The 217,370-nt window shown below is 50.9% G+C and overlaps 7 protein-coding genes and 3 long non-coding RNA genes across 17 annotated transcripts; 6 read left to right on the top strand and 4 right to left on the bottom strand.

Annotated features, from left to right (window-relative positions):
• Positions 1-8,414: 8,414 nt before the first annotated feature.
• Positions 8,415-46,790, bottom strand: BAG4 (BAG cochaperone 4). Its single transcript, XM_002720783.5, has 5 exons — positions 46,197-46,790; positions 32,931-33,038; positions 14,247-14,501; positions 12,400-12,654; positions 8,415-11,611 (listed from the first exon to the last, which is right to left on the bottom strand). Exons 1-5 carry the CDS (start codon positions 46,467-46,469, stop codon positions 11,123-11,125), a joined length of 1,380 nt encoding a protein of 459 aa, XP_002720829.1. The 5' UTR covers positions 46,470-46,790; the 3' UTR covers positions 8,415-11,122.
• On the top strand, positions 46,588-59,627 carry LSM1 (LSM1 homolog, mRNA degradation associated). The gene is made up of 4 exons (XM_002720784.5): positions 46,588-47,048; positions 52,048-52,116; positions 53,434-53,549; positions 59,146-59,627. Exons 1-4 carry the CDS (start codon positions 47,003-47,005, stop codon positions 59,314-59,316), a joined length of 402 nt encoding a protein of 133 aa, XP_002720830.1. The 5' UTR covers positions 46,588-47,002; the 3' UTR covers positions 59,317-59,627.
• On the top strand, positions 48,026-49,528 carry LOC138848512 (uncharacterized). Its single transcript, XR_011386370.1, has 2 exons — positions 48,026-48,153; positions 49,155-49,528. It is a non-coding gene; the product is annotated as an uncharacterized lncRNA (long non-coding RNA).
• Positions 59,628-73,923: 14,296 nt separating the features above from the next.
• On the top strand, positions 73,924-79,940 carry STAR (steroidogenic acute regulatory protein). Of its 2 annotated transcripts, XM_017350352.3 has the most exons (7): positions 73,924-74,131; positions 75,460-75,573; positions 75,841-75,968; positions 77,103-77,261; positions 77,366-77,550; positions 78,433-78,526; positions 79,259-79,940. In XM_017350352.3, the coding sequence occupies exons 1-7, from the start codon at positions 74,068-74,070 to the stop codon at positions 79,370-79,372; spliced, it is 858 nt and encodes a 285-aa protein (XP_017205841.2). In that variant the 5' UTR covers positions 73,924-74,067; the 3' UTR covers positions 79,373-79,940. The 2 variants fall into 2 exon arrangements, with proteins under 2 accessions (XP_017205841.2, XP_017205842.3); XM_017350353.3 differs by lacking the exon at positions 78,433-78,526 and having other exon boundaries at positions 79,259-79,483.
• A 2,652-nt stretch (positions 79,941-82,592) lies between these two features.
• Positions 82,593-114,498, bottom strand: ASH2L (ASH2 like, histone lysine methyltransferase complex subunit). Of its 6 annotated transcripts, XM_051832371.2 has the most exons (17): positions 114,113-114,498; positions 113,547-113,613; positions 113,281-113,423; positions 110,240-110,328; positions 109,202-109,296; positions 103,372-103,467; positions 102,034-102,129; positions 100,718-100,793; positions 99,991-100,008; positions 98,458-98,551; positions 97,111-97,328; positions 92,651-92,818; positions 91,515-91,708; positions 86,435-86,527; positions 84,839-84,937; positions 83,415-83,474; positions 82,593-83,318 (listed from the first exon to the last, which is right to left on the bottom strand). In XM_051832371.2, the coding sequence occupies exons 1-17, from the start codon at positions 114,298-114,300 to the stop codon at positions 83,211-83,213; spliced, it is 1,902 nt and encodes a 633-aa protein (XP_051688331.2). In that variant the 5' UTR covers positions 114,301-114,498; the 3' UTR covers positions 82,593-83,210. The 6 variants fall into 6 exon arrangements, 5 of the variants coding, with proteins under 5 accessions (XP_051688331.2, XP_069924649.1, XP_051688333.2 ...); XR_011386366.1 differs by lacking the exon at positions 99,991-100,008 and having other exon boundaries at positions 83,415-83,832; positions 114,113-114,387; XM_070068548.1 differs by lacking the exon at positions 84,839-84,937 and having other exon boundaries at positions 114,113-114,390.
• Positions 114,485-119,422, top strand: LOC127487276 (uncharacterized). The gene is made up of 2 exons (XR_011386367.1): positions 114,485-114,723; positions 117,747-119,422. It is a non-coding gene; the product is annotated as an uncharacterized lncRNA (long non-coding RNA).
• Positions 119,423-119,513: 91 nt separating this feature from the next.
• Positions 119,514-122,852, bottom strand: LOC138848511 (uncharacterized). The gene is made up of 2 exons (XR_011386368.1): positions 120,228-122,852; positions 119,514-120,183 (listed from the first exon to the last, which is right to left on the bottom strand). It is a non-coding gene; the product is annotated as an uncharacterized lncRNA (long non-coding RNA).
• A 4,553-nt stretch (positions 122,853-127,405) lies between these two features.
• Positions 127,406-147,446, bottom strand: EIF4EBP1 (eukaryotic translation initiation factor 4E binding protein 1). Its single transcript, XM_008274005.4, has 3 exons — positions 147,219-147,446; positions 129,490-129,669; positions 127,406-127,868 (listed from the first exon to the last, which is right to left on the bottom strand). Exons 1-3 carry the CDS (start codon positions 147,361-147,363, stop codon positions 127,837-127,839), a joined length of 357 nt encoding a protein of 118 aa, XP_008272227.2. The 5' UTR covers positions 147,364-147,446; the 3' UTR covers positions 127,406-127,836.
• Positions 147,447-179,286: 31,840 nt separating this feature from the next.
• On the top strand, positions 179,287-183,096 carry ADRB3 (adrenoceptor beta 3). Its single transcript, XM_051832367.2, is given in 4 exon segments — positions 179,287-180,594; positions 180,596-180,684; positions 181,040-181,110; positions 181,287-183,096. Coding segments are annotated over 4 exon segments (1,266 nt in total). The 5' UTR covers positions 179,287-179,509; the 3' UTR covers positions 181,308-183,096.
• Positions 183,097-197,836: 14,740 nt separating this feature from the next.
• Positions 197,837-202,963, top strand: GOT1L1 (glutamic-oxaloacetic transaminase 1 like 1). Of its 2 annotated transcripts, none has more exons than XM_017350348.3 (9): positions 197,837-198,054; positions 199,615-199,796; positions 200,149-200,260; positions 200,405-200,514; positions 200,685-200,774; positions 200,850-201,000; positions 201,406-201,571; positions 202,378-202,520; positions 202,754-202,963. In XM_017350348.3, exons 1-9 carry the CDS (start codon positions 197,940-197,942, stop codon positions 202,933-202,935), a joined length of 1,251 nt encoding a protein of 416 aa, XP_017205837.3. In that variant the 5' UTR covers positions 197,837-197,939; the 3' UTR covers positions 202,936-202,963. The 2 variants fall into 2 exon arrangements, with proteins under 2 accessions (XP_017205837.3, XP_002720854.3); XM_002720808.4 differs by having other exon boundaries at positions 200,682-200,774.
• The last annotated feature ends 14,407 nt before the right edge of the window (positions 202,964-217,370 follow it).

The raw sequence follows: 217,370 nt of genomic DNA, 5'->3' as shown, positions 1-217,370 counted from the left end.
CTCTCTGTAACTCTGTCTTTCAAATAAATAAAATAAATCTTTAAAAAAAAAAAAAGTTCAAAGATAAAGCTTATTATGAAGACACTATGCATGGTGCATGGAGCTAAAAATGTTTTCAGGGTCTTTTGGGGGGGGGCATTAATTTTATTTTTTTTTTATTTTTATTTTAGTTTTATTAGTTTGAAAGAAAGAGGGCAAGAGAAACACCTTTTTTCCATCAGTAGTTCATTCCCCAAATACATGCAAACAGCCAGGAGCCTGCAAAAGCCCCATCCTTTAAAAAAAAAAAAAAAGATAAAATGGACTTCATCAAAATTAAGAGCTTTCTGTGAAAGACTGGTAAGGCCAGCGCCGAGGCTCACTATGCTAATCCTCCGCCTGGCGGCGCCGGCACACCAGGTTTTAGTCCCGGTCGGTCGGGGCGCCGGATTCTGTCCCGGTTGCCCCTCTTCCAGGCCAGCTCTCTGCTGTGGCCAGGGAGTGCAGTGGAGGATGGCCCAAGTCCTTGGGCCCTGCACCCCATGGGAGACCAGGATAAGTACCTGGCTCCTGTCATCGGATCAGCGTGGTGCGCCGGCCGCAGCGGCCATTGGAGGGTGAACCAATGGCAAAGGAAGACCTTTCTTTCTGTCCCTCTCTCTCACTGTCCACTCTGCCTGTCAAAAAAAAAAAAGAGAGAGACTGGTAAGAGGATAAAGACAAATTGCATACTAGGATAAAATATTTGCAAAATACCTATCTGAAAAAGGACTATTATCTAGAAATTGTGAAGAACTCTTAAAACCCAGTGGTGAGAAGATTAAAAAAAATAGAGGCCAGATCTTGGCAGTGTTTTATTTTTAAGATTTATTTGGAAGAGTTAGAGATCTTCCATCTGTTGATTCACTCCCCAAATGGCCACAATGGCCAGGGCCGGGCCAGGTTGAATCCAGGAGACAGGAGCTTCCTTCCAGGTCTCCCACATGGATAGCAGGGGCCTCAGCACTTGGGCCATCCTCTGATGCTTTTCTCAGGCCGTTAGCAGGGAGCTTGATTGCAAGCGGGGTAGCCGGGACATGAACCAGCACCTGTGTGGGATGCCAGCGTTGCAGAGGGCGGCATCACCCACCATGCCACATGATGGCCCCAGATCTTGGCTTCTAATATTGTTCTTCAGCAAGAAGAACCAGGGCTCCATAAAGAAACAGCTGATTTGAGAACTGGAATAAGAAATATGCAAGAGCTTGGAGCATCTTGCAGTGCCAGAAAGTAAGGAAGGGTTTTAGAGGGAGGTTTTCTTTTTTAAAAAATAAAATAAAAAGGCCACACAATAATGGCAGTATACTCCACACCCAAGGACACAACCAACCACAGATCAAAAATATTTCAGGGATGCCATGAAGGCTAATATTCAAGATGTCACTTAAGACACCTGCATCCCACATCAGAATACAGTGGGTTCAGTTCCTGCTCTGACTCCTGATTCCACCTTCCTGCTAATGCAGACCCTGGGAGGCAGCAGGGATGGCTGAAGAAACTGGGTTCCTGCCACCCATATGGGAGACCTGGATGGAATTCCTGATACCTGGCTTCAGTCCCAGCCAGGGGCTGTTGCGGGCATTTGGGGAAGGAACTGGTGGCTAGGAGTTGTGTATCTCTGCCTCTCAAATAATTACAATAAATTTTTAAATTATCTCCACCTCCACTGAACATGTAACATGGATAACTTAGTGGGCTTATGGTGCAAACACTGGGGCTCAGCGGGTTAGGCCACAGCCTGCAACACTGACATCTTATACTGGAGGGTCGGTTGGTGTCCCAGCGGCTCTACTTCTGATCCAGCTCCTGGGAAAACAGTGGAAGATGGCCCAAGTACTTGGGTCCCTGCCACCACATGGGAGACGCAGATGAAACTCCTGGCTACAGCTTGGCACAGCCTCTGCCAATGTGGCCATTTCGGGGAGTGAACCAGTGAATGGAAGATAATTCTCACAGTGTGTGTATGTATGTGCTTCCTCTCTCTGAAACTCTGCCTTTCAAGTAAATAAATAACATTAAGAAGAAAAACAAGACCGGCACTGTGGTATAGCAAGTTAAGCCGCTGCCTAGAATGCCAGTTTATGTCCCGGCTACTCCACCTCTGATCCAGCTCACTAGTAATGCACCTGGGAAAACAGCAGAATATGGCCCAGGTACTTGGTCCCTGCCACCTACCTGGGAGACCTGGATGAAGCTCCTGGCTCCTGGCTTCTACCTGGTCTAGCCCTGGTGGTTGCAGCCATTTGGGGAGTTAACCAGCAGGTAGAAGATCTTTCTCCTTCTCCTCCTCTCTGTAACTCTGCCTTTCAAATAAACAAATAAATTAAAAAAAAAAAAAAAAACCTTAGTTGGTACATGTACCCACCCCTTTTTGAATATCCATAATCCCTCCCAAAATTTCCCTAAAACTTACTGAACATGTGTAGCTTCCCTAGTAGCAAGCCCGTCAAGTTTTATAGAACTTCTGAATCCTGGCTGTTCAGGGAAACTTGGTTTTGGACCACTAGACTACCTTGCTCCAGGCTTGGCACAATCCAGTGAATTCCTTTCTGCTTATAGCTCAAACCACTGTTTTTCATGTTTTCTTTGTCATACACACTGGACAAGAACCCTTGGGTATTTGATCCTGTACAAAGACACGATGACTGAATGTAATGTGGTGTCCTGAAAATAAATAAATAAAGGACTATTAAAAACTAAGGAAATCTGAATAAAATATGTACTTAGTAAGAATGAATCAGTTTTGGCTCATTAATTATGACAAATGTTTGGCATTGATTTAAGGTGTCAATAATAGAGGAAACTGGGTGAGAGATAAATAGGAACTCCGTAACATCACAAGTGTCAATCTATTCCAAGAATGAAAGTTTATTAAAATAAATCCAGTTAGAAAACAGATGCTTCACCAAACAGAAAATACAGATGGCAAATATGGACATGAAAAGATAAATCTGACGTCATGGACTGTTAGAACCACCATGAGGAGTCACTAACACTCCTAGCAGAGTGGCTGAAATACAAAATCGTGCTGGCATTCATGACTGGAAAGCACACAGAGAAAACTCGTACGGAGCTAGGAGAAAGGTAAAGTAGCACAGGCAGACTGGGCAGACAGACACGCAACTACCCTATGACCCATTACTGTACTCCTAGGCAGTGCCTAACAAGAAATGAAGACACCAAAACCCTACACATGAATCTTCATAGCAGCTGTATTCGTCACAGTCCCAAACTGAAAGCAACTGGACACACCTCAAGGAGAGTGATCAGGATGTGATACATCCACACCAAAAGTGACTTCGATTTAGCAATCAGGACTAATTACTGATAGAAGAAACAACTTGGGTAAATCTCAAGAGGATGTACTGAGGAGGAAAGAAGCCAGTCTCTTGAGGCTACAGGCACTACTAATTTAACATCCCTGAAATGACAGATTGCTAGTTGCCAGGGTAAGTTTACTAAGTTTACTATGGGGGCAAGCGCCGTGGCTCACTTGGCTAATCCTCCACCTGCGGCGCCAGCACCCGGGTTCTAGTCCCAGTTGCTCCTCTTCCAGTCCAGTTCTCTGCTGTGGCCCGGGAGGGCAGTGGAGGATGGTCCAGGTACTTGGGCCCCTGTACCCACATGGGATACCGGAGGAAGCACCTGGCTCCTGGCTTTGGATCAGTGCAGCGCCAGCCATTAGAGGAGTAAACCTACGGAAGGAAGACCTTTCTCTCTGTCTCTCTCTCTCTGTCTATAACTCTAACTCTGCCTGTCCAAAAAAAAAAAAAAAAAAAGAAAAAAAAATTTACTATGGGGAAACAGACGAAGCATGCAGCTGTAAAGGATCCAGGAGAGGGACACTGCAGGTTAAGCCGCCGCCTGCTATGCTCGCATCCTATAGGAGCCCCGGCTCTAGTCTCAGCTGCTCCATTTCCAATCCAGCTCTCAGCTGTGGCATGAGAAAGCAGCAGATGGCCCAAGTCCTTGGGCCCCTGCACCCACGTGGGAGACCCGGAAGAAGCTCCTGGCTTTGGCCTGGCCCAGTTGCGGCCATTTGGGGAGTAAACCAGCAGATGGAAGACCTGTCTCTCCCTTTAAACCTTTAAAAAAAGAAAAAAAGATGCAGGAAAGACAACTGTGATTTGGGAATTGTTCCTGTCTTGACTGCATCAATGTCAGTACCCAGGTTATGACTTCAGTGAAGTTTGCAGCATGTGAGCACTGGGGAAAACTGGGACAGGATACACGAATCCTGTGTCTCTTTCCCTCTTTTTGTTTTATTTAAAAGGCAGAGTTAGAGAGAGGGAGACACAGACAGTGGAGAGAGAGATCTTCCATTCACTGGTTCATTTCCCAAATGACTGAAACAGTCAGGGTTGGGCCAGGCCAAAGCCAAGAGCCAGGAACTCGGCCCAGGTCTCCCATGCAGGTGGCTGGGACTTAAAATACTTGGGTCTTAACCCACTGCACCACAACACTGGCCCCTGTGTCTGTTTCTAATGAAACTTCAATTAAAGAATACAGTACAGTTAAATATGAATTTCACATAAGCAGCAAATTATCTTTTAGTACAGACTATTTTATTTTTTTTAAAGATTTATTTATTTATTTGAAAGTCAGAGTTACACGGAGAGAGGAGAGGCAGAGAGAGAGAGAGGTCTTCCATCCGATGGTTCACTCCCCAGATGGCTGCAACGGCCTGAGCTGCGCTGATCCGAAGCCAGGAGCCAGGAGCTTCTTCCAGGTCTCCCACATGGGTGCAGGGACCCAAGGACTTGGGCCATCTTCTACTGCTTTCCCAGGCCACAGCAGAGAGCTGGAGTGGAAGAGGAGCAGCCGGGACTAGAACCGGCGCCCTTATAGGATGCTGGCGCTTCAGGTCAGGGCATTAACCCGCTGCACCACAGTGCCGGCCCCTAGTACAGACTATTTTAAACATTGCCATGAGTCATATCAATATTAAAAATTATTTGCTTACCTGTAATTCAAGAACTGAGAATTTTATTCAGCAATATTACCCTTGGCTTTAGCCTGTAAGATGCAGCATATATTGCAAAATAAAAGGACATTTAAGGGTGGCCGAGAGAAAAATGTGCCGATACTAAATACTGTTAGCAATTGGCACATACTTTGCCTCACTACAAATGTGCCCACTATTCTAACGACAAAAGCCACCATGGACTCTAAAACCAACCTGTTTTCATATAGAATGAAAAGTACCCAGAGTCTCCCCTCCTTGACTTCAGAGTTCAAATATCCATCCCCATCCAAGAAAGCGTATGAGAAAAATAATGAAAAAGAATAGAGAGGGAACATTTTTAAAAAAGAGTTATTTATTTGAAAGGCAGAATTACAGAAGGAAATTTCAGAAAGATCTTCCATCTTCTGGCTCACTCCCTAAATGGCCACAACAGCCAGAGCTGGGCCAGGCCAAAATCAAGAGCCAGGAAATTCATCTGGTCTCCCATGCGGGTGGCTGGGCCTTGAGTCACCATCCGCTGCCTTCCCGGCACATTAGCAGGAAGATGAATGGGACTCAAACCAGCCTTCCCATATGAGGTGCAGGCATCCCAAGTAGCAGCTTCATCCTCTGCACCACAATGCCCACGTGGAAAGCATTCTCTAGGAATGATTTTGGGCCTCCAGTGTAATAACATCATACTGTAAAAAGCACAACCAAGAACTAGCAGGTATCTAAGAACATCTAACAGAGTAAACATGGAGGCTAAAAAAGGGAGAAGGAATTTTGAAGGAAATCTAACATCGTTAAGAAATTATCATCAATATCTTCAGAGATATAAGATGCTATACTAAAAATGAGAATACAAAAAAGGAGACAAAAAATATCCTTAGAAATTAAAAATATGAAAAAATACGATAAAAAAAAACTGTAAAATCCAACAAAGAGTTGAAAGTTAAAGTTGTATGAATGTCCTGAAAAGTACAGAAGAAAGACAAAATATGAGGTAGGGGAGAAACATAAGAAAATTAAAAACAGTCTATGAGGGCTGGCATGTGGTACAGCAGGTTAAAGCCCTGGCCTGCAGCACCGGCATCCCATATAGACACCTGTTCAAGTCCTGGCTGCTCCACTTCCATTCCAGCTCCCTGCTAATGTGCCTGGGAAAGCAGCAGAAGATGGCCCTGCACCCATGTGGGAGACCCAGAAGCAGCTCCTGGCTCCTGGCTTCGGATTGGCCCAACTTTGGCCACTGCAGCCCTTTGGGGAGTAAACCAGAAGAAGGAAGGCCTCTCTCTCTCTCTCTCTCTCCACCTCTCTCTGTAACTCTTTCAAATAAATAAAATAAATCTTAAAAAAAAAAAAAAAGAACCAATCTATGACATCTACAGTCAAAACAGCAGTAACTCTAGAAAGTAAAAGAGAATACTGGAGAGGGGAGGGGAAACCAACAAACAAGTGAGACAATTTCAGAGTTTCTGAGTTTCCAGAATAAAATGTGCCTAGCACAATGGGTGAAAATGACCCACAAAACAGAGAAAGAAAAAATGAATAATCCTAGTAGGTCCCAGAAACAAAAATCGGGTTTTATGCAAAGGGTCATGAATCAGAAGCCTATGTGTCTCAAAAGCAATTCTGGAAACTACGAGACAGTAGAACAATACCTTCAAAAGCCCAGCTATTCCCATACCTCTTTACGCATAAAGTGTATAAATCCAACAAGCATTTCCTAGAATTCTAGACCCAACCAAGATGGTCAACTCAGTGGCAGGGTAAAACATGGGATCAACCTAAATGTCCATCAACTGAAGAGTGGATAAAGAAATTATGGGATGTATACTCTGGAATACTAAACAGTGGTTTAAAAAAATGAAACCCAGTCATTTGCAACAAAATGGAAATCTGGAAAACATACTTAGTGCAATAAGCCAGTCCTGAAGAGACAAATGCCATATGTTCTCCCTTATCTGTGATAACTAACAGAGCACCTAAAAGGAAATCTGTAGAAGTGAAATTGACACTTTGAGAAGCAATGACTTGAACAGCCCTTGTCTTGACTGTCGAGGAACAGTTTTTTCTTTTTTTCTTTTTTCTTAATGAAAAATGAGACTGGGAATGGGAGAGAGAGGAGGAGATGAGGTGGGAGTAAGGGTGGGAGGGCGGGTATGATGGGAAGAATCACTATTTTCCTAAAGTTGTACTTATGAAATTTGTAGTCATTAAATAAATGATTTCTTTGGGGAAAAAGAAAACAAAAAGTTCTTTTCTATGTACCCTTGTATAGAGAATATGTTCTATTAAAATGAGAAAAGCTAACTAAGAGAAAGGCTAGGACACAGAAAACAGGAAACCAACAGAAGGGGGAAAGGAACTCCATCCCCAAGATGACAGTCATACCAGCCCTCCCGTCAGGGGGCTCCAGTGTAGTCAGTCGTCAGAGGTGAAACGTGATAAAGTGTATAAAGTCTGAGCATCTGAAGGGAGGATTGAGACAACTGATGGAAGCTTTGAGGTGAAATCAGTCACAAATACAAAGGCAAACAAAGTAAATAAGACTGATTAATTCCAGGGAAAATAAGGAGTCATTAGGAAAGAGAAAGTAATCCCTTTACTACAGGGCTGAGGTCTGGTTAACATTTACACAGTCATAATAATGTACAATGAAATCACCCACGTAACTATATTGAGAAGCTGACAGGGTAAGGCTGTGATGTGTGAATGATAGGCACAGAGGGATAAATCTGAATTCTTGTCTATAATAGGAAATCTCTCTGCCATGGCCTGGGAAAGCAATGGAGGATGGCCCAAGTCACTGGGCCCCTGCACCCCCATGGGAATGCCAGAAGAATCACCTGGCCCCTGGCTTCAGATCGGCTCAGCTCTGGTCTGTGTGACCATCTGGGGACTCAACCAGTGGATGGAAAACCACCCCCCCCCCCTCTACTTCTCCCTGTAACTCTGTCTTTCAAATAAATAAAATAAATAAGGGAGGGAGGGAGAGGCAGAGAGACAAAGAGAAAGCTCCCAGCCAGATTTACTACCCAAAAGCTCAGACTACAGCTGGGCCAGGCCACAGTCAAGGAGACAGGGACACAATCCAGGTCTCCTGTATGAACGGCAGGATCCAAATTTCCCATGGTCTGCATTGGCAGGAAACGAGTCAGGAGCTGGAGCCAGGAACTGAACCCTGAAACTCCATTGTGGGACAAGGTTTAACTGATCTAAACATCTGTTCACTTTGCCTACCTTTAACAGTATTATTTACATTAACCAACTAGGGATATGTTTCCAAAGCCCTACAATTTTAAGTGTATAAAATAATTCTGCACCAACAGGCAGATAAGCACAACCCATGCTCTAAATACTTGATTAGGGCCTACTTGTTTAAATATTTATATTGGCATTTATATTTGGAACAATAATGGTTTATTATAAAGAAAACACAGTTGTATTTATCATGCCAGTTCTGGGTAACTTTATTCAAGATATTGACAAAAATGATCCCCAAAGTAATATAAATTTCGACACAGTTAAAAAGTCCAGATGTGAAACTTCAAGAAAATTTGAATTCAGTCCAAGGTCAATATTCCATCAAAAGTTGAACCAATTCTACAAATCATAAATACCACTTTTCTTAAGTTCATTATATTTTCTGATAAAGTTACCAACTTAATTTTCTCTTCTTTATAACGGCATTTGGAATCATTTTAACATGGTTTATATATATATATATATTTAAGTTCTAAATTTTCAGTTAACCTGAATTATCTTATGACTAAAAATATAAATCCAAAAGCAACAATTCTTCCCTTACAGAAGAATGTGGGAGGAACGAGAGAGATAGAAAACATCACCATTAGAACACCACGGTAGTAACTGCCACAAGCAGAGGATCTGCCAATGGACAGGAAAAGAATGGGCGGAAGTGTAAGCAGAAACAGACATTTGCATAGTCTCAAAGTATCTCCAGCAACTACTCAGTAAGTACAAAGGAAAATATGTAAGTTTACAGTAGAGACTCCCAGCAGACACCATCATAGCACAGTGATTCAGACTAGCAACACCAGAAGTACACTAGGACATTGAGTTTCCCCTGTAATAACACTGTCAGAATGCTGGGCGCTGCAGAGACAAGACAAGTAAATCCAAGGATGGGTCCTGGAACGGAAGAAGACGTTAGTGAAAAGACTAATAAAATTGCTACTTTTATACTCTCTACTTTAGTTAATGCTATTGTATCAAGGCTAATTTCTTAATTCTGACAAATGCTTCATGGTTATATAGGATGTCAACGTAAGGGAAAGGTGGGGGACGGATATACAGGAACTCAATTATTTTTACAACTCTTCTTTCAGTCTAAAATTACCTCAAAGATTTTAAAAACAACTGTTAAAAATATACACACATATATGTGTATATGTACATAACATGTACATATATAAAAAAAATCAAGACTTAGGGAAACTGGCATCTTGGGCACTCAGTAAGTTAAACAATAGTGTTGGCTTCTGAATTAATCATTGTATTAACTTAGCTTTAAGGTCCTATCCATTCAAAATGTATAGTCTCATGTATAATTTTCTCATTTCCATAAAAAAGACTTCTTAAAAACATTTCAAAATAAAAATCCTAGAATAAAATTTTCAACATATTATCTTGCAAGATCACTCATCTCAATCATAAGACTCAGCCAATATTTTTACTACATTGCTTCTCAATGTTGTTATTAGTTTGGTTTGATTCATGAGTAGAGGAGATGAATGACAGTATAATTTAACAGGCCTGGCAGTCTGGGGGAAAAAAATTTATCAGTTGGCTATCTTAAGAAACAGCTGTTTTTTGCAAACACATAAGGGCATAGCATCCACCTCAGAAGTAAAAATGTACTTACCTAAGCCTCTGCTACACAACCGCACACTGCTACACAAGCAAAGCCAGCTAAGACACTGCCAATGTTCCTTTCCTAAATTTGGCTCTGAAATGACTGTTAAAAAGGAGGTAATAACATCCTTTTTTGAAGCAGGCAATTCTATGCAATTTACTCTAGACAGCACATCTATCTCTAAAAGAAAAAAATAAATTTCCACTCTACCTATGGCTCATTCCCTGAGTATGAATCCCCCTTAACTCTCATTATTTTTAAGTATAAACTGAGCTGAAATCTACTTATAGGGATCTTGATGTTGAAACTAATATTTCAGATGGAGAATAGTTACTGCTAAATAATTATATTTATTACTCTTTGCAGTCAGTATTTCTACTCATTGTGGCATTTAATTTTCCATCTGTATCTATCATAATATTTTCTATGGAAGCAGCAACAGTGAAAAGATAATTAACACTTTGTAAAAAGAAAAAACAAAGTAATTTTAAAGTGAATCTTTATCCAAATACAATAAAAAAGCAAAAGAGAAAAATTTCCACATTTTCATTTTTATATCAATGCCATTTCCAAATTTACTTTGCACTCCCCTTCTATGTAACATAGAAGTAGTAAAACTCTAATCTAACGATCTATACAAAAAGGGAGACAAACAATTTACCTCAGGAACTTACTACACATTGCAATATATTCACGTGGTGAAAAGAGATAAATTCATTCAGAACTGCCATACTCTCTGGCTGTTATATAGTCTCTTGAATAATTATATTAAACATATTACTACAAAATGTACCAAGAAGTAGAGAATAATACTATATTTGTGAACTGCAAACAACAAAGGTCCACGAAGGCTACAGTCTAAGCGGTAATTTACACATAAGTGTATGTTGAAAGCAGTCACAATGTACAAAAATGTGACAAGTAATCCAGATGTTTAAAAAAGCAGCCTGTGTGTCTCAGTATTATCCCCAGTTTCCCGGAGCAGGTTTGTGGGAAGCCTGGTGCACAGAGTGAATTCTCCCTCCTGGTGGTAAGCAGCAGCTTGCCGACATCCGCTAAGTTTCCCATTACATTCATTCCTCGGAAAGTGGAAAACAACACATAACTAAATATTCTTCCACTCCTTTGCCAATTTTTCAAGTTTTAAATCCAAGGAAAAGTTGGAGCGTATTGCTTCTTATCATCAACAGGCATTTCAAAAAGAGGGGACTGAATAACCAAAACCAAGAGTTCTTTGGTCAAGTTAGCAACAGGCTTCCGTTTGTTCTAAATTCTTTTCATAATCCTTTTTTTTCCAGTTTTTCCAGTATGGCCTGGATCTTACAAACAGCCTCTTTCCTGGCCTGCCGGATAGAGTCCTGGCCCCCAGTTTCAACTGAATCCAGTTCCAAAAGTTCCTTGGTTAGCATTTCCTCTAGAAGCCAGTACGCTTTGTCTGTCTTTTTTCCTACGAACTCTTCTACTTCTTGCTCAAGATACTGGACTTTCTCCAGCACATGTATGATTTTTTTAATACTTGGAGGAGTACTTTCATCTGAAGATAAAGACTCTTCAGGAAGATTATGACTTTGATCTTGATTGCTGAGATGTTCATGGGTGGCACTGCCATAGAGCTGAGGCTCAGCACTATACTGGACTTGAGAATCCAAAAGTTCTGAATTATCATTGTTCACTGTTCCCGAGGATTCGTACTGATGACGAACACTGCAAGGAAAGCTGTGCCGGTTCATGCCTTGATCGGATTGGCTATAGGGGTAGGAGGACTCCTTGGAGTGAGAGAGCAAAAAGGGGAAAAGAGCTGTTTTAATTGGAAACCATCAACATTAGATTTGTTAGCCCGTATCTTTCACCTGTCCAGGAAGGTACAAGACAAGATTCCCCGCCAATAAAACTGGACCTCCCTCCTTAATCATTTGAAAAGAACACAGTTCTAAGAGGATAAAAGGGAGTGGACAGTCAAGGAGAAGGTAGAGAAGTCCCAAGTTTCATGGCTGGAACCCCCCTCTGGCAGGTCATCATCACAAACTCCTCACAGTCTCTCCAGGGACTCGAGAAACCAGAATCACAAAACTTTTCCCCTAAGAAGTTAAAACCTAAGACAGACCTTGAAAAGGAATGCAGGCATAAGCAGACAAAGTTCAAGTCTATGATTTAATATAAAATTATAGAAGCTAATACTATAGATATCTCATGTTGTTTTTTGTCTTCTTTCTATAGCTTATTTAAGGAAGTAAAAATATAATCATCTTTGTATTTAACATTCAAACAGTATTATAACAAACAAAATGAATATTTTTCTTTTTTAATTAAAGGATGTGAACCTAAACCTTCTTTCAAAAATATACTCTTGTAGAAAGAAAGGAAGAGAACGAAGAGAGGAGAGGAGAGGAGAGGAAAGGAGAGGTGAGGAGAGGAGAGGAGAGAGGAAAAGCTATAGGTAGTAGACACCAGATTTTTGCAGTTACTCCCCATTTAACAGACCGATGCAGAAAGGTCCCATGTTGTACTCTATTAAGTACCCAGACTTCACAGGAACAGCCTTTAGATGTCCTACCTTGGGCTGCTGGGGCGGAGGCGAAGGAGGTGGCTGAGGAGAGCCACTGCTAGGCCATGGTGAAGCATTTTCGGTCACATAGAGATTCCCAGGTGGTGCTGTGGGCACAGCCGAAGGCCAGGGGTAACGGGCACCCATTCCATAAGCCCCAGAAGAGGCCCAGGCATCCTCTTGCGGTCGTACACTTGGTACAGACTGTGGAACACTACGATTACCATCCCCATATGGATAATGGGGCAGAGTCATTCCAGGGTTCTAGATTGAGAGGAAGAAATATGCTGGTCATTGCTAAAAAAAAAAAAATTGAAGAAGTAATGAAAATATTCTAGTACAGGCAGATTCTGAGATGCTAGTAACTAATTAATCAGTTGCAATAATTTCTCCAAGCCTACAAAATCTTGTTTCCAGGGGGCAGCCACTGTGGTGCAGCTGGGATGCCCACACCCACATCCCATACTTCAGAGCACCTGGGTGGAGTCCTGGCTACTCTGCACTTCCAATCCAACTTCCTGCTAATGCATTTGGGAAGCAGCTGATGACACTGAAATGCCTGAGTTTCTGCCACCCTCGTGGATGACCCGGATGGAGTTCCTGGCTCGTGGCGTTGGCCTGGGTTAGCCCTGACTGCTGCAGGCAATTAGGGAGTAAACCAGTAGGTGGAAAATCTCTCTGTGTCAATCTTTCAATAAAAAATTAAATCTTAAAAAAAAAAAAACAAAAAACACTTTGGTTCCATGGGCAAGTGTTTGGATGTCTGGTCTGGCGATTAGGATGCTCACATCCCCTGTCAGATGCCTGGGTTTGAGTTCTAGCTCCACTCTGTGATTCCAGCTTCCTACTATCCGCAACCTGGGAGGCAGCAGGTGATAGCTCACGTAATTGGGTGCATGCCACCCCCTGGAAGGTCTGGACTGGGATTCTCAGCTCCCAGCTTCTAGCTGTTACAGGCACGGGAGGTAAACCAGCACATGCGAGCTCTCTTAAATTTAAAACAAACAAAAAATGTTTAAAAAAAAATTTGGTTCCAAAGCTTTTAGGGGCAGGTTTGCTAACAATCAAAGTCACAAAAATTAAAGCCTAAAATTCAATTGATGAAGCACAGACACTGTAAACAAATGGCCACATATACTATAAGAAAGTATCAATAAGGATGTATCAGAAGTAAACAGAAGAGGTAGGTGCTGTGGCATAGTGGCTTAAGCCTCTGCCTATGGTGCCAGCATCCCATATGGATGCCGGTTCAAGTCCCAGCTGCTCCACTTCTGATCCAGCTCCCTGCTAATGGCCTGGGAGAGCAGCATCAGATGGCCCAAGTGCCTGGGCCCCTGCACCCACATGGGAGACCTAGAAGAAGCTCCTGGCTCCTGGCTTTGGATCAGCCCAGCTCCAGCTATCGCAGCCAACTGGGAAGTGAACCAGCAGATGGAAGACCTTTCTCCCCCTCTCACTGTAACTCTGCCTCCCAAATAAATAAATAAATCTAAAATAAATAAATAAATACACGTGACATTTAGAATAATGTTTTATATAGGCCTAACAGAGCTAAGACACAGAAATTTTCAAGTAGTAACTCTCTAAATATTGCGTTCAGTATTAAAAAGTGTGTGATTATGGCATCTTTAAGGTGCCTTCAGCCAAAGTCCATGGACCACAACAGTTACAAGTACAAAAGGCATCAACAAAAAAGTAGCACCTGTCTTCCTGGTCCCAGTCACTGCTGGCAAATCTCTGAACATCCCAAGTGTGTTCTGAAATCTTCAATCTAGCATAAGCAGTCACCCTTCCACAGTTTGCAATCCAAGAGGCACAGACAGAGCAGAGCTTTTCCCCAACCGACAACTGCTTACCTGAGAAGCAGGATACCCTGGAACCTGCCCTCGCAGAGGGGGCACTTCAGTCTGAGAGTCCTGTTGGGGATACACCCAACGAGAGACCGGGGTTGGGCTATTGCCGGGTGAACGGTAAGTGCCGGGAACCTCTGTGGAATAATTGGCCTGGGTATATCCAGGGGTGTAATACGCCCCAGAGTATGAGGCAGTACTTGCCCCAGCGCCAGGTGGGTACGGTGGACCGTATGCTCCATTTGTGTAAGAATTCAAACTCTGAAAAAAGCAAAGTTGAGAGAAAAAAGATGAATGGGTAGATGAACTGAAACGCCCTGTCTTAAGGCCCAACCTTAAAAACTTTGGGAAGAAACGAGATCAGTGATGAATGAAAAATATGAAATACCTGAGCAACTTTTGAAGCGTTCTCTATCATTTATTATGATTAATGCCATAAATGAAACTTGGGCTCTAAGTGCAGAGTCTGTGTAGTGACCAGGGGAGAGCACATGATGATGAGAGGAAATGATGAAGCTATGGCCTTAGAGCAGTGTTCTTCAAACGTCTCCTTAAGTGCCCCTAACAATGACACCTAATAGCAGGGATGAACTTAAACCCACACACTAGGGGGAGGATTCCTGAAAACCTAGGAAAATGACTTTTAGAGAAAGGGAGTACCACAATTTAATAGAAAAAGGGGGCCGGGCAGTATTTTGGTATAGCAGGTAAAGCTACCACCTGTGATGCTGGCACTCCAACTTTGAACACTAGTTCAAGTTCTAGCTGCTCCACTTCCAATCCAGCTCCCTGGTAGTGTGCCTGGGAAAGCAGATGGCCAAAATCCTTGGGCCTCGGCACCCACATGGGAGACCCAGAAGAAGCTCCTGGCTCCTGGCTTCGGCCTGGCCCAGTCCCAGCCATTGTGGCCATTTATGGAGAGAACCAGCAGATGGAAGATAGATAGATAGATATCTCTCCCTTTCAAATAAACAAATAATAATAATAAAAAAAAGAGCCAGACATAGCTCTGCCATAGGTTTTATATTTTACCACTCTTAGGAGCCAGCATCATGGCATAATGGGTAAAACCACAGCTTGTGACACTAGCATCCCACATAAGCACCAGTTCATGTCCTGGCAGCTCCACTTCCAATCCAGTTATCTGATAATAGCCTGGGGAAAGCAGTGAAAGATGGCCCAAGTGTTTGGGCCCCTGCTACCCAAATGGGAGACCCAGATGAAGCTCCTGACTCCTGGCTTCAGCCTGGCCCAGCCCCAGTCATTGCAGTCATCTGGGAAATGTACCAGCAGGTGCAAGATCTCTGTCTTTCGCTGTCTCTCCTGCCCTCACTGTAACTCCGACTTTCAAATAAATAAATAAATTTTTTAAAAACGTATGTATCCACTCTTAGCTTCAGTTTCTCCATCAGAATAACAAATATTACAAACATTTCAGAGGATTAATATAAGAAATAAACAATATGACGTAGAAGGCTACCATCCTGGGGTGGGCATTATGGTACAGCAGGTTAAGCCTCCACTTACAACACCAGGATCCCACATTAGAGTGTTGGATTGAGTCCTGGCTGCTCCACTTCCAAACCAGCTTCCTACTAATGCAGCCTAGAAAGCAGCTGATGGTGGCTCACGTGTTTGAGCCTCAGCCATAAGGAAGGAGGCCCCTATGGAGTTCAGGGCTTCTGGCTTTGGTCTGGTCCCATCCCTCACTATTGCAGGCTTTGGGGAGTCAACCAGCACATGGAAGATTTCTCTCTTTCTATCACTCTGTCTTTCCAGTAGATGAAAGTAAATGAGAAATAAAGAGTAAAAAATGTCTAGTGTCTGGCAAATAGTATGCTTAATAAATATAATTATTCACATTATCACTGTTGTATTTTATGGCAGAATCAAGAAATAAACCTGAATCTGACTCCAAAGTCCACATTCTTTGTACCACACCACCATGCTGCTTCCCAGAGGGGAGAGACAAATTCCCCTAATATTGCTTATTATAGTTTTAAATCACCTATCCTTTTAAGCTTTTTTAATGGCATAATGGTAATATGGTTTAAATTTCCTTATATTTTACAGATATATATTTGTTTATTTACAAATGATATATGTCTGGAATCAGCTTCAAAATACCCCAAGGATAAATAAAGATGGCCATGAGCTGATTGGATACTCACTGAAGCTGAGATGAACACCCAGTAGTTTAGCATATATTTTTTTTTTTAGTTATTTGTTTATTTATTTGAAACAGAGAGGGACAGAGAGGACGAAAGATTGACAGGTCTTCCATCTGCTGGTTCACTCCCCAAGTGGCCATAAAGCTGGGGCTGGGCCATGTCAAAACCAGGATCCTGGAACTCTAACCAGGTCTCCCACGTGGGCAGCAGGGGCCAGGTACTTGAGCCATCTCGTGCTGCCTTCCCAGACACATCAGCAGTGAGCTAGACTGGAAGCAGAGCAGCCAAGTTTCAAACCAGTGCCAGCCTTGCAAGCAGTGGCTTACCCGCTGTACTCAATGCCCACCCTTCTCCTACTTCTATGTTTGAATATTTTCTTAGTAATAATAATAATAATAATAAAGCTTCCACTACTGTGTGTATAGCATGGAAAGAGTATATTGTAAGGGCTGGTGCTGTGGCTTATCAGGTAAAGCCTCCACCTGCAGTGCCAGCATCTCATATGGGTACCAGTTCGAGTCCCAGGTGCTCCACTTCTGATCCAGCTCTTTGCTATGACCTGGGAAAGCAGTGGAAGATGGCCCAAGTCCTTGGGCTCCTGCACCCACTTGAGAGACCAAGAAGAAGCCCCTAGGTCCTGGCTTCGGATCGGCGCAGCTCGGCCATCTGGAAGTGAACCAGTGGATGGAAGACCCCTCTCTCTCTTTCTCTCTCTCTCTCTGCAACTCTACCTTTCAAATAAATAAATAAATCTTAAAAAAAAAAAAAGAGTTCACCAATCCAAGACTTAAAAAAAAAAAAGTGAATGTTGAGTTTATAAAGTTGCGTTAACATGATAGGGAAGAAGCTAAGAAGAAATTTGCCAAAATATCAAATAGGATGACGAATCCCAGTGTTTCCCTCCACCCATTCTTCACTTTTCAAATTTTTAATAATAAAGTTATATTTTTATGGTACAACAGTTTATGGTATTAAAAATGTCATATGAAATCCAGGGGTGGCTACAATCCAGTGGGCTGCTGGCCCTGGCTACTTCATTCGTATCCAAGCAGATTATTTCAGTGAAAGGAATCTTGAGTCTAAGGACAACAAGCTATGATGCGAAACTTTTCACTTGATGTGGCAAAAGATGAATCTGAGGAAATCCAAATGGCCAACAGACACGTGAAAAAATGCTCAGGATCACTAGCAATCAGGGAAATGAAAATCAAAACCACAGTGAAGTTTTACCTCACTCCTCAACCCCCACCCCCATTAGAATGGCTCTCATACAGGAAATCAACAAGCAACAAATGCTGGCAAGGATGGGGGGGGGGGAGGTACCCTAATCCATTGTTGGTGGGAATGCAAACTGGTAGAGCCACTGTGGAAGACAGTATGGAGATACCTCAGAAATCTGAATACAGACCTACCATATGACCCAGCCATCGCATTCCTGGGAATTTGCCCAAGGGAAATGAAATCAGCACATGAAAGTTATCTGTACCCCCATGTTTATTGCAGCTCAATTCACCATAGCTAAGACATGGAATCAGTAACTGAAGACTGGATAAAGAAATTATGGGATACGTATACCACGGAATACTACACAGTGGTAGAAATAAAATTTGAAATCCTGTCATTTGTAACAAAATGAAACTAGGCAACATCATACTTAGTGAAATAGGTCAGTCCCAAAAGGACAAATACTATATGTACTCCCTGATCTGTGGTAACTAATAGAACATCTAAAAGGTAATGTATGGAAGTGAAATTAACACTTCGAGATGCAATGACTTTGTTCTTCCTTTTTTTTTTTTTTTTAACTTTTATTTAATGAATATACGTTTCCAAAGTACGAATAATGGATTACTATGGCTTCCCCCCCATACCGTCCCTCCCACCCACAACCCTCCCCTTTCCCACTCCCTCTCCCCTTCCATTCACATCAAGATTCATTTTCGATTATCTTAATATACAGAAGATCAGCTTAGTATACATTAAGTAAGGATTTCAACAGTTTGCTCCCACACAGAAACATAAAGTGAAAAATAATAGATTATTTTTTTTAATGATGATGAAATCAGATCAGACCTATTGTCATGTTTAATCCCAGTGAGAGTCAAGTTGGGAGTTGATAGTTTCTATTCTTTTCTTTTTTTTTTTTTTTTTTTACAGAGGATCAGTTTAGTATGCATTAAGTAAAGATTTCAACAGTTTGCACCCCCATAGAAACACAAAGTGAAATATATTATTTGAGTACTCGTTATAGCATTAAATCTCAATGCACAGCACATTAATGACAGAGATCCTACATGAGGAGTAAGTGCACAGTGACTCCTGTTGTTGACTTTACCAATTGACACTCCTGTCTATGGCATCAGTAATCTCCCTATGCTCCAGTCATGAGTTTCCAAGGCTATGGAAGCCCCTTGAGTTCTCCGACTCTTATCTTGTTTAGACAAGGTCATAGTCAAAGTGGAGGTTCTCTCCTCCCTTCAGAGAAAGGTACCTCCTTCTTTGAAGACCTGTTCTTTTCACTGAGATCTCACTCACAGAGATCTTTTGCCAGAGTGTCTTGGCTTTCCATGCCTGAAATACTCTCATGGGCTTTTCAGCCAGATCTGAATGCCTTTAGGGCTGATTCTGAGGCCAGAGTGCTATTTAGGGCATCTGCCATTCTATGAGTCTGCTGAGTATCTCACTTCCCATGTTGGATCACTCTCCCCTTTATTTATTCTATCGGTTAGTGTTAGCAGGTACTAGACTTGCTTATGTGCTCCCTTTGACTCTTAGTCCTTTCATTATGATCAATTGCGAACTGAAATTGATCACTTGGACTAGTGAGATGGCATTGGTACATGCCACCTTGATGGGATTAAATTGGAGTCCCCTGGTATGTTTCTAACTCTACCATTTGGGGCAAGTCAGCTTGAGCATGTCCCAAATTATATATCTCTTCCCTCTCTTATTCCTACTCTTATGTTTAACAGGGATCACATTTCAGTTAAATTTCAACACTTAAGAATAACTGTGTATTAATTACAGAATTAAATCAGTCATATTAAGTAGAACAGACAAAAAAACTACTAAGAGGGATAATGTATTAAGTTGTTCATTAACAGTCAGGGCTATGCTGATCAAGTCACCGTTTCCCATAGTGTCCCTTTCACTTCAACAAGTTTCCTTTTTGGTGTTCAGTCAGTTGTCACCGATCAGGGAGAACATATGGTATTTGTCCCTTTGGGACTGGCTTATTTCACTCAGCATGATGTGTTCCAGATTCCTCCATTTTGTTGCAAATGACTGGATTTCGTTGTTTCTTACTGCAGTATAGTATTCTAAAGAGTACATATCCCATAATTTCTTTATCCAGTCTACCGTTGATGGGCATTTAGGTTGGTTCCAGGTCTTAGCTATTGTGAATTGAGCTGCAATAAACATTAGGCTGCAGACCGCTTTTTTGTTTGCCAATTTAAATTCCTTTGGGTAAATTCCAAGGAGTGGGATGGCTGGGTCGAACGGTAGGGTTATCTTCAGGTTTCTGAGGAATCTCCAGACTGATTTCCATAGTGGCTTGACTGTTCTTCCTTTTTTTAAAGATTTATTTATTTTAAAGACAGAGTTAGAGGTCTTCCATCTGCTGGTTCACTCCCCAGATGGATGCAATGACTGGAGCTGTGCTGATCTGAAGCCAGGAGCTCTTCCAGGTTTCCCACGTGGGTGCAGGGGCCCAAGAACTTGGGCCATTTTCCACTGCTTTCCCAGGCCATAGCAGAGAGCTGCCTCTGCCTCTCTGTAAATGTGCCTTTCGAATAAATAAATAAATGAATCTTAAAAAAAAAAAAAAGCAATATGCAAGTTGCCAATACCCTTCATCCATTAGAAGGTCTAAGGAAAAGAAACCTCAAATAAAAAAGCTGTGTTGGGGCCAGTGCTATGGCGCAATAGGTTAATCCTCCACCTGCAGTGCTGGCACCCCATATGGGCACCGGTTCGAGACCCGGCTGCTCCACTTCCAATCCAGCTCTCTGCTTTGGCCTGTGAAAGCAGAACATGGCCCAAGTCCTTGGGCCCCTGCACCTGTATGGGAGACCCAGAGGAAGCTCCTGGATCCTGCCATCAGATTCGTAACGCTCCAGCCGTTGCAGCCATCTGGGTAGTGAACCATCGGATGGAAGACCTTTCTCTCTGTCTCTCTGCCTCTCCTCTCTTATGTGTAACTCTGACTTTCAAATAAATAAATAGGGGCCGGCGCCGTGGCTCACTTGGTTAATCCTCCGCCTGCGGCACCGGCATCTCATATGGGTGCAGGGTTCTAGTCCCGGTTGCTCCTCTTCCAGTCCAGCTCTCTGCTGTGGCCCAGGAAGGCAGAGGAGGATGGCCCAAGTGCTTGGGCCCCTGTACCCACATGGAGACCAGGAGGAAGCACCTGGCTCCTGGCTTCAGATCAGTGCAGTGCACCGGCCACAGTGGCCATTTTGGGGGTGAACCAAGGGAAGGAAGAAAGACCTTTCTCTCTCTCTCTCTCTCACTGTCTAACTCTGCCTGTCAAATAAAAAAATTAAATTAAATTAAATTAAAAAATAAATGTTTAAAAAAAAAAAAAGCTGTGTAATGACCAATCAGAAAACCTGTATGTCTCCTATACAAACTACTTCCTGGTTCTCAGATGTCTTTATGAATTCGTGCCTACTTTTCCCAAAGAGCTACCGTGTGCACAATCATAAAGCTTGAGCACCCAGTCACTGGAGACAGCATGGAGTTGGCAGACTGTCAGCCTGGCAGTCGCTAGACTTTTGCTAAGAATGTGCTACTGACCATATTTCAGAAATGTCTCAAATGCTTTTAAGTCTTGGTTTGAAAAGTAAACTGGCAGGCTGGCGCCACGGCTCAATAGGCTAAACCTCCGCCTGCGGCGCAGGCAAAATGGAGGAGTTCCTGGCTCAGTTTCTGAGCCTCTTGATACAGAGCCCAAAGGAGAATAAAATGCTTCCAGGGCCTCATTAGACTGATTTCTGTCACTTCCAGAAGGTCAGCACGGAAATGTAGAAGTTAAGAGTAAATCATGGCCGGTACCACGGCTCACTAGGCTAATCCTCCGCCTGCAGCGCTGGCACCCCAAGTTCTAGTCCCAGTTGGGGCGCCGGATTCTGTCCCGGTTGCCCCTCTTCCAAGCCAGCTCTCTGCTGTGGCCCGGGAAGGCAGTGGAGGATGGCCCAAGTGCTTGGGCCCTGCACCCCATGGGAGACCAGGAAAAGCACCTGGCTCCTGATCGGCGCAGCGCACCGGCCGTAGCAGCCATTTGTGGGGTGAACCAATGGAAGGAAGACCTTTCTCTCTGTCTCTCTCTCTCACTGTCTAACTCTGCCTCTCAAAAAAAAAAAAAAAAAGAGCAAATCACAAGCAACTCAAGTGAAGTTGAAGAATTCCCAGGAAACTTCACAAACTCCATCAGCGCTCTGTGAGATGTGATACAGTTCTGTCTCCAGAGGTCCTGCCTCTGAGATTGTGAACTTCCGTGTTATTCATACCCTACTCCAGGAATCGCCCTCCATGCCCCTCCTAACAGTCCTTATTATTAGCCAAAGAATGAAGCTCTGACAAACAAGGAAAGCTTTATTTCACATATTGCTCTGATACCTGCATGGCACATACATGGCACCTGGGGCACAGCAGGCTAATCAACTCTGGGGATTGATGAGATACCTTAGCAACATGAAGGGCTTCTAAAGAAATGTAAATTCCATGCTCCAAAGAAAAAGATATGAGATTATGCATTCTTAGTTTATTAGAGCCATTTCTTAAATAGAATTTTTAAGATTCATAAAACCTATCAAACAAAAGAATAACCATGTGGCAAGGCTAACAGAAGGAGGCAGCTAAATGGCAAATGTGTGGTATCATTTAATTTTTTAAAAAAGGAAAACCAGTCACATCTACCTACCACTATAGGAATCTGTCTTGGTTAGAAGCTAAGTGACAGACCAGCATCATGGCACAACAGTTAAGCTGCCACTTGGGACACTCACATCCCATACCGGAGTGTTGTTTTGTTTTGTTTTTTAAAGATTTATTTATTTATTTGAAAGTCAGAGTTACTCAGAAAGAGAAGGAGAGGCAGAGACAGAGAGACGTCTTCCATCGGATGGTTCATTCCCCAGGTGGCTGCAACAGCCAGAGCCGTGCCAATCTGAAGCCAAGAGCCAGGAGCTTCTTCTGGGTCTCCCACGTGGGTGCAGGGGCCCAAGCACTTGGACATCTTCTACTGCTTTCCCAGGCCAAAGCAGAGAGCTGGATCAGCCGGGTCTTGAACCGGCACCCATATGGGATGCTGGTGCTTCAGGACAGGGCGTTAACCCAGTGTGCCACAGCGCCGACCCCTGGTGTGTTGTTTTGAGTACCAGCTATTCTGCTTCCCATCCAGCTTCCTGCTAATGCACCTAAAGGCAGCAGAAGATAACCCAAGTACTTGGGTCCTTACCACTCACATGGGAGACCTGGGTGGGACTTCTGGCACCAGGCTTCAGCCTGGCCCAGCCCCTGCTGTTGCAGGCATTTGGGGAGTGAATCAGTGGATGGAGGATCTCTCTCTTCTGTCTGTGCACTTCTCTCCCTCTCTACTTGAAAGGCAGAGTTAAGAGACAAAGGGAGAGACAGAGAGAGATCTTCCATCTACTGGTTCACTCCCCAGTGGGCCCCAGCAGCTAGGGCTGGACTAGGCCAAAGCCAGGAGCCTCATCAGAGCCATCTTCCACTTTTCCCAGCCATTAGCAGGGAGCTAGATAGGAAATGGAGCAGCCAGGACATGAACTGGAGCCCCTGTGGGATGCTGGCGTCCCAGGAGGCAGCTTTACCCACTATATCACAACATCAGCCCCACCTCCCTCCTTCTCTGTTACTCTGCCTTTCAAATAAATAAATACAAAAATCTTAAAAAAAAAAAAGAGCTAAATATGTAACTCCATGTGATATTTCACCGGAAAGAACACATGGTGTAATCCCAAAAAGGTATATATCTAGATACTTTTGGGTTATATATTTTTTTAAAAGATTTATTTTATTCATTTGAAAGACAGAGTTACAGTAAGAGAAAGAGACAGAGAGAGAGATCTTCCATCCACTGGTACACTCCCCAGATGGCCGCAATAGCTGGAGCTGCACCAATCTGAAGCCAGGAGCCAGAAGCTTCTTCCAGGTCTCCCACGTGGGTGCAGGGGCCCAAGGACTTGGGCCATCTTCTACTGCTTTCCCAGGCCATAGCTGAGAGCTGGATCAGAAGAGGAACGGCTGGGACTAGAACCAGTACCCATATGGGATGTCAGCTCTTCAGGCCAGGGCTATTTTTTTTTTTAAAGATGTATTTATTTGGGCCGGCGCCGCTGCTCAATAGGCTAATCCTCCGCCTGTGGCGCCGGCATACCGGGTTCTAGTCCCGGTTGGGGCACTGGATTCTGTCCCGGTCGCTCCTCTTCCTGTCTAGGAAAAAAAGGAAGACCTTTCTCTCTGTCTCTACCTCTCTCACTGTCTACTCTGCCTGTCCAAAGAAAAAAAAGAAAGAAAGAAAAAAGAGATTTATTTATTTATTTATTTAAAAGTCAGAATTATTACAGAGAGAGCGAGAGAGGTCTTCCATCTAATGGTTCACTCCCCAATTGGCCACAATGGCCAGAGCTATGCAGATCCAAAGCCAGGAGCCAGAAGCTTCTTCCTGGTCTCCCATGCCCAGGAGTTGGGCCATCTTCTACTGCTTTCCCAGGCCACAGCAGAGAGCTGGATGGGAAGTGGAGCAGCTGGGTCTTGAACCAGCGCCCATATGGGATGCCGGCGCTTCAAGCCAGAGCATTAACCCGCTGTGCCACAGCACCGGCCCCAGGCCAGGGCTTTAACCCACTGCACCACAGCGCCGGCCCCCTTTTGGGTTATTTTAAAATCCAACAACTGGTATGCTTTGTCTAAAGCTCTCACATTATTGCTGTTGCTTTCAAAAAGTCATTATCAAATTTTGAGTGATTCTTTCTTGAACATATGTATTTAATATATGAATATAATAAATTATTTTATCTAAGGGAGAAATGTCATGAGAAAAAAAATCTTTTTTTAAAAATTTCATTTTTTTCTTTTTCTTTTTAAAGATTTACTTATTTATTTGACAGTCAGAGTTACAGAGGAGAAGAAGAGACAGAGAGAGATATCTCCCATCTGCTGGTTCACTCCCCAAATGGCCACAACAGCCAGGGCTGGGCCAGGCTGAAGCCAGAAGTTAGGAGCTTTTTCTGGGTCTTCTGAGTGGGTGGCAGGGGCCGAAGTACTTGGGCCATCCTCCACTGCTTTCCCAGGCCATCAGCGGGGCCTGGGTGGGAAAGAGCAGCCTGTTTGGGATGATGATATCAAAGATGGCTGCTTAACGCATGTAACAACAGCAGTCCCGAAGAAACAATCTTTATCAATAAGATCAACCAATGAAATCAGGGAAATTAACATTACTAAGGGAGCTTATAACTCATGACTTAAAGGGATTGTGTCTCCTTTATATATTAACAGCAGAAGCAATTCTTGCTACTCCCTAGTCAATGAAAATTCCAGTTGCTTTTTTTTGGTAGACATTTACAAGTTGACCCTAATATTCCTATCAAAATACAAGGGACCCAGGATAGTCAAAATCATTTTGAAAAAGAAAGCTGGAGACATATGATTCCCGACTTCAACATTTACCACAAAACTGCAAAAATCTAGGGCCAGCATTGTAATGCAGCAGGTTACGCTGCCACCTGTGATGCCAGCATCCCATATGAGTGCCAGTTCCAGCCCTAGCTGCTCTGCTTCCAGTCCAGCTCCCTGCTACTGCTCCTTGGGAAGTAGTGGAAGACGGCACAAGTGCTTGGGCCCTGCCACCTACGTGGGAAACCTGGATGGAGTTCCAGGCTCCTGGCTTCGACCTGACCCAGCCCTGGTTGTTGCAGCCATTTGGGGAGTGATAGAAGACGGATCTCTGTCTCTCTCTGTCTCCCACTGTCTCTTCCTATCTCTCTGTAACTGCCTTTCAAATAATAAATCAAGACTTAAAAAAGAAAAACAAAAGAACTATAATAATCAAAAGTTTGTTACTGGTGTGAGAACATACACATCAATGAGAGTCCAGAAAAAAACCCTTATATTTATGCTCAACTGATTTTCAACAAGGGCACTAAGACAATTCAATAGGGAAAGAACAGTCTTTTTCAACAGATGGTGCTGAGACATGCGACCATCAACATACACAAAAAATGAAGTTGGACCATACTTCATACTATATACAAAAGCTAACTCAAAATAAAACATGAACCTAAATGCAAGAGCTAAAACTACTTTTTAAAATTCTTAGGAAAAAAACTCAAGAATAAATCTGTATGACTTTGTGTTACTCAAAGCCTTTCACACCAAAGCCAAGTGTAACAAAAGAAAAAGAAGATAAATCAGACTTCATAAGAACTTGTGTGTTTCAGAGGACACCATCAAGGTGAAGAGGGGTAGGCGTTTGGCAGAGCAGTTAAGCTGCCACTAGGACACCTGCACCCCCAGTCAGAGTACTTGATTTCAGGCCCTGGTTCTGCTCCCAGTTCCAGCTTCCTGCTAACGCACACCCTGTGAGGCAGCAGGTGACAGCTCAAATACATGGGTTCCTGTCCCACGTAGGAGACCTGACTAGTGTTCCTGGCTGCCGGCATTGGCCCAGTCCAGCCCTGGCTGTGGTGGTCATTTGAAGAGTGAACCAGCAGATACGAGCTCTCAGTCTGTCTCTCTGGCTCTCAAATAAAATAATTTGCTTTTCTAATTTTAAAAAGTGAAATGATAACTCATAGAACAGGAGGAACTATTTGAAAATTATGTATTTGGGGTAGGCGTTTGGCATCGCAGTTAAGACTCGTCTTGTATCAGAGTACCTGGATTCTACTCCCAATTCCAGCTTTCTGCTAACGTGCACCCTGGGAGGCAGCAGGAGCTGGCTCAAAGAGCTGGGTTCCTGCTACCCATGCAGGAAACCCAGATTGAGCTCTTGACTCCTGGCTTCAGCCTGGGCCAGCCTCAGCTGTTGTGGACATTTGGGGAACAAGCTAGGAAACAGGAAACATCTCTATTTCTTTCTCCTCTCTCCCTCCCTTTCCAATATACAGGTAAATTTTTTTAAAATGATACAGCACACAAGGGGTTAAGCTGCCACCTGCAATGCCAGCCTCCCACGTAAGTGCTGGTTAGAGCCTAGCTGCTCCACTACCAATCTAGCTCCCTGCTATGTGCCTGGGTAAGCAACAGAAGATGGCCCAAGTATTGGGGCCCTTGCCACACATGTGGGAGACCCAGATGGAGTTTCAGGCTCCTGGCTTCTGCCTGGCCCACCCCCAGCTTTTGCGACCATTTGGGGAATATATAGAAGATCTCTTTCTCTCCCTCTAACTCTGGCTTTCAAATAAATAAATCTTTCCAAAAAATCATATATTTAGAGAGGTTCCAAGATGGCGGAGTTGAAAGTCCAGTCCAGGAGAAGACAGATTTTAAAAAGTGGAGAGAATATGGTCTCAGCAAACAGTTAGGGAGAAAACAGCAGAGGAAACTCTACTGAAATTAGAGGGAGATGGTGGACCTAGGTGGAAGGTGTGGACACCCACAACTTGGGACTTCAGCAGCCAAGAGCCTACCTCGTAGCCAAGAGCCTATGTACCAGCTTTGGAAACTAAGGTGAGACCAGACCACAGCAGTCCAAGTCACTGGCAATAAAACTGCAGGAAGAGCCTAAAGGGAACCTGGCAGGGAGCCCTGTGGGCGATAGTGTACCTGCCAAACTAGAGGAGAAAAAAAAAAGGACGGACACATTTCTCTCTCCCCAGTCATTTACAACAGCGTCCTATAACAAGCCGATAGAGCAGGCGCCATTTTGGACACATGTCACAGCTGCACCAGCTCATTCTGTGCCCGGCAACCAGCAGAGTAGAAACTCCTGATTCTGGTGGGGAGAAATAACAGGGGGCTAGGAGCTTGTGACTGTGTGAGGCTTCTGTACCAGACTTTCAAAAATGTTGAGGCTGTGTGGGAGGACTCACAGTGTGGCTAGGACTTCGGGCAGTCACAGTGGGGGACTCCACATGCTCAGGGCTTCCTGGTTACCTGGTGAGAGACATTGCTGGGGAATCTGAACTTACGCTGAGAACTGCACAGATCCTTTGTGTGGTCCTTGGGACACAGCAGGGAATATTATACCCACTGGGGCTATCGCTCAGGCACTGGGCTCCTTTGAGGAGATGAACTCAGCTAACAGAATAATTTCCCTTCTGATTAAAAAAAGGGAGAGAGATGGTGGGCGCCGTGGCTCACTAGGCTAATCCTCCGCCTGCGGCGCCCGCACCCCGGGTTCTAGTCCAACCAGGGTGCCAGATTCTGTCCCAGTTGCTCCTCTTCCAGTCCAGCTCTCTACTGTGGCCCGGGAGTGCAGTGGAGGATGGTCCAGGGCCTTGGGCACTGCACCCACATGGGAGACCAGAAGGAAGCACCTGGCTCCTGGCTTCAGATCGGCACAGCGCGCCGGCCATAGCAGCCATTTGGGGGGGGGTGAATCAACAGAAGGAAGACCTTTCTCTCTCTCTCTCTCTCTCTCTCTCTCTCTAACTCTGCCTGTCAAAAAAAAAAAAAAAAAGGGAGAGAGAGAGAGAGACATGATTTACCACGCCAAGCCTGAGTGTGTCACCTTAGGCACCCTCTTAACCCTGGAAACTGAACAGAGTTCCCTGGCCACACCCACTACAAGCCTCTAGATATTCACTGAAAGTAGACATCCCACTTACCTACAGAGCCACAGTACAAAGATAAAAGCTACCACAGCAAAAAAAAAAAAAAAAGGAAACCAACTAGTACCTCTACAAATGCCAAACAACGTTCCAATTCAAGAAACAAGAATAAAAAAGACAAAATGACACCCCCAAAAGAACACAACACTTCCATAACTAAGGGATCAATTCAACGGGAAGATGTAACTATTATAAACATATAGGCACCTAAATACAGGGCACCCAGTGATTTAGAAGAAATGTTAAGGGACCTAAAGGGAAACATAGACACCAATACAATAGGAATGGGGGACTTCAATACTCCACTTTCAGCAATGGACAGAACAACCGGACAGAAAATAAGCAAAGAAACAGAGGAAACAGCAGATTTAATTGACACTATAGACCAAATCGACCTAACAGATACCTACAGAACTTTTTACCCTTCAGTTGCAGAATACACATTCTCCTCAGCAGTACATAGAACTTCCTCTAGGATTGACCACATAGTAGGTCATAAAGCAAGTCTCAGCAAATTCAAAAAAAAAAAAAAAAATCATACATCTTCTTGGACCACGTTGCAATGAAGCTGGAAATCAGCAACTCAGGAATCTCTAGAACATATGCAGACACATGGAGACTGAACAACACGCTCCTGAATGAACAGCTGGCCATAAAAGAAATTAAAAGAGAAATCAAAAAATTTCTAGAAATAAATGAAGACAGCATATCAAATCTTATGGGATACAGCAAAAACAGTTTTAAGAGGAAAGTTTATAGCAATAGGTGCCTACATCAACAAATTGGAAGAGCACCAAATAAATGAACTATCAGTGTATCTCAAGAATCTAGAAAAACAACAGCAAACCAAACCCAAAACTAGTAGAAGAAAAGAAATAATTAAAATTAGAGAAGAAAGAAACAAAATTGAATCCAAAAAACAATACAAAAGATTAGCAAAATGAAGAACCGTTGTTTTTTTTTTTTTTGAAAAAATAAACGAAATTGACATACCATTGGCCCAACTAATCAAAAAACGAAATAGAAGACCCAGATCAATAAAATTAGAGATGAAAAAGGAAATGTAACAACAGACACCACAGAAATAAGGAGAATCATCAGAAATTACTACAAAGAGCTGTATGCCAACAAACTGGGAAGCCAGTTTTGATAGATTCCTGGACACATAGAGCCTACCTAAAGTGACCCATGAAGACAAAGAAAACCTAAACAGGGGCTAGTGCTGTGCTATGGCAGGTAAAGCCGCCGTCTGCAGTGCCGGCATCCCGTATGGGTGCTGGTTTGAGATCCAGCTGCTCCACTTCTGATTAAGCTCTCCGTTACGGCCTGGGAAAGCAGTAGAGGACAGCCCAAGTCTTTGGGCCCCTGCACCCACCTGGGAGACCTGGGGGAGGTTCCTGGCTCCTGGCTTCAGACTGGCACTGTTCTGGCCACTGTGACCATCTAGGGATTGAACCATTGGATGGAAGACCTCTCTCTCTCTCTCTCTCTCTGTGCCTCTGCCTCTCCGTAAATCTGTCTTTCTAATAAATTAATTAAAAAAAAGTCACAGGAATAAAAATGACACAACCAAAATGGAATTTTGTGTTCAGGAGTAACATCATCTTTTTTAAAAAAAACTTTTATTTTATGTATTTGAAAGACAAGAGTTACAGAGACAGAGGTCTTCCATCCAATGGTTCACTCCCCAGATGGCCACAACAGCCGGAGCTGTGACCAATCCGAAGCCAGGAGCTTCTTCCAGGTCTCCCACGTGGGTGCAGGGGCCCAAGGACTTCGGCTATCCTCTACTGCTATCCCAGGCCATAGCAGAGAGCTGGATGGGAAGAGGAGCAGCCAGGACTAGAACCGGCACCCATATGGGATGCCAGCACTTCAGGCCAGGGCTTTAACCCACTGCACCACCGCACCGGCCTCTTTTAAAAATATTGTTCATAAGGTCATGATTTTTTAAAAATATGTTGTTTATTTATTTTCATTTTATTTGGAAGGCAGACATGTAGAAAGACAGAGTTTAGTCCCAAAATGCATACACAGCAAGGACTGGGCTAGGCTGAACCCAAGTTTCCCATAATGGGTGGCAGAGATGGAATTAACTGCTGCCTCTCAGGGTGCACATGAGCAGAAAGCTGGAGAGCTGGGACTCTGACCAGGCACTCTGATATGGGCACAGGCATCTGAAGTGGAAACTCAGCTGCTGTACCAAATGCCCACCCCATAACATCATCTTTTATTTCACATTTCATTATCTCTGATCAACTTCATCCCCTGAAGTTCGTGTATCATTTTTTTAAAATCAACTGCTTTTATATTTTCCCTATGTAACCAAGCAAATGTTCCGCTAATTTTAATAAAAATGCTTTTGGCTCAAAATCAATCTTACAACAGCATATCACCAAATTAATGAGAAAAAAAGGAATATAACATTTTCTGAATTGAATCAATTATTTAGCCCCTAAAGAAATGTTTCCATTATTTCAGACTCTGTATCACTAATGAATTAGAATAGACTTGAACAAAGATTTGACTATTTGAAATCCCTCAGGATAATCATACTAGTAATCTTTATGATGATCTTAAAATTTAATTATACAGAGACCATAAGTTTATAGAGAATTCTAACCTAGATTTAAAATTCTTGAACAGAATTATTTAAATATAACCTAGATTTTAAAACCTTGAACAGAGGGCAACGTTGTAGTGTAGTGGGTAAAGACACCACCTGCAATACTGGCATCCCATATGGGCAGCAGTTCATGTCCCAGCTGCTCCACTTCCAATCCAGCTCCCTGCTAATGTGCCTGGGAAAGTAGCAGAAGATGGCCAAGTGCTGGGTCCCTGCACCCCCATGGGAGACCCAGATGAATCTCCAGGCACCTCGCTTTGGCCTGGCCCAGCATGAGCCATTACAGCCATATGGGGAATGAAACAGCAGATGGAAGATTGATCTCTTTATCTCTCTCTGTTTCAAGTAAATAAACAAATATTTTAAAATAAATAAATTTCTGTGGATTCATTAGAAAGCTGCTTAAATGCAGCTGCTGGGGCCGGCCCTATGGCGTGGCAGGTAAAGCCACCACCCACAACATCTGCATCCCATATGGGTGCAGGTTCAAGTCCCAGCTACTCCACTTCTGATCTAGCTCCCTGCTAATGGGCCTGGGAAAGCAGCAGAAGATGACCCAAGTCCTCAGGCCCCTGCACCTATGTGGGAGACCTGGAAGAAGCTCCTGGCTCTTCTCTTCGATCGACCCAGCTCCAGCCTTTGTGGCCATTTGAGAAGTAAACCAGCGGGTAGAAGATCTCTCTCTATAACTCTTCCTATCAAATCAATAAATAAATCTTTATAAAAAATAGCTGCTTTAAAATTATATATTGTGGCCGGTGCCGCGACTCACTTGGCTAATCTTCCACTGCAGTGCCAGCACCCTGGGTTCTAGACCCAGTCGGGACACTGGATTCTATCCTGGTTGCTCCTCTTTCAGTCCAGCTCTCTGCTGTGACCCAGGAAGGCAGTAGAGGATAGGCCAAGTGCTTGGGCCCTGCACCCGCATGGGAGACCAGGGGGGAAGCACCTGGCTCCTGGCTTTGGATCAGCGCAGCGCGCCAGCCGCAGCACACTGGCCGTAGCACACCAGCCGTAGCAGCCATTTGGGGGGTGAACCAACGGAAAGGAAGACCTTTCTCTCTGTCTCTCTCTCACTAACTCTGCCTGTCAAAAAAATTATATATTACAATCATATTCTAAGAAATGATCTGTATACAGAAATATGGTATATAGAAAGAAATGGAAGGAAATAAGCACACTGACAGTCACTGCTTTATTAGGGTGGCAAAACTATAGGTGACTGACATTAAAACATTTCTTCATGGCACAACAATTTTGGAAAGTAACTTAGGTATATCTAATAAAGATGTATATACTCAAACCCAGTGATACCAAACGTAGTGAAATTTTTATCTATGTGTATGACAGAAAAGTGAAAAGGTTGAACACAAGATGCAAGAGGATGAAATTACACATACCAAGTTTAAAAACATGTTAAGTAACACCATATAAAGTTTAGGAGATATATACACACAGTAGTTAATTAAATTAAAATACACATATGATATGTGTTTTACATATGCTATGTATATATACATATATCTGCTTCAGGAAATGAAAAGATATGTTATATGGGCCTTCATGCCTTACTTCTTTGAAAAAATCTGAAACAAATGTGGCAAACTGAAAAAGCTAGGTGCTAAACAAAAAGCTATACTTATTTTTTGTATTCTCTTTATATGCATGAAATATTTAAAATTTCGTATTTGTCATAAGAAGTCAAGTTTTAAGTAACATATGGCTAAGGCAATAGTTGAGTCAATCGCCCTGATCTGATCATCAGACTGCATATATGTACTGAAATGTCACACTGTATCCCCAAAAATATATAATTGCAATGTGCCAATGTTTTAGAATTTTAATAAATAAATATATTTTATGTTTTTTGTCTTCCGGGTCCCCTGTGGAATAATCTATTAAGCCTCAAGCTACTAAAAGTAGCCCAGATATTTCTTTATCTTTGAGCTAAAAACATTAAGATGAAATCGATGGAGCCCATTAAATCAAAAAAAAAAAAAAAAAGCTACACATAACTAGCATGAAATCTCAATAGGTTCTGAAAATAAGTCACTTCATTAAGAAATTTAGAAATTCTGTCCACTTGAAGCCATACCTGGCCTTGCAATTCTGGTCTTGTGGGATATGTACTTGGGTAAGGAGCCCGATGTCGTGCAGTAGAATTCCAATAGTTTGAGTTGTAGTTAGGATACGGTGGCTGCTCCTAAGAGAAAAAGGAAAATAAAGCCAATTTTAACAAATTATTTTAACAGTCTGAGATCAATCAACAAGAGGCAGGTTACAAGTACATATGAAAAAAAGGAATCGAATGCCACTATAAATCATTCATTATTAAATTTATACAGGCCTACTACAGAATGAACCATACGACCTAGGGGTGGACATTACAGGAGTAGTGGCACAGCACTGTGGTTAAGCTGCAGCCTGGGAGACGACATCCTGTAGAGGGCTGGTCCCTCCACTGCCAATCCAGCTTCCTGCTAACGAGCCTGGGAAGGCCCTGGATGATGGCCCAAGTACTTGGGTACTTGCTACCCATGAGTCCGAGATGGAGTTCCCAGCTCCTGGAGGCTGCCTGGTCCAGTGCTGGCTGTTGTAGGCATCTGAGAGTGAACAAGCAAATAGGAGGTCTTTCCTCTAACTCTTCTCTGTCATTCTTTCAAATAAATAAATAAAAACTTTAAAACAATTATATGACCTAGAACAAAACAATTATTGACTATCTAGTCAAAGTTTGCTCTTATGCATTGTGCCAATCCCACAGGCCAAAATGATACATAAAGGAATTTTACTAAATCAAGATGATCAGCAAAACCAGACATTAAATTGCCTTTATCCCTCTTCAATCAGCATCCTTCATCATTATAACACTAATTTACTTAGTGAAACAAAACCACCTTTGCCACTTTCGAGAAGAGCACTTGCCTAACAACTGAAACACGAAGACATTACTACTGAAGCCTACTTCGAGCACATGCATCGCCAGTACTCAGCTCCCGCCCTGGCCAGACGCTATTTGTCCACATGCCTCTGCTCTGCGCTATGGGTAAGCTTTCTGCTGGAAGCCTGTAAGCTCAGTGTCAGGAACTGATGTAGAACAATCACTACTCCAGGGAGAAAATCTAAGACGATGTTCTCTTTAGCCTTTCTCTCCATCTCAAAAATAAGTGCAATGACAGCTGTTAGCGTCTTCCCTGAAAACACACATGAAGTGCCTCCGGTTCTGTCAAAGGCCACTCTGGACCACGTTAACTTCTCAAGAATTTTACTCTTGCAGTTACCTCTACTCTCTCATTTGTCATCTGCTTCTCCTAGTAGCACATCTGCACTAAAATACAAACTTGCCCTCAAAACTTCTACAAATATTAGGGGCCGGCGCTGTGGCTCACTTGGTTAATTCTCCACCTGCGGCGCCAGCATCCCATATGGGCGCTGGGTTCTAGTCCCGGCTGCTCCTCTTCCAGTCCAGCTCTCAGCTGTGGCCCAGGAGTGCCGTGGAAGATGGCCCTGCACCCACATGGGAGACCAGGAGGAGGCACCTGGCTCCTGGCTTCGGGTCGGCACAGTGCGCCAAGCCGCAGCGGCCATTTGTGGGGGGTGAACCAGCCCAAGGAAGACCTTTCTCTCTGTCATTCTCTCTCACTGTCTAACTCTGTTAAATAAAAAAAAAAAAAAAAAAACAACGGTGCCGCGGCTCACTAGGCTAATCCTCCGCCTAGCGGCGCCGGCACACCTGGTTCTAGTCCCAGTTGGGGTGCCGGATTCTGTCCCGGTTGCCCCTCTTCCAGGCCAGCTCTCTGCTGTGGCCAGGGAGTGCAGTGGAGGATGGCCCAGGTGCTTGGGCCCTGCACCCCATGGGAGACCAGGAAAAGCACCTGGCTCCTGGCTCTTGCCATCGGATCAGCGCGCTGCGCCGGCTGCAGCGCACCAGCCGCGGCAGCCATTGGAGGGTGAACCAACGGCAAAGGAAGACCTTTCTCTCTGTCTCTCTCTCTCACTGTCCACTCTGCCTGTAAAAAAAAAAAAAAAAAAAAAAAAAACTTCTACAAATATTAAAGATATTTAATTCTGAAAGTACAGTAACGAAATGTGACTAAATAAGTGAGTATATAAATAAATACATAGGGGGCCGGGGCTGTGGCGCCGCGGGTTAACACCCTGGCCTGAAGCACCAGCATCCCATATGGGCGCCGGTTCTAGCCCCGGCTGCTCCACTTCCGATCCAGCTCTCTGCTATGGTCTGGGATTGCAGAAGAGTATGGCCCAAGTCCTTGGACCCCTGCGCCCGCATGGGAGACCCAGAGGAAACTCCTGGCTCCTGGCTTCGGATCGGCGCAGCTCTGGCCATTGCGGCCATCTGGGGTGTGAACCATCGGATGGAAGACCTCTCTCTCTCTCTCTGCATAACTCTGAATTTCAAATAAATAAAATAAAAAATATTTAAAAAAATAAATACATAGGAATAACAATAACCAGGTAATTGTCAAAACTGAGTGATGGATATATATATATATATATATATATATATTTGTAACTCTAGTCTCCAACATATGTTTGAAAATTTCTGATAAAAAAAGAAACAAAACTGTGGGACAGATATTTAAAGTAGATTGCCTTTATGGGGCTGGTGCCATGGCGCAGTAGGTTAATCCTCCACCTGCGGCACTGGCATCCCATATGAGCACTGGTTCTAGTCCTGGCTGCTCTTCTTCCCATCCAGCTCTCTGCTATGGCCTGGGAAAGCAGTGGAAGATGGCCCAAGTCCTTGGGCCCCTGCACCCACGTGGGAGACCCAGAAGAAGCTCCTAGCTTCGGATTGGCGCAGCTCCAGCCACTGCAGCCATTGTAGAATGAACCAACAGAAAGAAGACCTTTCTGTCTCTCCCTCTCTGTCTGTAACTCTACCTCTCAAATAAATATTTAAAAAATAAAGTAGACTGCCTTTAAATATATCCTGTTTTGTACATTTAACTTTCAACAACTGTAAATACTTTACATAATGAACAAAGATAATGAAATCTTTTACATTCCTAAAAGAAAGCAAAACAAAAACAAAATCACTGAGTACAGCATTGGTTGAACAACCTTACAAAGAAACCCTACAAAATTAACTTAAAGCACAATAATTCAACTGACATTCCTAGCAGGATATACCCTAAAGACCAAAAGCAAATCAAAACAAACTAACAAAATTAAGAAAACTGAAAAAAGCTTGAATTTTTTTTAGCAATCATATTAATAATTACCAACATCGTTATTATTTTGATACTTTTGTGTGGGTATTGTACTTGCAAATAAATAATTATGTTGGGCCGGCGCCGCAGCTCACTAGGCTAATCCTCTGCCTTGCAGCGCCGGCACACCGGGTTCTAGTCCCGGTCGGGGCACCGGATTCTGTCCTGGTTTCCCCTCTTCCAGGCCAGCTCTCTGCTATGGCCAGGGAGTGCAGTGGAGGATGGCCCAAGTGCTTGGGCCCTGCACCCCATGGGAGACCAGGATAAGTACCTGGCTCCTGCCATCGGATCAGCGTGGTGCGCTGGCTGCAGCGCACTGGCCACAGTGGCCATTGGAGGGTGAACCAACGGCAAAGGAAGACCTTTCTCTCTGTCTCTCTCTCTCACTGTCCACTCTGCCTGCCAAAAAATAATAAATAAATAAATAAATAAATAAATAAATAAATAAATAATTATGTTGGCATGGTTGGGAATCAGTATTTTCATGATAGGAGAGATACAGAAAGAAAAATAATGAAATTTGGGGCCGGCACTGTGGCATAGCTGGTAAAGCTACTGCCTGTTAAGCTGGCATCCCAGATAGGCAGGGGTTCCACTTCTGATCCAACTCCCTGCTAATGGCCTGGGAAAAGCAGTGGAAGATGATCCAAGTAGTTGGGCCCCTGGCGCCCACATCAGAGAACGGATGAAACTCCTGGCTCTTGATTTCAGCCTGGCCCTGCCCTGGCCATTGCAGCCATCTGGAAAGTGAACTGACAGAAGAAACCCCCCCCCCCCCTAATTCTGCATTTCAAGTAAAAAAAAAATTATTAATTAATTTTAAAATTTAAATAACGAAATTAAAAACCCATATATTCATTAATCTGAATTGGAAATAGCGTGAATTCAAATGGTATCATAGTTTCTTAAAAAACGGGCATATGGCGCCATGGTTAAGACGCTACTTGGAATATCCACATTTGAGATTGGACAGCGTGGGTTCTAGTCCCAGGTCTGGTTCCTGCTAACGAGCATACTGGGAAGCAAGAGGTGAGGGCTCAAGTTTCAGTCTGGACCAGTCCCCACTGTTGAGGGCATGTGAGGAGTGAACCAGCAGATGGGAGTTCTCTATCTCTGGGTCACTCAATATCTGTCTGTGGCGTAGTGGGAAAAGCCACAGCATCCCATATGGGTGCTGGTTCGAGTCCCGGCTGCTCCACTTCCAATTCAGCTCTCTGCTATGGCCTGTGGCATAGTAGGTAAAGCCACAGCATCCCATATGGGTGCTGGTTCGAGTCCTGGCTGCTCCACTTCCAATCCAGCTCTCTGCTATGGCCTGTGGTATAGTAGGTAAAGCCACAGCATCCCATATGGGTGCTGGTTCGAGTCCCGGCTGCTCCACTTCCAATCCAGCTCTCTGCTATGGCCTGTGGTATAGTAGGTAAAGCCACAGCATTCCATATGGGTGCTGGTTCAAGTCCCGGTTGCTCCACTTCCAATCCAGCTCTCTGCTATGGCCTGGAAAAGCAACAGAAGATGGTCCAAGTCCTTGGGCCCCTACATCCACATGGGAGACCCAGAGGAGGCTCCTGGCTCCTAGCACAGCTCCGGCTGTTGCGACCAACTGGGGAGTGAACCAACAGACGGAAGATGTCTCTCTCTCTGTTTGCCTCTCCTCTCTCTGTGTAGCTCCTTCAAATAAATAAGTAAATCTTTAAAAAAAAAAAAAAAAAAAGATACCTCTCTGTCTCTCAAATAAATAAAAGTACCAAATTGGGGCAGGTGTTTTGGCCTAACAGACACTTGCATCCTATGTCAGAGTGCCTAAATTTTTTTTTTTTAATTTATTTAACAGATAGTGTTAGACAGTGAGAGAGAGAGAGAGAGAGATCTTCCTTCCGTTGGTTCACTCCCCAAATGGCCACCACGGTTGGAGCTACGCCAACCCGAAGCCAGGAACCAGGTGCTTCTTCCCAGTCTCCCACACGGGTGCAGGGCCCAAGCACTTGGGCCATCCTCCTCTGCCTTCCCGGGCCACAGCAGAGAGCTGGACTGGAAGAGGAGCAACCGGGACTAGAACCGGTGCCCATATGGGATGCCGGCACCGCAGACAGAGGATTAACCAAATGAGCCACGGCACCGGCCTCACAGTGCCTGAATTTGATATCTGGCTCTGGTTCCTGACTTCAGTTTTCTGCTAATGTAGACTCTAGGAGGCAGCAGTGACGGCTCAAGTAACTGGATTCTTGCTGCCCACATAAGAAACCTGGATTGAGCTCCCCACTCCTGTCTTCAGCCCAGCCTAGTCCCAGCCACTGCAGGCACCTGAGAAATCAGCCAGCTGATGCAAGCTCTGTATCTCAAATTAACTAGTCCTTTCAAAACCTACCACACTGATAACCACAAACAGGACATAATTCAAATAACTCTTGAACAGCTTTCAGAATGAGTATCCTTAGTGGTATATACTCTAAAGGCAAAAGAAATGCAAAAGAGAAAAAAAAAAAAACTACACAAAACGTTGTCACAAGTAATATTAGTAATGGAATTTTTAAATTATTCTGTGTATTAGAGAGGCGAAAAATAAATAAATATGATGATATTATTGAGAACCAGTATTTTCACAGGGATAGAAAAGAATAAAATATGGAATAGGCAAGCTGAGCAAGAACTGGGTGATAGTGGACTTGAATTGGTGGTATCAGTATAAATTCACATATTTTTAAAAATGTAATATAAGGGACCTGTGCTGTAGCATAGTGCACTAAGCCTCCGCCTGGTTCCTGGTTTCAGATCGGCTCAGCTCCAGCCACTGCAACCATTTGGGGAGTGATTCAGCAGATGGGAGACCTTGCTCACTGTCTCTCCTTTTCTTGGTCTGTAACTCTAGCTCTTAAATAAAGAAAGCTTTAAAAAATTTAATATAACTTTTAATGCCAAACAAACAACTATGGGTAAAAGTAACCTGTCAAAGAAGTAAAGGGTCACTGTCAAGTTTAGCAACACTCTGCATGTACCCTCCATCATCAGGCAGGCTTCAGTCTCAGGATGAGAAGATACACGGCTAAATCCAAACTTAACCTGGAGGCTGGAGAAGAACAGCAACAGCAGATGTACAGAAACAAACACGTACTGCCTTAGTCACTGAAATCCGGAGCTGTCTTTTACTACAAGAAAAATCAATTAATAACTAACTGTCTAACGTGTAACATAGCACAGAGAAAAAAGAATGATTTAAAATGACTTTTGGATGACACTATTTTAGCTGTTTATCTTCAGTAGAACACAGTCTACCCTCTGCATCTGTAGACCAAAAATATTCAGAAAGAAAGAGACAGGCATCTGGCCTACCAATTAACATGCCCAAGTCTCATGCCTCAGTCCCCAAGTTCATTCCAGCTTCCTGCCAATGCAGATCATGGGAGGCAGCCGTGATGGCTCAAATGGTTGGGTCCCTGTTACCCACTCAGATCTGGTATGAGTGTTCAGTTCCTGGATCCAGCCCCAAAGATGGGATATCTATCTATCTCTCAAATAAATTCTTCTAAAATTTTTTATGATTAGAGGAAAAAAATATGTCTGTACTAAACATATACACTTTTTTTCTTCATTATTCCCATACAATAAAACCTAACCACTGTTTACATTGTATTAGTTATTGCAAGTATTCTGAGATGATTACAAATATTCTGAGATGACTTAACATATCCAGCAGCATATACACAGGTTACACACAAATACAGCACCATATACAAGGAAGCTGAGCATCATGGATTTTATTATCTTGGAAGCAATCCCTTGTAGATACTGAGGGACAACTGTATTATCTCAGGACAGCTGAAGTGCAAAGAAACCAGAATTGCACCCACTAGGTAGCTGTTCGTCATAATTATGGCACTCTTATCTTTATTAAAAGCTTGACTGAAATATTCACTACCACACAATCCATCCGTTTAAAGTATACAATTCAATGGCTTTCAGTAAATTCAGATATGTGCAATACCTCCAAAACTTTAGAAACATCCCCATCCCCCAATCTCCCACTATAACATCCTACTTCCTACCTCTACATCACTGCCTATTCCGGATGTTTCATAGAAGTGCAATCTGTGGCTGCTTTCTTTCATTCAGCCTATTTCCAGGCTTCAGCTATGTTGGGTCATGTGTCAGTATTTCACTGCCTTTGGTGGCCAATTAATATTCCATTGTATGCAAATACCATACTGTTTTTCCATTCATCAATTACTGGATATCTAAACTGTTATCACCTTCTGATTATAATGCTATAAACATTTTTTAAGATTTTTTTTTTAAGATTTATTTATTTATTTGAAAGTCAAAGTTACACAGTGAGAGGAGAGGCAGAGAGACAGAGAGGTCTCCTATCCACTGGTTCACTCCCCGATTGGCCACAACAGACGGAGCTGCGCCACTCCGAAGCCAGGAGCCAGGAGCTTCTTCCGGGTCTCCCACGCGGGTGCAGGGGCCCAAGGAGTTGGGCCATCCTCTACTGCTATCCCAGGCCATAGCAGAGAGCTGATTGAAAGTGGAGCAGCCAAGTCTCAAACAGGCGCCAATATGGGATGCCAGTGCTTCAGGCGAGGGCGTTAACCCGCTGTGCCACAGCGCCGGCCCCTAAAATTTATTTTATTTATTTGAAAGGCAGAGTTACAGAGAGGAAGAAACAGCAAGAGGTCTTCCTTCCATCCACTGATTCACTCCCTAAATGGTCACAATGGCTGAGGCTGGGCCAGGCCAAAGCCAGGAGCCAGGAGCTTCTTCTCAGTCTCCCACGTGGGTGCAGGGACGCGAGCATTTGAGCCATCTTCCATTGCTTTCCCAGACCCATTAACAAGGAGCTGGGTTGGAAGTGGAGAGCCAGGACTCAAACAGGCACCCATATGGGATGCCAGTGTTGTTGGCTTTACCCAGTATACCACAATGCCAGCCCCTGCTATAAACATTTGTGAACAACTTTTTTATCTTTTTTTGCAGAGGAGGGGTGTTCTGCTTTGGTTTTTTATGCCATGCTAATGGATACACAGTGGTTCTGATTTGTAGTTCTCTGATAACTAATGATGTTGAGCATCTTTTCATGTGTTTGTTAGCCATCTGTGTATCTTCTTTGGGAAATGTTTATTCAGATTTTTAGCCCATTTTTTAATCAGGTTGTCTTTTCACTGCAGGGTTTTAACAGCCTTTTATATATTAGAGATACAAAAGAGTCCCTTTTCAAATGTACCATTTACAAATATCTTCCTTTTCACTTTCTTCATAGCATCCTTTGAAGTATAAAAGCTTTTCAATTTTGATGAAGCTGACTTTATTTTTTTCATTTTTGCTTTTGGTGTCATCTGTATAGTTTTAGCTTTAAAAAGACATTTTTCCTTTGAAAGGCAGAGAAACAGAAAGAGAGAGAGAGAGAGAGATCAATCTTCTATTAGCTGGTTCATTCTCCAAATGCCTACAACAGCTAAGACTATTACAGGCCAAAGCCAGGAACCAGGAACCAAAGTGGGTAGCAGGAAACCAAGTACTTGGGCCATCATCTGCTGGCTCCTAGGGGGTATTAGCAGAAAGCTGAATTGGAAGTGCAGAGTAGCCAGGCCTCCGACAAGGCAATCCAATATGGGATGCAGGCATCCCAAGCGGCAGCTTAACAACTGCATCCCCTACAACACCTGCCTCCAGTTGTAGCTCTTACAGCTACTCCCATAATCCCTTTTGACTTAGCTTTTGTAAATGGTGTGAAATAAGGGGTCAAAGTCATTCTTTGGCATGTGATTATCCAGTTGTCATGGCACCAACTACTGCAAAGACTCTTCTTTTTCCCCACTGAATGATCTTGGCACCCTTGTTGAGAATCAACTAACCAGGACAGGTAAGTTTATACCTAGACTCTCAATTCCACTCCAGCTTCTAGACCTCTGCAACCATCAGGTTTCTGAGGACTTAAATACTAGCAATGAGGGAATTCAGCCGAATCTTCTCATTGGTGCCAACTGAAAGTCTGCACTCAATCGCTATCATTTTGGTCAATGAGTGTATTTGAGAGGTGGGCATTTGGCATAGCAGTTAAGGCACTGCTTGGGATGCCCACATCCCATACTTAAGTATCTGGGTTCAAGTCCCAGCTCTGCTTCCAATTCCAGCTTCCTGCTAGTGTGTACTCTGAGAGGAATAGGGTCCCTGCACCTGGATGGGAGACCTCAACTGAGTTCCAAGGCCCTGGCTATTAACAGGCATTTGTCGAGTGAATTAACAGATAGAAGAGATGTATCTCTCCTTTCCTCTCTCTCTTTCAAATAAATAAAAATTTTTAAAAACATACCTGAACTGAAAATGGAAAGTCAACTTTATACACAAAAAAGCACATCTCTGTCTGGAACATGTAATGCCAATCTCTACAGTTTCCAACTCCATAATATTTCCATAGGCTGTGGGAAGATGATTCAGCCTCCAGCCTCGAATTTTGGCAATGTGTGAGTTGAGTGAGTACCCTGCACAGATGTAGAGTCTCCTCTGTCGCCTTTGCTAAGGCCCTATTCGTGTGCTAACAAATGTTCAGAACTCTTGGCATCCCTCTACAAGAAAAAGCTGTAAGCGCTTTTCCCTTGCCAGTGTCCTAAGGCAGAAGATTTGAGATACTATTTCTTAGTACAGGCATTTACCACTATAAATTTTCCTCTAAGCACTACTTTAGCTGCATCTCCTAAGTTTTGGTAGGCTGTGCCTTCATTTTTAACATCTCAAAGTTCCCTATTTCACTTTTTTAAAAATATTTATTTATTTATTTGAAAGGCAGAGTAATAGAGAAAGAAGGGGGAAGGGCAGAATGAAGCCAGGAGCCAGGAACTTCATATAGCTCTCCCACATTGGTAGCAGTATCCCAAGCACTTGGGTCATCTTCCACTGCTTTTCCCAGGCAGGACACCAACCGGGACAGCAACCAGGACACCAACCAGTGCCCACAGGGGATGCCAATACTGGAAAGCAGCCGCAACAGTACCCATTTCTGTCTCATGGTCTGGTCCATGGACCATTCTTCACAAGCAGCAAGATTTTAAAGGGTTTCTATACTTAATTTTTTTCTTTTTGCTTAACAAATGTGATAATATAAAAACATAAAACTTACATGTAAAAAAACAAAAGGTAAGAGAACAAATCAGAGAAAAATTTTGCAACATCTATAATAACGTGTTGTTTTGTTTTAGTCTTCCAATGCTACCTAAGAAATGATCAGCCTAGACTTCTACAGTTTCCCAATCATCAACCTGAAATATTAAGTACAAACTCTAAAAATGGTTTACAAATGCCCATTACACATTTTCAGCTGTGTCTTCAACCACTCCGCATCATCACCCACCCAATGGGCACACGACTACTTGAGTCAAATCTGACAACTTCCTACACAACACGAAAATCTTCACTTCTCTAGCTTATGCAACACGTTCCCAACTCCACCTCAAAAAACACTTTAGCGGTAAGCATTTGCTACAGCAGTATTCCTAAGTTTGAGTTCCTGTTTGAGTCCCAGCTCTGCTATGGATTCCAGCTTCCTGCTAATGCAGAACCTGAGTGGCAGCAGGTGATGGCTAAAGTAGTTGGGTCCCTGCCGCCCACCCGGGAGGCCTGCATTGAATTCTAGATTTCTGGCTTCAGCTTGCATCAGCCCTGGCAACTGTGGGCATTGGAGCGGGGAGTGGGGGGAGGGACTGGGAACCAGCAAACGGAGGGCCTCTCTGTGTCTGTCCATCTGTCTTTCTCTCTTTCAAGTTTAAAAAAATTGCAAAAACCTATACTTTTGCTTTGATAACACAGCAAGCCCAAGAGAAGCAAGCCATCAGTTTGAAGTCCTTTCTTTTTCCCTTCAACTGATCTTTGATCTAATTTGGCTGCTTCTCTAGGGCAGGCATTTCATCACTGAACCACGGAAGTCCCATGGCTCACTCAGTCCAGCTCCAGGCAAAGACAATAAGGATCTTTCTTTACAATTAACTTCTACCTGTGACACATTTCTCATAAAAAATTTTACTGAGACATAATTAACATATCATAAAACTCATCCTTTTAAAACGTACAATTCTATGACTTTCAGTCTACTCAAAGTTGTGCAATCATCACTACTAATTTTAAAACATTTCATCAACCCAAAAAAGAAACCCTAGAGGCAGGCAGGCCCTTAGTGCAACAGTTAGGACACTGCTTGGGACGCCCACATGCCATATCAGAGTATCTGGGTTCAAGTTCCAGGTCCTCACCCAATTCCAGCTTCCTGCTAATGTGTACCGTGGAAGGCTGAGCAGGTAATGGAGACCCAGACTGAGCAACCGGCTTTGGCCTGGCCCAGCCCCAGCTGTTGCAGGCATCTGTGGAGTAAATCAGCCAATGGGAGACCTCTGCCTGCCTGCCTGCCTGCCTTTCAAAGAAAATAGTAATAATAATTACAGCATAGTGGGTTAAAACTCTGTTTAGGATACCCACATCCCATACCAGGGTGCCTGTGATGAAGCCCCACCTCCACACCCAATCCAGCACCCTGTGCAGCATACTCTGGATGGCAACAGATGATGGTTTAGTACCTGGGTCCCTGCTAACCATTCAAAAGACTCCCACTGAGTTCTGGGCTTTAGCTTCAGACTGGCCCAGTCCTAGCGACTGCGGGCATTTGGGGAGTAACCAACGAACAAAGATATCTCTCTCTCTCTCTCTCTCTGTCACTGCTTTTCTAATAAATAAAAATAAATGAACTTTAAAAAATATCCCACATGCTCTCCAACGCCTCTAGTCCCCCAACACCTCTACAGATATGCCTACTCTGGACATCTCATGTAAATGGAATTATACAACATGCATTCTGGGACTGGTTTCGCTCACATGGTGTGATGTTTTCATACTTCATTTACGTTGCAGCATGTCTCAGTATTTCATTTCTTCATATGGCCAAGTAACATTGCATTCTATGAATATGCCACATGTTGTGTATCCACTCATCAGCTGATGGACAACTGAGTGATCTCCCGTTTGGCTGTTTTGAACAACGGTGCTTCAAATATGCTCATACAAGTCTCTACAGGGATATGTTTTCAGTTCTCAAGTGGATATACAGCTAACTGGACTTGCTGGGTTACATACTAACTCTATACTTCATGTTTTGTGGAATTGTCAAACCATCTTCCAAAACACTGTGCCATTTTATTTATCTATTTTTAAAGATTTTTAAAATGTATTTCAAAGCCAGAGTAACAGAGGAGCGATCTGCCATCTGACATTCACTCCCCAAATGGCCACAACACCCAGGTCCGGCCCAGGCCAAAGCCAGGAGCCAGGAACTCCATCTGTGTCTCCCACAGGAGTGGCGGCGGCTCAACCCCTTGGGCCATCTTCTGATGCCTTCCAAGGCAGATCAGCAAGAAGCTGGATCCCAAGCTGAGCACCGCCGGGACTTGACCAGCAACAACCCAGGATACTGCCGCATTTTACATTCCCACCGGCGATGTATTACATTTTCAACAAAAGAGGATGTTACTATTCCTGAACCAACACAGCGGCGAGACTCCGCAGCCCCCTCCTCAGAATACTGCACTAACAAAAACAGAGGTGTAGTTCGGGCCGGACTAGAAAGAACACAGTGCTACGGGACCAAGTGCGTTTAAGCGAGTTCATCTCTCAGAGACTTATCTGCAAATAGGGATGCAGTAAATGGCATTGGCCTTGCAGTCCTTGGGAAGATCAAATACAGCAGTCTACGCAAAGGTGTTTTTACAACGCGGGCTAGCAGGGAGTCAGCCCTGGGCAAGGCAGTAAGGGCAAAGGCTAAACGCCCAGACTGCCCCCTCACTCGGTTCCTTCTCCGCTCCGTGCCGGAGGGGCTGCGGCCGCTTCCCTCGCCGGGGAGCCCGGTCGCGGAGCCACGCAGGAGGGGCAGGGCCGTGCCACTCCAGCCCCCAACACCCCGCGCCAAGTCGGCCTTCGCCCTTTTTTTTTTTTAACTGTACCAGTCTTCGTCTCTCCAATACCCCACGCCATAAGGAAAACAAACACGAAACCAGATCCAGGACGAACCCCAGATGCAGACCAATCCCAATGGCTGTCATCACCCAAAGACCACCCCCCCAACCCCACCGCATCCCCTCCGGGACACAGACCTGGTGGCTTCCTCCGGCCCGACCCGAATCCGACCAGGCGCCTCCCGTGGGATAGTAGCCATCGCCTCCTCCGCCTTCTCCAGGCCAGGTGGTCTCGGCCGGGCCGCCCCCGCGCACCCGCCAGGAAATGGGAGGCTGAGGAGGCTCCGGGCGAAGGTGAGGATACAAGGGTGGAGGCGGGTGCACTGGCACATCTCCACCTCCCGGCCCATAGTAGCGGCCGTAGGACGGACCGTCACTGGGGCCGTAGCCCGAGCGCCTCAGGGCCGACATGGGCTCCGCTGCCCCCAAGAGCTTCCCGCCCCCCACGGCCGGCCTACTGCGCAGGCGCCTGGGGCGAGGGGGCGTGGACGACAACAGCCAATCCCAGGCAGGTCCCGCCCCCTCTGCCGCCGAACCCCGGAAGTTGAGGGGAGGAAGCCGATGACTCCGGGGCTCCGGGAGGAGGAAACCCAAGGGGAGGCACCGTGTTCCTTAAGAGAGTAGGCACATTTTTCTCCCACAGTCTAGCTAATGCAGATTCCTCCTTCTCCCTACTCCTCAGGGACTGGGAAATGGTGTCTCCGGGACCGCTCGACTGCCCCGCCTCTTCCTGGAGATGGGCACGTGATACCGGAAGTGGGTGGGAGTGAAATGAAGGGGTTTCCGGCGGGCCCCCGGCGGCTGAAAGCCGGGGCTCAGGTGCTGGCCCGGGTCGGGGTTTGTGTCCCGATCCCGCCGAGGCGGCGACTTCAGCGGGGGGAAGGAGTTGTTGGAGGCGCTGGTTCGCCGCTGCTCGCTGCCTGGCAGCCTTATCTTAGCTCAAGATGAACTATATGCCCGGCACCGCCAGCCTCATCGAGGACATCGACAGTGAGTAGCCCAGCGGAGCCTGGGGCGAGACCCTCCCTCCTCCCGGGCCGGGGGTGCTGTGTTCTGAGCTCCGTGCGCGCTCCCAGGGGCCCGGGGCCCACCGCGTGGCCGCCCCTCCGCCTCTCTCCAGCCTCTCCCAGGCTCTCCGCCTGGGGAGCCACGAGCTGCGTGTGTCGCGCCGCGGAGGTCCCGGTGCACCGGCTCCCGCCTGCTGTGTTTGGAGGTGCCAGGTTGTTAACCCCTGCTCGGACGCGAACGCTTGCGTGGAAAGAATTCCTCAGAGCAGGAAACAGCGGGCGGGAGGGATAATCGGGAAAGGCTAATTAACGGGCTCTAAGTTAGGGTCAGCAGTCAGAAGTGCTGGTGTTCCTTTCCTGCTATAAAGGTGATGGTGCTCGTGCATGACGACAGTGTGGTGAAGATTTTTCTTGTATTAAAAAAAAAAAAAGGATTTTGAAGGTTTCCACCACAAGGAGAGATTATAGGTATTTGAGGACCTAGATTTGTTTACCCTGATTCGAGCTTTACACAATGTATGTGTTTATCCATGCATCATACATTATCCATGGATGCGTATAATGTGTATGGATCAGTTATATATGGATCAGAGAGGGGCCTGCGCTGTGGCGTAGCGGGGAAAGCCGACATCTTCAGTGCCAGCATCCCATATGGGCGCCGGTTCGAGTCCCTGCTGCTCCTCTCCCTATCCAGCTCTCTGCTGTGGCCTGGGAAAGCAGTAGGAGATGGTCCAGGTTCTTGGGCCCCTGCACCCACGTGGGAGACCCGGAGGAAGCTCCTGGCTCCTGGCATCGGATCAGTGCAGCTCTGGCCGTTGCGGCCAATTGGGGAGTGAACCAGCAAATGGAAGACCTGTCTGTCTCTCTCGCTCGCTCGCTCTCGCTCTGCCTCTCCTTCTCTCTGTGTGTAACTCTTTCGAACAAATAAATAAATCTTTTTTTTTTTTTTTTTTTTGACAGGCAGAGTGGACAGTGAGAGAGAGAGACAGAGAGAAAGGTCTTCCTTTGCCGTTGGTTCACCCTCCAGTGGCTGCCAGGGCCGGCATGCTGCGACTGGCTCACCTCGCTGATCCGAAGCCAGGAACCAGGTGCTTTTCCTGGTCTCCCATGGGGTGCAGGGCCCAAGCACCTGGGCCATCCTCCACTGCACTCCCGGGCCACAGCAGAGAGCTGGACTGGAAGAGGGGCAACCAGGACAGAATCCGGCGCCCCGACCGGGACTAGAACCCGGTGTGCCGGCACCGCTAGGTGGAGGATTAGCCTATTGAGCCGCGGCGCCAGCCATAAATAAATCTTTAAAAATAAAATCAAAGAGAAGGAACGTCAGGTCCAAGACAGCCGCACTTGGATTCAGTTGGCAGTCACTCTCGACTTCCTGTTGTGTAGCTGTTCACAGCTTTCGTGGTGACCATGGCGATTTCCTGGTAGAAACCACTGCCAGCCTTGCTGCCGACTCTTCTGGGAAGGCTGTCACCGGAAACCCGCTTTGTTTCTCTCTCGGTCTCCAAGACTTCCCTTATTCCTAGTTCCTTGCCCGAAAGAGGAGCTCAAGCCAGTACAAAAGCTTCTTTTTCTAAATCCTCGTCTACTCCTCAAGCAGCGGTTTTTGTCATTTCAGTCGTATGTGTCTCATTAACCGGTAATTGCTGCGAAATGGCTCACACACAAACGAGCTACAGTCACCTGCAGATGAAAGCGGGAAGTTGTGATTAAATTGCCGTTTTGTGGTTGCGATCCCTTTAAACCCAAATTACCTCTTTTGCTCTTGAAGGGAAATGTAGCATACACTGGACCAAATCCGTGTATTAGCAACCACTGTCCAAGCTTCTCTCTAAGGATGCAATGTTCCACTTTAGTTGTTTGAGGGTGTCCTCTGGCCCTCACCTCTCTGTATTTACCTGAGTTATCCCAAGTGCTTAACACATTCTGCCATTTTACTAAAAATCATCTTTGTTCTTGGGCCTTCTAATTCCTAGCTCTTTGTAGATTTCTGGCTTCCCCCTTTATTGAAAAGTTTGAAACCAATTTACATAGACCCCTCACTGTGCCATCCCAATACTCACACATACTCTTTCTTCTCTGTCCTTAGGTTTTTTTGTTTTTTGTTTTCCTTCCTCTTGTCTTTCGAGTAGAAAGTATTGCTCTGGATCCAGCACTGCGGTGTGATGGGTTAAGCTTCCACTTGGGGTGCTGGCATCACATATGGGTGCTAGTCTGAGTCCCGGCTGCTCCACTTCCAGTTCAGCTCCTTGTTAATGCACCTGGGAAAGCAACAGAAGATGATCTAAGTGCTTGGGTCCCTGCACCCCGTGGGAGATCCAGATGAAGCTCCTGGCTTCGGCCTGGCTGGGCCCTGGCCATTGCAGCCATTCCAGGAGTGAACCAGCGGATGGAAGATCTCTTTTGTCTCATGTTTGTTTTCCCTCTGTGACTTTCAAATAAATAAGTAAATCTTAAAAAAAAGTACTGCTCCCTTTCTGTTTATATCTGTTATTACTTTTTACTCCCATTGCTTCTGGAGCCTTCTTCCATTGTCCTCTTCTACTTATTCTCTCCCGCCCCGCTCCCCACCTCTCGAGTTTCCCGTCATATGTCACTGTCTCTTCCCCTCAGATTTTTTTCTGTGCTGTCTCCCCATCAGACTGCCATCCATTTTCCAGGTCTTCATCTCCGATCTCCTAAGTCAGCTCCACGCAGACGCTACTTCCCGAGTGCCGTCGGTGGACCACGTCTGTTACCCTGCACCCTCATTCCCACCTTCTGGACTTGAGCGGTTGTAGCACCTCTCTGCAGATTACTGTCTCTGATTCTGACTTCCTTGTTGTCTTCCAGACTGACTTCCAGCATTTCTCTGTAGATACTCCGAAGGCACCTTAGGGTCACAAACCAGCTAACAATCCTCTCCGCCCTGAACGTGCTTCTTTTGATACCAAGTGTTAGGCCAGCCTGGGGTGATGACTGAAAACTCCGTGGCCAGCGCCGTGGCTCACTAGGCTAATCCTCCACCTAGCGGCGCCAGCACACCGGGTTCTAGTCCCGGTCGGGGCACCGGATTCTGTCCCAGTTGCCCCCCTTCCAGGCCAGCTCTCTGCTGTGGCCCAGGAAGGCAGTGGAGGATGGCCCAAGTGCTTGGGCCCTGCACCCCATGGGAGACCAGGAGAAGCACCTGGCTCCTGCCTTCGGATCAGCACGGTATGCTGGCCGCAGCACGCCAGCTGTGGCAGCCATTGGAGGGTGAACCAACGGCAAAGGAAGACCTTTCTCTCTGTCTCTCTCACTGTCCACTCTGCCTGTTAAAAAAAAAAAAACAACAACAACAACAACAAAAAAAACACCTCCGTGTCCTCTCCAGCACCCCTCCCTCCCGGGCATACCCACGTGTCCAGATTCAGCGAGCAGACAAGCCACGTGACTATGCTGCACGTAGCCCTCTCATTGTCTCCCCATCTCTGCCTTTGCTCAGGTCTCCCCTCTGCCTCAGGCTCTGGAAACTCTCTCAGAACTGCTTTTCTGTTGAATAGGCCCTCCATGGTCTCTTGTTCCTTGTGAAGTCAAATGCAAATTCAGTCCCTTTCTCACTTTCTCACTTCCTCTTTCCCTTCATGCCCTCAACCTTTCCAGCCAAACAAAAGGCTGTGTGGTTCTTTTCCCCCTCCTGATTTGCAGCTTGCTGTCCCCTTCCATGTCACTCTTCCCATGACCAAAAATTAACTACCTTTCAAGGTCTGATTTGGATACCTCCTACAGGCAGATGCAATCTCTCTTTCTCTCTCTCCAGATTTGCTTTCTGTGGCACTTGTCCTTAGCCCGGCGAGACTATAAATTCCTTCAGGACCACGTCTTCTCTGTTCTGTGTCTGATATTAAAGAAATGAGTGAACGAAATCTTGCAGGCTTTCTTAGTAATTGGTTATTCTGATTCTCCAGTGTCAGCTTGAAGTTACCTCTTCAGAGAGGTTGTCTTTTGCCACCTACTCTTACATAACCACCACCCCCAATCACACCATCTACTAATTTATTATGTGATTGTACCAAGCACAGTAAGTAGTTTCCCTTTTTTGTCTTCCCTCATCATGAGGCTGGTGACTCTGCAAGTCTTGTTCCCTGCTGTCTAAATCCCAGAACGACAAATAGCTCTGCATAAATGTTAATTGAATTTCTGCTTTACCTTATTGTCAGAGTCCTTATTCCAAATATATGAGGCACACATGTGAGATAGAAGTTCTTTGAGTTGAAGGGAAGATAATCCTAGGGTTGCAATCACAGAGATGATCTATACCTGCTTTCTTACGTTACGGAAGCTGACGTGACACTGAGAGGGTTTAAGTCTCAAACATCAGAATCTAGAGCCAGCAATCAGGCGTCCTGGCTCCATGCCCTGTCTTCCTCCTGCTGCCACACCACTCTGATTTCTTTTTTTTAAAGATTGACTTAGTATTTGAAAGGCAGACTTACAGAGAGAGAGAAAGAAAGAGAGCAAGAGAGGGCTTCCACCCACTGGTTTACTCCCCAGATGGCTGCAATGGCCAGGGCTGGGCCAGATCGAAGCCAGGAGCTCCATCAGGGTCTCCCACACGGGGACAGAGGTGCAAGGACTTAGGCCACCTTCCTCTGCTTTCCCAGGCATGTTATCAGGGTTGGAAGCAGAGTAGATGGGACTGGAACAGGTGCTCATAGAGGGGCCAACCCTGCAGGCCATGGCTTGACCTGCAACACCACCGCCGGCCCCTCCGCTGTCATTCTTTTCACCTCAGTTCATCTGAAGGTGACACTGCCCTGGCCCTCCCTCCATTTTCCTGTGAACTCCACCTTAAATACATGGATGCTTCAAAAAGTTTGTGAAGTGGAGTTAAAGTGTGTGTTTTCTGTGAACTGCATGAAGACCCCCTCATGCACAGCTTAAACTGCTGTGAATACCATTGCTACCCTGTGAGCTCACTAAAGCTGACGGTTCGCTTTAAAGATCCTTTCCTCTCTCCTCAGAAAAGCACTTGGTCCTGCTTCGAGATGGAAGGACACTTATAGGCTTTTTAAGAAGCATCGATCAGTTTGGTATGTATTAATTTTGGTCTTCTCTTATATTCTGGGTAGCAAGAGCTGCTTGTATTTTTGGGTTCATGTTGAAATTTATCCATGACTTTCACATGTGTCTCACTTAATGGAATTGTTGCCTCCTACGTTATGATGAGGTGATTCAAAAGCCTGTATGTGTACAAGCCCGTGGCCCGAAAACTGGCTTTCCCTAGGACCTGTGCTTACACGGAGGACAGTTTTCTGTATTTCCCCAATAGAGGGAGCCAAATGGTAGCAATAAACTCAGTCCACTGAAAAGGCTGCTCCTTTGTACATTGGCTTGGGTGCAACTTCTCTTCAAAGCCATTCCTGAGCTGAAGATAAATCCCTCCCTGTCCAATGATATTGGGTAGAAGACATTTCCAGAAGCTTTTTTAGAGACCCCCAACACTGAGCTTAGTGTGTTACGTGTAGGGTACATCACACTCAGGGGTCTTGGTCTTTGTCTTACATTCTGTACTTTGCTGAAGTAAGAAATCTGTGTTCCTTGTGTTTCAAAGAACTTCTCAGTTCACTTCAACGTATGTGGGACACCTGCTAGGTCACTGGGTTTGGGTATGAGGATGAAGAAAAGCAACATAAGTGAAACCTAAGAATTATAGAAAATATGAACATAGATTTCTTCTTCAAATAAGACAATAGTACTAATAGAAATAAGAAAAATAATTATTCCTAACAGATTGGAGTTTTATATCTTCAAATTCATCAGCGTACTTTGAGGGTAAAGTGGTAACTATTGGGTTTACTCCCAGATTATGAGGTATAATTATCTAACAAGGTGAAAGAACAGATTTTTGCTGTATCCAAATCTGGACACCTTCACTGTATTAAATGAGTCCTAAATACTTTAAAAAAAAAAAAGTGAAATCTTCAGTAAATAATCACCCGCATATATACATGACAAAGAAAAACTTCCAAAAACAAAAGTTTTAGTCTTTGTAGTTATTTAGGCTCATGTTTTCCAAATTTCCTATTGATTTATATTTTCTTGTAACAGTGTTTATTAGCAATAGCTGGTAAAGGAGTTTATTTTTCATATGCCTACCATCATTCATATATTAGCCAAGCATTATCCCAAATACTCTTCCAGTTTGCCGTTGCTTAAAGTCTCTTAAGCAGTATATGCTACTCAGTAGTCAATTATTTGAAATTTCAGCTTTTCCCAAAGTTAGAAAGTTTGGAAAGCATATTTAGCTGAATCTTTTCTACTCAAAAATAATTTTGATTGATTGAGTTATAGACCTTTATCCAATAATTCGAACTAAATATCTCTGTTTCTTCCCTGTGTACTTATAGCTAACTTAGTGCTACATCAGACTGTGGAGCGTATTCATGTGGGCAAAAAATACGGTGATATTCCTCGAGGGATTTTTGTGGTCAGAGGAGAGAATGTGGTCCTTCTAGGAGAAATAGTAAGTGAAAACTCTGAAGCTGCAATGGATCCTGGGACTCATGCTAGTCAGGGTTCTTTCTGTCTTTTCAAGAGGGAGAAATATATTTCCCACCTCTCACCCAGCTTCTGTGATGCAACCACCAAATTAGCTTAGGAAAGCCGTCATTGCGAATACAGAGGAGAATTAGCTTTGTTTCAGTTCCTGTGGGCATTTTAAATATTTTGATCATATTGGCAGCAAAATATCATTGGCTTTGTCTGATACCATAAAAGATGCTGCCCTACGCAAATGTAGTTCATTCATTATTTATGTTATCTCTAATAGCGTAAAATTTAAACGGCTTAATTTATATGCATTGACTTACAAAAAGTGTGGTTTCTACACGTGGGGATATTTTTCAGTCTTTTAAGCAATTAGTTACAAGTAGCTTTTCGCGACATAACATTACTTAGCAGTGTTTGAGGGAAAGCCAAGTTTCTTATACAAAGTGGTCTCCGTACTTCAGAGGAAAAAAGGGCAAAGGGAGGCTGTGGAAGTCTTTGAGAACGGAGCTCAGCTTCTCTTGGATCCTTAGCTCACAGCCAGGGAGGAGGTGCCTGGGTGTCTGTGCCAGAGAGGCTAACTGGCGGGTCAGAGGTTAAAGAGAATCTTCTCAAGTGTTACTCTAGGTTTTGTGTGTGGGCATGTACATATCTTTTTCATAATCCACGTTTTCCATGGCCTTCTTCAAGTTCCCTCATGTGTATGGGTTTCCAAATGTTTTTCACAAAAATATAGCTTTTTTTTCTTTTTAAAGATTTATTTATTTGAAAGGCAGAGTTAGAGAGAGGCAGAGAAAGAGAAAGGTTTTCCATTCACTGGTTTGCTCTCCAGTTGGCCACAACGGCCAGAGCTGGGCCCATCAGAAGCCGGGAGCCAGGAGCTTCTTCCTGGGCTCCCATGCCGGTGCAAAGGCCCAAGCACGTGGGCCGTCTTCTGCTGCTTTCCCAGGCCATAGCAGGGAGCTGGATTAGAAGTGGAGCAGCCGAGACTGGAACTGGTGCCAATATGGGATGCTGGCACTGCAGGCAGCGACTTTACCCACTACGGCACAGCGCTGGCCCCAAAATATATCTTTTTAATTCCATTTTTCCACAGGCTTTTAAAAAAATGTGTCTTTATTATCTGCTTGAAAGGCAAAAGAGGGGAGAGAGAGAGAGCAAAAGTGAAACAGAGAGACAGATCTTCCATCCACTGGTTCATTCCCTAGATGCTCACAACAGCCGAGGCTGTGCCAGTCTGGGGCCAGGAATTCCACAGAGGCTCCTACATGGGTGGCAGAGGACCAAGCACTTGAGCCATCTTGTGCTGCTTCCTGGGAAGGTGGAAAGCTGGAGCTAGAACGGGTACTCCAACGTGGGATGCTGACGGGTGTCATAACCTCCTGTGCCACGACACCAGACATTTGCTTTGAAGGTTGTTTTAAAGACAGAGCCCTGCATTTTTTGGTTTTTGTTTTCTCATTTTGTTTGAAAAGCAGAGAGAGAGTGCTTCCATCTGCTGGTTCTCTCTCCAAATGTCTGACACAGGTGAGGCTGGGACAGCCTGAAGCCAGGAGCCCAGAACTCCCATCTGGGTCTCCAATTTGTGTAGCAAGGACCCAGGTACTTGAGCCGTCTTCAGCTCAAGTACTTCTCCCAGAATGCATGTTAACAGGAAGCTGAATCAAGCAGAGGAGCCAGGCTCCAGCCAGCTACTCTGATACTGGATGTGGGTGTCCCAACAGCAACTTAACTGTTGTGCAAAGGTTCGTCCCTCAGACATTTTTATCAAGTACCTTATCAAAACCTTTGACTTCATCCTGCTGCTTGTGATTATTTATTTTGCCGGCAAAGTCAAAATCAAAATCTCTTCAATAGCAGGTGGAATTAAGAGAACCATCACTGTTTTCTTGTTTGCTTACCAAAAACTAAGTTCCCCCAAACCTAACCACATCTTAAGTCAGTTGACAGAAATCTTGTGAGTAGACTGGTTTAGTTTGCAGCTGCTTTTAAACACTAAGCCATTTGAGAAAGTAAGAAGATATCTGTGCCAGAAACCTCCTGCCAGGGCTGTGTTTGTGGGCAGCAGGCTGAGCGCTGCTAGGGTTCCCGCATCCCGTATTGAAGTCCTGGTTTGGGTTCCGGCTCCTCTGCTTCCCGACCAGCTTCTTGCTGTTACATCCTGGAAGGCAGTGGAAGATGACCCAAGTGTCACCCACGTCATAGCCCTGGGTGGAGTTCTGGGCTCCTGGCTTCAGCCTGGCCCAGCCCCAGCTGTGGCAGGCATTTGAGGAGTGAGCCAGAGGATGGAAGATCTGTCTTTTTTTTTCTCTCTCTCTGCCTTGCAAGTAGATAAAATAAATAACCATTTAAAGAAAAAAGAAAAACCCTCATTGGAAGCAGGTAGAAATAACTGATCAGAACTGTCAAACTGCCTGCTGCTACTGAGAAATATATGAAATACCATTTTCTTATGTATAAAGTGTTTTCGTAGTTGGCATTTGGGGCAGTATATGACTTGCATGTTTAAGCAGCAGAAATTGTCTTTCTCCTGTATTAGATAAAGGCTGAAATAAAGCATCTAGTACAGGGGAAGGCGAGCAGTAAAGGACTATGATGCAGTCAGCCTGTATTAAGGGGGCTAATCTCTGAGTAGTGGGATTATTATGCATGACTTTGTAATATTTTCCTGATTTTTTTTTTTTTTTTTTTTTACTTTGAGAGATAGTGACAGAGATCTTCCATCTGCTGGTTCACTCCCCCAAATGCCCACCACAGCTGGGGCTGGGCTAAGCTGGAGCCAGGAACTCCATCTGGAGCTCACATGGGGGTGGCTGGGAATCAAGTACTTGAGCCACCATCTGCTGCCTCCCAGGCATATAAGCAGGGAGCTGTATCCAAAGTGGAGACACCAGGTCTCTGACATGGGATATAGACTTCCCTAATGGTAGCTTAACGTGCTGCACCACAAAGCTTCCTCACTGGCCCAATTTAAATTTTTTTTTTTTTTTTTTTTTTTTTTTTTTTTTTTTTTTGACAGAGTGGACAGTGAGAGAGATAGAAAGGTCTTCCTTTGCCGTTGGTTCACCCTCCAATGGCCACCGCGGCCGGCGCGCTGCGGCCGGCGCACCGCGCTGATCCGATGGCAGGAGCCAGGAGCCAGGTGCTTTTCCTGGTCTCCCATGGGGTGCAGGGCCCAAGCACCTGGGCCATCCTCCACTGCACTCCCTGGCCACAGCAGAGAGCTGGCCTGGAAGAGGGGCAACCGGAACAGAATCCGGCACCCCAACCGGGACTAGAACCCGGTGTGCCGGTGCCGCAAGGCGGAGGATTAGCCTAGTGAGCCGCGGCGCCGGCCCCAATTTAATTTTTTAAGAGGAATCATCACTCTGATTTCAGGAAAAGACTTAAATCAGAATATTACACATTTTGCTTCAGTTTTATGGTAGTAAGCAAAATAGACATGCCTTTTGTACTAGTTAGATTGACAGGAAGACACACCCGTTCAGTGAGGAGAAGAAAGTAAATGTGTTTATTCTTGAAGACTCATTGTTTTCCTGGGGTCTCATTTTTGGGGACAAAAGTGTGTTTGTGTGTGTGTGGATGTGGGTACTGCGAAAGTTTCACAGAGGTGCCACTAGAGAGGAATGGTTCAGGAATGTTTGCATGCTTATGTAAAGCAGTAGTTTGAGGCAGTTATGTATCAGCCCCAGGGCACCGCATACCCAGAGACCATTTGGATTCTATCTGCGGGACATTGCCTCCAGGGTGGTGATGCACACAGCCTTTGGTACTAAGACTGGCTGTTGGGAAGCAGTATCATCCTAAGCATGTTGAAAAACCCCAGCAGGCGGTATGCAGGGTAGGAACTTCCCTGCAGCTGTTCCCCACGGCTTAGGAGGGCAGGTGTTCCTTGATAAGGGACATTTTGCCTGAGTGCTGATAGCTCCTGACCCCCAGGGAGGGCTTGTGTAACAGTGGGTTTCAGTCTGAGCCCTCTGGTGAGCCCTCTCTGATAACGCCCCACCTGTGGCTTGGAGACCTCGGAGACCTGGAGGCTAGCAGATGCAGGCTGGTGCAGCTGGGGAGTTGGTGTGTGAGTGCCTTCCCAGCCATTATCACTGAAAGTCAGGGAAGAGGATAAGAAACAGGAACACTTAGTCTGCATAGGCTTTCCTTGTCACAGAAACACAGACTGGAGAAAAGGTAGAGCAGGCTGCTTCTCATTCTCAGCTGGCTGTCAACTGTTCATAAGGTGTTCAAAAAGAAAAATATCCAATATACATTGCACCAAAGTAAATGAAAAAAAAAAAGAAACTAATTACAGTCAACATTTGAATTGTAGGGTTTTATTTAAAGTCAGTATATACCCAGGAAAATGGTAATGGCAGCTGTTACGGTGCTGCTGCTTGGGATGCCTTCTCCCATAATGGGGGTGCCTGGAATGGAATCCTGGCTCGCTTCTGACCCACTTCTGGGAGGCAGCAGATGACCCAAGTAGTTGGGTCCCTGCCACCCGCCTGGGAGACCTGGATTGAGTTGCTGCTTCCTGACTTTGGCCTGGCCCAGCCTGGCTGTTGTGGTCATTAAGAGAGTGAACCAGGGAGTAGATCTTTTTCTCTTTCTGTCACTCTGCCTTTCACGTAAATGGGTATAATTTGTTTTTCAATTTCAAGTGAATCCTTCACTGATGTAACATTTATGCTTAGGCCGGGGTTGTGGCACAGCAGGTTAAGCTGCTGCTTGCAGTGCCTGCCTGTGACCACTGGTTCATGTCCTGGCTGCCCTTCTTCCAAACCAGCTTCCTGCTAATGTGCTTGGCAAGGCAGCAGAACATGGTCCACGTGCTTGGGCCACCACCACCATTCATGTGGGAGACCTGAATGGGGTTCCTGACTCCTGGCTTCAGCCTGGCCCAGCCCAAGCTATCTGTCTCTCCCTTTCCCCCTCTCCCTCTCTCTGGAACTTTGCCTTTTAAATAAGTAAATCTTTTAAGAAATAAAATAAAAATCATCCTTACTTACGTAGGATTTCAGGTAACCTAAAACTTTGTTACACACACTAATACTTACATCTGTTACCACTATCATACAAATACTAATTCTGTAATAGTACTGCCAGCCATTTTTAATAGTATTTTAATTGCATTTGAAAGAGAAAGAGAATGATTTTCCATCAACTGGTTTACTCCCAAATGCCTTTAACATCTGGGACTGAGGCAGGCCAAAGCCAGGAACTTGAACTCCATCTGAATCTCTCACATGGGTGGCAGGGACCCAAGTACTTGAGCCATTACCTTCTGCTTCGCAGGATACATAGTAGCAGGAAGCTGGATTGTCATTAGAGGAGCCAGGTCACGTGCCAGGCACTCTGCTGTGGGATGCAGGCATCATCCCAAGCAGGACATTCACCACTATTCCAAACGCCTGCCCCTACTTCTTTGAACAACTTACCTGCCCCAAGGAGAGTGTTTCAGTGCTGTCATGGTTATGAAAAAGAATCGGAACCTGATACAGGAATCCATATGCCCTTAGATCTGTAATGTCTCCTGTTCTTGGTCTTCGTAAAGGTTTTCCAACCTACTTGTTTTGTAGGACTTGGAAAAGGAAAGTGACACACCCCTGCAGCAAGTGTCCATCGAAGAAATCCTGGAAGAACAGAGGGTGGAACAGCAGACCAAGCTGGAAGCGGAGAAGCTCAAAGTGCAGGCTCTCAAGGACCGCGGCCTCTCCATTCCCCGCGCAGACACTCTGGATGAGTACTGAGTCTGCTGCTCAGAGGCTGTCCCTGAAGGAACGTGGCGCCTGGGTCACCCCGACATTTGACCCGAGACTGTGGAGTTTTGAGAAGTCATCTTGATTTTTAATTTTCACCTAGGCAACCATGAAGAAGAAATCATTGGGTTTTTGTTTTGTTTTTTTAAATAACAAAATCATTGTTTGAAGAGACAGTGGCATGAACTTCTTTCACACGTCACTGTGGAGCCAGCGACGACTTCTTTATATTGCCCTTACCCCAAGTTAGACTTTCCAGGGGGCATTCTTCATGTACTTGTAAATAAAGTACAGATATCAAAGCTGTCATGTTATTTCTCAAGTTTGAGTTGCCTCCAGTAGATAGAATTGAGCCTGAACTCTCAGGGTATCAGCAGCCCACACCGGGGGTGACCTCTTCCATCAGAATTCCAAGTAGCCAGCTACTTCTGAAGCTAATTGTGTTCCGGTTGTCTTGGGGTTCTCTCCCCTCTCCTCTGGGTTAGGGTCTCCTGGCTAGAGCAGAAGCCTTGTGTGTGAAACAGCCTGCCTGCTGCTCTGGCTGCTCCTGCCTCCCCACAGCTCCGCCAGACCAGGCTCCTGTAGGATCCAGCACCTCCCTCAGGTGGGTCCTTCAGAGGCTGTGCTCATCAGAAAGGGGCACCCAGAAGATGTGTTGTAGTGCACTGACCACCCATAGTGTGGTGGAGGAACAGCTGTGTGCTGGGAGTGTAGCAACTATCACAGGTAGGGGTAGGGGTTTGGCCCGGGGCTTAAATCACCACTTGGGGCACAGATCCCATGTTGGAGTTCCTGCTTCAAGTCCTGGCTTCTCCACTTCTTTTTTTTTTTTTTTCCCATTTATTTTATTTATTTTTTTGACAGGCAGAGTGGACAGTGAGAGAGAGAGAGAGACAGACAGAGAGAAAGGTCTTCCTTTTGCCGTTGGTTCACCCTCCAATGGCCGCTGCGGCCAGCGCACCGCGCTGATCCGATGGCAGGAGCCAGGTACTTATCCTGGTCTCCCATGGGGTGCAGGGCCCAAGCACTTGGGCCATCCTCCACTGCCTTCCCGGGCCACAGCAGAGAGCTGGCCTGGAAGAGGGGCAACCGGGCAAAATCCGGCGCCCCGACCGTGACTAGAACCTGGTGTGCCGGCGCCACAAGCGGAGGATTAGCCTAGTGAGCCGCGGCGCCGGCTGGCTCCTCCACTTCTGATGCAGCTCCCTGGGAGGCAGCAGTAACGGCTGAAAGTGCTTGTGATCCTGCCTCTCACAGGAGAGACCTGGACTTGTTCTAGGTTCCTGGCTTCAGCCTGGTCCATCCCCAGCTGTTAACGGGCATTTGAGGAGTTAACCAGCAGAAGCAAGATCTCTCTCTTCTCTCTTTCTCTTTCAAATATAATGAAAAAACATTTTTAATAAGTAATGTGAGGCAAGCATTTGCCATGTTAGTTAAGATGCTGCTTGAGGGGCATAGAGGGCAAGCGCCATATCCCATATTGGCATGGGTTCAAGTCCCTGCTGCTCTACTTCTGATGCAGCTCCCTGCTAATGTGCCTGGGAAAGCAGTGGAGGTTGGTCCAAGTCCTTGGGCCCCTACACCCACATGGGAGATCTGGAAGAAGCTCCTGGCTCCTGGCTTCAGCCTCACCCAGCCCCAGCTCTTGTGGCCTTTTGAGGAGTTAATCAGCAGATGGGAAACCTCTCTCTCTAACTCTGCCTTTCAAATAAATCAATAAATCTTAAAAAAAAAAAAAAAAAAAAAAAAAAAAACTGCTTGAGAAACTGCTTTAGATGCCACATCACTTATGGGAGTGCCTGGTTCAAGCCCTGGCTCCTCCACTTCTCATCCAACTTTCTGTTTATTAATGAACACCCTGGGAGTCAGCAGATAATGGCTTAAGAACTTGGGTCCTTGCCACCCATGTGGGATGTCGCTCCCCCTCTTCATGGAGGAACGACACCAAACCCTGCCCAGGCTTCATATCCGAGTCACGGCACCATCACGTCACTCCCCTTCTTCGTGGAGGAACGACACAGGACCCTGCGCTGGTCCTTCGTCTGCTCGGCCCTCCCCGGGTTTGCTGCTGGTTCTTCCCGGGTTGGCTACTGTCCCTTCCACCTCCGTGGAAGGGCGGCCCCCCCTGCCACACTCCCCACCTCCGCGGGGGAGCGGCACACCGCCGGCCGGCTCTCTCGGGGGCTGCACAGGTGTTCCCCTCAGATGTTCCTCTTAGATGTTCCTTCAGATGTTCCTGGTGCATGCCGCCTCTCCCCTCCCTCACAGTCCTCCTCCGCCAATCCCAACTCGGCCGCCCACACGCCGAGCACGCTGCTCTCCTCCAATCAGGAGCAAGTCCCACAGTTCATTGGCTGAACTGGAGGCAGCTGTGTAGAAGCCGTTTTCTTCTCTCCCAGCGCCATATTGTGGGAGAGCAGATGCACAGAACAAGTCTCAATTCCAGCAACTTAGTCTAGTCCGGGTTGCTCCCCACATGGGAGACCAAGATGGAGTTAGAGCTCCTGGCTTAGCCAAGCCTAGTCTCTGCTGTGAGCATTTGGAGAGTGAGTGAAGACCAGATAAAAATATTTATTTCAATAGTCTCTGCCTTTCAGAGTGAAAAATAAAAAATTTCAAATGTGATGTAGACAGTGGACTGAACTAGGAGTGAAGTGACAGCATTAAATCAGCTTTTTAATGTGTAAGGCGCTAGTAAGTCATTTCTCAGTCTCAGTAACTTTTTTTTTCCACAGGAGATTAGTGAGAGAGACAAAGAGAAAGGTCTTCCTTCCATTGGTTCACCCCCTAAATGGCCGCTACGGCCAGCGCACTGCGCCAATCCGAAGCCAGGAGCCAGGTGCTTCCTCCTGGTCTCCCACGTGGGTGCAGGGCCCAAGCACTTGGGCCATCCTCCACTGCACTCCTGGGCCACAGCAGAGAGCTGGCCTGGAAGAGGGGCAACCGGGACAGAATCCGGCACCCCGACCAGGACTACAACTCGGGGTGCCGGCGCCACAGGTGGAGAATTAGCCAAGTGAGCCGCGGCGCCGGCCAGTCTCAGTAATTTTAACTACTCCAAACATAATAAACTTTTTATTATCTCTTAAGCAGAAATGTTCTTTCATGAGAGACATTTAAATCTATAGTTTGTGTGAATTTTTCTGTAGTAAATATATTTGGAAGTTTCTGAGCTCAGGTGTTATACCAAATGGCTTCTGAAATACTCATCAGTTTGTTTTACCATAGAGAATTTATGCAAAAAGAAATGCACTTGGGGCCAGTGTTGTTGTGGCACAGGGGGTGAAGACATTGCTTATGACGCTGGCAATCCCATATCGGAGCCCCTGTTCAAGTCTGGCTACTCTGAGACCTGAGCCTGGATCCAGGTGCAACTATTTTAAATTAGGCCTCCATCTTGTAACTTGGGCCTGACCAGGCCCTAAACCCTGAGCCAGAAGCTCCTAAAAGTAAATAAATGAACTTCCCTTGAAATAAACTCTCCTAGCAATAGCCAATTAGTAGATAACAGAGAAATACCTAGAGTTTCTGGTGTCTTCTCAAGGCAGATAAGGAGATTGATAGCTACCTGAGACCCTGCAGTTCGGCACATACACCCCAGCAGCTCAGACCCTATGCTTCGGCCAATCAATTTAAAAGGCATCGACCCCAAAGCCATCCAACCACCTTTACTAGGTCCGTTCCCGCCACTGGATGCACTGATCAGTTCCAAGAGATGTCCTTTGAATTTCCCATGGAATGAGATGATTTGTTGAATGGTACCAGGATATATAGAATGTCTCTGAAAACCCTATAAAAACCCTGTTAACTAAAGGGTCGGAGCTCTCAATTCAGACCAGCTGTGTCGGTGTTGATTGAGAGTCCAGGCCCCGGGGCCGGCACCGCGGCTCACTAGGCTAATCCTCCGCCTTGCGGCGCCGGCACCCTGGGTTCTAGTCCCGGTCAGGGCTCTGGATTCTGTCCCGGTTGCCCCTCTTCCAGGCCAGCTCTCTGCTGTGGCCCGGGAGTACAGTGGAGGATGGCCCAAGTACTTGGGCCCGGCACCCCATGGGAGACCAGGAGAAGCACCTGGCTCCTGCCTTCGGATCAGCGCGGTGTGGTAGCCATTGGAGGGTGAACCAATGGCAAAGGAAGACCTTTCTCTCTCTCTCTCTCTCTCTCTCTCTCTCACTGTCCACTCTGCCTGTCAAAAAAAATAAATAAATAAAAATAAAAAAGAAAAAGAGAGAGTCCAGGCCCGGACCTGCAATAAAACTCTCGTGCGCTTTACAGCTGGCCTGGAAGAGGGGCAACCGGGACAGAATCTGGTGCCCCGACTGTGACTAGAACCTGGTGTGCCGGCGCCGCTAGGCGGAGGATTAGCCTAGTGAGCCGCGGCGCCGGCCCACAACTCCACTTCTGATCCAGCTTCCTGCTAATGTGCCTGGGCCCAAGTGCTTGAACCCATACTGCTTACATGAGAGACCTGGCCATTATGGCCATCTGGGGAGTGAACCAGCAGATGACCTTTCCCTCTTCCTCTCCCCCTCCCTCTGGCTTTCAAATAAATACAATCTTTAAAAAGTTGGACTTGCTGCTGCTGTAGCGTAACTGGGTAAAGCCACTGCCTGCAGTGCCTGCATCCAATATGGGCACTGGTTTGAGACCTGGGTCCTCTGCTTTGATTCAGCTCTCTGTTATGGACTGGGAAAGCAGTAGCAAATGGCTCAAGTGCCTGGGCCCCTGCATCCAAGTGGGAGACCCAGAAGAAGCTCCTGGCTTCATTCAGGTTGGCCCAGCTCTGGCCATTGCAGCCATTTTGGGAGTGAACCAGCAGATAGAAGGCTCTCTCTCTCTCTGCCTCTCTGTAACTCTGCCTTTCAAATAAATAAACCTTTAAAAAAAATTGGACTTAATGATTTCTCTAGTGTTTTGCTTATAATCTTACTATTCAGTAGCCAAAATGCTATTAACTACCCACATAAAGGGAGAAACCTATCACCAACTTTTGAAAACCATTTGTCTGAGACGCTTGTGATGGGTGACAGAATGAGAGCTTTTGAGTTTCTGAGTCTCTCTAAGAATACCTGACACTATCGAGAGATGCTGATTCCTTGTCTTTGCAACATCCATCAAACAGTCCCAAAAGTGATAGCAAAAGTTAGAATTTATTCTTATACTTAAAGTCAAGAACACTTAAATCTGTTTGCTTCCAAGCCATAGCAAGATATATATATGTATGTATGTATGTGTATATATATATATAGTCTTTTATAAAAGATTTATTTATTTATTTGAAAGAATTAGGGAGGGGCTGGCACTGTGGCACAGTGGGTATAGCCACCGCCTGCACTGCCGGCAACCCATATGGGCACCGGTTCCAGTGCTGGCTGCTCCTCTTCCGACCAGCTCTCTGCTATGGCCTGGGAAGGCAGTGGAGGATGGCCCAAGTCCTTGGGCCCCTGTGCCCCTGTGTCTCCGCATGGGAGACCCAGAAGAAGCTCCTGGCTCCTGGCTCCGGATCGGCACAGATGCGGCCACTGCAGCCAAATGGAGAGAGAACCAGTGCATGGAAGACTGACCTCTCTGCCTCTCCTTCTCTGTCTGTGTAACTCTGACAAGAAAGAAAGGAAGGAAGAAGAAAGGGAGAGAGAAAGAGAGAAGGAGGGAGGGAAGGAGGGAAGAATGAATGAATTAGGGAGAGAGAGAGATCTTTCATTTGCTGGGCTGCTCCCCAAATGGCTGCAACGGCCAGGGCTGCGCCAGGCCAAAGCCAGGAGCCAGGAGCCTCTTCCAGGTCTCCCACATGGGTGCAGGGACCCAGCACTTGGGCCATATTCTGCTGCTCTCCCAGGCACATTAGCAGGGAGTTGGATTAGAAATGGAGCAGCCATGGGCTGGTGCCATGGCTCACTTGGTTAATCCTCCACCTGCAGCATCGGCATCCCATATGGGCGCCGGGTTCTAGTCCCGGTTGCTCCTCTTCCAGTCCAGCTCTCTGCTGTGGCCCGGGAAGGCAGTGGAGGATGGCCCAAGTGCTTGGGTCCCTTCACCCGCATGGGAGACCAAGAAGAAGCACCTGGCTCCTGGCTTTGGATCAGCGCAGCGCTGGCCGTAGCGGCCATTTAGGGAGTGAACCAATGGAAAAGAGACCTTTCTCTCTGTCTCTCTCTCTCACCGTCTATAACTCTACCTGTTAAATAAGAAAGAAAGAAAGAAAGAAAGAAAGAAAGAAAGAAAGAAAGAAAGAAAGAAAGAAAGAAAGAAAGAAAGAAAGAAAGAGAGAGAGAAATGGAGCAGCCAGAACCTGAACCAGCGCTCTATAGGAGGCCAGCACTGCAGACTGCAGCTTATCCCACTGCACCACAGTGCCAGCCCCCATAGCAAGATTTTTGTCATTAGGCATATAATCTATTCTTTAAACTTTTTTTTTAAATGTATTTATTTTACCTGAGAGGAAGTTACAGAGAAAGAGAGATCTTCCATCCATTGGGCACTCCCCAAATGACCACAACACCTGGGGCTAGGCCAGTCTGAAGCCAGGAGCCTGGAACTCCATCCAGGTCTCCCATGTGGGTGCAGGGGCCCAAGCAGTTGGGCCATCTTCTGCTGTTTTCCCAGGCACGTTAGCAGGGAGCTGGATCAGAAGAGGAGCAGCCCAGACTCAAACAAGCCCATATGGGTTGCTGGCATTGTAGGTAGCAGCTTAACCCACTATGCCACAACACTGGCCCCTAAGGTTTTACCATACATACAGCAACCAAGAATTAGACCTGAAGGAGGAATCTGTTCACACTGTCCATTCCACTTCTTTGCAGATAATGATCTGGGGCTGATGTCCCCTGGGCCATCTCTTCTATTCTTAGACTTCAGGATCGAACCCAGTTCAAACTTTTATTTCATCTTTAAGAGTTTCTTCCAGCTGGGATTCCCAGGAGACAGCTTTCATGGGAGACAAATGAGGAAGATCTCCCAAAGCCACCGTCACTCTGAAATAAGTGAGCACGGCAGCATATCTCGCTCTTCCTGCAGTTCTCTGCTCCCCTCCTTGGCCCTTGACCTTAGATTGGGAGCTCTTAGCTAAAGAAACCACAGGATCCTCCCCTGCTCTGATAAATAGGCCTTGGGCCCTCAGTAGAGCGACCCAGATGCCCTCCTAACAGCCTATCGTGACGTCTTTGGGAAGCTGTTCAGAGTGAATCCCGCAACAATAAGCAGGCGAAAGCTGGCAAGTCCTCTCCTTTCAGAGTGCAGACGGCACAGAGTGCGAGCCAGCGGGTACACCAGACACGAGGCGCCTGGCGCCACCAATGTGTGCAGGTCCCAACCTCTAGTCGGATCTGTGGCAGAGAAAATGCTAGAAGAGAGGTAGTACATGAAACAGTCCCCAACCCCTTCCAGGGCTGAGCCAGGCCAAAGCCAGGAGCTTCATCCGGGTCTTCCATGTGGTTGGCAGGGCCCAACTACTTGGGCCAGCTGCTGCTGCTCTTCCCAGGCCACCAGCAGGGATCTGGATCGGAAGTGCAGCAGCTGGGACATGAACCAGAGCCCACATGGGATGCTGGCAGCACAGCCAGCGGCTTTACCTGCTACCCCACAATGCCGGCCCCTCACGTCTCTCATTTCAACCCCTGAAAATCACCTGTGTCCTATGTAGGGCTGGATGTACCCTTCTCTGTGCTCAGGCAGCTCTTGCCCCCAGTCACATGCATGCATGCTGGCCTCGATGTCCTTAGATTCCTGCTCCAGCATCCTCTCCCTGAGTGCCTCTTCAAAGCCACGTCCCCTGCCGCTGCCCCCACAGAAACCCCCACCCTAGCAGTACACTTTCCTCGTTTACCCTCTGCTCCCCCAGCTTAGGTAAACCCATCAGGATAGCATGTTTGTCTGCTTCACCCCAGCATGATGAGGTCTCAGGGTCTGTGTGTTTGCTGAGGACAGACGGGTGACAGACGGACGGTGAGGGGGCAGAGGGGAGCAGGCAGTGAACTCACACTCAGAAGCCCACATGCCCCGGAAACCACCAGGGCACCAAAAGGCGAGGACAGCTGGACTCGCTGAGCGAACAGGAACAGGAGTTGAGCAATGAGCAAGACATTTCCCCTACAGGGAGGACAGCCTGAGACCCTCCATGCATGACAGGTGTGGAGAGAGCTGGGCATTTGGGGAGTGAACCAGCAGATGGAAGATCTCTCTCTCTCTTTCTCTCTCTCCCCACCCCCCCCAAATAAATTTAAAAGTGAATAAGCGGGTTTTTTTTAAATGGATCCTAGGGGAACATGGGGTCAGAGAGGCAGAGGGTGAGGCTCCTATTAAGGTTGTTAGGTGTAAAATACTCTTATCCCATCTTCCTCCCACTTCAGTGTCGGCTCCCATCTTGTCTATCACCCCTCGAGGGGTCCCTGGGTAATGGACCTACAGACTGTGCTTACTGTGGCTAATTAGGCTGCTCTTTTATCCACCTAAGTGGCCCAAGATAAAAAACAAATTTGGGGGCCAGCACTGTAGCATAGCGGGTTTGAGACCTGGCTGCTCCACTTCCCATCCAGCTCTCTGCTATGGCCTGGGAAAGCAGTAGAAGATGGTCCAAGACCTTGGGCCCCTGTACCCACATGAGTGACCGGGAGGAAGCTCCTGGCTCCTGGCTTCAGATCGGCACAGCTCTGGCCAATTGGGGAGTGAACCAGCAGATGGACGACCTCTTTTTCTCTCTCTCTGCCTCTGCCTCTCTCTCTGTGTGTGTAACTCTGACTTTCAAATAAATAAATATTAAAAGATAAATAAATAAATAAACAAATTTGGGGTGGAGTATCTGGTGCAGGTGCTAAGAGGCTGCTTGGGACACCCACATCCCATATTGAACGCCTGGGTTCAAGTCCCAGCTCTGCTTCCAAATCCAGCTTCCTGCTAGGCACACCCTGGGAGGCAGCAGATGAAGTCCCTGCCTCCCATGTGGGAAACATGGCTGATCTAGGATCCTGGCTTGAGCCTGGCCTGAGCCCTGGTGTTACAGGCATTTGGGAAGTAAACCGGTGGAGGGGATATTTTCTCTGTGTCTATCAAATGGATGAAAAACTCATTTTAAAAACCGATTCTTTAAAAAAAAATTTCCTCTCCCCATGAAGAAAGCAGAAGACGGAGCACACCTCCCCCTGCTGCTTGCCAGTCCCAGCGTCCTGGGCTGTCCACCTGTCCGGAGCTCCCGGCCCCTCAGACCCGCAGCTGCTGCCAGGGCTGCTGGGAAACAAAGACAAGACCCCAAGCCTTCCTCCTTCCTTCCTTTCTGTCTCACTCCCTTCTCTGCCCCCTTTCTGCTCTCAGCTGCCTGTCTCCTACCCTTTCTCCTTTGCCCCTCCCCACTGCGGACACTCAGCCGGGCTTGTGTGGCCAGATCCTGACCTCAAGTTGCTGTGGTTTTGGAAGCGGAGAATCGGGTGGTGCCAGGGCCCACGTCGCCAGGAGCTAGGGCCAATCCAGAGAGAGCGCTCAGCGCTGGCCAGACCCCAAGGTCAGGACACCGAGCTGCCTGGGACCCTGTGTCTAGAAGGCCAGGTTTTGTTTTTTCTGGTCAGGTTTATTGAGGTATAATTTGCTTGCAGTTTGCTTGGTCAGTTTTCTTCTTCTTCTTCCTCATTGTATTTGGGGGAAAAAAAAGAGAGAGAGAGAGCGAGCTTCTGTTTTCTGGTCCACGCCCCAGATGCCAGCAATTACCAGGGCTGAGCCAGCCTGAAACCAAGAGCCCCGAAGTCAACCCAGATCTCCCTTAAGAGTGGCAGGAAGCCAGCTCCTTGCACCATCACCTGCTGCCCCCCAGGGTGCACGTGAGCAGGAAGCTGGATTCAGAAGGGCAGCTGAGACTCAACCAGGCACCCTGCTGCGGCATCTGAGTACCCCAAAAGCCAGCCCCAGTTTTGTTTTTTTTTTTTTTTAATTTTTTTTTATTTGACAGGCGGAGTTAGAGAGACAGAGAGAGAGGTCTTCCTTCCGTTGGCTCACCCCCAAATGGCCGCCACGGCCGGCACGCTGTGCCAATCCAAAGCCAGGAGCCAGGTACCTCTTCCTGGTCTCCCATGGGGTGCAGGGCCCAAGCACGTGGGCCATCCTCCACTGCACTCCTGGGCCACAGCAGAGGGCTGGACTGGAAGAGGGGCAACCGGGACAGAATCCGGTGCCCATGTGGGATGCCGCGCCACAGGCAGAGGATTAACCAAGTGAGCCACGGTGCCAGCCCCCGCCAGCCCCAAGTTCTAACAGCTGCATGTTGTTATGTAACCACCATCACAATCCTGATAGAGAATCTTGTCTTTAAAAAAAACGTATTTGCTTATGTGAAAGGCAATTACAGAGAGAGTTACAGAGAGAGAGAGAGACCCAGACAGAGACAGAGAGATTGTCCATCCACTTGCTCACTCCCCAGATGACCTCAGTGGCCAGGCATGGGCCAGGCTGAAGCTGCTCTCCCAGGGACTGCAGGTGGCAGCTTAGTCCCTGTGCCACAGGGCCAGCCCTGAGAACAATTGTATCACCTCTACCCTTTGACATGGAATTCCTCCCTTCTAGAGCCTCAGTCCTTTGAAGCCACTATTAAGTGTTCTTCACCTAATTAGGTTGACAACCAATTCAAAAAAAATTTTTTTTTGACAGGCAGAGTGGACAGTGAGAGAGAGAGACAGAGAGAAAGGTCTTCCTTTGCTGTTGATTGACCCTCCAATGGCCACCACGGCCAGCACATCGCACTGATCCGAAGGCAGAAGCCAGGTGCTTCTCCTGGTCTCCCATGTGGGTGCAGGGCCCAAGCACTTGGGCCATCCTCCACTGCACTCCCTGGCCACAGCAGAGAGCTGGCCTGGAAGAGGGGCAACCGGGACAGAATCCGGCGCCCCGACCGGGACTAGAACCCGGTGTGCTGGCGCCACTAGGTGGAGGATTAGCCTATTGAGCCGTGGTGCCGGCCCAAAATTTTCTTAAAACGGTGTGGAGGGGCTGGCGCTCTAGTGCAGCAGGTAAAGCCACCACCTGCGGTGCCAGTATCCCATCTGGATGCTGGTTCAAGTCCTGGTGCTCCACTTTCGATCCAGCTCCCTTGCTAATGCACCTGGGATAGCAGCAGAATATGGCCCCAGGTGCTTGGGGCCTTGCACCCACATAGGAGACCAGAAGCTCCTGGCTCCTGACTTTGGATCAGCCCAGCTCCAGCCATTGCAGCCATGTGGGGAGTGAACCAGCAGATGAAAAGACACCTCTCTCTCTCTGTGTCTCTACCTCTTTCTGTAACTCTTTCAAGTAAATAAATAAAATAAATCTTAAAAACAACAACAACAACAACAAAAAAAAAACAGTATGAAGACTGCATAGAAGATCTGAAAGGTTAAGTTCAGGTTACTCGCCCCATCTGCTCTTCCGGTTCAGGCGATCACAAAAACCAAAAGCCTCTACACTCCCTGCGAAAGTCCCTGGGCAAGGAGATCTAAAGTCCGGCTTGCTGTCTGAATTGGGGGAGAGAGAGGAAAGCAAGGGCCTCCCGCACAGCAGCGGAGTAGCTCGTCCACCGCCCTGAAGTCTGGTGCAGGACTTCAAATGACAGGAGAGGCGACAGCAGCCCCAGGTTTCACAGATTAAGCAACAGTGCCAAGAGCCCGACTTTGCTGCCAGATGTGAGTGTCCTGCTTCCTTCACTCAGCGTTCTCTCTCTTTCTCTCTCTCTCTTTTATTTGAAAGGCAGGGTTACAGAGAGGCAGAGGCAGAGAGATAGACGTTTCCATCTGCTGGTTCACTCCCCACATGGCCACAACAGCTGGAGCTGGGCTGATCTGAAGCCAGGAGGCAGAAGCTTCTTCCAGGACTCCCAGCTCTGGCTGCTGCAGACACTTGGGGAGTGAACCACTGGAGAGATCTGTGTGTGTGTGTGTGTGTGTGTGTGTCTATAGCTTTTTTTTTTTTTAAAGATAGGCATTTCCACTAGATTGCCTCTTTTTTTAAAAAAAAGATTTTAATTTATTTATTTATTTGAAAGTCAGAGTTACACACACACACACACACAGAGAGAGAGAGAGAGAGAGAGAGAGAGAGAGAGGTCTTCCATCCGATGGTTCACTCCCCAATTGGCCGCAATGGCCAGAGCAGCGCCAATCCGAAGCCAAGAGCCAGGAGCTTCTTCTGGGTCTCCCACACAGGTGCAGGGGCCCAAGGACTGGAGCCATCTTCTACTGCTTTCCCAGGCCATAGCAGAGAGCTGGATCGGAAGTGGAGCAGCCGGGACTTGAACTGGCGACCATATGGGATGCCGGTGCTTCAGGCCAGAGCGTTAACCCGCTGTGCCACAGCGCCGGCCCCTGTCTATAACTTTTTCAAATAAATAAATACATCATTTAAAAAAAAAAAAAAAAGGCGACCAGAACCACGGCTCACTAGGCTAATCCTCCGCCTTGTGGCGCTGGCACACCCGGTTCTAGTCCTGGTCGGGGTGCCGATTCTGTCCCAGTTGCCCCTCTTCCAGGCCAGCTCTCTGCTGTGGCCAGGGAGTGCAGTGGAGGATGGCCCAAGTGCTTGGGCCCTGCACCCCATGGGAGACCAGGAGAAGCACCTGGCTCCTGCCATCGGATCAGCGCGGTGCGCCGGCCGCAGTGGCCATTGGAGGGTGAACCAACAACAAAGGAAGACCTTTCTCTCTGTCTCTCTGTCTCTCTCACTGCCCACTCTGCCTGTCAAAAAAAAAAAAAAAAAAAAAAAAAAAAAAAAAAAGGCAGAGCCAGATACAGAAAACTTGCAGAAGCAGAGGAAGTCTCCCAGCTTACTGCTCAGAGGGACAGCAAGAGTTAACGTGCAGCCTGGACAGGATGAAGAGGAAGAAAGCCTTGGCCCTCGGGGAGGTCACCGTGCACCCCTCCTTGAGTCAGTGACAGCCTGTGACATCAGCAGCCGTGTTAGGCCTCAGCGCCCGTCTCCTGCACCGCCTCCTCCCTTCTCAGAATGACTGCATTCTTCACGGGATGGCAACAGCAGATGGCAACAGCAGGGCCTTGAACGTTATCTGCGCGGCCCATGGCGTAGTCCCGGCCCCCTCCCGCGAGCAGGCACGGAGGGCGCACGTGCGCAGCCGGGAACACGTGGACTGCGCAGACGGGTAGGGGAGCCCCCCTGGGCAGCTGGCACCGTGGCTGCCTGCGCGGTCTCTGCACTGGGCCTGGGCCTGTCTTCCCTGGGCTGCACGGCTGCCTCCCTGGTTGATCCAACCGAGAAGGGGCGAGAGTCCCCGTGGGGGCGGGTTGGAGGGGAAGTGGGCACAGGGCTGCCTCACCAGAGACAGGCAGATGGGGGCAGGTGTTGCAGGGCAGCACATTAAGCAGCTGCTTGGGTCCCACCTGCTCTGCCTCCAATTCAGCTCCCTGCGGATGCACCTGGGAGGCAGCGGAAGCTGGCCCAAACATGGGAGACCTGGAGGAAGCTCCTGACTCCTGGCTTTGGCCTGGTCTAGCCCTGGCTGTTGCAGCCATTTGGGAAGTGACCAGCAGATGGAACCCCACCCCCACCCCGAGAGAGACGTGGAGGAGCTCAAGCCGTGGTACCCTCCAAGTACTGCAGGTGGCAGTCAGGAGAACAAGCCTTCCTGAAGATGCGGGTGGCCAAGGAGAAGCAGGGCCTGCAGTGGGCCTGAGTGGCAGCCAGGGGAGACCCCGCGCCTGCTCTGCTCTGTGCACCTGGCTCTCGGGAGACCCTTGCCCCTTTCACATTTAGGGCAGGGAGATAGGAGCACCAGGCCCTGCTACTGCCCCCAGGAGTGGTGACAGGAGACAGCCATGTGTCACCCAGGAGCAAATCTGGGTGATCTTTTAGCTGCCTCGGTGGCCTCACTGAGACCTGGCACAGGTCCCCCGTGGTGCACAGCCCGGGGTGAGCACCCTCTCTGCCCTGCTTTCTGCACGTGCCAAGCCCCCACAGCACAGCTTGGTCCAGCACAAAACCCCTCAGAGGAGAACTAACGTGAGCACGGCTTTGGTGCCCGCTGTCCGTATCACTGAATGAAGTAAATGAATGAACCACTGAGCACACACAGTGGCCAAGGGGCTGCAGGGGGAACCACAGAGGGACCCAAGGCCAGAGGACTTGTGTTAGCGTCCTGCCAGTTGTGTGACCTTGAACAGTCATTTCTGCTCCCTGGACTTGAGGTTCGTCGTTTGTAAGAACAGGAGCCAGAGAGCTCCTCCCAGCTCGGCTCACGGGTTTTCCTGCAGGCCCCCTGGCCCACTGTCGGGGCGGCGTTTCTCACCTGCACTGCAATCACCTGGCGGTTTTTCTTTTCAATGCAAGTTTCTCAGAGCCTCAATGCTAGACCTGTGACAGCTGCAGTTTCTAAAACCCACACTGCAAATTTCTGGGGGCCACGTGCTGGCTCCACCGCGGCCGCCGCCGGTTTGCTGCGCTGGGTCTGGCAGGCCTTGCTCCGCTCCTTTCCACCCTCCCCTAACCCACAAGCAGCTCGAGCAGCGAGCAGCGGCATGTGGCAATCGCTCATCTCCTTGACCCCTTCCTCTGCTTGCTGAGTGATGGCTTTGTTATCTCCTTGTGATGAAGCATAGCCTTCAGCTGGGGGCATTTAAGACGCAGCGCACACAGCCCAGGCCACAGCTGCAGGACCTGGGGGTGGACCTTGAAGAGTTCATAAGGACGAAGCAGCCGCCCTCGAGAGAGCAGAAGCAGCGGCGGCGGTGGCAGCGGCACGGTCACACAGTCACACAGTCACACGGTCACACCTGCCAGCAGACAATGCTGCTAGCGACATTCAAGCTGTGTGCTGGGAGCTCCTACAGACACATGCGCAACATGAAGGGTGAGATCCCTGGGGTGGGGACCCAGCTCCCCGGCTGTGCGGCTTAGTCGGGGAAGGGATGGATAGGGTGTCGGGCCAGCCAGGTTCTCATCCCTGGTGGGTGGAACCTGGGCAACTCTCTTCCCTTCAGACCGTCTTTGGTAGAAGGAAAAGTTAGTCTTGACTTTTTTTTCCCCTTAAGATTTATTTATTTATTTACTTGAAAGGCAGAGTTACAGAAAGAGGGAGGGAGATCAATGTTCCATCTGCTGGTTCGCCCCCCAGGTGGCTGCACTGACCAGGGTTGGGCCGAACCGAAGCCGGGACTCCTTCAGGATTTCCCTCACGGGTGGTGGGGGCCTGAGCACTCGAGTCACTTTCTGCTGCCTTTCAGGACCATTAGCAGGGAGCGGGATCAGAAACAGAGCAAGTGGGCTTTGAACCGGCGCTCCTATGGGATGCCTGCGTCACAGGCAGCGGCTGCACTGGCTGTGCCCCAATGCTGGCCCCAGGGGAGACTTACCCTTGTACAGTCAGGAAGAGACAGAAACCAGGCACTCCACACCCAGCTTAGTTCTGCGGCTGCCATGGAAGGGTGCACAGAGCAACCTGGATGAGTCTGTCCCAGGGGTGCTGGGTTGAACCAGCCGCCGCTGAGCCAGAAGCCACGCTTGAAGACCCACAGGCGGCAGCAGGCACTACAATGCTGGCCCCATCTTTCTTTCTTAAGACTTCTTTATTTGAAAGGCAGAGTGACACAGAGAGATCTTCTGTCTGCTGGTTCAATCCCCAAATGGTCTCAACAGCTGGGGCTGTGTCTGCCCAAAGCCAGGAGCCCAGAAGTCCACCCGGGTCTCCCACATTAGTGTTAGGGACTCAAATACTGGAGCCATCATGTGCTCCCTCCCAGGTGCATTAGCAGGGAGCAGGATGGGAAGCTGAGTAGCCACAACTTGAACTGCACTCCGATATGGGCTGGGGGCAGCGGCTCAACCCACAGCCCCACCACGCTGCTCTGCGGGGATGGGTTTCTTTTACTCGCCTTTTGCAGCAGGCTCTGTCTGGTTGCTGGAACGACACTGCCGCACCCTCCAGGGACAGAAACTCCAGCAGGCTCTGGCGCAGACACTGCGGGCAGGACCAGGCTTGATCGCTCCAGACAAAGGCTGCGCACCACTAGGGCCCTGCAGGCAGCCTGCTGAAGCCTAACAGGCCCTGAACTGGGAGCGAGGGACCTGGCATTCCTAGGTCTCCTAGGAATCTGTGTCCCTAGGCAATTGGTGATTCCAGGCCGGTTCTCTCTCTCTGTAACCCTCGCTGGCAATAATGGCTTCTCTGCCTCCCCGCAGGGCTGAGGCAACAGGCAGTGCTGGCCATTGGTCAGGAGCTGAACTGGAGGGCACTGGGGGGCCCCACCTCCAACACATGGATCAGCCAGGTGCGGCGTCGGAGCTCTCTGCTTGGTAAGTGCTTGGGGCCATTGGAGGGGGTGGACGCTCTGGCTCTGTTCCTGCCCTTTGTCATTTAATTTTGCAAGTCCCTTCCCATCTGGGAGTCCCTGCCTGCTCCTTGGGGTTGCCCTGTCTACCTTCCCCTGCAGGCTCAGCCCTATGGCTTTGGTCTTGGCTCTCCAGAGTCATGATCAGGTTCAGAGATCAGAGCGGTGACCACTGGGGGCAGGCCAGGGGCGTGGGAGGACGCTGTAAATCTCTCCTTGGCTGTACATCCAGGTTCTCGGCTGGAGGAGACTCTCTACAGTGACCAGGAGCTGGCCTACATCCAGCAGGGAGAGGAGGCCCTGCAGAAGGCCCTGGGCATCCTCAGCAACCAGGAGGGCTGGAAGGAGGAGAACCGGCAGGTAGGGAAGGCGTGGGCAGAAAGCTGCCGGTCCCCAGTGTGCCCTCGCTGCGCACAGGGCCAGTGGGGCCACTGTGCTCCTGGGACTGCCGGCCTTGCTCGGCCTCCACCGGGCAGCAGGTGGCTTAGAGGACTTCCCTTGTCCAGAGAGTCGACCTCGGTTACCCCACCCCACCCCCACGAGACATCTTGGCGACTCTTTAAGAAATCCTGTTTGCATCCTTTGCTAACATACCAAGGATGAGGAGCCTTTAAAGTGAATGGAAAAACGCCCCTTATGAAAAAGCCACAGGTGGATTGCAAAATTCTTTGCACCAACACATACATCTTTTGATTCCATTTCCCCACAAGCTTGCTGAAGTCTCCTTTCACGCTGTGCATACATTCGGCAGGTCGCGCGAGGGGGACTCTGTGATTCAGAGCCCTCATCACGCTACGTTAGAACACGCACAGAGCCGCAGCGCTTGCTCCCCGCTGTTGTGCCAGCCTCGCGGCTGAGCTTGTGGGCTGGATGGGAACACATAGGCGGCCCAGTGCCCTCCTGGGCTCTCTGCTCCCGGTGCTGCAGCCTCACCAGATGCCAGTGACAAGGTCCACGCTATAGGCCAGTGGTTCTGTCACCACAGACCTTAGTGGCTTTATCCTCAGCCAAAAGCTCACTTGCTCCCCATTGCCCCAAAGTTCAGGTAAAATTTCTCTTAAGTTTACAGAGCAGAGGAGTTAACAGACTACAGTTTTGAGTCAAGAGACCTGGGATGTAGGCCCAGCACTGCTCTCAGCCCGGGATCCTCACTGACCTCTTCTGGCCTCATGTCCTGGTGTGAAGTGAGGCATGGAACAAAATCAAACCTCTACAATCTCACTCAGAGAAATACCTGGTTGTAGACCAGCTGTCTCTCCCTCTCTTCATCCTGAAGTCAGGGCAGGGGCCTCTCGGGTGGTCCAGTGCTGGCCACCAGCATTCACCCAGAAAAAAAGGGTCTGAGGCAGGTGGGCAGGTTCCCCTCCCTGGTCTTGTGCAGCCACGGATGCCTGCCTATCGTCATCAGCTGGAGCTCCTGTGTCCTGCTCCCTTCCCTCTGGTGCCTGGTCCTGCCCGTGAGACCTTGGCCAGCAGTGTCGTTGTCCCTGACAGGCGAACGGGGACAAGGTGTTGAGCAAAGTGGTGCCACAGGTGGGCAAGGTGTTCCGACTGGAGGTGGTGCTGGACCAGCCCATGGAGAGGCTCTACGAGGAGCTCGTGGAGCGCATGGAGGCCATGGGGGAGTGGAACCCCAGTGTTAAAGAGATCAAGGTGAGGAGCAAGGTCAGGGGCAGGGACCCAGGAGGGCACCCCTCCCCCGGGCTATGGGTGGTGCTCAGCCCCAGGCACTGCTGAGCTGTGCTTGTGGCTCCCAGGTCCTGCAGAAGATTGGGAAGGACACGGTCATCACGCACGAGCTGGCCGCAGAGGCAGCGGGGAACCTCGTGGGGCCCCGCGACTTCGTGAGCGTGCGCTGTGCCAGGCGCCGAGGCTCCACCTGCGTGCTGGCTGGCACGGCCACACACTTCGGGGAGATGCCCGAGCAGAAAGGCGTCATCAGGTAACGCTGGCCGCAGGTTTTAAACCCCACCCCACCCACCCCTAACTCTAACATGGGCTGGTGGGCACGCGCCAAGTGTGCAAGTCTCCACCCTCAGCTGCTGCTGCTTTTTAAGATTTATTTATCTGAAAGGCAGAGTTACAGAGAGGCAGAGAGAGAGAGAGAGAGAGAGAGGTCTCCACCCACTGGTTCACGCCCGCAATGCCTGGAGCTGTGCTGATCCGGAGCCAGGAGCCTCCTCCTGGTCTCCCACGTGGGTGTAGGGTCCCAAGGACTTGGGCCATCTTCCATTGCTTTCCCAGGCCACAGCAGCTGGATAAGTGGAGCAGGCAGGACTTGAACCGGCGCCCATATGGGAAGACGGCACTGCAGGCGGCAGCTTTACCTGCTAGGCCAGCGCCAGCTCCTGCCCTGTTTCTTATGAGAATCTCATTTTCCAAAGTCAGAGTGCACCAGACAAGATGACCTCACTTTGATAACCAACCAGTTTGTCCTGACCCTCCCAGAAAGTTCAAGAACCTTAAGCATTTCCTGAAGCAAAGGGCAGGGCTGATGTTCAGGCCGCATGCTGAGGGCAGCGGTACTGATGATCAAAATGTTAAATAATCTTCACCACTGAGAAGGGGCCTGGGTACCACCCTGGATCCATCCATCCCCAACCTCCCTGTGACCCAGCAACCGAAGGGCCCGAGGGGACTCCAGGCTCCGCTCCCAGCTGCAGCCACATTTATTCTGAGCTGGTCACCATGACAACTGTGAAATACTTCCCTTACCTGATGTAACTTAGGGAGTAGACAAGGTGCGCCAAGAATGTGGGTAACCTGATTCCTGGTGAGGCATCTCCAAGCTGCCCTCCTGACATGCCTTCTCTTCATTTGCCAGAGCCGAGCAGGGTCCCACTTGCATGGTGTTTCATCCCCTGGCCGGAAGTCCCTCCAAGACCAAACTCACTTGGCTGCTCAGTATCGACCTCAAGGTGAGGGGCATGGGAGTGGCTCGGGGGTCGGTCTGCTGAGAAAAAAATAGGCTCTTCCCCCACTCACAGGGAACACCACCACAGGCTGTTGGTGGGAAAGGAACGTGAGCGATGGCCTGGTTGCTTTTCCACAAATGGCTTGCAATGGTTCCCTCTTACCTCTCAAATCAAATTTCAACTCTGTAGCTACCATTTTAGAAAGAAGGAAACTTGGTGCGAGAAAGGTCATGTGACCTGCTCAAGGTCTTGGTGCTGGGAAGACAGGGCTGGACTGTGTCTTAAAAGCAAATCCTTGGCTGGCGCCGCAGCTCACTAGGCTAATCCTCCACCTAGCGGCGCCGGCACACAGGGTTCTAGTCCCGGTCGGGGCACTGGTTCTATCCCGGTTGCCCCTCTTCCAGTCCAGCTCTCTGCTGTGGCCCGGGAGTGCAGTGGAGGATGGCCCAAGTGCTTGGGCCCTGCACATGCACGGGAGACCAGGAGAGGCACCTGGCTCCTGGCTTCAGATCAGTGCAGCGTGCCAGCCGCAACGCACCAGCCGTAGTGGCCACTTGGTGGGTGAACCAACAGAAAAAGGAAGACCTTTCTGTTTAACTCCGCCTGTCAAAAAAAAAAAAAAGGGGGGGGGGCAGCCAGCCAATCCTGTCGTGACATGCAGTCAGTCCTCTGGCCAGGCAGTCCGTGTTTGTGATAGGGCACGGTGTCCAGAGTGCCAACTTCTATCTTCTGCAGGGGTGGCTGCCAAAGACCATCATCAACCAGGTCCTATCTCAGACCCAGGTGGACTTTGCCAACAACCTGCGCAAGCACCTGGAGTCCAGCTCTGCCTCTAAAGCCAGGTGTTGAAGACCAGCTCGCTGCTCCCAGATGTGCCACACCTCATGGCTTGCGCGTGCACCGGAGACCCCTGCTGCCAGCCAGCAGGCCCGTCTAGGATCTCAGCTGACGGCAGTGGGACGGTAGTGTGTAGAGATGACACAGGGATTCAGACTGGTCCAAGTTTAGTAGCAAGAAAAATCAGGGATGGGCCTCTAAGGTGGAGGAAGCCTTATGATTTCATTCAACCACAAGCTGTGAATGAGGGCCAAGGTTCCTAAAATATTTGTAAAACTTTTTCCCCCTGGGTATCTTAAGATACTATCAGGATACTTAAGATACCTGATAGTATCTTAAAAATGCTAGAGGCTGATATGGGTGTGGTGATGCTAGGGACAGGGGCTGAGCACTCCTGCTTCATGGGCTCATGAGTTCCCATCCCCTGGCAGGGAGCAGCGACACTCTACTCTCCCACCACACATGTATAGCCAACCCCCAAGAACGAGCAATTACCCAGTTCTGTGTATTTCAGGTGTTTCCCACAGAAAAACACAAAACTATTGACCAAGCTGGTTTCTCCTTCTCCACAAGCACTTAGTCAGAATAAAGAATTAACTAACACAAAACTTCAGTCTGCACCTGTTCTAAAACTTTTTGTAAGAGAAAACTCTGGGCCGGCGCCACGGCTCACTAGGCTAATCCTCCACCTAGCGGCGCCGGCACACCGGGTTCTAGTCCCGGTTGGGGTGCTGGATTCTGTCCCGGTTGCCCCTCTTCCAGGCCAGCCCTCTGCTGTGGCCAGGGAGTGCAGTGGAGGATGGCCCAGGTGCTTGGACCCTGCACCCCATGGGGGACCAGGAGAAGCACCTGGCTCCTGGCTCCTGCCATCGGATCAGCGCGGTGCGCTGGCCGCAGCGCGCCGGCCGCGGCGGCCATTGGAGGGTGAACCAACGGCAAAGGAAGACCTTTCTCTCTGTCTCTCTCTCTCACTGTCCACTCTGCCTGTCAAAAAAAAAAAAAAAAAAAAATTAAAAAAAAAATTTAAAGAGAAAACTCTGAGATTTCAACTTCTTGTTAGAGAAGTCCTGGGCAAAGATTTCTAAATAGTTAAACTAAATCCCCCCTACCCCAGTTCATTAAAAGAAGAGAAGCTACTGGGGATTTATATCACTCAATAAATTAGAACCTGTTATCAGAATCTTTCATAACTTTAATTTCCATTAAAAACTTAAGTTCTTACAGAACTCTAATGAGCTAAATAATTGGCTTTGAAAGATGCAGATTATCACTGAGGATTTTTATGTACCTAATTAAAAAGCATGGGGGAGCGTAGCACAGTGGTCACACTGCCCCTTCAGAAGCCACGTCTGTCCTGGCTGGGACTTGAGTCCCGGCTACCGGCTTCCTGATGTGCACCCTGGGAGACAGCAGTCGATGGCTCCAGTACTTGGTCCCTGCCACTCGCGTGGGAGACCTGGAGTTTCTGGCTCTGGGCTTGTTCTGGTCTAACCACAGCTACTGTGGGCATTTGGGGACTGAACAAACAGATGGAAGATCTGTCTGCCTTTCAAACAAAATGAAAATACATAAACTTTTTTTTTTTTTTTTTTAAAAAGGTAGTACCAAATATGGGAGTAGAATTCCATAGCTGCCAGCTTGGCTTAGGACTTCTTTGCTTGCAAAGGCTCAGATATTTCTATTTTGAGAGGAAGTGGCTGGTTGGAGGGGCAAAGGGAGACAGCAAATTCCCCGGTCCAGGACTCGGGGACATCATGCTTAAAGTGGGTAAACTGGAATGGGATTACTCTGTTGAAATGCATAAGCAGGACGGGAATCACTGTTACCCTCTAAAGCTTTTCCAGCTTTGTTTCGTTAGCAGTGGGTCTGTACTCTTCGGACAGAGAGCTCTAGCTTATTTATTGAACGAAATAGCAGTGGTGGAAACACTGGTATTTATTGAGGTACTACAATTTTACAAGTGATAGAAGTATTTATCATAATTTATTCTTGTTTCTTAGTTTCCTTTTGGTATGGATAGAACTGTTTATTCAAAAGTTTCAGGGGGAGACAGGACGGTTACAAAGAAGTTCTTGAAATGACCGTCCACTACCAACTGAGAGAAAATGGCTACTTGTTTACAGCGATGCGAAAGCAACAGATACTCTCATTTCAAGAGAAAAACAGGATAATAAATAAAGAGGCTTCCAACAAACACCAAGGTTTTGAGTTGGATTCTCATTTGCTGCCTTCAAACCATGTATTGTGTCTCTGTGGTGTCTGGGGAGATTTTCCCAGCTGCTATTTTTCACTGGAATAAAACAAGGTGTCACTGACGACCAGACTATGTCGAGAGTAGGTATTCTTTGAGCCCTTCGGATGAACCTGCTTAGCAAATGCTCACACTCTTTTCAAGTATTAACCAGAAAGTCTTTTCTGTGACCTCTAAGTTATGAAGGCAGCTATGCTGAGATGGAGTGGGTACGGAAAGGAACGCCATCTTCCTGGGAGTCCCTCCTGCTGCGATGACCTAAAAGCCTCCCACCGAGGTGGGCCCTGTAGAACGGGCTCCCAAGTCAACAGGTGTCTAGGGAGTGACAGGCTGAGACTCCAGCCTACAGCTCCACCGGTCCCGTGCCCGCTTTCCTGGTAGGAGACACGGAATGGGCAAATCTGAGTCTAAGGAACTCGGCAGGGGACAAATGTATCAAGTCAGCATTACCAGAAGATACCAACACTCACTTGAAATTTGGGTAACATTTTAGACTGGGAACTCAGACATCCATCAGGGTCACGTGGGTGACACATGCGGACACTGCGGGGACCCAGCGCGACTTGTGTCAGTCACGAGTGGCAGTGTCGCTGAGGCAGGCCTGGGGGGGGGGCACATTTTGCCATGAGATGGGCGTGTTTAAAAGGGGAGCTGGCGAAGCTCCAGAGGGACCCAAGGGGGGTGGTCATTCTCACATCCCAGCATTTAGTGGTTTGAACGCTGCCCTTCAGTCGTGGGCTATTAGAAAGGAAGTCAGGCAGGCGGGGAGACACCCTGCACGCAGCAATGCCTTGGCTGGGAGAGGGGTGGGGCGAGAGCGTTGGCCCTTTAAACCCTCCTGAGGCTGCAGCTTTGGCAGGAGAAGAGGCCAAGGGGGAGGGCCTGAGATTCCGGCCCGAGACGCGAGACGCGTCTCTCCCTCCCAGTGCCGCTCCCCTTCCTCACACCGCCCCGACCTCCAGGGAATCCGAGGGCTGCACAAACTCGAGAACAAGTTTATTGGGGAAGGGTTTCTGTTAAAGTGGAAGCGAGTCCCTGTCACAATTACAGCTCTGGAGACCTAGTCGTGTCAGAGGGCCCAGTGTTCACAATTAATAGCAAAACCAAACTCACGCAGAGGGTGACAGTTTTTAGACTGCTCCGGAAGGTACAGCCACCGATTTCAGCTGTCCTCGGAAGCAGGCCCTCCCCCCGAGGAGAAGTCAGTGGGGTGGAGTGCAGTCAATGCCCACGGAAGACGCGTCTTCAGATAACTTAGCTACTTGGACGAGATTATGCACGCCTTGGAAAATCCAGTGAGGGAACGAGTCCCTGCGGGCGGGGGATGTGGCACAGCACCAGTCCCACAGGGAGCGTACGGGGTCCTGGGGTCAGCGGCTGTTGGTGTATGGCACACAGAGGAAGAGCAGTCACTGGAAGCGGGGGACGGGATGCGCGAGGGCGGGGGGTGTCCCGCAGGCCCACCCAGCCTTCCGCCTTGCTGAAGGGTGAGGCCGTGTTCTGCGGCAGCTTGCGGGAACACTGGGCACAGGTAAAAAGCAAAAACCAAAGCCCCAGTCTTCTCCCCCAGAAAGTCCATGTCTGAAAACAGAGGGGCGGTCAGGGTTCCCACGGGGGACTCCGCCTGCCGTCCACTTCTGTCTCCACGTGATACAAGACGTCGGCCAGGGTGTGCTCTACCACAGCGCCCCAGCCCATGTCACTCATCTGTAGGAGGAACGGGAAACAGGGGGTCAGCAAAACCACAGCGAGAACCCAAGACGCGGAGGGCGCAGTGCAGGCGGGCATGGCAACGCTACTCACGGGGCGGCAAGCGAGGTCTTTGGGAGGATACTTGAAGCACGGCCCGAAGTTAATGGAGACCTGGGATAAATTCAATCCAAGGAGACATGAGAAAAAAACCAGAGGATATGGAAAAAGTTAAGCTGACACTGAATCTTCATTTGCAATGACACTCAAGACATAACTAGAACGAAGTATACACCACTGCTACCAGTGGTCCACGTCCTCAGGTCCAGTGGGAACTGGGCAAATGAAACACGCCTGTGCTGATCTCCTTCTGGAAGCCAAAGACTTCCTGACATTGCCTTCCTCATGGCGGCTGCTGACTAAAACCACTAAGAAATCCTCATGCATGACTTTTCAATCATCTTTAGAAACAAATAAACAAAGAAACCCAAATAGGCCCTCATGAGAATCTTCTTCTTCAAGCTGGATGATACTAAAAAAAAGAAAGATCAGTGTAAGCAACAGTTAGGTTACAATGACACACAGCCCCACACTGATGAATGCGGGGTCTTCAAAAAGTTCATGGAAAAAGTGTATTATGGCCGGCGCCGCGGCTCACTAGGCTAATCCTCCGCCTTGCAGCGCCGGCACACCAGGTTCTAGTCCCGGTCGGGGTGCCAGATTCTGTCCCGGTTGTCCCTCTTCCAGGCCAGCTCTCTGCTGTGGCCCAGGAGTGCAGTGGAGGATGGCCCAAGTGCTTGGGCCCTGCACCCCATGGAAGACCAGGATAAGTACCTGGCTCCTGCCATTGATTGGCGTGGTGTGCCGGCCGTAGCATGCCGGCTGCGGCGGCCATTGGAGGGTGAACCAACGGCAAAGGAAGACCTTTCTCTCTCTCATTCTCTCTCACTGTCCACTCTGTCAAAAAATAAAAATAAATAAAAAATTTTAAAAAAGTGTATTATGAAATAGTTATACATGGAGCTCAAATTTTTAACAAAAATTAAATTTTGTCCTTTCCTTTTTTTTTTTAAAAAAAGGATTTGAAAGTCAAAGTTACAGAGAGGTAACTAGATGGCCAAAATGGCCAGGACTAGGCCAGGCAGAAGTCAGGAGCCAGGAGCTTCTCCAGGTCTCCTACAGGGGTGGCAGAGGCCCAAGCACTTGGGCCATCTTCTGCTGGTTTTCCTAGGCCATCAGCAGGGAGCTGGATGGGAAGTAGAGCAGCCGGGACAGGAACTGCTGCCCGTATGGGCTCTGTATCCTTCATACAGAACACTACCCCCAGTGAATTCAAAGGAAAGCTGTGGTGCATACTATCCGCATGAACTCTGCCCACGCAAACACCTTGCTCAAAGCCCCACGTGTTCTCGGGCCAAACCGAAACATGTGCCCACGTCTCTCTGGGGCTCTTCCAACGCGCTCAGCAGCCTCTCCTGCAACCCCACCCCTTCCTTCTGCGCGATGCCCGAGTCACAGGATGAACATGGGATACGTACCGTGCAGCTCTTGTACAGTGAGATGGCTGGGAAGTAAACCCCCTCAAAAATATCTTTGTAAGCCACACCTTGATTGGCACCATTTTTATAAAATATTATCTGAAACAAAAACCATGGTTCTACTTCAGAATTTAAAAAACAGAACAAACAAGACATGGGCCTCACTTGGAGAACACTGCACACTGCCCCCACGACACTGGGAATAATGCATTCAAAGAACAACGCAGTGGAGATCTTATGGCCAATGATATCTCAAATTTACGGTAACACTTTAGATTTTTCGAAGTAATTCCACATGCACTATTCCAGTTGGCTTTGGGTTTCTACTTGCTTTCTGGCTTCCTGTACCACAAATGCTAGAGTTCTACGTTCTCGTGGTTCATAAACAGTAGCTGGCCTTCCACGAACCCCTTGGAACTCCACTTGTTTAAGTTTTCTCATTTATTCCTTCCTCTTGCATCGGGTTCTTTTATATATTTATTTATTTATTATTTTATTTGAAAGGCAGAGAAACAGACAGATTTTTCATCTGCTGGTTCACTCCCTAAATGCCTGTAACAGCTGGGCTGGACCACCAGCCAAGAACCCCATCCAAGGTGGCAGGGACCCAAGTGAGGGAGCTGCCCACTAGGGTGCTCCTTAGTAGGAAGCTGGATTCGAAACGGAACCGTGACTCAAACCAGGCACTGATATGGCATGCAGGTGTCCCAAGTGGTGACTTACGTGCTGTGCCAAATGCCCACCACAGTTCTTAGAAACAACACATTTATTTATTTGAGTGCAGAGGGAGAGAGATCAATCCCAACCAAATGCGGCTGGGCTGCAGCCACGAGATGGGAACTCAGTCCAAGTCCCCCAGTTATTTGCGCCATCATCACTGCTGCCTCCCGGGGTCTGCCTTAGCTGGAATTTGAGTGAGGAGCTGGAGCAGGTTACTGAACCCAGATATCCTGACACGGGTGCAGGCATCTAAGCCAGAAGGCCGAACCTGGATCCGACGTCTGCTTTTCTACTTTCAAGTTCTCTCAATCTTTCGTCCTGTCTCATAAATATCTACTTGCAGGGGCTTCAGAAAGGCCCCTTTCCCTTCCCAACAGAAGCTATCTTCTCCCTGGTTTTACTTCTTGGCGATGTCATCCCTTCAGCATATTTTTTCCTAAAAACAACTGGAATTCCAGTTTACTTCCACACTTTCCGCCATCCCGGTCCCAGGGGGCTTTATGGTATTTTCATGGACAAATGTTTTCAGCTCAGGACTTTCTTCCTCCTCCCCGCTCCCTGTTCACTTTCAGCGCTGTGCCTGGAGCAGATGGACTGGCTCATCTCTGCTTGTGTAAGACCCCGTGCACACAAGCTCCCAGTGATCCTACGAGGGGGAGCAAGGTGCTGATGGGAGCTGGGTAGCCCCTGGGTACCCCAGCAGCTGCCCCACCTCCTGGAGACGTCCTTCTCAGGTGGTCTGCAGCCTTTTTCTAAGTGCCGCCCCATAACCATGGTGTGGCAGGGACCCCTCCACTCACACGGGGTCTCACTCCCCTCTCTTCATACCCAGGGAGTGGACCCCAGCCTGCCGCAGTTTTCATGACCATGACTTACCTCACTATGGGGAGTCTGCTTTAGGCTCTTCTCTGCTTTATCCACGAAGTCTTTCTCCTCAAAATACAGATAACTCTTGAACTTGATCAAAGCCTTGAAAATCATGAAGGGGGCAGGGGAAAGGTACAATGAGAAACCAGTTCATCTTCACGGAGAAGGGGCAAGCTGGCCCCAAAAGCACTGAGCCTCGGGCTGTGTGACACACATCAAACTGGTTTGCAGTCTATGCTGCTGGATTCTGAACTATTACGTGCTTCTTAAAACACCACGCTCATTAAACACTTTCAAAAAAGGTCCTTAGAGAGAGCCTCTCATCATGACAAAGATTCTCACAAAAGTGGCTAGATTAATTGAATTTTCAGTAACTGCAGTGAAAGAAATGACAAGCCTACAGAGCTGGGCCAAGGAGTCTGGGACTTCTGGGTCTCCCATGCCGGTGCAAGGGCCCAAGGACTTAGGCCATCTTCTACTGCTTTCCCAGACCAAGCAGAGAGCTGGATCGGAAGAGGAGCATCCAGGACATGAACTGGCACCAACATGGGATGCCAGCAGAGGCTTAGCCCACTACGCCACAGTGCTAGCCCCTAAAATCCCTTATTCTATAAAAACATTTTGAGGCTTTTCTTTCCTCCTAGTTTCTAGTAGTCTCTGGTTCAACACTTTCATACTGATGGGCCCCGAGAGCCTAACTATTCACTCCCAGATAAATACATTGCATTTATTCTTTAAAATTTAATTTTTTATCATATACATTAAGCATGGAAAAAATATACATAGAAAAAATATAGATTTATATACACATTTATGTAATATATAAAATGCATAATATATAATATATATATTATATTTACAATGAAGAGTATCTCCCTCCCTTTCCCACCATCTCACCCAAGTTTCCCTTGCAAAAAATAATCAAAAAGTATCTTGGAATCCTTCCAAAGAACCTAAACATGTATTAATATCTTAAAAATTAGGGGCTGGCATTGTGGGGTAGTGGGTTGAGCTACTGCCTGCGGGCACCGGCATCCCATATGGGTGCAGGCAGTGTCCCGGCTGCTGCTCTTCCAATCCAGCTTCCTGCAAACTGCCTGGGATAGCAGCAGAAGATGGCCCAAGGGCTTGGCCCCTGCACCCATGTGGGAGACCCAGAAGAAGCTCCTGGATTTGGTCTGGCCCAGCCCAGGCTTTGTGGCCATTTGGAGAGTAAACCAGTGGATGGAAAAACTCTAACTCTGCCTTTCAAGTAAATGAAATAAATCTCAAAAAATAAATAAATAGATAACAAAATTAGGGGCTCGCATCATGGCACAGCAAGTTAAGCTGCTGCTGTGATGCCAGCTTTCCCCATGGAACACTAGTTCAAGTCTTGGCCGCTCCACTTCTGATCCGACTTTCTGATGGCCCACGTGCTTGGGCCCCTGCTATCCATGTGGGAGACTTGGATGGAGTTCTCGGCTCCTGGCTTAGGTCTGGTGCAGCCCCAACTGATGCAGCCATTTGGAGAGTGAACCAGCAGGTGGAAAATCTCTCTTTGTTGTCACTCTGCCTTTCAAATGAATAAATGAATCTTAAACCACATACACAAAAACATACCAGTTAAATACATAAATAAGCCACATAAACAGCAACATACAGAAACATTGTTTAGCACCTTTAAGGTTTATTTTTATTTATTTGCAAGGCAGAGAGAAAGAGAGAGGGAGAGAGAAATGGATAGGGATAATGGAGGGATCTTCCATCCAATGGTTCACTTCCCAAGCAGAGGCAATGGCTGGGGCTGGGCCAGGCTGAAACCTGGAGCCTGGAACTCCATCCACGTCTCCCATGTGGGTAGCAGAAGCCCAAGTACTTTACCCTTCACTTGCTGCCTCCCAGGTGTGATGGCAGGAAGCTGGATCAGCAGCAGAGCAGTGGGAACTGGAACAGGCGCTACCTGCGCCACAGGTGTGAACACGTGCGGCAGGCATGGAAGGGCTCCAAGTGGCAGGTGGTGAGATGAGAGTCAGCTGTGTGGCGCATGCACTGAGTGAAATCTCAGTCTGCTTGTTATCAGAATAAACGCAGAGGACCTCCACTATCCAGAACTTGATCTAGAGCTACAATGATCAAGACACTGTGGTACTGGCATAAAGGACACACACGTCAGTGGCACCAGGAGCCCAGAATAAATCTCTACTTAAGATAGTCATTTGCTTTTCACTTAAAGGCACCAAAGAAATCCAGCAGAGAAAGGAGAGTTTAACAAATGGCATTGGACTAATTGGATATTCACATGGAAAAAATTAACTTGGAACTCCACACTGACACAGAAAATTAAATCAAGGTGGAACAGAGACCTAACTGTAAAAGCTACAACCACGATGTCTTCAAAATAAACCATAAAATATGGGAGAATATGGCTTGAGGGTACCCAAAGGTTTTTTAATTCACAGAAAGAAATACATCTATAAAAGAAAAATCTGGTAAGTTAGACTCCATAAAAATTAAAGCTTCAGTTTATCAGAAGATACTACTAATAAAACAGACAAGTCAGAGACTAGGAGAAAAATACCATATCTAATTACCCCATGATCTACTGACTTCATTTCTGTATATTGACTCAAAAGAAATGAAATCATGTTTACATTTAATTCTCAGCCTTGTAAACAGAATGAAAATAAATGAAAAATAAAAAAAAGAGACTTGTACAAGAACGCTTATAGCATCTCTATGGTTTTTAAAAAAGATTTATTTACCTGTCTGAGAGGCAGAGTTACAGAAAGGGAGAGACAGAGAAGTCCTCTACTGGCCCACTCCCCAAATGGCTGCAACAGTCAGAGATGAGCCGATCTGAAGCCTGGAGCCAGGTGACTCTTCCCAGTCTCCCATGTAGGTGCAGGGGCCCAAGCACCTGGGCCATCCTCCACTGCTTTCCCATGCCACAGCAGAGAGCTGGATGGGAAGAGGAGCAGCCAGGACTAGAACTGGCACCCACATGGGATGCCAGCACTGCAGGTGGAGGATTAACCCACTGTGCCATGGTGCCGGCCCTACAGCATCTCTATTCTAACAGGCCTGCCACAGTTTGAACAGGATCTGGGTCCCAGCTCACGTAGGCATTTAAGTCCCCAAAGTCATGGATAGACGGGTGGAGGCACCATCCAATTGTGCTGTCTGAAAGTGGGGGCCTTTAGATTAGACTGGCTTTTGGCTTTTTTTTTTTTTTTTTTTTTGACAGGCAGAGTGGACAGTGAGAGAGACAGAGAGAAAGGTCTTCCTTTGCCGTTGGTTCACCCTCCAATGGCTGCCGCGGCTGGTGTGCTGCGGCCGGCGCGCCGCACTGATCCGATGGCAGGAGCCAGGTGCTTCTCCTGGTCTCCCATGGGCTGCAGGGCCCAAGCACCTGGGCCATCCTCCACTGCACTCCCTGACCACAGCAGAGAGCTGGCCTGGAAGAGGGGCAACCGGGACAGAATCGGTGCCCCGACTGGGACTAGAACCTGGTGTGCCGGCGCTGCTAGGCGGAGGATTAGCCTAGTGAGCCGCGGCACCAGCCCGGATTTTGGCTTTTTAAAGAAGAGATCAGAGCCGGCGCCGCGGCTCACTAGGCTAATCCTCCGCCTTGCGGCGCCGGCACACCGGGTTCTAGTCCCGGTTGGGGCACCGGATTCTGTCCCAGTTGCCCCTCTTCCAGGCCAGCTCTCTGCTGTGGCCCGGGAGTGCAGTGGAGGATGGCCCGAGTACTTGGGCCCTGCACCCCATGGGAGACCAGGAGAAGCACCTGGCTCCTGCCATCGGATCAGCGCGGTGCGCCGGCCGCAGCGCACCAGCCGCGCCGGCCTTTGGAGGGTGAACCAACGGCAAAAAGGAAGACCTTTCTCTCTGTCTCTCTCACTGTCCACTCTGCCTGTCAAAAAAAAAAAAAAAAAAAAAAAGAAGAAGAAGAGATCATGGGGCTGGTGCTGTGGCATAGCGGGTGAAGCCACTGTCCGCAGTGCCGCTATCCCATATGGGCGCTGGTTTGAGTCCTGGCTGTTCCACACTTCCAACTGAGCTCTCTGCTGTGGCCTGGGAAAGCAGTAGAAGGTGGCCCAAGTCCTTGAGCCCCTGCACCTCCGTGGGGGACCCAGAAGAAGCTCCTGGCTCTGGATCGGCGAAGCTCTGGCTGTTGCAGCCAACTGGTAACTGAACCAGCGGATGGAAGATTCTCTCTCTCTGCCTCTCCTTCTCTTTCTGTGTAACTCTTTCAAATAAATAAATAAATAAATCTTTGAAAAAAAATAAAAAATAAAAAGAGGAGATCAGGGGTATGGGAGAGCTGGCTGTCTGCTCCCTGTCTCACACACAATCCGCCACTGCGGCCTCTACCCTCATCACAGGCCAGACCAATGAGGCCACCTGATCTTGGGCTGTAAACCCCCAAAACAGTGAGCTGAAATAAACCTCCTCCCTTCAGAAGTAACTTCTCTCCAGTACTCATTACAGTGACAAAACACTAACACAAGGCCTAAGTGTCCACTGATAGCAAAATGGATACATGACTATTACAGTCCACTCACACGATGGAATAGCACTCCACAACTGCAGACATTCTACATCACATCATCCGAGACTCAAAGCAGGAAGGAGCCAGGTGCAAGACTGCAAACTTCTGTTTATATAAACTCAAGAAGATGCAGAAACTGAACATGAGGAGGAGACAAGTCAAACCTGGCTGCCTCTGTAGGCCGGGGCTGGCGATGGGCTGGGAAAGGGCTTGAGAGAACACCTGGGGCGATGCTGCGACTCCACCTCTCATTAAGATAGGGGAATGCAGTTCAGAATGTGTGTGTTTCGTTTTATATGAATTTTACATCAAAAGAAACTAAGCCAGGTTGAACTCTAGGTAATGATCTACATCCTGAAGTATTTGGGGCAAGTGTTTGATGCCTGCCTTACAGTGCTTTAAAACAGGCCAGACAGGCTGGAGGGTGAACAGATGACATGCTAGTGGTACACTCGAGGTAAAGAATGTTCAGGTAACTGCGTGTCATCACAAGATAACGTCCAGGCCCGGCTGCAGGCATTGCTGCCAAAGGAGAGCCTTGGGGAAGAGACCCACCTTGTCTTTGTATGTGTCAGGCAATGACTTGGCTGTCTCTGTGTCTTCAGGAAGGTTGATGTAGAATCCCAGGACATCTCCCTGTCCGTAGCCAGAGGAGTAGTGTTTGCCAATGGACTGATGGAACTTGGTTCCCTTTTTGCTCCGCCAAGAATAGCTGAATTTGTCATAGCCCAAGGGAGCTTGGAGGTTGCCTGTGCCAATCAAGATACAGAGGAAGACAGAGGGCTGCAAGTCAACTCTGATTCTGATTTGCTCAAGGAAAAAGATTCCACCCCTTATTATTACTTTTTAAAATCAGTTTCATGTAAGCAGAGATGGGTGGGGTAGGTTCTTGTCTCGGTGCAAGAAAGAGTTCAGAGGTGAGACAGAGAACGGGTAGCAAGGTTTATTAGGGTAGGGCATCTGTCAGAACAGGCGGGACAGAATCTGAGGCAGAGTGCCCAGTCACTCAGACTGGGAAAACAAGGTTACCTGGTTAAATGGACAGAATATACCTGACAGGCCAGGCAGCAGGCTCAGCAGACAGCTGAGCGCGCAGGCTGTATTCAGACTGGGGCCTCTAAGGGAAAGGGGTCCCGTTCTTCCTGCCATTTCTCCTTCACCTCCTCAGGACAAAGGGCTTCACTACTCAGTGCTATCAGACAGGGGGCCCACCGGGCACCTGGCAGAGGAGCCTTGCTGGGGTGCCTGCCTTGGAGGAAGGATGCAAAGGTTTCACTGCTCTTTGCTGTCAGGCCAGGGAACCTGGTGCTGGGGAGACAGGATTCTCCTGGGGAGCTTTCCTTCGGGGGAGAGCTGAGACCACCTGTAAAGCTATCAGGGTCTGGGCAGAACTTTGCAGTATAAAGTACTGGGCTGTTTCCAAGGGGCGCTTCTGCAGATGCTCGGATTTCCTCAGGCCCCTCTCACACACACAGGCTAATGTCTAACTTCCTACCTAACACCGGTAAAACTGCTTACAAACTATCTCACAAGGAAAGAATTATAAACATTATTCCAGGAGTTGTAAACTGGCTAAGCCCTCAGGCACTGAATTTGATGCCCACTTCTGACATGCCCCCATTGTGAGGCCTTGGCCAGATAGTCTGTTATTTCTCTACCAGCCGTGACATCCACATTACGGACCAACTTACCTAAGGGCTGAGACCAACCAAGTCTGGCAGCAGTGTCAGGTGGCATCTCATCCACAGTGATCTCAAAGTACCAGGCACCTTTCCGCACCCCGTGAGAGGCCCGCACCATGGAGTAGCCCTTCTCTCCAACCACAGTCAGCCGGTCATCGGAGATCTTCAGCTGGGGAGCTGCAGTGGAGGCCAAAACAGAGGCCTGGGGCTCACTGGAGGCCCTTGTGACAGCGCCCACAAAAATCTGAGTCTGCACACTCCAGTAAAACAAATAAACAAAAAACTAGAAATAGCGGTTTAGGTGTCTGAAATACTAGCTCAGGAATTTATTTTAAAACATTGTCAGACTTTCTTTTCCTTTTACATTTTTATTTATTTATTTATTTACTTTTATTTGAAAGGCAGAGATCTTCCATCTGCTGGTTCACTCCCCCAATGCCACTAACAGCCAGGTCTGGGCAAGGCTGAAGCCAGGAGCCAGGAACTCAATCCAAGTCTCCCTATGGGTGGCAGGGACTCAACTACTTGATCCATCACCTGCTGCCTCCCGGGGTGTGCAGTAGCAGGAACCTGGCATCCGGGGCAGAGCTGGGACTCAAACTCAGGCATACTGATATGCGATACAGGTATTCCGAGAGGTGTTCTAACTGATCCACCCAATACTGCCTTAATTCCACACTTTACAGTCCTTGTATGCCCTTCAGTTTCCCCAAATATTAACGTCATCTGCAACCATAACACAATCATCAAGGCAGAAAATTAACACTGATATAACATTAACTAATAAACTACAGATCATCTTCAAAGTAAGCCAATTATCCCAGTAATATCCTTTTTAACCATGTTGGATTCAGAACATTATCCAGTGTTAATAGGATATTAAAGGGCTTACCTTCTCACAAAACATTTAATCACAAAGGAAAAAGCTACCTACAGTGGACAAGCCTGGCAGACATGCCATGGTGAAATGATCAAAGTGGGTATGACCGTTAACGAGACAAACGAAAACCACGTGCGACCTGACAGGACCTGCGTGAAGGGCACAGCATCACTGCGCCATGTTCCTGTCCAAGGTGCATGATCTGAATCACGAGAAACCATACAATCTCACCTGAGATACTCTATAAAGACACCATCAGATGGACAGGGGAACCTGGAGAGCGTGTGAGGAGAGGGCAGTGATCAGTGCTAACGTCCTGGTTTTGACGGTTCTATACTAGCCCTGTAAGAATGGTGAGTTTAAAAAATACCCACAGGCCGGCGCCGTGGCTCACTAGGCTAATCCTCCGCCTTGCGGTGCCAGCACACCAGGTTCTAGTCCCGGTTGGGGCGCCAGATTCTGTCCCGGTTGCCCCTCTTCCAGGCCAGCTCTCTGCTGTGGCCCGGGAGTGCAATGGAGGATGGCCCAGGTCCTTGGGCCCTGCACCCCACTGGAGACCAGGATAAGTACCTGGCTCCTGCCATCGGATCAGCGCGGTGCGCCGGCAGCGGCGGCCAGTGGAGGGTGAACCAATGGCAAAGGAAGACCTTTCTCTCTGTCTCTCTCTCTCACTGTTCACTCTGCCTGTCAAAAAAAAAAAACACAAAACACAAATTCTTTGATTGTCCCCCTTCTAATGAGGCAGAGGCTAATTTTCCTCTGCTGAGTGTGGGCTGGACTTAGTAACACACTTCTTTTTTTTTTTTTTTTTTTTTTTTTTTTTTTTTTTTTTTTTTATCTTTTATTTAATGAATATAAATTTCCAAAGTACGTCTCATGGGTTACAATGGCTTTCCCCCCCATACCGTCCCTCCCACCCAGTAACACACTTCTGACAAGCAAGTAAGGTGAAGTGACCATTCCATTCCAGACAGCAGGTCACAAAGGGCACACTGCCTGTCTGGGACAATATGCCATGATGAGTCAGTTCCCACGGACAAGGACAAACAGGCAGGACAGGCCCACAGGGAGGGCAGAGGGCATGGGGTGAAGGCCCCATGACTCCTTGGAAACAGACCCTCCAGCTCCACTTGCTCTTCAGACAAGATAGCCACCGCTACAAGTCTGCCTGTAACCTCCTGAGGTTCCACAGATAAGCAACTACCAGACTCCTGCATCCATAAAAACAGAGATAAAAAAAAAACAGAAACAAAACCACAAACCTGTAGTTTCCGACTACAAAGTGCAATGGTAATCTGATATGCAGGAGGAGACGCTGGGTGGACAACTGTCACAAGGAGAATGGATGTGTTTACAAGGAAGACACTAACGCTCGCAAAGGTGACAGGGCATCCTGGCAGCTTACCGTCACTCAAAAGGTTTAGGAAAAAACGGTCTCACTTCCTAATCCCCAAGTCACTTTTTTGACCATCCACTACTTCAAAGTGTGCTCACCGCAAATGGTAATCAAATGCAGACATAACAGACACTGCTCCACGGGATCACTTCATTTCCAAGTGCCTAGCCATGGGCAGGTGTTTAGTTCAGTGGTTAAGACGCTGCTTGGGACACCCATGTCCCACAGCAGGATGCCTGGGTTTGGGTCCTGGCCCCCCTTCCGATTCCAGCTTTCTGTGAAGGCGGACCCTGGGACACATCAGATCATGGCTCAAGTACTTGGGCTCCTGCCACACACGTAGATATGGATGGAATTCCAGGATCCTGGCCTCACCGGGGTCCATCTCCAGCAATTGCAGGTATACGAGGAGTGAACCAGCAGATGGAAGCTCTTGCTCTCTGCCTGCCTTTGTCTCTTTCAAATGAAATTTTAAAAAAGAAAAATTAAAAACAACAGATGCTAAGTCCAAGAAATAACAGACTTACAAATATAAAGAATTTATGGTCCAGTTTAGATTTAATTCAAACTGAGTCTTTTTTTTTTTTTTTTTTTTTTAGGATTTATTTATTTATTTGAAAGGCAAAGTGACACAGAGTTAGAGAGACAGAACTCCATCTTGGTCTTCCACGTGGGTGGGCAAGGGGGCCAAGCGGCCATCATCCTCTGACTTTCAGTTATATTAGCAGGAAACAGAAGCACAGTAGCCGGCACTCCAATATGGGATGCCAGGATTGAAAGTGGCTGGTTAACTGTGCCCCAAACCGGCTCCAAGAGGCATATTTTAAATAGCCATGGAAGTATGAACATGGACCAGCATTAGATAATTAAGGGACTAATAAATCAGGTAGGTATGAAAATGGCCCAAGTGTTTGGGCCCCTGCACCCATGTGAGACTCGGAAGCAGCTCCTGGCTCCAGATTGGTGCAGCTCTGGCCATTGTGGCCATTTGGGGAGTGAACCAATGAATGGAAGACCTCTCTTTCTCTGCGCCTCTGCCTCTCTGTAACTCTTACTTTCAAATAAATAAATAAATCTTTAACTAAAAAATTGATTAGGCAGGTATAATAGCACAATGGCTGTTTTTAAAAATCTTTGTTAGAGCGACGGGAGTTGAGGGGCAGCAAGTTGTGCTGCTTGGGACCCCATCTCATATGGGAGTGCCAGTTCAGGTCCCAGCTACTCCACTTCCACCAGCTTCTTGTTAACGCGCCTGGGAAGGTGGCAGATGATGGCCGAAGTACTTAGGCCCCTGCCACCCACATGGGAGATCAGACTGAGTTCTGGGTTCCTGGCTTCAGTCTGGCCCAGTCCTAGCTGTTGAGGGCATTTGGAGAGTGACCCAATGGATGGAAGATCTCTCTACGTTTGTCTCTCTGCCTTTCAAATGGGATAAGAGTAAATAATAATTAAAAAAAAATTAGATTTTGGACCATTTTGGATTTTTATGTTAGGAATGCTCAACCTGTAGTACTTGGCAATGTCAATTACCTAGTTTTGATAACTGTACTATGATCGAATAAGGTGCTATCATTAGGAGAAGCTGTGTTTAAAATTAGGTCAGGGACCAGCATTGTTGCTCAGTGGGTTAAGGGGCCACCTGCGAAGCTGGTGTCCCATACAGGCACTGGTTCAAGTCCTAGATGTTCCACTTCTGATCCAGCCCCCTGTTAATATGCCTGGGAAAGCAGAAGAGGGCCCAAGTCTTGGGGCTCTGCCACTCAACGTGGGAGACTCAGATGAAGTTCCTGGCTCCTGACTTTGGCCTGGCTCAGCCCTGGTTGTTGCAACCATTTGGGGAGTGAACCAGCAACTGGAAGATCTCTCTGTCTCCTTCTCTTTCTGTAATGCTACCTTTCAAATAAATGAATAAATCATAAAAAAAAAAAAAAAACTAGTTGGAAACAGAAAGCTATAAAAAACTATACACACAGCTACACACACACACACACACGCATGCACGCACCATGCTACCGCCTACAGGAAGAGATGAATGACATTACTCCTGCACATTCTGGCCGAGTCTGTCTGGTTAGAGATGGGAGTGTGGCAGTGGGACAAGACCAGGATGCATATTCAATTCTAGATCCAACAACACTGCTGACTGCAGTTCAAGGTAACACAGGTTTGTAAGATCGTTAATACCTCACATACCTCGATCATGTAGGGCTAACAAAACTCGCTCATACAAGCAGGCTCTGTAGAGGTCTCCAGGGATAGGTTTTCCTGCCCAGCAGTCAAGTTCGAGCTTCTCAGGGTCAGGGGCGTGGGGGTCAGGCTCAGCTAAAATATACCGATAGCCATCTTTATTAAATGGATGCTCCAAGGGGTAGCCATGGGGGGGAAGGCGCTGAGCAGAAAACAAAGGGTCACTGCAAAAAGGAAAGAGCACAGTCAAGAAACCAAAACCCTCTCTGGCTCATCCAATTCTGTAAGAAACGCCTCTGAGTTATTAGGTTTCAGGTGAAACACAACCAACTTCACCACGAAGGCTTTTCAGTCCTCAGGTAGCCCATCCTGCCCTCTGTAGGCGAAACAGGGACATGACAAGGAGTCAGTTCCTTTGGCAAAGCAGTTTTGGTCAAATTCCTTGTAGAGTGCAGGAGACAAGGAATCTGTCAGGCAGGGACTGACACTCTTGGGGTCCTTCAATCTAAGCTGAGGTCTGTGAAGCTGAGCCAGTACTTCACACAGCAGGGACAAGCAGACAAGAGGCAGGAACGCGATTCCCTTCCGATGCTTACTGTCATATAACCAAATCCACACAAGCAAGAGACCCGAGCACTTACTATCTCTTGGCAGTCCAAAGAACTTACCTGGATTTCATCACCTTGGGGTTCAAAGTCAGAAAAAAGCACCAGCCTTCAAGTGGCTTTATTCCCTTCCCTCATCTATCCTTTCTCAAGATGCAGCATGCATAGAATTCACTACCCAGGCTTATCTCCAGAGGCTACCCAGGGGTCTCTTTATTTTATTTTATTTATTTATTTTTTGACAGGCAGAGTGGACAGTGAGAGAGAGAGAGAGAGAGAGAAAGGTCTTCCTTTGCCGTTGGTTCACCCTCCAATGGCCGCCGCGGCTGGCATGCTACGGCTGGTGCACCACGCTGATCGAAGGCAGGAGCCAGGTACTTATCCTGGTCTCCCATGAGGTGCAGGGTCCAAGCACCTGGGCCATCCTCCACTGCACTCCCTGGCCACAGCAGAGAGCTGGCCTGGAAGAGGGGCAACCGGGACAGAATCCGGAGCCTCGACCGGGACTAGAACCTGGTGTGCTGGCGCTGCAAGGCGGAGGATTAGCCTAGTGAGCTGCGGCGCCGGCTTGGGGTCTCTTTATAGGAACAAGTTCATAAAACAGGAAGTTTTCTCTGGGGTTATTCGGCTGCTAAAGTGCTCAAGGCTTGAAAAAAGGGAGTTTTTTAACTTCCCACACTTTCTGACCTTTTCCAGCACCAAACTCCAAACAACACTCAGTCAGGGTGGGGGCTGGGGCTCTTCCCACCTGCGGGCCTTCTTGGTGGTCCCCGTGGTCCCTCCGTCCTGCTGTTTGCGCTTGGCTCCTCTTCCTTTTCCACTGCTCCCTGCTGCAATGCCCCCTTTGAAGAGAAGGAGACCACCCTCAATGAGCTGCGCTGCAGGCGCCTACCGTGGGGATGAACACACCCAGAGTGCATTTGTGTGACATCACAGGAGGATTTCCTTCCGAAAGCTTGTCGGTTTGGAATGACTGCTGAGTGTCTCAAGTCCAGAACACCGGGTTCTGGCAATGAGCTCAAATGAGTCTAGCACCGAGGACATTCACGCCACGTTTTCAACCTTCCTTTCTCAGTGAATCACAGCTACTTGTACAATTTCTGAGGATGTGACACAAATGCATCTTCACGTGCTCAGATTCTAAAACATTCATAGCTAAAAAGAATGAAAACAACTGCATGGACAGTTTTCCCCCCACCCAAGTCAATACAAACACCCACAAAGACAATATCCTCACTTGCAGGTTGATGCTCATTTGCTCATGTAGTCCATACACATCATAAAGGCACAGTATCTGCTAAAGCACTTAACTTGAATACGGAACAAGACAAAGTACATCCAACATGGAAAACAGAAACAGAGGAACTCAAAAGGTGTTTCTCTCCAGTGCTGTTAGACACTAATCGTGGTTGTACAGGAAGTGGGCAAGAAGGCTTCACATTTAGAAGGCAATCTGTAGTTTCACACTCCTTCATCCAAACAGTCTTTATCAAGATCGTGCCAATGCGTGAAATTTAGTTTACACTAACTTGGCTTGTGAAATTAAGAGCAAATAATATCAATAGAAAATTTATATTTCATACAAAAAAATTTAGCTATACATTAAGGCTACAAGGAGTTTACCTTGTGTGTTTTTCAATTAGGTTCTTTGAAATTTTCATCCAGATCTATCATGCCTCTCAATTAGTTTGTTTTCCTCCTCTTCCAAAAAAAGTCCCTGAACTGCAGGCAAACACCTTTACACAACAGCTGCATGGAGTGCTCTGTCTCAGCTAGGGGCAAGCCTGGACAGTACCAGCAGCTCTGCTGCAATAAAAAGGATCAAGACATGGAGGGGGATCATATTCTGCATACACAGGGCCAGACTAATGACCAGAAGTTCCTTTCATGTGCACATCTCACGCCATCCCTGTGTCTCACAAAGGTTTAAACTATTGAAATGTGAGCATCTCTAATTTCAGTTAATGATAAAACAAGATTCCATCTTTCACTGTAATGGTCATTTTAGTTATTTTAAAAGAGAAGTTTTAGCTCCATCTTGCACAGAACAAGCAACACTAAGGGGACTGCTGGCCATGTTAGGCAGAATATGACAACATACAAGCCTTTAATTGCTAACATTAAACTCGACTACTGCTTCATAGTATGTGCTATTGCCACCATTTTCACAATGCTTAAGATTATTCAGTTTTAGCTTCTACCACAACTCAGCAAAAAGCATTTTCCAAACCACAAAATACTTAAGTCTGAGAGGCTGAAAGAAGACAGAGGAGGAATTCACCTCCCAAAATGGCTCCGCCTGTAGGGACAGAAGTGGCACCATGTATTTGTCAAGCTTAAACAACCAGAGGGGAAACCACGGAGTGGCAAGATAAACACAGTCGGATGTCTCCACCCATCTTAGACCATCCCCAACACTGGAGGTGATTAGGCAGCTCCAAAAGACAGGCTAGCGATGCCAGGTGTCAGACAAGCAGCTGGTGGCCCTTCAGCTACCCCAACTCTCATCAGATCACCGTTCACAAGAAGAGCGTCTCCCCATTAGATGTTCCCAGCAGAAAAACAGGCCAGTGGGTGACCGATACAGAAGAAGGTGAGCAAGCTCAAGTGCCAGAGCAAGAGAAATCAGAAGACGGACACGGAAGTTTGTGAAGTGCGATCTGAACTATGGGGAAAGAACGCAGAGTGACGGAGTTGCTCTACATTAGCGGTCAGTCAGGAGGGTACGACAGGGAGTCTAAATAAGCCCAGTGAGCCTCACCTTACAATCTGTACTCTGTTTTACACTCCACCTGTCTCACTCAAGACTAAACTGGTGTAAAAACGACAGAACAGTTCTCCACCTGTCAAGTCCATGCTAGCCCTGAAAATTCGATTTTTGGACTAAAAGCATCTAAGTAAATATCCAGGTTAAGGGTCAACCCAAAGAATGCATGATTTGGCAGTTTAAAAATACTTATATGCAACAGTTTAAAATTACTTCAGCACGGAGATATTTCAGCACTTACCATTTAGATTCCCACTGGTAGACACAGCACTGCTTTGTTTCTGGTTGTCGTAAGCAGGACCGATGTTACTAAGATCCTGCAAGGACAAATCCAATGAAAAAGGGAGCCTACAAAAGTAAGACAACCTGGCAAGGCTCAAAAGCCTGAGAAAAATTCTAACAGAATGAGAATGGAAACTTGCAGGGACCCCGAATGTGGCTGCTTCAGGGATTGGAAGTGGCACAGGCAGAGGCCAAGTGCGAGGCTCACAGGCATGTAAGAATGGTGGGCAACGAACCGCAACGGGGCAGTCAACCTGCTGAGCGTGCGTGGCGAACCACAGGGCCCGCGCGGCCCACACTCGCTCCCCAGGACGCCAGGTCTCATTTCACAAGAGACAGAAATCTGAATTTCCAAGGCGAACTCTCCGATGTTCAAAGCTAGCAAACATAGTAAGGCACCACTGAGAGCTTTGACCATCTGAGCTGCCAAATGCGATCCCTGCCCAATGTGACATTTTCTTTTCCCTTTTAGGTTGGATATGGAACACACACTCTTCTACACAGCAAATACTAAGGGCAAAACTTGAGACAGCAAGATCAGAAATAATCTGGAGGCCAGCGCCGTGGCTCACTAGGCTAATCCTCCGCCTGTGGCGCTGGCACTCCAGGTTCTAGTCCTGGATGGGGCGCCGGATTCTGTCCCGGTTGCCCCTCTTCCAGGCCAGCTCTCTGCTGTGGCCAGGGAGTGCAGTGGAGGATGGCCCAGGTGCTTGGGCCCTGCACCCCATGGGAGACCAGGAGAAGTACCTGGCTCCTGCCATCGGATCAGCGCGGTGCGCCAGCCGCAGCGACCACTGGAGGGTGAACCAACGGTAAAGAAAGACCTTTCTTTCTCTCTCTCACTGTCCACTCTGCCTGTCCAAAAAAAATAATAATAATAAAAAAATAATCTGGAACTGCATTATGTGCTACACATGAGGAAATTAAAGCTAAAAAACATAAAAATGATTTGCACAAATTCAGAACATTCAGGGCAGGAGTGGGGAGCCTCTGGCTCATCAACTGCGTAAGGCCCTCAAAATCATTCGGTCTGACCCTGCGAGGCAACCGTGAGGCTCAAGAGGGAGTTCAGTCTGCAGCAGGCCAACTTCTAAGCTGACGATCGTGCACGGCCTGCAAGTGATGTTACAGCTATCCAAACTGCCCCTGGCAGGAAAAAGTGCCCCACCTCCCTCTGCTCTGGGGGAAGCACCAGAATCCAAACCCGAGGCTCCCGACTCCAGGTCTGCTCTTTCCACGGGCATCCAAAAGAGAAGACAAGGCATGTTCTCATACCTGATCCAGAAGTCCAAATTTGGGGTAGTCTTCTTCAGGGTCTTTGCTCCCTGGATCAGGGTGCTCCTTTACCAAAAACACATCTCTCTCTTTACTCTAGAAAGGAAACAGCTCTTTAAAGATTTCCCACTTACATGCACAAAATGGAGGACTTCCTCCAACTGCAGAAGTGAATTCCTAGGGGTAGTCTCCATAGTGCGTGTCTCTCTGATGAGAAAATCTAACACAGCACCATCAACAACCCAAACAGCAGAGAAACGCAAAGGGAGCCAAAGTCTGCCCCAATCCTTATTCCCCACCCCGCCGGGAGGGTACCACGGCCAACAGCTTGCTCACAGGTGCTCTCTTTAATTCTAAGGACGACACTATTCTTTTTTTAATCAAAGAGAAAATGAGGTCTTAAATTTCAATGTAAAATTACATTTCCAAACATGCAGTGGACCAAGGTTTCATCATATAAAACCACCACTGTTGAGGCTGGTGCTGTGGTGTAGTGGGCAAAGCCGCCACCTGCAGTGTCGGTATCCCATATGGGTGCTGGTTTAAGTCTAGGCTGCTCTACTTCCGATCCAGCTCCCTGCTGATGTGCCTGGGAAAGCAGCAGAAGATGGCCCTGGTTCTTGGGCCCCTGCACCCATGTGGGAGACAGGGAAGAAGCTCCTGGCTTTGGATCAGCCCAGCTCTGGCCATTGCGGCCATTTAGGGAGTAAACCAGCAAGTGGAAGATCTCTCTGTATCTCTGCTTTTAAAATAAATACATAGATCTTAAAAAAGGTTAAAAAAAAAAAAAAAAAAAACACCATTGCTGTAATAATTATCCATTTATTTTTTAAAAAATATTTATTTATTTGAAAGTCAGAATTAGAGAGAGAATCTTCCATCCCCTGGTTCTCTCCAGATAGCCACCATGGACAGGTCCGGGCCAGGCCGAAGTCAGAAGCTTCATCAGGGTTTCCCACGTGGGTACAGGGGCCCAAGTACCTGGGCCATCTTCTGCTACTTTTCGCAGATACATTAGCCAGAAGCTGGATAGGAAGTGGAGCAGCTGGGACACAAAGTAGAGCCCATATGGGATGCTGGTGTCACGAGCAGCGGCTTAACCCCCTAAGCCACAACACTGGCCCCAGTGATATCACGACTCAACATGCTACACATTGATTTTGTGTGTGAAAACTAATAAATTTGCAATTGGATATATCTCACACTTAAAGATTTAATATTAAGTTGTTTTCATTTTCTTAGGCATCACATTACTGCCAAGTGAGAAAATAGAATTTAACTGTTGCAAACAACACTGATTTTCTAAATGCCAGGTCTAATTAAATGTATTCTACTTACCATGGTTTTAACAATGTTATTTGGCCAAGTCATTTTCCCAGGTCTCTGTCTGGTTGTCATGCACTCCCAGTATTTATCAATAAATGGTATAATATCCTAATTTAGAAAATAAAATACATTAAGTCTTTTATAGTTGTTTTCAAGGTTAAGCTCACAAAGAAAACAGTAGTTTTTTCAAAGAACCTTGTAACAATAAAGAGAAAATCGTATTTTGTCTTTGAATCACTGAACAAATATTTAACTGCATGCAAACACTGGATAGATTATGGGAGTTTCAAACAAGTGTACACGAACCTAAGCCACCTAGGGCTTACAACCCAGTTGGAGCGAAAGCTCTGTCACATTCCCTTGCTGTCAACTGGACGGTGATGTCCAAATTACTCACTCTGCAACTTCCACTCTTGCTCTTGATATTCAGAGTCACTGAGCACCCAGAATCGTAAGCTAGACCCTGGTTCTTGTCTCACAGCCTTCCCATCTAGTCATCAGGTGAAGCTTACAACTGCAGAAGCTTCACGCCACCCAGGCCTCCTTTCCATCCGACTGCACTGACTACGGCCCTCCCCAGCTCTTGCCCGTGTGCCTGGAACTGTCGGACCCGGACCTTCTGGCATCAAAGTTTCCATTCCAGACTACTCTCCAACCTACCACCACCAGAATTAGTGCCATGGAAACCACATTTTTACTGGAGGAAACCAGGGTTGAAGTAGGGGAAGTAAAAGGACTACTTTACTGCTCTAGAAAGTAGGAAGAATTCCAACCTAACAAGGACATACAAGAAGTTTCAGGAGTCAGCTTGAGGAGCCCACCCTGGTCAAATCTGGGAACATTTGTGCATCAGAACCCAGTAACGGATTAAACATCAATTTTTAAAAATCCATTATTTAAAAAAGGTTTATTTGTTTATTTGAAAAGCACAGTGACAGAGGAGAGGGGCAGAGAGATCTTCCATCCACTGACTCACTCCCCAAAAGACCTCAACAGCAGCCAGAAACTCCATCCAGGGGTTGCAGCCTGCTACCCTGGCATACCATATTAATGCCAGTTCCAGTCCTGACTGCTCCTCTTCTGATCCAGCTCTCTGCTGTGGCCTGGAAAAGCAGCAGAAGATGGCCCAAGTACTTGAGCCTCTGCACCCACATGGAAGACATGGATGAAGTTCCAGGCTCTTAGTTTTGGCCTGGTCCAGCCCTGGGCCTTTATGGCCATTTGGGAAGTGAACCAGCAGATGGAAGATTGATATTGATCTCTCTCTACCTCTCCCGCTCTGTAACTCTGCCTTTCAAAAAAATAATCTTAAAAAAAAAAAAACCAAAACTCATCCAGATCTCCCATGTGGGAGGCATGAGTTCAAATACTTATGTCATCATTTGTTGCTTTCCCAGGCACATTAGCTGGGGGCTTGGATCAGAAGTAGACCACAGGGTTGGAGATGTGGCGCAGCAGGTTAAAGCCCTGGTCTGCAGCACCAGCATCCCATGGATGCCAGTTCGAGTCCCTGCTGTTCCACTTCCAATCCAGCTCTCTGCTAAGACCTGGAAAAATAGTAGAAGATGGTTCAAGTCCTTGGGTCCCTGGACCTGTGTGGGAGATCCAGAAGAAGCTCCTGGCTCTGGATCAGCGCAGGTCCAGCCACTACGGCCATTTGGGGAGTAAACCAGTAGTTGAAGACCAACTTCCCCGCCACCTCTCTCTGCCTCTGTCTCTCTGTAACTCTGCCTTTCAATAAATAAATAAATCCTTAAGTTGCCCAGCCGGGACTCAAACAGGAGCACTATGCAGCACCACAAATAGCAGTTTTACCTGCTTTGCCACAATGCCAGTCCCTAAAACCCACAATTTAATAGAACTGGAAAATAAGGGGCGGGGCAAAGCTCTTTGTGGCAGAAGAATTGCAACCAGTGAGTATATTCTGTTTTACAGCCACTACCTATTAATGGACTCAGGTTAAGATAACCCACAGTGGCTGGCTGAAACAGGCGGCAGAGCAAGGCATTTGCACAATCTCAATGTTTCAGCCCAGACATAACATTTAATCCTCCCCAAGATAAAAAGGTCCCTTTACAATGGAGAAATCAGGAGGATACCTCCTCAATCAAGCAGTCAAAGGATCACCAGGCCGGCGCCGTGGCTCACTAGGCTAATCCTCCGCCTTGCGGCACCGGCACACCGGGTTCTAGTCCCGGTCAGGGCACCAGATTCTGTCCCGGTTGCCCCTCTTCCAGGCCAGCTCTCTGCTGTGGCCAGGGAGAGCAGTGGAGGATGGCCCAAGTGCTTGGGCCCTGCAGCCCATGGGAGACCAGGAGAAGCACCTGGCTCCTGCCATCGGATCAGCGCAGTGTGCTGGCCGCAGCACACTGGCCGCGGTGGCCATTGGAGGGTGAACCAACGGCAAAGGAAGACCTTTCTTTCTGTCCCTCTCTCTCACTGTCCACTCTGCCTGTCAAAAAAAAAAAAAAAAAGGATCACCAATAACAACAAACCAGTCCCTTATTCTTACTGGTGTGACATCCAGAAAAACCCACACTACCTTCACACTATTCTTGCCAGAAAATGTTCAGCCTGAATGTAAGCACAAGGAGACAATTAGATAAATGCCAACTGAGGACTGCCCTGCCAAGCCTAAATGTCACAGCAGGTAAAAAAAATAAACAAAGGAACTGCTCTAGATTCCACACAATAGATCCATTACAGCTAAATCTGACACGTGATTCTGACCAGATCCTGGAGGAAGGAAAAAACTCTGAATAATGTTAAAACAACAATATAGAGAAAGTATGACACAAATTTCTAGAGAGCATTGTTTCAACGTTGTATGTTTTTATTGCTTGACAGAATAACAGGTAAGTACACCACCTGCAATGCAGTCTCACATAGCTAAAAAAAACAGATACGTGAAGTGAAATGTAGCAAGATATCAGCTACTGGTAAGACTAGGTAGGTGCAAAATGCATGTTTACTGTAGTAACTGATTTTTCCTATAGATTTGAAAATTTTTAAAATAGTAGTTTTGGGGAAATATTAACTAAGGGAACACCAATCTGCTAATTGTTAATCACAACACTTCTCTGGGTAAAGCACTTTTATACAGAAACAAAGGGGAACCCTCTGCTGACTGCTCCAGCTTACGCAATCAAGTGCAAAATTCTGTTAATAGGCCAGGTCTTTGCCCATCTGATCAACCAATCTCATGACACAAACTCCTTGCAACTGTTTTTCAAATTCTATAACTACACTACAGTCAATTCGTAAGAATCAATTTTGGGGGCCGGTGCTGTGGCGCAGCAGGTTAAAGTCCCAACCTGCGGCACCAGCATCCCATATGGGTGGTGGTTCGAGTCCTGGCTGCTCCACTTCCAATCCAGCTCTCTGCTATGGCCTGGGAAGGAAGTAGAAGATGGCTCAAGTCCTTGGGCCCCTACACCGCCACGGGAGATCCGGAGGAGGCTCCTGGCTCCGGATCAGCTCAGCTCTGGCCATTGTGGCCAACTGGAGAGTGAACCAGCAGATGGAAAACCTCTCTCTCTGGCTCTACCTCTCTTTCAAATAAATAAAAAATAAATCTTAAACAAAAAAAGGAATCAATTTTGGGGATGGGGCTGTGGAGCAGATTAATCCTCTGCGCTTGGCACCGGCACCCCATGTGGGTGCCAGTACTAGTCCTGGCTGCTCCTCTTCCAATCCAGCTCTCTGGTATGGCCTGGGAAAGCAGTAGAAGATGGCCCAGGTGATTGGGCCCCTGTACCCATGTGGGAGACCTGGAAGAAGCAGCTGGCTTTGGATCTGCACAGCTCTAGCCGTTGTGGCCATTTGGGAAGTAAACCAGCGGATGTAAGACCTTTCTGTCTCTCCCTCTCACTGTCTGTAATTCTACCTCCCATACAAATAAACAAAATCTTAAAAAAAAAAAAAAAATCAATTTTGTAGGTAAAAACTAGCACTAGCACTGACAAGAACAGATAACATTGGAAAGGGTCAAAGGAAAAACACTTTTTTCTATCTGACAGGTAGAGTTAGAGAGAGAGAGAGAAAGAGAGAAAGGGAGGGAGAGAGGGAGGGAGAGAGGGAGGGAGAAAGGGAAAGGTCTTCCTTCTGTTGGTTTACCCCCCAAATGGCCGCCACGACTGGTGCTGCACCTATCCGAAGCCAGGAGTCAGGTGCTTCTTCCTGGTCTCCCATGTGAGTACAGGGGCCCAAGCACTTGGGCCATTCTCCACTGCACTCCCGGGCCACAGCAGAGAGCTAGACTGAAGAGGAGCAACCAGGACTAGAACCTGGCACCACATGGGATGCCAGAGCCGCAGGCGGAGGATTAACCAAGTGAGCCACGGCACCGGCCCCAGGCAAAACACTTTTTAATGAAGCTTCGATAATTCTTGATAAAAAGAAACTGACCCCCTTTCTCCTTGACAAAGTCTGTGATAGGCATCTACAAACTTCGTAAACAGACTGAAAAAGTTCATGTCAGATCTGATTATTGTGGGGTACTCATGTTGTTTTTTTAAACGATTATTTATTATTATTTACATATTTGAAAGGCAGAGTGACAGAGAAAGAGACAGAGAGAAATCTCTCATCTGCTTTTTCATTTCCCAAATAGCTTTAACAGCCAGGGCTGGGCTCAGCCAAAGCCATGGGCCAGGAATACCACCTTGATCTCCCATATAGGTGGCAGGGGCCCAAATAGTTGGGCCTTGATCTGCTGTCTTCCCAGGCTCATCAGCAGGGAGCTGGATCTGAAGGAGAGCAGCCAGGACTGGAACTCCAACCAGCACCTGGATGAGATGTTGGCGTCACACCCAAGGGGATGACCCACGGTCCCACAAAGCTGGCCTCTCAGTTATTTGCTTTTATAAAGCCAGGAAAAACTATTTAAGGATTCACACTACTAACAGCCAAGCCAAATGACACATACAAGGAAATCAGCAAATCCCTTAAGAGTAAGATATCGGCCGGCGCCGTGGCTCAATAAGCTAATCCTCCACCTTGCGGCGCCGGCACACCGGGTTCTAGTCCCGGTCAGGGCGCCGGATTCTGTCCCGGTTGCCCCTCTTCCAGGCCAGCTCTCTGCTATGGCCAGGGAGTGCAGTGGAGGATGGCCCAGGTGCTTGGGCCCTGCACCCCATGGGAGACCAGGAAAAGCACCTGGATCCTGGGTCCTGCCATCGGATCAGCGCGGTGCGCCGGCTGCAGCGGCGGCCATTGGAGGGTGAACCAACGGCAAAGGAAGACCTTTCTCTCTGTCTCTCTCTCTCACTGTCCACTCTGCCTGTCAAAAAATAAAAAAAATAAAAAATAAATAAATTAAAAAAAAAAAAAAAAAGATTTACCTTTTGAGCCGGCGCCGTGGCTCAATAGGCTAATCCTCCACCTTGCGGCGCCGGCACACCGGGTTCTAGTCCCGGTTGGGGCGCCGGATTCTGTCCCGGTTGCCCCTCTTCCAGGCCAGCTCTCTGCTATGGCCAGGGAGTGCAGTGGAGGATGGCCCAAGTGCTTGGGCCCTGCACCCCATGGGAGACCAGGAAAAGCACCTGGCTCCTGGCTCCTGCCAGGATCAGCGCGGTGCGCCGGCTGCAGCGGCGGCCATTGGAGGGTGAACCAACGGCAAAAGGAAGACCTTTCTCTCTCTGTCTCTCTCTCTCACTGTCCACTCTGCCTGTCAAAAAAAAAAAAAAAAAAAAAAAAAAAAGAGTAAGATATCCACTAACCTACAGTCCTATAGTCATAAACATTGAGGTACTTGTTAACTAAGCACTTGTTCTTAAAGACTGGATATACAGTTCAACCTGATTCATTGGCACAATTGGAATTACATTAATTCTATCTGTACCTTATCTTTGGAGAACATGGTTTTCGGGTGCTCATCCTGTGTTCGGGACTGCCATGTAAGGTTGGCCAAAGCACTAAGGCACATTTCCTTCAAGTCTATCAAAAACAAAAAGAAGGAAGGCAAAGTTACCTATATGGGGCAAGCGTTGTGGTATAGCAGGTTAAGCCTCCATATGGGTGCTGGTTCAAGACCTGGTTGCTCCACTTGCGATCCAGCTCCCTGATAATGTGCCTGGGAAAGCGGTGGAAGACAGCCCAAGTACTTGGACCCCTGCAGCCATGTAGGAGACCTGGAAGAAGCTCCTGACTCCTGGCTTTGGTCTGGCCCAGCCCAGGACATTGCAGTCATTTGGGGAGTGAACCAGCAGATGGAAGATCTTTATCTCTCCTCCTCTCTCTGTAACTCTACTTTTCAAATAAATCTAAAAAGTAATAATTTTTTTAAAAAGCTACCTATAGTACTATAACTCTATCATCAAAGGAATATTCAACAAGATGTCCCACACAAAACTAAAATGGAGTCAGCATTTGATTGGAAATGGGCAACAGCAATTATTCAGAATTGAAGCCCAGCTTATCTCCTAGCTACTAGGCAACAGTCTCCCAATTGTGCTAAGCCCATTTCCCTTTACTTTTCCAGTAATAATTTTTTAAAATGTTGGTACTTTTATTTATTTACTTAATCCATTTGATTTGAAAGGCAGAGACACAGAGACATAGAGACAGAGAGACAGAGAGAGAGGGCAATCTTCCATCTGCTGGTTTACTCCCCCATAAGACTGCAACAGGCAGGTTGGGCCATGCTGAAGCCAGGAACCAGGAACTCCATCGAGGCATCCCACAGGTCCCAGGGGACCTGTGCCACCACCTGCTGCCTCCCAGGCATGCATTAGCAGGAAGCCGGATTAGAAGCAGAGTAGTTGGGACTTAAACCAGGCACTCAAGTGTGGGATGAGAACATCCCAACACGAGACTTAAGCTGCTGTACCAAATGTATGCTCCAGACAATCATTTTGAAATACTCAAGGGATGTTCTTACTTGCTTGCTTCCGGAGGAAATAGGTATTCCCACTGTGATGGCAAACATTGCAATGAAAACTGTAGTTAGTCATGAAAGGCAGGCAGGATCTGTAGAAAAACCAAATCACACAAATTAGTGAACTTCTGAATGAGACATAAATCAACAGGAATCCTCTCCCCTCCATGAAACTTGGATAAAAGTTTTAATATATCAATATACCTTTAACCTAAAAACCAAATGATAACTTATCTGGACTTTTCTGTCACAAAAATTAGCAAGATACATCTACCACAGGGGAAAATTTAGCATCTAAAAGGAACTTAAGCCAGCGCTGCGGCTCACTAGGCTAATCCTCCACCTTGCGGCGCCGGCACACCGGGTTCTAGTCCCAGTCGGGGCGCCGGATTCTGTCCCGGTTGCCCCTCTTCCAGGCCAGCTCTCTGCTGTGGCCCGGGAGTGCAGTGGAGGATGGCCCAAGTCCTTGGGCCCTGCACCCCATGGGAGACCAGGAGAAGCACCTGGCTCCTGCCTTTGGATCAGCACGGTGCACTGGCCGCAGCGGCCATTGGAGGGTGAACCAACAGCAAAAGGAAGACCTTTCTCTCTGTCTCTCTCTCTCTCACTGTCTACTCTGCCTGTCAAAAAATAAATAAATAAACAAAAGGAACTTAATTGGCACCTTGTACAGGTTAGTTTATTATCTTTATTTTTTAAAAAGATTTATTTACTTGAAAATCTGAGTTACACAGAGAGAGGTCTTCCATCTGCTGGTTCACTCTCCAATTGGCTGCAACAGCTGGAGCTGTGCTGATCCAAGGCCAGGAGCTTCTTCTAGGTCTCCCACATAGGTACAGGGGCCCAAGGACTTGGCCCATCTTCTACTGCTTTCCCAGATCATAGCAGAGAGCTGGATCAGAAGAGGAACAGCTGGGACTTGAACCTGTTGCCCAAATAGGATGCTAGCACTGCAGGCAGCGGCTTCTAAGCCACAGCACCGGCCCTGATGAATGGGTTTTCTAGATAACTGAACTGTGTGTAGAGATGAGAAAACAAGTAAGGGATGAGGGAGACAAACCTGCATAGGCAACTTTGTCTGGAACAGAGGATTTGTCAAGAAAAGGATAAAAATAAAGCTTGAAAAGCAGCAATCACAAGAGGACCTTACATGATAGGCAGAACTGGACATTTTCTGTAGGAGCTAAGGGGATAAATATCTGGTGGGATGGGTCTGATGGGAGAAGAGATAAGAAAAAGTAAATATGTAAAGAGGCTTTTGAAGCTCCAGGGGGCCTCAGAGTGACAGCACTAAAAATGCAAAAAAGAAGGGAAGTGAGAGGCGAGAGGTGCAGGAGTGAAAGGTGTTGCGACCCCTCACTCACTGTAGCCTTTGTCTGTAGACAAAGACCTGCCTGTCTTAAGGCAAAGAGGAAGAAGCCAGTGGAGAGGGCACTGAGTAAGGCAGCAATGGCCAACTCAATGCACGAGAACAGCCACTGTGGCAACCGTGCCAGGGCCGGGGAAGCGCAAGGAGAGCTTTGCAAAAGAGAAAGGAACAGGGAAAAGACCTTCAGGATAAACAGGTCCAGCAGGGAGAGAAGAAATAACTAAAGGCAGGCTGGGGGCGGTGCTGTGGCACAGCAGGTTTAATTCCCGTCCTGCAGTACCGGCATCCCATATGGGCACAGGTTGGAGTCCCGGCTGTACCACTTTTCTGATCCAATTCCCTGCTGATGCACCTGGGAAAGCAGTAGAAGATGGCCCAAGTCCTTGGGCCCCTGCACCCACGAGGGAGACCCAGAAGAAGCTTTGGCTCCTGGCTTCAGACTGGCCCAGCTCCGGCCATTATGGCAATTTGGGGAGTGAACCAGTGGGTAGAAGACCTCTCTCTCTCTCGCTCTGTCTCTACTTCTGTTTGTAACTCTGTCAAATAAATAAAATAAATCTTAAAAAAAAAAAAAAAAAAAAAAAAAAAAGGCAGGTTGATCTCAGACTCAACTGAAACTAGCTTAGGGAATCCTCAAAGAGAAGTTTCCCAAGTAAGTGTTCAGCCCATGGCCACCACACAAGGAAGCAAGAAGCATCCGACCCATCTTTAACACTAAGTTCCCTTACCTTTGCCTCTGCTAGAACCTCTGGAGTTACACAGTTGGGATAAACTCACTCAGAGAGGGCAAAGCCTTGTGGGGAAGACAGGCAGATGCACAGAATTCAACCACAACTGGGTGTTCAGAACAAGCAGCTCCTGTTGTCTATCTCAGCCCTAAAAGACAATCAGCCCCTCCCACCCGGCTGGGCTTCAGGTGTCACTTCTCAAGTTAAGGGACACATGGGTCTCCCCAAAGCTACCAAAACTCTGAGTTGAGTTTGACTCTTCCCTGAATTCCTCCCAGTTCTCTCTCCAGTGAAGTCTCTCTCCTAGGCTCTCTCCAAATTCCTGCACATCTTTTTACCAAGACCAATTCTTTCTTCTCCATTTCTCAGTATTCTCTTTCTTTAAAAACAAATCCTCTATCTAGGGTGACCAGACACATGCTAATTGGGATATTAGCATTTCTAAGGCCCACTTCAACTTTTAAAAGGGAGGTATTTCTTCACTACCCGGCTGAGGGACCCTCTTATTTGTTAGTTTAATCAGACCATGAAGAACATGGCAGGCCATTCCAGGACTGAAAGCTCGGTGCTAGCTGTGTTCCTAGGGCAAGGAACAAGGCCTTTGTTTTCAGGATCTTAATTCACTGGAAGAGGTACCTGATGGAAACAGTCTTTGCCGAGACAGCTAAAGCAAACCTTTTCTCCTGCCAAGGGCTGTGTGGATATTTAGATCATCTGCAGGCCACACACAACCATCAGCTTCATTAGGTCGGAGCCCTAGGTAAGTGCGAGATCTATTGAGGGAGCCGAAACAGCTCCTGACCCAGCGCCCTACTCACCGAACAGGGGTTAGGACACGGTTAATACTGTGCGTGTATTCTGCCCGCACACTCTTCGACGGGTGCACACGCCGAGATTCACTCTACAGAGATTCTTACAAGACGACAAAATAAAGAGAGAGCACTCACGAAGTGTCGATGCCGAAGGTCTCCGCCGTGAACCATTTCGTACAGATGCCACACTGCAGCTCCACTTCCCCCAGCTGCCGGCAGTTCTCGTCCACCGAGCCCGCCTGCACGTCCATCACCTCCGACGTGTCCCCGGCGCCGTCCTGTGCCCACAGAGCAAGCCGAGAACCAAAGTGGCGCACTTGGCTGTGCTGCTGCCGCCTCCCTTAACATTCTTAAAGACAAATCCTACTCTGCCGGCAGACATCCAAAAGAGAAATACTTACTAGTGTATCCTTCCCATTCGCGGATTCCGTCTCTAAACCGCCGCTTATATCCGCCAAGCTGGCATCCCTGAGACAACGAAGACACACAAGCAAGGCTTTTCAGGGCAGACAGACCTCACACAAAACAACCAATGCACGGAGCGCCGCCTCAGCTTTTTCTGCCGGGCCACGGTCTGGGCACCATGGACCGGGTGGGTGTCCAAGGAGACCGCGAGCCCGCGGCAGCGGGGACGCCTCCGGGCCCCGGCGCTCAGGTCTAGCGCCGGACCTGGAAGAGGTGCACAGGACGCAGCGCCCCGGTGCTCAGAGGGGCCGCTCCTTCTCCCAGGGTGGCGCCCGAGACTCCTGCTACCGAGAGCGACGTGCAAGCCTCCTCCCGAGGCGCCAGCACCTTGGCCCTCGCGCGGCCTCGGACGCGGTCGGAGGAGGCAGGACGAGCCGGGCCGTTGGCCGCAGGCCTAGGTTCGGTTCGGAGGGGCGGGCGGGAGCGAGCCCGGGAGCCGCGGGATTCTAAGGGGGGCGGGCCTCCCCTCGCGCGTCCTCCCCGGGGCCGCGGGACGCCTTACCCACTCTCAGCTTCTCCCGAGCTGGGCTCCGCCGCGGGGGCAGCAGACGTCCCCTCTCCAGCCGGGGCGGCTGCTACTGGTGCCGCCGGCTTCGTCTCTCCGTCTTCTGCAGCTGCTGCATTTGCAGCCGCTCCCGGGCCGGGCCCGGCACCTGCTCCCGGGCTGGGTCCAGTTCCCGCCGCCGCCATGCCTGCCGCCTTCCGGACTTCTCGCGAGAACACACCCTCCGTCTCGCGCAAGTTGCGGCCTGGCGCCGTAGTCTTCAAACGGCCAAGGCCCGGGGTGGGGCCTCCGCCTGTCTGAGGAGTACGCGCTCGGGGCCCGCCCGCTTTAAGGCCGGGAGGGCGGGGCTGCGGTGACCGCCGGTGGCGCCCGGTGAGGGCGGAGCGGGCTTGACTGTCAGTTACTTCTCCGCGTCGGGAACGGACGCTGCGCGTTTCTGTGGCTGAGAGTGGCAGTCACGGCGCGGACGAAGGGCCGTGGCCGCGCTCCCCGGCCCCCGACATGTGGGGAACGTCTTCCAGAGAGACCGGTGCTCGCTGCGCCCCTGTTGGGTCGGCTGCCGGCGAGCGCGTTTACAAGGTCCGCAGAGGTGAACGCACGCCGCGCAAGTGAGGACGGGCGGGGGCGTGGCCAAGAAAAAGCCGGGGAGGGGGAGGGGTGGGGGGAGAGGGGTAGGAGGAGGAGGGGGAAGGAGGAAGGAGGAGGGGGAGGAAGGAAAGGATGAGGAAGGGGAGGGGTTGGGGGGAGAGTTGGAGGAGGGGTGGGGGGAAGGAGGAGGGGGAGGAAGGAAAGGATGAGGAAGGGGAGGAGGGAAGGAGGGGGAAGGAGGGAGGAGGGGTGGGGGGAGGGAGAGGGAGGGGAAGCTTGGGATAGGGATGCCAAGGGCCAGGGCTGACAGCGAGCGCAGGTGCACAGTAGCTGGTCGCTGCGTAGCTACGGGCTCAGGACTCCGGAACCCACACCCGTGGGACCGCTGGGCCAGGACGGGTCCCCCGGAGATCGAGCCCGTTTCCTGAAGAGTGGCCCACGGATGCACCCACAGGTCTGCTGCAGCCCGCGTCCGAGGTCACTTGGAATGTGAGTCTCCAGGGCTGCAGACACAACCCTTCGAAAGGCCCGGCTATTTTGATCCCCTCCCCTCCCCTCCGCTCCTGTTTGAAAGGCTGGGTGAGAGAGAGGGGAGTCGATGCATCTTCTCTCCGCTGGGTCACTCCCCAGCCGCCCCGGTCCCGGGTCCTTTGACAGACTTAAAGGAAAGCTCAGTGAGTTACCAGCTGGTGATTTGAAAGCCTGGTAGTGATGAATGTTGATCCCTGAAGAAGAGACAGGATGCTTGCACAGGCCAGCTCCCCCACAGTATTAACTGCAGTGGTGGTTTCAACTTGCTCATCAGGGAGTCTGGGCTACACTTACTGGTTTGCTTCTGGTAAACAAGGTTTTGTAGCAGGTCGTGGACTAGGACTGGGCCCCTGCAACAGGACCCGGCCGATTAGCAGGTTGCCGGATTCCCTCTAGCTCTGACCAATTAAGTAGTTAAATCATAACCGATTGGGCCGGCGCTGTGGCACACTGGGTTAAAGCCCTGGCCTGAAGCGCCGGCATCCCATATGGACGCCGGTTTGAGTCCTGGCTGCTCCTCTTCTGATCCAGCTCTCTGCTATGGCCTAGGCTAAAATAGCCCAGTTCTTGGGCCCTTGCACCTGTGTGGGAGTCTCAGAAGATGCTCCTGGCTCCTGGCTTCAGATCGGCACAGCTCTGGCCATTGCGGCCATCTGGGGAGTGAACCAGCGGATGTAAGACCTCTCTCTCTCTCTCTGTCTCTACCTCTCTCTCTGTCTTTCAAATAAATAAATCTTCTAAAAAAATTATAATCGATTGATTGACTAGGCTGAAGCCAGCTAAGGTGTTTTTTATGCCTCACTTCCATCTTGAATGAGGGCTGTCATCACATTGTGGGTTGGAGGTCTCAGAACCAGCTCTTGTTCTGCACATAAAGTCTGTAAACTCTGTGTGACATAATTCCCTGAAGAATTTCACTTTCTAATGTGTATTCAAGAGGCTCTGGCAAAGATCTTCCCATCCTGTTGGAAGCCACCGCTCGCCTGGCTCCTAGCTTTCTTCTGCTTTCCTACCTGCTGGACTGCCCGCCTGCTCCGCCTCACGTCCATATCCGTTACATCAGAGCCCACGTAAAGTCACTGTCTCTCCTGCAAAAGCTTTTGCTTCACGCAGTTTTCGTGCCGGCACGTGGGATCCGGCGGTCCTCAGTTACAAACTAAAATGGCTTCTTGTGGACCCACAGGGCCCACAATCCCATTTGGCCATTCAGGGAGTGGACTGTGGGGGTCAATCTCTTTCTCTTCCTCTCTTTTATGCTGCCTTTCAAATCAATCTTTTTAAAGACTTATTTATTTGAAAGGCAGAGTTAGATACAGAGAGGTCTTCCATCCGCTGTTTCACTCCCACAGATGGCTGCAATGGCCAGAGCTGGGCCACGCTGAAGCCAGGAACCAGGAGCTTCATCTGGGTCTCTATGTGGGTGCAGGGTCCCGAGCACGCAGGCCATCTTCTGCTGCCAGGCAGGCACCTTAGCAGGGAGCCAGGTCAGACGTAGAGCAGCCAGGATCAGAGCCCATCTGGGATCTGGTATCTCAGATAGAGCTTAATCTGCACCACAACATTGACCCTAATAAAGTAAATCTAAAAAACATGTTCGAAAGCAAACCAATGCCCCACTCCGTGGTCAGTTTGTTTTTTGCCTATCTACATATTTTTTAAAGATTTAGTTATTTATTTGAAAGGCAGATTTACAGAGATGCAAAAGAGAGAGAGAGAGAGAAGCCTTCTAGGGCCAGTGCTGTGGTGCAGTGGGTTAATGCCCTGGCCTGAAGCGCCGGCATCCCATATGGGCGCAGGTTCAAGACCTGGCTGCTCCACTTCCGATCCAGTCTCTGCTATGGCCTGGGAAAGCAGTGGAAGGTGGCCCAAACCCTTGGGCCCCTGCACCCACGTGGGAGACCCAGAAGAAGCTCTTGGCTCCTGGGTTTGGATTGGCACAGCTCCGGTCATTGCGGCCATCTGGGGAGTGAACCATAGGATGAAAGGCCACTCTCTCTCTTTCTCTCTGCCTCTCATCTCTTTGTGTAACTCTGACTTTCAAATAAATAAAAATAAATATTTAAATAAAAACCATCACTCTCATTTAAAAAAAGAAAGAGGAGCCTTCCATCTGCTGATTCACTCCCCAAATGGCTGCAACAGCAAGAGTTGCACCGATCTGAAGCCAGGATCCAGGAGGCCCTCCTGGGTTCCCACACGGGTGCAGGGGCCCAAGGAGCTGGGCCATCTTCTACTGCTTTCCCAGGCCATAGCAGAGCTGGATTGGAAGAGGAGCATCCAGGACTCGAACTGGTGCCCATATGGGATGCTGGCACTTCAGGCAGCCGCTTTACCCACTACACCACAGCACTGTCCTGCCTCTATTTCTTTTCTTGAGCTATCTTCTCTGCCTTGAACAACAAATTTTTTTTTTTTTAAAAGAAGGCAAAACAGTATTATAGCTGCTGTCTCATCCCATAGGATTTAATTATTTTGGATGAAGTTAATAAATGTAAAAAACAATTTTTTTTAGCTGATGGATCTACTTGAGAAGAATAAAAGGAGCATTAAAAACACCCCCGCAGCAGGTGTTTAGGCCAGCATGGTCCCACCCTGGAGTGCTGGCCAGCTGACAAGTTGGGATCAGCAACGCTGTCGTGCTGATCCTGTGCCTCTGCCTGGGAGAGCTCGTCCTCATCCTCGGAGGACAGCAAGGAAGCTGCCGCACTCCAGGTGAAGAATCAAGATCTAGAGTGCACAGGAGGCAGAAGAGTTGTGGGTCGAAGGCCCTGGTGGAGATGAATGGGACATCCTGTTAACAGTCACTCCTGATTGAATGGCATTGCCAGCTAGCTCTCAGCCATAGCAGAGTGGTGACGCCATGCGGTTCCTCTGGGGTTTGAGGTCCCCCAGCCTCGGGCTGGAGGAGTGGAGGTGCCAGAGCACACGCTGCAAGGTGCTCCCACAGAAAACTCTCCCCCGCCAGGGGATGCGACGGCCCCTCCCATTGCCGAAGGTTGATCTGCTTCAGCTGTCATCTTGGAGAAAAGGGGGAAGAAGTCGTGCTGCATCCCCCCCCCCCCCAGTCAGATTAGTGTAATCGGTGAGTGAATCCAGAGTGTGGCAAAGTTCATCAGGCCTGAAGGGCATTTGATTAAGGAGCTGACCTTGGGGGTCACCTTTTTTTTTTTTTTTATTTGACAGGCAGAGTGGACAGTGAGAGAGAGAGACAGAGAGAAAGGTCTTCCTTCCGTTGGTTCACCCCCAAAATGGCTGCTATGGCCAGCGCACTGTGCCGATTCAAAGCCAGGTGCTTCTTCTGGTCTCCCATGCGGGTGCAGGGCCCAAGCACTTGGGCCATCCTCTACTGCCTTCCCAGGCCACAGCAGAGAACTGGACTGGAAGGGGAGCAAACAGGACAGAATCCAGAGCCCCGACTGGGACTAGAACCTGGGGTGCCCACGCCACAGGCGGAGGGTTAGCCAGGTGAGCCGCGGCGCCGGCCAGGGATCACCTTTGTGATGCTGTGGGTAAAGAAAGCCACTAACAGCGCACATGTGGGCACCTGTTCATGCCGCAGTTGCTCCACTTCCCATCTAGCTCCCTGCTAAGGGCCTAGGAAAAGCAGTGGAAGGTGGCCAGAGTGTTTGGGCTCCTGCCACCCACGTGGGAGACCCGGATGGAGCTCCTGGCTCCTGGCTTTGGCCTGGCTCAGCCCTGGCTGCTACGGACATCTGGGCGAGTGAGCCAGCAGATGGAAGATCTGTCTCTCATCTCCTTCTGTAACTCTTACAAATAAATAAATCCTAAAAAAAAAAAATAAAATAAAAAAATAAAGTTAACCATATACTTTTTCCAAATCACCAAGAATAAATTTCAAATGTTCTCACTGGGGGTTGGTGCTGTGGTGTAGCGGGTAAAACTGCAACCTACAGTGTCAGCATCCCATATGGGCGCCGGTTTGAGTCCCAGCTGCCCCATTTCCGATCCAGCTCTCTGCTATGGCCTGGGAAAGCAGTAGAAGATGGCCCAAGTCTTTGGCCCCTGCACCCACGTGGGTGACCGGGAAGAAGCACCCGGCTCCTGGCTTTGGATCGGCGCAGCTCTGGCTGTTGCGGCCATCTGGGGAGTGAATCAGCAGATGGAAGACCTCTCTCTGCCTCTCTGTAACTCTGCCTTTCAAATAAAATAAATAAATCTAAAAAAAAATTCTTCTCTCTGTCTGTCTCTCTGTCTACTCTGCCTGTCAAAAAAAAAAGTTCTTAATTGCAAAAAAAAAAAAAATCAGCATTTGAGGTGATACGTTAATTGGGTTGATTTAATCAGTTTCTATTGTATGCATAGAACATCACTATACTGTATAAACATATACAATTGTACTTTGACAGTTTACAATAAAAAATTACACAGATTGTTATAGTGTTTGGGTGTCAGTGCCACTGTGGACACTGGAGCTTCCTCACGTGCCGTGCATGCCGTTGTTGGAGTGAAGAGGCCTGGCTCAGGGTCTGGAAGGTCTCAGAAGCTGCAGCGGGCCCAGGACCTGGGGACCACCTGAGCGGCTGCCATGTCCATGTCCTTGATGCAATCAGAACCTCCCCTCAGCGGCCAAGGAAGAAGTTTCCAACAGCTCCCTGCGCTGATGCCCTTTGCATTCTCATGTTAGGGAGGAGCGAGCAGGAAAAGGGTCCAATGCAACCGTGGAATCTTGTTTTAGAAAAAACCCAGCAAGGAGCCGACGCTGTGGCTCACTAGGCTAATCTTCCGCCTAGCGGCACTGGCACACCGGGTTCTAGTCCTGGTCGGGGCGCCGGATTCTGTCCCGGTTGCCCCTCTTCCAGGCCAGCTCTCTGCTGTGGCCCGGGAGTGCAGTGGAGGATGGCCCAAGTGCTTGGGCCCTGCACCCCATGGGAGACCAGGAGAAGCACCTGGCTCCTGGCTCCTGCCTTCAGATAGGTGTGGTGCGCCGGCTGCGGCGGCCATTGGAGGGTGAACCAATGGCAAAAAGGAAGACCTTTCTCTCTCTCTCACTGTCCACTCTGCCTGTAAAAAAAAAAAAAAAAAAAAAAAAAAACAGCAAGGATAAAGTTTGCTCCCAGCGGGAGTCCTTTGGTGGGCACAATCGACCTGGCCTGAGAGGCAGGTTGGTGGTCAGAGGGCAGCACAGCCGCGTGTGTGTGTCCGTGTCCCCGAAGGAAGCAAGGTCTCCTTTAGTATCCCTCACAGAGGACGAGGGTCCACCTGCATAACCCCTGGCGACGTGTGCTGAGGACTGGAATACCTGGGACATTTTTGCTTTTCTACACCTAACAGATGGGGCATTTCATTTCTAGAGGCAGGCTTCCGTCCTTGCTGTGACCAACATTGCCAGCAGGGGGCAGCCCTAAACTGAATGTTGCAAGGGAATATCTGGAACAGGTAAGGATGCCTCAAACGTTCCCCCTTCAAAAAGTAGCTTCCTGCGCGTGCCCTCTGAACTGGAGCTGGGGGCACGAGGACTTTGTTGTCACTGCGCTGTGGCCTCTGGGCCCCGTCTCCCCCATTTTTCCTACCCTCAAGGAGGGTGTGAAACTCAAGAAAACCTAACCTTTAATGTCTCACTTTTCCCACCAAGCTGAAGGAAGTGTTCCTTACATGCTGCCCATGAGAAAGAGGCTTTGTTCTGATTCCTCCAGAAACAGGTGTCCACCGCCTGTGCCACAGCAGGGGTCTCTCGTCCTCAGCTAACGGGGGCAGGGTTGGCCTCTGCACCTTATTTTAAGCCATTTCTGAGTTCCACAGTGAAAGGTGAGTTTACAAAGCAGGAAGCACATGTAGCATCAGTCTCTCTTTTTTTAAAGGTTTATTTATTTGAGAGGCAGAGTTACAGAGAGAGGGAGAGACAGAAAGGTCTTCCATCCACTGGTTCACTCCTCAAATGGCTGCAACAGCTGGAGCTGTGCCATGCCCAAAGCCAGGAGCCTTCTCCCAGTCTCCTGCATGCATGCGTGCAGGGGCCCAAGCACTTGGGCCATCTTCTGCTCCTTTCCCAGATGCATCAGCAGGGAACCTGATCAGAAGTGGAGCAGTCTGGTCTTGAACTGGCGCCCATATGGGATGCCAGCATCGCAGACAGTAGCTGGACCCACTATGCCACAACGCTGGCCCTGGCATCAGTCTTTCAAGGTGCCCCAGGTGTGTCAGCTCCTTGAAGGCATAACTCTGCCACTGTCCCATCTCTAGTGCTTAGCACAGAGAGGTGTGTGCTTGGCTTACAGTAGGCACTCAGAAAGCCTTGAATAAATACCGTTAACCTGTCTTCCCTCCCCAACTCCAACTCGCTAACTGAGCAACCCACACGACAGCCGAATGACTTCCTGGCTCTAGGTCCCTCCTCTAATTGACTTGTCCGACCTTGGGTGTCACTGCCTTGTTCCGATTCCTCCGGCCAACATCCTAGTTGCCCAGAGCTCAGAGTCTCACTAGCCCAGCCCACAGTTCCACCCACCTCGTGGTATCAAGAACACGAGCCCTGGAACCAGACAGAATTGGAATCCTGATTGGCACTTGCCAGACGTGACAATAAAATACCCACCTCTGCAGTCCTCAGATCACAGGGAAGGCTGCAGGGAGCCTCCGCTATGCAGATACTCCACTAGTGTTCTCTTTGGGGTCCAACAATCCCATGCATCCAAACTTACCACGTGGGGCTAGCCTTGTGGTGGAGAGGGTTAAGCTGCTGCTTGTGATGCTGGCATCCCATGGCACAGTTCCGGTTGAAGTCCTGGCTACTCTGCTTCTGATCTAGTTTCCTGCTTATGTGCCCGGGAAGGTGGTGGGAGATGGTCCAAGTACTTAGATCCCCATCACCCATGTGGGAGACCAGTTTGGAGTTGCTGGCTCCTTCCTGGATTTGGCCTTGCTCAGACCTGGCTGATGGAAGCTACCTCTCTTTCCTTCCCATTCTGTCACATAAATCCTTAAATTAAAACAAAAGCAGGGGCCGGCACTGTGGCGTAGCAGGTAAAGCCGCCGCCTGCAGTGCCGGCATCCCATAAGGGCACCAGTTCAAGTCCTAGCTGTTCCACTTCCGATCCAGCTCTCTGCTATGGCCTGGGAAAGCAGAAGATGGCCCAAGTCCTTGGGCCCCTGCACCCACATGTGAGACCAGGAAGAAACACCTGGCTCCTGGCTTTGGATTGGCACAGCTCCAGCTGTTGTGGCCATCTGGGGAGTGAACCATTGGATGGAAGACCTCTCTCTCACTGCCTTGCCTTCTCTCTTTGTGTAACTCTGACTTTCAAGTAAATAAATAAATCAAAAAAAAAAAAAATCAAGGCCTGTGCCGTGGCTCACTAGGCTAATCCTCCGCCTGCAGTGCCGGCACCCCGGGTTCTAGTCCCAGTTGGGGCGCTGGCTTTGTCCCGGTTGCTCCTCTTCCAGTCCAGCTCTCTGCTGTGGCCCGGGAAGGCAGTGGAGGATGGCCCAAGTGCTTGGGCCCTGCACCCGCATGGGAGACCAGCAGGAAGCACCTGGCTCCTGGCTTTGTGATTGGAGCAGTGCGCTGGCCATTTGTGGGGTGAACCAACAGAAGGAAGACCTTTCTCTCTGTCTCTGTCTCTCTCACTGTCTAACTCTGCCTGTCCAAAAAAAAAAAAAAGCTCCCCATGTGGTAGCTGACATACACCTGTTATCCAATAGTGGCCCTGTTCCCCTACACTGGATTCCTTCGATACCACACCCTTGTCATGCATTTCCTCTCGAGCCTACACACACACCCTTCCCAGGGTCTCCGTCACACTCACCAGTCCATTTATTTGCACCTCACGGTGCTCCCTTGGATTATTTAGCTTTGTCTCTCATGTTACCGCAAGGTCTGCCAGCGTGCTGGGTGTGAATGATGCTTGGCAAGTGCTCATTCAGCGGGGCTGGGTTTAGCAGGAAGGATCACTTGCTAAGTCTACAGATGAATCCCGCCTTCCTGGAAGTACCTGCTTTTCAGGCGGCTGGCCACATGGCCTTGCGCCTTTCCTGCAGTCACTTCGGGGAATGTGGCGCCGAAGAGCACCAAGACAGAGATGGCCTCGGTCGTGCCCACAGTCTGGCTGCCTGGGAGCTGGAGGGACGCCACAGCAGCCTGGAGGCTGGAAAACCTGGCAGCCCAGCCCCCCCCTCCCCCCACTCTACTGCGCTGGGAACATTCACCAAGCTTTCACTGTGGCCACCTTGCCATTCACAACGCCTGATCCCTACACCGGCACCTCTCTCTCCCAAACCTGAGCGCTCAGGACAGTGATCTGCACCCCAGCAGTCTCCTCTCCCCAGCCAGAGGGCTTATTTTTTATTTTTTTTTAAGATTTGAGAGGCAGAGTTACAGAGAGGGGGGAGATGGAGAAAAAGGTCTTCCATCTGCTGGTTCACTCCCCAAATGGCCGCAACAGCTGGAGCTAGGCTGATAGGAAGCCAGAAGCTTGTTCTGGGTCTCCCATACAGGTGCAGGGGCCCAAGGACTTGGACCACCTTCCACTGTTTTCCCAGGCCATCAGCAGGGAGCTGGATCCAAAGTGGAGTAGCTCGGACTCAAACAGGTGCCCACATGGGAGGCTGGCACCACAGGCGAATGCTGCACCTACTACACCACAGCACTGGCCCCCGTTTCTGTTTATTTATTTATTTTTTTAAGGATATATTTGTTTGAAAGGCAGAGTTAGAGACAGAGTGATCTTCTGCCTACTGATTTACTCCCCAGATAGCTGCAAGGATTTTCACTTCCTTGAGGACAAAGACTCAGTACAGCCAGCACCCAGCCAGAAATGATGCTCAAAACAAAAACACAAACACCTTTGGTTGAGGTTGCAATTTGCCTTTGCGGTTAAGAAGCCCGCGTCTCCAGCTGAGTTCCGGCTATTAGCTTCTGCACGTGTGGACCCTGTAAGTGATTAGCCTCCTGCCACGCATGTGGGACACCTGGACTGAGTCCTGGCCCCCAGCTTCAGCCCCTGTCAGGGAGCCACTGCAGGTGTCTGGGCAGTGAGCCAGCAGATGTGAGCTGTCTGCTTCTCTCAAATAAAAAGTACTGGGGTGGGGGCCGGCGCTGTGGCGCAGTGGGTTAAAGCCCCAGCCTGCAGCGCCAGCATACCATATGAGCGCCGGTTCAAGTCCCGGCTGCTCCTCTTCTGATCCAGCTCTCTGCTATGCCCTGGAAAAGCAGTGCAGGATGGCCCAAGTCCTTGGGCCCCTGCACCCGTATGGGAGACCTGGAAGAAGCTCCTGGCTTCAGATTGGCGCAGCTCTGATCATTGCGGTCATCTGGGGAGTGAACTAGCGGAATGGAAGACCTCTGTCTCTGTCTCTGCCTCTCTCTGCATCCTATATGGGTGCCGGGTTCTAGTCCTGGTTGCTCCTCTTCCAGTCCAGCTCTCTGCTGTGGCTCGGGAGGGCAGTGGAGGATGGCCCAAGTGCTTGGGCCCTGCACCCGCATGGGAGACCAGGAGGAAGCACTTGGCTCCTGGCTTCGGATTGGCGCAGCTCCTGCCCTGGTGGCCATTTTGGGGGTGAACCAACGGAAGGAAGCCCTTTCTCTCTGTCTCTCTCTCTCTCTCTCTAACTCTACCTGTCAAATAAAAAAATTAAATAAAGAAAAGTACTGGGGTGTTCTGGAGGAAACTTTTCCTCAACGGGGAAGACACTTGTAAACAATTTTCTTAATGTGGCCCTGAACCACCAGAGAAGCCACTTTTTTAAGCCCTGTCTCTTGGCTCCCCAGGTGGAGGGCCAAGGGGGAAGTGACCCGAAGGTACAGAGCAGGTGAGCGACTCTGAGGGACATCAGGAGTGAGGGGCTCTCACTGGGAAGCGAAGGGGCCGGCCAGATTGGTCAGCCTCCCTCTTGGTCCTGGTTGGAACCCACTGTTTCCTTTGTTTTGGTGGCAGCAGCAGCAGCAGCAGCAGCGTCAAGGGCTCAGTTTTCCATCTACACAGGAAGGCTGAGTGCCCGGCAGGCACCAATACGCCAAAGGCAGGTCCCTCACGCCACAGGGGAGGAGGATATGGCTCAGCTGCAAAGGCCAGGGGCCAGGCCTGGATGCTGCCTGGGATGCCCACATCCCACATCAGCGTACCCGGGTTCAAGCCCCGGCCCCACTGCTGAGCCCAGGGAGGCAGTGGTGATGGTTCAAGTACTTGGGTTCCTGCCACTCACCTGGGAGAACCGGATTGAGCGCCAGGCTTCTGGCTCTGGCTCGGGCAAGCCCTGGCTGCTGCGGGAACTGGAGAGAACCAGTCCATGGGAGCTCTCTACCCTTCTTTTTCTTTTTTTAATAAGATTTATTTACCCATTTGAAAGAGTTACAGAGAGAGAGAGAGAGGGAGAGCTACAGATAGAAATATCTTCCATCTGCTGGTTCACTCCCCAAATGGCAATAGCCAGTTCTGGGCCAAGCCAAAGCCAGGAATCAGGGAGCTTCATCAGGGTCTCCCACGTGGGTGCAGGGGCCCAAGTACTTGAGCCATCTTCTGCTGCTTCACCTAGGCCATTAGCAGAAGTTGAACAGCCGGGACATGAACCAGTGCCCATGTGGGATGCCGGCAATGTAGGTGGCAGCTTTACTGGCTACGCCACAATGCTAGCCCCTCTCTCCCCTTTTTTCTCTCTTTCTTGTTTTAAGATTTATTTATTTATTTGAAAGACAGAGGTAGAGAGAGCTTCTATCCACTGATTCACTCCCTGGATGGACTAGCCCAAAGCCTGGAGCCTGGAGCCAGGAGCTTCATCCATATCACCCATATGGGTGCAGGGAGTCCAAGGATTTGGGCCATCTTCTGTCGCTTTTCCCAGGCACATTAGCAGGGAGCTGGATGGTTAGTGGAGCAGCCAGGGAGAGCGGGGACAAGGAAGGGAGAGTGGCACTGCGGCATAGCAGGAAGCCACTGCCTGCAACACTGGCATCCCATATGGGCACCAGTTCAAGTCCCGGCTGCTTTGCTTCTGATCCAGCTCCCTGCTAATGGCGCCTGGGAAAGCAGCGGAAGATGGCTCAAGAGGTTGGGCTCCTGCACCCACGTGAGAGATTAAGATCCTGGCTCCTGTCTTTGGTCTATCCCAGTCTCGGCCGTTGCAGTCATTTGGGGAGCAAACCAACGGATGGACGATCTCTCTCTCTCTCTCTCTCTCTCTCTCTCTCTCTCTCTCTCCATAACTCTCATAACTCTGCCTTTCAAATAAAATAAATCTTACAGAAACAAAAGTCGAGCAGTGAGGGCTTTTAATGGTGCCCATATGGGATGCCAGCGTCGCAGGCAGTAGTTTTACCTGCTAAGCCACAACACTGACTTCCATCTACCTTTGAAATAAATAAATAGAAAAGGCGAGGCCAGGAGCTCGGCCAGTGAGTGCCTACTGCTCCCCAAAAGGCACAAGCTGAACCCACGGCTTCTAGAGGCCACACCAGGCAGCAGCCTTGGTCAAGGCCATCCCGCCCCCAGCACAGCCGGTTGTTCCTCGGCAACATTTCCTGCCTGGGGTTCACGGCCCTCAGAAAACGACCCTTCTAGGACCACTTGTAAGAGTCATCCCCACACACACTGCTGCTCTGGCCAGAAGGGGCCCTTGAAGTCCCAGTCACCTGACCTCTGTAACACTGTCCCCAGAGCCACTCCCTCGCAGGGCCTGGCTTCGGCATCACTTCCAGGAAGCTCCTCCTGCAGAGACTTAGCACACGCACAGCTACTCACTGGGAACCAGCCTCACACTGTCTCACACGCACGCCTCTTCTGACGGGCAGATCCTGAAAGTCCGTCAGGCAGGCAGCTTGCCTCCTGCCTGCGTCTCCCATGACAGCCCACACACAGGGACCACCCGACAAAGAGCAAGTGCACCTGGACCCAAAACACGGCACAGTGGCCAAGGCTTCGGCTCCTCCCTTTGCCTCTGTACATGGAACTGGGCCCTGGGGGGGAGGGTGACGGGGTCACAAGGCCAGGGGCTGATGGCCTCGTGGGAGCAGCTGAGCTCAAACCCTGCCCCACGGGTCACTGACTGGCTTCTCGTGGGGCAGTCTGGTCAGCTGTAAAAGGAAGCTAACGGGCACTCTACTTACCCACAGAGCCAGCGTGAGAACCAAAGGAGAGGAGAATGTACAGGGAGGGCTCTATACACAGGGCAGCTGGTGTTGGTCACCGCTTAGGGTTGAAAAGAGCTCAGACAGGGCCCGACTCTCGGCCCCTACAGTGAAGGTGGCTTTTATTGCTTCTCGTGGGGGAAGGAAGGGGAGAGGAGCTTCCCCAGGCACCCCCAACCTGAGGAAGGGGAGGGTGCACCCCCAGAGGGCTGGAAGAGCCAGACATCCTTCAGAAAGGGCTCCCTTGAGGTCCGCGTCCAGGTCCAGGCTGCAGGGTGTGCTGGAGCCACCGCCCTTGGCGTGGCAGCTCCCGCACCGACAGAGGCACACGGAGGTATGTGCTGGTGGTGACAGAGAGGAAGGGAGGCGGGTGCCCTGAGTAGGGGAGCAGAGGGCCGGAGTGGGGGCCAGTCCCACCCCGACGCCTGCCCCAGTTCAGTTAACTTTCCTAAGGCCTGGCTGGTGTGACTCTTCACCCAGAAGGGTCTCAGGGGCCCGGGGCGTTGCTCGCTAGACGGCTGGTCCTTTAAATGTCCATCTCAAACTGTGACTCTTCACCTGGGGAGACATAAGGGCAGGAGACCAGGTTAAGTGACCGGCACGCGGCCAGACTGACACGTCAGAGGCCAGCCAGAGGCCCCCTCTTTCCTGTCCGTCATTCCTGCAAGCGGAGCAGTGGCCGGGTGTGTGTTGCCGGCAAGAGAAGAGGACGCGCGGGACCAGGCTAGCGATTCTTGGCCACACAGGCCGGCAGCGTGCATGCTGTCTTCCCCAGTCCCCCCCCCCCCCCAAAGAAGAGAGAGCAACTGCTTCCCCGCCCTGCATGGGGAAAACCCCCAAGTGACAGTCCTGGATCTTCAGTCATTTTTATTATTTTAGTAAGAGTGAATGAATGGCTACTCAGGGCTTCATAAAAAGCAACCTCATCAAAAAGTATTCCTAAAAAATCAACCCCCTCAGAGCACGCAGCCCACATTTCCGGCTTGGAAAATGGTTCCCCTAACCTACTAGGCAAGCATCCAGCTACGCGGGCGGAGCTGGCCCCACGCAACAGCAGTCATCTTGGCTGATTCAGCCCCTCCCTGCCTCCCCTCCTTGTCTCTCTGCTGCGACATAATCCAAGCGTTCCATGCTGCATAAGGCCTTCTTCCTCTTGTTGTGGAATGCCGGGCAGGGCCCAAGTTTCTACGAGCAAGCTGCCTGCCACGGCCCCCAGTAGGGAGACGGCTGGCCTTTCTTTCTGGTTGGGCTTAGTGCGAAATCTGGAGGCCCAAGGGCAGGAGCAGCCTGGGCTGCTTCACAGCCAATTAAGCGGAATGAAAATGGTGTGGAACTCTAGGAACTGCAGGGGCGGGGCGGGGCAGAGCACAGGGTACAAGCAGGGGTGAAGGCCAGTCGGCTGCACAGCGCCATGGAGGCAGAAGGTGGGTGGAGGTGCTGCCTTAGGCATCACGTCCCCCTGCTCTCTGCACCCATCCAAATCCACCTCCTGTCCCACGGCTCAAAGGCAAGGCGACGGCTGCCTGTCTTGGGACACCGGGTTCCCAAAGATAACCGTGACTCATGTCCAGGGTGACGACTCTGCTGCTGTCAGCAGACCCAGCCCAGCCCGAGGTGGCAGCTGCTTCCTGTCTGGGTGAAGGGTCAGCGGGTCCCAGGCTGACTCCAGGTTCCCGGACGGAAGCGCTTACACGGCACCCTGCCTGCTCCCACGCCCCGGCAAGCTACAGAGCGTGCCGCAAAGAGTGCAGTCACTCACACCTGTGGCCAGGGCGATGGGGGGTGACTTCTGGAAGGACCAGCGACCACATGTCACGCTGCAGAGACACGGGCCACACTGTGCCCGCTTGTCTGCCCCCGGGATCACACCCCAGCAGGAGGCATCCACATGTCTGTCTTACTCCTCGGATGCGTGATATACTAGGAGCCATCTCCCGCCCCGCACACGGCAATGCTTCAGGGACGGCTCCTCACAGGGCACCCGAGGGTGCCAAATCACATATCCTGAGGTTCCTGGGCCCCTTTCACGGGAGCGAGTTGGCTGCAGCAAGAGTGCTACCTCCCCAGCCCCGCCCCACCACTCTGGACTCCGAGGGCAGGCCACAGTCCCCAGCATCTCCCTCCTAGGGACTCAGTCCCCTTCCCCCAAGGGACAGCCTGGCTAAGCCCAGCCACTCACCGCCTGCCCGCTTGTCTTCCGGGCTGTTGCGCAGGTGGCTCTGGCTGGCTTCCGTCGGGGGCTCATCACTGGCAGGGCTGGTGACCCCGGGAATGGTGGGCAGGTCCTTTGGAGGTGTCTGGGCCACTGGTGAGTTCCGACACTCCATCAGGAATTTCCGGTCGTAGATAATCCTGGTGCCTGGCATGGCAAAGGGAGGTTGGTGAAGCCCCTCGGGGGCCCCCTGCCTGCAGCACAGGCAGCCACAGTGACTGTGGTTGACCTTGCAGTTGAGATAAAGGACGCTCATCCTACAATGAGAAGGTCATTCATATTCTTCTTGTCTAATCCCAACTACCCCTAAAGCTGCAGTATGATACTAGTAGTCTCTTTTTTTATTTTTTTAAGATTTATTACTTATTTGAAAGAGAGAGAGAGAGAGGAGAGAGAGAGAGAGAGAGAGAGAGAATCTTCCATCTGCTGCTTCACTCCCCAAATGGCTGCAACAGCCAGTTCTGGGGCACACTGAAGCCAGGAACTCCATCCTGGTCTCTCATGTGGGTGCAGGGGCCCAAGGACTTGGGCCATCTTCTGCTGCCTCCCTAGGTGCATCAGCAGGGAGCTGGATTGGAAGTGGAGCAGTAGGGACTTGAATGGGCACTCTGATGTGGGATGCCAGTGTTGCTAGAAATGGCTTAACCTGCTGTGTCACAACGCCAGTCCCTATAACATTTGCTAACTGTTCTCTTTTCAACAAAGAGCTGGCCTTACGCTCAGAGCCCTCAGCGCAATGCAGTCTACTGTCTGGTGTCATATTTCTCTTTATTATTACCTTCTATTATGGTAAGTGAATCTGGTTTTCTGTATACAGTAGTGGAATCAAGTTTCCTTTTATTTTCATTTTTTCCATTTTGTTTGAGATAGAGAGTGATAGAGAGACAGATGGAGAGATCTTCTATCTGCTGGTTCACTCCCCAAATACCTGCAAGTCAAGGCTGGGCTTGGCTGGGGCCAGGAGTCAGGAAGTCTATCTGGGTCCTCTCAATAGGTGTTGCAAGAACCTAGATGGTCCAAGTCTTTGGGCCCCTGCACCCATGTGGGAGACCTGGAAGAAGCTCCTGGCTCCTGGCTTGGGATCAGTGCAGCTCCGGCCATTGCAGCCAACTGGGGAGTGAACCAGCAGATGGAAGACCTCTCTCTCCTTCTCTTTCTCTGCCTCTCCTTCTCTCTCTGTGTAACTCTTTCAAATAAATAAATAAATCTTTTTTTTTTTTTTGACAGGCAGAGTGGACAGTGAGAGAGAGAGACAGAGAGAAAGGTCTTCCTTTGCCGTTGGTTCACCCTCCAATGGCTGCCGCGGCCGGCGCGCTGCGGCCGGCGCACCGCGCTGATCCGATGGCAGGAGCCAGGAGCCAGGTGCTTCTCCTGGTCTCCCATGGGGTGCAGGGCCCAAGCACCTGGGCCATCCTCCACTGCACTCCCTGGCCACAGCAGAGAGCTGGCCTGGAAGAGGGGCAACCGGGACAGAATCCGGCGCCCCGACCAGGACTAGAACCCGGTGTGCCGGCGCCGCAAGGCGGAGGATTAGCCTACTGAGCCGCGGCGCCGGCCTAAATAAATAAATCTTAAAAAAAAAAAAAAGGACGCTGGGGATGCCCTTCCTTATCCTTCACTCCCTCACTTAAGGACAAGGATGAGTGGCATCTCACCGCTGAGATTCATGGCTCGGTGCTCAACAGTGGCCTCCCCGTAAACCCCCGGAGAGGAGCCGCGCCAGTCAGCCTGTCGCTGCTCGAACAGAGCCGAGCTGCCAAGGAAAGGGGCAGGTTCCTCTGGCCACACAGACCTGGACGCTCACAGTCCACGTTCAAGCAGCCCCACTGGGTGGGCCGTCTGGTGAGGCCAGAGGGGGGGGTGGCGACTGCAGAGCGCGAGCAGAGGAAGGTGGTGTGGCAAACCAGGAAGCAGAGACGGGCGGGACCCCACTCAGGCTTTTATAACCAGCCCCCTCCAGAGAACTCTGTCCTGAGGGCACGCCCCCAGGACCTAAGGACCTCCCCGCCGGGCCCACCTACTAAGCTCCACCACCCTGCCCAGCTGCCACCCTCCTAGTGCCACCCATTTATGACTCTGGGGACCGCACGTCTGCATGGGCTCGGGAGGCAAATCTTGTTGCAACCACAGCAGGAGTCAACTTCAATGTCAAAGACGGGAGTGGGCCGAGGAGGACGTGGGATGTCGCAGGGGCAGAGACAGAGACAGACAGCAACGAGAAGTGTCACCTGCATGACCCACTCCCACTCTTCCCGCCCTGCCCCGGCCGCACCCCATCATCATCACCGGGAAGGTGAGAATCCACTGCTGGGTTCATGAGGTAGGAAGTGGGGTGTACAGGAAAGAATCCAGGCCCGGGCTGCACTTAGAGACAGCGGTGTGACACTGGACAGTACCCCCTGCATCCTCTGCTGGGGGAGAGGGGCTCAGTTTCCTTATCTGTGAAATGGGAGAGATCTTCTCCGCTGGTTCACTCCCCAAATGGTTACAACAGCCAGAGTTGAACGAGGCCGAAGCCAGGAGCCAGGAGCTTCTTCCGGGTCTCCCATGCAGATACAGGGGCCCAAGGACTTGGGCCATCTTTTGCCGCTTTTCCAGGTGCATTAGCAGGGAGCTGGATTGGAAGTGGGGCAGCTGAGATTGGAACCGGTGCTCATATGGGATGCTGGCGCTGTAGACAGCAGCTTTCTCTGCTACACCACAGCGCCAGCCCTAAGCACTTGGCTTTTCAATGACTGGCTTATTTCATTTGGCATCATGTCCTTAAGGGTCATCGATTTTGCTGCCTGGGTCACATTTCCTTCCTTTCCGAGGCTGATAATGTTCGCTGGCAGGGACGGACCACATTTTGTTTATCTTTCCCCTGTCCGTGGACACTTAGGTTGCTTGTACCTGTTGGATATGGTGAGCTATGTGGCTATGATGGACAGTGCACAGATCTCAAGACTCGCTTCCAACTCTCAGGGGTACATATCCAAGCAGTGCATACACACACGCGCACACACACACACACACCCCAATGATTTTTAAATCATTACTGGTACTAATAAAACCTACAAACTAGACGTCAGCAGAGGTGGTAGCCAGGACCACCCCCACCCACCCACACACACACATGGGAGTGTTGCAGCTGCGGGCGGTGAACAGTGGCGTTTACCAAGTCAGGGGACACAGGAGGAGGGGAAGTGACCACGAAGCCACCTGATGGAGTTGGGGCAGCGAGGAGCCAGAGGCGGAGGCCACACGGGGACGTGCACTTTTGGTGGAAGCTGCCACTGCCTTTTACCGAGTCTGTCTCCCATCATCCACGGGCTCCACCGCGACTCAACTTCACTTAACAGTGAGCAACAGTGACCTGCAGACTCCCGAAGCCTCCTGCAAATGAGGCAAAAACTACACAGCCCTGCGTTGTCAAAAATGCGAACCAGGGACTGGCGTTGGTGGAGCAGAGGGTTAAGCTGCCTCACATCAAAGCGCCAGTTCCAGTCCCGACTGCTCTGCTTCCAATCCAGCTCTCTGCGAACGCACCAGGGAAAGCAGCAGACGATGGTCCAAGCGCCTGGGCCCCTGCCACCCACGTGGGAGACCCAGATGGAGTTCCTGGCTCCTGGATGTGGCCTGAACCAGTCCTGGCTGTTGCTGCCATTTGGGGAGTGAACCAGTGAATGGAAGATTTTTCTCTCGGTCACTCTGCCTTTTAAATGAACAAATGATTTTTTTTTTTTAATGAGAACTTTGGCTGAAATTGCTGGAAGTGGAAGCTCAAAGGTTGCTGGTCAGGCATGGTCCCCCCGACCCCCACCCCTGACCTGCTGCATATGTGTACATCAGAGTCTGTGACAGAGGTGGTGTCACATGGGGGGGCTGTCCCACATAAACTCTGGAACACAGGGCCTGTTTCCTCACCACCTGTCAGAGACCCCTCTCCATCCAGGAAGGGGCCCTAACAAGAAGCAGGTGATTCAGTAATTAGAAGAGGGGCCGGCACTGTGGCATAGTGGGTAAAGCTACCACCTGCAGTGCCAGCATCCCATGTGGGCACTGGTTCAAGTCCCGGCTGCTCCTCTTCCCATCCAGCTCTCTGCTGTGGCCTGGGAAAGTAGAAGATGGCCCAATCCTTGGGCCCCTGCACCCACGTGGGAAAGCCTGGAGGAAGCTCCTGGCTCCTGGCTTCAGATTGGCACAGCTCCAGCCATTGCAGCCAACTGGGGAATGAACCAGCCTCTCCTTCTCTCTGAGTAACTCTGACTTTCAAATAAAATATTTAAAAAAAGAATTAGAGGCATCATGGAAAATGAGGTTGGGGCTGTTAGCAGGAAGTCTCACCACCACCTGGCAGAACCAGGGCGGTGCCAGGAAATTAAGTCACCATGGACCTCCAGAAGGGGGCGCCTCAACCCTGCTCTGCCCTGGGCAGAGAGAACACACAGCCAAAAACTGGACCCCTGGGGCAGGTGGCCCAGCAGGTCAAGCGGCTCCAGTCCAGTTGCTCCAAGTGCTTGGCCCCTGGCCACCCACATGGGAGACAGAATGGAGTTCCAGGCTCCTGGCTTCGGCCTGGCCCTGCTCTGGCCACTACAGTGGCCATGTGGGAAATGAGCCAGAGGATGGAAAATCTCTTTCTCTCTCTCTGTCTTTGTAACTCTGCCTTTCAAATAAATAAATACAGCTTTTAAAGTAAAACAAAACAAAAAGCACTAACTCACATTTACGGTGAAACTTCACAATGCTGACAATAAGGAGAAAAACCCTCAAATCTTCCAGACAGTGTGGGCATACAACAGGTATAGGTACCTATGGGGGGGGTACTTTAAAAAGTTCACAGAGAAGTGGAATTTATAAAGCAATACAAACACCCCTTATAAGAGACCTAGTTTCTTCACCTATGAAACCAGAGTGTTGTGCTCAGCTCATTCCAACTATTTTTAAAGCACCTCTGATGTGCCATCTATTTTTAGGACCTGCCTGTTGGCAGGTGCCTCTCATGCAAATAGCACGGGGCTGGAGGCAAAAGCTGCGGGGCCAGCGCCGGGCTCATCACATAGCCAGTCCCTCAATTCCGAGGGAGAGCTTCAGCCCTTAGTCACAGGAGCTGGGTAATAACAAAACAGCCTCACCGTGAATGTTAACTACAGGAACGAACAAATGTCAAGAGTCTCTCCCAGGGGCCAGCGCTGTGGCGCAGTAGGTTAATCCTCCCCCTGCAGTGCCGGCATCCCATATGGGCGCTGGTTCGAGACCCAGCTGCTCCACCTCCGATCCAGCTCTCTGCCGTGGCCTGGGAAAGCAGTAGAAGATGGCCCAGGTCCTTGGGACACTACACCCACATGGGAGACCCGGAAGAAGCTCCTGGCTCCTGGCTTCGGATCAGCTCAGTGCCAGCCACTGTGGCCATCTGGGGAGTGAACCAGCGGATGAAGACCTCTCTCTCTCTGTAACTCTTTCAAATAAATAAATAAATCTTTAAAAAAAATTCTACAAAACTGCTACTAAAAAGACAACCATGCAGCAGAGCACATACAACTCCAGAAAAAAATAAAATCAGGGGCTGGGCCAGGCCGGGCTGGGAACAGGCAGGCCCCCGGAGGCCGAAACACACAGATCTGTGCCTTCTCCCACGTGATGACGCGACGTGGCCGGAATGGAATTAAAAGGGAAACACTCTGTTGCAGAAGACTTTGAAATCCACACTTTTTTTTTCCATGATGCACATTTTCCACAAACTTTGGAAGACCCCTCCCCATGGTTTTCAAAAGTTTCTACACCAAAATACTCTTCTAGTGCCATTGTCCGCGAGCTTCTTAGAAGCGTGCTGGTATTGCATGAACGCGCGTAGGTCCCCAGGCGAGGCGGACACAGACGCCACCCTGCTCACAGCCGACACGCAAGGCCTTAGGTCCCCCTCCGACAGGACACACTGTCCCACCCACTGTGCAGATGAAGAACTGAGGCCCGCGGGCTCACACCCCCACTGTCTGACATGAGCCAGGCCGACTGGGCCACCACCCGCCCACCCGAGGGGTCCGACGTCTGGCAGACCCCCCAGCGCCTGTCCAGGACAGCATGTCCCCCGAGGGAGACCAGACGCCTGCTTCTCTGCTTCCCTACTGTTGCAGCCATTGTAAACTGAGCCCTGCGCGTCCCTCCCTCGGCCCTGGCCCGCCCCCTGGCAGGGGCATTCTTCCCCTGATGAGGGACTGGGGCGGGGACTTAGCCAGAGTACAAGGATGGAATTCCTAGAACTGCTGTCTGCGTTCCAGGCACAGGAATTTCACAACAGGGTCAGGGGGAGGGGTGAGCACTGTGCTCACTCAGCTCCTGCACAAGCCAGCAGCCTGCAGTAAAATACTCCAGGACTGTTAAAAAAAAAAATCAAGCTCTGTGTCAACCTAGAGGCACATACTGGGGCAGCCTGGGTCTACCAGGGCGGCCCCTACTCTCTCCGGTCCTGCCACACACGCACGCACACACGGGCATACACACGCGCGCGCACACGCAGGCCACTTGGCAAGCAGGAAGCACCTGCTTGGCCCGGGATTCTTCTGTACCCCCAACCCCGGGAACTCTCCACAGAGCCAAGCCCCTGATGTTTTTCTGCAGGGCCGGGAGGCTTCCGAAGCCACCTGTTGCCAGCCGGGGACAACCAGGCAGTGAGAGTTGCATTTAGAAACTGAGGCCTGCAAGCTCTCCCTCCTGGCTGGCCCCTCCCTCAGAGGCCCTCATGTGTGAAGGACAGGCCAAGGACAAGGCTTTTACAGGGAACTCCTGATCCTACAGGGCTGGCCAAGCTCCCTCTCCAACCCCCAGACACGCCAATGTGCTCCCGCCCGTGAGGGAGAGACCACCCCTGAACTCTGGGGGTCCACTCTCCGAAACGCCCACAAAAAAGTGCCACTTGCTGTCCCCGTGGGAAAGGGGAGTGGCCTGGCTACGGGCTGAACTGCACCCCCCCCCCTTAAGTCTTCTGTCATGGCCCTGGTCCCCCGATATGACACCATGTGCCTGTATTTGGAGATAGGCCTTGAAGGGGGAGAGAGGGGCGATCATGTTTAAATAAAAGGGGGGGCCCTTTTTTTTCTTTTTAAAGTTTATTTGAAAGGCAGAGTGACAGAGGGAAGGAGAGAGAGAGAGAATCTTCTACCTGCTGGTCCATGCCTCAGATGGCTGAGATAGCCAGGGCTGGGCCAGGCTGAAGCCAGGAGCCTGGGACTCCATCTGGGTTTCCAATGTGGGTGCAGGGGCCGGGGACTCCCACCATCTTCCTCTGCTGCTTTCCCAGGCGCAGCCACAGGGAGCTGGATCGGAAGTGGGGCAGCCGGGAGTGGAGCCTGCGCTCGTGTGAGATGTCCGTGTTGCCACAGTGCTGGTCCCTGGGAGGGGACCCAGATCCAACCTGACTGATATCTCAGGAAGAGGAGGTCTGAACAGACAGAAGACTGTGTGCACACAGGGAGAAAGTGGCTGCCGACCAGGCAGGGAGGGGCCTCAAAAGAACCCAGTCCTGCTGCACTTTGATCTTGGACCCCAGAACCAAGAACATACATTGGGTGGTTTAAGCACCCGTGTTTGTTATTTTGTTCTGGAAGCCACAGCAGTCTCATGCAGGCCCATTTCCCCCTTCTTTCTTAAGAGTAGAAGAGAGGGGGCTGGTGCTGTGGCGTAGCAGGTAAAGCCACTGCCTGCAGTGCCGGCATCCCATATGGGCGCCGGTTCGAGACCTGGCTGCTCCACTTCCAATCCAACTCTCTGCTATGGCCTGGGAAAGCAGTAGAAGATGGCCCAGGTCCTTGGGACACTGCACCCACATGGGAGACTCGGAAGAAGCTCCTGGCTCTTGGCTTCGGATCAGTGCAGCTCTGGCCATTGCGGCCATCTGGGGAGTGGACCAGTGAATGGAAGGCCTCTCTCTAGCTCTGCCTATCAAATAAATAAATGAATCTTAAAGAAAAGCTTGGCTCCATCAAGGACATGACTGTCCTTGGGAATGCTGAGTGGGGCGGGGCTGGCGTGGGCTCCCCTGAAGCCCAGCCTGGAGAGAGGTACAGCGCAAAGCGGAATGTTGTTTCCCCCAAGTTCCAAAACTTGGTGGAAAACAAAACTAAAAGTTTATTTTGGTGCAAGAAATTTTCAAAATCCATTGTAAGCTTTTTCATAATATGCATTTCCACGAACGTTTCAAAGATCCCGTATATGCATGGACTTCAGAAAGCTGCTTCTTCCCATTTTCCACGAGCTCTTTTAAGTGCCGTGGTCCTCACTGCCCAGTGGCCTGGCATCCTGGCCATCTGCGTGCAGACTGCCATGGAGCTCTGACCCAGTCCTTTCGGGAAGGTTCTCCTCTATCCCAAAGCCCCCAGCTGACTCACACACCTGCGATTCCCGTCTGCTTCCGCACCTGCTCCTGGCCCAGCTGGTGGCCAACTGCCCTCAAAGGGCTAGTCTCTGTGGGCTGGCCCGTTTCGGGGGCAGCCTGCTAACTCTGCCCATGGCCGGGTGCTCAGGCAGTCTCTCTTTTATTTTTTTTTTATTTATTTTTTTACAGGCAGAGTGGACAGTGAGAGAGAGACAGAGAGAAAGGTCTTCCTTTGCCATTGGTTCACTCTCCAATGGCCGCCACGCCGGCACGCTGCGGCCGGCACACCGCGCTGATCTGAAGGCAGGAGCCAGGTGCTTCTCTTGGTCTCCCATGGGGTGCAGGGCCCAAGCACTTGGGCCATCCTCCACTGCACTCCCGGGCCACAGCAGAGAGCTGGATTGGAAGAGGGGCAACCGGGACAGAATCCGGCGCCCCAACTGGGACTAGAACCCGGTGTGCCGGCGCCGCAAGGCAGAGGATTAGCCTATTGAGCCGCGGTGCTGGCCTTCAGGCAGTCTCTCTTAAGGGCCGTTATTCCCTCACCCCCCTGGAATCTGGGCTGGCCCCAACACTGTGCTCTGAACGATAGACTGCTTAGTAAGCGATGAGATGGGGCTTCCAAGCCCAAGCTTTAGGCAACCTTGGAAACTGCCGTGTAAATGAGCTGGCTGGGGCTTCTCTAGGGCCCTAGGAACGCCCCTGCTACGTGGGTGGGGCCACTCAGACCTTCCAGCCCCAGGGGGACCCAGCTGCTGACTCTCCGCAGACATATGAATCAGCACAGGCACGATGGGCCAAGAATGCTCAACCAGCCCTGAGAACAGAGGGAAATAAACTCTCGTTTAGGTTCCTGAGTTTGGGGATGGCCTGTGATATAGCAGTAAGTAACCCATCCAGCCCACTGCACTAAGTCCCAGGAGCTGCTGCGAAGCCCCGACACTCTGGGTCTCCTAGCTGAGCGCTCTCTCTCTCTCTTTTTTTTTTTTTTTAAGATTTATTTTATTTATTTGAAAGGCAGAGATACAGAAAGGCAAGGAGAAAGAGATCTTCCGTTTGCTAGCTCATTCTCCAAATGGTTGCAACAGCTGGGGTTGGGCCAGACCGAAGCCAGGAGCCTGCAACTCTATCTGGGTCTCCCATATGGGTGCAAGGGCCCAAGTACTTGGGCTATCCTCTGGTGCTTTCCCAAGTCCATTAGCAGGGAGCTGGATAGGAAGTGGAGCACCCATATGGATGCCAGCAGTGCAGAAAGAGGCTTAACCTTCTACACCACAGTGCAAGCCCTAGCTGACCTCTCTCCGTGGGATTACAAGGACCCTCTCTTGGGACAGGCCCCTAAGGAGTAACAGGTTAAGCCGCGTCCTATATGGGCGCCGGTTCAAGTCCCAGCTGCTCCACTTCTGGTCCAGCTCTCTGCTATGGCCTGGGAAAGCAGTAGAAGATGGCTCAAGTGCTTGGGCCTCTGCACCAATGTGGGAGACCCAGATGGAGCTACTGGCTCCAGGCTTCGGATCGGCCCAGCTCTGGCAGTTGCGGCCTCTCGGGGAGTAAACCAGCGAATGGAAGACCTCTCTCTGTAACTTTGCCTTTCAAAGAAAAATCTTCTTCTTCTTCTTCTTCTTCTTCTTTTTTTTTTTTTTTCAAAAAAAGGACTCTTTCTTTCATGCCCTTAAGTACCCAAATGGCAACAGGCAGAAGTTACCTATTCCTGGGGCAGGTGTTTGCAGCTGTAGTGAAGCTGCTGCCCACACCTGAGTGCCTGGCTGGAGTCCCAGCTACCTGTACTTGACCCAGCTTCGCTTCGCTTCTTTTCTTTTTCTTTCTTCCTTTTTTTCTTTTCTTTTCTTTTGAAAGATTTATTTACTTCAAAGCAGAGTTACAGAGAGGCAGAGGCAGAGAGAGGTCTTCCATCCGCTGGTTCACTCTCCAAACAGCCACAACAGCCAGAGCTGGGTCGATCTGAAGCCAGAGCCAGGAGCTTCTTCCTGGTCTGCCATGTTGGTGCAGGAGCCCAAGGACGTGGGCCATCTTCTACTGCTTTCCTAGGCCACAGCAGAGAGCTGGATTGGAAGTGGAGCAGCCGGGAATCGAACCGGCGCCCATACAGGATGCCAGCACCACAGGCAGAGGATTAACCTACTGCACCACAGTGCCAGCCCACCAGCTTCTTGCTAATGCACACTGTGGGGGCAGCAGGTGATGGCTCCAGGAGTTGGGTCCCTGCCACCAGGAGTCCCAGGTCCCTGGACTCAGCCTGACACAGCCTTGGCTGTTCTGAGCATCTGGGAAGTGAACCAGCAGATGGAAGGTCTCTGTCTCTCTGCCTTTCAAATAAGATGAAAGGAAAAAGGGGAGGGGGGCACTGGCATTGTGGTGTAGTGGGTGCCTCAACACCAGCATCCCCTATGGGTACTGGTTAGAGACCTGGCTGCTCCACTTCTGATCTAGCGCCTGACTAATGTGCCTGGGAAAACACAGAGGATGGCCAGCATGCCTGGGCCCTGGCACCCAGGTGGGAGACCCGGAAGAAGCTCGAGACTCCAGGCTTGGGCCTGGCACAAACTTGGCCATTGTGGCCATTTGGGGAGTGAACCAGCAAGTGGAAGATCTCTCTCTCTCTCTCTCTCTCTCTCTCTCTCTCTCTCTCTCTCTCCCTCTCTTCCCTCCTCAATAACACTGAGAAAAGTAACCTCAGTATACCTGCCATTTTCAATACTAGGATTAACGCAGTATCAGTAATACTGGGAGAAAGGGGACAAACTGAGATCCACACCTGTCACCTGCAACTGAAAGGACAGGAAAGAAACGTCCAACATTCTCTCTCGGCCAGCTGAGACCCAGGCCTGAGAGCAGAGAAACTAGGAGCTTACCCCAGCGTGCTTCCCAGCTCGTCCCCTCCTGACGCAGGTGTGGGAAGGAGCCACAGGTGAGTCAGACCCACTGTGAAGGCACCTCCCGAGAGGCCCAGGCAACGGGCAGTAAACAAACACGTGGACTCAGCCATCGGGGATCAGAGGGGGAGAGCGCTGGCAGTGGCGCCAGTGTTGAGACCAGAAAGCAACACGGTGTGCGTTGTCTGCTTAAACATCCAAGAATTCACATCCGAAATAAGCATCTCTCTCGGGAAACTATCACCTGCGGCAGTAATCAATTTTCTTATTTTTCCTTTTAAGATTTATTTACTTATTTGCAAAGTTACAGTGAGAGAGAGAGAGAGAGGTCTTCCATCACTGGTTCACTCTCCAAATGGCCACAACAGCCAGAGCTGGGCTGATTCAAAACCAGGAGCCAGGAGCTTCTTCCAGGTCTCCCATGCAGGTGCAGGGGCCCAAGGACTTGGGCCATCCTCCACTGCTTTCCCAGGCCACAGCAGAGAGCTGGATGGGAAGTGGAGCAGCCAGGATCAGAACCACTGCCGCAGGCAGAGATTAGCTTGCTACACCACGGCGCCGGCCCCTAGCTATGCCCTCCTGACTATTCTAGAACAAGGTCAAGTGAAGCCCACAGGAGGAAACGCCTCACTCCTCCCGGTCCTACTGCGCCACAGTGCCGGCCCCTGTAACTCTTTCAGATTAATAAAATAAATCTTAATAAAAAAAATAGCAAAGTGTACAATGTGATGGGCTGACATCACATTGTGGCATGATTACTATGATCATCGTGTGTGTGTGTGTGTGTTGAGGGCTTTGGACAAACCACTGGGAGCTAGTAGAAATGCAAACTTTTCCAGCATTGTGTAGTAGCCTGCACCAGTTCTAGTCCCAGGTGCTCCAATTCTGATCCAGCTCCCTGCTGACGCTCCTGGGAAAGCAGCGGAAGACGGCCTCAGTGCTTGGACCCCTGCACCCATGTGGGAGACCCAGATGGAGCTCCTGGCTCCTGGCCTCAGCCTGGCCCAGCCCTGGATGTTGTGGTCATTTAGGGAGTGAACCAGTAGATGAAAGATCTGCCAGTCTGCCTTTCAAAGTAAATAATCTTTAAAATAAAGAAATGAGGTCCCCAGTCATGGGAAGAGGGGGTTTCAGGATTTTGCTAAAATCTATTCTCTTAGCTAATTTCCAGCAAACCATACAATATCATTAACCATCGTCGCCACACCGTAACTTACTCCCACAGAACTGATTCGTCTTGTAACTGCAAGCTTGCACCCTTCTGCCAACATCTGGACCTCCCGGCCCCCAGCCTAGCACCCACCGTTCTACTCCCTTGATGCTTATGCTTTTATCTGGGGTGTCTCCATCTTCCTAACAAGCAACCAAGCCTTCAAGGTCAAACTGTCTTTCAAGTCCAGACACAGCAAATCCTTCAAAATAAGATTGGCTTCTTGTCTGCTTTGATTGGTTTATGATGCATATTATGTGATGAAATATCACACTGAACCCCATAAAATGTATAAGGATTACACGCTAATCAAAAAAATTTTAAGAATCCAGCTTTACTAACAGTGGGTTGGCCGGTGCCGCGGCTCAATAGGCTAATCCTCGGCCTTGCGGCGCCGGCACACCGGGTTCCAGTCCCGGTCAAGGCGCCAGATTCTGTCCCGGTTGCCCCTCTTCCAGGCCAGCTCTCTGCTGTGGCCCGGGAGTGCAGTGGAGGATGGCCCACGTCCCTGGGGCCCTGCACCCACGTGGGAGACCAGGATGGAGCTCAGGGCTCCTGTCTTCAGCCTGGCCCAGGCCTGGCCGTTATGTCCACCTGGGGAGTGAACCAACACATGGAAGATCCTGCTCTTTTTCTCTTGTACTATCACTCTTTCAAACAAATAAATTTGAATAAAAGTTTGTGGATTGCTTCTTGGCCTTTTGGCTAAGATTAAGTGCAAAAAATGTTTGTGGGGGCCAGCATGGTGCCACAGTAGGTTAATCCTCCACCTCCAGCACCAGCATCCCATATGGGCACCAGTTCTAGTCCTGGCTGCTCCTCTTCCAATCTAGTTCTCTGTTAAGGCCTGGGAAAGCAGTAGAAGATGGCCCATGGCCTTGGGCCCCTGCACACACATGGGAGATCTGGAAGAAGCTCCTGGCTCCAGATCAGCTCAGCTCCAGCTGTTGCGGCCATTTGGGGAATGAATCAGCGGATGGAAGACTTCTCTCTCTGTCTTTCCCTCTCACTGTCTAATTCTACCTCTCAAATAAATAAGTAAAATCTTAAAAAAAAAAAAGTTGGTAGAAAACTTGAATTCAAAGTTTAGGGGCTGGCGTTGTGGCACAGTGGGTTAAGCCACTGCTTGTAACACCAGGATCCCATCTGAGCATCAGTTCCAGTCCTAGCTACTCAATTTTTCTTTTTCAAAAACATTTATTTATTTATTCAAAAGAGTTACAGCGAGAGAGGGAGAGACAGACAAAGAGGGGAAGAGAGATCTTCCATCCGCTGGTCCTTCCCCAAAAGGCCCAGGAGCCATAGCTGGGCAGATCTGAATCCAGAAGCAGGAACCAGGAGCTTCATCTGGGTAGGGGCTCAAGCACCCTCCACTCCTATCCGGGGTGCATTAGCAGAGAGCTGGATCAGAAGTAGACCACGGAGCTGGCGCTGTGGCGTAGAGGGTAAAGCCGCCGCCTGCAGTGCCGGCATCCCATATGGGTACTGATTCAAGTCCTGGCTGCTCCACTTCCTATCTGGCTCTCTGCTGTGGCCTGGGAAAGCAGTGGAAGATGGCCCAGGTCCTTGGGCCCCTGCACCCGCATGGGAGACCCAGAAGAAGCTCCTGGCTCCTGGCTTCAGATCAGCATAGCTCCGGCCATTGCGGCCATCTGGGGAGTGAACCAGAGGATGGAAGACCCCTCTCTCCCTCTCTCTCTCTCTGCCTCTGTCTTTCTGTCTTTCAAATAAATAAATAAATCTTTTTTTTTTTTTTAAAAAGTGGAGCAGCCAGGACTCCAACCAGTGCCCAGATGGGATGCTGGCACTGCAGACAGCAGCCTAATCCATACACCACGGTGCAGGAATCTCTCTTTTTTTTTTTTTATAAAGACTTATTTATTTATTTATTTGAGAAGTGTATTTACACACAGAGGGAGAAACAGAAAGGTCTTCCATCCACTGCTTCACTCCCCAAATGGCCACAGTGGCCAGCACCTTGCCGATCCAAAGCCAGGAGCCAGGAGCTTCTTCTGGGTCTCCCACGTTGGTGCAGGGGCCCAAGTTTTCCCAGGTCATAAGCGGAGAGCTTTGGAAGACGGCAGCTGGGACACGAACTGGCGCCATATGGGATGCCAGCACCACGTGGGAGGCTTAGTCTAATACTACAAATAGTGCCGGCCCCAGTCAAAATCTTTAATGAGGACCATGGATGCCCCTCAAAGGGGAGCTCAGCTCAGGACCCAGTCCAGCTTCCTCACTGCCTTACCGTCCTTAATGATGTCCCCTCTGTGTGGCTGAGGTCTCAGGACACGGCTGTGCCCTGGTGGTGGTGCCCAGCCACCTTTCCCTCTCCCCAGCACCGTCTGTTCCAAAGCCAAAGACTCGGGAGGTGCTCCAAAGTAAGCTTTGTGGGCACAGGCCTTGTTTGCCTAACCAAACAGGGTGCCATTACCACCTGCCGCCCTACCTGCTCACCTCTGGTTCCCCTTTATCCAGGCACAGGGCTGAGGGAGGACTATCACCCACGCAACCCCGCTAAGGCTTTGGGCTCAAACACGCCACATGAAGCTGGGAATTTGGATTCTGATGGGAAAGGGACAGAAGAAATCCTCTGACTCATTCAAAGGTTCTGCTGTTTCTTTGTCAACATTCTTAGTTACTTAAAAGGCAAGAGACAGAGGAAAAGGTCCCCCAACCACTGGCTCAGTCCCTAAATGCCCACCCACCACAGACAGAGCTGCGCCAGGCTGAAGCCAGGAGCCAGGAACCAGGAACCAGGAACTTAATTCAGGCCTCCCATGTGGATGGCAGGGAGCCAGCCCCTTGATCCATTACCTGCTGCTTCCCAGGGTGGCCCACAGCAGGAAGCTAGCATGGAGAGTAGGGTGAGGACGTGAACCCAGGGATGGCTTAAGCTAACGTGAACCCAGGGATGGCTTAAGCTAACTGCTGCTTCCTTCCTCCAGGGACAAACATGGTGGCCACTCGCTGCAGCAGCCACTGTAACAGCTGCTCACCAGGAGCCGACAGGTAAGCGGCAGGTAAGGTAGCCAGGCACCCATGAAGACACTCCACCGAAAGCCTGGCTCACCCTGGGGATGGTGTTGGGACACAGTGGCTTAAGCCTGCAACGCTGGCATCTCCTATCAGAACACCAGTTTCAGCCCCAGCTACTCTGCTTCCGACCCAGCTTCCTGCTAGTGAGCCTGGAAAGAGCAGATGCTTGGCTCAAGTGTGGGGTCCCTACATCGGCATAGGAGACCTGGATGGGTTTCCAGGCTCTTGGCTTTGGCCTGGCCCAGTTCAGGTTAATTCGGGCATTCTGGGAGTGAACTAGCAGATGGAAGATCTTTCTCTCTGTCACTCTGCCTTTCAAATAAAAGGAAAACAAATTATGTGTGTGTGCATGCGCACGTGTTTGTGTGTGTGTATAGTAAGCCTGGCTCTCCAGCCTGATGCCCAGTCCAACCTCACGGGTTACCTGGAGAGAACCATCACTTTTCCACGAGTCCCCAGGGATGTGAAGAGGGGAGGGGAGTTGCACATACCCCACTAACCCTGAGCATCCAGGTGCAGTGGGCCAGTCACTGGGGGCTGCTTAGAAATGCAGAACCCCAGGCCACCCCAGACCTACCAAGCCTGCAGCCGCACGGAGACGAGGACCCCAGGAAATCCCACCACACTGAGGACTGAGAACCAGTAGCTTGAGGTCCGGCTTCTCCACCCTGGCAAAGGCGCCTGGTGCAGTGCATTCTGGAGGGAAATCCCACAGCTTGCTGTCGGAGGTAGACCAGGCTCACCAACACGGCAGAGGCCGGCCTGGTCTCCCCAGGCTACGGACTAGCAGCTGTGCCTGCCCCACAGATAAGAAGGAACTGGCTTAAGACTCCTGCTAGCTGACTCCCAGGTGGCCTCAAATCCTATGGCACACTCTGAGGCGGAAGCTCCCTTGCCCTCTCTCCTTACTGAAGCCTTGCAAAGGCAGAGGGATTTCTGTGCTGCGCCCACCCCCGCCCACACTTTCCAGTGCAAAGTGAACCCCGAGTGGGAGTGTCCAGTGAACAGCAGCCTTGGCTACAGTTTCCCCTCTGACCCACCCGATCCAGCCACAAAGAGGAGAGAAAAGGGCTTGCCGCAGCTGGGAAGCCCATGTGGCCGCGGGCAGCGAACTCGCGCCCTGGGCCACCGCGCACAGAGCAGGGAGGCGCGGATGGGCACGCACACCCAGGAGCCTCAGCTTTTGCAACAGCCGAGGCCCTGGGCTCTGGCCGCGCTCGCTGGTGGTGGGACAGCTGCTCAGAAAAGCCAGGCTGCGGGCCCCCGCCTCCGGGCCGGGGCCACAGGCTGCGCCCTGTGCGCCGCCAGGGTCCACGGCGCTCGGGATCGGGTCGGGACGCAGCGTGGAAGGCGAGCGGGGCGGCCGGGGGCGCGGCCCGCGCGAGGGTGGGCGGGGAGTGGCGAGCCGCGCAGAGACCCAGCGTTTCATCATGCAAACGGGCGGGGAGGTTTCATCAGCGCCGCGCGCCGGGGCTCCGGAGCGGACAGGGAATGCCTCGCGCCGGGGAGGAGCCCAGGGCTGGCCCCCAGCCGTGCGGGCGCAGCTTCCTCTTCCTCCTCTGCTCCCAGGGAGGTCACACGGCGCCCCCTCCTTCCCCCTGGCAAGGGAACGTGTGGTTCTGCACGGGCCTGGCCGCGGCGCCCGGGACCTCCAAGGCGGGGACACAGGCCCACGTGCCCGGGAGACGCGGCGCCGCGGGGGAGCGCCCTCCGCCCCAGACCCGCCAGAGGGTGCCTCGGGAAGCAGAGGGCCGCGGGTTCCAAAGGAGAGCGCCCCTCCCATCCCACTTGAAACTCCAGGCCAAGCCAGGCCTCCCCTCGGTCTGCGGGCCACTTGACCCCACCCCATCCCAGCTCAGACCTGCCCTGGACTCCCACAGGGGGCAGCACCCCGCAGCATGTGGCAGTCCTGCGGGCGTGTACGTGTGTGTCCGCTCGCCGAGGGCACACTCAGCGGGCTCTCCCGCAAAGTGGGAACCGACCGGGCTGCACCACGCACCCAGGGCGCAGGCAAGGCGCGCTGCCTCCTCCGCGACCCCTCGCAGACTCCCTGAAAGTCCCCTAACCGTGCTTTAGGAGCGGCGCCCGGGGGCCCGGACACCCTGTCCAAGGCGTTGGCTCCCGATTCCGCCTGCTCGGGCCTGGCCGGATCGTCCTCGCCCCCCACGCCCGACCCCCGGCGCCCCCAGCCCTCGCTTACCTCCCGGAGTGGTGCTGAAGAGCGTGCCGCCGGGGGTGGTGCTGTAGTCCCCGGGCGGGAGCTGCACGCCGTCGGCGAGCACCACCCGGCGAGTGGTGGGGATGGCCCGGCTCGGGGTCTGGCTGCAGCCGCTGCCCCCAGACATGGTCTCCCGCGCACTGCCCCGCAACCCTCCCGCCTCCCTCACAAGTCTCCCGCCTAGCTCCGCCCCAGGCCGCCCCTTCCGCCGCCTCGGGTACGCGCCCCTGGGATTTGTAGTCCGCGCAGCACCGCCCCACCCAACCCCGGCCGCCGCCAGCTGCACGTGGGTGCCCCGCCACCCTGGGATTCCGCCGTGGCCACGCGTCCTCCCGCGCGCTGGGGCGCGCGCCCTGGTGTCGGCCGCGCTGGTCTCCAGGGGGCAGAGACGAGGCGGCGCTGCGAGAGGGACCCCGGTGGGCCTGGCACCCTTGGAGACGGCCTGGTTTCCACTTTAAGGCTTCGTGCGTGTGCGCGGGACCCCCCTGCCCCCCGCCCCAGCCTCGCCTCTTGCGTGCCCTCTTTCAGCAGATGAGAAAGTTGGCGTCGTTTGTGCACCGGTCCCGACGTGGTAGGTGCTGGGGCAGCGGCCAACCGTGCACCACTTTTTCCCATGACCCTCCTAACATGTCCTTGTACTTTGGGTACTGCTGGGAAAAGCCGCGGTTGCTTCTGTCTTCCCCGTGAGGCCTCTTTAAGTCGGTGGGCTCAGCACTGCAAGGCCCTGTTTACTGTGTTCCTTCCAGCTAGAGGTAAAAAAAAAAAAAAAAAAAGAAAGATTGGGAGGGGAGCAGATCTGGTCCCATCTTGCTGTGCCTGGCCAGTACACAGGACGGGAAGGGAACTCCTTGTTTGCTTTTATTTATTTATTTATTTTCTAAGATTTATTTACTTAATTGAGAGGCAGAAAGGGAGAGAGATCTTCCATCTGCTGTTTCACTCCCCAAAGGGCCAGAACAGCCAGGAGCCCCATCTTGGACTCCCATGCCCGTGGTAGGGGCCTAAGTACTGGGGACCATCTTCCTCTGCCCTCCCAAGCACACTGGCAGGGAACTAGACCCCTAATGGAGCAGCCAGGACTCGATCCCAAGGTCCGACATGGGACACGGGATGCTGGCATCACAGGCAGCAGCCCAGCCTACCCGAGAGAGCCCAAGAGACTGCATTTATCGTTTTTACATCAGTGGAATGCTCTTATCATTTTAGGCCGGTGGAATTTCTCTGAGTAGCTAAAGGGGCACAGAGACCCAGTTCTTCTTGTATGAAATGCTTCTGAGGATACTGAATAATATCAACAGAAAATTCAGGACGGCCTTGAGCTGGCGCCAGCACGCCCGGGTGTTCTCGGTTCATCCCAACACAGCCCCGCTGAGCTGATCCAGCCTGGGAATGGAGTGCCAAGAGGGGGGTTCCCCAGGAGCAGCTGCCTGGGGCAGGGGGAATTCGAGCCACAAGAGGAGGAGATGGTTCCGGATTCTCTGAGTCACGACTATGGTTCAGGCTCACTTCTGCAGCCTGTGGAGTAACTCAGGAAGAGGGTGGGACAGGAGCAGCCTGGGGTGTGTGTGTGTGTGTGTGTGTAAGATGTATTTGTGTACTTGAAAGGCAGAGTTACAGAGAGGCAGAGGCAGAGAGAGAGAGAAGTCTTCCATCTGCTGGTTCACTCCCCAAATGGTCACAATAGCCGGAGCTAGGCTGATCCGAAGCCAGGAGCCAGGAGCTTCTTCTGGGTCTCCCATGTGGGTGCAGGGGCCCAAGGACTTGGCCCATCTTCCGCTGCTTTTCCAAGGTACATTAGCAGGGAGCTGGATCAGAAGTGGAGCACCTGGGGCTCGAACTGGCACCCATATGAGATGCTGGCACTGAGGGAAGCTTTACCTGCTACGCCACAGCGCCCGCCCTGTGTGTCTGTCTCTCTGTGTGTGTGTATGTATGTTGATCCACGGCATAATTTATTTATTTTGACAGGCAGAGTGGACAGTGAGAGAGAGAGAGAGAGAGAGAGAAAGGTCTTCCTTTTCCATTGGTTCACCCCCCAGTGGCCACTGCGGCCGGCACACTGTGGCTGGCGCACAGCGCTGATCCGAAGGCAGGAGCCACGTGTTTCCTCCTGGTCTCCCATGGGGTACAGGGCCCAAGCACTCGGGCCATCCTCCACTGCACTCCCGGGCCACATCAGAGAGCTGGCCTGGAAGAGGGGCAACCGGGACAGAATCCGGTGCCCCAACTGGGACTAGAACCCGGTGTGCCGGCGCCGCTAGGCGGAGGATTAGCCTAGTGAGCCGCGGCGCCGGCCACGGCACAATGTATTTAATGCTGAAGACATTGATCCTTTGCCCCTGGGAATGCTGCCCGTTAGTGAGTGTGTCCTGCTGTCACATGCCAGCATTCCTCTGTGGCTCTTGTGCCCTCCTCCCTTACGTTAATGGACTGTGACTCCCCGTCTGCACTTCCTGCACTAGATATGGATTCGGCCTTTCTTTGGGACGCTGCCCCCATCCTGGGCAGGTTCGTGGTACCACTGCACGCAGTCTGGTTCACCTTCTCTGACAGGCACCTAGTCCTAGTTTTTCTGGTAGAACGACCAGGAAATTAAAACCAGCCCCAAGCGGTCCTGGAGGGGCCCCGAGCTCTGGGCAAGGGTTTTGTGGTCTTGTTTGTGCTGATCCCGGTCCGTGTGATTGACTCCTGACGCGTGCCCACGCCGTTGGCGGTGGCTCTCCCAGGCTTCCCAGGTCGGTCCCTTCGTCCTCTCTTGGCAATGATGCCGCAAGTCTCCACTCAGCTTTGTTGCTGATAAGCTCAATAGCAGGGCTGTTTCTTGAGTAAGAGCCATTTCTTTTCAATGATAATCTGTTAAGCTCCACTCAGCTAATAATCTGCCCGTTTTCTCTAATGTCTTTTTCTATCGAAGATTTTTTTAAAATTTATTTAAGAGGTAGAGTTACAGACAGAAAGAGAGAAAGAGAAAGGTCTTCCGGCCCCTTTAATGTCTTTTTTTAAAAAGGGCTGTATCAGGGCCGGTGCTGTGTCATAGTGGGTAAAGCCGCTGCCTGCAGTGCCGGCAGTGGCCGCAACGGCTGGAGCTGGGCCGATCTGAAGCCAGGAGCTAGAAACTTCTTCCAGGTCTCCCACGTAGGTGCCAGGACTCGAACCAGAGCCCATTTAGGATGCTGGTATCGCAGCCAGAGGATTAACCTATTGTGCCACAGCACCGGCCCCAGTATAGTGTTTTTTTGTTTGTTTTTTACAGATAGACAGTGAGAGAGACAGAAAGGTCTTCATTCCGTAGGTTCACCCCCCAAATGGCCACATTGGCCAGAGATGCGCCGATCCAGGAGCCAGGAACCAGGTGTTTCCTCCTGGTCTCCCATGCAGTGCAGGGCCCAAGCACTTGGGCCATCCTCCACTGCCTTCCCGGGCCACAGCAGAGAGCTGGAGTGGAAGAGGAGCAACCAGGACTAGAACCTGGAGCCCATATGTGATGCTGGCGCTGCAGGCGGAGGATTAACCAAGTGAGCCACGACATCGGCAGTACGGTGGTCTTGAGCAGAGCCAAGCAAACATTTATTTTTCATAAGTTACCCAGTCCCAAGTGTTTGGTTACAGCAATGGAAAACTGCCTAAGACGACCCTTTGTTGTCCACGAACACACTAGAGCCATAGAACACGCTGCAACCAGGCAGCAGGCTGCTGGAGCTAAAGTGAAGAATCCCGAATGGTGAACTTGAGGTTGTAGAGGCTTCATGGGTTCAAGGCTATCCATAAGGTTTTAGTGACTCAGAGCAGTGTCTGCTGTCATTACCTTGCACCTGATCCTCGAGAACAGACTCTTGGACTTAACCTGCTTGTCAGAATGTCATGTTTTCTCTTATTTGTGGTAGTTAACAGATATAGCTATACTGCTATAGTTTTAATGATCTGCGCTTATTTTAAAATAAACTGAATGAGGCAATTGCTGTGGTGTAGTAGGTAAAGCCGTCGTCTGCAGTGCTGGCATCCCACATAGGCGCAGGTTTGAGTTCCAGCTGCTCCACTTCCGATCCAGCTCTCTGCTATGGCCTGGGAAAGCAGTGGAAGATGGCCCAAGTCCACCCACATGGGAAGACCTGGAGAAAGCTCCTGGCTCCTGCTTCAGATCGGTGCAGCTTGGCCATTGCAGCCATTTGGGGAGTGAACCAGCAGATAGAAGACCTCTCTCTCTGTCTCTATGTCTCTCTGTAACTCTAACTTTGAAATAAATAAACAAATCATTAAAAATATACTGTATGTGAGTGAAATGTTCATCTTTTCATTTGATTATTGTTTGTAGTCCTTGTCTCTATTCCTGCTTTGTACTTGTTGAACTCTTTATTTAGTGGAGACTTAAACCCTTGACTATAATGTGAATTAAAAAAAATTAAAGATTAGGGGAAGAAAAGAGGGAGCAAGGAAACGAAGTATTACATTCCTTTCTTCTTGTTTGGTCTTGTTTGTGCTGATCCCGGTCCGTGTGATTGACTCCTGACTCGTGCCCACGCCGTTGGTGGTGAGAACCTCCGTGATGGCTCTCCCAGGCTTCCCAGGTCAGTCCCTTCGTCCTCTCATTGGCAATGATGTCGCAAGTCTCCACTCAGCTTTGTCACTGATAAGCTCAATAGCAGGGCTGTTTCTTGAGTAAGAGCCAAGCAAACATTTATTCTTCATAAGTTACCTGGTCCCAAGTGTTTGGCTACAGCAATGAAAAACTGCCTAAGACAAGCCTATCTATGAACTACATGGAATCTGTTCTTTTTGTATTTTGTTTCACATTAACATGAGAATTGTGTTGTAGTAACAATCATGCATTTGCTGTGACCCTGAGAATCTCATGTGTTCATAAAGGCCGTAAAACAAACCCTCGTCAACCACCCCACCTCCCAGTAGGTCAGTAGGTCAGACAGCTACTGAGTGCTCTCACAGTTTTCCCCTCTTTTTCCAGTAGAGGATCCATCCCGCAAGAGCAGGGGCTTCGTCTTGCTGGTTTCTCTGTCCTCCAAAGTCTGGAACAGAGCTCCGCACGTAGCACCTGCCCAGGAATTTATATACTGGCGGAAGGCGTGCGAGGAACCTCAGCCTGCAGTGCCCAGTGCACACAGGCATTTGTAGGCAAAATGCGTTCTTAGCTTTATGGTCATGTGGGCCACTGTGTAACAAGAATGCAGGAAGGTGCCCTTAAGTCTGCCCAACCCCAGGGCTCAAGGGATTTTTAAAAACACAAGCAAACAAGGCCGGCACCGTGGCTCACTAGGCTAATCCTCCACCTGCGGTGCCGGCACACCGGGTTCCAGTCCCAGTCAGGGCGCCGGATTCTGTCCCGGTTGCTCCTCTTCCAGGCCAGCTCTCTGCTGTGGCCCGGGAGTTCAGTGGAGGATGGCCCAAGTACTTGGGCCCTGCACCCTATGGGAGACCAGGAGAAGCACCTGGCTCCTGCCTTCGGATCAGTGCGATGCACTGGCCGCAGCGCACCTGCCGCAGCGGCCATTGGAGGGTGAACCAACGGCAAAGGAAGACCTTTCTCTCTGTCTCTCTCTCTCTCACTGCCCACTCCGCCTGTCAAAACAAACAAACAAACAAACAAAAAACCCACAAGCAGACAACAAGAGTCGGAGGCCCTCTTACAGTCTACTCCCACACAAATTGTAAGACATGGTGCTGGCACTGTGGCACAGTGGGTTAACACCATGGCCTGAAGTGCCGGCATGGGTGCTGGTTTGTGTCCTGGCTGCCCCACTTCCGATCCAGCTCTCTGCTCTTTGACCTGGAAAAGCAGTAGAAGATGGCCCAAGTCCTTGGGTCCCTGCACCTACGTGAGAGACCTGGAAGAAGTTCCTGGCTCCTGGCCTTGGATCATTACAGCTCCGGCTGTTGCGGTCATCTGGGGAGTGAACCAGCAGATGGAAGACCTCTCTCTCTGTCTCTACCTCTTGCTGTAACTCTGTCTTTAAAGTAAAGTAAGGCTTTGTCTGGTTCTCATGCCTTGTCGCATATCCCCTGTCACCCTTCTGGTCAACTTGCTGTTGACCATCTTATTTGTTTTTTAAATTTATTTATTTGTTTGAAAGGCAGAGGCAGAGAGAGAAAGAGAGAGAGATTTTCCATCGCTGGTTCACTCCCCAGATGACTGCAATGGCCAAAGCTGTGCTGATCGGAAGCCAGGAGCCAGGAGCTTCTTCCAGGTCTCCCACGTGGGTGCAGGGGTCCAAGCACTTGGGCTATCTTCCACTGTTTGCTTTCCCAGGCCATAGCAGAGAGCTGGATTGGAAGTGGAGCAGCCAAGACTCGAACTGGTGCCCTTATGGGATGTTAGTGCTGCAAGGCAGGGCTTCAACCCACCATGCCACAGAGCTGACCCCACACCTGCTGACACTATGGTCCTAAGTGATGACTTAGTGGGCCTGCAGGAACGTATCTGTAGGGCCACTCCAATCGGGTAACTTGAAGAGCATTTAATAAAGGGATGGCTCACAACAGGGTGGACCAGAGGTAGGAAAACCACAAAGCAAACTGCAACATCTGGGCCAGAACCTGAGCCTGAGGGAGCACGGGGAGGGGCAGTTATAGGAACCCACAGGCAGGGCGAGCTGTGTGGCGAGGCCACCGCACAGGAGCTAGCACCTTCAGGCCTGGGCTGCGCACGAGGAGGAAGCTGGGGATAAACAATCATCCCTCACTTGCCTCTTGCCCAGTCACCTGTGGCCTAATCCAGCTGGAAGATAAAGGACAAGGGAGTCCCATGATGCATGCCTTCAGGTCGACCCCCTGGGGCACAAGGTAGAGTCCACCACGGTGGACAGTGGCTCTAATAGGGCAGCCGAAGATTCCAGCACAGTGAAGAAGAGACAATTGAGCATTGCCGAGCAAATGGATGTGCTCTGTGTGTGTGTGTGTGTGTGTGTGTGTGTGTGTAAGCAGGATGTATTGTTTTATTTTTGAGAGGCAGGGAGACAGAGACAGAGAAAGGCAGACAGACAGCAAGAGTTTGCTTCCTCTAGTTTACTCCCCAAAGACTTGAGTACGCCAAAGCCAGGAGCCCAGAATTTAATCTGGGTCTCCCATGTGGGTGGCAGGAATCCAACTGCTTAGGCCACCACTGCTGTCTTCCAGAGTCTGCATCGGTGGGAGCTAGACTCAGATGTCAAACACGGATATTCCTTTTTTTTTTTTTAAGGTTTTTGCAAGGCAGAGTTATAGACAGAGGGAGAGAGAGAAAGATCTTCCATCCACTGGATCGCTCCCCAAGGGGGCCAGGCTGAAGCCAGGAGCCTGGAACTCTATCTGGGTCTCCCACGTGGCTGATAGGGGTCCAAGTATCTGGGATGCCTTCCGTTGTTCTTCCAGGTGCATTAGTAGGGAGCTGGATAGGAAGTGGAGCAGCCAAGACTCACACTGGTGCCCATATGGAATGCTAGTGTTGCAGGCAAGGCTTAACTTATTGTACTACAGTGCTGCCCCCGCACCCGCAGGGATTTTTTTTTTTAAGATTTATTTATTTGAAAGGCAGAGCTGAGAGAGGCAGAGGCAGAGAGAGAGAGGTCTTCCTTCTGCTGGTTCACTTCCCAGACGGCCATAATGGCTTGCATTGTGCTAATCTGAAGCCAGGAGCCAGGAGCTTCTTTCAGGTCTCCCACACAGGTGCAGGGACCCAAGGACTTGGACCATCTTCTTTTTTTTTTTTTTTTTTTTTTTTTTTTTTTTTTTTTATTTTTTATTTTTGACAGGCAGAGTGGACAGTGAGAGAGAGAGACAGAGAGAGAAAGGTCTTCCTTTGCCGTTGGTTCACCCTCCAATGGCCGCCGCTGCAGCTGGCGCACCGCGCTGATCCGATGGCAGGAGCCAGGAGCCAGGTGCTTTTCCTGGTCTCCCATGGGGTGCAGGGCCCAAGCACCTGGGCCATCCTCCACTGCACTCCCTGGCCATAGCAGAGAGCTGGCCTGGAAGAGGGGCAACCGGGACAGAATCCGGCGCCCCAACCGGGACTAGAACCCGGTGTGCCGGCGCCGCAAGGTGGAGGATTAGCCTATTGAGCCACGGCGCCGGTTGGGCCATCTTCTACTGCTTTCCCAGGCCATAGCAGAGAGCTGGATTGGAAGAGGAGCAGCCGGGACTCGAACCAGTGCCCATATGGGATGCCAGCACTGCAGGCAGTGGCTTTACCTGCTACACCACAGCGCTGCCCCGCACCCCCAGTCTGGCCCCAGGAAGTACGTTACATGATGTATTCTTGTCACTCTGGGAGTGAGGGCTGTGACCTTTGTACACAGGTGAGAAGTCTAGACCCTCAGTCCCCAAACCCCCATTCCCAGATAAATCCTCCACTTACAGGTGGATCCCTGAAATTCTCTCCTTTTAGCTTTTTCCTTTCCTTTTTTTAAAATTTTATTTATTTATTTATTTATTTTTATTTTTTATTTTTTTTGACAGGCAGAGTGGACAGTGAGAGAGAGAGAGACAGAGAGAAAGGTCTTCCTTTTGCCGTTGGTTCACCCTCCAATGGCCGCCGCGGCCGGCCCACTGCCGCTGGCGCACCGCGCTGATCCGATGGCAGGAGCCAGGAGCCAGGTGCTTTTCCTGGTCTCCCATGGGGTGCAGGGCCCAAGCACCTGGGCCATCCTCCACTGCACTCCCGAGCCACAGCAGAGAGCTGGCCTGGAAGAGGGGCAACCGGGACAGAATCCGGCGCCCCAACCAGGACTAGAACCCGGTGTGCCGCTGCCGCTAGGCGGAGGATTAGCCTAGTGAGCCACGGCGCCGGCCCCCTTTTTTTTTTTTTTTTTTTTTTTTTAAAGATTTATTTGGGGCGGCGCTGTGGCGTAGTTGGTAAAGCTGACATCTGCAGTGCCAGCATCCCACATGGGCCCAGGTTGGAGTCCTGGCTGCTCCACTTTTTTTTTTTTCATATTACATTCTTTTTTTTAAAAGCTTTTATTTAATGAATGCAAATTTCATGGTTCTTCCCCCCCATACCCACTCTCCTACCCCCACTCCCATCCCACCTCCTACTCCCTCTCCCATCCCATTCTTCAGTAAGATTCATTTTTAATTTAACTTTATATACAGAAGACCAACTCTATACTAAGTAAAGATTTCAATAGTTTGCACACACACACACATTCACACAAGCACAAACATATAAAGTACTGTTTGAGAACGAGTTTTGCAGTTAATTCTCTGCTACACTTCCAATCCAGCTCTCTGCTGTGGCCTGGGAAAGCAGAGGATGGTCCAAGTCCTTGGGCCCCTGTACCCATGTGGGAGACCTGGAAGAAGCTCTTGGCTCCTGGCTTCGGATTGGCGCAGCTCCCGCCATTGCGGCCATTTGAGGAGTGAACCAGTGGATGCAAAAACTTTTCTCTCTCTCTCTCTCTGCCTCTGCCTCTCTGTAACTCTGCCTTTCAGAGTTTTTTTTTTTTTTTTAAAGCTTTATTTTATTTAATTGAAAGGCAGAGGCCTAGACAGAGGGGCAGAGAGAGAGAGAGATCTTTCATCTGCTGGTTCACTCCCCAAAGGGCTGCTTGCATCACTGGGGGCTGTGCTAGGCCAAGGCCAGAAGCCCTAACTCCATCCTGGTCTCCCACGTGGGTTGCAGGGGCCCAAGGACGTGGGTCATTCTCTGCTGCCTTCCCAGGTGCATTAGTAGGGAGCTGGATCAGAAGTAAAGCAGCCAAGGGCCGGTGCCGCGGCTTAATAGGCTAATCCTCCGCCTGCGGCGCCGGCACCCTGGGTTCTAGTCCCGGTCGGGGCACTGGATTCTGTCCCGGTTGCTCCTCTTCCAGGCCAGCTCTCTGATGTGGCCCGGGAGTGCAGTGGAGGATGGCCCAAGTGCTTGGGCCCTGCACCCCATGGGAGACCAGGAAAAGCACCTGGCTCCTGCCTTCAGATCAGCGCGGTGCGCCGGCTACAGCGGCCATTAGAGGGTGAACCAACGGAAAAAGAAGACTTTCCTCTCTCTCTCACTGTCCACTCTGCCTGTCAAAAATAAATAAATAAATTTAAAAAAGAAGAAGAAGAACTCAGATATGGAATCCAGCTGCACCCGGGCTTAGCTGCTGTGCCACAACACCGGCCCCGGGTTTTTCCTCTTAGCTAACTGCCGGTGCGGCCTTGGCATGTGTGACACAAGCAAGGAAGAAAAGAGAGGAGCCTCACCCAACCCGTACCCTCGTGCCTGCCCCACGCGACATGCTTTCCTCGGATGGAACCGTCACGATGTCGCTACAGCCTCGAAAGACAGCTGTCACTCACCTTGTTTCACACGGGAGGAAAAGGAGGCTGGAGGGCGGCACGTGTGAAAATAAAAGGAAAATTATGATGAAGGAGATGTTGAAAGAGGTTTCTAGAACGCAGTCAGCAGAAGATGACCCCCACCCCCATCATTCTGCCTTTCGTTCAGCCGGCTTCCGGCTGCAGCACCTCACCCTTTAGGTAAGGTGCAAAACGTGGCATCGACCAAATGCCCCGGGGTTCCCGCGTCTGCAGATAACCTCGCCCCTGGCTGAGTTAGGGGGAACCAGAAGGTTCTCCCGCGGGGCGAGCACTGTACGCAAGCCTGGGAGCTGCTGGGCCGGAGCGCCCCCTAGCGGCCCTTCCTCTAAGCGTGCAGGTTTTGCTTGGCAAGTATTTTTCGTTGTAGCGAAACCAGTTGGCTGCACCGTGCGTCCACTCATCCTTTCTTCCACTCAACAGATGTTATATTGAGGCTGTTCTTTGGCTGGGGATATTCTAGACACTGAGATTATCGCACCGAACAAGGCACACCGAATCTCTGGAGTGATCTTTCTGTCCATTAACTCTGTACCTTGAGTAGTCACTTCTACTTGGGCTCCTGAGAGCAGCGATTTGCTTCTTTTACATTGCCAAAATGAATTTTTAAAATTTATTTGAGAGGCAGAGAGAGAGAGAGAGAGAGAAAGAGAAAGAGTTCTCCCATCTGCTGGTTCCCTCCCCAAATGCCCAGCACAGCCAGGACTGAGCCACACCAAGCCCAGGAGCCTGGAACACAATCCAGTTCTCTCTCTTGGACGGCAGGAACCCAATGACTAGAGCCATCAACTGCTGCTGCCCAGGGTGTCCCACCTACATGGGAGACTCAGATAAAGCTCTTGGCTCCTGGCTGTGGCCTGGCCCAGCACTGGCTTTTGAGGCCATCTAGAATTGAATCAATGGATGGAAGATTCTTTTTTTTTTTTTTTTTTAATTTTTTGACAGGCAGAGTGGACAGTGAGAGAGAAAGGTCTTCCTTTGCCGTTGGTTCACCCTCCAATGGCCGCCGCGGCCGGCGCGCTACAGCCAGCACACTGCACCTATCTGAAGGCAGGAGCCAGGAGCCAGGTGCTTCTCCTGGTCTCCCATGGGGTGCAGGGCCCAACCACTTAAGCCATTCTCCACTGCACTCCCTGGCCAAAGCAGAGAGCCAGCCTGGAAGAGAGGCAACCGGGACAGAATCCGGTGCCCCAACCGGGACTCGAACCCGGTGTGCCGGCGCCGCAAGGCGGAGGATTAGCCTAGTGAGCCGCGGCGCCGGCTTGGATGGAAGATTCTCATCTCTCTCTCTCTCTCTTTCTCTCTCTCCCCCACCCCGTATAACTGTGACTTTCAAATAAATAAGTAAATCTTTTTTTAAAATGAGTTTTTAAATCTGTGATTTTGGATAACTAGAACCTTCTATCATACAAACGTGCTATGAATCATGGCCCATCTTTCATCACTGCAGACTTGGCATTTCTTGTCTCACAGGGTAGGGATAGGTTCGGTTCTCTGATTTTTCACTGTGCAGAGCTGTAACTTACATCTGTGGTCCTGAACTTCATGTACGCGTACACACATCTCTGCCCACTCATACCAAGCACAGTTTGAAAATCCCAAACTCGCCACCTCTGCGACACCCTCCTGACTCAGGCCCATGCTGCGTAGACCTCACCTGAGTTGCATCAAATTATTCTGCCTACATTGGTCAACATGAGAGTTTCTGTTTTTTTTTTTAATGTACTTTCTTTAAATTTTTTTAATTTATTACTTATTTGAGAGGTAGAGTTACAGACAGTGAGAGGGAGACAGAGAGAGAGAGAGAGGTCTTCCATTTGCTGGTTCACTCTCCAAATGGCTGCAACAGCCAGAGCTGTGCCAATCCAAAGCCAGGAGCCAGGAGCTTCTTCAGGGTCTCCCATGCAGGTGCAGGGGTCCAAGGACTTGGGTCATCTTCTATTGCTTTCCTAGGCCATAGCAGGGAGCTGGATGGGAAGTGGAGCAGCTGGGACTCAAACCAGTACCCGTATGGAGTGCCACAGTGCTGAACTTAATGTACTTTAAATTTGTCTACAGTAACGGAGGCTTGGTGAGGGCACGCTCATCTGTCTCCCTCAGTCTTGAAGATCTCTCCCGGCTTAGGCAGGTGTTCTGGGGGGACAGGCAGCAGGCTGAGATGGGGGTGCTCGTCCTAGTTCTCCTTAGGGCCTGCTGTCCCACCCCCTGCCCGCCAAACCCAGGGATGTTATCTCCCAAGGGCTTCTCCCAGAGTCACCTTTCAGACGCTCCTCCTCCGCCCTCGGCAGCTGCTGAGCCCATGAGCCCCCGGAGCTGGGCAGGAAGAGCCTACAGCATCTGACATCAGGACAGCTTCTCCCGTCTCCTGCTTGGGAGCAGGGGAGGCGACCGGGCGCCCAGTTTCGTAGGCATTTCCTCTTCCAGTGCACAGCGGCCCAGAAGCAGGAAGAGTGGCTGGAACAAAAGGCAAGGCACCCACGAGCCCTGGGTTTCCCAGCTAGCAGAGGCGGCGTGTGTGGAGAGAAAGCATTTTCTTTTTTTACTGGCGAGGTGGGAGAGGTCACAGCCAGGTTACGTTGGAGGGATTTCCTTCCTGCGGTCTAGGCAGAGGACCCCAGAGACTAATATGCTGCTAGCCAGTGGGGCGCGGGGTTCTCCACGCCGTGAGCCCCAGTGCACTTCATAGTGATCACAGGGGGAGTCTGAGCTCCCCTCCCTCTCCCTGCCCCGCTCCCGGGAGCCCCTCACTCCCACTGCCCTGTGCTGGGATGCCTCCCAGGCTACTGGGACTGCCGCATTTGGCTTCAGATGGTATGACATGGCAGTCCCTTTGTGGTCTGGGGGCAGCTGGCAGCCCGGGCGTGTGAGTGCAGAGCAAGGCACACCAAATCAAGCCGAGAGGAGCTCTCCATGGCACCCAGTTGGTGGGCAGGGTCCCATCATGGCAGCCCTGCGGGTGGGGGTGGGGGTGGGGGTTGGGGTGGCTGAAGCCCTCTCACCACAGCTCTCCCTTTCTCCCATTTTGCCCAGGCGCCTCACTCCCTGTAATCCTATAAGGGTTTGTGCCTCCAGGGCGGCCTGGAGATGGGCCCTCCTCATCAGCACCCAGGCATTCACTGCAATGGCGGCAGCTGCCTCCTCCACCCTCTACTTGATAGCTTTCCCCCAGCCCCAACATGGGGCTCAGATTTGAGTTCCCAGCCCCCCAGCTTTGGTGGAGGCTAACCCCAAGTGTTGTGGACGTTTGGGGAGTGAACCCAAGGATGGGAGATCTCTGCATGCCTCTCTGTCTCACCTCCTCTCTCTTCAAATACATAAGATAAATACATTTTAAAATAAAATTGTGGGGGCCGGCACCGTGGCTCACTTGGCTAATCCTCCGCCTGCGGCTCCAGCACCCTGGGTTCTAGTCCCAGCTGAGGCGCCGGATTCTGTCCCGGTTGCTCCTCTTCCAGGCCAGCTCTCTGCTGTGGCCCGGGAGTGCAGTGGAGGATGGCCCAGGTGCTTGGGCCCTGCACCCGCGTGGGAGACCAGGAGAAGCACCTGGCTCCTGGCTGCAGATCGGCGCGGTGTGCTGACCTCAGTGCACCAGCCGTAGCGGCCATTTTGGGGATGAACCAGTGGAAGGAAGACCTTTCTCTCTGTCTCTGTCTCTCTCACTAACTCTGCCTGTCAAAAAATAAATAAATAAATAAAATTGGGGGGGCCGATACTGAGGTGCAGCGGGTAAAGCCGCTGCCTGCAGTGCTGGCATCCCATATGGCCACCGGTTCAAGTCCCGGCTGCTTTGTTTCCGATGCAGCTCTCTGCCATGGCCTGGGAAAGCAGAGGATGGCCCAAGTCCTTGGGCCTTGCACCCACATGGGAGACCCGGAAGAAGATTCTAGCTCCTGAGTTCAGATCAGGGCAGCTCTGGCTGTTGCAGCCATCTGGGGAGTAAACCATTGGATGGAAGACCTTTCTCTCTTCTCTCTGCCCCTGCCTCTTTGTAACTCTGCCTTTCAAATAAATAAATATTTTTAAAATAAATAAATAAAATAAAATTGTGGCAATTGGGCCATAGGCTCCAGCGCACCAGTCTCTGGCACCAAGAACTCAGGCAGTGGCAGGCGGCCTCGCAGGTTCTGTCTCTGCATCAGCCAGCAAGGAGCAAAGACAGCCACCCCTGAGCTTCGAGAGCCTAAGGCCCCCAGAGAAGAATCCCTAGTCATTTGTGTTATTTCTCTCTCAGTCTGCCTACAGGATTTTTGGTTGTAGACAAAAGCCGTCAATGAAGTTTTGCTTTTCCATAAGAAAGCAGTATAAATGCACCAGCAATTTCAGTCTAGGAAGAGAAGCAAACAGCAGATACTGGGGCCCACAGCCTGGAAGCTGTACAAGGATAGATAGAGCTGGTCCTCTCACTCACAGTTTCCTGGTCCCCCACGGGCTCACCGAGGCAAGCCGATGGGTCGCTGTTTAGGAAAGGGAGCTGCACCTTGGTCTTCAGACCCAGTGTCAGATCTTTAGGAAGTTACAGAGTCGGAAGGGGTCCTCGTGTGTACCCAGCCCTAACACACGCACACCTAGTGTGTACACCTGCCCCATCCAGGCACCGGCTTCCGACGTGGCGCCCACAACAGCCGGGGCTGGACCAAGCTGAAGCTAGGAGCCGGGAGCTTCTTCCAGTCTCTCACATGGGTGCAGGGGCCCAAGCAGTTGGGCCATCTTCCACTGCTTTCCCAGGTGCACCAGCAGGGAGCTGATTGGAAGTGGAGCAGCCGAGACTCAAACCGATGCCCACATGGGATGCCGGCACTGCAAGAGGGGACTTAGCCTACTATGCCTCAGCCCCGGCCCCCTCGGGCTCCTTTTTGCTCCAGATGTTTTCTGACCTCAACCTCTTGACTCCTCCCTCCCTCCCTTTCTCTCTCTCTCTTTCTCTCTCTCTCCCTTTCTCTCTCTCTCCCTTTCTCTCTCTCTCCCTTTCTCTCTCTCTCTCTCTTTCTTTCTCTCTCTCTTTCTTTCTTTCTCTCTCTCTCTCTTTCTCTGTCTCTCTCTCTCTCTCTCTGGAAAAAGTTTATTGAGGGAAACCCAACAGACTGGAGGGAAGGGGCGATGAAGGAAAAAGAGAGGGAGGAGAGCGTAAGAGAGAGAGGCAGAGACAGAAGTCAAGAGGTGGAGAGGAAGAGAGAGAGAGAGAGAGAGTGCCACGTGTTTAGGGACAGGTCCTTTTAAAACTTTGCCAGGGGGCAGGCAGGGAAGTAGGAACAGCGAATCCCTTTAGGATGGGGGTAGAGCTGACACCAGTGGTTGGGCCAGGTGGCCACCTGGCTTCCAGCAATGGTGGTAGGTGCTAGAGCCTGGGATGGTGTTAGGGTGTAGATCATGCCATAGATAAGACTGTGCCATTTTACTAATGTTCCCCCCTTTTATTTTTATAAAGCAGGAGTGGTATGGGATTACATTAGTCCCAAAAGTCCAAGAGGGGTAGAGGGACGATGATCTGTCTTTAGAGCTACTTCCTGCTGACATGGGGTGACAAAGTACTCTTTGCTGGCATGGGGGGATGTCTCAAGCCGCTGTCTCCTGGGCGGGGAGCCGAGTATATCCTTGTAGCAGCATTTGATTGACCGCCTGGTTGCTGAAGGCCTTGGTTCGTTCCATTACCACCTCTTGTAAACACTTTAACAAACACTGTAGTATAAAAGACAGGGTGAGAATAGCAGCCAATGATCCTAAGAGTGGCATTAACCAGGTAATGAGAGGATTTCATAGAGGAGAGGAAATGGGGGGGGGGAGTCTCTGGACCCTTGCGAAGACTGATGGATGTGGTTTAAAGCTGATCCTAACCAAGTCCAGGAGAAAAGCTACTCAACTTTTGCAGGTAGAGGGGTTTGTCTGTGGACAAATTCTGAACAATCATATAACAGTAAGTGGGGGAGAGAACCGTCAATACACACAGGTCAGAAGTGCGGCCATTGTTGTAAGAGTAGAGGGTATGATTACAAAGGAATGAGGCCCCAAGTGGACTACAGGGTCTAAAATAAAGGACAGAGTCATTATTAGAGGATCTAAGAAAGGTGCTATCTAAGCCACAACTAAATTTTCTGATTGAGAGGCAAATAGAAAAGGGGGGAGGGAGAGGGGGAGGGGGAGGGGGGAGAAGGGGAGGGGGAGGGGGAGAGGGAGAGGGCTTCCATCTACTGGTTCACTCCTCAGATGGCCGCAACCGGGAACCCGGAGCTTCATCTGGGGCTCCCATGTGTGTGCAGGGGAGCAAACACTTGGGCCACCCTCTGTTGCTTTTGCAGGCCATTAGCGGGGAGCTGGATGGAAGTGGAGCAGCCAGGCCATGAATGGGTGCCCATATGGCACTATGTCCCAGCAACACTAACAAAGAGCTCTCTGAGCCCTCGGACCCTTTCATGGCTCTGTGCTGTTCCACGCTGTTCCCTCCACTCAGGAAGCCTCATTTTTTTTTTTTTTTTGACAGGCAGAGTGGACAGTGAGAGAGAGAGAGAGAGAGAGAGAAACGTCTTCCTTTGCCGTTGGTTCACCCTCTAATGGCCGCCGCGGCCGGCACGCTGCGGCCGGCACACTGCGCTGATCTGATGGCAGGAGCCAGGTGCTTCTCCTGGTCTCCCATGGGGTGCAGGGGCCAAGCACTTGGGCCATCCTCCACTGCACTCCCGGGCCACAGCAGAGAGCTGGCCTGGAAGAGGGGCAACCAGGACAGAATCCGGCGCCCCGACCAGGACTCGAACCCAGTGTGCCGGCGCCACAAGGCGGAGGATTAGCCTAGTGAGCCGCGGCACCAGCCCAGGAAGCCTCTTTTTTTTTTTTTTTTTTTAGATCTGGCTAACAGCATTACTTCCCAAGGGAAGCCCTCACCCTGCCTCTGCCTCCCAGCAGAGCTGAACGCCCGCCCTCCTGGCTCCCTCTACACATCTGAATTTGCACCGCCTTCCTCAGCACAAGCCCTTCATCAGCCACATCACAAGATCAAAACCCACAGCAGAGTAACCAGACCTGGGGCTGGCACCGTGCGTAGAAGGTTAAGCCTCAGCCTGCAGGGCTGGTGTCGCATCAAGGAATCGAGCTCTTCTCGATTACTGCTGCCTTTTTCATCCAGCTTCAAATCAGATCTGATTACTTTTTTTTTTATTAAAAAAGATTGATTTATTTATCTATTTGAAAGGCAGAAATACAGTGAGAGAGAGAAGGAAAGAGAGAGAGAGGGATGTCTTTCATCTGCTGGCTCACTTCCCAAATGGCCACAGCAGCTTGGAACTGGGACAGGTAGATGTTAGGAGCCTGGGTGGCAGGGGCCCAAGCACTTGGCTATCCTCCACTGCTTTTCCAGGCACATTAGCAGGGAGCTGGATCGGAAGTGGAGCAGCCAGGACTGGAACCAGCATTCTGAAATGCAAGGCCAGCATCGTAAGTGGTCATAATTCACTGTACCACAGCGCCAGCCTCTCTATACAGATACAAGGGGCCCAAAGTAGTTTGGAGCCATTATGATGGTAAGACATTAAAACTCAAGCTTCCAGCGTGGCAGGAAAGCAGTGGAGGATGGGCCAAGTGCTTGGGCCCCTGCACCCACGTGGGAGACACAGAAGAAACTCTGGGCTCCTGGCTTTGGTCTGGCCTAGCCCTGGCTGTTATGGCCATTCAGGGAGTGAACCAGTGGATGGAAGACCTTTCTCTCTCTGTCTCTCCCTCCCCCCCACCCCTGTAACTCTGCATTTCAAATAAATAAAATAAAAAGTTTTATTTTCTGCACATACACAGATATGTATGGAGGATTTTTGAACAAGGGTTTTGTTTGGTTTTTAAGATTTATTTATGGGGCTGACATTGTGGCATAGCAGGTTAAGCCACTGCCTCCGATGCCCCCATCCCATATGGGTGCCGGTTCGAGTCCCAGCAGCTCCACTCCCAATCCAGTTCCCTGCTAATGCATCTGGGAAAGCAGCAGAAGACGGCGTGAATGCTCGGGTCCCTGCACCCACATGCGAGACCCGAAAGAAGCTCCTGGCTTATCAGAGGGAGACAGAGAGAGATCTTCCATCCACTGGTTCACTCTCCAGATGCTTGTAACAGCTGAGGCAGTGGGAACGGCTCAAGTAGTTGGGTCTCTGCCGTCTATGTGGGAGACCGAGACCTGAGTTCCTGGCTCCTGGCTCCTGGCTTCGGCCTGGCCCAGCCCTATCTGTTGTAGGCATCTGGGTTGTGAACCAACTAATGGGCACTGTCTGTTTCTCTCCCCACATTTCTCAAGTTAATAAAGAACTACTTAAAAAGAGAAAAAAAGCATGAATTTAGGGGCCAGTGTTGTGGCATAGAGGGTAAGACCACTTGCCTGAAACACGGCACTCCGTATGGCGTCAGTTCAAGACTTGGCTGCTCCACTTCCAATCCAGCTCCCTACTAATGCACCTGGAAAAGCGGCGGAAGATGGCTCAAGTGCTCGGGCCCTTGCACCCATATGGGAGATTTGGAAGAAACTCCTGGCTTCAGCCCGGCCCAGCCCCAGCCATTATGGCCATTTAGGGAGTGAACCAGTGAATGGAAGATCTCTCTCTCTTTCTCTGTGTAACTCTTTCTTTTATATATATATATTATTTATTTGAAAGGCAGAGTTACAGAGAGAGGTAGAGACAGAGAGAGAGGTCTTCCATCCACTGGTTCACTCCCCAGATGGCCGCAACAACCGGGGCTGTGCTGACTGGAAGCCAGGAGCCAGGAGCTTCTTCCAGGTCTCCCACGTGGGTTCAGGGGCCCAGGGACTTGGGCCATCTTCTACTGCTTTCCCAGGCCATAGCAGGGAGCTGGATCAGAAGAGGAGCAGCCAGGACTAGAACCAGTGCCCCTGTGGAATGCCAGCACTGCAGGCTGGGGCTTTAACCCGCTGTGCCACAGCACCGGCCCCCTGGCTTTCAAATAAATAAATAAATCTATTTTTTAAAGCATGAATTTGTAATGATTAAATTTTTAAAAAAGATTTAAAAAAAATTTGAAATACACAATGACAGAGCAAGAGACAGAGAGGAGAGAGAGATCTTTCATCCACTAGTTCATTCCCCAATGCTCGCAACAACACGGATTGTGCAAGACGAAAGCCAGCAGCCCAGAACCCTATCCAGTGATGGTGACACAAGCACTTGGGCCATGATCTGCTGCCTTCCCAGACGCATTGACAGGAAGCTGGATTGGAAGCACAGTAGCTCGGACTCCAACTGGCACTCTGATATGGGATGTGAGTGTCCCAAACTGTGGCTTAATCCATTGTACCACAACTCCTGCCCCCATAAGGGTGACTTTTTTATTTTTTATGTTAAAGATTTTATTTATTTATTTATTTAAGAGGTAGAGTTACAGACAGTGAGAAGGAGAGACAAAGAGAAAGGTCTTCCGTCCACTGGTTCGTTCCCCAAATGGCCACAACGGCCAGATCCGAAGCCAGGAGCCAGGTGCTTCTCCTGGTCTCCCATGGGGTGCAGGGCCCAAGCACTTGGGCCATCCTCCACTGCACTCCTGGGCCACAGCAGAGAGCTGGCCTGGAAGAGGAGCAACTGGGACAGAATCTGGCGCCCATATGGGATGCTGGCGCCGCAGGCGGAGGATTAACCTACTGCACCACAGCGCCGGCCCCTACTTTTTTTTTTTTTTTTTTTTTTTGGACAGGCAGAGTGGACAGTGAGAGAGAGACAGAGAAAGGTCTTCCTTTTGCTGTTGGTTCATTCTCCAATGGCCGCCACGGCTGGTGCGCTGCGGCCGGCGCACCGCACTGATCCGATGGCAGGAGCCAGGTACTTATCCTGGTCTCCCATGGGGTACAGGGCCCTAACACTTGGGCCAACCTCCACTGCACTCCCTGGCCACAGCAGAGAACTGGCCTGGAAGAGGGGCAACTGGGACAGAATCCGGCGCCCTGACCGGGACTAGAACCTGGTGTGCCGGCGCCACAAGGCGGAGGATTAGCCTAGTGAGCCGTGGCGCCGGCCTGGCTCCTACATTTTAAGGAGAATTTTTTTTCCCCTTAGAAAAGGAGATCTTCCTACCACCCCTCCCCCAAATTGCATGCTGTGTCATCCTTGAACAGGCAAATCCAATAAAGCTGCAAGGAGACCCCTTCTTGTCCTGTTGTTCTTCAACAACAGTCACTGGGAAACCACACCAGGGAAGGAGCCCCTGGGGCAGGTGTCCATGGGAGGCCCCTCCTGGCCTCCTCAGGCTAATGGAACAGGTGGGAAAGCCGCCCTGGGGGAGACACCTTGGGGCAGGAGGGGGGTGTTCCAGCAGCCTGTGGCAGGACAGCTGCCCTCAGGAATGCAGAAGAGGTGCAAGCTGTGAAAAGATGCTGCTTCTTCCTAATCCAAGATGAGAGGTGGGGACCACAACGTAATGAGTGATGCTATTGGTTGAATATACTATGGCAGATGTTTAAAGTATAAAGCCCAAAGTCTATGTTAACGTGACCAGGAGGGAGGAAATTTAAGGCAACCATAGTGTTTAGGAGGCGGGGCCCGGTAGGGGCCCTTGGCTCACTGGGGGCGTGCCCTGGGTGGTGGTTCTCAGGAGAGGGTTGTTCATAAAAGCCCAGCCACTGGGATCCTCCCTCTGCACCTGCTCCGCCATGGTCGTCCGCTGGCCTCACCAGACGGCTGAACTGATGGGATTGCCCAATCTGGGACTTTGAACCCCTAAAACTGTGCAACAAGAACCCTTCTTCCTCCCAGGGCTGGTTTTGTGGCTCAGTGTGTGATGCTGGCATCCTCCAACAGAGGGCTGGTTTGAGTTCCAGATAGTCTTCTTGTGCAACTCCCTGCTGGTGTACCTGGGAAGGCAGTGGAAGGAAACTACCGACAAGGGGATCTGGATGGAGCTGCAGGCTCCTGGCTTCAGTCCAGCCCCAGGCCCAGCTGGTGTGGCCTTTATGATGCTAATTTCTAATCCAGGTTCTTCTCTCCCACAGAGGCAAGAATACTGAGTGGACGCTAGTCATGTGTGCAAACGGGAGCAGAATTTATGAAACAGTGAGGGAATAAACACACATTCACGCTCAAGTGTGGCTTGCCCCACCCTGAGAAATGCCCATCGTGAGTGAGCCAGAGGGTTGCCCATGAAAGAGAGAGAGAAAACAAGAATGGTACCACTAATCCTGGTCCATAGCAAAAGGAGAGAATGGGAGTGGTATGTGAATGCGGTCTGTCTGTGCTCTCACAAGCCTTAGCCATTTTTATACAGTCACCTCCATTTCCCCCTCTTTGTGACTTTTTTTTAAAAAAAGATTTATTTATTTATTTGAGTGTGTGTGTATGACAGAGAGAGATTGACAGAGAGAGAGAATCTTCCATCTGCTGGTTCACTCCCTAAATGTCTGCCACCGCCTAGGCTGGCCAGAGTTTCATCTGGGTTTCCCACTTGGATGGCAGGGACCCAAACACTTGGGCCATCTTCTGCTGCTTTTCCTAGGGCATTAACAGGGAGGTGGATTGGAAGTGGAGCAACCGGGACACGGAGCAACCAGGACACGAACTGGCACCCATATAGGATGCCAGCAGTGCAGGCAGTGGCTTTACCCATTACACTGCAATGCCAGTCCCCCTCTTTGTGACTTTTTTTAAAAAAAGATTTATTTACTTATTTAAAAGGCAGAGTTATAGAGAGAGGGAAAGAGATTTTCCATCTGCTGGTTCACTCTCCAAATGACCACAACAGCCACTGCTGGATTCAGTCAAAGCCGGGAGCCCTCCAACCTGGTCTCCCGCACAAGTGGCAGGGACCCGAGTACTTGGGCCGTCCTCCGGTGCCTTCCAGGCACGTTAGCAGGGAGCTGGATCGGAAGCGGAGCAGCTGGGACCGGAACCCGTGCTCCAGTGTGGGATGCTGGCGTGCAAGCGGTGGTTCCACCTGCTGTGCCACAGTGCCGGCCCTCGTGACTTGTTCTTTTCCTGGTCACCCAGTCAGGGAGTGCATTCTCCATGGATGCCCCCTTCCCTCCATCCGCCCTGTCATTGCAGCTGTTTTCCTGTTGCCTCTAGCATGGAATCTCTCTGCAGGCAGCGGTCACCTCCCATACCTCTCAGCATCGCCCAGCACAGCCTGGTGCCCAGCACATGGCCGCGTCCAGTAAGCACCGAGTGGCGAAGGAGCAATTGGCTCCACAGGGCAGACATTCTTTCTCAGCCACCCCCTTCTAAAAACAGGCCTTGCCTGAGGAGCTTCCCTGGGATTAATGACATCAGGATGCAGAGAGCAGGCTGGTGGGTGACTGGTTCCCTCCCAGTGAGCAGGGGTCGGGCCGAGTTTAATTTAGGCTGCTGGGCCTCTGAGCCTTTAAAAGGTCTTTCCCACGGCAGCCTCAGGACCTAGCCTACGCCACTAGCACCACTACGGAGACGTGAGCGGTGAGAGACGCAGCCGGGTGTGCCGGCCCCTGACCGGTTCTGCTTCTGGACGGTGGTGGGGGGAAGGGGTTGTGTGTCTGCAGCTTTTATTTATTTATTAATTTATTTGCAGTCATGCATTTGGCATTTCGTTCCCAGCTCCACAGATGGGGCAAGCCCAGGCGGGGTGCATGGGCTTAGGCTGGGTGCACGTGACTGTGCCTATGCACATACATCTGAGGGTGTTGGGGTCTGTAGCGTGCACGTGCACTCACGTGCAAGAATGTGTGCATCCAGCCGGCACCGCAGCTCACTAGGCTAATCCTCCGCCTTGCGGCGCCGGCACACCAGGTTCTAGTCCCGGTCGGGGCGCCGGATTCTGTCCCGGTTGCCCCTCTTCCAGGCCAGCTCTCTGCTGTGGCCAGGGAGTGCAGTGGAGGATGGCCCAAGTCCTTGAGCCCTGCACCCCATGGGAGACCAGGAGAAGCACCTGGCTCCTGCCTTCAGATCAGTGCGGCCACTGGAGGGTGAGCCAACGGCAAAGGAAGACCTTTCTCTCTGTCTCTCTCTCTCTCACTGTCCACTCTGCCTGTCAAAAAAAAAAAAAAAAGAAAGAAAAGAAAAGAAAAAAAAAGAATGTGTGCATCCCGTGTGTGCCAGCCTGTCTCTGAGAGCTCTCATCTGTGCTTCTGGGTGTGCACATCCATGTGCCTTGGCTGTGAGTGTGCATGGCCACCCCACGTCTGCATGGGGCCCTAGGGACAGGGGCCCTTTCTCCGCCCCAGGCCCTGCAGTGCTGGTACCACATGAAACATATCCCCGTTTTTTCATTGGCTCCGCCTTCTCCTTCCTCAGCTGGGGTGTGGGCAGGGAGGGTAAAAGCATGGAGGGGCCCACAAGGCCCTGGGCTCTCAGTGCCTGCAGTATCCTGTGGAGTATTTTAAAGGGGGCCAGAGAGCAAACAGGGAAGACTCTTTTTGGAAGGACAAGGTCCATCTGCCACCGCCTGCAGCTCCCAGGAGAGTGCGGATGTTCCTCGCGCTGCCCACATCCTTTTCCTGGGGGGTCTCCTCCCTGCCCACCCTCCCAGATGAACTGGCCCCATGAACAAAGCCCTCTTTCCTGCCAGGGCTACCAGCTCTGTCCCACCCTTCCCTCATCCATTCTTCTGCCTCCTTCACTCCCAGATTAACCCTCTCCTCTCCCGCAGGTGATGGGAGGCCACTCAGGCTCCAGGGAGCAGAGGTCACAGCTACCAACTTGCTTTTTCTATAGTAACCCTCCCTGCACCTCCACCTCCCTAACCGACCCCTCTGCAGACCACGCTGCGCTCAGTCCAGGCCAGAGGAGAAACCTGGCTTTTCTTCCGAGCTTGGGGAGGGCTGGGATTTACGTTGCCATGGTGTTTTCAGGAGTGGGAAAAGGCTTGTCTGCGCTGGTCGGAGGGAGGGGCTGGGTCAAAGGTTAGCAGGTTCTCCCCAAGGACATCACCTTGGTGTTCGCAAGAGATGCCCACTCCTGCTTGCTTTCCCTTCTCCACCATGGGACAAAGCCCAGGCTGCTGGGAGTCCTTTGGGAGAGCTAAGTAAGAAACCCACTCCCTCCATGCAGTTGGGGACCCCTGCACCAGGCTGAAGGTCTCCCCCTCCCCTCCGGTCCCCCCCTCGCCCCGCCTCATCCCATTTCCTATTTATCTCCAGAGGGAAAGAGAGTCCCATCTTGCCCGGGAAGCAGCCACTTCTTCTTGAGATTAAATCACAAATGGCGTCTTCCTGCAACTTGACCACGCCCAGGCCCGGCTCCTTCTTGGCTGGGCTTGGAGCCTGAACCAGGGGTTCCTGGCCCCACTGCCCTCCTCGTCCCAGCCAGGAGAGCTCCTCATTCCTTTCTAATTGCAGGGGGCCGGTCCCACCGAGCATCCAAGCTTCCTGGTTCCCCTTCTGGAGGAGGCATCTTCCGCCTGTTGCTGCCTTTCCCTCCAGGCACCGCTGCCCCCTCCTCCACGCAGCTCCCCAGGATGCAGCTCTCTGCTGTGGCCTGGGAAAGCAGTGGAAGATGGCCCAAGTCTTTGGGCCGCTGCACCCGTATGGGAAGACCTGGTACTTTCTGTGCCTGGCTACACCACAGTACCAGCCCCATCCCCCTGGACTAATTGTAACAAAAGGAGAAGCAGCAAACCAGCTGTTGAGAGGCCACACTGTGTGCTATGGAGAAGCGAGAGTAAAGTATTTTTATTTCCTTCTCAACACCTTAAAGCAAGAGGGATAGACATTGGGTGGCAGATATCAATACCTGTGGCACATGTGGTCTTGGGCCAGGTGCAAAGCTGTGGACAGTTGAACTCCCCTGACTTCTACCTACTGTGTCACAAAAACACACACCCAGATGCACACACGCACACAGCTACGACGTGCAGAGGACTACAAGCTGCTTCCTGGCCGTGAGCACGTCTGTCTGTTAGGCAGCCGCTGCCTCTTTGAGCTCTAAATCACAGCCTACTCTTCTCCCAGGAGCATCACCAGGAGCGGGAACTGGGTAGGCGGGTAGACAGGCTCATGCTCACTGCCTGCCATCAAGGGCGCAGAACAAAGGTCACGTCGGGGCAGAGGACCGGGGTAATGTTCTCTCTGGGCAACGCATGCGTCTGCTCTGAGTTGGATGACCTCTTCAGACTAGGCAGTATCAACTCCCCTTGGGCCAGTCATTAGGACGATGTCCCGGAGCAGCAGGGCCACCAAACAGGATGGTGCGAGTGTAAATGGGTGCATTGGCTGGGGTGGGCACGCTGACAACTTTATGCTCCAAGTTTGTGAAAAGACATGGCTACAACGTCACCTACTAGTGAAAATAGGAGGTCAATAGATGTCTCAGCCAACTGGCTTCATAGGTGATGGTGTATCTGTAGAATGGACCACTAAATATCAGAAGCTTTGGGGTATTGATCTGGAAAGATCACTGGCAGTTAAGCTAAATTAGTAAGATGTAAAACAGGGGTGCATTTTACTACCATTTGTATGGAAAAGAAAGGACAAAAGAGTGTATGTTTGTGACCTGTTAGGGAGATGAGAACTGGGAGGAAGGCCACTTTCTATTATGCATATTTTGATGATTGAATAATGTGACTGTACTATCTATTCCAAAAATTAAATTAAAAAAAAAAACAAACAGAATCAAGGAGTCAATGCTGTGGTACAGCAGGTTAAGCCACTGCCTGCAGCACCGGCATCCCATATGGATGCTGGTTTGAGCCCGGGCTACTCCACTTTCCATCCAGCTCACCGCTAATGTGTCTGGGAAAGCAGCGAATGATGGCCTGAGTGCTTGTGTCCCTACTCCCTCATGGGAGCCCCAGATGGAGTTCCAGGCTCCTGGCTTTGGCCTTGCCCAGTCTTGACTTTTGTGGCCATTTGTGAAGTGAACCAGCAGATGGAAGATTGATTCTCTCTCTCTTTATCTCTCCCTCCTTGTCTGTAACTCTGCCTTTCAAATACATAAATATTTTAAAAAAGCCATGCATGCAGAAATTTATGCAAAAAAGAGAATAATCCCTCAGCCCAGAGTGGCCCTACCAGCTTCTTGGGCAGAAGAGCCCAGGGGGAAGCATGAAGGGAGAATTGGGCTGGAGCAGGGGCGGGAAGCCAAGTGCTCCATGGAGCTCTGCTTGCTCATAAAAGCTATCAGGTCTTGGGGTCGGCACCGTGGCTCACTTGGTTAATCCTCCGCCTGCAGCTCCAGCATCCCATGTGGGCACTGGTTCTAGTCCTGGTTGCTCCTCTTCCATTCCAGCTCTCTGCTGTAGCCCGGGAAGGCAGTGGAGGATGGCCCAAGTGCTTGGGTCCTGCACCCACATGGGAGACCAGGAAGAAGCACCTGGCTCCTGGCTTTGGACTGGCGCAGCGCCGGCTGTAGTGGCCATTTGGGGGGTGAACCAATGGTGGGAAGGCCCTTCTCTCTGTCTCTCACTGCCTATAACTCTACCTGTCAAATAAATAAATAAATAAGCAAGCTATGGGGTCTGGAATTTCTCTCCTCACCGCGTTGTTTGGTTATTAGTATCATCCTGTCCCAAACCCAGGTGTGCTTGGGCAGTTTGAGAAATTTCATCTCGTTTTGGAAGATGTAAAAGTTTTCATACACTTCCTCCCAATGAAAAGGTCACCTTGGACAGCAAGGACACCCTTTGAAGTTGCAACTTCCCGGAACCCCTGCTCCTCCCTCCATCATGCGTATTCCTCCACTGAAGGAAGATGGCAAATGGTGTGGATTTGCTCTAGAGCTTGCTTTTTGAGAACCTCACGAGGCCCCTTTGAGATAACTGGCAAGGCTAGGGGGGTGTTGTGAAATCCAACTTGAGAGTGAACGCCTGGGGGATCGGCAAGAAGTCACAGCCAGGCCCCGAGCCAAGTGAGGCCGAGTGACAGCATGACTGGGGCTGCGGGAGGGGGCGGGAGTGACCTCCTGCTCACCGCCCCCGCCACGGGCATCTCTACAGATCCACGCACCTGCGTGGGCGCGGCGCACAGCCTCTGCTCATGAGTGAGCTGCCGGGTCCCCAGGAGATGAGGCTGGGTCTTGTTCCTCAGGGTTAATTTTAGGTTCTTACTCCCCTCCTCCAACCTTTCTAGCTCCCAACCCCCGGCTCAGCCTCCCAGAGGGATTGCTTAGCCTGCGACCATACAATGCTCTTTTGAAAGACAGGGCTGGGGCATGGCCCTGGAGGATTTTCCCATGATGATTCCCCTCCATTGTTTCAGGGGAGGAAGCGGACAGCTCAGGGACCAAGCCCCGATAGGCCTGAACCGGGCAGGGGCTTGTGGTGCAGCCTCGCCGCCCCACACCCAAATTGAGAGGAAACAGTTTAGACGTGGGGAGACCTCGGGCTGCCAGAGCTCAGCTTCAGAAGTCTGATGAGACAAGGGATAGCGGAAGGTGGCTCAGGGTGTCTCCAGATGAGGCAGCCCTCTGATGGGGCTGGGTGACACTTCCCAGGCGTCCCCTGTCATTCCACACACCCAAGATGCCACTTCTCAGTTCAATATCTTCTTGCTTTAAAAAAAAAAAAAAAAAAAAAAGATTTATGGAGCCGGTGCTGTGGCGAAGCGGGTAAACCTGCCGCCTGCAGTGCTGGCATCCCATATGGGTGCCAGTTCGAGTCCTGGCTGCTCCATTTTGATCCAGCTCTCTGCTATGGCCTGGGAAAGCAGTGGAAGATGGCCCAAGTCCTTGGGCCCCTGGCACCCATGGGAGACTGGGAAGAAGCTTCTGGCTCCTGGCTTCAGATTAGTGTAGCTCTGGCCATTGCGGCCATCTGGGGAGTGAACCAGTGGATGGAAGACCTCTCTCTCTCTCTCTCTCTCTCTCTCCCCTCCTCTCTCTGTGTAACTCTGACTTTCAAATAATTAAATAAGTCTTTTAAAAAAATAGCCACATGAACTTCATTTACTCCAAAAAATTTTTACTATCTTAAAAAAAGATTGATATTATTTATGTATTTATCTGGAAGAAAGCCTGACAGAGAGAGAGAGAGAGAGAGAGAGAGAGAGAGCGAGCGCATGCATTTCCCTCCACTGCTTCACTCCCCAAATGCCCACAACAGCCAGGGCTGGGCCAGGCCAAAGCAGGAGCTGGGAACTCCATCCGGGTCTCCCACATGGGTACAGGGGCCCAAGCACTTGGCCATCCTCCACCTCTTTCCCAGGCACATTAGCAGGGAGCTGGATTGGAAGTGGAGCAGCGGGGGCTTGAACCAGAGCTCCAATATGGGATGCCAGTGTCGCAAGCGGCAGCTTAACCTATACGCCACGACACGGTCCCAGTGCCTTCTGGTTTTTGAGTGTTCATGAATAAAACCTTCCAGGAAGCAGAGTGAACCTTATATTAGAATATGGGGTGCCATGCAACACCATCATGTGCTTATTATCAAATTCCCAATGTTAATAAGGCTGTGCGTGCTCTTGCCCAATATTCAGAGAATTCTGAATACTGGCATAGATGAATGAGGCAGCTTTTCTTCAGTGGGAGAAATGCATAGGAGAGTGAGGGCCCTATCTAAAAGGTAAATCTGGATTCATACTGTTACCGGTGAATGGCAGGCTTCTGGTCTTCCCGCAAGAAAGAATTCAGGCGTGAGACAGAGTAGTGGAAAGTAAAATAACAAAGTTTATTAGGGCAGGGACATCCATCCATAAGAACGGATGGGCACCTCTCCAGACAGAACCTGAGAGAGAGAGCCCAGTCACTTGGACGGGAGTGGGGGAGAGCGAGGTTACATGGTTGAGTGGAGAGATTACACCTGGGCAGGCCAGGTGGGCGGCTCAGCAGAGAGGCAGAGGGCTGAGCGCGCAGTCCGGTTGAGGTGAGGTGAGGGGTGTTTTAAGGAGATGGGTCTTTGTGTTCACACATCTCCTCCTGAAACAAAGGATTTTATGGCTGTAAATATTAAGAAGCTCCTGTTTGAGTTTTCCCCTGAAGGTATCAGACAGGAGGAAGCCTAGCTGGGGCCATCCTGAGTTTAGAGGAAGGATGAGCAGGACCCCCTAGAGAATTAGGATCCGGAGAAGGGTATTTGAATGCAGATACTGGGCTGCATCTGGGAGATTGTGGAAGATTGTCAGGTAGAAGGGGTGGGGACCACCACCTGGCAGGTTATCAGGTAGAAGGGGACAGGGCATGATGCAAGCACTGGGCTGCCCCTGAACATTGTCAGGATGACTTTGAGATGCAGATGCATATGCTGGACATAGATGTCTTTTCTTTAGACCTTTGTCACACACACACAAGCTCATATCTGACTTCCTACCTAACAATGCCAAGTACCAGGAACCAGCCACGTGGAAGAGCATCTAGGCCAGGAAGCATGGGGCAGCACAGGCCGCAATGGCAAAAGGCCAAAAAGAAGGAAAAAGGGCTGGGCACATCATGTCCAGGGCTTTTAATCCACTTCCAAAGGGGAGTGGTTAACTAACCTGATTAGCCGGTGGGCACACAGGCGTGGTCAGGTAGGAGCGTGAGGTCACACACGGGCCTGGTGAAGGCGTGGTCTTCCAGCTCACAAACCTAATCAATTTTATCCTGTATGCCCGCCTACATCAAACCTTCCACAGTCGGGGGTGGGGAAGATCTGAGGATAGTTGGGGGTGATGATGGGCAAGCCTCGATCTCAAACCCATTTACTAATTTAAAAATTATTTATTTATTTAACTTCTTTGAAAGGCAGAAAGAGAGAGAGAGAGAGCGCTCCCATTTGCTGATGCACTTCCCAAGTGGCACAGCTCTGACCATGCTGAAGCCAGGAGCCTGGAGCTCCATCTGCCCCCCACCCCCACCACCATGTGGAAGGCAGGTAGTGGAGCAAGGACAAAAAGCCCCAGAGCGGTGTTGACCTCTCACCTACATGACAGAAGCAGCCCCTGTTGCTCTGCCCTGCTGATACAGCCCCACCCTGCCCCAACCAGCCCTGTGTTGCCTGGACCGCTGGACACAGCACTATCCGAAAAGTCCAGCCATCGGCTTGAGCTCTCCCCACTCCTCCCAAGTCCCCTCCCCCAGCTTAGCAGCTCCGCTGGAGCCCAGCCTCAGCCTCAGCCCAAACCCCTCCCAGCTCACACTGTGATCTCGCAGGACCTTTAGAAGGAGCCCAAGCTCTCCCTCCATCTCCGCAGCCCACTTATCTCAGACCCCCAGGCCCCTTCCCTCCACTCTGTACTACAGAAAGTGCTGGTCTGTGAGGGAGGGGCTCCCCCTCTCTGCCCTGAGCTCACCTGGGAGTGAGCCCCTCCCAGGCTTTATTCTTCTCAAAACACCTGGTCTGGCTCTGGCTTCAAACCCTGTCTCTTCTTTCCTGACAGCAGGGACTCAGCTACTTGGTGCTAACACCTGCTGCTTCCTAGGACGCACATTAGCGGTAAGTGAGAATCAGAGGTGGAGCCAGGCCTCCGATAGGGCACACAAGGTATTCCAAGCAGCGGCCTAACTGCTGAGCCAGGTGCTCCTGCCACTCATCCACTGTTAATGTCTTTGTGACAGAAGAAGTTTAGGAGAAGGGACAGTGAGACCACAGAGGTGTGCTGAAGTGGCAGAGCAGAGAACGCCAAGGTGTGCCGTGCAGCAGGGTGCAAAATGCCCAATGAAATGCACACAGGACAGCCATGAAAAAGACTTGGGGCCGGTGCCGCGGCTCAATAGGCTAATCCTCCACCTAGCGGTGCCGGCACACCGGGTTCTAGTCCCAGTCGGGGCGCCGGATTCTGTCCCGGTTGCCCCTCTTCCAGGCCAGCTCTCTGCTGTGGCCCGGGAGTGCAGTGGAGGATGGCCCAGGTGCTTGGGCCCTGCACCCGCATGGGAGACCAGGATAAGTACCTGGCTCCTGGCTTCACACCAGCAGCGGCGGCCATTGGAGGGTGAACCAATGGCAAAAGGAAGACCTTTCTGTCTCTCTCTCACTATCTACTCTGCCTGTCAAAAAAAAAAAAAAAAAAAAGAAAGAAAGAAAAAGACTCAGACAGACGATGATGTCCTCGGCAGCTGGAAAGGAAAATAAAAATTTTTAAAGAAGATTGGAGGGCGTGGCGCTGTGGTGTAGTAGGTTAAGCCTCTGCCTGCAGCACTGGCATCCCATATGGGCGCCGGTTCAATTCCTGGCTGCTCCTCTTCTGATCCAGCTTGGGATGGCCCAAGTGCTTGGGCCCCTGCACCCACGTGGGAGACCCGGAAGAAGCTCCTGGCTCCTGGCTTCAGATAGGATTGGCCCAGCTCCAGCCTTTGCGGCCATTTGGAGAGTGAACCAGTAGATGGAAGATTCCTCTCTGTGTCTCTCCCACCCTCTGTCTGTAACTCTGCCTCTCGAATAAATAAATAAATCTCAAAATAAACAAACACAAAAAACTAAGCACACTGAAGTAGAAAGGTTAAGTGAAATAAGAGGGAACTTCGAAAGGCTCACAGAAAAACGCAACTGCAACGTTATTCTGGGTGCAAAACAATTTCCGCATCCACACATAATTTTCCCCTGATGTATATTTTCCACGAACTTTTTGGAGACTCTCGTAGAAGAGAAGAAAGGGGGCAGATTTCGCTGGAATGAGGGCGAGGGCACACTGGCTGGCTGCCATTGCTAACTTTAATTTTTTTTTTTTCTTGATTGCTCTCTTAAAACACCGTGAAGGAGAGCTACTGCTTACGGTGGATCTTGTCGCCTTCCGCTTCTCCCAGCGTCTCCGCGGGGCCTCTGTAGAAGCAGGTGCAGAGCCCCGCAAGCCTGCGGCGAAGGTAGGGAAGGTGGGCGCCGCGGGGTCAGTGGGGGCTGGCCGTGGCAGGGGCGGGCCAATCACCGCAAGGCAGTCTGGGCGACCCTTCCCACCCTACAGGTTCCCTCCGGAGACTCCCGGCCACTGCCCCTTTAAGCGTTGCCGCTCCTCCCTCGCAGCGGTGGCACCGAGGGAGTGGGGGGTGTGGTGGGGGGGATGGGGAGGGGGAGGCTGTGCGTTCCCGTCGTCGTCCCCGGTCGACCAGGGAAGATGGCCCGGGCTGGGGGAGTCGCTCCCGCGCCCCGCCGCCTCCTCCCCTGAGCCTAGCGGGAGAGAGAGACCTCCTCCCCTTTCCCCTCCCGCCGCACGGATGGCTCCGTGGCCTCACGGGAACAGCTCTGCGGCCCCGTGGCCTGACACCCCCACCCTGGCACCCAATACCGCTAACACGAGTGGGCTGCCGGGGGTGCCGTGGGCGGCGGCGCTGGCCGGGGCGCTGCTGGCGCTGGCCACGGTGGGAGGCAACCTGCTGGTAATCGTGGCCATCGCCTGCACGCCGAGACTGCAGACCATGACCAACGTGTTCGTGACTTCGCTGGCTGCAGCCGACCTGGTGGTGGGACTCCTGGTAGTGCCGCCGGGGGCCACCTTGGCGCTGACCGGCCACTGGCCCCTGGGCGCCACTGGCTGCGAGCTGTGGACTTCAGTGGATGTGCTGTGCGTGACGGCCAGCATCGAGACCCTGTGCGCCCTGGCCGTGGACCGCTACGTGGCCGTGACCAACCCACTGCGTTACGGCGCGCTGGTCACCAAGCGCCGCGCCCGGGCGGCCGTGCTCCTGGTGTGGCTCGTGTCCGCCGCGGTGTCCTTTGCGCCCATCATGAGCCAGTGGTGGCGCGTAGGGGCGGACGCCGAGGCTCAGCGCTGTCACTCCAACCCGCGCTGCTGCGCCTTCGCCTCCAACTTGCCCTACGCGCTGCTCTCCTCCTCCGTGTCTTTTTACCTTCCGCTCCTGGTGATGCTCTTCGTCTACGCGCGGGTCTTCGTCGTGGCCACACGCCAGCTGCGCCTGCTGCGCGGGGAGCTGGGCCGCTTCCCGCTGGAGGAGCCGTCGCCCGCGCTCTCGCGCGCCCAGGCGCTCGCCGCCGCGGGGCCGTGCGCTGCGCCCGCCTGCAGTCGGAGGCCCGCGCGCCTGCTGCCTCTCCGGGAGCACCGCGCCCTGCTCACGCTGGGGCTCATTATGGGCACCTTCACCCTCTGCTGGTTGCCTTTCTTTCTGGCGAACGTGCTGCGCGCCCTCGGTGGCCCCTCGCTGGTTCCCAGCCCGGCCCTGCTCGCCCTCAACTGGCTGGGCTATGCCAACTCTGCCTTCAACCCGCTCATCTACTGCCGCAGCCCGGACTTTCGCCGCGCCTTCCGCCGTCTTCTGTGCGGCTGCCGGGGCACCGAGCCCCGCGCCGCCGCCTCCCGGGCGCCCGAGCCCTCGCGCGCCCGTGCGGCCGGGACCAGCCCCGCCGAGTCCAGGCCGCGCCCGCCGCTCCACAGGTGGGTCACCCTGGGCGGAGGAACTCGCAGCTCGAGAGTCAGAAACTCTGGAGTCTCCCTTGGGTGTGGGGTTTCGCAGGAGAAGCGGGGAGTTGGGGAGGGTCTCCCCGTTCAGAGCCCCTTCCTCCCGGCGGATCCAGCCCCTGGGGTTGAAGCAAAGGAGGGCGGTCGGGGTGCGCCTCACCCTGAACCCCAAGGTGCGCCCCCAGGACGCGCTGCCATGCCAAGCCCGTGATGCCGCTCTGGTTTGGGCTTTCTCTCCCAGTTCCTCTGCCGTCTGCATTGGACCTTTATAGGGAAGACCTGAGCCCCTCCCCGCCCGGTGAGGAGGGCTCAGCGGTGCTTTCTCTCCAAGGTTTGGTGGCTACGAAGGTGACACGACGCACTTGCGGTGTGAAAGCTGAGCCCAGCCGGCGGGGAGGAACGGTGAGTGCGGGTTTGAGCCCCGTGGGGCCCAGCTCCCTCGCCCCACGCTGGGTTGGAGTTTGGGGTGGGGGTTTTGCGGCTGCTTGAGCTTTTTGTGTCGTGTTAAACACGCGTTCAGGGTCCCTGTCCCCGCTCCCTGTCTGTTCACCTCAAGACGCGTGCTCTCCTCGCTGTAGGGCTTCCTGGGGGAGTCATAGGACGCAAAGCCCGAGCCAGCTACATGGATCCAGAGCCGTGGACAGCCTGGATCCCCTGTATGGAAGGAGCCGTGGAGGCCCCAGGCTATGCGGCTCTGCACTCCAGATCTTCAGGCCTGGGACGGGGACCAGCTGGGATCCTTCCCTGGTGGGTTCACCGCCCCCCCAGGAACCGCACCCCTGAACTTCACTACTACCTCGACAGCTGGGTGCCAGGCCTCCTGTCTCTCAGCAGGGCACCCTGCACCTCGGTTGCTTGGGTGCTGGGTGCTAAGGGCCCCAGGGCCCCGGCCTCTGCTGCCCCAACTGTGGAGACCCACCCCTGATCTCCCGGCTCTGGGGCCCAGCCTGAGAGCAGGAGGCCAAAGCTGGGTTTGGGTTTTTTGGTCCCTGAGCAGCAGGTGCTCTCGGCTGAGACACAGCACGGCTCTGATCTACCTCACAGCGGTCTCAGAAGGATTTCTGCAGGGTGTTGGGGGAGGGGCCTCCGGGGGGTTCACAGGGAGATGAACCTTGATAAGAGACCCCTTCACTTCCTTTGAAAAATCGAATCAATAAAAGTTACTGAGTGCTGCTGGGACTGCGCCCTCTTTTCTGACCATTTGTTTTCCTTCCATAAGCCATTTATTCCCTTGCCTTCTCCACAGAGCTGTCTTCTGACAGGGGCAGTAAATCCAGGCTAGTCCTTGCCCCCTCTTCCTAATTCCCATCAAACAAACAAAATGAACAGTCTGCCTGGGTGACGGGGAGTGAGCGTGCGCCTGCCTCCCTTGCCAAGACGTGCTACACACGGCACTGGAGCAGGGTGCCCACGGGACCATGGGCCCTGCCGAGCCCTGGGCCATCTCTCCCCTGCCATACGCCAGTGGCGCATCCACAAGGACGCACAGCACCATACACGTGTGTGTCTGGATGCCTGGAGCCATGTTTGCACTTTCACAAACCTTATCAGGCAAGTGTCCTTTAGAGAGAAAATTTCCGTAGAAATCAGTAGCTCGTTTTTATGGGCTTTTATTTAAGCCCCATGAACACAGGCCGCTGTCCCCGCAAGTTGACAGGATGCCCGGTAAATCATGCAATGTCCAGCGTGCGTGTGTACATTTTGCACTGGCTGCAATCAGGGCCCTGCCATTATAAAACGTCCATCTGGCCTCAGGATAAGCCCAGTGGATTTCCACATATGGGTGTTCCCTGGGAACGGGACCTGGGCTGTGCCGCTCCCTTTCTTCTGGAAGCCCTGGTTTTTATGTCTTAGGGTGTTTGCATACCAGAAATGACTCTCCTTTTCAACGCGAGATCTCTGGTATCTGAGGCGTGGATGGTTTCTTGGCCAGGACGCAACTTCTGAGCCGTGGTTCTTGGTGGAGAAGGAAGTCTTGCTTTAACCTGGGGATAAGTAAGGGGGCCTCCTCGCCCTGTTTTTGGATATTTTCCCGGCATCACTCAGGAGAGTTGTCGGGTCCGTGCTAGGCAGAGGAGAAGTGGCTTTGGTGGTTTGTAGAGTGGCCCTTGTATATTGTCCAGGGCCACTCCTGTGCCAGCTGTCAGCTCCTCTGCAGTGTTTAGACTTGTTCTGGGGCTGTGGATTCTGCCTGCAGATTGTCACTGACAGTCTGACAGCGGGGGAGGCAGCCCCTCTGGTCATCTCTCCAGCAGCTCCGGCCAGGTGTCAAGCTGTGGGAGATTTACGTCCGTGGCGGGCGGGGAGCGGGCTGCTGTTGCTAGCACTTGAACCTTGGAAGACAAACAGCCAGGAACGAGAGAGGTGAAGACTTGCAGGCCAAGGAGAACCAAGAGGATGGGGAGCTTCCCGAGGGGTGGGGGTGGGGTGGGAGCTGTGCCTGGCAGGGAGATGGGGGTGGGGCTGGAGCAGAGGCAGTGGAGAGGGCAGGGGTTGGGGTGGGGGTGAGTGGGTTGCCAGAGGTAGCCCGCCCTCTGGACTGGGCAGAGGTAGGATGGGGGCAGGCTGGCAGCAGCCGTCTCCAGCACTTTCCCCCACAGGGAATGGGGTGGGGGGCAGGTGTGCCAGATCATCCCTGGACTGTCACTCCAGGCGGGCTTCATTTCAAAGTAGCAGCTTCTTGCCTCTCTGTGTGTTTTCATGGGGTGCCCCGTGGTCATCAGCTTTCATCCTACCAGTAAAGATCCAAATTCCCGCGCAGGCCTCTCGGCACAGGTGCACCTGTGCAGAGGCAGGAGGGGCGGAGCCGGCCTGTTTGCCGCCAGGTAGAGTGAGTCAGAAGCCCAAGGGCAGCTCCCTCCAATCAGCACCCACTCTGCAAAGCCATCTAATCGTGCACAGGGCATCCTAACCGGAGATTAAAGAACGTCAAAATGGTCTCCTCATCTACAGAACCAGTAGAGGATAAAGCTTCCCTCTCCTCGCCTGCACGAAGAAGCGACGGGAGACCCCGCAGAGCTTCCCGGCTCAGCCTGAGCTTGGCGCACGGGAGAAGCGGTGCGCGGCGCCCCCTGATGGCGGTATGGGGCACGGCAGGGGGCGGGCCTGGACCTGTCTGCTTTCCCTGGCTTGTCTCAGGACTGAGAACAAGTTTGGTCCAATTCTGTGATAAAATGGGTGAAAACGGAACAGCCATGATTGCTGACGTCAGCACTATGGCAGCGTAAAGAGCGCGGAGACAGAGCCGGAAAGACAAGAGAGAAGAGGAAGAAGGCCAGGTAATGGGATCCTTTATTGAGCGCCTGTTGTATGCCAAGCACCATAAGGGATGCTGTGGATCAGAGAGCCCGCTCAGCATGGGCTTTCCCTCCGCGCACGCTGCTGAGTCAGGTCGCGGCCCGGCTTCTCTTCTGTTTGCCTCGGAATCAGATGGACGTCGCTGGGGCCGCTGTTGTGGTGTAGTGAGTTAAACTGCTGCCTGCAGCGCCGGCATCCCATATAGGCACCGGTTCGAGTCCCAGCTGCTGCGCGTCCGATCCAGCTCCCTGCTGTGGCTTGGGAAAGCAGTAGAAGATGGCCCAAGTGCTTGGGCCCCTGCACCTGCGAGGGAGTCCCAGAAGCTCCTGGCTCCTGGCTTCAGACTGGAGCAGCTCTGGCTGTTGCAGCCAATTGGGGAATGTCTCTCTCTCTCTCTCTCTCTCTCTCTCTCTGTCTTTCAAATAAATAAAAACAAATCTTTTAAAAAAAAAAGAAAAAAGAGAGAGAGAGAAGATGCCTCCCCAGCAAAGTGGCAGAATCTGGAACGAGGGTGAATCCCAGTTCTGCTCTTTTTTTCCCTCCTGAAAACACTTTTTTTTTTGACAGGCAGAGTTAGACAGTGAGAGAGAGAGACAGAAAGGTCTTCCTTTCCACTGGTTCACCCCCCAAATGGCCGCTATGGCCGGTGTGCTGCTGCCGGCGCACTGTGCTGATCTGAAGCCAGGAGCCAGGTGCTTCTTCCTGGTCTCCCACGTGGGTACAGGGGCCAAGCACTTGGGCCATCCTCCACTGCACTCCTGGGCCACAGCAGAGAGCTGGACTGGAAGAGGAGCAACCGGGACAGAATCCAGCGCCCCGACCGGGACTAGAACACGGTGTCCTGGTGCCACAGGCGGAGGATTAGCCTAGTGAGCCACGGCGCCGGCTGAAAACACGTTGTAAAATGAATTTTTTAAATTTTTAAAAGATTTATTTATTTATTTGAAAGTCAGAGTTACACACACACACACACAGAGAGAGAGAGAGAGAGAGAGAGAGAGAAAGGTCTTCCATCCTGTCGCTCCCCCTCTTCGTGGAGGAACGACACTAAACCCTGCCTAGGCTTCATATCCGAGTCACGGCACCATTATGTCACTCCCCCTCTTCGTGGGGGAACGACACAGGACACTGCGCTGTTCTTTCGTCTGCTCGGCCCTCCCCGGGTTTGCTGCTGGTTCTTCCCGGGTTGGCTACCGTCCCTTCCACCTCCGTGGAAGGGCGGTTCCCCCTGCCACTTTCCCCACTTCCGCGGGGGAGCGGCACACCGCCGGCCGGCTCTCTCGGGGGCTGCTCAGGTGTTATCCGGATAGATGTTCCTTGTGCATGTTGTCTCTCTCCTCCTTTATAGTCCTCTTCCACCAATCCCAACTCTGCTACCCACACGCCGAGTACGCTGCTCTCCTCCAATCAGGAGCAGGTCCTACAGTTTATTGGTTGAACTGGAGGCAGCTGTGTAGAAGCTGTTACTCCCTTCTCAGCACCATATTGTGGGAGAGCAGATGCATAGAATAAGTCTTAATTCGAGTAACAGTATAGGTCCAAGTTGCTCCCCACACATCCACTGGTCACTCCTCATTGGCTGCAATGACCAGAGCTGCACCAATCCGAAGCCAGGAGCCAGGAACTTCTTCCAGGTCTCCCACGTGGGTGTAGGGGTTCAAAGACTTGGGCCATCTTCTACTGCTTTCCCAGGCCATAGCAGAGAGCTGGATCAGAAGTGGAGCAGCCGGGTCTCTAACCAGCACCCATATGGGATGCTGGGATTGGAAGTGGAGTAGCCGGGACTAGAACCAGCGCCCACATGGAATGCTGGTGCTTCAGGCCAGGGCATTAACCCGCTGCACCACAGCACTGGCCCCTTAAAACAAATTTTAAAATTTACTTTCTATTGTATTTGAAAGGCAGTGAGACCTTCGCCCACTCATTGGTTCATTCCCCCAAATGCCCGCAACAGCCAGGGCTGAGTTGAGCCAAAAACCAGGAGCCAGGAACTCGATCTGGGTCTCCCAGTGTGGGTGGCAGGGACCCAGGTCCTTGAGCCACCACCTGCTGCTTTCCGCAGGGAGCTGGAATCCGAAGAGGATCAGAGAAGCAAAGCCACTCCGATGTGCGTGAGACAACTCAGTTGCTGTCAGACGCTCACCCCGGTCGCCGGCTCTGGCCCCCTGTGTCTTCCTGCTTACGCCATCAGCCCGGATCTGTACCCTCTTGTCCTTGTCACCGTGGGCGAGCCCTGCTGGCCTGGCTTCTGCTGGCTTGTGCCCATCTCAGACGGGCTCCTTGGGTTTTCTGTGCCTGCCACTATACATCTCGACTCCTGGCTCCAGCTCCCCACTCAGAGCCTGGTCGGGCCTGCGCCCGACACTTTGGTCCTACTTGGTGGACCCTGTGGTTGCCAACGCACCACTGACCAGGAGAGAGTTGTGAGTAGAAGACTAAGAACAGAGGGTATTTCAGCACGGTGGGAGGCGGGGGCAAGCAGACGGAGCCCCAAGGAGCCAGGAAGAAGAAGGTTGTACACAGGTGGCCATCTGGAGGCGTGCCACGCTGGGAATTCATGCGTTCAGAGTCCTGGAGACCGGAAGTCCCAAATCAAGGTGTTGGCCAGGGCAGGCTCCCTCGAGGGCTCTGGGAAAGGAATCCGTCCTTGCTTCTCCCAGCTGCTCGTGGTTGCCAAAATTCTCGGTATCGTAGCTGCATCCCTCCAGCCCCGGCCTCCGTCTCCACGGGGCCTTCTCCCCCTGTCCGTCTGGGTCCAGATTTCTGTCTTCTTATAACATCCGTCACTGGATGAGGGCCCGAGCTAATCCAGTATGACCTCATCTCAGCTTGATTGCATCCGTAAAGATACCATTTCCAAATAAGGGCACGTTCAGCTGGGGATGGAGGCTTCCCCACGTCTTTCAAAGGGACAGAACTCCAGGCCTGACGGAGCGTCGAGGGAAGGAGGAGCAGGGGCTCCCGGCCCTCCCGTGCCCGTCCTGTTCCCACTGCATCCGACCTACCTAGGAAAGACAAGGCCCTGTCCCACCCCATCGCCAGCCAGAAGGGTGGACGTGGTGGAGGGCAGGGGTCTTACCCGTTCCCGGGGCTCCAGTTCCAGGCTTGAGCGGTCACTGATGGAGTCGTGTGTTTGCTCTCCTCCATGGCCACCCATTCTGCAACTTTCCTGTGTCCCAGCGGGAAGCATCATGGCCTTCTCGCCAGCCACATTTGGTAGCCTCCCTTGCAGATAAGTGTGGCTGTGCGACGGAAGTCCAGCGCGGTGAAGTGTGCCACTCCTGGATCTGCCACAAAAGGGGAAGGGCACATCCCCATCTCCTCTCCCCACTGGCTGCAATGCAGGTGTGATGGTGAGAGCAGAAGCAGCCACAGTAGGTCATGAGGTGGCCTCCATGTATCGGAGATGGGAGGGTCTCTGGCAGTGTTGAATTCAGCCCTGGATTGTTCATACATGAGACCCTTAAGTGAAAGAGAAATAAACTTTGGTCGTTTAAAGCCACGGGCCGGCGCCTTAGCTCACTAGGCTAATCCTCTGCCTGTGGCGCCAGCACCCCGGGTTCTAGTCCTGGTCAGGGCTCCGGATTCTGTCCTGGTTGCCCCTCTTCCAGTCCAGCTCTCTGCTGTGGCCAGGGAGTGCAGTGGAGGATGGCCCAAGTCCTTGGGCCCTGCACCCCATGGGAGACCAGGAGAAGCACCTGGCTCCTGCCATCGGATCAGCCCGGTGTGCCAGCTGCAGCAGCCATTGGAGGGTGAATCAATGGAAAGGAAGACCTTTCTCTCTGTCTCTCTCTCTCTCACTGTCCACTCTGCCTGTCTAAACAACAACAACAACAAAAACAAAACAAAACAAATAAAAAAAGTTTAAAGCCACGGTTGTTTGTTAACTGATTGGTTTTACAGTAGCTGGTTCAAATGGCTCTATCAGCAAAGAGATGATAAAGAAGTTTATACTTTCTGTAGGATACCTGGGCTCTGCACAGATAAGCCCCCGGGTTCTGTGATGAGAGCGGCTTGGGTGACTGTGGTTGCGAAGCTGCCTTACCCTAGCATCTCCAGGGCACCTCCGATCCACGAGACCTGGCATCTCTGTAGTCTGAGTTCACTAAGCCCTCCTGCGACATCGATTCTCTTGGGGCTAACTGTCCCTGAGCATATTCGTTTCCCAAGGCTGCCAAAACAAATGGCTGGAGCCATGAGAGGCCAGAGCTCCAAGAGCCAGGCACTGGCGGGGCTCCTGGGGGCTCTGCTGTGTGCCTCTTTCTTGCATCTGTTGATTCCTGCCAGCCTTGGTGCTCCTGGGCTTGTTGATGCATCACTCTAATTTTTGTAAGATTTATTAATTTGAATGGCAGAGAGAGAGAGAGAGATCTTCCACCTGCTGGTTCACTCCCTAAATGATTGCAACAACTGGAGCTGGGCCAACCCAAAGCCAGGAGCCAAGAACTCCATCTGGGTCTCCCACGAGGGTTGCTGGGGCCCAAGCACTCGGGCCACCTGCTGCTGCTTTCCCAGGCGCATTAGCAGGGAGCTGGATTGGAAGCAGAGCAGCCAGGACTCCAATATGCGACTTCTGGGTCGTAAGCGGCGGCTTAATCTGCTGCCCGACGCATGCCCTCACTGCCATCTTGACTTCCAATCTCACGTGCTCCTGTTTGTCACCTCCTTTTTGTCTTTTATGAAAGGATCAGTGACTGGAAAGGGCTTGTGCTAAACCAAGATGATCTCATCTCAAGACCCTTGCCTTAACCACATCTGCAAAGACTTTTCTCCCAAACCTCACACTCCGAGGTTGCAGAAAGACATAGCTTTTTTTTTTTTTTTTCCGGGGGCGGGGGTGGGGGTGGTGTGTTGCACCAACCATCCACTGCAGTCATCCCTAGGGCAGAGCTGTTGTCCCCAGAAGCCGTGGACTGTGCAGTAGTCAGAAATCTGAGATGAATCCTAATGACCCTGTGTAATTGCCTCCTGTTGAATGTGGGTAGGTCCTGGAACTTGCATTTAATCCACAAAATACAGCAGAGGTGGTGGTGGCGGGGGAGGTGGTGGCGTGGCTCTGTGGGTTAATATGCCACTTGGGACGGCCACACTCCGTACTGAATGCCTAGATTTTGAGTCGCTCCTCTGCTTCTGATCCAGCTTCCTGCAAATGCAAACGCCGGGGGGCAACATATGACAGCCCAGGGAGCTGGGTCCCTGCCGCCCACGTGGGAGGCCTGGATTCAGTCATCTCTTTCCAATGAGGACTGCGTTTCCTCTGGATATGTCCCCAGCAGTGCCAGAGGCGGCTCATCCAGTGCATCTGTTTTTGTTTTCCACATTGATGGTCATGCGGAGACTATTCCACCCGACATTCAGCCCAGCGCCCCCTGCTGGTGGGCTGCGGTGACACAGGCGAGGGGCGGAGTCGGGCGCAGCGCCCCCTGTTGGTGGGCTGCCCGGCCCCACTCTGCTCTTCCTCCACCTCCTAGAGGTGATTCCAACCTCTCCTGCATGTACCCGGCATACAGGAGATGCCAGAAGACTGTCCACGGGCCCCCACGGAGAAAAGCAGGGCAGCTAGGCGCACACAGGCGATCCCGCGCCCCAGCACGTCCCGCCTCCACGTGGTGTGGACAGAAGCTGCGGCCATTTCTGGATTTAGTTCCTGGCATTGGAGTGGGCTCTTTGGATCAGCTAACAGGGGAGTCTTTCTCCCCCACACCTTTCGTGAGAAGTTACTTTATCCTTTGTCCTCTCCGCTGAGCCTGAGGGAAGGTGGTCCCTCAGTGAAATACCCCATATGTGCAGCCAACTTCCGGGAGCATGGCGGCCGGAGCCTGGGGATTGTCTGTGGTCTTGCATTTTCTGGGACAAAGAAATGTCTTTATTTATTTTAAAGTTTTTTTTATTATTATCATTTGAAAAGCAGAGTGACACAGAGAGACAGGCAGAGTCAGAGAGAAAAAAGACAAAAGTCTTCCACTGTCTGGTTCATTCCCCAAATGGCCACAGCAGCTGGGACAGGGCTGGCCTGAAGCCAGGAGCCTGGAACTCTATCCAGGCCTTCCAGGTGGGTGGTGGCAGGGGCCCAAGCACTTGGGCCATCTTCTCCTACTTTCCCAGGTGAATTAGCAGGGAGCTGGATTGGAAATGGAGCAGCTGGGACTTGAACTAATGCTCCATTAGTGTTATAGATGGTGGCTTAAGCCACTGAACTACAATGCTGGCCCCAAAAGAAATGTAAAGACCTTGTTTGTTTGAACATCAGTGTTATTTCAGGGGACTCCTCCAAGTATCCTGTTCTATAAATACATTGTCAAAACCTGGACATGGACCTAGTTTCTTTCTTTTCTTTCTTTCTTTCTTTCTTTCTTTCTTTCTTTCTTTCTTTCTTTCTTTCTTTCTTTCTTCCTTCCTTCCTTCCTTCCTTCCTTCCTTCCTTCCTTCCTTCCTTCCTTCCTTGTAGCTGCCTGAGGGACATATGCATTTTCTTTCTTTCTTTTTTAAAAAAGATTTATTTATTTATTTATTTGTTTGTTCATTTATTTATTTGAAAGTCAGAGTTACACACAGAGAGAGGAGAGGCAGAGGCAGAGAGAGAGGTCTTCCATCCGATGGTTCACTCCCCAGTTGGCAGCAACAGCTGGAGCTGCACAGATCCGAAGCCAGCAGCCAGGAGCTTCTTCCAGGTCTCCCACATGGGTGCAGGGGTGCAAGGACTTGGGCCATCTTCTACTGCTTTCCCAGGCCACAGCAGAGAGCTGGATGGGAAGTGGAGCAGCCAGGACTTGAACCGGCGCCCATATGGGACGTTGGCCCTGCAGGCAGCAGTCTTACCCACTATGCCGTGGTGCTGGCTCTGGGACATATCCATTTTCAGAAACCTCGTGCAACTCTCATTTTGTTATTCCCCGTTTAAAACTGCATGCAATGCTGGGGCCAGCCCTGTGGCATAGTGGGCTAAAGCCTCTGACTGCGGTGCTGGCATCCCATATGGGTACCAGTTTGTGTCCTGGCTGCTCCTCTTCTGATCCAGCTCTCTGCTAGGGCCTGGGAAAGCAGTAGAAGATGGCCCAAGTGCTTGGGTTCCTGCACTCGCATGGGAGACATAGAAGAAGCTCCTGGCTCCTGCCTTCAGACTGGCCCAGCTCTGGCCATTGCAGCCATTTGGGGAGTGAACCAGCAGATGGAGGACCTTTCTCTTTCTCCCCCTCTCTGTGTCTGTATCACTACTTCTCAAATAAATAAAGAAATAAAATCTTAATTTTAAAACAATGCATGCAATGGGATTGGCATTGTCGTGCTCCAGGTTTAGCTGCCTGCCTGCAAACCCAGCATCCCATATGAGCGCTGGTTTGGGTCCAGTGGAAGCTCCCTGCTAATATGCCTGGGAAGCAGCATAAGATAACCCAAATATTTGGGCCCCTGCACCCACATGGGAGACTCAGATGGAGTCTCCAATCCCAGCTGTTGCAGCCATTTGGAGAGTGAACCAGTGGATGGAAGATGCCTCTGTCTCCGTAACTCTGCCTTTCAAACAAATGAAACTTTAAAAGTGTAAAACAATGAAGTGGGGGATTTTACATGACTTGCTGAAGGCCATGTAAGGACAAAGGGCAGGAGCTGAGATGGAAGTGCAGGCCTGGCCGGTGTCAAAGACCCCGTCTGTGTCTCCAGGTGGCTCGGGGTAATATGTGTGAGTGCCATGGCAAAAGCAGAGGCAGCAAGAGCCAAAGGAACCATTTCAGGAGACTCCAGGCTGTGCAGGATGCTGGAAGGAGAGAGTTTGTGCTTATGGGAGCTTCAGGATAAGACGCCCTTGGCATGCATCCTGATGACATGTGGCCATCACAGTGGTCCCCAGGGCCTATGGCAGTGGGCAAATGCTGAACCCAAGTGACGTCCCAAGAATCAGACGTCAAGAGGGCCACAGGACCAGATCAGTGTGAGGGCAGCATTCCCAGGCCATGCAGGGACCCTCCTGGGAATGTCGAGTTGGCTGGGGGATGGGGAGAGGCTAAGAGAGGCTAGCAGGCCGGTGCTCTGTGGATGGATTCTTCTAGTTCATGAACTATGTGCCCTGGGCTGGTGAGCTGTGGGAACTGGGGGTCACAAACATGCCTTCCCCAGTTATTGGCTGTGTAGCTATGAGGCAGAGCCTCTGGTGTGAGCCAACTTCCCTGCCCCTTAACCACACCCCCAACTCCCACTCCCATCCCTACCCCCTGGGGTAATCCAGAGAGAAACCTCCCCCACTCCCAGCTGCTGCAGAGACAGCCATGGGACCATGGCTGTGCCAGGTTTAGAAGCACAAGGCTACCCAATTAAACACCGGTTGTTGGAGGTCATGGTTCCTCGGGATTCAGAGTGCAGGAGGCGAGAACATCGGCCTGCCCGCCCCCTTTCCCCCTGCCCCAGCCCTCAGAGCACCTGGAGCCCTTCTTAGCTGTGCAGTTTGGGAGCAATGGCCACCACCTTGGCTTGCCTTTGTTTAAACTGACTGGGGTGTGCTTGCTCAGCCAGGATAACATCAGGGAAGAGCCAGCGACTCAGCTGGAGCCAGGGAGTGAGGAGGGGGGAGGAGGAGGAGGGGGAGGAGGAGGAGGAGGACAGGAGTGGCCCCAGGGGAGGAAGCATCCTCCTGCTCACAGGGAGCTCAGGAAAAGACAGGCACTCTCTCTTCTGGGCAGGAGGAAGGCATGGCTGGGAAGGCTGCAGCTGTGTGTGTGTGTTTACAAATGCAAACACTGATTTTGAACGGAAGTGTGTGCACACCATAGAAAGCAAGTCTGCCCTCCTCCCCAGCTGGCCCCTGGCCACCCAGTTCCACTTCCCAGCCCATCCCTGCTACCTGCCTCCCGCGAATCCTTCCAGGGAAGGTCTGTGCATGTGCACACGTCCTTGCAGCTTTGCTTTCCTCCCAGATGTCCCTCCCTCTGTGTTCTGCACCTAATGCCTTGCAGAGACTTTTCCCACACCTGTACCCAGAGGGCTGCCTTTAACAGCTGCATCGAATTCTGTTCTTTGAGGAGGCTCTTAAGTTCACGGAACACTGTGCATTATGAAAAAACTATGCGAGTGTTTCAAAAACACAGGCATCCAAATCAACTCCTCTTTGAATTCTATTTTTTTCCACATCCGGTATTCGCTTAAACACTCCTTGTCATCGGTGTTGGCTTTGGCATTGGCACTGTAAGCAAAGCCGTAAGGTAGCTCCCTCAAGCGTGTGTCGCTCTGCACGTGTGCTGCACTTGCTTCTTTTTTTATTTTTTTATTTTTTATTTTTTTTTTTAAATTTTTGACAGGCAGAGTGGACAGTGAGAGAGAGACAGACAGAGAGAAAGGTCTTCCTTTGCTGTTGGTTCACCCTCCAATGGCCACCGCGGCCGGCACACTGTGGCCAGCGCACCGCGCTGATCCGATGGCAGGAGCCAGGAGCCAGGTGCTTTTCCTGGTCTCCCATGGGGTGCAGGGCCCAAGCACTTGGGCCATCCTCCACTGCACTCCCTGGCCACAGCAGAGAGCTGGCCTGGAAGAGGGGCAACCAGGACAGAATCCGGCGCCCCGACCGGGGCTAGAACCCGGTGTGCCGGCGCCGCAAGGTGGAGGATTAGCCTAGTGAGTCACGGCGCCGGCCTGCACTTGCTTCTGTTCTCGCCACCAGACTCAGCCAGAGAACAAAGCCCAAGCACGCCGAGAGTGCCCAATGGCACGGCGACACTCTGAACTGTGACAGAGGGCAGATGTGCCCTGGCCTGCTCGGTTCTGGAGCCTACAACTTCTCTCTCTTGCTCAAGCCAGTTTGGGCTGGACTTTTATTTATTTATTTATTACCTGCAGCATGAGAAATTCTCACTGGCACACAGGTTAAACTCGCAACCCGGAAGGGCATTCGGCCTCGTGGTAAAGACGGAGGTGCAGATGCCCGCATCCCGTATGGGAATGCCTGGGTCGGGATCCCCCCCTCCAGCCCCTGACGTCAGCTTCCTGCGATGTACAACTGGGCAGCAGCAGGGGCGGCTCAGGCGGCCAGGTCCTTGCCACCCAACGAGGGAGACGTGGATTGAGTTCCTGGCTCCTGACTCGGGGCCAGCCCAGTCCTGGTCACTGTGGGCATTTGGGCCGTGAATAGGTGAATGGAAACTCGGTCTCTCTGACTCTCAAAAAAAAAACAAAACAAAACAAAACAAAACTTTTTTTTTTTTTTTAAATTTAAAAAGGAGCTGACATTGTGGGGCCTTGGGTTAAGCCACTGCTTGCAACACTGGTATCCCATATCAATGTGCTGGTTCCAATCCTGGCAGCTCTAGTTCTGGTCCAGTTCTTGCTAATGTCCCTGGGAAAACAATGGAAGATGACCCCCGCCATCCACATGGGAGACCCAGAAGGAGCTCCTGGCTGGGACTGGCTCCATCAGTCCCAGCTGTTGTGGGTATCTGGGGAGTGACCCAGAGGCTAGATTTCTGTCTGTCTGTCTCCGTCTCCCCATCTTACAAATAAAATGAAGAAAAAACTGGAAGACTGTCTTATTCTGTTTGCTGCCGCTCTGCTCGATACCAGAGCCTGGGCAGTTTATGAAGAGCAAAGATTCATCTGTCTCCTGGTTCTAGAGACGACTGCGTGGGCGCCTCTGGTGAGGTCCTGCTTGCTGCCGGGCAGTCTGCAGAGTCCTGAGGCGGTGCTGGGCATTGCGTCGTGACGCCGTGAGAGGCATACATGCCAGGGACGGAGCCAAGCTGGCTTTTCTAAAGGTCTGCTCTCGGGATGACCCACTGACCCCTTCATCCACGAATGAACTAACCTAGTCACCTCTTTCTGGTCCCACCTGGTCTCACCTCTTACAGCTTACAAGGGGGAATCACATGTTTTTTTTTGACAGGCAGAGTGGACAGTGAGAGACAGAGAGAAAGGTCTTCCTTTTGCCGTTTGTTCACCCTCCAATGGCCACCACGGCTGGCGCGCTGCAGCCGGTGCACCGCGCTGATCCGATGGCAGGAGCCAGGTACTTATCCTGGTCTCCCATGGGGTGCAGGGACCAAGTACTTGGGCCATCCTCCACTGCACTCCTGGGCCACAGCAGAGAGTTGGCCTGGAAGAGGGGCAACCAGGACAGAATCCAGCGCCCCGACCGGGACTAGAACCCAGGGTGCCGGCGCCGCAAGGCGGAGGATTAGCCTAGTGAGCCACGGCGCCGGCCAGGGGATCACATTTTAACACGAGCGGCTGGTGTTGGGGTGCAGTGGGTGAAGACACTGCTTGTGACACTGACATCACACGTCAAGTTCTGTTCCAAGTCCTTGCTGCTCCGCTTCCGATCCAGCTCCCTGCTAATGTGCCTGGGAAGGTAGTGGAAGACGGCCCAAGAGCTTTGAAGCCTGTTACTCACGTGGGAGACCTGGATGGAGCTCCTGGCTCCTGGCTTCCTCTTCATCCAGACCTGGCTGTTGTGGCTATCTGGGAAGTGAGCCAGTGAATGAAGGATGTCTCTCTCCCACTGCGTCCCTTTCTGTCACTCTGCCTTTCAAATAACTACGTTGAAGCAAATTTTTAAGATAGATTTATTTTTTTGATAGGTAGAGCGACAGACTGAGAGAGACAGGTCTTCCATCCGCTGGTTCACTCCCCAAATGGCTGCAACTGCTGGAGCTGCGTCAATCCGAAGCCAGGAGCCAGGAGCTTCTTCCAGGTCTCCTACATGGGTGCAGGGGCCCAAGGACTTGGGCCATCTTCCACTGCTTTCCCAGGCCATAAGCAGAGAACAGGATTGGAAGAGGAGTAGCTGGGTCTTGAACCGGCACCCATATGGGATACCGGCACCACAGGTGGAGGATTAACCCACTGCACCATGGCGCTGGCCCCTAAAAATTTTTTTAACATGAAATTTGGTGGGAGATGCTCAGATGATGGAAAGTGTACACCAAAATACGGACCGGTTATGGATATGATTAAAGGAAATGTGTGCTCTTCGTTATAATTTTTGGAACTGTTAAAGTTTTCTGCAATAATACAGATCATTTTCATAATCATTTACCTCCCAGCAGGTGAGGTGTCAAACAGGGAGTCGGGGGGCACATGGCTTAGGGGAGCAGTGCCCTTCAGGGAGGCGGGGCTGCACTGGGAGTGGACCTGGGCGTGCCAGCTGAGCCACAGAGATGCCCCAGCTCCCTGCTGGTGGGGCTGCAACCTGCCAGGTGGCTCCTGCCAGCCAGGGCAGTTCTCCACAGAAGACACCCAGGCCCTGTCCACCAGCAAAGCCACAGCTGGCAATGGGTGTGCGGGCGAGGGAAGGGAATTGAGTGAGACACAATGCCTACCGCCATCATTTAAGAGTGTTGCCTTTTAGGAAGTTATTCAGGAACTACTTTAATTGTTTTATGTAGTTTTTTTGAAAGGCAGAGAGAGAGGCTCTCGCACACAGATGGAGAGATCTTTCAGTTGCTGCTTTACTCCCCAGATGGCCACATCACTTGGTGCTAGGCCAGGCTGAAGGCAGGAACTGGGAACTCAGGCCAGGTCTCCTACTGGAGCCACCACTTGCTACTTCCCAGGATGCACAGTAGCAGGAAGCTGGGACGGGAATGGAGCCAGGACTGGAACTCAGGCGATCAGATATGGGATGCGGGTGGTGTCTTAACCAGTACACCACGTCCCCCTAAAGAGATATTAGACAAGAAAGAAGAGGGGCTGACATTGTGGCACTGTGACACCAGCATCCCACAGGAGCACCGGTTTGAGTCCCAGGTGCTCTGCTTCCAATCCAGCTTCCTGTTAACGGCCTGGGAAGGCAGCAGGTGATGGCCCATGTACTTGGGCCCCTGCCACCCATGTGGGAGAACTGAATAGAGTTTCAGGCTCCTGGCTTTGGCCTGGCCCAGCCTTAACCATTGCAGTCATTTGGGGAGCGAACCAGTGAATGGAAGATCTCCCTCTCTCTCTCTGTAATCGTGACTTTCAAATAAATAAATAAATAAATATATTTTAGATTTTATTTATTTGAGAAGCAGAGTTACAGAGAGAGAGAGAGAGAGAGAGAGAGAGAGAGAGGTCTTCCATCTGCTGGTTCACTCTCCAGATGGCCACCATGGCCAGAGATGAGCCAATCCGAAGCTAGGATCCAGGAGCTTCTTCCAGGTCTCCTAAGTGGGTACAGGGGTCCAAGGACTTGGTCCATCTTTCACTGCTTTTCCAGGCCATAGCACGGAGCTGCATCAGAAGTGGAGCAGCTGGGACTTGAACCAGTGCCCATATGGGATGCCAGAGCCACAGGCAGAGGCTTAACCTACTACACCACAGCGCTGACCCCCAAATAAATAAATATTACAAAGAAACAACAAAACAAAATGCAAGACTGACCCTATAGAGGCTGCCGATTGCTTGCTGGCCCCTGCTCTCTACGTTGGCTGGTTAGCGGTCCCTAAAACTGTTAACAGAGCTGAAAGAAATAGGACTGGCTTCCTGGCTTGCAGTGTTCCTAAACATAGCAAACGACATGGAAGATCACAATGTTTTCTTTCTGTTGGTCTTTCAAAGGTGGAAGCTTCAGGAAAAAAAAAAAAAAAGATGCTTTTAAAATTCCTCTCTCGTCTTGCAACGGGGCATGCTCTGGGGTTTTGGCTGTTCCCCGGGAGGCCCTAGCTGGCTCATTCGCTGCCCGCCTTGCCCAGTCTTCTACGTGGCTGGTATCCCGTTTTAGGATTGGGCGACTTGGGGCCAGAGAAGGGAGGCAGCGAGTTAGGGAAAAGGCCTGGGAGTCCCATGTCCGCCCACTGCAGCCTGATCTCTCCGGCGTTCTCCACGGGTGCCACAGAACGCTTCCGTGGCCGCGGAGTTCGGAGGTTCCGTTGCCAGGTCGACCAGGGCGCACAGCGTCTGCGTTGGAGCTGGTCCAGGCGTGGAGGCGGTGCGCCCCGAGCAGAAGCAGGGGAGGGCGCCTCTCCGCGTTCATCCCAGTGATGCCTACCCTGTCGGTGTTTGCGGACGTGCCCCCAGCCCACAAGCTGGAGGGCAGCCTGTTTAAGACCTACAAACAGGACGACCACCCCAACAAGATCTTCCTGGCCTACAGAGGTAGCTGCAGCTCAGGACTTGCGGCGTTATGGCGTGGCGAGGGTGGAGGAGGAGCCGGGGTGGCCCTCGCCTCCGCGGGTAGAAAACGGTCTTCTCTGTTTACGGCACTGCCTAGTGGGGACGAGGTCAGAGAAAGCGCCAGGTTGCTCTCTGCCCTCTGGCCTTCTCTGGGGGCTTCCTGGGGTTTGCTCAGAGCTGAGTTATTTCCCACCAGGCTATGCTTTGGGCCGGCATGGACACCACCATTTCTCCAGCCACTTCCTCCTCCTCCTCATTCTTTGTGTCCCTTCCCAATATTGCCTTTGTTTAGCTTCCATGTATCGTTTTAAAAAAAGATTTATGCATGTATTTGAAAGGCAGAGAGAGAGAGAGAGAGAGAGAGAGAGAGAGGTCTTCTGTCTGCTGGTTCACTCCCCAAATGACTGCAGTGACCAGAGCTGTGCCGATCTGAAGCCAGGAGCCAGGAGCTTCTTCCGGGTTTCCCATGTGGGTGCAGGGGCCCAAGGACTTGGGCCATCTTCTACTGCTTTCCCAGGCCATAGCAGAGAGCTGGATCTGAAGTGGAGCAGCCAAGACTCGAACTGGAGCCCATACAGGATGCTGGCACCTCAGGTGGCAGCTTTACCTGCTATGCCACAGCACCGGCCCTCAGCTTCCATGTGTCTTTAACTCACACTTTGTATAAGATTTTTAATCTTTAAAGCAGAAAGGGTTTCAGTTGTCTTTTTATCACTATTATTAGAGTTATTTATTTGAAAGAGCAACGAGGGGGTGGGGTGGGGAGAATCTTCCATCTTCTGGTTCAGTCTCCAAATGACTACAACAGCCAGGGCTGGGCCAGAGCGAAGCCAGGAGCCAGGAGCCAGGAGCCAGGAGCCAGGAGCCAGGAGCCAGGAACCCCATCTGGATCTCTCATGTGGATGGCTGGGACCCGTGTACTTGGGCCATCCTCTGCTGCCTTCCCAGGGAGCCAGATGGGTAGTGCAGGAACTGGGACTCAGGGGCTGGTGCAGTGGTGCAATGGGTTAAAGCCATGGCCTGCAGCACTGGCATCCCATATGGGCACCGGTTCAAGTCCTGGCTGCTCCACTTCCTATCCAGCTGTCTTGGATCAGCTCAGCTCTGGCCATTGCAGTCATTTGGGGAGTGAACCAGCGGATAGAAGACCTCTCTCTCTCTCTCTGTCTCTCTTTCTCTGGCTCTACTTCTGTCTGTAACTCTGTCTTTCAAATAAATAAAATAAATCTTTAAAAAAAAAAAAAAAGAAACTGGGACTCAAACTAGCACTGCCATAGGGGCTGTCTCTGCATCTGTCTCACAAGCAGTGGCGTGATGGATTGCACCCCATCGCCAGCCCCTTCAGTTGCCTTTAAGACAAAGATTGTGCACATTCACTCACAGCGCTTTGTTTTTATAAGGAAAATAAGGCACGGGAGAGTGGTCTTGGCAGAAGCAACCGGTCAGAGCCTCGAGCAGCACAGGGCAGACTTGTGGTTTGCGGCTGTCTGCGGTGCACGGCCTGTGCACCCCCGGCAGCTCCGCCTTGCGTTTCCCTCGCAGTCTGCATGACCAGCGAAGGCCACCCCTGGGTGTCCCTCGTGGTGCGCAAGACCCGGCTGCAGATCGCACAGGACCCCTCGCTCAACTGCGAGTACTTGCCCACCATGGGCATGAAATCCTTCGTCCAGGCCTCCTTGGAGCTCCTCTTTGGAAAGCACAACCAGGCTATGGTGGAGAACAGGGTGAGAGCAAGCCCCCTCTTGATAGGGGCCCACGTGTGTGAGAAGGGAGGGGGAGATCTGGGGCTGCTCTGTGTGACACCTGAAAGGGACCGTGGAGGGCCCCCCGGCCTGGGTTGAGGGGGTCCCCGAGACACAGAAAGTCCACAGCCTTGGCTGTAGCAAGGCAGAACTAGGCTCAGCACCCCCAAATCCAGTGCCTTCTATTCGAATGCTCCTCCCTCGCTGAGCTGAGTTGAGCTGAGCTGGCTTGGCCACTCAATTCAGCAGGTGCACTGTGCAGAATGAGAGACAGGCTCAGCAGCACCGTTTCTCTCTGCCTGGGGCCTTTCTGCTAGTTTGCTTTTGCTGACAGATAGGAGGCGTGCACATCATTGGTGACAGCGGTGCCTTCCAGCTCGGGGCCCAGTTCCTCAGAAACTGGCACAAGGATGCACAAGTGGTTTGCATTGTCTCCTCTCAGAAAGGTGAGGCGCCGTGGCCTCTCCCGCCTCCCGCTTGCATTTGCAATCGTCCCTGCTGTCCTGGGCAGACCTCTCCCTGGGGACTCCCAGCCCCACCTCTGCCGCCCGCTCCCCGGACACCGCCCCGACGGGGCTATGTTCTTGCAGAGCTGCATGGACTCGTCTTCCAGGACATGGGCTTTGCAGTGTATGAGTATTCCATCTGGGACCCCCAGCAACTGTGCATGAGCTCCCACAGCTTCCTCGACATAGTGGAGGTAGAGGAGCCCCACGCAGAAGCTTCCCCCGGGCCTCCCTCTTGTCCCCTGGCCTGCACCCCTCTGTGGCCATCCAAGGCCTTCTCTGGGGGTTTGGGGTTGCCTAGCCTTTGAATGGGAGCCACGCGGGAGGCCAAGTGGCGGATAACAGGCTGGTGCACCTGCAGCAGGTCCCACGCAGCTGCATCCTTGTGATCGGCAATATCATCGACTGTAAGTTGACGCACAGCCAGTGGACAAAGGTGGTGTCCATCATGAAGGTGAGCTCCGCCCACCCAAGCCCCACCCTCTGGCTTCCGCGGCCCGAGCTCGCGCTGTTCTACTTTCTCGTGCAGAGCAAGCGCATCTTCCTCTTTCTGGACGCCCCTTGCCAAGGTTTCTACACGGGTGACCTGGAACAAGATGTGAGGATCTTACGGTTCTTTGTGTCTCGAGGCTTCGAGTTCTTCTGCAGCCAGTCGCTGTCCAAGAATTTCGGCATTTATGGTATGGGGTGGGTGGGAGGGGAAGGCGGGCCCTGGGACTGAAGGGCCAGGCATCTGAGGCCTGGGCCATGCTTTTGACATCTCCTATCCGCTGCAGGGGGGACGTGCAGGCGCACAGTGGAGGCAGGAGGGAGGAGCGCCCAGCTACATGGACTGGCTTCTCTTCCTAACATTAGCTAAGATGAGAGGGTAGCACGCAGGGGTCTCTCACGGGGCTTCCTCCTGCAGAAGACCCTGACTTAGGGGTGCTTGGTGCTGAGGATCAGCCTCTTGCGGCTTCCTGGGACCTGCGTAGCATCCCCCCGGCTGGGCTGGGATGAGGGTCCCAGGCTGAGAGAGAGGGACAGGGGAGGGCTGTGGGCACGGGGCAGCAGACTGAGGCCAGGCTGTCTTCCCCATGCTGCAGATGAAGGCGTGGGGATCCTGGTCGTGGTGGCATTCAACAACCAGTGCCTGCTGCATGTCCTCTCCCATCTGAGCAGCTACGCGCAGGCCCTGTGGCTCAACCCTCCATCCATGGGGGCTCGCATCATCACCTCCATCCTGTGCAACCCAGCCCTGCAGGAAGGATGGTAAGGGTGGACGACTGGGGCAGGCAAGGATGGCCAGAGCCCCCGCACACCTGTGGACGTGCTGCCTCGCGGGACCAGCTGGGGGCTTCCCTCCCTCTCCCTGTAGCACCTTCACTCCATTCGACATTTGCTGAGGACCTACTGTGTGCCAGTGGCAGGGGCTATGCCAAGAGTTGCCCCACCTTGGGGGAATGGGTGATACAGACCAGTGAGGTATTTGAACTCTTCCAGGCTTCAGGAGATTAGACAGCATCCAGGGTTTGCTGCTCTGGCAAACCTCTGCCTGGGCACCTGCTTGGCTTGCTGAAATACAAGATCAAACCTCCTTCCCAGGGGGCTGGTGGTGTTGTGGCACAGCGGGTTAGGCCACCGCCTGCAATGTCTGCATTCCAAATTGGAGTGCCGGTTCAAGTCCCGGCTGCTCCACTTCCAATCCAGCTTGGGCCCCTGCCAACCGAATGGGAGACTGGGTGAAGCTCCTGGCTCCTGGCTTCAGCCTGGCCCAGCCCCAGCTGTTGTGGCCATCTGGGGAGTGAACCAGTGGATGGAAGACCTCTCTCTCTCTCTCTCTCTCTCTCTCTCTCAATGTGTGTGTGTGTGTGTGTGTGTGTGTCTTCCTCTCTATCATTCTGCCTTTCAAATAAAATAAATATTTGAAAAAACAAAACCTGCTCCATCCACGACAGTCCCCTGGCCATGCCCTCGGGGGCCCGTGTTGGAGGCCGGAGAAGGTGGGCGGAGGGGAGAGAGGGGCTCGGGAGCGGGGATCCCTCACAGCCTCGTGGCTTGCTGTGCCTCGCTGGCAGGAAGCAGAGTCTGAAAGGGATCATGGAAAGCATCATGTTGATCAAGGAGAAGGTGAAGGAGAGGCTCCGGCTGCTGGGAACCCCGGGCTCCTGGGATCACATCACTGAGCAGAACGGGACCCACGGCTACCTCGGCCTCACCAGTGAGTACGCGGGGGGCAGCGGGCCTGTGTCCGAGCCTTAGACTAGGGGGCCAGTGCCTTGCTCTGCTCCACAGTTGGGTCTCCCCTGCAACGTGGGGCTGCCTGCAAGGCTGTTGGGAGGCCCCAGAGGCACTGACACCCCCCGATCCGTCAGCATTCTGCTGGGCTGGGGTGGGAGTGGCAGTGGGGGCTGGCACTGGCGGTGGCTGGAGCGGCTGCTGCGGTGGTCACAGCCCAGCAGATAGACTACCTGGTGAAGAAGAAGCACATCTACATCCCCCGGAACAGCAGGATCAACTTCACCTGCATCAACGCCCACAACATTGAGTACATCACACAGAGCATCCACGAGGCTGTGCTGCTTGTCCACACCACCACGGAGGATCCCCAAGCCAAAGACCCCCGGCTCCAATAAACGCGTTCGTGTCCGCACAGGATCTGTGCTGATTCGTCCTGTTGTCATTCACGCCCCTACACAGTACTCTCGCCATCCACTTATGAAACACCAGTGGAGCCTCAGGAGACAGCGGGGTCAGGGCGGGGGAGGAGAAGGCCCGGAGAACAAGGCAGGACCTGCTTTCAGTGGCCGTCTCTCTTGAGGGTATTTCAAAAAGTTCATGGAAAAACAGAGGGGCCGGCGCTGTGGTGTAGCGCATGAAGCCACCACCTGCAATGCTGGCATTCTATACAGTGCCAGTTCAAGCTCTGGATGCTCTTTTTTTTTAAAAAAAATAATTTATTTATTATTTATTTAAGAGGTAGAGTTACAGACAGTGAGAGGGAGAGACAGAGAGAAGGTCTTCCATCTGCTGGTTCACTCTTCAAATGGCCACAATAGCCAAAGTTGGGCCAATCCAAAGCCAGGAGCCAGGAGCTTCTTCTGGATCTCCCACGTGAGTGCAGGGGCCCAAGCACTTGGGCCATTTTCTGCTTTCCCAGGCCATAGCAGAGAGCTGGATTAGGAGAGGAGCAGCCGGGACTAGAACTGGTGCCCATATGGGATGCTGGTGCCACAGGCAGAGGATTAACCTCCTGTGCCTCAGTGCCGGCCCCAAGTTCTAGCTGCTCTGCTTCTGATCCAGCTCCCTGCCAATGGCTTGTGAAAAGCAGTGGAAGATGGCCCAAGTGTTTGGGCCCTGCCACTTACATGGGAGACCAGGATGAAGCTCCTGGCTTCTCCTGGCTTTGGTCTGACCCAGCTCTGGCTGTTGAAGCCATTTGGGGAGTGAACCAGTGGATGGATGCTCACTCTCCCTCTCTCACACTCTCTCTCTCTCCCTTTCTCTCTGTAACTCTACCTTTTAAATAAATAAATAAATCCTTAAAAAACAAACAAAAAAAAGTGGAATGCAAAAGGAAAACCATGCATAGTGTCTTCCTGGCACCATTTCCATGAATGTTTTGAAGACTTGAGCACCTGCTGTGTGAAGGCCCCAAGCCTGGCCTGGAAAGTCATGCAAAAGCCATTCAGTCTTTTTCCCCCAGAGGCTTACGGTCCAAGGGAGACAAACCCTGCCACGTGCAACAGGGAAGCGGCATTCCCAGGCTGAATGGGATATGGCACCGTGGATCATGTAGACATAAAGTGGCCAGGGATTCTGTGGGCCAGCACTGCTGGGGCACAGCGTAGGAGGAGGTGGGACTTGATGGGGACAGCAGGTGGAAGGGAGCTAGAAGGATGTGGCGGGTTAGAGAACAACTGGCATGACAATTAATGTGACTGTTCCCTGGGGATCTACTCACCCATGGAACTCCGCGGTCCCCCGGGATACCAGAAGATACGAGGGAACTTCAGAATGTGTGCGGAAAACAGAGTTGAAAGATAAATGCATTTTGGGCCGGTGCCGCGGCTCAGTAGGCTAATCCTCCACCTAGCGGCGCCAGCATACCGGGTTCTAGTCCTGGTCGGGGCGCCAGATTCTGTCCCGGTTGCCCCTCTTCCAGGCCAGCTCTCTGCTATGGCCAGGGAGTGTAGTGGAGGATGGCCCAAGTCCTTGGGCCCTGCACCCCATGGGAGACCAGGAGAAGCACCTGGCTCCTGCCTTCGGATCAGCGCGGTGCGCTGGCTGCAGCGCGCCAGCCGTGGCAGCCATTGGAGGGTGAACCAATGGCAAAAAGGAAGACCTTTCTCTGTCTCTCTCTCTCACTATCCACTCTGCCTGTCAAAAAAAAAAAATCCTTAAAAAAAAAGATAAATGCATTTTGATGTACAGTTTTTTTTTTTAAATCTGTGCATATGAGGGGTCTTCAAAAAGTTCATGGAGATACGTATTATGAAAAAGCTTTGCCTGGACTTCAAAATTCGGGACTTGAGAATAAATCCATCTTTTGAAAGATTTTTAAAAAGCTGCACTTATTTATTTGAGAAGGGGAGAGAGAGAGAGAGAGATGGAATCTTACTTCTGCTGGTTCACTCTCCAGATGGCTGCAGCTGGGTCCAGGATAAAGCCAGCCAGGAAGGAGAATGGAGCTCCACCTGCGTCTCCCCATGCATGGCAGGGACACAAGCACTGGGCCATCTTCCCCTGCTTTCCCTGGTGCATTTACCAGGAGCTGGATTGGAACCAGAGCAGCCAGGATGGGAACCTGCACTCTAATATGGGATGCTGGCACCACAGGTGGCAGCTTAGCCTGCTGCACCACAATTCCAGGTGCTAAACTTTCTTAAAAAAAAAAAAAAGATTTATTTGAAAGGCAGAGTTACAGAGAGAGAGAGAGAGAGAGAGAGAGAGAGAATCATCCTCTATCCTGTGGCTCACTCCCCAAATGGCTGGAATGCCCAGGGCTGGGCCAGGCTGAAGCCAGGAGCCAGGAGCTTCTTCCAGGTCTCTCACATGGGTGCAGGGGCCCAAGCACCCGGGCCATCCCGAGTGCTTAGCAGGGAGCTGGATTGGAAGTGGAGCAGCCAGGACTGGAAGTGGTGCCAACATGGGATGCCAGCATTACGGACAGCAGCTTAACCCACTGCGCCACATTGCTGGCCCCGCCCTAACCTTTTTAATTCTGTTCTCTAGGAACTCTCCGAAGGACCCACATGTAAGACACACTTGCTGCCCTTTTGATGTCCTCTAGCTGGGGAGACGCAGCTTACATGGCTGAAAGAAACAACTCATTTTTCTCGCTACTCTCCATTCTGACACCAGATTATGTAGGTGTGCTCCCCTGGTACCAATTCGACTCAGCTCACTGGTGGACATCAACTGGGGTCCTGTGATTCCACAGGGTCCCTTTCCTACAAGACTGCTGCTTTTCAGATGCCAGTCTCTGGCCTTGGCTGTCACTCATGCTTCTGATGGATGGGCTATGAATGGAGGGTCCCCACAACTCCCTTGCTGGGTTCCTTCCTTCCTTCCTTCCTTCCTTCCTTCCTTCCTTCCTTCCTTCCTTCCTTCCTTCCTTCCTTCCTTCCTTCCTTCCTTTCTAGATTTATTTATTTATTTGAAAGTCAGAGTTACACAGAGAGAGGAGAGGCAGAGAGAGAGAGAGAGAGAGGTCTTCCATCCACTGGTTCACTCCCCAGTTGGCCACAACAGCCAGAGCTGTGCCGATCTGAAGCCAGGAGCCAGAAGCTTTCTCCTGCTCTCCCATGCGGGTGCAGGGCCCAAGCACTTGGGCCATCCTCCACTGCCTTCCTGGGCCACAGCAGAGAGCTGGACTGGAAGAGGAGCAACCGGGACTAGAACCCAGCGCCCATATGGGATGCCGGTGCCACAGGCGGCGGATTAACCAAGTGAGCCACGGCGCCAGAAGAGGCTGTTTCAAGGCAGTCTTATGCTCCCTTACTAAAGCTTGGGTGTACTTTTATTTTCCAAGATTTATTTTATTTATTTGAAAGAGAGAGAAAGAGAGAGAGAGAGAGAGAGAGAGAGAGAGAGAGTTAGAGAGAGAGAGAGAGAGAGAGGTCTTCCATCCTCTGGTTTCCCAAATGGCCGAAATAGCCAGAGCTGAGCTGTTCTGAAGCCAGGAGCCAGGACCTTCTTCCTGGTCTCCCACATGGGTGCAGGAGCCCAAGGACCTGGGCCATCCTCTGATGCTTTCCCAGGCCATAGCAGAGAGCTCGATCGGAAGTGGAGCAGCCAGGACTTGAACCAGCACCCATATAGGATGGCGGCGCTGCAGACCAGGGCTTTACCCCGCTGCACCACAGTGCCCTCCTTGGGCGTGCTTTTCAAGGGGGCAGTTTTCTTTGCTGCCCTGCCCAAAGCTGATTGCTCTTGGTGCTAGCAATTCCTTTTCTAAAAGAGTTGGGGCAGAGTGGATTAAGCCATTCCATGTGAACACCAGTTCAAGTCCCGGCTGCTCCACTCCCCATGCCAAAAAATAAATCAATCAGGGTTTAAAGCCAGTCTGTGGGCAACTGAGAAATGGCTGGGCTGACGGGAGCGCATTTTGTGCGCTTTGCTGGGATTCAGTGTCAATGGAAAATATAAAGCAATCCACAAGAACTTTAGTGGCAGGGCAGACAGGCTGGGAAGGGTGGGACAATGGCCCTGGATGGAAGAGGCCCCCGGGAGGGATTGCACGGCGCTGAGTGGACTTAACGCTGCAGAGACATGTGCACGACGCGCAGATGTCACCCCATTTTAATCCCAGTCCCTGGGCAGCTGGTATCTCCCACTAGGAAGTGCAGGAGCCGGGGCCTGCTTTATAGTGATAAGATGGTGCTAGTGGTGCAATTAACGTGAAGCCGTGGGGCGTTGGCGGGCTGGGGTTGGAAGGCGCAGGCACCCAAGGCGGGCCAGCAGGTGTGTCCACACAGCTGCACCCTACGCAGGAACCCGTCGGGCTCTTTCCCCTCTTGTGGTCTGGCGGACGACAGGTGGCGCTATTTCACATATTTGGGGACGAGGAAGAACGAACCCGACCGATGTTGGGAAGTGGGCCTTTGCACCCTGATAGGTACCTCTGCCAGCTCTGGAGCGCAGGAGCGGCTAGGACAGGTGAGTCGTGGTCCCCTTACATCCCTTAGAGCTCCCCAGCTGGGCCCCGGCAGGGGAAGGGCTGGGACCCACTCTCCCGTGTGTCTCCCACGTGTATCCCCAGTGTCTTTGGAATGTGCTCCAGCGACATCCTGGGTGGTGGCTTCTCCCTGGGAGGGGTGAGGTAACTGGGAGGCATCCTCACACAGCGCACGCCTTCCGTCCCCGCGGCTGTCTCCCCTCTGCCTGGCTCCAGGCGGCTGCCATGGCGTGGCCAACCACCCTTGGTCCTAAGGTTGCCCCTTTCCCTAGAAAACTCAGACTGTTCTGAGGAGTCAGATAACACAGGCCATGCACTCGAAAAATAGCTCCTCACATTAAAAAAGAAAAAAGTATAATTAGGGGCCAGTGTTGTGGCATAGTGGATTAAAACCCCAGCTTGCAGCACCAGCATCCCATAAGGGCACCGGTTTGAGTCCCGGCTGCTCCACTTCCCATCCAGCTCTCTGCTGTGGCCTGAGAAAGCAGTAGAGGATGGCCCAAGTGCTGGGCCCCTGCACCCACATGGGAGACCCGGAAGAAGCTCCTGGCTCCTGGCTTCAGCTCAGCTCTGGGTTGCGGCCACTTGGGGGAGTGAACCAGCAGATGGAAGACCGATCTCTCTCTCTCTCTCTCTCTCTCTCTCTCTCTCTCTCTCTCTCTCTCCCTCTCTGTGTAACTGTCTTTCAAATAAATAAAATAAATCTTTAAAAAATAAAAATACTAAAATTATAATTAAATCTCGGGTTCTCGTCTGATGATCTTGGGTTCAGAAAGCCCAATGGAGAAGGGTAGAGCACCGGACCAGGAAAGAGCTCTCCCTCTAACGCCAACCGGTGTTCGATTGCTGCCAGGGCCTTGCTGCCGACAATGACAGGACTCTGGGGAGTGAAAGCCCGGCACCGGTTCCACAGCTTCAGCAAGTTCTGAACAGCCCAGCGCTGCAAGGCTGCAGACCCCGTGCTACACAGGTCCCTTCCCCGGCCCGCTTCTCCGCCCCACCCTTGTTTTCTTCCTGCCTCCCTTTTCTCACGGTGTTTTGATTCCTGAGGTTTCATTTCATTTGTGTGGGTCTGTAAACAGCCTGGCGTTCTTTCTGAAATAGGGAAGGGGATGAATCCATGGAAAGAAAAATATGGCTCTAAAAGGTTAGATGTTTAAAAAGATTTCATATTTTATTCATTTGAAAGGCAGAGTGACAGAGAGGCAGAGAGAGAGGGGGGAAAGGAGAGAGAGATCTTCCATTCACTGGTTTATTCCCCCAAATAGCTGCAATGACCAGGGCTGGGCCAGGAGGAAGCCAGGAGCCCAGAACTCGATCCAGGTCTCCCATGTGGGTGCAGAGGCCCAAGCACTCGAGCCATCATCTGCTGCTTTCCCAGAAGCATTAGCAGGGAGCTGGATCGGAAGTGGAGCAGCTGGGACCGGAACCTGGTGCACCAACTGTGGGATGCTGGCATCCCAGGCAGCAACTAAACCTGCTGTGCCCCATGCCGGCACCAGATGTTTTGATTTTGGCTGAACTTTCGGCTGATGTAAGAAAATGACCACATGCCGTGGTGACCATAATTTCCAGAACCCTGAAAGACTGGTGGCCTGGGCCTGTGCTGTGGTGTGGCAGGTAAAGCTGTTGTCTATGACACCAGCGTCCCATATGGGCACAGGTTTGAGTCCCAGCTGCTCCACTTCCAATCCAGCTCCCTGCTAATGTGCCTGAGAAAGCAGTGGGAGATGGCCCACATGCTTGGGTCCCTGCACCTGCTTGGAAGACCCAGAAGAAACTCCTGGTTTTGGTGTGGCCCAGCCCTGGCTGTTGTGGCCATTTGGGGAGTGAAGCAGTGGATGGAAGACCTCTCTCTCTCTCTCTCTCTCTCTCTCTTTCTCTCTGTAACTCTGCCTTTCAACAAATAACTACATCTTTTTATTTATTTACTTTTTATTTTTTTATTTTTTGACAGGCAGAGTGGACAGTGAAGAGAGAGACAGAGAAAAAGGTCTTCCTTTTGCCATTGGTTCACCCTCCAATGGCCGCCGCGGCTGGCGCGCTGTGGCTGGCGCACCGCGCTGATCCGAAGGCAGGAGCCAGGTACTTATCCTGGTCTCCCATGGGGTGCAGGGCCCAAGCACTTGGGCCATCCTCCACTGTACTCTCTGGCCACAGCAGAGTGCTGGCCTGGAAGAGGGGCAACTGGGACAGAATCCGGCGCCCTGACCAGGACTAGAACCCGGTGTGCCGGTGCCGCAAGGCAGAGGATTAGCCTAGTGAGCCACGGCACCGGCCCTACATCTTTAAAATAGGTAAATTCTGCTCTCACTGTGCCCTGTCTGTGTGTCTCTGCTTTGACTTCTTATCTCCATGGGGCCAAGAACTTGGAAGAAAAATTAAGATACTGATGCCCATAACAAGGATCACTCAACTGACAGCTCTCAACTTTTACATGATGTTTTCCATTGCAGGAGTCTCTCTTCCCTGGTTCCCAGCCTAGGGACACCCACACCCTTCTTCCTAGTCCAAAGCCAAGACAGCAAGGCCTAGACGGAGATGGGACAGGGGCTCCCAGCCTGAGAATCTGCCTCTTTTCCAGATAGTTCATATTTGGAATGAACCACACACACACACACACACCTCCCTGCCATGCTCAGGGCTGTCTCTGCAGGACCACCCTTCCTTCTTCTTCTTCTTTTTTTAAATATTTATTTATTTATTTGAAAGTCAGAGTTACACAGAGAGGTAGAGCTAGAGAGAGAGAGAGAGAGAGGTCTTTCATCCGCTGGTTCACTCCTCAAATGACCACAACAACCAGAGCTGAGATGATCCTAAGCCAGGAGCCAGGAGCTTCCTTTGGGTCTCCCACGTGGGTGCAGGGGCCCAAGCACTTGGGCATCTTCTACTGCTTTCCCAGGCCATAGAAAAGAGCTGGATGGGAAGTGGAGCAGCCAGGTCTTAAACTGGCGCCCACATATGATGCCGGTTCTTCAAGCCAGAGCGTTAACCCACTGTGCCACAGCGCCGGTCCCTCTCCTTCCTTCTGATGTACCTTCCTGGCACCACTTCCACTCCAGACAGCGTCCTGCAGCTTCCGACACCAGCCTTGCCTTTCCGTTGCAACTCTGTCTTCTCCCCGTTCAAGGACAAACACCACCGTCTACGCACTTAGAGGTGTTCCCCTGACTTCTCTGAGGGCTTCCAAACAGCGGCTTGTGGTCAGAGGCATCTAAGCGTGGAGGAGTCGTTAGTTAACTATCACACGGCATTGCAAAGGAGTTTAGAGAGGAAAGAGATTGTAGAGGGGCTGGTGCTGCGGCATAGCAGGTAAGGCCATTGCCTGCGATGCCGGCATCCCATATGGGCGCCAGTTCAAGACCCAGCTGCTCCACTTCTGATCCAGCTCCCTGCTAACATGCCTGGGAAAGCAGTGGAAGATGACCCACGTGCTTGGGCCCCTGCACCACGTGGGAGACCTGGAAGCAGCTCCTGGCTCCTGGCTTCTGCCTGGCCCAGCCCTGGCTGTTGCAGCCTTTTGGGGAGAATGAACTAGCAGATGGAAGACCTCTCTGTCTCTCCTCATCTCTCTGTAATTCTGCTCTTCACATAAATAAAAAAATAAATCAAAGAGAGAGAGAGAGAGAGAGAGAGATATCTTAGAGATCACCCACTGCCACTCCTGCAGAGGACTGGGTGTTCCCACAACTCACTGACGGTCTCACAGCTAAAGTGACTTCCCGTTGGCCCTGGGGCAGGCACCTGGTACAGCTGTGAAGATGATACCTCCGGGAACTCTTCTGTCCCACACTGCAGTGCCTGGGTTCTAGTCCCAGCTCCGCTCCCAACTTCCCACTAACGTGTACCCTCGGAGGTGGAGGTGTGCTGCCGGTGGCCAGCTCCCTGCCACACACACGGGAGATGTGAAATGAGTTCCAGGCTCCTGGCTTCTGTCTGGTCCAGCCTTGGCTGTTGCAAGGCTTTAGGGGAGTAAACCAGTGAATGAGAGACTGATCTCTGTGTCTCTCTGTCTTCCAGAAACACAAACGTAAACACATACATAAAGTCAAATCTAACTATCTCCAAACTTTTTCTTACCACCCCATTCATTTGGCCTCTCTCACATCTAAACATACAAAGGTACTTCAGAAAGTTCATGGAAAAGAGGAATTTAAAGATAAGTTGACTTTGGTGCAAAAAAATGGAAATCTATGTATAGTTTTTCCATAGTAACATTTTCTGTGAATGTTCGGAAGATCCATTGTGAATTAGTCTGGAACTTCCATTACAAAAGGAAGTTATATACCCCACACATATGTCTATACCCAACAGAATAGCAGAACTGGTAACTAATTAATAAAGATTTTATTTATTTGAATAGCAGAGTGATTGGGGGGAGAGGGAGAAAGACAGAGCGAGAGAGAGAGAGAGAGAGAGAGAGAGCTTTTCCATCTGCTGGTTCACTCCCCAAACGGTCACAACAGCCAGGGCTGGGCCAGCCCAAAGCCAGGAGCCTGGAATTCTACCCAGGTCTCCCGTGTGGAGGGACGGGACCCAACTATTTGGGCCATCACCTGCTGTCTTCCTAGGCACATTAGAAGAGAGCTGGATCGGAAGTGCAGCAGTTGGGACTCAAACCTGCACTCTGTTATGTGATGTTCGCCTTGCAAGAGGCAGCTTAACCCACTGGGCCACAACGCCAGCCCCTAAAATTGAGAATTAAAGTAACAGAGGAAGAATTATTTGTATTATATATACATTTTGATTTTAAAAATATTTTATTTTCTATTTGAAAGGCAGAGAGAGAGAGAGAGAGAGATCTTCCATCCTCTGATTCATTCCCCAAATGCCCACAATGGTCAGGGCTGGGCCAGGAGCCTAAAAATCTGGGTGTCCCACATGGATGGCAGGGATTCCAGTCCTCGAACCAACACCTGCTACCTTCCAGGGTGCCCATTAGCAGGCAGATGGATCCAAAGTGGAGGGCCCAGGACTTGATCCGGCTACTCCAACATGAGAAGTGGTGTTTTTTTTTTTTTCGACAGGCAGAGTGGACAGTGAGAGAGAGACAGAGAGAAAGGTCTTCCTTTGCCGTTGGTTCACCCTCCAATGGCCGCCGCGGCCGGCGCGCTGCAGCCGGCACACCGCGCTGATCTGATGGCAGGAGCCAGGTACTTATCCTGGTCTCCCATGGGGTGCATGGCCCAAGTACTTGGGCCATCCTCCAGAGAAGTGGGTTTTTCAAACACTAATTAACTGCTGTACCAAACACCCACCCCTGTATACACCTTTAGTAGCTGTGAGAGGTGGACACCTAATACAAGAGATAAATAAGTGAGTCTGAGGGAAAAGAACATGCCATTCATTGGTTGGGAGCTCTGGGAGAAACCATCGAAACGCAGATGTAACCCTATGTTCATGAAACAGACACAAACTAATCATTCTAATAAAAAGACAGACTTTGATCAATGCTGTCACAATTAGGAATTCCATGTCACTGTGTGTGAATGAAAATCCTACACACATGAAGAAATTTGTCTGTAGGCCCAAACAAATTACAGGTCTGTAGATATGTAACAGGTGTATGACATGGAACTTTTCATTTGGGGGTCCATTCACATGTGCTATTTTTCACTCTTGTTCCCAGTGGACAAGGGTGGGGTCATTTGGGATTAATTATGAAATAGCTTCCAACTTGGCTTTCTGTACACAGAGATCCTCACTGGTGTTTGTCTTGCCTCTGGTGTGGTTCTAGGTTCTGGGGTAGTAAATACACCTGTTCTTCCAGACCCTACATCCAGCATTCTCCTTACTGAGTCCTCTCGGATGCCTCAGAGGTCTCCAAGGCTCAACATAGCAAAACGGAACACGAGGCACTGGTGTAGTGGTGCAGTGTGTTAGGCTACTGCCCACCACACCTGCATCCCATATAGAGAGCAGGTTCCAACTCAGCTTCCAATCCAGTTCCCTGCTAATGCGCCTGGGAAAGCAGTGGAGGATGATCCAAGTACTTGGGTCTTTGCCACCCATGTGGGAGACCCGGATGGAGTTGCAGGCTGCTGGCTTTGGCCTGGCACGGTACTAGTTGTTATAGCCATCTGGCGAGTGAACCAGCAGACGGATAGAAGATCTCTGTCTTTCCCTCTCTCTGTAACTCTGCTTTTCAGATACAGAGATAAATAAACCTTTTAAAACTGGAACATCCTTGGGACTGGTGCTATGGCATGGCAGGTAAAGCCGCTGCCTGCAATGCCAGCATCCCATATGGGCACCGGTTTGAGTCCCGGCTGCTCCACTTCCCATCCAGCTCTCTGCTAATATGCATGGGAAAGTGATAGAAGATGGCTCAAGTCCTTGGGCTCCTGTACCCACGTGGGAGACCTGGAAGAAGTCCTGGCTCCTGGCTTCAGATAGGCCCAGCTCTGGCTGTAGAAGCCATTTGAGGAATGAACCAGCAGAAGGAAGACCTCTCTCTCTCTCTCTCTCTGTGCCTCTGCCTCTCTGTAACTCTGCCTTTCAAATAAATAAATAAATCTTTAAAAAACAAACAAAAAACAAGACGCCTGGGGCATCCTTCTTCTAGTGTTTCCTGTCTTAGTCGGTGGCGTTGCTGTCCACACAGTTATGCAAACCAGAAAGCTGGAGCCAGAACATAGTCTCCCTGAGGGCAGGCACCTGGCCTTTCTAAATTTCTCTTTTTATCTCTACGGCCCAGAACAGTGCATGGCACAAGAGCGGGTTCTTTGTTTGTTTGTTTTTAGATTCACGGATTTATTTATTTGAAAGGCAGAGAGAGAGAGAGGATCAAAATGGTCACAGTGGAGGACCTGCTTCCTATCCAAAGGAAAACTACTCAGCAAATAAATATGAATATAGACAATGTTGTCAGCCCAAAGATTTTCATTCTGTTCCGCACTGAAGAGATGCTTTACAAATCAGGGTTTAAAAATGTTTCAAAAACCAGGGTACTTTCACAGGATGGAACTTAACAGCTGCTGGAAGTTAGTTTCATGAACTTGTCCAGTTCAGTGAGAAAAATGTGTGAGAAACAGGATAAGAAATGGTGTCCACAGCATGCACTCGATTATCCCTAAAGGAAAGTATGCATAAAAAACACTGGAAAGAAAAATACCCCAGAACAGCAGCGGTTATGTTTTCCAACCTGGAAGATAAGTGCTTTTTTTTTTTTTTTTCAAATACTTTCTAGTTTTCGGCGTTCCAGGTTTCCAGTCTCTAATCCTGTCTCTCAGATGAGCACCGGGACTGTGACCCCCAAAGGAAGGAAGTGCACTGTTTCGGCTGCCGCCTGGATGAACCTCACGCACGTTGCGCTGATGGGAAGACGCCAGGCACAAAAGGCCATGAGGGGTCTGCCTGCACCGCTGAGTGATGTCCAGCCCAGGAAAATCTGCGGACAGAGGGCAGCGGGCAGGGGCGCCAGCAGATTGGGACTGAGTGCTCCGGGAGGGGGGGAAGGGCTTTCCCTCCAACACGGCGGCCTTGGGCCAAGGAGAGACGCAAGTGCGAAAGTGCAGGATGGAGTTCAGAGGCGTGACAGTGGTAAGCTGGTGGGGGAAAGCTGGTCCATGAGATAATCACATTGGAAAAACAAAAAACCAAAAACCACGAATCTCAACCCTGTCTGGTACCACGTGGTGGGGAAAATAGTGTCCTGAATTGAAAAGCTGCCTTGGCCGCAGTGACCCTGAGACTCCTGACTCTGACTCAACGGCAGCTCCTTACGCTGCTGTACCTTGTATGTAACTGACAGTAATGTGGCATCCATGACAACAAATGGTCCAGCAAAGGGGCCCCCTCCCCATGGAACACACCAGTGCTGCCGCCATTTGCTCATTCATTTCAATATTCCTAATCCATAAAAGTGTCTATGAGTTTATCTTTTTAAAAACGTAGTTATTTATCTGAAAGGCAGAGAGAAAGACAGACATATGGAGAGACGGACAGAGAGACAGAGAGAGCTCCCCTCTGCTGGTTGCTGGTTCACTCCCCAGATACCGGCAGTGGCTGAGATTGGGTTGGGTCTAAAGCCGAGAGCTGGATGCCAGGAACTCAATCCAGGTCTCCCAGATGAATGGGGGAGAATCCAATTACCCGAGTCAACACTGCTGTCTCCCAGGGTCTGCATCAGCAGGAACACACACACACACACACACACACACACGCACACACAGACACACACACACATTTCAATCACTGGTTCATTTTCCAAATGTCTGCAATAAGTGGGGTTGCTCTAGGCTAAAACCAGGAGCCAGGATCTGCATCTGGGTCTCCCACATGAGTGGCAGCTGCCCAAGCACTTGGGCCATCTTCTGCTGCCTTCCTAGACACATTAGCAGGAAGTTGGAGCAGAAGTAGAGTAGCCGGGACTTGAACTGGCCCTCTTATATGGGATGCAGGCATCTTAAGCAGTTGGCTTAATCTTCTGTCCCATATGCCAGTCCCAAAAAAAAATTTTCATGTATTAATTTTTGTATCTGAGAATCATGATTTTATATTTAAAAATAATTATTAGGGGGCCTGGTGTTGTGGTGCATCAAGTTAAGCCACCACCTGCAATGCTGGCATCCTACATGAGTGCCAGTTCAAGGGCTGGTTGCTCCCCTCTGATCTAGCTCCCTGTTAATGCACCTAGGAAGGCAGCGAATGATGGCCCAGCTACACAGGAGACCCTAATGGAGTTCCGGGCTCCTGGCTTCAGCCTGGCCCAGCCCTGACTGTTCTGGCCATTTGGGGAATGGCCTCTCTTTCTATCACTCTCCCCTTCAAATAAATAAATCTTTTTTTAAAAGAATGCAAAAGTGATTATAGGATACCCATTTCATGGAATACAACAAACCAGTAACGACAAGTTATTGCTGCATGAACAGCACTGGTGAATGTCATAAACATAACACTGCATGGAGGGCTTCAGACCCCAAAGAAATGCCTCATATCTGATACTTCTATGTAATGTTCAAAAATAAGAAATGAGGTGGCCGGCGCCGCGGCTCACTAGGCTAATCCTCTGCCTTGCGGCACCGGCATACCGGGTTCTAGTCCCGGTCGGGGCACCGGATTCTGTCCCGGTTGCCCCTCTTCCAGGCCAGCTCTCTGCTGTGGCCAGGGAGTGCAGTGGAGGATGGCCCAAGTGCTTGGGCCCTGCACCCCATGGGAGACCAGGATAAGCACCTGGCTCCTGCCATCGGATCAGCGCGATGCGCCAGCCGCGGCGGCCATTGGAGGGTGAACCAACGGCAAAGGAAGACCTTTCTCTCTGTCTCTCTCTCCCTCTCTCACTGTCCACTCTGCCTGTCAAATAAATAAATAAATAAATAAATAAAAAATAAGAAATGAGTGGCCGGTGTTATGGCACAGAAGGTTAAGTTGCTGCTTGCAATGCTGGCAACCCGTACGAACATGGTTTGAGTCCTGGCTGTTCTACGTCTGAGCAGCTTCCTGCTGCTGTCCCCAAGTGCTTGGACCCACGTAGGAGCCAGGGGTGCAGTACCAGCCTCCTGGCTTCCGCCTGGCCGAGCCCTAGCTGCTGTAAAAGAAATAGCGTTAACCTTTGGAGGGGAGGGCGTCTGGGACAGATCTCTTCCGGTGCTGAATCAAAGAATGAGAAATAAGCTAGGAGACAAGAGGCGATTCTGAACGCAGGAGGCACGGGCAGGTGGCACGGGAGGGAAGGGACCCTTTTCTAGGGCTTGTATTTGTGGGACCCCGGGCCCTTCTCTATGAGGACCTGGGGAATGGGAAAGGTCACACACACACCTTTGGGTTTGCTGACACGAGCTTTGTGAAACAAAGCAATCCTATCAACAAGACTGCAGGGGACAAGGGTTGCCACTTCCCTGCTGAGGCCGCCTCTGACCTCCACAGCCCCTGGGGCTGTCAGCCTGGTGT

This window comes from Oryctolagus cuniculus, chromosome 2 (genome assembly GCF_964237555.1).
Source record: "Oryctolagus cuniculus chromosome 2, mOryCun1.1, whole genome shotgun sequence".
Lineage (NCBI taxonomy): Eukaryota > Metazoa > Chordata > Mammalia > Lagomorpha > Leporidae > Oryctolagus > Oryctolagus cuniculus.
This window is presented reverse-complemented; position numbering and strand designations above follow the sequence as displayed.

Excerpts from the sequence above, each read along its gene's own strand:
- BAG4 (XM_002720783.5), bottom strand. The coding sequence starts at position 46,469 with ATGTCGGCCCTGAGGCGCTCGGGCTACGGCCCCAGTGACGGTCCGTCC. Across the intron at positions 33,039-46,196 it reads GGGCCGGAGGAAGCCACCAG|GAGCAGCCACCGTATCCTAA; the intron begins GTCTGTGTCCCG and ends TTTTTCTCTTAG. Across the intron at positions 12,655-14,246 it reads CAGGGTATCCTGCTTCTCAG|AACCCTGGAATGACTCTGCC; the intron begins GTAAGCAGTTGT and ends CTCTCAATCTAG.
- LSM1 (XM_002720784.5), top strand. The coding sequence starts at position 47,003 with ATGAACTATATGCCCGGCACCGCCAGCCTCATCGAGGACATCGACA. Across the intron at positions 47,049-52,047 it reads CCTCATCGAGGACATCGACA|AAAAGCACTTGGTCCTGCTT; the intron begins GTGAGTAGCCCA and ends CTCTCTCCTCAG. Across the intron at positions 52,117-53,433 it reads AAGAAGCATCGATCAGTTTG|CTAACTTAGTGCTACATCAG; the intron begins GTATGTATTAAT and ends GTGTACTTATAG.
- STAR (XM_017350352.3), top strand. The coding sequence starts at position 74,068 with ATGCTGCTAGCGACATTCAAGCTGTGTGCTGGGAGCTCCTACAGACAC. Across the intron at positions 75,574-75,840 it reads GCGTCGGAGCTCTCTGCTTG|GTTCTCGGCTGGAGGAGACT; the intron begins GTAAGTGCTTGG and ends CTGTACATCCAG. Across the intron at positions 75,969-77,102 it reads GGAAGGAGGAGAACCGGCAG|GCGAACGGGGACAAGGTGTT; the intron begins GTAGGGAAGGCG and ends TGTCCCTGACAG.
- ASH2L (XM_051832371.2), bottom strand. The coding sequence starts at position 114,300 with ATGGCGGCGGCGGGAACTGGACCCAGCCCGGGAGCAGGTGCCGGGCCC. Across the intron at positions 83,475-84,838 it reads CACTGTACAAGAGCTGCACG|GTCTCCATTAACTTCGGGCC; the intron begins GTACGTATCCCA and ends AATTTATCCCAG. Across the intron at positions 83,319-83,414 it reads AAGACCTCGCTTGCCGCCCC|ATGAGTGACATGGGCTGGGG; the intron begins GTGAGTAGCGTT and ends TTCCTCCTACAG.
- EIF4EBP1 (XM_008274005.4), bottom strand. The coding sequence starts at position 147,363 with ATGTCTGGGGGCAGCGGCTGCAGCCAGACCCCGAGCCGGGCCATCCCC. Across the intron at positions 129,670-147,218 it reads CTTCAGCACCACTCCGGGAG|GCACCAGGATTATCTACGAC; the intron begins GTAAGCGAGGGC and ends TTGCCATGCCAG. Across the intron at positions 127,869-129,489 it reads GGAAGACAAGCGGGCAGGCG|GTGAAGAGTCACAGTTTGAG; the intron begins GTGAGTGGCTGG and ends ATGTCTCCCCAG.
- GOT1L1 (XM_002720808.4), top strand. The coding sequence starts at position 197,940 with ATGCCTACCCTGTCGGTGTTTGCGGACGTGCCCCCAGCCCACAAGCTG. Across the intron at positions 200,261-200,404 it reads CATTGTCTCCTCTCAGAAAG|AGCTGCATGGACTCGTCTTC; the intron begins GTGAGGCGCCGT and ends ATGTTCTTGCAG. Across the intron at positions 200,775-200,849 it reads AGGTGGTGTCCATCATGAAG|AGCAAGCGCATCTTCCTCTT; the intron begins GTGAGCTCCGCC and ends TTTCTCGTGCAG.